A 288,358-nucleotide genomic window follows, 5' to 3' on the forward strand; every position below is an offset into this window, starting at 1 on the left:
TTCAAATTGATTCTATAAAGTCATTTAAACACAACAGAATATTACAGTTTATTTTACTGAAACAAGCTTTTGAAAGCAGGATGAAGTCTCCCCTGGATTTATTGCAGTGGAATAATGTCACTTATGGGGTGTGTAATAATGTCACTACAGCCGTGTTGTTATTCCAGCACAGCACACACCTGACATTTCAGATTCCTTTATTTCTTGATTTGGCTTATTCCTTTAGCTAAAGCCTCACAAAGTCACTAAGGAATATGGCCAAGGCACCGTCTGAACAATATGATCAAATAAAGACAGGGATTACAATGCAAATGCCTGAAAAGCAAACTGAAACAAAAGGATAAGCGGCATAATCGTCAATCTGAGACTGCGCAGCCAAGGAAGAGTTTAAGAAAAGATGACCGTGACATGTTCTTCAGACTGTCAAACAGCACATAGTGATAGAAATATTGTAGCTCAACAGCAGAGACAGGGAAACTGTATAATATACAAGTGCGGTATGAATAAATCATGATTAGGAACATTAGATTTAAAGTGCTACATAGCATTTTGGAACAGTTCTAGGTTAGCATTTAAGATTCAAACATTTCAATATAACTGGATAGCCTCCTGTTACTGAGTTTCAACAGAGGGTATTTACTGAAAATGTCTCATGTAAACAGTGTTGCATGGTCATTTTGTGAGGGAAATCAAACACTGGAAATAAAGTCTTATACTTGAGTTATTTACCTGAGAGTATAATAGTGTAAATGTATACCTACTGTATGAGTTATTTTTTGTGAATGGATCTAAATTGTACTGAGGATTCCTGAGACACACAAGCACTAAACATACCTGTTTGAAGGATCTGATGAAAACCTGCAGTTCAGGTGTCATTGATCTGTGTCTGTGCTACTTGTCTCTAACTGACTGTGACCAGCATTTCACTGGAGAGGCTTCACAACTTGCCATGTCGAGTATTCTTGGTCTCACCCGCCCAAACCAGTTTTTCATTGCATGTAACCAACCTTTTTTAAGGGAGGATCTTTCAATCCTGCACATTTCAAGAGCATAGGTCTTGCATCAGTTAAAATAAAAGTGAATATGTACCTCTTTTAAGCAGTCTTGATCTTTTCTCACATCTTCAGTGATCATCACCTGGCCAGGTGCGGTGAGATTTGTAGCCTAGAGCTCATCGATCCTCATGTCAGGGCTGCTCAAGACCTGTGATCTTAGCTGGAGACATAGAGTAAGTGCTGCCCTGGAGCACTCAGGGAGGTACAGTAAGATAAACTAACTAAAGTCATTTTGGCCCACAATACCACATGATTGCCAATCTGAGCATTGTCCTTCAGGGAATTTAATGTGTCAATAGTCATAGCCTCTTATTCTAAGGCTATGAACACAAGACACAATTGAGAAGAGAAATGCTCTCCAGACTAAAACAGGGATACAGTAGCTCTGTCATTCACATGAGGTTTCAGTTTACAACTTAAACATACTGTATTTGGTGCGTTAAAGATATCACACTTGTTTTAATCAATGGACTGCTTGCTTGGATTAATTGTATGTGTAAGCATGAGACTCATTGCTTTTTTAACTCTGGCATAGCCTTTATTCATTTGTTTTGAATCCATTGTCTTTAGAGAAAGCAGCTGTTTATTTCACATTTGGAGCTCTATTTGTATTTACACTATTATCACAGTCCATAATTTATCAATTTATATAACAGCGATATCTTTAAGGTGGCACTATTGAATCTCCAATATTGTTTAATCCAGCATGAAATCACATAATTCCTTGCTGGCAAAGATCCCAAAGTGTTTCACATACAGGAGGTGACCAATTTCATCCACCCCTGAAGTGTAGTTTTGAAGTACTATGGAAACGGGGGGAAAGGTGCAAGAGAAAAATTAAAGAACATTTTGTGCAGGTGATTAAACGCCCTTTTTGCATTTTTAATAATGTTCATCCAGCTCTGACAGAGTTTAAAATATTTCATCTGGCAATTACTGTTGAAAGCAGCAGAACAATTCATTTTTTTTATAAGAAATCCTTAATCCGGTTAGAGTCTAGTAATGTTATCATATTATTTTTTTTTTTATCTTGGGAACTAAACAGTTTACATGTCCTTGACAGAGGAAGTAGATTATTGCAACACCAGTTGCATTTTAAGTGTGCTCAGTCAGATACACTTAATGAAAGTAAAAACAATTCATTCTGTAACTGTACACAGTATATTCAGACCTTTAAGGCAATGTCAATATAATAAAATGAAGGCAATATACAGTATTTTATTTTTACCTACTGTACCAAGTCATCTTTTAAAAAACTCCATTAGGCATCTCTGAGGTTTGTGGAATAAAACAATTATCCTGAATGAACCTGACATTTAGTTCGATTCACCTTTTAAAACTTAATTCAATGCAACTAACCAAATATTTATAATATTTTAAACTACAATATTTAAAATAAACACATTCAGCGGAAATTTTACCACGGCACGGAATTACCTTATTCTTTCACTGAGGAATGAAAACCCTTCTACTGTATGGAATAGTACAGTATAAATGGTTTTAGCCAGTGAAAGGTGGTACTTATTAACTATAAACTCTATTACTCTTACTACTAGTCAGTAAAATGCTGACCAAAACCTAACCCGCACACACACTCTAAAAGTGCAAGAAATAATTGCTCCACAGGTCTCCACCACAGTATAGCATTAAGTATTTTGTAGTTACTACTCATGCCATACTGATTTTCCTAAGCTCCCAAGTGCTGCATCAAATTATGACTTAAATACATAATCATTCCTCTAAATGGAAGCAGATTTGTCCTAAAATCTGTACTGAATTCAGTCCGCAACAAATTAAAAAATGCTTCTTGTATTCAAACAGGATTAATAATTAGCAATTTTCCATATTTGCTATAGTATGCTTGTTAATTACATGTGCTTGGTTTTTTGCAACAAGGAAACGTGAATGCAGTATCTATGCTGTAAACTGCAATTATATTAGTCTTGCCACTCTAATGCAATCGTTGTTAATTATATTTACTCAACTGTTTGTCCTCACATAATTTAAATTTATTTCAGATTAGTCTCAGCAGGGGAATGCTACCATATCAAATGCTTATAATTGCATGGCTATTGTAATTGCCTTGTGATTTTCTCATAACCTAAATCCCAGGAGGGCACTTCTTTATTAAGATTTAATATTCTGCAGAGCAGAGAAAATATTACAATTAACCTTTAAAAATATTTTTGAAAAGTACTCAGGTAATTTTCTTCAGCTTCACTTTTGGACTCACCACACTGATACTGTAGCTCAAAGTAAAATGATAGCTTTAATTGATTAATAAATTATTGTACAACATAATTAACACAACTAGAATATAACAGTGGGCTCTTGAAGACTTCAAAGACAGATTTATTGTGAATACTCGAGTGCTGTAAATTGAAGGGGTAAGAAAAAAGACAAAAAGTCAAATTCACTGACTAACATGTACTAATTGTGTTTTCTGTCAAGTGTTTATTTTAATATTTCTTTAATTTATTTGAAAAAAATAAATAAAAGAAGACCACTGAATTCAAACTGATGATCTTCTAGTTTCTTCTAGTTGAAAACACTGGTAACACTGGTAACACTGTATTTGATTCTTGCTGCTTAGTGGCTTCATCAACCTTTCATAACTGCTACACAATAATCATATGCATAACACTATTAAGACATGCAAATGACACAATGTGCACAGACATCAGACACAGACACACACACACGCTCTCGCCAGGGCTAGTTTTCCCAGAGGCCAATTCACCTGCCAGCATGTCTCTGTACTGTTGGAGGAAACCGGAGCACCTGGAGGAAACCCATGCGCACAGGGGAGAACATACAAACTCCACAGAGCTAGCAACCCAGGAATTAATCCCAGGACCCAAGAACTGCAAGGCAGCAATGCTAACCACTGCACACCATTCCACCCTCCAGACAGACATCTGAGCCCAAATCGAATTCCAGTTCCTGGAGCTGTGAGGTAACTGCATTAACTGCAACAGTACTGTGCCGCCCCCCTAAATATCACAGGAGAGAAATTCTATGAATGTTTTTTTTCCTTAATAACAATTTGTATTTATGAACTAATTATGGGCAGTACCATACATACAGTACACATGAGCTGTGCCATATGACATTTAAAGTTATGTGTTGCAAAATCATCGCAGTCTATGAATAATGCTTGTTAATAATGCAGTCTATAATTAATACTTGTTAATAGCCTGCCTCTATTTTTTATTGATACTCAATAATATATTTATTAATAATCGATTAAATACGTAACATTAGAAATTTCTTGGCCAGCACCTTATTACAATAGCATTTCAATGAAAAGTCACATCAGGTCCTATAGCACTGCATTTTATGGAAATAGCCACAGGCATAACCAATAATAAGGATGTAATACACATTTCTTTACCACAAAGACCCCAGAACCTTTCAGGCATATGTCCCACTGTGATACCAATACATTGAATACAGTGCAGCATAGTTTTATGCCAGACTCCTGGGACCTAGACTGAACTGACTGCCGCACTTTTCCATCGGTTTCAAGACACATGCTGGACAATGACTTCACAGTCTTCTATCTAGTTAAACACTCCAGGTTAATTCCTGCTCAACCATCACAGATCTTGTTCTTTCTTTTTTAAGTGTAAAATTGCCTTTATTTGTAGAAAAAATAATAAACATGTAGACCATTATAAATGTTTTTTTTACAAAAAAATTATGTCTGTCTTAAAGGTGTTATTTTATTTAACAACTTCTTTTGCTAGTTTTAGTTTTTGAAGGGAGTGTTGTGTCTTTTGATCTCAGTGTGACATATATTAGTCAATAATTGTTGGACAATATTTCTCATGTAATACAAAAGATGTTCTGGTATATATCAGAATAATGGCTTTAAACTCTGCATTTGTGGGCAGTTTTTCAAAATGATTAGACATCATGCTGTAGTTTTCACAATCCTCCTGTGGCAATCTGCCCCTGGATAATGAATACTGCAAGAAATCAATTCCAAAATGAAGCTGCATAATAGCTCTCTATGTACAAGTGTTTCCAGATTGTAGCAATGTGATACAATTAAAGAAACAGGACCAATTATCTACATTCTTACTTGTATGTAACACATTCTGTTCATGTATAAAACATGTATGAAACAGTAGCTGAAAAGTTTTATGCTGAGCCTTCATTTAGAAGCAACATGTCTATGATTGAAAATGATTTTAAGATAAAGTAACAGGACAGCAAAGCCAATGGACAATCAATCAATCAAATCGCATTTTTAAGATGTTATGCCTTTGTTGTGAATTCCTTTTAATGCTGAGTTATGCAGAAATTACATATCCCTACATGGGAGCATAGGTGAGGGGCTCATTGATGGAAGAAGTTGCTCAAGTCATTTTTGTAACCATAATAACATATCTAATCTATTGAAGGTGCTGAGGATGTCTCTTCAGTAATTTGCCCCAAAGACTTACAAGGGGAACTGACTTCCCAAGGTTCAAAGACCCATAATCGGTCTCATAAGAACATGAGAAAGGTACATAACAGACACCTGTTCTTGGTTTTAAAAGTCTCAGCAAAAAAGTGATGCAAAGGATAATATACAGTATATTTCTATTGGCCCTTTTACTAGGAACCAAAAAGGTCTGATGAGTCTTGTATTTGTAATCAGTATGTTTTAAATAGTAGTTAAAAAAATGCACTACTACTGTTTAATAAACACAGTTTGCAGCATTTAAGGCAACTGTGTCTATGTCTTTTATTCAACAGATCATATGTGCTTATGGCTTATTTTAAAATTATTTTTCAGGTATGCAGGAATGATTTCTGCTATTTAGAGTACAGTGTGCTGTAAACGTGAGGCTGCATCAGAAGGCTTCTGCACATGGAATTGATCCTGTGTGACTTGGGTACACTGTCATTAAGAACAGATTCACCGGAAAGGTTCATGACCCTTCCCATTTGCTTTATCTGCAGCAGTCGATATTGATTTCGGCATATTCAAGGTACATCATTTCATTTAGTGTTACACAATTTAAAAAAAAAAGCTTTTCAATGGCCACTGTCTGTTCCAAATAAAGGATCAATGACAACTGTAACAAAAGAAAATAAAACACATTCTGTATTTAACTTTTGGTATGTGTATTTCTGTCACATTCTTATACCAAACTGCATGAAATTTCCAATAAAGGTTGCACTTCTCTAATTAATCTACAGTAATAAACCAAATTGTTCAATTCTTTTATTCTATACTGTTTTACCAAGATTTCTTTAGCCACACCCAGTGAATTCACAGTTTGACATAATAAGACAATTTCACAGCCCGAAGAGCAGACAAAACTCCTGCAGACAGAAATTTTTGCCGGAAAATGAAATCCAGAAACTCAGCACAGATCGTCAGGCTTACGCCACAGACAAATACAAGTCATTACAAAGATGGGAAATTCCATAAATAAACATAAGTTTGTTCTGTCTAAATCCTCAAACAACAAAATACTATACCATCTCTTTCAGTTGAGGAAACGTCACTCTGGAAGTGACCTGAACAAAGATCATTGTCTGCCTTTAATCAAAAGATCCTCATTTGACTAAACAATTGTGAAATACTGCTGTTCTAAAGCCTTACAGGCGTAATGCTTATGAGTCACTATATTGTGAGAAGAATACTACATTCTAACATGTTACTGAAAATAAAATACTGCTGGCAGGCACTTATTCAAACCTGGGTGTGTTGTGGGATGAAGTACACTGAGAAACCATGAGAATCTGGGTGTGTCAGTAGCTGTACATGACATCAGTCTGGGTTTGAGATGAGGTATTTAATTGTATCGCTGTGGTCTGTATGGTCTTGATATCCACTAAATCAGCTACTATTAGGGTATGTTATGTCACGCCCCTGAGAACTCACCGCCCTTAAGCAACTCCTTCACATTCCAGTGCAGTTTCCAATTAACTAATCAGACACACCTTCTTCCACCTGCCTACTTAAACCAGCCTGACACACCACTCCTTGGTTAGTGTTGTCTGTTCCCTAGGATGTCTAGGTTCTCGGCTCTGACCCACCCCCCGGCTTTGTCTTCTGGATCTTGACTTGGTTCTTGTGGATTTACTGGTTTTTGACCCTGGCCTGACTTCCTGACCCATGTTTTTGGTACGTTTGTGTTCAGAGGATTCTGCTTAGTGTCCTTCTTCTGCACCATAACAGGGTAAGGGTTAGAGAATGCCTTTTCAAGCCTAACCTATGAATATAAATTGCACCAGAGTGAATAATGAAGCTCAGGTTTAGAGGAAGGGTATTTCATGTCTTTAAAAAGATTATAATTCATGGAAACCAATATCCTATTCCAGGATTTGCAGGATGATTTACTCTTCTGGTTTGGATAGGCAAAACATCCACTAGACATTTGGATGCTCTATCTATACTTGCACAACAGCCCATCAACCCTATAAGATGTCCTTACATTGAATTTCTCATTGAAATCAGATTTTCAGATCTGTAAAATGGAACAGTTTTGTTTCAAGCAATTAAAATATCATTGTTTCACAGCATGATGGATTCCAACAAATTAAAGAAACCTTGTTTTCATCCATATGGAATAATGACATAAGTTACAGTATAACTGAAATTCAGGTGGAAGGACGGATCCTGATCTCGCACACTTCTCCATGCCTGTGTACAGTCTTGCACCCAGGACTTCCCTTTGAAGGACTTCCTTCTCTCGCATCCCTACCGCCTCCACATCTACACCCCTGCAGCAACTCCCTAATTGGAGCTGACCAATACTGAGGAGGAGGGAGGGGTTTGGGCAGCCTATCCAGTCTCGGATAGGCTGCCATTCCCTTAGCTAGGCAAACCTTGCCAGATACTTTATATTGTAACGCTTACGGGCGTCAGTGGTGTGTAAGAGCTGGTTTACCAGAGCGGTGACGTCGCCGCCCTTCCCTGTAATAGCAGGACTACAGCCACTGGGCTGTAGAGAGATCTCTCTTTAGTTCAACAAGCTGGGTCCCTGTTGAGTGATGCGGGAGTCCTGGGTTCGAGCCCCCAACGGTGCAGGGCCGACCTAATGCGGCAAGGGTGCCCACCTGAACCCCCGTTGCGTTACAATATATATATTTTAATTCCTCCTGCACTCACTAGGATCTAACTGAACTGCTAAAATTACTGTAATATCCATTGGGCTATTTTTGTAACTATTATAGTATGTCCTATTATAAAACAAATCCTTAGTTGTTTATTTAAATTTTAATGAAAGGAGCACCTTTAGATAGTTCCCATATATCCCATTATTTCAAAGCCTAATTTCATTGCCTAGACTTTGGCAGTGCCCCATCTGAAAGTCCTGCATTGAAAACAGCTCCTCATGGAACATACAGTACAGTAAAACCCAATCTTGTGATGGTGAGTTTGTGGTCATAGGCATTAATTGAAGTACATTTCAGATTGAGAAAAATATCAATGTGATGCACCCTTTCCTAATTCTTTTGAAATGTACATCTAGAAGATATTGGTTGACATGATTAAAAACTGACAAACAAAACCATAGTCTTATCATATTATTTTGTCTCAGGTTCCTATGATTTACTGTTTTTCCTGCCATTTCTATGCTGCTAGTCTTCTATCTGTTACACTACGGCAATTTTTGTGTTTTAACCAACATTTTTGTAGCCCAGTGCTTTTCATTTACTTTTCCCTTAGTTGTATTGTAAGTTCCCCACCCCTGAGCTTTAATGCTAAAACTTCTATTGAAAGGTGTGTTCAATACATATTTAGTGTACAGTGTGTAAGTGATATCACCATGCACAGAATATACAATTGGAAGGAAACTGATCACTTGTGAATATTCAATGCCTCTAAACATCACTTTCCTCATTGCATTCATAAAATGTATTTTTAAATGTGCATAATTTATATTTTTGTAACATAAGCTTGTGCCATCAAGGACAGTTACATACTACAGTATGTTATAGATGTACAGGGGCATTTCCTAAGAAGAATATTTATATGATGGAAGTAATCTTGTCACATACTGTTTTGCACCAAAACAGCATTTGACATTTATACTGCAAGTTTTAGAAATTTCATGTGGCAGTTGTTTTTTACTGTTTGATTGGGATGACTAGTAGAGATCAAATAGGTAAAAGGGTAAGGAATAAAAAATCCATTGTGACAGCCATTTATCCTTTTAAACTCCATGTATTTCTTGTCTTAAATAAAATCAATGATTCATTTCAATGCGAGATTTACTTACTCTGGGATACAGACATCCATAATGCTCGTATACAGTGGCATAGATGAGAACGTGAATAGACCATTCTCAATTAAAAAAAATTGATTTAATTTCAAGAAAATTGAAATAAATTGATTTTTTTTGTTGTCAATTGCAACAGTCTCATAATATGTCATTATTGTAACATAATTCAAGACATTATGAAATATGTGACATTGTCATTTTCATAGTACTTTTGCTGCTGAACAATCTTTTTATGTACTGTAACATTTCTACAGTAGGTACCTGATGAAATATTTTCAGACAAACTCTCAATGCCAGTTTATATAGCTATACGTACAATACATCTTTAACTCAAGTGATCAGTCTTTTTATGGTTTCTAACACTAGACAAGCTGCAATGTTTTATGTAACTTTCATTAGACACTGACGCTGTCAGTGAATACATTTTACATACATATTGCTGTTTCATTCACTGCTGAATTTTTCAGGGAAGTCAATGACAAGTGCTAATCAGTAAACTGTATGACATCCCACCTTAATTGCATTTCTAACTGAGACAGCACTTGCTCACTCTGCTTTCAGACTTCTCTCCAATTCTTTGCTTTGAAAAGTTGTCACTATGTTTTCTTTTGTCTTTCACAATTCACAAATCCGTTATTAAATCCAACAGTCTGATGTGCTCTGTATGATCTCAGCCCCTATTGTTGTTGCAGGTTCTGTAAAGCTCTCTTCCTTTTAAGTAAAAACAGTTGGGTCTCATTTGCCTCCTGCACAGTCAGTCTTTGTCACCATGATCTAAATGAGTTTAGAGTACCCGATTCTCCCAATTGACTATACACGTTGCAAACATACAGCAGCAGAATTTCTTTTTACTTTCTTATCAATAATAAGGATGAACTATCTATTTTTCCCTTGTCAAAAGCAGAAAAGTTGTAGAACCCCATTATATTTAATAATAATTGCTTACACTTATATAGCGCTTTTCTGGACACTCCACTCAAGGCGCTTTACAGGTAATGGGGACCAGTGGTGGTGGTGGAGGGGACTAACCCCTAACCCTAACCCACCTGGATGATGTGATGGCAGCCATAATGCGCCAGAACGCTCACCACACATCAGCTATCAGTGGGGAGGAGAGCAGAGTAATGAAGCCAATTCATAGATGGGGATTATTAGGAGGCCACGATTGGTAAAGGCCAATGGGAAATTTCCCCAGGATGCTGGGGTAACTCCCTTACTCTTTTCAAGAAATGCTTTGGGATTTTTAATGACCACAGAGTCAGGACCTTGGTTTTACATCTCATCCAAAGGATGGCGACTTTTTTTACAATATAGTGTCCCTGTCACTATTCTGGGGCCTTAGGACCCACACAGACAACACATCCATCAGCAACTTGGTTCTCCCATCCAGGTACTGACCTGGCTCACACCTTCTTAGCTTCAGTGGGCTGCCAGTTGTGAGCTGCAGGGTGATATGGCTGCTGGCAAGGCATATCCAATTTTCTTTTTTACCATTCCAGGTCCTGTGTAGATTAATAGCTCTTTGAATCATCAAATACATGTATGTGGTAAACCTACAAACATATCCATAATTCAGAATAGATAGGGCATAATTGTGCACATTGCAGATTCCAGCAAATCATTTTGTATTGGAAAGTCCTTATATCTAAGGTTATTTTACTTTATCTGATTAAATCTTAGCTAGAGACAGATGGCTTCTCTGAAGGTTTTGGGACAACTGTTTTCCTATTTTTAGAAAAATTCATATACATGACCATCTTTGACTGAACACTTATAACTTGAAGGAGGGAAATTTCACATTTCTTTGTTCAATTTTCTCAGAAGGTGTTGCTATGGTAACATTTTGGTAGTGAAACTCAGCCTATGATGATAAAATGTTCTGAAATAAATACTGTATGAGCATTTCTATGCAAATACAATGACTTTGTAACATCTTATTATCGAAAAACATCCCAGAAGATGAAGGATTAATTTAAATAAATTATCCTTTTTTTTTGTATTGATGAGCAGCTACATACAGTACCACAGAGACAAGAACAATTTCATGAGAACTTCCAAGGGAATAAGCAACAAATCTATTTATAAAATGGGAGATTGAAAAGCAGATGTGATTTACTTATATTTTAAAGAAATGTATGAAAAGTGACATAACCATATCAGCTACTACATTCCCTGCAGGAAGCATCACTCAGAGAATTGATTTACTTAAACTCCTAGGTATCAAGAGAGTAAAGACACAAAAACATGTGCTACCTTACTGTGCTCTTTACACAAAGTGTGTCCATTTCTGCAATTTACTAGAGTAATATTCTCTCTAAAATATCAAAATATCCCATGCATAACTGTGGTTCTCAGAAACCTTTCAGATTTAATTCTTGTTTATGTCCCATTGGTGTTAAATAGACGCATTTAAATGTGAAGCATTGCTCATACTATAATATGCACGACAATACAATGCTGCTTAAGAACTTCATCCGAACACATGGACTGCCAGCACAGCATCTGTATCAGTGTCTGTAAAAAAAGACAAGATGTAGGCAGTTCTCTTTCCCTTGAACTGCAAAAACTGGGTTGCAGTGGAAAGACATTTGGGAAGGTTAGAGATAGAGGCTTTAAAATATGAGCATGTTTCCACCTTCTTTCCATGTATTTAAGTATATTAAAGTGTGTGCTTAGGTGCATGGGCTGCACAAACAGGGCCTTCCAAAGGAATACATAAATTCTACTCCCAATGATTTCACAGTTGGATGATATATTCTGTGTATGTCATATGTATACTGTACTGTATGTGTTTACCAAATGAACTCAAACTGAACACTTCCATGACACTTATATGTGAGGGAGGCTGAAGATTTAAAACACATGTAAAGAAGATCAACAAATTGAAATTTACTGATTGCATAATTTTTAAGCTCCCTAAGTCAGTACTTGGTGGAAAAACTGTCTGACAAAGAGCTGTTCCACTCACTTGTCAAATGACCTCTGATGAGGTCTCTCAAAAACTTATTTTCCTGCTACCTTTCACATCCTAGAACAAAAGGACGTTATATCTTTGTATTTATGTTCTACTTTATGTGATTGTGAAAAAGTATTGTTGATTGAATTTACAGTTTGTATTGTTTGTTTTCATCTTACCTGTTATGGATCCTCACTTTTCTTTGTCTGGTTGTTCCACCATTTTGCTTACATTTTGTGTTATTACACAGCCTGGATAATTGTAAGCCTGATATTCAAACCTGCTAGTAAGGAACACCTTAGAGAAACTGCAGTTTATTACTTTTGTTGCACCAGAGCGTTTTTAGTTAACCAACACTTTTTGGACTGTTCTTATATCTGGCCTGCATTTACTGAATTGTGTGACTGCCTCTGAACTCACTGAACAGTAGCTAAAGTAGTTTAGTCATAAGTTACTGGTGACAGTATTTTGGGGCAAATCTGTATAAGCTTTGTACTGTGAGAAGGTGTAACATTGTCCATTCTTCCTGCTCCAGGTTTGTGAATTTTGCTGGGGATAGTGAATGGACTACAATGATCAAGACTTACCATTCCTTTTCTTTTGGAGTCAATTCAGAACTTTGAGTGAGACCACTCAACGATTTTCACTATCTTCCTGTGAGATCATTTCATTGTGGCTTTGGTCTTGTTTCCTGCTGAAATGTGAATTGTGACCCAGTTTTAGAATCTTGGGTGACTCGAACAGGATTTCAGTTACTCATCCTGTATTTTCCCCTCAGTCCTGAAACCTTCCCAGTCCCTGCTGGTGAGAAACAGACCCATAATATAATGCTGCCACCACAGCTGGGATAGTGCTGACTGATTGATGGGCTGTGTTGGGTTTGTGCCAGATAAACGTCAATTTTGATCTCATTTGACCAAAAATTCTTCCACATGTCTACAGTATATCTCATTTGAGAGTTCAGATAAGTCTTTTCCAGTAAAAACTTATTTCTTGCATCACACCCATAGAGACTGGCTTGGTGTAGGGGCCAGGATATTATGATGAACAGTATGAATAACGACTCCCATCACAGACCATAGAAGTTTTCAAAATCACTGTTGACTTCATAGTGGCATCCCTAACCATGCTTCTTCACTGTACACAGTGGCCTGAATTGTTCTTCTCTCTACCAGTTTACCCCAGGTTTGTTTAATAGCTCCTTGTTCTTCATGGTTGACTTGTTCTATCACTATTAGAACTGTGAATTGAAATTCATTATCATGTGGAAATTACAGAGGGAGATGCACTTACTCTGAAGTCAAGTTCAACCAATTTAATTACAAACAGACAGGGACCATTACAGTCCACTAATTTTGTGACCTTTCATTTGCACCTTAGCTGATTTAAGGTTGTAATATCAAATATTAATGATCTTTTTTAATATCAACCTAAACTACAGTATATGGCTATATACACTGCTTTGCTCCAAATGGGAATGTTGTCTAAATTGCCCTACAAGCAAAACTTTTGAAAGAAACTGATTTCAATATTAAAGCTCTTGCAATGGGCATTGAATGCACAGGCATATTAACAAATAATGCCAACATTCATTAGGTGTTTCTGACTCATATGCCACTTAGGTAGGAGCCCATACTCATTCAGCACTCCATTCAACACAAAATGTCCAATGAAAAAATACCTGACAAAAATTAATTTTACCATTCTTGATAAATTCTCTTGGTTTTGACAAGGTTGTTTTGTCTTTCCAGACTAACATTTTGATTCAGAGAAGCAAATTATCCAATCAAATGAGTGGAAGATTGTGAAAAGTCTTTGACAAATCCCTGAACCCTAACCTAGCCAAACCCTTAGCTAGGGTTAGGATTCTTGCAAAAGGCAGACAGTTTTTGATGGCATGGCTGTGTTTTAGGGCAGAAATAATACTTAGGAAAACAGTTATTTTAATGTTTTCTTAACATTTTTTCTAAACTAAAATTTACTTGGTTATCAAACAAGAAACACAAGCAGAACTCAAATATTTTCAATCTTGTATAGTAATTGTTGATCTGAGAATTGCTGGAGCCCTTAATATGGATATAATTACCCTGATTAGGTTTAGATATTTGCTTAAAATGCCACTACAAAATGATTTTATAACATTATTCATAAGCCATAAATGTTTTTGTTATCTCAGCCAAAATTCATTCAATTCACTTTTTGTCTGCAAACCTATATTGCAGGTGCAGCCTATGTTATACTCATTATATCCATCAATAGCAGTTTCTGCAAATGTTGTTAACAGTATCAACTCAAATATGAACCTTAACTAGAGGTGAAATGTGTTTAATAAACAGTAACACAATCTGAACTCAAAATGTAATCAGACTTATAAATTAATTGGTACTCTGTTATTAGTGGAGGCCCTAATCTTGGAAGATTCCTTAATATGAAGAAGATTTCTTAATATGCCCTGGTTTTGTGATAGTTTTCAACTTAACTTATGACTCAATTATTAAAAGCCATTTGAAAAGAACAACATTCAGGACAATCATCACCAAAGTAGTGTTTGAATCTTAGTTTTCCACGGAATCATAGCTCTTCTGCTGCTTATTACTATGGAAACGAAAGGACTGGAACCTGCCTTTGTCCAATCACCTGTCAGTCACAGGGGGAACTGTTAGCAGGCAAGGCATTGTGAACTATTTTAATTGAGTCATTTTACATTTCCACATGCCTAGAAAACAACTTCATATGTACTCTGCCAGGTTAAATATTTCATCTAAAGGGTGACAAAAATAGGTTCCAGAAACATTTGTCTCTAGATTTTATAGCCAGATTGATTGTGAGTAGGCATAAAATTCCAGCAAGGCATTTCAATTGCAGGGAACCATCCAGATTAAAAAGGACTGGTGCACTGGTGCTCCATGCATTGGTTTACAGTATTTACAGTATTGATTTACAGTTTACAGTATTTCTAAAAACAGTAATATTGAACCAATGTGTATACAGTATATGTTATGCCAGCAGCCATATCATTCTTCAACTCACAACTGGCAACTCACTGAAGCTATGCAGGTGTGAGCCTGGTCAGTACCTGGTTGGGAGACCTCCTGGGAAAAACTAAGGTTGCTGCTGGAAGAGGTTAGTGGGCCACTATAGTGCCCAAATATAGTGACAGTATAGTTACACTATACTGTAAACAGGCACCGTCCTTTGGATGAGACGTAAAACCGAGGTCCTGACTCTCTGTGGTCATTAAAAATCCCAGGGCGTTTCTCGAAAAAAGTAGGGGTGTAACCCCGGCGTCCTGGCCAAAATTCCCATTGGCCCTTACCAATCATGGCCTCCTAATAATCCCCATCTATGAATTGGCTTCATTACTCTGCTCTCCTCCCCACTTACAGCTGATGTGTGGTGAGCGTTCTGGCGCACTATGGCTGCCGTCGCATCATCCAGGTGGATGTTGCACATTGGTGGTGGTGGAGGGGAGTCCCCGTTACCTGTAAAGTGCTTTGAGTGGAGTGTCCAGAAAAACGCCATATAAGTGTAAGCAATTATTATTATTATTATTATACAGTATATTGTAAGAGAGCAGTAGGTTCAGACAAGATGGAGCTAGACTCTCCAGAAGCAGAGACTTCCCAGCTGTTGGATCAACAGAGATCAAGTCCTATACAGTGCAAGCTCAGTCATGGAAGAGTGGAAAAAATAACAAAACTAGTGACTGACTGAGAGACCAAGAATCGTATGAGGTTTGTGAATTTTAGAAGAGCCCTTATCTCTCAGAGAGAGACTTGGTTGTAAAAATGATTGAGAGGTGTTTCAGAAATCAGTAAGAAACTTGGCAGCCCAGCAATATTAATAGTGAGGGAACAGAAGACATTTAGTCAGACCTCAAAGAGGTGTTAGGTTTTTGTTGTTTTATTTCCCTGCAATGTAAACAAAAGCACCAATTTGTATCTAACTGTTGTGTTTGTGTCTGTTTTCCTGAGACCTGTCTATTTTAAAGATCCTGGGTGCATTGTAATTTATAGGCTAATGTTTATACAGTTGATCCTTTTTCCAGAATGGCATATATCACAACATTACGGGATACCGACTGTCTTACAGTGCCACATTCTACATTTCTGGTGCATTCATACTCATAATTCATTGAATGCAGTTCTTAACTGGTTTCTTTCTATTTATTAAGGAACTGTGCGAATTAGGTCACACTGTTTCACAGCACTGACAACACAAATACTGTATGTAAATGGATTTCTTACTCCACATTATGTCTATAAAATCAATCAGTTTTCACCTTTCACCTTAATTAGGGCACATCAGTGGGGGATAATTTAGCTTTGATCAGCTTTGTAACGGCAATCCAGAAATGGAGGGGGCTGGAGGAATGCTTGACCCAAATTAAAGGTTAACTTTGGCTTCCACTGTGTTTGTGTAACAGAAGAGACTTTGCTCTGTAAAAAACACAGGCAGAAAAGTCAGTGTAATCCTGGTCAACACAGGTGATGTGAGTAACGTTTAGCATCAGCTTGATGAGGTCTTTGATCCTCACTGTTCCAACTTACAACCTGTAGGACTGTGGACTAAGATGTATCAGGACCTGATACCTTGTCATGGCTGGATGTGAACCTCAGATCAATTAGCTAATAAATAACCAGTTGAGCTAGAAGAACCAAATGGCATCCTCTTGTTCATAACCATTTTAATCGATGAAACAGCCAGCCAGTGCTCTTCCTGTGTCTAAAATGTACATGGTGGGGTTCCTTCTTCAAGAGATGCGATACATGTGATTGCTGGATTAGCCAATTCTTGAAACAGGCAGGTGTGCTGCTGGATGTATGAGCAACTGACTGTTAAATTGCACAGTTATTTATATATTCAGGTGGAAGGAAACAGATTGTGATCCTAATAAACAGGCAAAATGTGACATTGAATTTTATTAGAAAATAGATTATTTAGATATTATTTCATTGATGTAGTATTGTTACTTTACAGTATCTAAGTTCTGCCTTTCTACATTTTTGAAACTAAAAATCGTATATTATCAGAAACCTTACATGTATGAAATGTATCTATCTTTCATAAGAATTAGGTTAACCTTAAAGTAATTTAAATGTTAAATTATGTTTTTATTAACTATAATGAAAAATTGTTAGTACATAAATCTCCAAACTATATCAAATTTCCAAGCTTGTTCAAGTTCTTCAGTGTTCCATTAAAGTGAACGACTGACCTATAATTAATTAATTCCAGATTGTAGTTCATGGGTTTAGAAGGTAAGTTAAATAAATTATTTCCTCTGGAATGTTCTCTTTTTTTACATTGTCCCATGGTGGTCACAACTGCATGGTCACAGGCCTCTGGGATCTCAAGTCTCTGGTATGTCATATGAGTAGCTGTGGTAGGCTGGGTAAATGTCCCCAAGTAGGGACTTTTTCTCCACATTAACTGCTTGAGAAGACCAGTCACTGTTCATTACAGGCAAAGCCCAGAGATGAGCTGGCAGTATCTGTTCTGTCTGGCTCAAAATGTACACTGAAACCACAACTTTACTTTTTGAACAACTGATAAAGCTTCCAACGACCATATATTTTAAGGCCCTTTAACAGTTTTTTTAAGTCAACTCAAATATAATAAGATCAAAGTTAGTTTGAAGTTCCAAAATAATCTTGTGAAATACCTTGCTAATCATAGTTGTGTGTTTGTTGTGTGGCAATGTAAGGTATAAAATATTCCAGACCTGATGGTTCTTAAGCCAGTTCAGTACTTTGAACTAATACTGGACTGTCACAGTAAGGTCAAAGGTCAGTGCTCTCCAAGCATCACAGCTCATCTTGCATTCAGAGGAGAGCAGTCACACAGGAGAGTCTAGAAGAAAATGAACTAATCGTGTAAATGGTGCTAACAATATTATTAAGCAAATAACCCCAACATGGTGATACTCTGCACCATATTTTGATGTTCCCTACGAATCCTTGTGACAACATTCTGAAAGGATTTTCCCCTGAGAGAAACTCTGCCACTGGAAAAGTCCCTAATGCATGACAGCTCTGAACAATTAAGATGTCTGTTTAACAATGAATGGAGCAAATGTGCTAGGTATAAATGGCTTAATTTGCTTCTATAAATATTAATAATGCAAAAACAGAATGATTATTAATGCAGAAATGATGAGATGAAGCAGGTTGGCAAAATGAAATGCCATTCTTCACTGGTTTGCTTTCCAAATCAGTCTGGTACACAGAGGAATTAAGGCCATTAAATAGCAGCCATGGAACCTGACTGCTTTTGAAGTGATGTCAACTTAAATGTAATTTCTATTTTTTATCTCTTTTGCAGATTTGACCTCATATGCAATTCAATATTCAATGTTCATGCTAGCAAAGCCTCTAACATTTTTTTTGGTTGTGAAAAGTATATTCTACTGTATGTACAGTACAGTATACTGTATATGACCAAAATCTTTGTCATGCAAAATATACTAATATACAAAATATAGTCATGATTTTCCAATTAGAAGTATACTATATAGTACATTTTTAGACACAGAAATTTTGCCCCAGAACAATGTCTGGTATTTCATTATCTGGAAGCACTATGTCAGGAAATACCATATGGACTGGCTTTTTAGCTCAATATTGGTACTGTATGACAACCACACAGAGGAACAGCAGTGTGTTTCTCTCCCAGTTTTAGGGGTACTTTCAGAAGGAATCTAATTAATTTGATATGTGGCAGCTAGAAGCATAAAAAAGCAGGAAACACAAATAAGCTTGTTTAAAGCTTGTTTGTTTTTTGTTTTTTTGGAGTGAGGCTTTCTGAGCTCTCTCATAATATCCTGTTGTGTTTTGTTTTTCATGCTCAAAAATATTTAAAACATGGAAGATCAGTTACAGTACACAATTCCTAAGACTGGACCTTGGACCTCAGTAAAACACAAACATCCACAGAAGCCTTTTTTGTTACAATATGTTTTCTAACCCATTCTGCTGTACATACCCATAGAAGGAGGAGTGTTGCAGTCATAAATTAAACAACTTGCTCCAAGACAGAGGACGTTGTACAAGCTGAACATCCTACAACATTCCTAGACACACAGCTACCAGCATACAATTTGAAGCAACTTGTTAGAATTTGATGGGGTTTTTTTCTTTGTTCACTCTAAAAGCATTTTTCTTGCTCATTTATAACTAACCCCATCCTGTTGTGTTGGACCAGCACTCTAGGCCTACTCAGATTAAAACTGTTTTTGTTTTCTCTTGCAAAAAGTAGAATTCTATATTTTGCTATCAAGTTGTTTTCTTCTACTTATGCTGCTATTATGTAACCACTGTTGTGATGGTTATTTTGCCAGTAAAATACGGATAATATAAAACAACAAAAGCATTCACTTAAAACATTATAATTTTACCCTTTTAATGGCTAGATGTCTAATTCAGTTTTCAAGCTGAAAGATCCTTTTTGCTTAATTGATAGGTTCATTCCCTGTTCAAATGGATTTGCAGTGCTGAGTGATAAAAAAGTATGAATGCTCATAAGCTTAGTGGTCCACTGATGACCGTGGAGGGACACGGAATTCCCATAGGGAATTCACCACTGGTGCTGAACCTGGCTGGGGAATCCTCTGTCCATTAGGTGGTGTCCTCTCGCTGGCTGGGTGTGTGTGAAAAAGATTGTGCTATTAGGGAGATTCTCTCTTCTCTCTTACCCTACAGTTTTTTCTTGTGGTCTGGGCCTGCAGTGTGAAAAACCCCCCAAGAAAGTGTCTTGAAAACGCATGTTTCAGAGGACATTGCTTTGTAATTTCATGGGCTGGTGAGGTCATTCAGAGGTGAGCCAGGCAGTTTAATTCCGAATAGGTCAGTATAATAGGGAGGAAAGTAATGATTATAATCTATTGAAAGACTGACAGTGACAAAAAATAAACAACTTTTTTTCTCTGCAAATTAAACTAATTTAAACAAATAATTGTGATTTCGATAAATCAGATTTATAGTTTCCTCGCTCCAGAGAGGGGGTTTTTAGTTTTGCATAGCTCCTTTTCAGAATTGTTTTCCTTGAAAGAATGTTTTTTTATAAAATGATCCCATCTCACTTTGTATTTTTAAATGTTCAAAATTACGACCTACCATTACAATCTTAAGAGAAACAAGTGAATGTTTTTTGTATATGGGCATTGAATAATCTAGATTGTATTCCATGACTCAGAGTGCGGAGTCTCAGATGTGCTGCCTGTCATAGTGATTTATTAACATACTTTGATGTGTTCACTTCAATGGGAACATATCAATTAGGGAATTGGTTTAGAGATGAAGATGTGAGCTCTGGGGGGTGTGGATGAAAGGTGTGAAACTCTTAAAAGATATACATCACTTAGGCAGCAGGAAGGTTGTATAAGAAATGTGTTATACTTTTTAAGGTCATATTTTCCACTTCTTGGTAGTAGCAGGTGAAAGCCCATAGGAAGTGAAAATAACTTTATTCTAATCTTATTCCGTATCATTTGGTACACACATACATATTTGTAACATCTGTCAGGGATTTTTAAAGCAATTAAGTCCTGGATTCATTCTGCCCAGAACTCCTCCCCTTACCTTTAATCTTGGAACTCCATGAAAAAGTTTACATTTGTTACTCTGCAAACATATTTACAGTGTTTATGTATCTTTTTTTCTTATGTGGTCTTGCCCTTAAACAGGGAATCAACCAAGTCATATAAAATCTGCATATTATTGAGCTTTTTTCAATAGTGGTCATAGCTTTATATGTAACTTTTTAAATTCAGTAGAATGCTGTCAAATTTTGCATTTCCTTTGCTACAACATTTGCACATACTGTACACTTGTGTGTTGTAATCTTGAGATTGCATCTGTCTTAAATTAACATGAATACATTAACACATTTATGTGTGTGTAAATACTTTTTGTATATTTAAGAGTTGTTTAAATAAACCTATTGGGGGCAGGACACCATCTGTCTACTCCTGCTGCACTGTTGCATGTGATCCTAGGAATATGGGGAAACTACATGCAAAACCATTAAAAATATATCAGTTTAGAGCAAAATCTCTTACATTGAACGTGTGAAGTTACAGTATTTTGCCTGCATCAATGGATGGGATTCTATATTCTTAGACTCAGATTTTGAAAGCACAAAAGTCTGTCGCTGTTGGCTGTTAATAACGGCTTCGCCTCCAGGTTTGCTGGATGTGAATTGCACTGCCAGTAACCTCATTAAGATTCAGCTGACACATCTACTGTTCTTGTATTTTGTTTTACTGAGATACTGCCAAACTATCACACCAATTTTATGTGAGGGAAATATATCATTTCCAAGATGTTATTTCTTGTGGTAATTGACAATGCATCCACCTGGTAAAATATTGCTGATTTGCACAGCAGCATGTGTTATAGGAAGAGATCACATAATTTTTGTCATTAGCTTTTTCTAGAAGAATGGCGTGGCTCTTCTGAAAATTAGACGTTTAACAATTCTTACAGTACGTTTCTTGGTTTTAATGCTTCTGTTCTTTACTTATTCCATTAACATTTAGAAAATGCAAAGCTTGGCATCCCAGAAATACAATAACTGAATTGCTTTTACAAATAAAAGTATTAGATGGTCTTGAATAATTTCATAGTAGTACAGTCTACTCTAATATTCTACTCTAAAATTGTCTCCACCGGCACTGAAATATATTTCTGAATTGTCAGACATCCGACTGTGTAATTACATAATTTGTTAAACATTTGTGAACATTTAACATTTGTTCACTCTTTATGATGTTTTACATGAACTGCTTTAGTGGGAGTGTTTCAGATAATTATTTCTATAAATCATCCTTATTCTAACCTTTCTATGCACCCCTAAAAAAAGCTCCATTACAATTTTAATAAACAGGCCTTACTTTTAAATTCAGCACTATATACAGTAAACAGTAGCATCTTTTTGTGCCAGTCAAAGTCCTAAACACCACATGGTACAATACAGCAAACTGTAGGAAGGCTAGAATATAAAACATAATACAGTGGGACAATGGTTGCCTACCATAAAACACTGTTCAATTAATCTGACACAGTGCCTAAAGGAGTTCTACAGAATCAAGGGAAGTGGCATTGATCTCTTTATTATTTATCAACCTTTTATAAGTAGCATGGACAGGATATAAATGGGCTCCAAGGAAACACATCAATAAACATATTTATACTTCGTAAATCTGTGATGGAAGAAAAAACTACAGTACATAATGCTATTTACTTTATTTTACAGTTAATATATATAGTTATTACATATTCAAGACACTCACATTTTAAATGCACAAAGGAATGTGAAACACCTTAATCAATAATCACATTATTTGCACAGTGTATTCTCTTTCCTTTTTTCTACCTTGGTATCTACAGTATTTCATAAAATCTAAACAAAAAAAACTGTTTAAATCAAGAATAATAAATCGGAGATATTGTGTGAGGCTGCTGCATGCCCCCCAGGTGGATGGCCAGTGAGGGGAGAAGTGGTCCCCTCCCATGTGTAGAGCACTATGGAATCCCTTGGGATGAAAAGCAATATATAAACTCTTTTGTTCCTGAAAACATGAAACTTACAAATTACAGTGCCCCCCCCACCCTGACTATTAGAGAATGGTATGTTCTGTAGAAGAGACTGATCTTGCCAAATGTGGAATGGCCACACACCTGACATATCTCATGAATCCCAGAACCTGTGTAACTGTAGCAGACCTGGCCTGTTTCCTTGGTGTCCTGTGCCTTGGAAAAGTAAACTGCTGTGTAACACTCAAGATAGCACCAGACCTGGCTAATCATATGCTCATCTGTGCAGAACCGAGAGTTCACAGGTATTGGTTGACAGATAAAGAAAGAAAGAAAACCTTGAAATACAACATACAATAAAAAACACAAGAATTAATTCAGTAATTAATGAATAGGGATGTGATCCAAGACACAAATGATAGTCCCCTACGGTCCAGTAACGAGGTGTAGAAGATCCGGGAATTTGTGGGACATTATAAGTGGAGAGGAAGATGATTGACAGAGGCAGAAATTCAAGCTGCTATGTTTGTAGCCGACTGATGTTTCCACAGGGCATTACAGAGGGAATGTCAGGACAAAGGAGAGGACAAGTTCAAGGGAAAATGGAATCTCATGAGAGTTTAAGTGCTACAGAAGAAAGTCAGCCGTGTGGTAAAGTCAAACCGTGAAAAAGGGAAAAAAAGATACAGAACTAGCCTGACAAAAATTTGTACAAACACAAAACGACACAGGAAGTCAGAAACAGGAAGACTGGAAACCAGATGAAGAAGAACAAGGTCAAGGGCCCCTCCACCAAGGAAAAACCAAAACAAACAGTCACTGACTACAAGCCGACACAATCCCAATGGCAGCCCTTTCTGCACCAGAGAAGAAGTCTGTTTATATTTAAAACAATGCAGGCTGTTTCCTGTGGCCCAGACCTTGTGGTTTCAAGCTTGGCATGTGAAATTGGTCAGCAGTGCCAGGGATCCCTCAAATGTAAAAAATGCAATGGGTGAAGTACTGTCTGGGCTGTAAAAAACTCGAGCCAGGCAAGGATCCTCATCTCCATCCTCCCCCCCCCCCCAGGCACCTCTGACCTCCCAGTGCCCTCAGTGTCCCTGGCCCGTGAGGCACTGTGGAGCCTCTGTCAGACTGTTAGAGGATGAAGTGTTGCAAGAGACTAGTCCTCCTTCTCCACCTGCATGAAAGGGTTGGTAACAGTGAACCAAGTGATAAACAGTTGACTGCTGGATTCTGAAGCTAGGAACATAATTCTGGAAATATTATTGGAAAGAATAGTGGAAGATATACTGTAAGTGAAGTTTCTGAATTTTGTTGAAAAGTGTCATTTATGTAAATATCGGTTATATCACCTACTGTATATATTGGAATTATTCATTCTGATTTCCATTTTGTGGTGTACGTTCTCAGTATGCTGCTGAAAGGGTTATAGTCAGGTGCAAGATCAACCTATTTTTCTTTTTTCTTTTCATATGTTTGGTTATGTTCCAGCAAGGAGCTGGAGAGGAGGTCAATAAAACACTTAAAAGAACATTTGACAACTCACTGTAAGTTCTGACTCGGATGTTGAAGGCAATTCATGCATTGAGAGTCTTGCCTCAAACCAGTTTTTAATGATTTATTTGAAATAAGAATCTTTGACCTGAATACTTAAGTTTCTTTCTTGGGTTTATCAGGGAACAATCAATCATGTTAATTCTGATTGGTGTCAAACTAAATGAATATTGATCAAAATAATTGCTTAACCTTTGACATTTATAGCAGGGGTGAGCAGTGTTTGTTTTGTTTTTTTATTGGAAGTTTATCTGCAATCTATATAGGATGTTTTCATCAGTTACACACCCAGTACAATTGATTTAATTTTTGAGTACATAGGTCTTGGTAGGGTAAATGGCTCAGCTATGACATTAATGGCTCCACCATGATGTTTTTCTTGTAATGAGTTAAAATGTTGCCCAAACTGAAAAAAAATATTACACTGTTTAGGGAACCCAAGAGCAAAAACGGAAGGCAAAACATGAGAGGGAACCATTCTGCCTTTCTTGTTTGTATATTAATTATATTTATATCATCAAAAAAGCATAACTAATAAGTACAGCTGCTAGGTATTTCATTTTTAATTCTAAAAGTCAATTCAGTTCGACCTTTTTGAGTTAAAAAACTGATAGTGTTGAACATGTTTATTTCAAAGAAGAAACAGTATTGGGACAATTCTGTTACGAAGTGTCTTTCAGGACCCTATGCAAATGACACAATCCGGAAGGGAGTGAACACACACAGGGAGGAGACGAGGAACAGGGCTGGTAGATGAACAGCGGGGGTCCAGGGTGAACAGTCCAAAAGGGAGTTCATAGGGAAATCCGTGGTAAGGCAAATGTCCAGAGCCGGGTGATCAATCCAAGACGAACAAGACAAAGTTAAAAACCGGAGCGGGATCCGGCAAGAGGTAGTAGACAGACGTGACAAAGTTAAAAACCGGAGCGGGATCCGGCAAGAGGTAGTAGACAGACGTGACAAAGTTAAAAGCCGGAGAGGAATCTGGTGAGGGGTCGGGGGGGGAAAGGGGGGACAGGACCAGGCGCTCCAGGTCCCGGACTTGGCTGGTACAGGAAACCAATGCAGAGCCCGGAACAGAGTGAGCGTCTGGCTTTTGTAGGGAGGCAGGAACAGGGAACAGGTGCACAACATAAACTAAAAAGTGAACGAGCTGGAGCGCCCTTAAGGGGGAGGGACTACTAGCGTGACAAATTGTCTGACAGGTGTCTCTTGTTGATCAGGTGTTTGTTGTTCGGTAGTTAGGCTCATAAAAAGCTGTGAACAACCTGTCTAACTCTTCTCTGAGTGTATGGAGAAGCCAAGAACAAAAAGAAGGTCATTCTGAAGCAAAAAGGAAAAATTACATCCTAAGCATAGCACAGAAACTGGGTAGACAAAACCGAAAGTCTGGAATATATTGAAGAAGAAAGAATTCATAGTTGTAATTACTGTTGAGACAAGGCGAGGTTGGCCAAAAAAACAACATCCGCAGTTGATGCTGGAAAATTATTAGATTTGTCGGGAAAATTCCTAAAATAACAAGTGAAATCCATAATAACCCCTAGGGACAGAAGTATCAAAATCCATAGTTTGCAAAAGACAGCAGAATTACAAAGGGTACTCCTCAAGATATAAACCTCTTGTCAGCATCAAGAATAGAAAAGCTAAATTAGAATTTCAGCAAAACAACAAAGATGGGTCAGGAAAGCTTTGGCATACATTTTTTTTTGCAGAAGAGACTAAACATTGGTGAAGATTTGTTTTATTTAAAATATTGAAGTTAATATTAAATGGGTAATAAAAGATGAAAGGTTTGGTCCCACGCAGACAAGTGTTCAAGAATTGCCCAGAAGCAACAAAACATATCCTAGTCAATAGGTTTATCTATCATTTCTACAGCATTTCAGGTGATCATAAAGAATATTCACACCAAAGGTTCCTGTTTTAAAGATTCTGATGTTGAATTACTATATTCAGGTTTTACCAAAGTCACACAACAGTTAGGTGCCCCATGAGAAGAATCTGTGTGCCACTGAGGATTCTTCCTTATGTAATTGGTTGAGGCAATTATGGAAAAAAAACAACAACACATAATTTACTGGACCCAAAGCAACAGTACTAATGCATAAACATTTTACTGTTATGATAGGTTAGAGGAAATGCACCTCTTTCAAGAAATAACAGATACTTTGCAAGTATTTGTGGAGCAGGGCTGGTGGCTCCTTGCTGGCACCAGAGTTCAGAGACACCCTGAGCTCCAGAGCTGAGAGACACCCGAACTCAGCTGTGACCTGGCAGTAGAGCTAAGAGACACCCCAGCTCCAGACCTGAGAAACCCTGAGGTCCAGATCTCCAGAGATGAGAGACACCCCAAGGCAGTTGTGACCTGGCTCCATAGCTGAGAGATGCTCCCAGCAGTCTGACCCAGGCTGCAGCTCTAGACCTGCAAAAATAGTGAGTTAGGGAAGTACTGTATGCAAGAGTATCATGTGCTTATGGGCAAAAAGAAAAGATTACATTAAATAAATCATTTAGAGATCCATTGATTTACTTTCCTGTGCAACAGTTAGGTATTAATCAACACATTTACAATAAATGGACTTGTGATTAACTATTCAAACAAAAAGTGTAAGGGATTTGAGTGTATCATTGTCCCGTTACATGTTAGAGGTAATAGAAAGATATTAAATACTAGAGGAAGGAACGTAAATTGAGCAATTGAATACCGATATAGTAAACAGTTCTGAAGCTCTCTATCTTTGACATTGAGTTTTTTCTACGTTCTCAATTCTCAGTTCTCACTCAGTGATATGTTACTGTTAATCAGGAGGATTTATTGCAGGAACATTTGCAAAATTAATTTGAAATGAGATTTCCCACTTTGGTGAACACTTTGTCACTTGAAACTGATGTTACCTGTGTTCAGAAGAAACTATCAGACTTTTGTTAAGACAGTAACAGAATGTTTGTGCCAACAAAGGTGATGGCTGTTTCCCAAAATTTCAAAGTGAATTAATCTAAAGGTTCCCTTTGCTTTGACACATACAGTACTTTATTTCTTCAACTCATTGTGCAAAGCACAATTCTGACTTCTACTAACAGCATTTTATTTTTAACAGTGATACTTAGTGTTGGTTGCTTCAATTTCACAGATGCAATCTCTAATTGTTCTCCCAGCTGGCAACTTCTTTAGTCACTGACATGCTTGAGCTCCATTTTACAACATAGTCACTTGGAATTCTCTGTGGCTCAGATGCCGTTTCAGTCAGATGCACTTTAGCATAAGCTTGCCAGGCTCTGAGTTACTTCCTAAATAGGGTAGCAATGGATCTACACCCAACATTATTTCTTCTAGAGGAATTTACTTTCTGTTTAAAGAAAAGGAACTTGCTTTAGGCAGAGACTGCATGTATGCACTGCATTGGCCTACTGACAATAACAATAACTCCATTTGCTTTACATTAAAGGAGTCCAGAGTATGCAACTCATGAGCAGGAATTCAGACAATGCATTGTATATTCAAATTCTACTCCTGGTCTATAAAGTATTATGTAATTGCAAGAGACTGCTTCTGATTTTTTGAGCAGGTCCATAAATGAAAAATAATGGTAGCATGTGATACAGATTGTAGTTTTTGTCATGAGATGCCCACAACGACAGATGCTAAACTAAAATTAAAAGATTGTTCTGTAAAAAAAGTTTTCAAAAGTAACCATGGTACAATTTGCTTATGCATCTATTGAAGGCAGTGAGGGGAAAAATACGATATTAGTTTAAAAAAGAAAAATGCAAATCACTTTCAAAGAATTCTAAACTGTATTCAAAATGGGTTAAATTTGGTCCAAAAATATTCAGTAACAGTCAAATTGTTTCCGTAGATAACACAAGGTTATACAAATTGTAAATGTCATTATTTCATAACTAATATTTATTGACAGTTTTTGTTCTCAAATAATTCATTACAAACTATTCCAAAAACCACATAGAAATTACTTTTAAAAGTATTGATAAATTCAATATTTTGCACTAGTTTAACATCTTCTGGAAGGAGTCTTGTGTTCCATTGTAAATTTAAACTACTTTTCATGTACTTAAGATGTTATTTCTCAAAAACAACAAGAAATACGTTCAATAAATATTTCCTTTAATTAGCAATATCCTAAAAGCATGGCTTCCAGCTGAAAAGTATTGAAGACTTAATTAAGTCTATAAGAAAAATGGGGTAGTGGAATATTTGAGAGGGATGCTGTAAAACTCCGAAGGACAGAGAAAGGAAAAAAGAAAGTTTTTGTATTCCCTTGCATCATTCATCATTCATAGTGTATGTCTTTCTAAATCTCTAATGAGATGCAGTTATCTTCAAATGGCTAATTTATGAAACACTGAGCAAATCCTTCATTTCTTGAAGCCCACATTTATTTGCCTAGCATTTTACATAACATTGTGATTGGACGAAGGGCTAGTTAATATCCTTGCCCATAATTCTTATTACTCTTAATCCTATCATAAAAATGGAATAGTATTCTTTATGTAGATTTTCTGTCCCAGATTATACAGTACTTTGAATTAAAGGGCAAAATGTACAGACTCTCATTGGATTCTGATACAGTTATGGAGTCATTTGGGCTGGGTCAACCACTGTCCATGTGTGGAATCTGCGAAACGTGATCCAGGTTACAAGGGGAAGCTGCAGGGAAATGCATATGAATTAACCAAATTTCATTCACAGGGCTGTGGGAGTCTGGGGTCTGGTATCCACCCCTCACACTGCTGGTATGGTGTACCAGTGTAGCAAGTGAGGTAGTTTCATGCATTGGAGCCATTTTCACTTCATGAACCAAATCGCCACTTTTGTTGTGATATCACTGTAATACTATATGATCACTGCAGGTCTGATTTTTTTTTTACAAAATCCCATTTGAAGACTGTGGTTCTGCTTTACATTTCTTTCTGGACTAGTGTGATGAACGCTCTGTATGGAGGCTGTACACTGGAGTTGTATTTGTGTTGTTTGTTGTTTGTGTTCTCAAGTGGTAAATGTTTGAGAATGCTGGGCAATATTCACTTACAGAACACCACTAACTGATCAGCTAGATGTCTGTCATACTTACACTTTCCCAGTTCTTAAAGCAGATTGGATACTGAATGAAACCCTTCAGCCCCAGTACTACTGCTGGAGTCCTTTCAACATGGATATCTCCAGCTATTAAAACAAGATGGGGGGATTCTAATTTTTAAAACAAGTGGCAATACTTCAAGGCCACAACAAGGATTTTCCTTGACTTCTAAATCACACCACCTTCAATATACTTCAATGCATTGAGATTTCTGTTGAAAAGATGTTACTGTAACATTTACTGCACTGTATATCAAATAAGACATCACCTGTTAGTAAGACATTACTTGACCATGTTTATAGATTTTGACACATTTAAAAAAAACATTCTGTATGTTTCAGATGAAGGAAAATGTATTGCTTTTATTGTAATTTTTCACTTATGCTACTGAAATGAGTGGAAAGAAACCATTGAAAGCAGATGTAGGAATTCTGAAAAGCCCATTTTCTCAGGTTCATCTGAAGCATGTAATAAAATGCAGGAGGTTACACTTGACAGCAATCTGATCCCCCCTGTGACTAGTGTATTTCCCATGAGACAGATCCACTGACAGTATAACAGCATTGAACTTAAAATGCTGGAATTGATTGTGCATTTTTGTAGGATTTAATAACAAAAAGGAAAAATATCTAGAGAGAGTTCTCAGTTTTATTTATTGTAAAAAGCTTCTTTAGGATTTAAATAATATCTATTAGTCTCCAGGTCACATCTACCAAAGAACAGTGTGTTTGTGGCAGCATCCATACTATTAAAGTCATCTGCAGGGTTGTTTTCCATTTAGAGATGAGCAATTTTGTGGTATATTGGTTCAGAAGTTCCTTAAGCTGACCTGCAATTGTTAGGTGACCCTTCAGACAGCAGAGAAAAGAGAGGCCACTCAAGGTGACTACCAGCCTGTTGTTGGATATTCAAATTAATAAAGAAGTCTCAGTATTTATCATATATTCCAGGTGCCTGTAGTATGACTTTCAAATGTTTAACAGATGGGATTCCTCTTCCAGAATAGGCAGCGTTTTGTTTTGCTGCGTTTGAATTTTACTTTGATAGTCCACTCTGAAATACACAATTTAATTGCCAATGGAAGTGGCATATCAACTATCTATTACTATCCTAACATTTGGAAGATATATTGTACACTGATCACCAAGAAATGTTGTTGTTTTTTTCATTTTAATTTCATTTTATTTGATATTACAGTAAAACAAAAACACAGGTAGATGTTGAAATTGCCAAAGTGAAATTAAAAAGCCCTGTGGGAAGGATACATACTTAATGAAGCTTGCCTAACTGATGAAAATCGGGGAAATCGCTAAGACATTAGCTGACCTATTGGGCAGGACTGTAGTAAAGACATTTCATACAAAGACGCTGGTGGAGAAAACAGAAGGAGAAGCAGGTGTTCCTACATTTCAGCTCTAATGAAGATACATTTAATGAACTGGTTGGAGTATTAAATTAAACATCAAAACCTGGTCACATTGCATACTGTACTTATGGGAGGATGTTTTTTTTTCCTTTTTTTCTAGAATTAGGGGCAGCATGATGGCGCCGTGGTTAGCATTACTGCTTCTCAGGGCTGGGACCCTGAGTTCAGTTCCTCTGCTGCTATCTGCATGGAGTTTGTATGTTCTCCCCGTGTTCAAAGGGTTTTACCCCTGGTGCTCTTGTTTCATCCCACAGTCCAAAGACATGCTGGTAAGTTCATTTGTTTCTGGTAAAACTGGCCCCGGCGTGGGTACTGTATGTGCATGTCTCTGTGTCTGCCCTGCGATGGACTAGTGTCCCATCCAAGTGTATCCCACCTTATACCCATTTCTTGATAGGATAGGCTCTGGTCCCCTGCAGTGTTGCATTGGATAAAGCAGTTAGAAAATAGACTGATGTAGTTCATATTAAGTCATTATTCTAGATTTACTGGATAGTACCCTGTTTACTGCAGATTGACACCACACATGGTCCAGACTCATGGCAGAACCAGTGTTCTTCCTGATTTGTATCAGTGATCTAGATTCTGGTATGGCTGTGAAACGTTTGTTGAAAAAATACAAGGATCAATTAGCTACAAACTATTAAATAAGCTGGATGGGTCAGATTTGACAGGTTTCAGTGTCCGTTTTGTAAAAAATCAGAAAACGTTCTGAGTATTGATAGTTGGCTCTGCAAATCACAGGTTTTTCATACACAGAGTGAGAGAAACATTACAAGAATGCACTGCAAAATATAGAAAACATACATGTACAAAATGTATGTAGATATTTCTTTGTTCGGCAACATTGACAAATAGATAAGGTTTTTTCTGATGTTTAAAATATTTTAGATAGTATCAGTATCATCGGACTTTAGGAAAAACACCAAAATAAGGTTGGGTTACAATATTAAATATACAGTATTGAATTTAATGTTTCTCCATCATTCAGCTTCTCTATCTCCCCAGCTTTGAAAATTGACACCTGTGGTAGAACAAACTCCTTTCACTGTGTGTTCTTGTTGTCTTTTTTCTCATATTTGTTGGTGGAAAAGCAATGAAGCAAACCTGCCAAAAAAGAGAGATAATTCTAGTTCTACACCCTCAACGGTCTTTCTGACAGCATTTCATTATAAACTTCCTCACATAGAAAAAACCCAGTACAGAGAGAATAACCTGAATGTGTTGCATTCTGGCTGATTAGCTCCGATAGTACATTACAGGTTTAAAAATGAAAGCAGATAGAACTCAGTGTCTCATGTTGTGCTAGACAAGTCAGTTCAGTGCTGGTGTATCTATTCAACCGAGGGTGATTCCCTCTGAGAAATGAACTCCATAACTGGCCATAAGCCTCAACTCTGAGCTCTGCATAATTGCTGTCATTAATCTAAAATAATAGGCATCACACACACTAGCAGAACAGTGGGCTCTCCCACATCTTCCTTTGCTAGATGGGCCTCTAGTGAATGGTACTGCAAATTCAGCTCACTTTTGTTAGGAATCAGCTCCTAAAAACAGCATCAGCAGGACAGAATGGCCTGTGTGATTAACTCATACATCATATTCCACTGGCAGCTTTATGAAACCCTTTATTTCCCTTTTGTAATTAAATGCTGCCCTGAAGGAAAATTGACTTAATATCACCTGGCAACATTAAAGAACAGGAACAGAGGGAATGCATGGGCTAGAGTGACTGTTGCAGAAAATGAAAAGGGGGGAGGTGGGGAGGTGTTTATTATTGTGGTTTGATGAACTTTGTTTTTTCCTTCATCTTCAAAAGGAATACATGTATAAATCAAGTGTTTTGTGCCCCAGTTAGCAATTTCAAAGATAAAGTTGTCTCATGGGCTTATTCAGCTGAAATGCTGCATTTAACACAAGAGGGAAATAAAACCCCAAACATTGAAAGAAAGAGAAAACAAAATATTTAGCTGTAATTTCCTGTTTTCCTGCAGCTACATTCAAAGAGCCTTCCAGTGGAACTGGATGGAACATATGAGGTTTTCCGGCTTGTTCTTGGTTCGAAGAGAAGCATTTGCTCTAAAGGTGCACATGTAGGAGGGTGGTTTATTTTAATGCATATTTGGGTTTGAGATTGCAAGATGGGTCCTGAATACTTTCAATAATAGGACAACAGGAGAAGAAAAAACTTTTCAGTACCCGAGACCAAACTGGCGCAATATAGATTCTGATTCTTTGTTCAGTTCTTGTTTGTGATTAAGACAGTTCCAATGCCCTTTGCAAGGATTGGGGCGGTAAGATTGATTCCTAATCAATGAATGTTTTTGGTCTTGAAGTGTGAAAGTAAAATAATTCACAACTGAATATCAGGGATTGTTGGGAAAGATTCTATGATCCCACATATCACATTTGTATAGATTACAGTCGTTCATGCTGTTGATATCACAATGCTAAAAAATTGTCTGAAACACACAGATATTGTTCTATCTATAAGAGTCAACAATATTCGGGTCTGTTTTTCAATACACTGTACTTTGATCAAAGGCAACATTTAGGAGGGTTTTCGGCTGGACTCTTCAGTAGCTAAACGTGCACTCCATGCTCCAATCATACAGAAATGAGCAATGACATTTCCTGAGAAATTAGGCTTTACTGGAACTATTCAATTAACACCTCAAAAAGTCTCAATTGATAACCAATACCTGTAATATATTTTGGAACAAGTAATAGGTTTATTCCATGCTGAAAAGAGAAGAGAGACAACACAATGTTTCTGCTGTGAAGCAGAAATGTTGACACCTGAAGAAGGCTTCACAGCAGAAACGTTTTCTCTTCTCTTTTCAGCATGGAATAAACCTATTATGTGTTCCTTTGCAGCCTACGCATGCAGCTAGCCACCTGTTATATATTTTACTTCTTATCCAGAAGCAAGGTAAAGGCAGAAATCCCATCAGTCATTATAGGCCAGAGCTGTCTTGATCTAGGGGAAGAACTGTCTTAGTAAATGAATGGAGGTCTCACTGAGGAAGCTAGCCAAATGCAAATTCATATAGTTTTCTGAATTCACCATGAATGAGCTGATGATCAGTGCACTCTTTCAAGGCTTGTGGTTGCTTGGCATGATGCAAGAAAGCATTGTTTATATCATTCTAGTAATATAACTAGCATCTTTATTTTATTTTATATAGCACCTTTCCTGATGCATCATACCAACGTGTTTTGCAATAAAGGAAAGATACAGTAGAAGGAAAAACTGTAAAAGGGTATGCATAAATTAATATAGTAGACTCAGCAGAATTAAAATGAACAGAGACAGGTATGCACAAATGGATAGAGTAATCTGAAAAGAATCAGAAGCTTGCATATAAAAACAAGTTTTAAGAGAGGATTTTTATAGTGCTGACTGACCTGCAGGATTCAATATGTGCTGGGAGATCATTCCACAGCCCTGGTGCAGCAGAACAGAAGGGATGGTCTTCTGGGGTTCAGAGCCTAGGTTTGGGCTATGTATTCATTTTTATAGGCAAAATACTCACTGCTTTCACAAAAAAAAGGTTGAGTAATATAAGTGGAATGGAGAATAAAGACTATATTACGTGTTTTTTTTTTTAATTTGGTTATCTAAGATAGACTACAAAGGGCTTTAGATAACATCTGCCCACAATGCATGATTAAGAGTATAAGAACGGCAAAAAAGGTTTTCAAATTCAAGACAGTTACATAAGCCTAAATGACCATACACAAATGTCATGGATATTGCTATAATGTTTCCTTGTTATCTTCTTTTGTGTCACCGAATTATAGAGTAGAATCTAGGGACATAATCCCTTTGTTCATAATGGATTATAAATTTTGCTCTGTGACACCTAATTGTAGCCTTATGTGGCAGTGATTTGTTTTCAACCACATATTGCTATTTCCATTTCACTGCAATTTACATAAAGATTTAATCATAATATAAAATAATCCAGCCCTTTGAAAGATGTTTGTTCATTTGAGTCATATTTTTAGAATGAAAAAACCTTATGGGAGAAAATCACAATTTACCATAAATCTGATAGCTACAATGAAAATTGTCCTGTTACATAGCACAGATACAAAGATAAGAAAAATAATTAACATAAAAAGTAAAGAACAAAAAGCATTCAGGATTATAGTTATTTAGAAGCCACATTGTTGAATATATTTCGTAAATGTGAAAGGTGACATTGCCAAAATTCTGGTTTGGAACTTAGAAGCATGGCATAAGTGGTAATTTGCAGTTATAACAGGATTGATTGATGGATTGTGTGGACTGTAAACCTTTTTCCAGATTTAATTAGAAACCCAGAGTAAACAGCCACTCCACATTAAAGCAGAAGAAAGCACAAAAGTAGTCTTTCTAATGTTAATTGAAAATTTAAAAGCAAAAGACTATTTCACAAGTACTCAGGGTGTGTTAGCCAGAGAATTCAGTACTGCTTCTTTCATTTGTCTGGGGTGTATGTTTCCATGGAAACTAGAGAAGATGTTCTGTAGAAATAAAAAAATATCTTTTATTGTTCTTTATGTGCAAAATGATACTCAAAAAACTTTTTTAGTCTTCTGCCTCATTGGTCGGTATATGTGAGTTAGGAACCTAATGGGGAGAAAAAAATCTATTGTAAAATTGTGCATGTTAATTAGTTTGACTTATTTAATTCTTTATTGATGTATGAAATTAATGTCCAGTACATAAATATAAGCATGTTACAATATATAATATATTATTATGTACTGTACATGAAAATTGGTAAAGTGGGAGCTCAGTTTTTGGATGAAGCTGCTGGTTTTCTGGTCGATCTCTGTACCTGTCCTCGCCTATGGGCAAGGGTTTTGTGTGGTGAATGAAAGAATGAGATCTCAGGTACAAGCAGTGGAAATGAGGTTTCTCGGTAGCGCTGCTCCCATGGATCAAGAGGAACCAGCGGAGGCAGTCCGGGCTTCTGGTGAGGCTGCCCTCCTAGCGCCTCCTGCTGGAGGTGTACTGGGCATGTCCCACGGGGAAGAGACCCCAGTGCAGACACAGGACACGCTGGAGGGATTGTATCTCTCAGATGGCCTGAGAACACCAGGGAGTCCCCCAGGAGGAGCAGGAGACTGATGCTGGGGAAAGGGAAGTCTGGTCTACTCTGCTCAGCCTGTTTCCACTACAACACTCACCAGGAGAAAGCACCTTGAAAATAGATGGATATACACGTGCATAGAATTTGATCTCTCATTTTTGTGATTGTTTTAAACCAGACTCAGACCACAAATGCAAACCTAAACCTTTCACCTTAAAATTTTATCAGTCTCTCACTCCAACCCCAAACACTACCCAAAACCCCTATCCCTTTACCCAAATACATTCTCTTCCTTAAATTTACACTCATATTCATTTTCTAGTAAAACTGTGTTTTAGCAATGGTGACTCCACATGCGTTCTTGTGGGGTTTTCTTTTAACTTTCAGTGTGCAATTAACCTCTGTGTCCCTTTGCAGCTCTTGTTCACACAGCTCCATAAAACCATGGTCACGAACCGCACGCTAACACGCAAACGCTCTTGCACTTGCATTTTATCTTCTCTAAACCTTATTAGCAGTTGCTAACATTGCAAAGTTTGTATTTTGCAGTGGTTCCTCATGAAATAGGAGTCCTTCGCAAGCATGGGCACAGTCTCTCTCTCTCTCTCTCTCATTTTTTTGAGACCACACACCAATTAACTTTCCTCTTTAAACCCTCACTCTCCTCTTGGCTCTCGCTCGCTATTGAGGTTTCCTCGCCGAGCTTCTCTACTACTTCCTATTCCAGAAGACTTGGATTTCACCCTTCTGTCCTTACTGGTTTTGACTCCTAGCAACCGTTCTCGACCACGACTTTGCCACCCCTTTTGAATTTGATACAGAACTTTAATAACCTGACCAGATGCCCAGGAGACAGCTACGCACAGGGTCCTACCTGCTCCAGCCTGCCACTCCTGACAGGCCTGTGTATCAGTATAGGTAGAGAGAGAGACTGTGCCCATGCTTGCGAAGGACACCTATTTCATGAGGAACCACTGCAAAATACAAACTTTGCAATGTTAGCAACTGCTAGGTTTAGAGAAGATAAAATGCTTCTGTATCATTTGCTTTTCAGCATATTACTGTCATTATCTCTTTGCTTCCACTAATTTGATTTCTTATTCTAACTCATAACCATACTTTTCCAGACAGCTGAATATAAAACAAAGGACTGAAGCCTACATATGTCTTGATAGGTAAAGTTGGTGTCCAGTGGAAATTAAGAAATTATCTCTTTTTTTATTTGTCCTGCAAGTCTGTGATATTTTACTCCTAATAAGTATGGTACTTCTTAAAATGCTTGCAGATTCTTGCAAGCCATTCTTAGCTACTGTGTGTCATAGTCACAAAAATGCCCTTACTATAGATAATAATTAATTAAGAATAATTAGCATTTTTTTTAAGGTGCTTCATCAAAAAAGAAATAATCATGTTCTGATTTAAGAGAGGCGGTTAAGCTATATTTGAGGTTCCAAATTAGTGAAATTAATTACCTCCTAATGTTTTGTTATCTAAATCTCTTACACATTAAATCTGTCTTTTTAACCTTGGAATTCACTTATTTTGGTAACAACCTACAAAATCTAAATTCTTTCAAGTGTCAGCTTGCCTGTCGGAAATAATTAACTTTGATAATGTTGCCGATTTCCAAGTGAAGCAAAGGATTTAGCACTGAACTTCCACCTTCTTGCAGTGAAAACAGTATCCGTACAGTTGAAACAGTATGTTTAACCTAAACTAATTGGAGCAAAAAAGAACGGATTGTACAGTATTTTCACTAACGGCATGTGCGCCTAGAAAAGACTGACTTAAAACATTTACAATGACCTAAGAACTAAAACTCTGTCATATTTGTCATTGACACGTATAATCTGCCAACACCGCTAAATGTATTCAGTTTTGTTGCAATATGATTGTTTCAATACCCATAGCAGTGTTTTTTCAATTGAAACTAAGCTTTGCCTTAAATTCTTCTGTGTGATTCAGTTCGTCATTTCTCATGGAACTAAGCTTTGCCAGGGGGGAAAAAAGTATGAATATAACATTCAAGTTATTACATCATTAAATGTCCTTCTTCTGTTGTTGCTAATGAAATAATCTCTTGCAAAGCTATTGTGTATGATACGCAGGTATAAGATCCATGAGACTTACTATGATCCTGAATTTTTGGAAAGCAGGTTGTGTAATGTGCATGCCAAGGTCTGTGGTGAACTGCAGGCATTATTATGGACATTGATGTTAAATACTTTTAGATCTGTCAGATGCCTCAAGTCCAAATCCAACAGCAAATTTGTATTTAAAAATATGACATTGATAAGAATTGGAATCATCGAATTTAATTGTGCACTCAGAATGAAAGTAACAATATTTCTTTTGAATGTGTAATCTAGACTTATCTACTGCATCTGCAAACTATTAGACATGCACTGAACCTGATCACTTTCCTTTTTTAAACCCCGAGGTGTCCAGAGAATGTGTATTCTTTAGTAAGGCTATGTGTAATGTTTTGTTGTGCAATGATCCTCTATGAGAATAACTAACAGGAAAGCAAATGTTTCTCCAGCATTTAAATGAAAATGAAAGAAGCTGCAAGTTAATATCAATGAAGACAGATGTTTCTACTGTCTTAATCCATCAAGTAAAAGACAACACCAGTGAACAGCTCACAGAAATGAGACTCGTAATAACCCTGGAGCCTCTTCACATTCCCTCTCAGACTGACAGAAATCAGTTGGTTCAGTTTCTAAGACTTATCGTAGCAGCTAGATGATCTGCCAAGAAAGATTTGATGGACACTATACACTATAGAAATACACACAGCCATACAGGTACTCCACATACAGTCACCAAATATACCGTACTGGTATATACAAGGTCAACAGTACAGTACAATTGGCAGAGGAAACAAGAACGGCTCACCTTGCTGTAGAGTGGCTGTGACCTAACAGTCCTCATGAAAACATTTGGAAGTCCTTTAAAAAAACAGGACTTTCTACAACCTTTTCTTTACCATAGGATCTTTCTACTTACCCATTGGTAATTTGTTGTGAAATGTAATTTGGAAATTAGCAGATTTAGTTAAAGGTTTAACATGAATACATTGTGATAATTAGTTATTTTCTTAGTTCTTATTTCTTGTATTATCAAACTAATAACCCTCAAACCTGTTTAGATTCATGGTTGAAAAAGCTAAAGCTAACTTGGAATGAGAAAAGCTTTTGTAGTAAATGGATAAACTAATATTGTTATCATGATACATGCCTATATAAAGGAATTCTCAGTTTGGTGAGAAAACCAAGCAAATAATGCAATCTTTATAAAATAAACAACCATATGGAATATTTGTATGTAATTTTAAATTAATTGTGCAGTACGGTATATTTTACAATAAAGATATTTTAAGGTCTATTGTTGAGATTCACCTACAACAAGGACTCTTGTACATTAAATTCGTTCTCCAAAAAGAGATTTATAACATGTGTTCAGTCACCAAATCCCTGAGGTAACCTGTCAAGTTTATCACATACTGTAGCACACTCCTGGGAGACAAAACAGAAAAAGATTCTCAAGGTACCTCCATTTCATTTGAGGACTCAGAAGTATTCTAACAAATATTCTAGCAATATTGGGACTCCAAAGGCATGCCCAACCTTTCATGACCTATATTTTATGTCAAATATATGCAGCATGTTTCATAACTTCCACTTGTGAAATTTGTCACTGAATATAAGTGGTTATATTTTGACATTCTAGATAAGATAGAATTCACTTTAAGAAAAGTACTGAGTTTCAAACATATGACTCACATCACACATGACCTTTAAACTATCTTGTCATGAACTTGTTTAAAGAAGTAACTGTAATGTCATAGCCAAAACATGGACAACAATGGTGATGCCAAATCGTGTGTATCTGGAACAGGCTTCCCAGCAGGCAGTTTGGTTCCAAACTCTGACCTCCTTCAAGAAACAGCTGTAGAAAATTGTAGATTCACTCAGGTACTAAACTGGCAAAAGGGCAAGACATGTCCAATAGCTCATTTTCAATCTTTCTTACAGTATGTTCTTATAGTCACATGAACACTCCATTCTACTTTAAAAATTAAATATTTAAAAGGAGTTTTAAGAAATAAAAACAAGTTCCACATATCTGTGAGATTACATTATACCTGATTATATCCAGCCTCAATACTGTATCTACTTTTCTTGTACATTTTTGCTTCTAGAAAGTAAGTGGAATAATATGTGCATATAATACAGTAAATGACCTTGCACTCGCTTTAATTAAGGTATTTTCCTGCAGAAGAAACTGTTATCACCTTAATAGCTGCCATTCATATTTCTGTAATAGCTGCAGGGATATTAACAGTAAAATGGAGCCTCTAGTGTTTTAAGTACATAAAAAACATCAATTTTATTTTAAATAATTCACCAGGGTCTAATTTTTGTATCAGTATTTTTTTTCTATTTTAATTTTTTGGACAATTCTATTTTCTGGAAGAACTATGAAAAAATAAAAAGAGGGTTTTAAATTCACATCTCATGTACAGATATGTGTTGATGTACTGTAGTACACCTGTTATCGTGAGGGCCCACACTTGTTGTTCTAAGGCACTGGTTCTTAATCTGGGGTGTACTCATCTCCTGGGGGTGTGAGACGCCCTTTCTGGAGGAGTGACACATGCTGGAGTTTTTTAGAAGGTAAATCATTGAAAACACAGATTACCTCAACAGTTTTTGACTTGGGGTATGAAAACATATTTTGAGAACCAAAGGGATACAGGCTGAAGCAAATGTTAACAACCACTGAGCTAAGCTAAGATCACCTTATTAGCCCTATACAATTTCTTGCATTAGGAATTTCTTTTCTCCTACCCCAGCTTGCTCTCCATGAGACACACAGGCACAGAGAGAAGCTTGGGGTCAGAGCACAAGGTCAGCCATTTATACAGTGCCCCTGGAGCAGTTGAGGTTAAGGACCTTGCTCAGGAGCCCAACAGAGTAGGATTCCTTTGCTGGCCATGGGATTTGAACTAGTAACATTCCAGCCACAGGCCCAGATCCTTAACCACAGTGCCACCGCTCCGCCCCAGCACTTGTCAGGTGCTGTGTTCTACTTTACCTTTGCCTTTGCCTTTGAGGTGGGGCAAAGGCAAAGGTAAAGTAGAACACAGCACCTGACAAGTATGCAGTATCAACCATGCAAATGCAATCATGCAAAAGATGGTTTTGATGGCTATACCTCTTGATTAGTTCAAGAGGAGAGTTTTCTTTCAATTTAATTTAACTGACTAGTCAAGTGTTAGATGAAAGGATTAATATTTTGCTCACATTTCACAGTGTTGTGTTTCGTCATATCTTAAAATCGTTTATTACTATCTTTTAACTATAGGAGAGCAGCTACCGACAATTTCATTAAGTATTTTTTATATTTTGTGATCAACTTTCTGTTTTTTGTTTTGGAAACAAGCTAAACAACTGAACATACAGACAACAATACAAATCCGCTCATAACCCCCTGCCCCCCGGGAAAAAAAAACTTTCACAGCTCAAAACTTACTCGTTGTCACCACTCCTCTTAAGGACGCTCCAGCTCTTCCTTGTTTTCTACTCATCTCCCACACCTGCCTCCGGTTCCAGTCCCCCGTGCCATATAAACCAGACGTTCCTGCCTATCGGGGCTCAGCTTTGGAAGGTGGACGCCCGGAAGCCCGCCTGCCTGCGTGTCCAGGAGCGACTCGAAGGCATAGGCTTCACAGCCGCGTCCTGACCATCTGGGTGTGGGACTGGAGCGTCTGGTCCTGTCACCCCCCTTTTTATTCCCCTGACCCTCCGTCGGATCCCGCTCCGGTTTTTAACTCTGTTTGTCTGTCAGGATGGATTACCCAGTCTTGGACATTTGCTACACTGATGGATTTGCCTCAGCCACACCTCCCCCGAACACTAGCGCACCACGGACACGCTCCCTGTTTTCCTTCCAGCCCCTAGCATGCCTCTTTTCCCTGTGTTCTTCACTTCCCCCCGGATCGTGTTGTCTGCATAGGGTCCTGAAAGAACGCTTCATGACACTCTGTCCCAAACAGCCAGTCCCAGACATCATTCAAAACCAACTCTGTAACTAGTATCAACACAGCTTTTATGTTTTCTACATTTGTCTCCCAGAGATGTGAATTTCTTCCCCCGATCCAAGGACCAGAGCAGTAGACAGTATTGTGGTTTTTCTTCATACCCTAGGGTAGAACAGTTCAGCACTGTCTTTTTATTTTCTTTGGAAACAGTGTGAAAAGCTCCCATGAATTATCTAGACAGACAATAATTTATACATTAGTTACACAGAAAATTGTGAATAATTTAGCTTTGTGAACGAAATGTCCAATTACATATTCCATCAGATATGAATCATGCATATTATATAAAATCAGACACGGAAAATCAAAATTTCTTATGAATTACAGCATACATAATGCACACCTTTTCGCATCTTTACCTTCACCATATTAGAACTATTCCAACTTTCTAGCCGTTTCTTTTAAAAAAAGCAGAGCAATACAGGTTAAAAACCAATGTGCGTGAGAATCCTTCCTGTAAAAAAGCTCTTGCTTGCATGAACAATAAACGTAACTGAAAAGCAACAAAGATGGAAACAGATTGACGATATTTTAAAAGCGAGGTTTGTAATTCGGTTCAGATGTAAGTAGAACACCACAACCACAAAAGATTGTATTAATTGCAGGTGAGATGTATGAAATGTCTTCATTCTCTTTGTCTGCATAAATAAACCAAACTTACTTTAGTAGGAACAGTAGAAAAGTGTATAGTTCTACTGGTACAAATTGATTTGACAAATGTATGCAGATTAATATGAGGATATTTAAAACACTGGCATTTTGACATTATAAATATACTGTACAAGTCCCGTTGTAATTATAATGACCTAAATAACTATTAAGGATGGTTGCACAGGCTTTGACATTTTAACTCATGACATTATACCGAAAATGAATTATCTTAAGTATAAAGTATAGAAATAGAGAGCACAATAATATAATGTATAGTAATAGAAGTCACATATTGGATGTGGTGTGGTGGTTACTGCTACTGCTTCACACCTCAAGCATCTAGCTATGTGGAGTTTGCATGTTCTCCCTGTGTTTCTATGATTTGTTCCACCACGCAGTGACAGGCTGAATGTGTTTGATTGGTTAGATTAAATGGTCCCTCGCCCATGATCCTGTGATGGATTGGCTTCCCATCCGGAGTGAGAGCAGTCATGTTTTCTCAGTGCTGCCATGCAATCTGTGCTTCCTAGATAGGTTTTCACCTGCTGTGACGCTCAACAGGATAAGCAGCTTATTAATAACGTGATTCAGCTCAAAGTTTTTTTTTAAAGAAAATACACCATAGTTTCAAAGCATAAATAGGTAGCTTATAACATTTCACACCAGTAAAACCTCATAGCTGCGTAGCTGCGAGGCCTGTGGTTTCAGGTTCCTTTTTCTGACTTTGAGATGGCATATGTCTGTGAGGTTTTTCTCCCGACAGAGATGTCAAAAAGGAGTTCCGTTCATTTGTGAATCATGATCTTGAGGCTCAAGAGAAAGGGCAGTGAATTTACATCACTGTTTCAGCTGAGGAGATCCACAGAGAAGAGGCTGAATTTCTCACACTTATAAAGAAGGCTCAATGAGTATTAGCCTGTCGTGGCTCCACACATGTTTAATCACCCCAGGAAAAACTGAGCACTTAGATTGTTAAGAAAAACACCAAACGGGCACACTTGTCTTGCTGATTTATACTAACATCACATAATAGCAATACATGTGAGAAAAATGTAACTATTTATAGCATCCAAAACAAAATGTGGCCAGTTCTATTTCCAATGCTTTTGTTTGTGCTTCCTCTACAGATAGATAAGTAAACCCCCTCTGGCAATGTCATCGAATTGACCCCGAGAAGACGAAATGACTCATACTCAATTGTGCCTTTCTGCAGGGTCAGTATGCTCTGTGAAGCTTGAATCGCTTACATAGTAAAGGAAAGACCATCTCAACATGAGACTGTAAAGTCAGAGTAATAAAGCTACATTCAGAGATGCAAACTTCAAGTCTGTTTGTAAATATACAATTTTATTAACGTGTAAACCTTCAAAATATTTTTTTTTATTTATAACACTAATGAAACTCAAAAACATCACATAACAGAAGGATATCCTGGATGAATAATGTGTCCTGCTTAAAAGAAATCTAAGAATTTTAAAGTATTATAAAGAACAATGGCATAGTGATCATGCAGAATTTTAGTCCAGAAGATACAGGAGTCACATCTATTCAAACAGCTTGGGTTGGTATTTTTAAAATCTTCCTCTAGCAGGTATTATACCACTAAGATTGCTCCTGTAGTGCTAGGAGATTATGGCACCTTTCAGGGGGGATCTCTGACCATTCCTTCAGGCAGTATTCCTCTAGGTCCTACAGAGTCTTTGTTTTCCAAACAAAGATCTTTGTGAACTAATTTCTTGCGTTCGAACCACAAATGTCAGATTGGATTGAGGTCTGGATGTTGAACTGTCAAATCAAGAACATTTTTGCACAGTTATCCAATTCTTTGTCTTTTTGCATGTACTGTATGCTTTGGATTGTCGCCATGCTGGAATGTCATTTTTGTACCAAGCTTGAGCTTCTTGGCAGAAAAGACCCAGCAGTTTGGCCAGAATGTCCTGATATGCATTGGGATTCATATTCATGATTTCCCTTGTGAAAACAAGGCTTCAGGGCCCCAAGATGCACAGCTTTATTGAGTAACATACTATCATTTGTTCATTCCAATAGAAGAAAACACATTATTTTAACATTAAGGTTTTACTTAACCTTGTAGCTTAATTTCAGTTTTCAGTTTTCTCTAATTGTGTGTTCGTCCATATGGATGAATAGAAAATTAAGTTTTTACAAAGCTGTATACTCTGTGCACCTAATGATTTTACATGTATCTGACACTGAGTAATGTGAACTGCACAATTGTAAGACTTATATGAAATTACTTTATATTATATATACATATATTTGTAATTCTGTTACTTTTTGCATAAGCTGTTTTGTAGATTTAATGAACGACTGTGTGGTATACAGTGCAGTTCCACCAACTGAATAAATAAGTGTATAAATATAACTATAGTTAAAGTTTTAGAATGCCATAAATAAGGAATGAAAGTACTGTGAAAGGACAAAAAAAATACTTGATTGCCTTCTTTATGTGTGTTTTAAGTCATATTCATGTGGCTATGTGGCTTCTGTTAAAGGTTTCTATTCAGGTCCCTGCACAGAAGGTATGAGCTGCAGTGCTGGGCATCATACCCAGCAGGCTTTTCTCAGCAGGATACCACCAAAGGTACAACAACGTTCCAGTCCACACCACATGTGTTCTTTCAAGACTATAGACTGTCGGCAGGAAAGCAATCAGATTGCTGCTTCTGTCAGTCTCAGGGATACACTGGTAACACTGGCTGAAACCCCAAGCACTAAAAAAAATCCATCCACGAACTAACTTTAAAGTGTTGCATGACTGTATAAGCTTGGCAGGTAAATTCCATCCAGCTTGGATGGACTTTTCTTGGATTACTTTTCTCTATCAGGTATATTTCATTCATAGACTGTCCACATTTGAACACGTGATCTGTCTGACTAGAAATACCAGTACAAATATTACTTTGCATTACCAAAAATATGTGTGATTTTCCAGGTATTCCCTGCAATTCATTATAATGTTTTAAAAATGATGTATTTTTTTTTATCCACACAAAAGAAGTTAGTGGAAGGGTTTGAGTTTGATTTCTTAAAGCTATAGCTCAACACTGTATGATGGTATCCTCTGGATTTCTCCCATATCTTTACAAGGATAGTGTTTTCTAGAGGAATTGTGAGTAATTTTCAATCACTAAAGAATATTTTTTCAAAGACTTAGGTGGTTTGAAACACCGTAGGTTGTGATATTGTAAGCAAGTTTTAAATCTAACTCGGAATCCTAAAAACACAATACAACATTTTAGCTTCCAAGCTGATTTTTCTAAAAGAAAAAGAAGACATGCTTTCCGAATGGTGCTTATTCCCTATTCTGGCAATATGTACGTGCAGCTCTTAATTCAGGCTTAATATTCAAGAAGCACCGTGAGCCTGTTTTTATAGAGGTGAAATACTTCAAGCTGTCAGAGCAATATGTGCTCATACACAGCATCGCAAACTTCTCATTAGAGAACAAACAGGATGCATCAACAGCCTTTCTTATCACATTCATGAATTATTTAAAACCTGAAAAATGTTCTTCTCATTTTAAATAATGAAGAAATGCCAAAAGAAAAGCTGCCTGTTTATGTAAGTACTTGACCCTTAATTCTCATGAATAATGTTACAAAGCAGGGACTCTGTGCACTCAATATGCATAACACTTAATATGCTGCATATATATTTGTCAATGTTTCACCCAAAAGCATATTAGCAAAATAGACAGAAACTGCTAATGCTGATGTATAATCCATTATGTTGTTCAAGAGTCAACATATAAAGCACAATTTCTACCCACTATGTCAGGCCCTGAGGCCTTGCTTCTGGCTGAATATTATAATGAATGCATAACTGTTAAGCTGTACAAACAGATCCAGATAGTTATTGTTTTTTCTTAAAAAAGCAACATAAAATGCTGAAACAATATCAGTTTCATCATACTGTTACCTTTGTATTATAAGTAGTTTTGATGATTCACTCACTCCATACAAAGCAAACAGATATTATATTGTATGGTGGATATAAACGTGCTGTATATACAGTGTTTTCACAAAAGTACTTAATATTAAATATATTAGGCTCAAATCCATGTTGATTGTTTTCATTTTCTGTTGTTTTCCTGTGGGTTCAACTGCAGAATACCCAACGCCCAATTCACCCAGCCATTTAAAAAAATGGCACAATTTCCAGCTCAAAAGAAATTTGTTTCAAAAAAAGGGAATCACCAAAAAATGAGGTGGGGCATTATAACAGTACAAAAATTCTCAGAAAGTCTTGTTTCTTGTTTTTTTCTGCAGGGGGAGGGGGACATGAGTGAGGTCTGCTAGTTTGCAAGGGATGAGTCTCGGAGAAAAACAATTACAGTGATTGGTTTTCAAGGTAACATAAATGTGCAATCAAAGTGTCCCATGTTTCATCCTGATATATCAAGGTACTCCCAAAAACGATTATGTATAGATTTACCAACAGACTGCATATGATCAATAAAGAGCAGTTTAATTTCCTAGCAAGTGTGCCAAGCTGAATGATCTCTCACACAATCTGGACAGATGATGTATCATCTGGCTTTATTGCAGATAGCTGCCAAAACTACAACACCTTATTTGTGGTTTACCAAGTCGAGAAAGAAATACCAGAATCTCTGAATGATTTACAATTCAAAATCTACTTGGTTTTGATTTCTGCCAATGTTATGCTCTTATCACCTGTCCATCAGAAAGCACTGTCATATAGCGATGAAATGCTGGCATTTAAAGCCATTCTAATTGTTTCTAATACCACCAGGTGCTAATCCAAGTTAAGTATAGTGCTATAGCTGTTGTAGCCAACATGCTCTGTAGTGATTCAAGAATTCAAAAACATAAATGAACTCTAAAATACTGTATACAAAAGCCTAAATTCATTCTGAAGACAACTGTTCTCAGCTGCTGTGTCTTTAAATCAGAGATTAAACACTGGAGATTGCTATACAGTTTTAAACAGAATAACTTTTTGTACAGCAAAAAGTCCTAAAGGCTCCGACTTCAAGACAACATTATTAAAGATTTCAGATATTTCAGATCTCTGTCCATTCCTCAATAAAGTGTCGACAGGACGTGTAGTCCTGAATTCCCTTGAGTTCAGAGTGGTTTCCTTCACCTTACATATATAATTACTGTAAAAGAGGCCATGAAAATTATATTGGTGGTTCATGGAGCTCTCAAGGGTCTAAGTATATGAGAACATTACTAAAGGTTACAAACAAGAGAACCATTCAGCCCATCTGGCCCCTTTGGTAGCCTTATTGATCGCAGAATCTCAGCAGTCGCTTCTTGTTTTTCTTCCAGCTCAGCTCTCAATTACTTAATTGAACTAATCATTTACTGAGACATTTTTAGTTGTTTTCAATTAAACAGGCAAGGATAGTCTGGGTAGGTGTTTAGTTAAATAACCGATAAACCAATTGGAACAAAATATTCGGATATACAGTATTCATTTCTTTAAAAAATCGGAGAATTGAAATTGGTTCGAATGGGTGGTTGGGAACCTGGATTTGACCCCAGGCCTGATAAACGTTTGCTGGGGACACTGAAGTGTTTATGAACCAGGAGTGAATGGAAGCTACAGCTTTATATTACATACTAATTTAGTGTGTTTCTTTATGGTTATATACTGTATGCATTTTTCTGCCTTTAGATGTGCGTTCCTGAATCGGGTTACAAATATTAAAATATAATGACTTATAATGACTAATATTTTATCTCCGTAAAGTTTTAGCCTTCTATTCCTTTCTTCTTCAGGTGCAATGAGGGTCTGTGGATGACTGTGTACTATGTTTCTGCTGACAAACTCATCATTATCTGACCTAGCTTTGTATTACATGCTAGAAAACTATTAATAAGACATGACATTAGGCAAACCTAAGTCATAAATTTAAAATGTGTTTCTGAACACTCGCCTTTTGCGATTTCATATTTTATATTTCTCCATTTTATGTTGTGTGGTGCTTTTGAATGAGCTTTTTGTTACAATAATTTTGGCCTCTGAAAACTATCAGTCATTTGTAATATGTCAGTATGCACATTTTGAATTCACAGACATCTTCATGTTTTATGTTTTCTATCCTGTTTACTGAGTAATTTAGAATTTCAGGGCACATTAGTCTACTCTATCCAATCATTTTATCCAATACGAAGAATATTTCCATTTGTATGATTGCCAACACAGCGCAATAGAAGAAAAAAAATAACATCCTAGAAAACATGTCTGAATTGGTTTTTTTTTTCAAAACTCCATACCAGTCATTTCTGTAGTGATTTAAATGTTGGGAAAATACATGACTACAGTAAACTAACAAAATTAAAAATCAGAAGTCAGAAGTAATTGGAGGGTATTTCAATAGGTTTACGGAACTGAATTTCACTACAGCAATATGGTATATATCTCCTGTCAAAACGTTTTCATTCACAGCTTTAGAGTAAAAAATGAAACCTTCTCTTCTTGGTGGAAAACGACTGCTTTACAAGAAAACTTGGATCAGTGCAAGACCAAGTCTTACAGGATAGGAGAACCATGAGGTACTACTGCAGTATTACACCGCTTTGTTTATGAGGCTATATTCATGCACGAAGAGCACAAGACTGTTGACCCAAGGGGTACTACTGCAACAAGGCAATGCACCTTTGTATGTGTGGAAAACTGGCTTTGTGTGTGGAAAAGTGGCCTTGTGAATGCGACTTCTATCTGCTGAGGAGATTCTCTGGTCTAGGCCCGGCCCTGAGTCTGCTTGCTGTCTGATTCGATCCGATGGGGTAGCCCTATAACAACAGTCTGAAAGACTTTGCCTGGCTAGAAGGAAAACCTTGAAGTCTTATTTTGCTTAGACCGCATGAGGAGAAGCGTTCCCAGTCAAAAGGGGGTGTAAATCTAATTTTCATTCACGTGATTATGTTTTGCTCAGGATGTCCATGGACTTAAGATATGAGTATGCTGACAGTGTATTAAGAAGGAGTTTTTTACCTGTAAGACAAAAATGGCTCCAAGATGGCTCTTTTTTTAAAGAACTATGGCTTCAGAGGTTAACTTCTTAAGAGTCCTTTGAACATTTGTATCAGACACTCTCAGAATAGAAAGTGCTCACTCTGCACAAAAGTACATTCATACACCTGAATGGTGAGAGATTTGCAACACAGAGAATGATAAAGGATTCAAGTAAAAAGATAATGCTTAGCCTCTATAATTAAAAGCTTGGTTGGAATAAAAACAGAGGGGTACCTCCAGGACCAGGTATGAGACCCACAGTTACAGTAGATACTGTAGCAGCCTGTCCAGGTAATACAAAGCAGTCCAGGACTCTGCCGAACCACCAGAAACCCCAATTAAAGAATGTGCTTTGCAACAATTGAATAGTGTGGGTAGTATGATATTGCAAAACCACGACATTCATTATTTTGTGATATGTTTAATTTGGTAAACCCAGGGACGTGCTTCTGAGTGATTATTTCTAATGATATGAAACATGACAGCAGGCCTCTTGGCTCCAAGTGCCACTCTCTGGCCATTAATCACAGGCTGACATTTTCACCACAATTTGGAGACTGACAAAGGGAGACTAGAGGAAGCAACTGGGACTTGGTCTGGCGCACTTTGAGATCTAAACAAAAAGCAATTAGAATAACACCTGACCTTTTCAGCTGTACATTACCGTACATGGAAAAGAAAATGTTAACTCGAGAAAGTTTGCTGACAGAACAGTAAAGGCACTACATAAAAAATAACAACAATCACAAGCAGAGTTATGACAAATGACAAATAGTGACATGGAAGATGACACTAACCTTATGATATGTCAAATATTCTAATGTTGTTATCTTAAATTGAGGAAACCAGCATAAATACCAGCCTTGCAGTAGACAAAATCAAAAGTTTGTACCACTGGGATTGTGTCAATCTTAGATACTATTTGGATAAAGCTAATATTTTGAGAATATATTTGTTTTCAAAAATTAAATATGGTACAACCATTAAATTTGGCTTCAGGCAACATTGCGTCTATGCAGTCCCATAACCAGAGTTGGTCAAAGGGGCAGGAGGCACCAAAAACATTCCACTCAGGGGGCAAATAATAATTTGGGGACCCCAGCTTCATTCCTGATAGAAATAAACCTCAGTAGCCATGCTACCTAGCCTGAGAGGTAATAAGACACCAGAGCACCCAGTGAAACCCCACAAGAACAACATGCAAACTCCTCATACACAGATGCCAAAGGTCAGACTTGACTCTGGCAGTGTGAGGCAGTCTCACCAGGGTTCCCTACATAAACAGCTTATGACAATGAAAAATGTGAGCAGAGGGGTAACCTACAGTTGTATTCACTTTTTACAATAAAAATACATTTGAATGTTCTATTGATGTTTACTTTTAGAAGGAAATGTAGAGTAAGAAAAAATAAACCCTCTGACATTTATTTCGTACCTTAAACTTGTGATAGTAAAAATGCTGTCAGGCATACAGTATTGGTATATGTTTAAGCTTTTTTGTCATTCAGCCATTGAAGACCTTGCAGGGCTTCTCTGTATCAAAAACCAGAATAATGATCAGGAAATATCAATGAATAATGCAAACACAATATAGTGCAGGCAGCATTTATTATTTCGTTTTGTAATGTCAGCCAGTAACACTTAGGTTTATAAATTTTATTTGATTTTTGAGCAAAACCTTAACAAAGCAACTCAAAATTCCCAGAGCAAACTGCATTCACAGCAGCAGATTATTTAATTGGAGTGCCTCTTGTTCCTTTTCCTGAAGGGAAGATCCTGGCTTTTGATTAAATTCAAACATGGAAAATCCCCTTGTTTTATCTAGAAAAAGAAAAACCACTGTAACATTGTAATTTTTATATTGAAGCTCTCTCCCCCTGTGGCAAGATGTTTGCTCTTTGTTTCAGCTAAACCATCATTGTCTATGTTAAGCCAAACAGTGGTGGGTGTAGAAATTGGTATCATTACACTGCATGAAAATCCATGAAAGGTTGTATGTCTGCTCATTAAAATTACAGCACAAAACTAATCTGCACTGATGAGACATTTATATAATTGAAAACTGAATATGTTTATGATGCAAGAAAACCGCTTTCCATATTTTAAGTGTATTGATATCTATTGAAAAGTAATGGAACCATGAAGACAATCAGAAAAGGGCAGCAATTACATAAAATGTCTAAGTCCAATGTGCAAAAGAGTTCCTTATTCAATAATTGTAGATGTAAAAGTAATAGAATATTTGAAAAAGTGAGAGATTAAGCAATCTCATAACAGCAAGGACGCAATCTTACAGTGCACATTGAACCTAATTGGTATTTTGGGCTCACTTATAGGAACATTAAAAATGAATAGATTTTCTAACAGATTTGTAATGAGGAAACCGTGGCATACCAGTCATATCCTGGGGACATTATTAACCTATGAGAAGGCTGGAAGTATAAGATGGAGCCTTCCTTAGTGACATACTATAAACTTGAAAGCTTTGATTCCCACAGATTTAGTAGAGTGAATGATCAACATCAGTCAAAGAATCAATTAACCTATAATATATTTTAAATTCATTTATTAACTTCATAAATTTTATATAAAGACATGTAAATTAATTTTTACACAAGAAAACACAAGGAAGCACAAGAAAAGAAATTATGGGGAAAGTATAGTATTACAAAACAAATTTTGGTTTGTATCAGACTTTTTACAATCCCTAGTTTTAGAGGTACTGTAAGGTGCTGTATTCAGCAGGGTTTCTGTTATCCTTGAACCTTTACGGGTCTGTAACGTGATTTGTCTATATCAGCTCTATAAAATGGTGCATTTCTATAGATAGCTACTGTATCTCATAACTTTGCTATTAAAGTAAATAGAAGCAGAGCAGCAGAACACATAGGAAATGGAATTAACTGACTTATAAAGTGACTATCATTCTTGTAGGAAAATATTTTTTTAACTTAAACACAAGTAAAGCAAAAATCTATATAGTAGACAAAACACTGTAGAAAAAAATAGTTTTCATTGGTAACAGTAATTATCTGACAGAATATTAGAGATTCCAGTGCTGATTCATGGCTTGCTTGTCTATATCACTATAAAGAATCAGAAAATTGCAACGTCTGAATCTGGAATAAATCTGCATTTTCTTGGTTCCATGATCATAAATAAAAAATATTTGACAGGTGGGTGGGTTGATTCTTTAAGAAGGAATTCATTCTATTATTTTTACAAGCTTGAAGGAAAATATTAGTGTAGATGGTTGTCTGGTAACAGTCATGCATTGGTTGTGATCACTGTATTATAAAAGTACAGTGCCGGCCACATGATGTTCAAAAACCATAAAAGTGGGAAGGAACAATACGCACTTCAATTTACAGAAGAAAGAGTTCAAACTCAGAGAATTATGGAGGCTGGGATTTACAATCAATGGTTTGGCCTGCAGAAAAAAAAAACTGCTGAATTAAATCTTTTTGCCTCTTGTGGTTGGTCTATTAATGCACAGACCCCAGGAGATTCCCGGGCTTTTATTATAAGACTTATGATGGAAGCACAGCCTGAAGGAAATTAATGACACATTGAAATATTTGTGTGAAAAGCAATGAGATAGTTACTTTTCTTCAGAAACAGACACCCTGCTGTGTGTGCTTGAAGCACACTAAACTTTATCTCAGATGAAGCATAATGAAGAAAGGGATTATAAATTGCTATAAATGTATATTATACACAATTGTCACCAAGGAACCTTTCTAAATCTGTTTTTCACATGTTCAATTAGTTCAAAGATTACAAGCAAAACAGGCAGGCAAACAGCTGATCACACAGAATCACATCTTTCAGAGTGAAATACTGTGCATTAAAATATCCCTGTGCTGAAAAAATAAAATGGACTTCTGCATTAATTAAACCTGGCATACAAAATAGCAGGTGTTAGATTCTCAGATGGTTGTCAAAGAGATGAAAATAAAAAGGTTATAAAAGGTAAAAAGGTATTATTTGAAAATGCTTTTGTACAGTAAGTACTTGCGCATTCAAATTTCTTGCAGTTACTGTATGCAGTTATAACACCTGTATCTATATGAGATGGATTCCCAATGTTAAGACAAAAATGAGGATATGCAAAATGTTTTACACAGATTTTGAAACATAATGATATAGAAAGATTACAAACTAGAGGCCATAAAGCCCATGTAGCTTGTTTGGGTGCTAGTAGTGTAGTTAATTAATCTGAGAATCTCATCCTGTTGATTATTGAAAGAAGCCAAAATATCTGCTTGAGCAAAATGGCTGGATAGCTTGTTCTAGATCCCTTTAACTCTCTGTGTAAAGAAGCATCTCCAATTCTCAGTATTTAATGCACTCCCATGTAGTTTCTACACATAAACCTTCTTTTGAATTTCACTGCTGATTTTGAAGTTCAATAGGTTGATAATGTATTTATTTTGGATTTTGGATTCGCAAACATGATTCACAAATATTTTTATCTTCTTCAGCTTAGATAAATGATTGGATTGATAGTTGTGGTGAATTACAAACACTTCTTTTGATATGTTATTGTATGTTTTTTGTTAGAGATATTGTAGAGCTTGTTGAAGCAGACGTACCATTAATGTGTCATAATCTTAAAAATAATGTAGAACGAACTACCAGTTTGAATTATATTTGTTTAAATGCAGCAGATGTAAATCAGTCTGCAAAATCCTTCGTACAAGGCTTCATTATGACAATATGTCATTTTAAGCACTTTGTTAAACCTGTCCTTCCAGTAACTCAATGAAAAAAAGAAAAAACTAAGCTAAGAATCAATGTAAAATATAGCACAGGGATAAAGTCTGTCCAGAAGGTTTTAACCCAGACTGTAGGGAAACAGGGCATAGCAAATGGTCCAAGTTATGCAGAGCAAAAACCTTGTTAGGTTGGTTTTCAGCTACAAAAAATCTGCATTCTGACAAACGCCAACTGCAACCACCAGTAACCAAATGTAGTGTTTGTTGTTTATTTGGGAAATTTAAGTACACATTGGAATTCTTGTTAGTTTATAAGACATAGTTTAGCATTTGCCCATATCCATTTCACTTCCATTTCCGTATCAACCACATTGTCTCCAGGCATCTTGGACAACTCAGAAGGGTGTTGAAGCCATGAGTCCCACAACAAAACCCACTGTGATTTGTCATCTAATTATTTCATGCACAGATATCAGTTTCCAAAGTGAAAGCATTACTGTGACTCAGACAGAATCAGTATGAATCAATATGTTGTTGTGTGACCTATGTGTAGTTTTCTAAAGTCGATGAAAATATAAGAACATGTTGCACAGGTCCTAGAAGGTTAATGCATTTTGTCAAACGTCCCGGTTGCCATTTCATCTTGCAAAAATAAAAGTGCTCCAACTGGGGCTTCACTCCATACCTTTGACAGCATTCCTCTGGCACAGGCTGTCTACAAAGGTGTATTTCCACACAGGAACGGTATTAGAGAAAACACACAACATAAGCAGAATGTCTGTGACACTGTAAACGAGGAACAAGTCTAAAGAGGTAAAGAAACTCCACTTTCCAATACTTACATTTATTTCCAATAAATCTGCTGGTTAAGAAGTACCCTAAATCTTTGTCACCAATTCCATACCTTTACCATGCAAAATGACAGACTGGTGAATGAATAAGCAGCAGTATGAAAATGAGATGCCAAAGACAGCTTGCTTTCAGGCAGCTCCTTAAAGAGATTAAAACTTCCATCGGTGGAGAAGTTGCCAGAATACGGTCATCTGACCATATACTGCAATCCTCCTGTTAAAACAACAATTAAGTGGTTTCTTGGCACAGAAAAGTCAGTATGTAGCAGTAAGAATGATTTATGTTTGTTATTGCAAGAATTTTAAATCAGGAATTTCATGAAATCCCTAAATATTTGATCAGGGATTTCATAAAATTCCTCAATATTTCAGTAAACATGTGAAATCCTTATTAAGTACTGCACTGGGCCAAAAGGCAGGCCTAATTTATAAGCATGCGTGACATTAATTATGTTGGCATCAGTCAGCAGCTCAATCAATTGCACAAGCTTATTCGTCTCACTTCTTGTGCATTACTTGTTTGTAGGTCTAATGAAACAGGATTTAAATGATAATGTGGAAACAATGCAATAACTGGACAACAAGCAAAGAAACATACATAATCCATTTTGTCAATCCATGCCATACTTGTCTGGTGTTTATTTACAACAACAAATAAACAGGATTATCAACAATGTTGCAAAACATGTATTTCCAAAAAGCATTGCGAAGTTACTGCCCTCATGTGGTGTACAATGTGAAGGTTTCAATGCCTTGTCAAATAGCTTTGATTGTATTTAAACCACACAGTGCCACCTTATGATTACAAATGGAAATGTTTCTTCTACTATATCATGTTGCTTAATGAGATAATCAGCCTTGATCAGCAACTCTAGAATCCATATACCTCCAAAAGCCTTGACTTCATTGCAAGATGTTTGTGGAGTTGTAACTGAGAGCTGGAGAACTTTTCAATAATTGAAATATATTGCCAAATGTATTGCAATAATAAAAAATCAACACTGAAATGTATTGCAACAATGATAAGTTGTTATTTCAACACATCCTAAGACAGTACATCAGAAAATTTCTGCAAAGCTAAATATGATATAGAAGAAAAAAAAATGATACTTTTTACGTTGAAATGAAAACAGCAGAGCCCTTCATTTCAAAGACACAATAACGCATAAGACAAAAATATGACTAAATCTACAGTAATACAGTACTGAAATAATATGTTATATTATTTTACACTTTTTTTAGGCACATAAAAGAATCTAATTCCATGCCTGTTACAATCACTTGAAAGAGGGTCCATTGTTATTCTGCATCCTTGTTAAAGGCAGAACAGATTTCTCTGTGGCTCTAAGGCTTTTCTCAATCGTCAGAGAAAACCTCTGTACTCCCCTCTTGTGAGTGCCGGAATCTTCTCTCACGCAGCGACCTTGATATTTGTACAGTACCTCTCCCTTGGGTTTTTCCTCTTTTTTCCTCTGAGCCGTGCAAAGCTCAGGTGTTTGATTTTGTTGCTCATCTTGATGGTCCTTGTCACCTCCAGGTCAGGAGCTTGGCAGGCGTCCTCACCTGTAGGAGAACTGTAATCTACGCAACCGCAGCAACAGCAAAACCTGAGGGTCAGTGTTGTGATGCACTGTGCTTCGTCATAGCACTGGGTTGTGAAATACATTAGATCACCATTAAAAATGCATCCTGTAAAGGGAAAGAAAAGAAGGTGATATATTAGCTGCATAGAACGTAAATAAGAACAGATGTAAAGAGGGCCTGTTGCAAAAAGTGAGTATTGATTGCTGGGCATTCAGATCCTGGTAACGGTGAGTGGAGAGTGTCTTGTGCTACAGAGGACACGTGGGTCTACAAAGAGTACAAAATGAAAACCTACAAACATTTGTTGTGTTGTCTATCAGTATAGAAATAAGTATGATCTGACTGATGGTTTATTGAGACACATGATTCACTGAATCAGGAATAGAATGTCTCTTTTTCAGAGCCTTGCTTTCCAGACTTTGGTGAGAACAGACTTGTCGGAATTGGATTGCATTTCAACTGTGTCTTTCCTGCTGCTCTTCAACTTGCAAAATGCTGGCTATCAAACTGTTCTTGTAAAGTAATTACACAACAAAGAGAAATTTAACTCCCAGGTTACAAAGCCAATTTGAAGTTTTCAACTTCAGTGTCAGCCTTAAGCACCAGAAATAAGCCAATGTGGAACTAAGGAATATAAATATTACAGAAACTAATTATTGGTACTGCTTCAATATACAGTACTAATAAAATTATATTCCTTGTATTATATTGTTTTCATCCATTGTATAGAATTAAATAGATAACAAAGGAGACTATATAAATTTAATAAGTAGGAGTGCAAAGAAAATAGTGGATACTTTTAAGTCATTTCTTACAATTATGTAGCTCCTTTTAACCCAAAAGTTGCATATGAGAAGGGGACCCACTTTACACACCTCACTGTTAAAAAGCAGCACAATAATATATTAATTATTTCATAATTATATTGGTTTAGAACAAATATTATTCTTCAATGTTCTTAAAATTCTAGTATAAAAGGAAATACACATTTTACCAGAACTCCAAATATTAGTTGACACCTTCCCCTTCTGATTACACAGATGAGCATACAGATGTTTGATTGCCCTTTAACGATTATTTAACAAAGTTAACCAACATGTGCTATATATCCCTTCCTTTTGGGTCCCTAAGAAATTGTCGTATCCTGTATCCATTTTAAGAGTTGGAAGCACAACAGTCTGAAATCATCAGAGAACAAAGAGCAAATATTAGAGGTATTACGGTACCAGAGGCTGGTACTACTGAACTTTCTATGCAGATTTCATTATCGACTGGAGGACAGAGGATAGCAAAATGGCTTCCAGAAATCACGTGACCAGGAGGCCCTAGGACTTTGCGGGTTGCATCGCCCATCGGGAGATCCCGGTAGATGGCAACAGAGGTCTGATAACGAAAAACTTAAACTCAACATTTTTCAAAGTGCCAGGTCTTCCATTTCCTGTCGGCCAGCTTCTGGCTGGGATGTGTGACTGGTAAGCGGCAATCGTGTTGTTTGTGAGTGTGAGAACGGTGTGGTTACGGAAACACGGTTTATACGCACATATCGTGTTTAGGCTTACGGGGACCGTAGTGAAATTTCAACCGGCATTCGAATAAAACGTCGACAGATGCTCTCTTGTACTGCAACTGATTTTTCACTTTGCGTTTGCCCGATTGAAGTTTTAAAACGCATCAGACCCTGGGTTTCAGTGAGGCCCAGTTGGAAACACCGTGCAGCACCGTGTGTGTAGCAGAACAGTTGTATAGGATCCCACATTTTCTCAGGCTCGTTGGTTTTACGACCACTGTGGAAAAACGACAGTATTCTTTTTTTTTTTAGATAATCTGTCCCAGAGCATTTACAGTCAGCAACGTGAGTTTTGCTTTTCTTACAAGATATGCCCATTAATTCTTTTTATGTCGATGGTGTTACAACGCTAGTCTTCTGAAGTGCAGCGCGTTTTCTATCTGAGAAAATACATGCCACGAGTCATGATTCATTTAGGGTTGGTTTTTAACCTTTTTTATGAAAAAGTGAAGGATTGCATTTCAGTGATAAACTCGGTGATTTACGATAATGTTAATCAGCTTTGTATTGGCATTTTACTCATAATAAAGGTACTAACGTTTACCTACATCACCAAGACGAATGAAGATCCTTGTGAAGAGCTTCTACCACTCTTTCACTACAGAATTGAAATTCTTAACATTCAGAACCTTGTTGAAATTCTGCCAGTTCTATCCTTAATTTGGGATTTGTACACATATACAGACCACTTGAGTTTAAAAGTAGCTTCACTGTTTTGAGTATATGTATTGAAAATATACAGAAATCAGGTGAAAGTGAGATTAAGTTGACCTTAATCTCTTTGTTTTATTCAGGAGAGCAGTTCATTAGAATCAATTCCAGTATGGTAAGTTTATTCTATATTGTATTTCACTTTTAATTTACTTTCTACAGCACTGACAATTAACTTTTTGAACAGATGCACCTGGCTGGAAAGAATCTTACCGGCCGATAGTCTTGTCAAAACATTTACAAGAAACATAAAATGCGGTTATTAGCATATCAGCTACTGTACTTAAAACTGTGCTCATGTGTACATCCTCGCCTCCCAAAGCTCAGTTTTGGATACATGTGTTTTAATCCTGCTTTATTATAATTATGTGCGTGTTACTGCAATAAAAGGTGCTGTAATAGGAAAGCAAGCTGTGTGGCGGTCCTTTTCTGTGCCCAAGGTTTAATAGTAGACTTAATAGAATGGGTAATTATTTTATCCCATATTTAATCAGTCAATGAGCTCACAATAGATGAGTAACAGTTTATAGGCAAGAGCTATCAGTGGATAATGTGCAAAAGCAAAGGGGTAAAGTGTAATTATGGGGGAGTAAATTTACAGGGTTCTATCGTAGTTGTGTGGATTCCTGTAGGAATGGTCTGAATTGAATACATATGGTAGATGTCTGTTATGTAATGTCCTCTCGCACTGTTTGTATGTTTCTGCATGTGTAAAGCATTGCTGCTTTGATGATGGGCCGATTTCTGAAAAAAAGTCTGACCATGAAGTATTGGTGTATCATAATCTCCCAACTCCTGATAATGAAATGTTAGGCCTGGTCCTTCCCAATTTAAATAAGGTGATGCTTCCAACAGGAAGAGCCGGCAGGACATGGCAGTCCCTGGTACAGTCACCCATTGTACGCCAGGTACTGGAGCCACTACCAGCAAGCAGCACACTGGCAACGCAAGCACTGGCAGGCCTACAGGAAGGCGCTGGAGGCTGCTTACTGTGTGCCATACCGTGCTGAGGGCGCTGCCGTAGCTCATCGACACTCCAGTGGGAGCGAACGGGAAAGCGTTGGTCCAGAAGCCTGTCCCCGCTTTCCCAGTGGGGGGAAAAGAGGGCCGCCTGCGTCACGGAGGGCCACGGGCACAAAGCGTGTGAGGTGCGCCCCAGACGGCGAGGAGAACTCCAGCTCGGATGGCGAAGTTGAGTGCGACGTCAGCAACATGGAGATCACGGAGGAGCTGCGGCAGTACTTTGCCGAGACCGAGAGGCACCGGGAGGAGCGCAGTGAGTGTTTGACGAGCAGAGCTCTCGATTAGTGGTGGGAAGACCAAAGGGTGAAGTGCGATTTGACAGTTGGAGCTAAAGATCCTAATCTTGCATAACCCCTTTAGTTTATTTAGGAGAGAAACCCGTTAGAAATATGTCTAGCATGGTAAGTCGAATGCTGCTGCTAGCTACAGTGTTGCTGGAATGTTTGTAAACCCCTACAGTAGTTCTTTAAATGTTACATTTTTGCTATGAAATCCTTGTTTAATCAAAACTAGCCCTTACTTTTCTAAAAGCAGGGTTGATATTCACAAATGACATGTATTGTGTAGAGTAATTGGTACATTAATAGAAAAAAATATGTAAATAAGAATTAGTGAATGCTATAATGTTCATTAGTTCAGGTGGGTAGCTGCGTCAGTGTAGGCTGCAAAGGAACAAGTAGTAGGTTTATTCCATGCTGAAAAAAAAGAAAAAAGAAAACACAACGTTTCGGCCGTGGAGCCTTCTTCAGGTGTCATAGTGTAACACTCAGAGACTTCTAAAACAATTTTCTAGGAAACTAATGCTCTCTACCATTTTCTCCCTCCAAAAACATAATGTTCATTAGCTCAGTCAATGAGGTATATCCAGGTGCTAAAATAATTGGGTACCAAGTTAACCAATCAAAGAGTCAATCACCAGGACAAATTTAAGGAGAACTTTGCTTATATGAAAGAAGAAACCAAGTCAAGTTGGTCTTACACATACAGGTTAGTGTAATACACCATGCAGTGATCTAAAGAAACCTCATACGGCCTCCAGAAGCGTGTTGTTAATGCTTATCAGTCTGGGCAGGGTTATAAATCCATAGCAAAATGTTTTGGAGTTTATCAGTCTACTGCAAGACAAATAGTCTATAGATGGAGAAAGTATAAGACCATGGTGACTCTAACTAGATATGGATGCCCTTCAAAATCATCCCACAGAGCAACAAGAAAACTCATTCAGGATATCCAAAAGAACCCCAGGATATCCAAGGATATCCAAAGATCTCTTCTGCTCCCCGCCAATACCTCAAGAATACAGTACAAGCTGAATGGCAATGGCATTCATAGGAATAAACCAAAAACTTTTGCTCTCAAAAAAGCACATCGCTGCTTGTCTTAAGTTTGCAGAAGACCATCTGGCTGATCCTGTAGATTGTTGGAAGAATATTCTCTGGTTGGATAATTCTAAAATTGATATTTTTAACCACACCAAAAAAATGCAATTTTTGTCAGACCTCCCACTAAAATAAGCTTATCCTTGCTGTCAAGCATGGTGGTTGGAGTGTCATGGTTTGGGGCTGCTTTTCTGCCCATTGACCTGGACGACTCTCCACCATTGAGGGAACTAAAATTTAGAGTCATACTAAAATATTCTAGAGGAGAACATCGGGCCCTCTGTCTGTGTGTTGAAATTGAGCTGAAAAGGGGTCCTACAACATTGCAATTTCCCTTAATTATCTCAGCAGATCTACTAAAGAATGGATGAAAAGAAATTTGGTGTTTTGGAATTACAGTGTCAAAGTCCAGAAGTCAAAAGAAATGTGGCAAGACCTGAAGTGGACTGTTCATGCAAGACACCCAACAAATCTGGAGCAGCTGAAACAGTTTTCTAAGGAAAAACAGGCAAAAGTTCCTCAATGCAGATGTCAGTGACTGAGTAACTATAAGAAATAATAGGTTTATTCCAAGCTGAAAAGAGAATAAAGAAAACGCAACGTTTCGGCCGTGGAGCCTTCTTCAGGTATGAGGGTGAACTCTGAATTCCCTCACACCTGAAGAAGGCTCCATATCTGAAATGTTGCGTTTTCTTTAATCTCTTTTCAGCATGGAATAAACCTATTACTTGTTCTTTTGCAGCCTACGCATGCTGACGCAGCTACCCACCTGAACTATAAGAAATGTTTGGTTGCTGTCATTGCTTCTAAGGGATGTGCTATCAGTTATTGAATTAAAAGGTTCCCTTACTTTTGCTCACAGGTTAATTTAAGAGAAAGTAAATAATAACTATTTTATTTAATAATGAAGCAATATATATATATATATTTGTTTGTGTTTTTTAGGGTTATCTTCATTAAATATTGGAGTTCAGATAAAAGATTCTTTAAAGATAATTTGTCTAAGACCTATGAAAGATGAATGTGCACTGTATGTGCTCCACCTTTAACACAGCTCTTGAACTTTATCTGTCTCGTTCAGGTTTTTCCAGTCCTGACCCTGGGGACACACAGACTTGCTGGACTTTTCCGCATAACCTATCAGTTAAATAATGTAACCTGTAATAGACCTAATAATAGTTTCATTTGGCACTCTTTTGTTATTATTTTTAGCTCCTAAACATGTAGGGGGTTTAACCTATTGTATTTAAGTAACTTAAAATTAACCTTCGAGTAGAAAAACAATTTAATACTTAAATTACCATTCAGCAAGGTGCTAGAGAAATAAAAACACAATGGCTGATTATACTTGAATTGCATATAAATCGCTATGTAACCAATCTTTGGAGCACAGAGTTATTTTCCTCAGCTGTACTATAGTTTTTTATTTTTATCATAAATAATTGTCATGTACAGTTGCAACATTCCTATGCACAAAAGAAACTTTAGACCTTAGAATAATTGAGTGTGATTAAGGTAACTCGTATTAACTGATTGTCTGGGTGATGTAGAATGAAATTTCTCAGTCTCAGGAAGTTGGTCAAGTCAAAGTCCTGTCAAGTAGATCTAGGTGTTTTTCCTGAAATATTCCAGTTCATTCGCAGCATTCCAGTTCTGAAGCAATACCAAATTTTACACTAAACAAATGGTAAACGTAGGAAACCCTAATATTTAAAATTTAGACAAGAATATTTGTAAAATGGTTAACCAGAAACTGAAATTATTTCAATTGCTTTTTTTACAACTTTAAAGAGAGGTGAGTCAACAGGACTGAAATTCATTCCACTTATTTGGAGCCTTTAATTATCTACGTTTTCAGACAGTAGTGGGGGCGTGTGAGGATTTGACAATAAAAGTGACTGTAAAGTTCCACAGTAAATGTTTTGAGGGTGCTTACTGCTTCACGAGCACCAAAAACACCTTCAGTGGCATTTAAGAAGTGATCTGACCTTTATATTATGGTGTTTGAAAAGGCTGTCAACATTATCTCTGAGTTAAAAAATATACTTCTGTGTTGAACCCAGTGATGGAAAAGGTTATCCGTCAGGGGAATTATTGATGGCTCAGGATAGTGATTGTTTGCTGTTTTTTTTCTCCAGGAGTTCCACCCATTTCCTAAATACACGCTGGTTAGATTTGATTAGCTTATCCAAATTGTCCCTTTTTCTGTAGTGCCCTATAATAGGTATTAGAAAGGTTACAAACACGAGGACATTTGGCTTATCTAACTAATTTGGTAGTTAATAATTCTTATCCACATTGAAGAACGAAGGTATCAGCTGCAACATCACTCTGACAGTTTTAAAAAACAAAAATTTGATTTCTTGATTTAAATTGTCTAGTAAGAGTATCACAATGCAGGCTGTAAAAACTCAGAAAGGTGCAAAATCACATGAAAGTAGTTGATGGAATATGTCTGTGTCACTCAGTATGCTGGAAGGGTAGACCCTGAATTCTTATACAATTTCAATTCTTCCTTTACTCACAAGAGGAATGATCGACATATAAAAATCGTTTCTGTTCTGCACTCTTTGTATTGTGGTATGATTACCTTGATCATCTTAAAATTGTAACCCTGCCAGTGTAGTTGCAATAAAAAACTTGACAGAAGGCGAAGTTCACAACAAGGAACATGTGTCCGTTAATATAGATGCAATCATGTGGAGTTATATTGAAAAGGCAACATTTTAAATTGTTCAGAGGATAATTGTTTTCATACCAGGAGAAAATGTTTCTTGACCGTCTGGGAAGTACAAAAGAAAATCGTAACCTAAACCACGTAAAAATGCAGTCTTCAGACATTTATCAATGTGAAAAATGTTACTAAAATAAAGAATAATTCACCATAGGCTTGCCAGTTGTGCAACAGTGTAGCTATTTAGAAAACATGTTGGGGGGGGGGGGGATCTTCAGTCTAGTCCACATGTAACTGGGATATTCTGATGAGACTATAGATCAGATTTGATCCAGGTATACAAAATCCTAAGAGGTACTGATAGGTTCAACCCAAGGAGCTGTTTCACATTCACTAGTGCAAGTACACAGAGTCACCATTACAAACCTAAGGGGAATTTGTTTACCTCGAAGAATAGGAAGCAGTTCTTTACTCCAAAACTAGTGGGCGTCTTGAGCACCCATCCCAGCCAGGTGGTTGAGACCCAAACTGCACCTTTATGAAAGGGCCAGAGGACATTTTAAATTCATTCTGCTGCAGCACTACCAAATGGGCAAAATGGCACCTTCTTGTTTGCAGGGCTTTCTTGTGCTCTTACATAAACAAAAATGTCTTAGCCCTTTGGACACAAGTTTGCTGATTGGTGCAGAGTATAGTTTCATACTTGTTGATATGGCTGCCTGGAACAGATTGACATTCTCATGTGGTAATGCATAGTCAGCTGGGCTGTATTTAATCTTATTGCCCAAGTCCTGATCCCCACTAGAGACAGCTGCCACTACTTGATCCTGCACTAATTTGCACACAGCAGTCAGCAGCTCACAGGCTTTATCTTCCTGTCATTTGTCTTTGAAGTCTACAGCCCCTGGATTACAAGTCTGGTAGTGTTTATAGGTCTTCTTCATAGATCTATGACTGTGTAGCAGAGCTGTCTGCCAGTTACAACACATTCTACTACAAACGTCCCTTTAAGAGCTGTTGGAGGAGATTAAATGAGGCCTTTAGGATAGGAAGTTACTTTTAATAAAGTCCTAGACTTGTTAAATGGGTTAAGTCAAGTCCTGGCATTGAGAATTTTTAACAGGACTTTTAATTAAAACCCTACTGTGCCAGTGCCCTGAATTTGCCATTTCATCTTTATATACTTTAATAGGCACCTTCAGTGTAGAGTTTACATGTTTTCTCCAAGTTCATCAGTTTTGATCAGTAGCTTGGTTGGCTGCTTTTTTGCAAAAAACTGTCTTCCTTAGTTGCTTGTTGTCTCTGTCAATTGTCCTCATGTGCTCGTTTGTTTGTGTGCCCTGTGATGGACTGGCCTTCTGTCTGGGGTTAGTGTGTGTGTGTGTGTGTGTGCGCCCTGTGAATAACTGGCGTCCTGACTGGGGTGGGTGTGTGTATGTGCGCTGTGATGGACTAGCGTCCTGACTGGGGTGGGTGTGTGTATGTGCGCTGTGATGGACTAGCGTCCTGTCTGGGGTGGGTGTGTGTATGTGGGCTGTGATGGACTGGCGTCCTGTCTGGGGTGGGTGTGTGAATGTGGGCTGTGATGGACTGGCGTCCTGTCTGGGGTGGGTGTGTGTATGTGCGCTGTGATGGACTGGTGTCCTGTCTGGGGTGGGTGTGTATATGTGGGCTGTGATGGACTGGCGTCCTGTCTGGGGTGCATGTGTGTATTCCAGCTAAAGTAATCGTTATGAAATACACTAAATACAATGGTAAAGGAGTTACCATTATCTCTGGTTTTCTCTAAAGAAGGGGAAAAATGTCTCCCTCCATTTTATAGACCGGCAGATAAGTTTATTCTTCTTGTCATCTTTTTAACTACCGCTGGAAGATTGTAGATTTTCCCCAATGTGCCACACACTTTCCCTGTGAGTGGGCTGTTGAAAGAACAGTGTGAGATGTGATGTCTGTTGTGAGGAGAGAATGTGATAAGGCAGGACTCTTAAAGGTGTTTATACCCTCTAGGAAGAACTGCACAGAGATGTTAACAGTGATGAAGCCATGCTCATGTCATTTCTGATGCCTTTTCCTTAATATTGTGCAAGGAATTAAAGGGAATTTTCTTTAACGGATATTCTCCTTTTTTTAATTACAATTGAGCTGTAGTATTTAAATTTATGTTCACTAATATTTCCCTTTAATTATTCCTTTGTTTGGCTCAGGGTTTTTAATTCAACCTTAAATTCCCACAAGTGTTGTAACAGAAGATGCATACACATTCTCAAATGTGTTTTGAATACCTCCTTTACTCTTGTCTCCTGATGAAACACTTGCTTCCGTCAGTAAACATTTCTAAGATCGTGTATGTTATTTATTCTGTGATCTACATTGCAGTCATCTTAGTTTGGTAAAATGTTCATTTCAGCATACCGTGGATTTTAATTGAGGTATTTAATGTGTTTCATTGTGAATGGTTCTTTGTACCCTGCATGCTTTGTATTTTTTTAATTTAGATGATTAGAAGATGGGTACATACAAAAATATGTATTTTGCCTGTTCAGTGAGAGATGTGGGAAATATGAGGTAGTTTTTTAATGCCACAAAAGTGTACCATATGTGTCCCTTTGGTCATAAAGCTTGCTTCATTGCTGTGCTCAAACAAAGTCAAATAGTGTAGGTTCCCCTGCTTGTTTGTGCGGCTGTGGCCAGTATCCTTGTTATACAAAAAAAACAACACGGAACAGATGTGATGAGAATTATTTTGCAGTCACGTTGCATACAGCTGGACCACATTTCCTTTTCACCCAGAAAGACTTGAATGTGCTTGCGTTTTATTTTGTCCAGTTTAAAGCCATACTTCTCCTTTACTGGGGAAAAATGCAAAATGTGTAGGATTTTATTTTCCTTAACCTCATCCAAAACGAGAGACAAGTTTCCACAAAATGGATGAGCTTGGTGCTTGAGATGGCTTAATTCATCAATTAGTATCAGTGGTGAAATGGAAAACACGAGAATGTGCTTTTCATTAAAAAAATAATCCAGCAAGTTAAACCTCGGAACTGTGTCAAAAAAAATCCAGAAACCCTTCAATAACGAAGTATGTATTTAATATGAGAAAGTCATTTATTTTTATCTGCAAAATTCAGTTGAATTGAATGGAATGGCCCTTTGTTTGTTAGAAACATACATGTTTTTGAACTACTGGTGTACTAGACAAGAACAGTTTTGCTGATGTTATGCTAGCAATATAATTGGTGTAATATTGTCCTTTAATGTTAGGTTGAGTTGCTTTGTTTTAGTTCTTATTCTCTAGTTGAAATAATATATTCTTCCTGCACATCCCTGGAGCTTCAGAGCAAATACTCCCGTGTTGTTCAGCTTGAGGGCCCCTCAAAGGATGACGTCTGTATTGTTTCCTTCTCATCCTCCCCATGACTGAGCTGTCTCTTGAGTGCTCTCTGTTAGCCTTTTTCTTTGAATCATGAATAGGTATTTCTGCACAGGCCAGGGTCGCATCCTGCTGTCCCCCATGAGAATGGAATTCATTCGAGGTTAACATCTTCTCAAAATTTTCTATTTTAAACGCTACTGTGAGTTGGACACCCATATCTGGCCTATGATCTTTGCCGAGTCCCAGCTTTAGATTTGCAGGACTGGGGAAGATTCATTTAAGAGCTTTTTTTTACATTGAAGTAAAAAATATAACCACATCTCTAGTCTCTTCCAAACTAGCATTCATCCTTAATGCAGCTGTGGATTGTGAAGCCCTTCTCCATAGGTTAAAAAAGTGTAAATGTTTTTTTAATGATTTACAAACACTGAAATATACTGGACCTTTCAGAGCTACCTTTTAAAAATGTTCTTTCAGGTTAAATATGGAGACCTATGCAATGCAGTTGCTCTGATTGTTTTATCCCTTCCCTTCCCTGAGTTGTTGTTATGTTGGAGAAGCCACAGGATAGTAAAGAACATCATTTAAATTGTATACATTTGACCAGTAAACGTTTTGCATTGGTTGAGAGAGAAAGTTCAATGCAGGATTTACTGTACATACATTTTCTATTTATTTTACCAGTTCATAGGTGTCTTATGATGGACACTCTTCAAATTAAGTATAGAAATACTGTGTAGTGTTTCACAGTTTTTCTGTCTTATAAGTTGGTGCGTTAATGGAGGGATTTTGTTGGTATGAAATTGCACAATTGTATGGACAGTTAGTGCAGCTTTCCGATGTACTGCATATATTGTTCATAAGCATCAAGCTCTTTTAGTCTAAATAGGTTTTTTTTTTAGTTCAGAAGAAACATTTAAGAATTCATTGTTGAAGTTGTCACACCCTATTATACTAGCTCAATAGCATTTTGTTGATGCGATGGCTCTATGGCTAAGGATCTGCGCCTGTGGCTGGAAGGTTGCCGGTTCGTATCCCGCGGCCGGCAGAGGAATCCTACTCCATTGGGGCCCCTGAGCAAGGCCCTTAACCCCAACTGCTCCAGGGGCACCGTATAAATGGCTGACCCTGCGCTCTGACCCCATGCTTCTCTCCCTGTCTGTGTCTCATGGAGAGCACGTTTCAAGAAAATACAAGAAATTGTATATGGCCGATAAAGTGATCTTATCTTATATACCTGTGTATGAGTATAATGACAACTTGAACTTGAAGTAAGTCTTATTACTTATAGCCAGCAGGTAGGCTTGTGGCTTTTCTAGTTGATATCTAAATTTTGAAAACCGATGCAGAACCTGGAAGAAATGCTTCCCTCTAAAAAAACTCATGGAACCCTTTTTTAACAACAAATGTCTTCATAGGTGAAGTTTTTCATTCTCAGTCGTTCATGCAGTATGCTTTGGATACTACTCGATATCTTGAATAAACTAATTCTTTGTTGGGTTTTGCTTTGCTTTTGGGTTTTGGAGTGCGATATCACTATCTTGAATGAAATGCAACACCGAACGAGGACTTGTTGAGAAAGAGACAAGAAGATAAGTATGACATTACTCTGCTGTTGTGCTTTGCTCTTGTCTAATTCAGGCGCTTGTCGCTCTGCTCCACCGCAGGGAAACAGCAGCAGCTGGAAGAGGAGCAACAGAGTGCTTACGTGCCTGCTGACCATGACCTCTACAGAGTGTCGAGGCGCAGTGCTCAGCCCCCCAGAGACCAGCCGGGCGTGAGAAGGGGGATCGAGATGAAGATCCTCTATGGAGAAGATGCTGCTAAAATCCAGGGCATGGAGACTGCCATGCAGCTTACCTTCGACAGGAACTGCGACCTGAAGCAGCCAAAATATTGGCCTGTCATTCCTCTTAAACTCTGAAGCCAACAGCCCTGGAGTAACTCACCTCTGTGCAAACCTGCCATCTGTGGGATTATGACTGATTGCCTCCAAGTCCCCTAAAAGGTGGAAAGTATCAGCTGGTATTAACAGTGTCTTTGGTGGCTAAATATTGTAAAAACAAGGCTTCTGTGTTTCCTAGCTGTGTAACATTTAGCTGCCTTCAGTGCTTTTAACCAAAGCAAAATAAACTCAAAATGTTGCGAAGCCCTGCTTTAAAAAAAGTAACAGTAAATTCTAATAAGATGTCTGTCCCATTTCATATAAATTCACCGAAGAACAACTTAAACCTTACTGTATGCATATGTGAAAATGAGGAGACTTTTTAAAGGAAATAAAAGTATTTGTTATTAGTTTGATTAAATTTAAATCTTGTTTTATTACGGTTTTCTTAAGTGTAACTAGCTTTGTAAATTGCATCACCAAAATTATGTGGTAGTTGTTTTGTGTTTTCAGCCAATGGTAATGAATATGCAGGGGCGTAAAATGTCTGAAGCCAGTTTGTGGTGCCGCACAATACAACACATATGCCATATGTTACCCGGGTTAAATTCAAGGTTGTGACCTTTCCAGAGGGCACGTCTAGACATTTAAATGAGACCCCAAAAGGTCAATCTGTTGCTCATGATGTTTGCACTTGTCAAGTCTGAGTTATGGGACCAGGAAGCCGGATTGTTGTACTGGTTTTGTTGCTGAGTGTCCTAACACCTCTGGTACGTGTTGATCTGACAAAAACTCTACCTGATAAGGAAATATTAAGAAATATGTCTGCTCTTAATGACACTTTATGATTCTTGGTTCCACAATCTACAAACAGTTACCCCAGCAAGATGAGGTAAACCTGCTTTTCTTATGTTATAGTTCTTTACCACTTAATTTAAAGGAAGCTTGACTTTGCTATAGACTGTCTTAGTGTGCAAGAAAATGGCAAGCTCTGATGTTCTTAGGTTGTGAAACAATACCTTTTCTCTTGTTTATGAAACATTACACAATAGAATCTTGCATTCCTAAAGGATTTGGTATGCTGTAATAAAATCTGGTTTTATAGAAGAAACATGGTAACAAAGTTAACAGGAGAGCAATCAATCCTTTTTTGTCCTGCTGCTCTTAAGCTTCATAAACTTGTACAAAATGTGTGTACAGTATATACTTTTAATGCAAAGGTAAAAATGATTTAGTCATTAATCGTTTTAATATAATTGGGTTATATAGCCCTGTACTACAGAGTTTTGGTAGTTGTTTATCCATAATCAATATTTTCTTAAGCATTCCAAAACAAGGTTGATTTATATTGCTGTTACATTGTAAATGTGAGTATTGTATAATACAGTGCATTACAGTACTTCCCAATGACTGCATCTTCACCTAGGAAACTAATGTCATTGAAAGCTAGAACATCTTGCGTTGAAAACAAAGGACTGGACCTTTCAGCTATTCATCTAGTCCTCTCCTTCCTTTACTGGATATGTGAATTTCATCAACATGACCATCTTTTCTGAATTCACCTTATTGAATTCACTGTCCTGTTCCTTAGGTGATAGAATTGGCATCTCGTACATTAACAAAAAAAAATCTCTTTTCTTTGGAAGAAAGACTTTTTTTGTAAGGACCATAAGTTTTATCCAACTTTCAGTGAAGATTTTTGGGAAAAGAATCATTTTTAAAACACCCCCATCTGTAAGAGGATCCCTCAGCCTAATGATTCCACATGACAGCAGTTTTCCCATCAACCTGCTACTTCTGCTCCTCCCTATAGAAACCCTCTGCTTCAGCAGTCAGTGCAGACAGTTTGGGTGGCAGTAATATTAAATATTTATGCCCACAATGCATTTCCAAGCCCACTGTTAGACACAGTATTCCAAATCTGGCGTAGAAAAGGCATTAGAGCTCTTAAAGATCAATAACTGCTTTGCATCTTTCTCACATTAAACTAACATTCTGTCCATTATCTGTATTTACTGTACGTGATATACTGTACAATATATGCAATAAAGCCACAAACTGATTCCCTGCTTACCTTGTAAAGCTTCATCAACTCTCTTCCAGATTAGGTTACACCAAGTCCCTGTACCTCTTATCTATATTGTAGAGATACAAGAAGTCACAGCACAGTTCAGAAAAGATTTGAAATGAGTTTGTGATGAAAGTTAATGGAGAAAGTGAAGACGCACACAGGGTGTATCCCCCATGGTACTGAATCCAAGCAGTTTTGCAGAAAGTCTTACACCTTGAGTAATGCTATGATCACCCTCTGTTATTACTATGAGTGGATGTTTAGAAGTGACTGTTGTATATGTCTTGAAACTATACAAAATACTTCCACACATAACATATTAGCTGTTTCTGATAATGTTAGCCCGCCTTTCAGTTATTTCCAAACTGTCACATGCAACAGGTCTGTTATTTAAAATGCACTCAGGTCATGTCAGGTTCTACAGTGTGTTTCAGGCCTGACGAAGGTTGCTTAATTTCTGGGCTTTTGTTGTTTTTTTAAAAATCATACACGTCCTACAAGAAATCTAGATCCTAGTCTTTGGTCCCTTATCTAAGTGCTCTCCAAGCTGCGGACAGATTCTCTTGCTTTTGTCTCAGAGGTGGCCAGATAGCTAATATTACTGATTTGGAAGCAGCCTGCCATATCCACACACATCGGCTGGCTGAGAGATTTACAATTGAGATGAAGTTCACGTTGCTTCACAGACATCCTTTTTTTGCAACATGGCAGTGCTTTATGTCATTTTGTGCTGCCCTAGTAATTTAACAAGAGACACTTCTTCCTCTGTTCCATTCTTGTCTTACTTTTCTTCCTATCCTCTTTCTTGCCCTAGCCTTATTTCTTGGCCTTAGGTGTGAATTTCCTTACAAATGGAATTTGTCTCTCAATGAGACAACATTTCAAACTTGTTAACACTGTATAGGCAATACGCCAGAAGAAGTATACAGGAAAGCACCATTAATAATGAATACAGTACATGTTTTGAATAAAGATGTAGAATAATACAGTATGTGTGATAATCTCCAGGAAATTGCTCTGTAGTGATTGTATGTACAGTGAAATTATTACTGCTGTCTTCCAGCCTGTAGGTCCTTATTCCTCTTCCAGTCTATAGTGCCTTCTCTACAGAGTTTGCATGTTCAAACCATGGGTGTGGGGGTTTTCTGCCATAGTCCACTGACAAGCTGGCTATCTTAACTGATGTACCTGTATTTATTGATCCTGTTCAGGGTGAACCCCACCTTGTGTCCATTGTCAGACTGGTTAGACTCCGTGTCACACGACCATGTGTTGGACTAAATGGTGATTGAAAATGGATGGGCGTTATGTACACTGACTTCAGCTGTTTTCTCATTCCAGTTTTCATCATTGCTGTTGTGTGTTATTGGCAGCCAGTTACTATGGCAACACTTCATTGATGCGCCTGTTACTGACCTAGAATGGTGAGATTCCATTGTTTGAGCAAGACTGCTGTCGAAATTTAGTAGGCTTTGAACGCAAAGCCCTGTGTGTTGTCAGATTCTGAATGAGGTGCTCTGTCAGGAAGGTGGGGTTGAGAGTGTACAGTACTGAGTTAAAGAACACAAATGGTATTATCACCAGAGGTGATACAGGACCTAAGACCCTTTAAATGCATTGAAAGTATACTGCAATATTATCTGCACACCCACACAGTAAAAAGAAAATTCAGGGATGAACAATTGTAAAAACATTCCCCTCTTCCAAAAATGGTCTGTTTTGTAGAATTGCAAATGATGTGTACACATATTTTGATATTGAGTATTTTAAATTAAAAGTTGAAAGCTCAACCTGAACACTTTCACTTTTTTCCAGGTGAAAGAAGGAAATGTCATCACAAACTGCACAGATCAAAAATAAAATAAGCTGATTACATAAGTATTCATGTACCCTTTGCTATGGCAACCCTCGCTCAGGTGTACTAAGTACTTGGGTTACACAGTTAGTTTAAATGTCTTTGTCTATCGTCTGCGTCTATGATTGGAAGGGGATGCGTTTTTAGCTCTTAACCTCGTGTCATGATCGCAAGAAACATAAAAACTCCATACTTCAAATCGTCTACACAAGTTCCTCTGGGGTCAGCTTTGCCTTGGCAAATGCATGATGAAAGTTGTATCTACAAAAATGAATGGGTGTCCCTGTAGGTATTGTTTCAAAGCATAACCGATCCAATGTTTCTTGTCCATAAAATGCACCTATTTTTATATCTCTGGCCTCTTTTGTGTCACAATACATAAACGATCACTGGTGCCTGGTCTTTTTCCAGGCCGTGCCCTTATCCTGATGCCTCATCCCACTGCTGGCTGGGTAGCATCGCCTGGCATGCACACTAAAGGCCTGTAACCAAGGATGTCATGTTGTTAGCAAAGCCCTGCATTGAACACTTAGTTGAGAGCTTTTATTTGCAATTTAAAACATCCGTATGACCTCATTCTTTTTTTCCTCTTGACGCATTCATTCTGGGGTTCCAAAGAAAAGCCCAGAGAGGCAGGCACTCGGGGTAAGGACTGAAAGGCAGATAGACAAACGAGAGCCAGAGAATGAACTGTTAGAAGCTAGACGTAATTGGGAGTGCTTTCAACACTTTATGTAAACAGAAAAGAATCCAGTATTTATAACACATGGATAAAAAAATTGCATTGCTATGAAATGACACATGAAATGCTAACATATTTTCCCTGTACAAAAATTAGGCTGCAGTGGTGCCATACTATAACATTTAATGATTTTCCTCAATTCTTTTGAAGGGCCACCTACCTAGAGGGTGAGAACTAGGTTCATTCTCGGTGCCAGCAGTGTCCTTGGCCTCTCAAGCTGCCTACTGCAATAGACAAGTCCTTCATGCCTTTGTTGTTCATACTGAAGCTCACAGAGGCTTATGGAAGATCAGCAGTTCAGCCGTGTCCAGACCCCAAGAGATACAGGACGGACTGAAATGCAGCAAATTTAAGAAATAATTTGAAATTCACTAGAAATTACAGCATGGGCAAACTGAGTGCATTAAAAGGGTTTATTGAGTGTTTTAGCCACAGTAAATTTGGCTTAGCCCGCTTTGCCATAGGACGGGGAGGGTGGGACCCCCATGAGGAGTGAGGAGTGAGGAGTGACCAACCTGCAAAGGTGAAGATGAGCTGGAGGAGGGATGCATGAGACGAAGGAGAGAAGAAGAGGGTTACATATAGTTTCTTTTAATGTAAGGAAATGATGTCAGGAATTATTACAAATTGCTGACAGCTGAAGCTGAATGAACTTGGCTGTTCATCCCAAGTGAACTTTCCTTATAAACCCTAGTCGAAAATAAATGTCCTGTGTCTGAAGTACTGTGCAAATGAAAAATACAAAACACTGTGATGACAGGCAAGTTCATTGTACTTTATTGCACTTTTGCTCCTCTGTTTTTCCTTTTCAAATGATAGGTTCTGTCTTGACATTTAATTGTGTTGTTCATAAGAAAAGTGCGTTCAGTTTGAAAAAGAATAAGGGTGCATACTGTATTTGTATCTTGCACACCTAATGTTGATCACCAAAGCACTGGCTGTCATCTTTCAAACAAATCTTGATCTTAACTGGTTTCACTGTTATTTTATCTGATTCCCAAATTCTAAATAGTTGGAACAGCTTCATATAATTCTTGGTAATCAAAATATATCTGCAAAAAGTTTTTTTCTCACTATTTATCCAAACTTGTTTTAAATTGATTAGATTTCTTAATGAATTTGCATCCCTTCAAAGCATTGGGTTTTGGAATTGAATAGAAGACAGGATTAAAATGGGATTTTGTTGAATGAACGAATAGGATGTATTTTGGAAGTGTTATGAATCACTGGTATTTGTGTAGATGATTCTGTTACCCTAGCAATTTGGGTTACATTTGATCCTAAAAATCCTGTAATCATTTTCAAATTACAGCATTCTTACAATAAGCACCACATGATCCCTTCCTGGCTGTGGAGTTCATAATGCAATTAGTCCCAGCAATGTGTTTAAGTAGGACTGATTAAACTGAAACATGTTCAAGTTTCCATAGTGATAGCAGAAGTCTGTTCAGTTACTCTCTTGGTAGAAAACAGAAGACAGAGCTGCCTTTTCTTGTGTTCCACACAATCCTTGCATAGAACTCCTATATACTGTATATGTGTGTGCAACAGTCAGCCTCATGTCAATGCTAAAAATTTCTGCATGGTTGATTTTTTAAATGTACTTTAGGAGAATTGTTTGTTTTTTTTAAAGTAAGATTGAAAGATGCTTTAGAAATGTATAGTAGACACTTAATCATTTTACGTTTTTCTACTTAGGCCTTTTTGTGAGGCAAATGCCAACTCTATTATCTAACTAAGTCTCTGGTACATACTTTTCATTAAAAAGGGTAGATTTCTCTGGGGGAGCGAACAGATCTTTTTCCTTATTTAACATTATTTAAGCTATTTACATGTTAAATCCTGAAAGAAAAGTTAACAATAAGCTTAAAACTTTCTTTATTTTGCTATTTTTGAAGAAATCAAGCAATGAACGTACTGTACATTGACCCTTGACTTAGAAAGTATATAAATAACAGTTTCATTTTAGCCATGCTTAGGTAAAATGTTTTTTAAATACTTCTAGCACTTCAGATATATAAGTATCAGTTTCAAGTCAGGACAATGTTTTATTAAGAATGTAATTTTATTGTTTTTTTTGTTAAATAGACATTTGAACATGAGAACAAAAATGAAGCTGTAGCCAAGACCTTATATATACCATTGTATGGACTGTTCTTGTGTAACACACCAGTCCAAAGTACTCAATACAGCAGAGTCAGAGTTAAGGCAGAAATGCTATTAAATTAATTAACTGTCCAGAATTTCCATTTAGTAATAAAAAAACTACTCCCAGTTTTGGATTCCTGTTTTGAACTTCTCAAATCCCTTGATACAGGGCTACACAAGCAGCAACACACCCTAGCAGAATGTCTAGGGAAAGTGCACACTTGTGCTCAGTACTTAGTACTCCGACCACTGGTGGCAGCTGAGACACCATAAATGCTTCTGGCAGCTGGGCTGGACTGAAATGCACATTGTTGGGATTTTTCGCAAGCTTGTATTTAACTTGTCTCTCTAAAATTCTTGATTCTTCAGAAAAAGTAGTTAAGTGACTTTAATTCTATTTCAATTTAAACAAGCAAATCAAAAAGAAAGTATAAGTACAAGAAGAGTCATGGAATTTCGGTTTAATGATTTGATACTGAAGCCTGAGACATCTTTTATTTGACCTCTTTGGTGGGTAACCCAGCTCATTGCTCTGCCCAATCAGGAGTGTCTCTGGGTTCTCTCTGTTGTATGCTTGGAACTTATTACTTCACAATTCATATCTCTACAAAACAAAAGACGAGGGTAAACTGTAACTATCTCTCCAGAAGCTCTTAGTGGAGATCTGATTTAATGGTTTAGTTAGCTGTTATATGCTTTCTTTATCCTTCATTGGTGCACAGTCACAAAACAGCACAGCAGCGCCTATTCTTTCTCCGTAGGCTAAAGAGGTTTGGCATGCCATCACATATCCAGGCCAACTTCTACAGGTGCACTATTGAGAGCATCCTGACTGGCTGCATCACTGCCTGGTATGGGAACTGCTCCGCCCAAGATCGCAAAGTACTGCAGAGGGTGGTGAAGGCAGCGCAGCTCATTACCGGCTGTGAGCTACTGTACCAAACATCCAGGATATCTACTCAGCTAGATGTCTGAGGAAGGCCAGGTCCATTCTCAAGGACCCCAGTCATCCCAGTCACAAACTGTTTTCCCTCCTACCGTCCAGTAAACGGTAGCAAAGCATTTGGTCCAAGTCCAACAAACTATGGAACAGCTTCTACCTCCAGGAAATAAGACTGCTAAATAGCCAACCTGCAGCTCCTTTAGCAAATCACCTGTAATGGCTACATGGACACACAGTTTTCACTGAACTCAGCATAACCGCACTACTTGTATATATTGCATACACCATGGACACATAGCAGATCTACTCATATTGATTTTTATTCAATTTCTATTACATCTATTATTATGTAACCTTATTTTCATAACTTCAATTTTGTGGTTTTTGTGGTTTTTGTGATTTTTGTGATTTTTGTGATTTCTGTGATTCTTGTGATTTTTGTGAGCTCGCGGAAAAGACATTTCATTGCCAGCAACTACTGCTGCACACTGTATTGTTGTGCATTTTATTAAATAAACTTTGACTTTCATCTATAGATTTCCCACTATAGGCATTTGAACAAAGTGTTTTCTGCTATGTTTGATTTCATTTCTGATGGTGTTAGATACAGACAGTAATCCCTCAATTGAAAGGACAACAGGGGCTTTAAAATCATGTTTTTCCATTGTAAAATGGAAGTGTTTTTGGTTAACTGATTCTAAAGGTGAAATAAAATTAATTAATTGAGGGTAAATGAATGTACAGTATATACAAATGCAATACATTCATTGTAAATTCACCTACTATTCAAAATGGACTTATGTTTAACCATTGACATGTACTTTCCAGGATTACAGAACACTAGGGTGGTTTCAAATCTCTACTTTGAAAACCCTTTTTTCTAAAACTCTCTAATTCCTGTTTTGAAGTGATGTTTCACTTTACATATATTTCTAGGCATTGTGCAGAAATAAAATGAGTCTCAGAAGACAACAGGGAAGAATTCCAAAGCACATTCTCTCTATATATGGTACATACTGTATACTGTACATAGAGGAAAAAGTGTTGGTAGATCTGTATCAGCAGATGGTCTCCTGCTTGTTCCAATTGCAGTCAACAATGGCTAAACAATTGCTTATCTGCCAGGTTTTAGAAAACAAATTTGGTGTCTGCTTAAGCTTTTTGAAGTACACCTCAACTATAGTTAAATAACACATATACAATATACCACCCATTAGTTATCTAAAAGAGTCGTGTAGCCTCAGAGCTGGTCTATACACTGGTGAGGGTACCAACTCAATACGGTGCAAACCTGTATACTGTATATTTCTTAATTTCAGTGTGAACCCAGATTATGGGCTACTGTGTGAAATTGAGTTGCTAGAAGCAGTTGTAGGTGTCTGTAGTTATCTGTGCTTAAGGATAAGCATGAAGGTCAGAATTATTGAAAAATCTTGATTAAATCAAGAATCTTGAAAATCTTATAACTGGCTATTTAACTAGTATTTAAAAAGTTACTCTTATTTTTTAGTATATTTACTCCACATTTACTTAATGTCTTGAAGGTATTTTATGATTAACTTGTGGGATCTTTACCTTTATATATGCCAAATGTTGCAGAAACACACACACAAATCCATCCACTTTAAAATGTTCAATTAAGGATATGCAACAGCCTTCAACTAACGTTTGGATTAATCAGATTGCATCAGTAGTTCAACTAAACATGACAATGATTTTACTGGTGGGTAGCTGCGTCAGCATGCGTAGTCTGCAGAGGACCAAGTAATAGGTTTATTCCATGCTGAAATGAGAAGAGAGAAAACACAACGTTTCGGCTGTGAAGTCTTCTTCAGGTGTCTTAGGTGTCACACCTGACGAAGGTTTCACAGCCGAAACGTTGTGTTTTCTCTCTTCTCTTTTCAGCATGGAATGATTTTACTGTATTTTTGATTTTGTGGAGATCTCCAACTGCTCGGAACTGTCTTACTTCTGGCTGTTATTGACTGCAGTAGTCTTAAACAAGGAAAGCTGGCCAAAGTCCTCTGCATTCTCTTGTCCATTCTCTTGCTTTTGAGGATTTGGCTCTGCTGAAATTCCGGTTGACCATTGGATGAAACAGCCTATTCATCACCAACAATTGACTTCAGTGAAAGGAAGGCTTGAACTGAAGAAGGCATAAGCCTCCCTGCAGTCAGCGCTTGCCAGTGCTGCTGTTAGGATCAATAGTGAATGGCTGGCTCACTTTGAGGAAACAGACCTCACGGGCCTTCGTACATCACAGAGGATGAGATGAAACCATCGATCTGCTGCACAAAGTACTTGAGCTTTGGAGAAACCCACCCATTTTTAAAATGCTCAGTTATAAAACCAACACCGGTATCAGTGGGTATTGTCAATCAATATTTCTAATAACAGAAACAGTGTCATGACACCTACAGTGTGTTTTAAGACCTTAAAGGCATTTTCACCAGCTTGCAGATTTCTTGTGCGGGGCTGTTTTATGATATCGGAGCTTTTATTAACTCAAACGCTTCCTTGGCTACAAATCGCCCTCAGATTCAGAAAAGATCTGGCAGGGCACTCCTACACAGCACTGACAAGAGCCATGCAGTGAATGTCTTCTCTTCAAGTGCCTGAGGCAAAGAGGTGGACGTCTGGATTAGTCGGACCAGCAGTACTTTAATTTAGTTTACTACAGTGGCAACACTGTGTTTTCATGGAAGAGAGAAACTGCGTTGCAACTGCACCCACAGAATTGAGCAGTAATGTGTCATATAGTGGCAGATTGTTTGGCTTTAAACCTTGTACATGAGTTGAAGTATTAACGGTGTGCATCTCTAGTCTGACCCCAAAACACAGAAAGCTTGAGCCTTTAAAGGCTTTTTATAAAAGTACCTCACAGTATTTTACAGTTTTCAAAGAACCTATGCATAGGCAAAAATAATTCAATTAAGCATTTTTCTTCAGTGATGAAATGGTGTATCTCTATCATGCCTTTGTCTCATTTCAGAGACCCTTACTGGCACTTACTGTAAAAAGTGTGTGGACTTGTATCACAGAACCTGATTAGCCCTAATCTAGGATTTTGTAGTTTTAACTTGGGCAATGTAATCCTAGATTAATGCTGCCTTCAAGGGAGAAAAAAAAACAACTACAACAGCTCTCATTAAATGAGAATGTTATTTTTCAGTGCTATTTGTGTCAACATTTACTTTTTACTGTTTTGCATGTTATCTTCCAGATGTATAACCTTTTAGTATTAGATGTCAACTTTTTAAACTTAAATTGCGCTTGAGACCTAGAAAAAGAAATAGACCACGCAGGGAATTACCCAATGTAACTTGGTGTATACACAAAGCCAGGTTGACTTTGGAATTATTTTAATAGGCTTCCCTACGTAATAAATCAGGACAATCTTCCAAGTTTTTCCTCCACCTTCTGTTACACGGCACAGAAAAAAATCCTATGGTGGCCATAAAGTGCCGAACAACAGGTAAAATAAAAGAAATGTCAAACGTTCCTATGACGCTGTTTTTAGCTGAGCTAGTTTTAATTTTTAATTTTTATTTTTTCTCATCAATTTTTGTGACTTTTTTTTTTAGTTTACATTCTACTATTTTTTTTATGTTGTTTTGGTTTTGAACTTTAGGGCCACCGTCACTTTCAATTATTAGGTTCTTAACCTAATAATTCTTAATGGGTGATATTTAGCACACCCATACCTATATAAACTATGTGGAGCGCATTTATGTAAAAACACAAGGGGAATAATGTAGCTTGCATAAGCAGCCTATTGAACCAAACTGAAGTATGAGTCCTGCTAAGAGACTATCCCAGCGCAAAGGACGGAACGTAATCCAGGGGCCCAGGGCCGCTTTCCTACCAGCGGTAATCCTCGTCAGTGACGTCATCCAACCCCCCTCCCCTCCTCAAGCCCCATATCTCCAAACGGGACCGCGGAGAGGAGAGTGAAGGACTGTTAGCTTTAATAGCCTCAACTGCAGCCTTCTAACACCAACTTTTTACTGACTTCTGACAACCTGAAGTCCTGCTAGAGGAGCACAATGGGTATGTTTTCTTCCCTTCTTTTTGTTTGTTTTTAAAAATGCATGTATCGTTCTAGAGGCAAATGTGTAAACACTTACGCTGGGCTGCGGTGCATCATGCTGAAGTTGTTTTTTAAACTGGTTAATTGTTTTTATTATTACAGTGATACATTTTGTTTTCATCCAGATGCGTTCGGTGATTTGTTTTTGGAACTTTTTGTTTTCGTTCTGCCCCTGTATTTTGTTATCTGTCCCGCCTGAGATAATAATTGGCATCAGGAGTAGTAATGAAATAAAACGGTGAGCACGATTAGAGATAATACTTTTGTAAATGGTTTTTCCCTTTTGGTTCTGACATCTCGATATTTTAGTATGTTTGTCGTAAATCATTCCCACTGTCAACGTCCTGCCATTTGTTGCCCCTTCAGAAAAAGAAATCGATGATGGCTTTAAGTAGCCGTTCCTTAAGTATTTTCAGACCTTTCTGAATAAAAATGTTTCTTTTTCAATGTCTCTGTTCAGGAACCAGAGATATTTTATCTGATTTCTATGTTAAAATGCTATATGCTCTAGTCCACCCTATTGACGTTTTCTTACTTTTGCACATTTGTTTTATGTTATGTCGATCTGTTGATTAAATCGCTAACTAGTATATAACATTCAGCTGTCTGGAAGTACACTGTGTAGTTTGGTATTAATACCGCCTGTACGCCATATTAAATATTGGAGCTGATATTGGAAAAATTCCTTTGCTGATCTATTCCAGCTGCCACTAAAACTCTACATTTTGCGTTTGGCATTCAACTACTGTACGGCTCTGCCTGTACAGTTAAAGGCCATTTTCTGTATTTAAAATGTCTGATCACAAAATAAAAGGTTTAGTTATGTTTAGTAGGGGGGATATCTTTCAGATGACCTTGTTCCAAAGTAGATCATTTAAGTAGTTTTCATTGTCATTACTATGAAACCATTATTAATGAACCGCCTTGTGCATAAATATTCAGTTATTGTTAGTATCCAAGGGATTTTGTGTGGAACACATGCTATTTTGCTGTTTATGGTATATCTATACACAGTATTTATTTGAGTCCATAGCTGGTTAGCTCTTTTTATGTTATTGGATGGCAGTTTTATATGCTCTGCTTGAACTAGAGAAATAATTATGTCGGTGACTAAACTTTTCAACATTGCAGGCCTGCCTACTGCATGTGAGCTCACTGCTCCAGCTGGCTGAAATGAAATTGCATGGCAAGACCTATCACAAAAATGATTTAAGAAATTGTAACTAGAGCAAGGTCTCCTTTCCTACCACTGAGAGAAAGACGTGTAGTTTTCTAGCCCTGTTTCAAGAAGACTATCCCAGTGCTAAACGGTTTGTCCACAGTCTTTTCTATGTGCAGAGGACATATGAGAACGTTATGTACAGAAGGGAGATGTGGTGTTTGAAAGACATCATTTAAATTGTTGAAACCTATGCAGTTTTATTTTTTCGAATACATACTTTTTACCAGAAACAACACTGTATCTATCATGTTGCAGATAGTTCTAGAGCAGGAGTTGTTAAATTTGTCTGGAGGACCTCTTTACAAAAAAGGTTCAGTGTGGATGCCCAATGTAAATGTAAATCTAGACAGGAGCCAATGATTAATATAATCAGTTTTGCTATGAAGCATAAATTATTAGAAGCGTACTCCAAATAAACTTGGGGTGAAGAGATCTTTTTTCTGGGGATCCTCTGGGCCGCTTCTCAGAACCCCTATGAGTCATAATGTAATTTAGGAGAAAATATTTGAGCTTTTTCTAATGAAAAAGGCAGTTGAGGTATTTCCCTTATTTATTGTTAAGGATGGCAGGGGCAGTGAGTGGTAGTTTTTGTACAGTGTCGTTGCCTTGTTCACTTGATAGCTGGTGCAGCTTGATCTGCCGATCCTACACCTTGGTATTCCTGACAGTAATCTGTTGAGGCGGTTTGAATGTTTAGTGCTGTCTAGTGCTCAGTGCCAGCCCCCAAATACAGGACAGATCTCAGGAACCCTAAATTAAACATCCACAGGGAAAAAAAATGGTTTAACTCACTTTGGGGGGTAGCATTGTTAATTTTAGTGGCAATGGAGACAACTTGCCCTAATAACATACTGTCATTCAGCTGAGTATAGATAATGAGACATCTAAGCGATTCTGTGTGTCAGCATAAATTTACTAAGTGTCACATCCGTAATTAACAGATTTTAGTCTAACAAGACTGACTTTTGTAAGTAACATAAAATAAGAAGTTAATCATTTATCCTTTATATACATTCATCAATTTAGATGCTTGATGCTTAAAACTGCTAAGTGAAAATTAATATCGGCTCATTATAAAACCTGAAAAATAAAATAGTCAAATGGATTGGAAGCCGAGGCATAATAGACCAAATCCATGCCAAAACACCCTTCCTGTAACTGTTACTGGAGCTGATACACAAAGTGAAATGGATTTCTCACGAAATCTAGAGAAATACAGTAGTATTTAAACTGAACTACATGTATTGTTATTGTGACAACCAGTCAAAGAAGTATATAATTTAAAAAAGGTGAGTTACTATTGTTGGTTGCTGCAGAAGCAGGATTAGAATACTGATGTCTTAAGTGGTAATTAATTCTCTCTGAAGGGGTTGTGAAAGGCTCACAATAATGTCTTTGTGCTCTTAGAACTTGCTCATTGTCCTATGTTCTTTTGTTCTTTTGTGGGATTTTAGTTGTTGATTGCTTAAAAAAGATTAATATGTTGCCAGATTTCTTCACATCCAGTTTCCTTAAATCCCCAGATGAATTGAAGCCAGTAATGAGCTTCAGAAAAGTGAAAAGATGCTCCCCTTCACCAGACTGCTTCAGTTTTCATTTAAAATTTTTAACTTCACCAAGCTTTGCTTTCAATGTCGCACTGGCTTTATAGGCTAAAGTTGTGTGTTTTGCTCACTCCCCAGTTCCTCGTGTTGGATCTGTAGGACATATTCTTTGCTGTATGAACTATGACCACAAACTCCAGCTTACTGTACGTTTTGAACTTGAGAGCAGTGCCACTCCAAAGGAAAAGCTGTGACGCAGCAGAGAGAAACTACTGTACTTTCAATATACATTTTTTTACGGCCAGAGGTCTGCAAGCTGAAAATGGGTTGTTAATTGGTTTGTTCATAGGTATATTACCTCAGAGAATGTAATCCTTTCATCGTTTTTAATCTGCTTGTTCTGGTGGGGGTTGTAGTAGAAATAGTAATGCACAGGCAAATTAATAACACATCATCAGACAGAACCCAGTGGTTAAACAAAGAGTTTTGGTATTCAGCATAGCTTTGGCCTTATCGGAGAATGATATCACATGAATTACGAAATCCCTCTTTTTGTTTGTTTTCGCGTTTGATTTTCTTCCCCCTGGTGTCTGCAAAGTCAAATTCAATAATTCAAGCTACTGATGCCGTGCTTAGCATAATTGAACTCGCTGTTCTTACGCAAATCTTGGTCAACAGGGATGATGAAACCAGGCAAAGCTGCCTTTATCTCTAGATGCTTTAGGACCCGTGTCAGAATCTGTAACCTGATGGAGCTGCTGGGTTCATGCCTCTGCTTTGGAGCTCCTTCTAGAAAATCGAAAATGTCTCATTTTAAGTCGATCAATCTTTCAGTCAGTTTGTCAATAGTTAGTCTTCCCATGGTAAGGACAACATCCGATCAAAGCTCTTTACAAAGTCAGTTGTCAGTGGAACATAGAGATAAGATGGTATAATGGCCCTTCACATGCCACAAAAAAAGGAAACCTTTTGAAGTTACCTAAAATCTGGGCACACGTTTGCTTGGATGTTGTGCTTTATTTCTTATTAACTTTTGCTTTGTTAGATTTCAATGAGTCTGTTGAGCAGACAAGACTGAAAAGCCCTAGAGAATCAGGGGTTCAGAGTGTGCTCTGTGGTTCATGGTTCACTGTGGTTTGCTGTGCAGTTCATTATTTAACTTGATTTGTTGTATAAAATTGCACTTTGAGGTCTGGTATAAATCAAAAGTGGAAATTGTATGTTTGGTAGGAACCTTTGACAAGGCAGACTTAAAACTGGGGCCTGAGAATATACTGTAACTAGAAACTAATATCTGGAGGTACAGTACATGGCATGCTGTTTTCATGCATATGGCAAAACAAATGCCTTTTCAAAGTGAGTCTGAGCCTCTGAAAGTTGAAAGCACAGTCATCAGCTGATGTTCTGCCAGTTATGATTTCTCGGTCGCATGAGGTTTCACTACCCACGCTGCAGCTCCCGTTGCTTAGCAATGTGTAGCAGTAGCAGAACCGAAGGACTTGGCTCTACAGAAAATGTCCACGGCACCGCTGATCTCGGACAGCTTAATGCGTACATTATGGCGATATGTCTTTTTATGTTAGATCATAAATGTTAATATAATATAAACGCAAGTGCACAGCCCTGATTGGTACATTTTAAATATAGACGAGAGACTGTAGAAATTCCAAAAATAGAGGAACATAGTCAGTCTCTTTCAGTTAAATACAATAATATCACTTTCTGTATTAATATCTCTACCACCGTAGTTTCAAAAACATATATGTACAGTACAGTATAGATGAGCAGCATGGTGATGCAGTGGTTAGCATTGCTGCCACAAAGCGCTGGACCCTGGGTTTAGTTCCAGGCTTGGGTTGTTTGGAGACGCTCTGTATGTTCTCCCCATGTTTGTATTGGTTTCCTACAAGTGTTCTGGATTGCTCCCACAGTCCAAAACACACTGGTGGGTTAAGTGGCTTCTGGGAGAATAGGCCCTGGTGTGTGTGTCTGTGTGTGCCTGAGATGGATTGGCATCCCATCCATGGTGTATTCTCAGCAACGCTGAGTGCATGTTGCAGTTAGAAAATGAAAGGATGTATATATATATTGCAAGATCAGGAAAATTAGGACAACACAGATATCAGTTTTGCTTTCTTTATGAGAGGTGAAACCACTGGAGCTAGCTTCACGTATATGGTATAAATCTAAAATCCCTTCTAATTAAAAAAAACAGGCAGGAAAAACAACCATGTGGATTGAACTTTACAGAAGCCAAACAAGGTAAAGACTATATGGCAACAGGCAATGAATCACAAGTGTTACACACTTTTACCATCTATTATCATGAATTCTGGGTATTAACTGTATTTTAAAAACAGTTATATTTCTGTGTTGTATCAGCAGTTGGGATCTGCGGCTCTTTTGCTTCTCTGACTTCACACTGTAGAAAAACAGCTTAATAGGTGATCTTTTTCTTTGTTTTTCAGAAGATTTGTATGTCTAATGTTCAGAAATATCAAATACATTTAATACATGTAATAGTCTAAAAATAGATTCTGTTCTCTGTAGCACAGCACATCAGAGAGAATGTCTGTTCATTTTGCAAATGCTTAACTTTTTCCTTCTTAACTGTAGGCTATTTAGGATTGTGATTGCAACAGAATAGTATAATCATATCCAGGGAAATGCCACTGACCTTTGAATAGTCATTATCAGCCCAGTTGCTTTATCTTTCTGAGAAAATAAGAGGTTGTCAAACCACAAGTGGAAGGGAAAATGTGATTTTGTGATGGGGGAAAGTTTGGGAATGTTAGCCACACATTCTGTTCCAAACATTCACTTATCTCACGCCCTTTAACTTGCCTTTTTAACATGGAGTTTTGGGTATTAAAGTGATTCCTTACATTGACGGAAAGACACATGACTGGGTTTTGCAGCACCATTGATGAGCAGTCTGAAATGGGGAAAAAAGAGTGATAGCATGAGTAGGTTGTATTTTTCTTTTTTTGTGATGTGAAATGAGGTAAAGCATGTAATCACTTACATTTTCCCTGGTGAAAAATGGAAAAAGACAAAGCATGAATCAAACTTGCTAATGCTTAAACAATGGGATAGCTCTTAATGTCTTTTTAAATCATAAGCACTGTATTGGTTTTAAAGGAGATCCTTGTTAAATCTTTAACACCATGAATAACCATTCATTATGAGATTATAGCTTTCACTCTGTTCTGTTTTGGTTAACTTCTTTTTTTTACTTCTATTTGTTGAAACTTTCCAATGTTTAGGAAGCTACAGATGACATTTTTAAAGAGGAAAACAAAACTTGAGTTAATGCAAGAACGCAAAAGTTAATTTTTTTCATTTGTTATACACCCATAGTACATCGGATTGTTTTCTGGCAATCTCGATAGCTAATGAAGTGACACAGGAAACATGTACTCATGTAAAGCCTAATGAGACATCTCAAAATCTTATTTTCATGATCTGAAAGTAAACAATCAGTCGGGAACGCTGGAGAAATCTCTTGGCCTTTTTTTTTTAAGGCTGCAATCAAGATTGCATGGGATTGTGTATGTTAAGATATGTAGATTAGGACATGTTCTCATGAACAGAAAGCTTAGAGGCAAAACCCCATGTCTGACCCCAAACTGGAGCTGTTTTTCAGACACAATTCATTTCAGCAAGGATCGCTGGGAGATCCTGCTGTGACCGGCCATCTTCTATTGACACAGGCACTGTAGCAGTTGCCATAGCTGCTCATGAAAAGTTGCTTCTTCTTATTTATCCTTCCTTAAAAATCAAATCTGAAACAGTTGGGAGTGCTGAACTAGTGACAGGATCTTGTCACTTTTTGAACAAAGTGCTCTGCAGTTTCATTTTTGTTGGTTACAGCAAACAACTAGCAGGACATCTGGAAGCAAAGAGCCTGTTTTGGTCTAATAGAAAAGAAGGAAACGTGAAATAAAAACCCACAGAAGATGATACAGTAATTTACAATCCAGTTGTTATTTCCTTCCTTTAGAAAGATGGTTGCTGAACTCAGGAATGGAGGGTGCCATGATCTGTAAAGCAGCACAGCGATCTGAGATTATTGTTCAGTGCTATGAACAGCTTTTCAACAGATGTCTGGGCTATCAGAGGAAATTGTGTTCTGCCCTGCTCTGTGTTGGTTTGGGGTCAACTTTTCATTTTTTTAAAAAACAACTTTTGTCCAGCTGTTATACAGTCAACCCTATAACCCTGTAACAGTGGAAGAGTAACTGTAAAGAATGATGACAACTCCTCACTTTTCTTTTCTTCAGCTGATTGTGGACACAGGGAAGATAACTTCTTAGGGGAAAACAGCCCTGTGCATTTGGAATTGAAAAGGAATTCCATATTTCATACTTTGTATTGTAGTTGGGTACTGACAACCTGTGGATTTATTTTCAGTGATAATTTAATTAATAATCCATAAAATCAAATGGAAAATGTAGCGAGTGAAAGATTGTCATACATTAGAATTCATTTTAACCCTGATGAATCTGCATTGTTTGTAGACCTCTGGAATGTTTTGCTTTGACTTCAAAGCGGGTACTAATGTAAGAGTTCTGTTCTTTAATTTTGTTAAATGTATGTTTGCCCGTGTTTCTCCCAATTAAACCTACAGCATGTTGTTTTATGAGAGACTTGTTTTCATAACCGACGGCTTTCTGGGCACTTGCCCATCTGGCAGAGGATCTGAATAAATGGCCTGTGCAGTTAGGCTGCAGATGATGCCTTTGCCTCTGAAAGAGTGTGAGAAACTCTGTGAGGGAGCTGAAACAAGCCTGGAGTAAACCTCTAACTCCTCAATTAGACGAATCTGAAGGAGGTGGCCTTCCAAACAGCAGTGTTAATTTCTGGGGTTTAATCAGTCCCTGGTTGACAAAGGGGTCATTGTTTATTGTGATATGAAATGATAGAGATGGTACGTACTGAGTGGGAAAGTTTGCTCAACCGTGGCCTGGTTCTTACCTTTTAAAAAGAGGCTTTTCCCTTGTTCACAGCAGGAGGCTGAGCAGCCTTAACCCATTGGAGTTTCAGGGCGTTAACACCTCTGACCGTATACTTTGTTGGGGGTGATGAAACTTGCATATACATTATACACATGCAATGGAGAAGAGCATCCATTCTGGAAAGGTGCGGAAATGTGTTTTTTGACATTGAGAATTTCAGTTGTTTTTATATAGACTTTCATGATGTCACACTTAATCTGTATTTAAAAATCATGAATGTGAAACTTTTTCCAAGGCAGTTTCAGCTCGGTATAGTTCTATCTCCACTCAGATCCCCAGGGTTTGGTTGGAAAGATAGTTCAATGAGGTGACCAATCGTAGACATCTACTTTTAACTGTGTAGCTGTTTTAACCTTTGCAACACTAGTAGAGAAAAACTATGTTTTCTAGTAGATCATCTTCTACTGTGTCTGGAAATTAATATTCTAAAGTGACCATAAAATAAAAATAGCATTTCACTTAAACTTTGGCTCTTTCATTGATTTTAGGTAATGGCTTGCAAGCGAGGAGTTCAGTAATACAGTAAGACCTGAATAAAAACCTATACAGAATAATACATTCAAATGCTTTATGTGATGTGAAAGCAACCTGTTATAAATCATTAAAAATGAAACATGCATAATCAAAGTTCAAAATATTAGGCAATATCAAAGGAAAAATAATCACATTTGTTTGAAAATGTGTGTTTTCAGAGCTGAACTGAAGTAGTATTTATGATGGTAGTTCTAGCAATGGAAAAATCGGCTGCATTGTTCTTATTGTTTTCCACAGAGAACAGGCATTTCGAAACTAACGTTTCCAGAAGGCTGATTTGCTGTGTATGAAAATAATGGATTAGACAAGCAAAGATGTGCATCAGCTGTGCTAATCCAAGTTCACACAGAGTTGCAGAAAAAAACAACCAATGTGTGAGAATTGGGTGCCTCTGGTTCTGCACAGTTTTTTACGTGCAATAAGATTATCAAATGATCACAGAAAATGCATTTCCGTCACTTTGAAGAAAATATTTTAGTTCGCAATACTTTTGCAATCTAAGAGTAATAATTTCTAAAAAAACATTGTTTTAGAACTTATATTCATAGTTTTCAGAAACAAAACGATACGAGTTTTCTGAATGGTATCCATCTGGCTCACCCACTAGAAAACAGATCAGAATAAAACAGTTCCACTAATGTCCGCATTGCTTTTATATGAAAGCAAAGTTTAAAACTAACAAATGTCCAAACCATTTTTATAAACAACATTAATCTGTGAAAAATATAAATATACAGCAACTAAAGTTTACAAAAAATTCATAAGCAAAACAGCCTGAAAAAAAGGAAAGGTATAAAAGATAGAGATTAATTAAAATGGGTGAAAGAAGCCTTATCCCCTCTTATGTTCCAGCACTAACTCAGAAACATTAAATCAAGACAAATGTTTGGCATTAACATAAACCTTACAATGTAAAACATAATAAATCAGTAGTTTAACAACACTTTTTAGTAAGCACTTTCTTTGAAAGGGTTATAAAAATAAGTAAAGTATATGTGAATTGAAAGAAATTATCAGTTTAAACAGGCTGTTTTAAGCTTTTTTAGTATATTTAGGAAACATTAATGGGGCTGATATACATATTTTTTAAGCATTCAGATTAGCCAGATAGTAATTGCATTATTATTACAAAAGCTGCTAAAGTCATAATTGTGCTCTACTCTCTTTAAGAGCAACGTTTTCATCTACACATTGGGACCCCAGCCAGAGTGACTAGTACATGTCAAATGGTTACGTGGGAGTAGTAAAAATGTCAGAAATTTGAGTTCTTGGCTTGCCATGTGTTGTGCACATATAACTAAGTGACTCTGTGCAAAGGATCCTGGCAAGTATGCTTGAAAGATTAAGTAGTCAAAGCACAAAAGGCAATTTTTGCTATGTACCATCTGCGCATTATGGTACAGTATAACTGTGTGAATGGTTTAGAAGGAAGACAACCTATGTAATATGGTTACCAATCATGTATATTTCTAATGTGCACTTGTGTTAAACTCTTTTAACTAACAGGCCTGTGCAAAGACACTCTGGAGACAAATGTTTCCTTGTAAGGTAATTTGTTGCACTAACAATAATCAACAGTGTGGAAATGACAGGAGAAATACCAGGTAATACTTCTTCTGCAGAGATAAACACTAGACCTTAACCTTTGTGCTTTTGTTAACTTTACAGAACGTTTTAAAGCAATTTGTTATTTTAGTACAATCGCCGTTGAACTGTTGGTAGTTTAGGTGAAAATGAATTTGAGAAAGCATAGCTGCTGTCTAACACTTTTAAAATTAAATAATATATCCCAGATGTCCAAAGACAAGGTTGGAAGAAAAAGAAATTGTGTTTTCTGTTATACTAGCATGAAAAATAAGGAACCACAGCAGAAAGTACCGTGTGTAGACCTGAAGGTGTTGAGGTTAAAGTGAAAAACTAGAAATATGTTTGAAGAAAACAGGTTTAATACTGTGGTTGCTGCAGTCAAATATAATACGATTGATCTGGTTAGTTTCCCATATGAAATTCCACAGTACTGTGCAGCTTTCTGTCCCTTGTGATTTCAATAACAAGTTACTTCATCCTGTTACACAGTATTTACTGGCCAGCTGGGTTGTAAGCCATCTCGCAGAACCTTCCTCCCCTCGTGGTATTACAAATGTTATACTTGGCTCCTGTCCAGCTTTGTTTATTTTAAATAGAATCTAAGAAGCTGATCTTTTTCCTTGGTCTGGGACATTAGAAGATTTGCTGTTTAGTCAATAGTATTATGAAACGTGAGAGTGGAAAGTTATTAACCCTTTACAAAATGACGTAAGCCGTAGGCAGTGTTTTGAGTAGTACACGATGCAGACAGCATTAGACGAGCTTCAGAAGTAGAAAAGTCTGGAATCCCCACGTTTGACTGCTTGTTTTCTGAGTGTTACTCCCACCTCCCAAAGACCTGCAGGTGAGGCTTGACTGTTGCTCTGATCATCCCCCCCCCAGGTTTATCTCCATGAGGAAGGCAGCTGGGCTTTCCCAAATCATTACCAAATCCAGGAGCAGAGTGATTTTGAAATTCCACCCCGTGATCGGTCTCTGATTCAGGGACACAAGTTCTAAATGTGTACATGCATACAAGGGACACAATCGCGTGAAACCGTAAAATGGTGAATTCCTTCACAGACGCGAGGAATGCAAAGACGAGCGCACAACTTTTGATGGGGGTAGTGCTTGCTGGAGCACCAACTTGTTCACTGGCATTCATGGGCAGGAGTTGGAGAAAGGACAGATGTTACAGCTACTTTGAAGAGCACCAGCTTTGCCTCTCGAGTAACCCAAGCGCACCTCGCATGTGGGTGGAGCGATGGCTCTGTGGCTAAGGATCTTCGCCTGTGGCTGGAAGGTTGCCGGTTCAAATCCCACAGCCGGCAGAGAAATCCTACTCCGTTGGGCCCCTGAGCAAGGCTCTTAACCCCAACTGCTCCAACTGCTTCTCTCCCTGTCTATGTGCCTGTTTGTCTCATGGAGAGCAAGCTGGGGTATGTGAAAAGATGAATTCCTAATGCAAGAAATTGTATAGGGCTAATAAAGTGATGTGATGTTATGTTAAAGACTTTCAGAGCATCACTCATCTGCTGTGGACTGACCAGTCATTGGAAGAAAATCCATTTCAACCTAATTTGGTTGATTCTAGAGTGGCCCCTGGCAGAGCACCTAATCTAACTCACCTCCAGGAATTCCCTCAAACGTGTTCTGTGCCAGGAATGGGTTGTCATCAGGCCAGGAAGGATTGTGTACCTTTTTCATGTTAGTGTTCTTATTACTGGGCAGAATGTGACTCCACATTCATAATTAACTCAATTTATATTTTGCTTAAGCTACTATATATACGTTTCCAGCATATGTTGAAGTTATATCTGAACCTGGGGATATCTTTATCTACCTATCTTTTGTGTTACTTACACCTCTCTCCTCTCTGTGCTGCTCTCTGGATCTACGTTTCTCATGATTAAGTTTGGTCCATTGTATCTCATCCCATCTCAGCCTCTGATAGGAGTGTCAGAGTTATGTGCACTGGAGCACTGATTTTGAACTTTAAAACACTCTCCTATGAAAACATTGTGGAGTAGCTTTTTACATGATGTATATGCTTCACATCAACTAAAGTATACAATTACTTAGTATTTGCATGTGTTCTTACACATGATTATACTTTTATTGTGCCTCGTTTCAATGTAATTAAAGTATGATTCATCACATTGTTTTGGACCAATTATGGTCATTTTTAAGCAAATGTTTAGTCAAACTGGTAAAATAATTCAGCATTAATAACACTTGTGTAATATCATTGTATTTATGAGTGAGTAAATATGTATTTACTGCATTGAAGTTGATGTTAGAAAATGCTCCCTTATAACATGAAGACAGAATTTCTCTTTCACATTGTGTTTGGAAACACATGGAACACCATATTCAGAAACTGCTACATTTTGGCTATGAGAGACTTCCATAAAAGAAGTTTAAAAGAAATCCAAACAGGGAAGATTTGGCACTTGGCAGCTGGCCCAGATGGATATTCAACACTTAACAGATAGGGCTTTGTGCTGACCCTTTTCGGGGTGCTGGGAGAGGAAAATAAAAACAAAGGCATCTGAATTTCTTCAGCGCAGCTGTTGAAACCATTAGGAGTCTAAAGAATTTTGTTTGAATCACATCAGCTTTTTTATTTTTCATGCACAGTGGGACATTTAAAATTTATAAAGTGGATTTACCAGTGTGTGCTGAAGCAACTCGGGGAATTTTTAATTTTTTTTTCCCTTGAGAAGGAACTAAATTTTTGTATTGGTACTTCATTAGTTATATAAACAGTGCTGTATTTGTGGTGTAAGCTTGTTTTTTCTGTTTCTAAGTAGCCATGTGAAAATGTTATCTAAGCAGTTGTTTGACGTCGATTAACATTCTTAAACAAATGAATTAAAATGAAATCTTTAAGAGCTGTAATAAAATATATTCATTACCCACCTTATGACTGTTACAGTTGCACATAAAAGTTTGTCATGTTCTGGTCAGTTTATGACAGAAAATCACCATGTTGAACTGAGCTACAATTATTTTATTCAGATAGAGTTTTATGAGGGAAAACTGAATTTCGTGCTCCATTAAACTTATACAATTCCATTTTAACGTAGAGTTTGTCATAAGTCATTAAAATGCTACATCTGGGACAATGATGCAACTATACATCAGCTGAAGACCCATTTGTAAGTTGAAAGTTAGGAAACCTTTGGCGCACAGTAAATGTTAAACAGGTAATGTGTAGAGGATGTCAAGCTATTATGTACAACTTATGGAAAAATATAAGGCTAGGCAGTTTGTTCTGAAAAGGATTAGTTCTCTGAATTCATCGTTAAACTAATGAATCTTTTAAGTTATCTTAAAGGCTTGAATGATTTCTATTGATTCTCAGCATCAATTGATTTTTATAAAGTGTAGGTGGAAGTAAATCATCATACTTTAGTTATAAATGACTATTGCATGATTGTCATGATAAAACATGATATTTTCACTACTAAGGCAGTATAGATTGTGCTGGAGATTATAAGGAAGCTCATGAGTCAACGGCAAGTGAAGTAAGGAGTTTTCTGCTTCAGAAATCAAATGCCTTTCAGTGTTGTACAGTAGGTACCAGTGATCTTGAGTACCATTGGTAATTCCACTATAGAATGTCCATCCATCCATTTTCAGCTTTATCCAATACAGGGTTGCTGGAGAGCCAAAACCTATCCAGGCAAGCAAGGGGCACAATGCAGGATACATCCTGGATAGGACACCAGTCCACCACAGGGCACAAACAGACACAGAGGTGCACACACTCACACCACAGACAGTTTTCCCAGAAGTCAGTTAACATTCAAGTATATCTTATAACTGTGGGAGAAAACCAGAGCCCCCAAAGGAAATCCACGCAAACACAGGAAGAACATAAAGACTTCATGTAAAGACAGCACCCAGCACTGTGAGACAGCAATGCTAACAAATGTGCCACCCCACTGTAGAATGTGTCAAATTACCAGAAACTGGTTTTGAGAGTTAATATGATAATCAGCTTTTAATTCAATTTCATTGAACTCTTAAAACTTTCTACTTCTATTTTTATCCTATTGTGAACCTTCCTAACACATCATGGTAAATAATGTGTTATATCCTATTGTGATTCATCTTTACACAATTAATTGTGTCACTTCTGCTGATGACTCAGTGTAAAATTGGTTTCTATAGCCATTATCTTTGCAAAACATGCTGTCAAGCATTGTGTGCCTGAGCTCAGCTGTGAAAGGTTTCATGATTTTGCCTCGTTAATTTAAATTACGTTGTTGACCTTTGACTTTTAAGAGGCAGAAAAGGGAAAACTTTAAACGCATTCCATAAAATAATATGTCAAACAGATGAAAATTTCTGAAATACTTTAACTGCTTTCACTGCGAATGTGGCAGCTGCATGAAACATAATGACTGTATATGTGCTCATAGCTTGGTCTCTGGAAAGGGCTTTTGGGATTTGGAGATGATGTAAATTTTGAGAAAACATGGCTATTTAACAAACTGAAGCCGAGCACAGAAAATTTTATATTTTTTGCAGCGCTTCGCTTGCAGAAAACATTTATTTCCATATGGTGGATAAAGTAAAGCTGTCAAGTCTTATCTTACTGTAACAGGTCAGAGACTTTTATTTGAAAAGAAGAGCTCCATACAGCTGGTCTAATTCCATCGCACTCAAGACCATGAGTGCTGTAATGTTTCATACTGCTGGTTGGAAGAGGTGTCTCCTTCATCTGTCCTGTGAGCAAGGCTGCTTTGCTGGTCTCCGTAGCACTTGAGACATTCTAGTTCAACATGTGAAGAATGACACTGCACAGTGCAATTGTGTTGGGCTCACCCAGTGGTGCATATATTGGGAAAAGATATGAATTGAGAAGTAGAATAAGACTGTATTGGGTTCCATTGGCTGGGTTGCTCTGACCTGAGACCTTATCCTAACAGGGGAACCGGTGCCTTTTTGAGCATTTCATGAGAAAAAGCAGTAGTGCGATGTTGACTTTGTGAGAAATGAGCAAACAGCCCCAAAGCAACGAAGAAGATTGGGAAAAGGCAAATATAGTAATTTTCAAATAACTGCATTAGTAATCTTACTTCACTTGAGCTTTCTGAGCAGCGCCAGCATAAAAGGGAACATTTGCATATATTTTTCATGAAATACGAGTGATAGAGTCTTTGTATTCCAAACCAGGCACATTCCGACAGGTCCTCATGCATATTGTTACTGCTTCACTGACATTTTTCTTGAAGAGATCACAGGGTTTCCAGTATCGGAGGTTCTGGTGAACTCGCGAACTAGCCTATGTATCACAGAACCAATCCAAAATCCCAAATTGCAGAAGATAAAGATATCGCTGTTTGTGAAAGTCTTTTGGATCTTTGAGTGGACGTATTTAATAGGTGCAACTGAATGCAGAGAGAGACGTGTTTGTGTTCTGCAGAGACACAGCTGACTGGTGCAAAGCCACTCTTAAAGCAGGAACTGCATAGATAAGCTGTGTCCACTACTCTACCTTGCCAGCGAGAATGTGGAACAGAGGTTGTGTGGTGACATGTGTGACATGCAGAGAAGTCCTTTCTCTCCTCACCATCATGTCCATGTGAGAGAAGCGATACAGCTCCTCTCATCGGTCTTTGTGAGTATCCAGATGTTCGGACTCTTCCTGAGTGAGGAGCTTGAACCAGGGGCCTCATTGTGGCACCAGTTTATTGATAGTTTGTGAGATGGAAGAGGGGGCCGTGTTTCTAAAACTGGAGGCAGAAGAACGAGGGAAGGAGCCCAACGCTGTATTCTGAGAAAATGGCTGTAATATCCAGAGCGTGGGAATATTACAGATGTTTCCTTTTGAAACATGACCTCAGGCTCTCGTCTGTTAGCCACAAAACAAAACGAAATGAGAAAACTCTAACTCTGTTGTAGTTTACAGCAGCAACAGGTCTCCTAAGACTGTAACATTTGGCTTTTGGTCTCTTAAAAAAACAATATAAAAATTTGAGTCATAACAGCTGGGTGCATAAAAAATACTATTATTGATCGCAAACATCTGTAGTTTCAGCCTGTAGTGTACTGAATTTATTGCCTCTTATAAGTTATTGCTCATTGCAAAAAAAAAAAGGTCATGTCAAATATCTAATAAAGCAGCTGAACATTAAGCTGCAAATCGGGTTCCATCTTCTACTGCTTCTCATCCACAGTCTCAGTAGTTAAAATCCTGTATGGGTTCTAAATACTCCTTCCTTAAGGACCAGCTGTTGTTCCTCTCTGTGAAGACTATAGTAATCTAGACAAAATCCGCAAAAAAATTCTCATTAAGGGCTTATAGCAGATATTTATTGCAACTTTCCTGGTTCTGACTGATCTTGTGCAAGAAAAAAGACATTTTATGAACTTTGTAATGAAAAAGACCTTTTGTCTATTCCAGATTAGAAATTAAATTTCATTTAATAAGGAATTACAAGTTGTCTCAATGTACGTTTACACAGTAGCTTGAGTTACAAGCAGCATTCAAATTATATATATTAATTACATTACTATCAGCCCCATATGTTATAATGTGTTGTGTAAACATACACAAAGGAATTTACTAGGATAGCATCGCTATGGGATTCCATGAGTGTATCAGCATGCCATCACAAGAAATGTACTGTTCTATTAAAGTAAAGAAATTAGGTTACCACCTAATTTTGTTGCTACATCATATTCTTCAGCAGTAAATCCTGAAGGTCACAGGCTGGGCTATCTTCAGCTTCTTGAATAAATTCAGCTCTCAAGCTGGAGGAACTGGTTTCCCAAGTGATAGAGGAGTAAAGGGGGTTTATATAGTAGCTGCTCATGGTGCACTGGATGGGCCATTCAGACAGACTTTCTATTTGGGATTTCAGAGCTTACTGCCTCCTCTAGTGTGGGACAGCCCCACTGATGTCCTTCACCAATAAATCCCTCCTTGTACTGGCCCTGTTTGTAGTTTGTTCTGGTTTATTTGGATAGCCAGACAAATCCTTAATGACACATTGATTGGAATCACCCAGGGCTTTCGTTTTTGCCTTATTTTTAGTTTCCTCAGTCAAATACTGTTTTTTTGGGGTCCAGATAAACAGGCCTGGACTAATAAAATGTAAGCACTAGATGAAATCTGCAGGTTGTAGGAAATCTAGAGAAATTCAAGGTCTTAATAGTTTAAAAAACATTGATCAAATGAATGAATGGATGTACAGTTTATGACTGGGTTTTTATTGAAATTTTATACATCCGATTTGGGAGAAGGGGTTTTGCAGTTTAATTTTAAATATCTTATAAAGTGTCTGAAAATATTTATCAACAAAATGTACTTATTTATCAATAATATGTACATTGTTTCTAAACATCTGCAGGCCTGAAGTATCAAATAATACGTTTAAGACATTCTGTTATGTTGTTAAATATCCAGTTCTTGAATACAGATACCTCTTCAAACACCACACTTTGCCACCTCTTCCTCTTCAGCCATGGGCTGTTCCTTTGGCACTGGCTTTGAGCTGTAAACAATTGAGACAATTAACATAAAACGGTTCCCAGGGAGCTAAAAAAAAACAGCTTTTCATTAATTAGTTTTACACTCCCCTCGATGTTAAGAAATTTTCAAACAGGAGTGCCAAACTGTGACCTTACAAGTTCAATGTCTGAGCTGTCAGAGTGAAAGGGAGATGTGCAATTGTGGAACTACTGTTGTATAGTGGATGTTTTGAAGGCAATTGCTGGAAACTAATGGGTTTGAACTGATAATGTGTTATGTCTGCTGTAGTCAGATAAATAAGGATTCTTTTAAAAGACACCAAGAAAGCTTTTTAGATGCATTTTAAGCTACTTTATGTGAATGTCGTGGTTCAGGGGAATGTTATTAGGGCTATTAGAGAGTTTATGGGATTAGGAATGGTGCTTTTGGATCAGTAAATGGAAGTTGGGTGTACTTTCAGGTCAGAGGTCAGAGGTCAGAGTGCAGCATCATGGGGTCTGAGAGAAGGGACACATGCACGTTTACACAGAAAACACTACAACGGCTCTGCCTCCACTAGAGGAAGGCCATGAGAAGCACAGGGATTAGTCTGTGTGTGAGCTGTGATTCCTCCCACCCTGTCTCTCCAGCTTTCCCTGTGAGCTCATGTGTGTTCATTTCTAATAAACAATTACAGGACTCGTTTTATAAAGCTGTTTTTCCTAACTAATCTTTGTCATTTTAAATCTACACTATTTGAAGAACTTGGCAACTGTATCGGTGATGTTGCTGTGCACTCACCACGCTGTATTTGTTGTTCTGCACAAATTCCTTTGATCGGTCGCTCACTAGGAAACGGCCTTGATGGGTCAAATGGCCTCTTTTCGATCTCCTGTTCTGTGAAAGATTGCTAAGTAATAGTTATGAACGTAAGTGCATTTTTGCAGGGGAAAAATAAACTTGAATGTGGCATTGGCACTAGCGTGCGCTGGAAAATATTCAAACAGAATTTTGCAAAACGTTTGGCAATGGAAAGATGTGGTCCTCTGAACTGTAGTTTTTAAAAACTCCTTCGCGGTGACTCTCGGCTTAGTCATCTGGTGGGTTTTGATGGTTAGCATTGGGGATGCTGCAAGATGTTTTAAGACAGTGGTGGGTGGCAAATACCAATCAATGCCAACAGCCTTTAGAGATTAGATCTATTCTGAGTTCATCAACATCCTTGTCAACCGTGAATCTTGTACTAGTGGAAGAAGGTTGGTTTTCTGTGGCTGTATTCTGAGCTGGGCATGGAACATCTTGCGCTCCCATCTTACATCCACAAGCTGAATCTGAGGAGCACCGATGAGTGGTTAATCCTGTGTACAAGGAAACACCAGATGTTTTGTCAAGTAGTAATTATTAATCTGTGAGTCTCAGTTGTGACATATAAATGCACTTTAAATGTGAGGTGGTGGTGTATGATCCTACTGCATACGATCAGTTTTTTTTATAAGATTAACCTTATTTTATGGATGATTTCATCCCAAACTAGCCTTTGTACCCATTTATACAACTGGACATTTTCGCAAAAGAATTGGACTAACATATGCTGCTCAAGCATACAGTAGGAGGGCTACACCCAGGATCTGATCTCATACCCCTTCAGTTCCAGATCAAGAGATCTGTCCACTTCTCCACAGCCTTCCACTTCCAGGTCAAGAGACCTGCCTGCTCCAACATGCTCCTATTATGATCTCAAAGGCCAAGGAATATCAGTTTTAAAACAGTGTAAAATTGTGCCGTGACTGCTGTTGGATTCAATGGTCAAAACTGTTTATTTTAAAATTTACACGAATGCCTGTAGTTAAAGGAAGAACAACATCTAAAATTGCTTTTATCATTATTGGAAGATACTGGAAGATAAAAGTCATGCAGCACTGCTAACTTTTATGTACAGTACAGTACCTGCATATTATAGTATGTATGAAATAAATGTGTACAGTCACTTATAAAGCTGCAGAGCGATCACAGTGGCTTGCGAACAGCTGTAATTCAGTGTCCGAGTGCAGCAGCCTCTCTTTTTCTGTAGTTTCCTATGACATATTCCTATATTGATGGTGTTTGCAGCAAAGCACTTCAGAGAGCAGAACGCGGTCACAAGTGGGTCATCATGACTGATAATACTATGGGATGTGTGCAGTGCAGTGTAGTGTAACGGCGTATATCACAACAACCATCTAATACAGCACAACAGATGTCCTCTGCACTTTCTGTGCTGTCTCCTTGGGCCATCTAATGGCTCAATGTACATGCCAAATCCTAAATGTATATCACAATGGATTGCATATGGCGAGTAACCACAATGCCTGGTATGTCCATCAGGCTGTGTTAGTAATGCAACTGAGACAGAGGCAGCTGATTCGTGTAACGAATATTCATGATTGGATGGTGCGAGACTCACATGACCGAACATAACACAAAACACTGGCATTTTATCAGTCTTCAGAAATGAAGTGCAGCTGTGTTGTGGTTTGCAACAGTTGTGTATAGAAGTTTTACAAAATATGGAACAGATTAGTTTAAAACCCATCGTAGTAATATCTTTGTATTGTTGTTCTCGGATCCATAAGGGAGCATTTCAGCTGGATCCTTTCCATCCCAACATAAAAATAGATATTAAAATACTGTTTTTGCAAGGTTAAACATAAGTGGGTGTACTAAAAAGCCTGTTTTCTAATGTTGAAGTATAATGATTTTCTTCAGCTGGCTAACACCAAATTCAGAATTAACAGACGAGCTTTCTGGTTTGCAAAGTTATCAGTGATTTCTACCTTCCGGAACAGAGGTTTTCATTCTCATTGATAATTCATCAAACAATATTTTACGGAATGTTATAGATGCGACTATTATAAATGTTACTAAACTGTCAATAAGAATTCTTTATATAAAATGATTAATTCATTCATTCAAATAGCAAAGGGTGTATTTAAAAAGTCACCCACTTCCATATTCATCAAAGATACTTTCACATCTGTAAGCTATTCTATGAATTTAAGAGATTGTCTCTGAAAATGTTTGGGTAATTGAGTGTATTTTTTCACTTTGCGTAATTAATTGCTTTTAAAATAGCTATTTTTAGGTATTTCTAGATTCAATTTAAGATCTGTTTTAGGTATTTCTTCTATTTAATAAATCAGAAGCTGTCTCCATTTTATCTTTCTTCTCACTTTGTCACTGGAGTTTCTGTACACATGATGCTCCACCTTGATTTCAGATGCCTGGCTGTTCTGATAGGCGAGCCACTGTGTTGTACACAGATGGCAAACACAAATCTCTTAATTCTAAAATCCTTTTCAGCATGATGAACTAAACAAGAGGCTTTGCACTAACACAAGTGCTGATCTATCACCTTTGAAGACAAATGTTCTGTGTCTTAGAGTTGAGACTCAGTAACCATGCGGTTTGCTACAGAAGAATGGTAGTGATAGATGACGTGGCAATGTTAGGTTATATTGATTTCTCATCACACAGATGCAATATTTTAAGCCAAATTATCTGTATGGAAGAGTTACTGGTAATACAAGTGTGACAGGGTAACTATCTGATTATATGCTTATTTGCTCCTTATAATATAAAAAAGCTGGTAATGTTTTTTCACAGAGTATTTATAACGCTGCCAGACAAGCACATGAGCGCCATCAGATTAGAGGTCATTTTTTACTTTGCAGGAAATAATAACATCTTAATGTGTTGTCAGAGCAAATGATGGTTTAACAAAGCAATACAGTGACCGAGTAAAATCTCCTTTTAAGTCAGTCTTTGTAATTTGTTTTCTGCTTCCTTTTCTTTTGAATGGTAATTTTTTAAGTCAAAATGCACAGACTGGCTGTTCTGCTTGTCTCTGCAGTTTTAACTGCAGATTAAATCCTGGAGGATCGAAAATAATCTGTTTGACCTTTTTTTTTGGGAACTGGTAAATCCTGGTTTTCTGATTACCGAGTGCGATGTTGAGATAAACGCACACACATTTTTCTTTTAGTTGGTTTATAGCATAATGCCTCCCTGTTGGAGGAGTTTCTTGCTGGAGACGTGCTATAAAATTCATTTTTTAGATGGTTAAAAACGGCAATAGGACAAACAATAGTACTGTACTTGTACTGCAGTATCATGGGCCTGGCAAATCTAGCATCTTGAAAGTGTGTTCTAGACATTCTCCCCCAAAAATCATTCTCATCAACAGTTTGTAGCATTTCAGAGTGCTTTTCTTGACCATTTTGTAAATCATTGGGCAGTGAGAATGTCAAATATTGCAAGAGAAAAATAAATACGCATGCCACTGTAAAAATAAAACAATGGTAATCATGCTTCGTTTCCAGTAGGGTTAGCCCTTGGATTGGGTCATTATGTCCACACAGTGAATATTCGGTGATACAAATGCTTCCATCCTCAGTCATATCATTAGTGACTGATCTGAGTTTGACAAAAGCTACATTGTCAGACCGACACTGGACGAAATTGTTCATTGTTCCATGACCGTGGCTTGGCAGCTGGATGCTAATTCAGTGTTCTGGGATCTGGCAAGTATTTTTATTCATCTTGGGAATACAGTACTGCTTTATCTCTTAAAAAGCCCACTTTGTTAATCTCCAAATTAAGATAGTAAGGTGGGTTAAAATATCAGGGTCTGCTACATCCTGCCAGTTCAAAATGACAAAGGCGATTCAGCGATTTTAATAAATGTCTTATGTTCCCAATGAATTACATTTACTGTAAGAGATTTTTGAAGACGTTTAGGGAGACTTGAGTGCTGTGCCAGTGCTTGTATCTGCCTTGTTTTTTTTTTAGTTTAAGTCTGTAGTCCAAGGTGACCTACTGTTCTTTTGAAAAGACTTTGCCTTCTTGTTTCAGTTTTTGGGACTGTTATCTAGTATTTAATTAGAATTTAATATTAATCTTATAATTGATTCCTCCTGTTGCCACTGAAAGTGACCTAGTTATCATGTAATATTTTTTTCCCGAGTTTGATTATTTTAGTTTTGATGTGTCTGAGGTAATGAAAAGATTTTCTTTACCAAGGGTAAACAGTCAAATTATAAATGTACCCACTAGTTTTATTTACAGAAGACATTACTGAGTACATTCCGTAAGGCCTAAAAATGCTGTCTCTTATATTTGATGGATTCTTTGTAGGAAAGAATTTAAAAGTGATATAGTAAAAGCTTATCCTGCAATTATTCATTCTTAATCAGGGTAGCCATTTTGTGAATTCTGTCAGTGAAACCGGAAATGCACTGCTCAGGGGGCAGAAAAAGTTTCCAGGTTCCAGATAAAGTCCTCTGTTTTTAGATGAAGGTTATTTGAGATTAGGATAAGATAATGTCTTAAGGGAGATGTTATTGATTGACCTGTTTTTTTTTCTTTCATTGGTTGCTGCAATGGATCTGGTAGTGATAAGACGGAGAAAAAAATAAACAATTGGGTCTCAAAAAGTTTTCTTTAGATCTGGGCCTTGTATTTCAGTGCATATTCCGTTTGGAATGCTTTGCTTTTACAGAAAGGAAGTCAAATTACAGTAATATGAATTTTCACCTTGAAAAGCAAAAAGCAAATAAATCTTGTGAAACCTGCGTCACTGTCCCCACTAGACATGTGACAATATCCAAATAAATGGCTTTTTTAAAATTAAATTCCAGGGAGTGAATAATGGATTAATAATTGAATGTTGTCTGCCAGCGGTGTGGAATAGTCTGGACCAAATGTATTTTTTTAGGTCATTTTCTGTATAGTAGGAATAATTTAACATCAATGAGTTAGTAATAAGTAATTAGATTAATATTTCTCCACCAGTTCTCACTGGTTCATTTGTTGCGTGATGGAAACAAATAGATCAAGCATTTAATAAATCATTAAAGTATAATGAATTTTTGTACTGTAATACTTACAAGTATACCAAGTGTATATAGCAGTATACAATTATACAGTAGGTATATAGTGTATATACAGTACAGTATACCATAGCAATTGATGTTGTACAGTGGAGTGTTTCATGGTTTCAAATGTAATTTCAATTTAAAGAGAAAATGAATTCATTGTTATTCCCTATTTACTCTAATGCTTTATACAATACAAAAATCAATGTAATAGATTATTCTTCCAGTTTTATTCATAGCTTATATTTAAAGGTTTCATATGGCTGGAATCTTACTAATTTCCTGAAGTAGTTAGCACATCGGTGAGAATATTGTATTAAAAAAATGTTGAAAAGGTTTTCTACTATTATTTCTATCCTACTTCTAAATTGTTTCTGTTTTTGTGCTGTTAGAAGAAACAGTTAATATTTGAAATCTGTATTCTGACCACTATATTCTGATTGCATCACTGCTTATATAGAAATATATGCACACTTAGAGTTGCTAGTATCATGTCTTAACTAGAACATTTACAAGGCATAAAAGTTCATCTTTTGGGTTTGATTCTGAAATTATGAAACGTGGCCAAAAATGTGAGTTTTGGAAGAGCTACAATAGCGTGCATTTCTGAGATCTGCAGTTAATTACTAAACTTGTGTGGGTTGCCACATAGCGAAAGGGACAGCTATCAGAAATTAATTTTCAGTCCGGATTACAGAGAGGCCGCAAAAAAAATTCAAGTGAAGCTCAAAGGAAAGAGAGGTTTTTAGTCAGGACTAAAGTGTAAGTGGATTAAGGGATGTGGGGACTCCCTGTACTTGCTTTGAACAAGACGTTTGAACAGTCAAACACAAACCAGAGGACAAGTGGAAACTGCATAGAAGTGCGTGTAAATCCGAAAGCAGGAGGACCTACTTCACCCAAAGGGTGGTGGGAGTGTGCAACAAGCTGCCCAGCCATGTTGTTGAAAGCTGATACCCTGGCTTCTTTCAAGAAACAGCTGGATGAGATCCTGGGATCAATTAGCTAGTCATTTCCAAATGCCCTTTTATAACCTGTCTTAAGTTATTAGGTGTTGGCGAAGGGGTCTCAGCCATCAGAGGCGCGTGCTAATTTAGTGGGCTTGTTCCAAACGTCCCAGCTTGACCTCTTCCCAGAATGGAAACTTGTGGTGTTGGCATCCATGGTCTCGCAAGATGCCTGAACTCCTGTGGTTTCATCTTGAGGTCCCTAACTACCAGTTGGGGCCGATTCTAACAAGGTGGGGCAGGAAATTCAGTGCAAATGGGCAACTGTCTTGGTGTTTCTCACTGTCTCCAGTGCTGTGGTCTAGAAAACACTGTCAGCCGTTCAAAGACGAGCACAGTTATTATATATTTCAGAAGTAATGGTAAACAAAATCTCTGACTGTGCAAGTTTTTGCTGTCCTACCAGACAGACAATTGTAGTAACAGAGGCTGCAGTAATTAAAAATGATTAGAAATAGGAAACAAATAAGGCAATTTATCAATATAGAAAGGAATTACTTTTGTGATAGCTGTGCTACCATACAGTATATATCTTCTATTTTTTGGTGTTTTTAGTGTTTTGTTTTATTGGTAATAACAGGCACAGTGAAAACTTATAGTCAGATAGAAATTCACAACTTTATTTTTTCATCTGCAATTAAAGAACTAAGGTTTGCCTACACAAAAGTTAACCTGGATATGCATTACCTAAATTATTCATATGTTTTACATGTATTTAAAAAACCTTTGCCTTAACTACCTGTGCTTCTGAAGTTTGTATAAGGACATTTGAATCCACCACCCATATGAACGTCTATTTTGCCTTCATGAAAATTAAAATACCTGCCTTTGTTTTTTTAAAAAGCCGACCTAGATGAGTCATTTATGAACTTGAGCAAAACATGAGAAACCACAAAGTGATTTGCATTTTGCAGTTTCAGTCACAATATGTTCTACGCTTTTTGTAATATTCAATATTACAAATATTCAACAATTTTTTTTAATAGTAGATTTTCATTTAATATCTCAACTATTAAGATTTGCCTAATATAAGTCTTAAATAAAAACAAAAGAGATCCTCTGTTTCAGTGCCTAAATCCTTTTGAGAAAAATTAGGCTCTTGTGAGAAACAGCTACTGTCATTTAAAATCTACACCTAACAATTCATTATACACACAGCCAGCCTACTTTTGTTAAATTGCTTTCCTGTATAAAGCTTTGGCACATTTGTATATTCTCTGTTTTTTAAATACAATAAAAAGAAAGTCATTGTTTCCCTTTAACTTTCAGGACATCTACTTACACATATACAGTTATATCAACTGCTAGGTTCAGTTGTATTCGAATATAGAGTTATCTAGCTTATTTGGTTGTTAATTAGCTCTTTTGGAGAAGTCCAGAAATGAATACAGTTCTTTAGGATGTGAGTTGAAGCCAGTCTGTTTCCTGCATGTCCAACATTTGATAAACCTTCAAGATGTTAAACACATTATAACCTACAGCTTCTACCAACAACAGTTTATCGTTGTTACAGTTGCATGACATACTGTATATAATTAGAATGAATGTGGAAGAAATATACAAATTTGTTGAAACTGCTGTAAACTTTTGCACTTTATTGTAGACTCTGAGGATACCATTCTGTTTGAATTTGGTTTGAGTGTCTAAGGTAATCAAAAGAAGTTTTTAGAGACAGTGGCATTAATGGCACCACCGTACATCCCTTGTTAAAGAAAAGGTGTATTTGTATTGTTCTTGTGATGCTGCTGCAGTATGAACGTGTTCTGAACTAACAGGTTGATAAGAATTAAGTCGACTGTGATACAGAGTTCAGCACTGAAATGGAGCTGATAAGATCACACACAGAAAGGAATAACCAGTGGCTGATTTTATCACCTTGTTCTGAACTTTTAAATGTACTGTAGTTGCCGTTCATCAGCTGGAATGTAGAGACTGCTTCTTGGAACTCCAATAATCCTCTTATCGTCTATTAGTGTTTTGGAAGAGAAAGTGGAAACTCCGAGCAATATATTGGAATATATTGCAGAAACTAAAAAATATATCCTATCCAAATCTTCCGTTTTTATAAAGCAGATTTACAAAAATACTTTGTAAATATGAAATATTTCTACTATGAATAGGTGAATTCAAATAATGGAATTGGAATTTCAATTAGGGAGCTTCCCATTATTCACAATATGAAGGTGAGGTGAGGATAAAATGAGTTGAGGTTACATCAGCCCAACTACTGTGTATTCAAACAAGACAACTAAACCTGTTTAATGTTAGTAGAGACACAGAGGAGAGCTGATTGTATGAATATCACTATAAGAACGATTATTCTAGTTTCTTTTATTCAAGTATAACCCTACTATAATCAGCCCTGTAAGAATAGCTGTTATACAAAGATCATCTTCTGGGGGAAAATAATATTTTATGGGAAGTCTTTAGAATTACTATACTGTTCTTCTGACTTCTTCTGACAAGGGGAAAAAACTTTGTCTCTTGTGTATGGTAATAGTTTTTGTCTCCGCCCATGTGCAGAAATGTCAGAGCTTTATGCTGTTGTGATCTTGCAGTACAGACCGAGAGTAAAGGTGAACTTTGATCTACTCACAACTTGTCAGCTAATCAAATACAGTGGTGTTTTTCTTTTTCACATTTTGCGTGTACTGTAGTTGGTGGGTTATGGTTTTGATGTAATCAGCTTCACCATTTGAATAATCTGCACACAAAAGTAAGGAAACAATATCCTATTGGACTCCACTGAGAATGGTAGTAAAAAGTTTCTTCTTATTCCATTTTTGGGAATTGTGTGTCTGAATTGATGAGACTTGATAGAATAAACACGATGGATACATTGGCCAGATTTTGAATTAAATAGCTAATATCTACAAAGTTGGTACCAAAATCTTTTTTGTTCATACCATAAGTATCATATTATTTGACTCTTATAGATGGAAGCTTAACATACTATATTTATTGTACATGGATAAGAAAATAGAGATTTTTTTATGCTGAGTTTCATAAAGGAAGTATTATGTGCCATCTTCTATTTCTATAGAAAAGACAAAGATCTTAATGGCCTCATTATTTTAATTTGTCCAGTTTTCTTTATTTGTGCCTTTCAGAATAATGAACTGGAAGCAACTTTTTTTTATCCAGGAATTAAGTTGGTATATTTGTCTTGTAACTGAAACACAATACAATCGGTATAGACCAGGCAAAGTACATTATTCTCTGAGTTTCAAATATCATGACGTTTGATGTATAGAAATGGTTGCTTTTTTGTACTTGCTCACTGTCTTTCATGTCAGCTCCAGGTTTCAGCAGACCAACAGAAAGTCATTATCCACACCTTGCAGGCTAGAAGAGTCTGCAGCATTAAAGAGGGTATTGCCTTTGGGAAATCTTTCTGTGCCAGTTTTATACAGAGCAGACTTCAGACGATTTGTCATTTATTAAAGAGTCAAATCAACTCCAGGTTGCTTTACAGTACACAGACTGACTTTGATGAAGATCTAATTACATTGTAGGTCTAAAAAAGAATATGGACCAAACTAGGGGGCTCACAAACATTTTCTCTGCACTGAATATATCTAATACAAAGTGGTCGTCACACTGAGACTTATTTTTTCAACACAATAACTTCTGTTTTCCATTGCTGCGGACACTGTAAAAAGCTTAATGAACTGTTTTGATAGAGAGACAGACACAGAGAGACATCTTTTGTAAGACATTTGAAGGTTTCAGGAATGCTCAGTTTACAGTGAGCTTTTCAGAAAGGACCTTGATATCTTGTCCAGATTGAAAAAGGCATTGCATAAAGCAATAAAGCAATAGGCTTTTTGGTACAGTATACTGTACATGTGTATGTCACTTATGTCACTCAGTACAGTAGGCCATTGTGAGATACTAGCATTGCACTGAAACAGATCAGCAGACCAGACAGCTGATCTCATGTGATCAAAAGTTAGCATGGAAGGATGATGAAATGAGTGAGGAGAATAACCTTTGTAATGCTTGTAATAACTACTCTTTTTTTATTTACAGTCACAGTCAGTAATTCTAGAAATAATTATTATGGCATTTGAATTTATCTACAATGCAAGATTCAGCCTTGCAAGTAAGGTAAAGGTATCCTTAATGCTGAACCTTGTAATTGGCTTATGAAAAGGATTCACAGAATAAATATATACCTACAGTACACATTATGTTCATGTTGGGTACACCCTTTTTATTTTTGTCTATTTGGAATTTGTTTTATCCCTGTGTTGTTATGAGCTTATATGCAAACTCACTCAGCAAGAGGGCTATACATGGATGTTTTTATGCAAAAGATTCAGCATGCAATTAGCTGAAAATCATGTGGGATCTAATTATATCTTTTACATAATGCTAGCTCTTAGTGTTAACTGTTAAATGGCCTTGGAGAGTTTGAGTCTTGAATTACAAATACAATTAAATACAATTCATTGTATATGTATAGTATGTTTGTCCTGTGTTGTGTTCTGTTTTGAATATGCATGCACTATGATGTGTGACATACTGTAGTTACCATGTGATAGTCTGTATAATCTGTGATTTGCAAAATGATATTGAGCTTTCTGTTCTCACAATTAGGGAAGATAAGGTAATATATCTCCTGGAAGATATCATAGCCAAAGTTACCAGTTTGTACAGCCTATTTCTTTAATTACTCTGCACTGTAAATTCATATTCAAAATCTACCAAAAAGGAAAACCTTTTTTGTGTGATGTGTTTGTGTTGCAGTTACAGTTATGGTTATAGTTGTAGTTACCGGATTCAAGTTTATAGATGTCTGTTTGTTCTGAGCACCATCATGAATTTCCACAGCATTTTAAAAGAAAAAAATAGAAACTTCAGTTCTTGGGTGCTATCTCTGTGGAGTTCGTATGTTCACCTTGTGTTTGTGTGGGTTTCCTCCAGATGTTCCAGTTACCTCCTCAATCCAAAACTGAGGTTTGTATTTGTATGATGTTTGTATGTTTGTGTCTGTGTGTGCCCTGCGATGGTTTGACATCCTGTCTAGGTTGTATCTTGCCTTGCACCCATTGCTTGCAAGTGGGAAATGTGCAAAGGATTTAACAAATACTACATCAGTCCTTTGACAGTTTTATGGTTTGGCCACAACCACTAGACTATTTGATGCTAATTTTTAGTGGCCCTGGCACATAGTTCCTGTATCCCCACCAAGACAAAGGGTTACAAATCCCTTCCTGCTTTATAATTGTCCCATTAATTGTTATTGATTTAGAATCTGTAATTCGTCTGTCATGGCAATTAATCTTTTTGGATTTGAATTTGAATGTAGTTCTCTACTGACCTTTGATGTTTAATGCAGCGTCAACTGACTGCTGAAGAGTCTGGGAGCTGTAGTCCTTTCTTGACTCTTTAAGATGCGCTTAAATGTCTTCTCCCCTCAAATATGGCACAGTCCCTTTAAAGAAATTGTCTTCAGGAATTTTAATGAAGGCAAAAGCACAACTGGTAAAAATACAGCCAAGAAAGTATGCTCAAAAGTAAGTCTTACAGCAGTAGACAATCCCTCCTGTCTTGTAAGTCTCTGTGCCACAACACTAAATTCTTAAAGCCATCTTCTTGCCATTTAAAGTCCAGCTGTTGATAAACTGCTTTTGTACTATTTTTTAAAATTAATTAAAGTTTAGGGAATTCCCGTATGAGCTCCAAACAAACACAAGAATGCAAATGGGTCTGTCTCAAACACACTGTATCCAGATGAAGCCCACTGAATTAAATTCAGCAAAAAAAATAGTAATTGTACATTAAAACCTGCAGCAATACTGTATGTCTTCTTTAAGTTTGTACACTTCTTCTGCGAAATATGCAATTTGACCATGGGTGCCCAAACTTTTGCATACAGCTGTATATAGATGCAGTTGAAACAAATTGATTTTACATAACTCTTTTGCATATGTTGGTAAGGAGTGAGTAATGGTATGGAATATGGACGCATTCTCTATACTCTTCTATTCAAAGGTGCTGCAGCCCACAAGGCTGTATTAATAGGTGCTGGAATTTAATATGCAAAAGACTGAGGTCTAATGTGGGCGGGGTCCCAGTTTGTTTAGTGCTCAGTCCTTATAGACTGTTTTGGCATAATTAGTTCATGAGCTTTCCACATATAAAAAGAAACCAGCTGAAAGGTGAAACTAGTCAACAAGACACACACCAATCTTTCCTCTTCCGGGCTTGAGCATGGCTTGGCATTCAGAGAAACATACGATGAAATGAGTAAAACTCAGTGGATGTTTTTTTTTTTAATGAACTGTTCTTGAGAAGTGAACAAAAAATATTGTTCCAATTGTATACAATGTACTTTACCTGTTGTCCCATCATTTTTAGTACCATATTTTAAACCGAATCTGCACATTTTTCTTTATTTTATTTCCTGGCTCTTCGTGTTTCACTGAAAGACTTTTCCAGATACAAGTCAAAGTTTCTGAATGAATGTTTTAATTATGGATTGTTTTTTTTGTAACATGACTTTGTGTTTGTGTTTACCTGTTCATTAGTTTATTATTAGTACAGGTAGGTATTCCATGCATAAACGTACTGGAACTTTAATTCATTTTGTTAGCATTAAATACAGATCTCTTTGCAACTTCCTGATGGCTAAATCTATAGAATGTTGTGGTTACTTTGCATGAATTATAAGGATTTTTTCCTCAATATTGAACTGCTAAAGGTAAATTATGAGTGCTTTGGGCTTTATTAGTATGTGTGTGAGGAAGGGGTTATACAGCCAGTGGTGAGTGAAGAATCCTTGTCTATGTAACAAGATCTAGAATACACATATTCATTTGATTACAATTTTAGGAATAGCACAGTTAAAGAAACTCATGGCTGGGATTTAATAGTTTTTCCTTTGGAACAGAGATACATGTAGTTACCACTAAATGAAAATTTCCAATATCTTTTTTATGGTATGTTTTTTGTGAAGATTTTTTTCCTTATGTCTCCGTATGGTGATGCTTGGGTTTGACATCAAAACAGAAAGCTGTGCAACGCTGTACACAACAACCTGGAAGCCAAGTCATGATTTTGTATATTTGGAATTTGGTTTGTCCCTGTGGTGGGGACTGTGATGGGGGTGGAGGAGTTGGTACTGGCCAAAACGTAAGGAACACAAGCCAGCTACATGATATTTCTCATATTTCTGAATCCTTTGATTTATGTAGGTGTCCTATAACAGAGATTCCCACTTTCACTTGTTTTTCACTTTTTCTTCAATGGTTTGAAGAGTCTGTGTTCTCCATTTGCTTAAGAGCTTCAACTTTTTCAACCTCTAGAAATAAACAATCTGATATGACTACGGCACATCTGAGTGGAGAGACCATTGTGAGTTTGCACTCATCTTAGCGATGTCAAAGCTGTCATTTTGTAATACGAAAAAGCACTGAGATTGACTCCTCTGGAAAGCCTGGCTCCCCTCTATTCTCTGTGTTCACCTGTATCTGCATGCGCTGGTAGCTCATGTTTTACATTTTCTTGAGATTTTGCTTCTTTTTTTTTCTGTTTCATTTCCTGTTTGACTGTTTTAGAGTCTTTATGGACTTAATAAAATTCATTAGAAAAAAAAATACTAACTGAAATGACGATGAAAGTTTGGGTCATGTTGGACAGGATATTCACTGAAGACTCAGCACTCCCATGGACAAAGAAGTCTGTTATTTGTTTATTATTTTTGTTTTGTTTTTTCTTATTTATTTAGAGATGTTCTACTTCTAAAAGCAATAGAAATTAGTATTAAAATATATGGGAACATTATGTGCTGGCAAAAAAAAAGCCTTTACTACTTTTGAGTGAATTTTGTGACACCACTCTCATAATTCATGTTTTTTTCAACATCATAATCTTGTTTGCAGTCAAAAGGTGCTAAAACATTAGTGCTTCTAAAATCATAAGGAGGTTTGTTCTGAGCTCTGCTGAATCAAACTTTCACTGAGGCCATTTGCTCAGTAATTCCCACAAAGCCAACCTCTTATTGTGCTGGAGCTATATGTTAATTTTCTCTGTGTTTCCCATAAGAACGCTTTTTTTTCTCATGTCATCGCTCAGATATGAATGATGATGGAGCAGTGTAGGATGCAGAGGTTAGTATTGTGTGAGCAGAGCTGTTTGTTGTTACGTATTGAAAGCAGGGCTGAATAGATGCTAAGCAGTTATTCACCCGTGAAGACCCAGGGCCTGCAGGCTGAGTGGGTTCTCATGGGCTCTGCTTGGTATTGCAGCACAATTGATTCCAACAATAAGGAAAGTAATTAGAATTCCCACGTTACGGCCTGCTAATGGACTTCCATCTCCCTGCTCTTCTACATAAATTGGACAAAGTTTTAGAAACGATTGCAGCTTCCAAAGGCAGTATCTCTTCTTTATTTTACGTGACAGAAAGGTTACAGACCAGTTGTGACATATTTGAAATCTTTTATGTGAGTGTCCTGGTCAGAAAGGTTTTTCTGGAGTTATGTGGGCGACAGGTTTGTCTTAAGAGAATTGCTTCTCTGTAAATTTAAGTGAAACACATTCAGTCTGCTCAGACGTTTCCGCATCATGAGCAAAGGCACCTGTCTCTGCTGAAATAGATATGAAGAAGAAACACAACCAGAGCTGAAAATGTTATGACTCAACTTAGTAGCACACTTGTGCAATACTTTACAGACTGCACCCATGCAATATTGAAGGCTGAAAGTTTTGATTTTGAATCGCAGTCAGTTAACACCATTACATACTAGCAGTTTGTCCATCAATATTTTTTTTTTTTTCAGAACTGCTTGAGGGTGCCAAACAAACATGTTCATGCAGGCATACTTAGCTTAGTTAAATGTTGTTATAGTTGGTAAGTTAACAACTATACAAAGCATGCATTTCCATGTTAACAAATTATTTAAATGTATTGATGTGATAATTCTGCAGAGCTTTTCTTTCAAGTCATCCCAGTACTTTGCACCATCTTTCTGAATGTTACAATGTGTGTTGCATTATTGAAATATATGCACTGCCCATGAATGATCTTTGCAGTCAAGTTCCAGAACAAATTTTGTGAGTAGAAATCAGTTTGGAGTAAGTATGGAAAACATACTGGTTTTCTTAAATGCAGAATTCCTGACTCTTTCTCTTAAATTTATTGAAATACATGGCTGTTTCAATAAATGTGTTCACTCTGGCTTGGGAGAACAAGGACCTTGGTGGAAAGTATCTTGAGCTGTGTTTTACAGTAGATTTCTTGGCTTTATAAATGATACTCTCTTTCTGTAGGCCTTCACACATGTAGGGAACAATCAAACAGGAGACACCTCTTTACACACAGGATAATGGGACTGTGGAACAAGTTGCCCAGCCTTGCTTTTGAAGCTGATACCCTGGCTTCCTTCAAGAAGCCATTGAACAAGATTCTTGGATTAGTAAGCTGCTAGTGATTATTAAAGCTAGATTGGCCAAACGGCATCCTCTTGTTTCTAAGAATTACCATCCATCCATTTTCTTATCTGTTCTTATTCAATTCAGGGTTGTGGGAGAACTGGAGCCTATCTCAGCAAGGAGTGGGTGCAGGGCTTGGTACACCCTTAACAGAGAACACACAGACACGCACACACTCACACCAGAGCCATTTTCCCAGAAGCCAGTTAAAATACCAGTTTGTTTGTTTTTTTCTGTGGGAAGAAACCGAAGCACCTGGAGGACACCCATGTGAACATGGGGAAAACATAAAAACATCACACCGATAGCCATCCAGGGCTTCAGCACTGCGAGGCTGCAATGCTAACTGTTGCACCACTGTGTCACTCTCATTTAAATTCTGTTTTTATATATATTAACATCTTAAAGAAATTCATTTAATTATTTCGAAGCACAATGTAAAGCGAATTAGTATATCTAAAATGTGCCCTGTGCATTACGAAAAGTTACAGCCTTGCTCAAGCAAGCATAATCGTCCCTGTGCCTTGTGCAGACTGGGGACATTAATTACCCTTAATGTCTGATGGGCCATAATCTCCACAGGCAACAGAGCAAGAGGAACCGTGCTGTCAGCGTTCCAGACACTATCAATTTTCTAGTTGATCCCATTACTGTAACTCTTCGGTACAATTCTTTCACTGTGTCAGTGTCTTGAAAAACTGGGCAAAAATATGAAAGTGGCTACTGGCTGCTGCCTGGACTACAGGCCTTTCAGCAGGAGAGATGCTTGGAGGAATGTGGGAAGGGCTATGTGCACAAAAAAGGCAGAGATGTCACTTTTTTGCGGATCCTCCTTATTTTCAGTTTTTCCGTGAGGTGGTTTATGGCTGGGACATTGCTGGTATGGCAACATTTTGTCACCTGGGGGCTATCAGGTTCCCTGAGCCACCAGCAATGGTTGTTATCCAGCAGAATTTGACATGTGTTTGCAATTGTTCAGTCTGTTTTATCTTCACCAGACTGGCTTTATTAGTGAGTTGTTTCCCGATTTTCTGAGCTAGTCATAATAATTAGGACGTGGTTTCCATTTGAAGTTTGCTTCATGGTGAGCCATAAACTTCGATGTTGTAGAGCACTGTTGGTTATAACAGCAAGACTTTAAAAGAGAAAAACTTTATGTTACGGCTTTTTTTCTATTTGGTAAAACAAATATTTTAATCCATTTTATAATCTTAACAAATGCTTTATGGTACCCTAAAAAGCATTAAAGGTTGAAAAATTGGGCAGTGGTCTTGGGCACAGAGCATTAAGAGACCGGAGAAAAAATGGTTTATGTTGTTATTAAATCAGCTGCTTTTACATACAAGTACATGGAAAGAATACAGTCTAGGGTAGGAGAATTTCAGTATGGTAGTCACATACATAAATATGATGGAATGTAGTTGAATGCTACATTCTCTTGATATTGTCATTTATAGATGAAGGAAAACATTTAGGTTTTCTACTCATGTTTGTTATAAATAAGAGTGTACCACATTTTTTCCATTATTTTGAAAGAGGAACCCGTGATTTATGGAATTGATTAGATATTACAGTAGACACTGGTGGTCACTGCTTCATTTCAGAATCTAGCCATAACATGCACATTAACATGATTTTATTCATTGAAAATGCCCTCCTAAGCATCTTATTGGAAGTTCTCATGAAATATTATACTTCTTCAATTTAATTCAAGCTTTATTATCCCCTGGGGGGAAATTTGTTTCATGGCACAGTATAATACAACAATACAACAAAAACAGATAAAGATTACCAACAAAGAAGACCATAAACCACTGTTTTAGGAGATGAGAGTTTTTTTTTACATTGTTTGAGACTGAGATTGCAGAGGGGATGAAAGATTTCCTGAATCTATTACTGTTACACCTGAGGACACAGAGGTATCTTCCAGGTGGGAGTAGTGTAAATTCTCAGTAGAGGGGGTGTGCTACACACTCCATAAGGCTCTTGACCTTATATACTGTAGCAGCCTCTGTTTGCAGAGGGCATTTAGCTTTTAAATAAAGCCATAATTTTTGCCCAGAAGAAAGATTTCCTATTAACTACAGCCCTGTGGAGTTTCTCGCTATACCTTGAGTATTACAGTGCTATTTACCACAGGATTCAACCAGAAGCAGTGCTTAAGGAATGGCCTGGAGGAATGTGTGAAGTCTTTGTGAATTGCATTACATGGAATGTTTATTTCTAATGCATTTAACTATGCTATACACTGTTGTGGTATTTTGAATATACAGTGGTATTTCTTTTTAATTTCTGAAGTAAATTAAGATTAAATAAACCTCCTCTTTAATTTTGGGATTAGAAAAACTACCTGTGATAAACAAAGAACAAAACATTAAAAAGTTTTAAAATTGATAAAGTGTTGTTGGCTCTGAATAATCAAAGATAATTTTGATCTAATTTCACAATAATCTGGAGTATAGTCACATATTGTTGATAAATCGGTATTTGTACTATTGTTCAGTAACTTCTTGTAGAAATCCTTTAATTTCTTGCAAGAGTCTTTCCAAGTTATCAGTCTAGTACAGAGAATTGGAGAGTTTTATTGAGCATACAATTTTTTTGTTAACTCTGAATTTTTCACATCCACTGTAAGCAATAAGACTTTCATACTTTTGGCAAAATATAGCTCTAGTTATAAAAACCTCATAAAGTTAAAATCAGAACAAAGTAAAATATAAATTAATGCTACAATTATAAAATTCTAGGATTTTGTTTATCACAAAAGATTGAAAATTCATTATCTGTACAAAGAATAACTGTTCATAGCTGTATTGCCCCTTTATTTTTATTGGTCTACTGATTTTGCAAGAGACTTTCCCCATTATTTTTCTTTGTCCACTAGGAATTATCCCGGTCGGAGAAGTCTTCTTCTAGTCCTTGCTTAGCTGTGCTTTCATTGAGTTTTTTTTTTTGGTTGTGTTTTTATTTTGTTTTTCTCTTTCATCACTTTGCTTTTCTCTTTCACTCACAAATTGCTTTTCCCACCAGAATGTCACAGTAAGGCCTGGGTTAAGTCATTAAGATGCTAAACAGGTTTTGCCTAATCCTGAACTGCTCAGGCACAACTTCATTGCTCTCTCTCTCTGTCTCCCTCCTTCTTGGTCTCTGTGAGTGTGGTGGAAGCTGGATTCTTTTTTTTTCCTCTCTCTCTCTTTCCCCTTCTCTCCAAGAAGTCAGCAGATGGAGTGGAGACTGTGGTTAGAGACTGTTAATGTATGCAACAGGAGCAGGGGCATATGGTATAAATCAAAATGCAGAGCACACTCTAAATGGGGTCCCTTGGGAAAGAAAAGCTTGTGATTGTGTGATGACATGCATTCTGCGAGGACACAGGGTATAGTGGGGCTTTCATCACTGCTGTACTGAGCTGGAGGAGGGGGTTTCTTTCACCCTTGCATACATACCCTCTTGTGATGTAATCAATCTATTCTCCAAAAGCAACCCTTGATTGCCATTCACTGGGAGCGTCCTAACCAGAGAGTAAAAACCGGGGGGGTTAAGTGAATTCTCTCCCCACTGTAACCGGACTGAATCCTAAACAAAACTGCGAAACAGAAAGGCCATTTTCTTACTAGGATTCTAAGTGACGTGTGGCTGAACGCTTGCTGGCAGAATTTGCTATGGACCACTAAGTTGAGCAAAATCGGATCTGACAAGACCTTTTGCGTCTTGGAAAGGATTGCAATATACGACGGAGAAGGACCGTGCCACTCAATCACTGTAAAAAAAAGAGAGAGTGCAAGAGAGAGTGGCAGAGTGGGAGAGAGAGAGAGAGAGAGGAGAGAGAAACGTGTTTGTAAAAAGGGGAAGCATTTTTGGTTGATGGGATGAAGCCAGCCATGGAAACTGCAGCAGAAGAGAATCCTGAGCAAAGCCAAGAGAAAAAAGGTACCACTGAGCCCCCGACAAAGGGGCAGTTTAATGCTTTTCACTGGGATTGTTTACAAAGGGGTTTAACCTACTTGCGGCTGTTTTGATTCGCGTAACGGAAAAATGCACTAGATTCTGCAGTTCCATAACGCAGATATTTTCTTATACATCCAAGCTATGCACAAAAAAATGACAAATGGAAACTGTAAAAAGATCCTTTTTTTAGTCTGTTTTACAGATATGGCAATACACGTCTTATTTTGCTTTTATGAAACAGAATTAATAGCAGTTTGCTCTGAATTATTGCTGTTGGGTAGAATCTTTGTTACTGTACTTCAAACAAATGGAACTCATCTGGGGGCTTTTCCTGTTTTATGGTTGGAAGAAACCTCAATGCTTTGTTCTTCATGCTAAGTATAATTTAAGAATTTATACTTGACTTTATGGTATCTAGTTCTGTTGGGAACCTTATGGATCGGTATTCTTGTTGTGCATCAGTGTATATAAGGTGATTCATTTTATGTAGCCGTTGCTGCTGGGGTCATTGTTGTACAAGATAATTACGCCAGATCGTCAGTTAGAGGTTTTTATGATAAATGCATTAGGAAGTAGAGGTTAGGAGTCAAGATATTAATCAGTATGTTTGTCAGTGGCTTTCTGATAATAAAGCCTTAGAGAGGAAAAAGGAAGTCCCCAATTCATAGAGATGATTAATTTTTGGTCTATGACAGACTTATCGGTATTTTGTTGCCTGATGCAGATTTTTATGAGGAGGTAATTGCGCCTTGTGAATTAAGTCTCTTGACAGTGATTTAGTTGTCAATTTTCCTATTTCTATGTGGAATTCAGGAAATAAATTGTGGAGGAAAATACTATGATAATTGATTTGTATCTTTTTTTAAAAATAAAATGTATTTTTATTTCTTATTACAAGCTAGTCTTCACTTAAAGTTTAATTTTCATGAAAAAATAGACTTTTGGAAACCTTGATAATATGCTTCCAACTTAATAAGCCAGCAAAATTGAAGAGTTTTTACTCATCTTGTAAACTAATTGTTTAATTCATTTTCTATTCAGGTTAAAATTAACAGATTTAATGTATAATACAAATTTTATTCAGTATCATTTTGTAACTTTTTCTTTACCCGGAGTCTACTTAGAACACGCTGCTCTGTTTCTAATTTTACTTTTTTGTGTGTTTTTCTGTTCTCTAAACAAAAAACACATAAGCAAATCAGGATTATGTCAATTTGATTTTGGTTATGTTTGAATACAGTAGAACGATGTCTGTAGCATGCGTATTCGTCAGGAGCATTGGATATTTCCTGGAAACTATGTACACTATTTTTAATGTTTTAACTTCAACCTGCTGTGAGATAATAGCAGCTGCTCTTCAGGTGGTCACAGTGGTCATTTCTGACAACATTCAGACTTTTCATCATAGTCTTCACACCTGGAGACAAACGGCCAAACGCAGATGCTTGGATAGATTGGTTTTGTTTAGGTACTACAGCTGATCCTGAGAGATTTATTAGATGTTGTGAACCATGTAATGATAATTCATCCAAATGGATGAGTCTTCTCATTTTCGGATTATTAACCTTGTCTTTTTGCTTACAGCTCATTAGTAAACCAAAATACTTAGAATATACTGAAGTTACATAACACATAAGGGTTTGGCAGTCTGCCATCAGTTTAAAAAAATAAAAACCATATGTGCATACTGTAGCTCCCTGACCGTTTTAATTGGTATAAGTATAATTGCAGGGTGCATGAAGAGGCAGTATCTTCTCTCCGATGGTTTCCATTAAATATGAAAAGAAGCTTCCTAGGTAGGATCACAAGGACTGACTGCTCTTAAAAATGGAGGCCCCTATCTGGGAAGCTGTCACTTGTTTGACAGGAAAAAGCACAACTGTTTGTCGCTAAAAACAATATTTTAGAGATTGCAGTGTGTTCACGCAGTTTTAGGAGCAGCACCAAGATTATGTAAGATTCATGGTAAATATTTTACAGGTGTTTTGGGAAATGATAAACATGTTCAGTGGCAATATTTTTTCAGGGTACAACAGCTGACAGCTTTTGCCTACAGGCTTTAAATGAGGGCTAAGTGTTTGTAACAGAGGCGCAGGCAGTCAGCTGGAAGGATTGTGCACGGCATCATATTTTTCTGCATGAGGAAAGTTAAAGGACAAAAAGGAAGTCACCGTGTATCCCAGAAGTGTCAAAATTAGTGATAATGGAGGCTGTAAACTTTGTAGTTCGACTTACTTCTACTACTAGTTTGAGTAATATGGGCCTCTTATAGTGATTCTTCCATTTTTTCATGAGGTTCCATCTGGCTTAGCACTTGCCACGTCTGTCTTGTCTGACACAATCAGAACTCTACATAGTCCAATCACAAGGGAGTCTCAGTCTTGAAAGGCATATGTTATCTTCAGCATCAAGGTGACATTTGGTGGATTTGTCTGTTTTTTTTATGATAACACTGAATTCCTATGGCTATTAAAATGTGCCTTTGCCTCAGAAGTCTGAAAGATGTTGAATATCAACTACATTTTTTTTAATATGGAGAAGCTACACTTCCTGAGCTTTAGTATACTATCTTTGGAGAGTTTATAAAGATGACTAAAATATTATATATTGCAGGTCTTAATTTGTTAGGCTATAGATTTTATATGCATGGATTCTGATAATTGATAATTGCTGCTTTAAACACATAGAAGAAAAAGGCCCATCATGCTCACAAAAGTTGTTGCATTATATGCTTTGCTCTCGTGTGATTTAAATATGTTTTTTAAAGATGCCAAAGTGAAACGGCACTTCATCAATTGCGTGGTGCAATCTCTGCAGACCTACAGTAAATTAAAGACTAAAAGAAAAGACACATTGAGATACACCACTCATATGTACTGCTGCTTACTTGCAGTTTGATTTTGTTTGTGGTTGCTCAAATGCAAAAACATGCTTTTGCTAGATATATTTTTAAAATAAAACTCTGAATGCATCACTGACATCTGCACAACATTCCAAAACCTGATTTGAATAAGGATGTTTCAGCCCATTGTATATTCCACCTAGCTCTATTTCTAATTGAAATGGGAGACATCCTGAAGAAAACGGAACTTAAACATGGTAAAAAACATCAACTGGGTCTCTGAGGTATGTCATCATAAAATATGAAGGTCTGAGATGAAAAAAATTCTGAATTATATTTCAACATCTGTGAAAGCTTAGGTCTGCTCTGATCTCTGATGCTTTCATATTTCTAAAAGGTTTGTTTTCATTATTGTTATCATTATTGTTTACTGTTTGAAATAAAGGATAAGATTTTCCAGACGATTTAATACGTCTTACTTCTTCCTCTTCCCTTGTTGTCCTTTTTTAAACAAAGAGCTTATGTTGGAGGGTTTGCCCCCAGTTATTTCTTACCATCCTTTAAACAGTACTTCAATCGGTGACCTGGGCTCCAGACATATATTGATACATATTGAAAAAGATTCTTACTACAGGTACGTCCTGGAGGTTAGAAGTGGCAGTGCCTCTGTTTTTCGCTAAATCGATCTGCTCACATTGTGCTAAAACTCCCCTTTACTGTATTTGCACCTAAGTTGTTTAAAATGTATTGTGTATTGGGCATGCCTTAGCACAAAATTCTCTGACTCTTGTTATTGCTGTGTGCTTTCATAGCAACACAGGCAGCCCTAGTGTCAGTATCTCCTTGCCATCCCTAGCCCTTCACATTTTCACACGGGATCTTTCTGTGGCACAAAAAAAAAACAGAAAAAAGAAACCGCTCACAATATCGGCAACAGTTTTATTCCTTGAACATTCTTTTTCAGCTGTAACCTATTGTAGATGCAGTAGGCTATGATTGCATAACCAATTGTTTGCATCTCGCGTTGTGTGCTGCCGTAGGAGTTAGCTTAGTTCTTGGATCAATACAGCTCTCAGGCGTAGGAGTTCTTAAAATGGAGAAAACCTAAAATAGTCCCATGCTGGATGACACTCTGTTCTTCATGTGGGGCGGTGCGGTGGCTCTGTGGCTAAGGATCTGCGCTTGTGGCTGGAAGGTTGTCGGTTCGTATCCTGCGGCCGGCAGAGGAATCCCACTCCATTGGGCCCCTGAGCAAGGCCCTTAACCCCAACTGCTCCAGGGGTGCTGTATAAATGGCTGACCCTGTGCTCCTACCCCAAGCTTCCCTCCCTGTTTTTGTGTCTGTGTGTCTCATGGAAATTCCTAATACTTGAAATTGTATATGTCCAATAAAGTGATCTTATCTTAACTAGGATTCCTAGGAAGCTTACTCCCTGGGATTGTAATATTCATGCTTTGCTGTCGGTCTTCAGTGTTTCTTACAGGTGCAGTGAATGTATTGGGAATGACAGTAATTTGATGGCAGGATATTAGCAATTTGGTTCAATAGCGAAGAGATAACACGTTGGTCAGAACCATATAAATAGGTCAGTAGACATCCTGAAAAAATTAACAAGCAGCAGCTCTGAGCCAGGCCGATACGGCTTTATTGAATACAGGGTGAAATTCTGAAAGAGGTCAGAGGGGATTAGGCATGTGTGAATCCATATGCAAGGTGGGAGGAAGCTTGTTGCATCTTGCTTCTCACATTATGGACTGAAACTGTCCTGGTTTCTCATACCCTAACTCTTGCGATAGCACGCAAGCCCCTAAACTGAGCCCCAATGAGCACTTGTGGCCTATCATTGATCACACCCTGTGAAAACAGCCAAGGAGACCCAGTTCTTGAGACTTCTCGCACAAAGGGAGAAACGAGCAACAAATAATAGTCTTACTTAGTTTTTGCCAGTGCAGTTTCTGCAAAATAAATCCACAGATATTTTTTTTCAAATTTTGCATATTCTTTTATTTCTAACAAAGCTACACGGAGTTCCAGCTCTTGCAAAAATATTTGGAGTGTGTTTTAATCTAAGGCAGTTAGATGTGCTTAAAATTGTGTTTTAATGTGGTGCTTGTTGTGCTTGTTCTGTGAATTTGAGAGAAACCATTCCATTTCTTCAGTTTCGGGAAATGTAACATTCTCAATAAAGAAGCATATAAAGTGGGTGAAAGCCAGTCCAATTGAAAAGCCAATTGTTAAATTTGTATCCTAATAAATTAATAATGTAACAAAATAATAATTTATTGCTAAGATAAAGACAAATTGCATATTTAATGGAAACAAAATGTGTCAAAAAGAGAAATGATATGAAAAGAACGCAGTGATCTAACATCATCTCATCCATTTAGTCAGCCTTAAATCATTCATAAGGAAATATTACTTTTACATTACTTCTTGCTTCCAATCCTTTCATTTTAATAACACTTAATCATGCAGATTATATCATAGTTGTTAGTGTGACAGAAAGATCAGGATGTGCTGACAGCTAAACAGTTAAATGATCAAATTCATGTTGATTGTACATTGGTGTATTCTGAAATGGAGCATTCTTAATCGTATTGAGTAAGCATGGATAATCTTTTAAGAGTCAGAAGAAAACAAAGCATACAGTAGCAAGAGCTAGCTTCTAACTCTTAGAAGACTTATTAGTTTAATATCCAGAACAACATCATCTTCTCCTGTAGTACTGAGCTTTGTTTTTTTGTTTCACTGGTATTCTTGTAAGCTTTAGTTTGTCAAAGATCTGTGTTAACATAAAAGCTTTTGATCCTGTTTATAACAACCATTGTCTTTTTTTGTTCAGTAAAGGCAAACAGAAATGGTGCTTTTGGCATGACACATTTCTGAGAGAGCAATCCAGAGTGAAGCACTTAATAGCCCTTTCACACTGGCAGTGAAGAGCATCTGGTGTTTATACATTATGGTCTGGAGAAGTTAAAGAAGGCAGTTTTGCACTTCTGATGCAATTACTCTAGCTCAGCTTTGAACACTTTACATTACGTTCAGTGCAGACAGAGCATGGTGATTATATAATACATTGGATGTGTTCAGGCTTTGAAGTGCAGTGCAATAAAAACATTTCAGAAGTTTTGGAAATAAAAGTTAAAAAAAAATAAGTTTTGTTACCAAACAAAACCAGCCAAATTTCAAAATTGAGAACCTTTCTGTGCCACAGTAATGTGAAAAAAAGAAATTCAGCAAGTCTTACTGGCATTCAACCAATGAACAACACCCACGCTTCTGTATCTTCTCTTATTTTAGGTACTGCTAACATCTAGGCAGGAAAGGCACAGGAAATAAAAGTTTTATATTGCCTCTATTTACCAGTTCTGAAAGGTAATAATATAATGCCATTCATTCAACAACCATTAACATAATGTCCTGGAAAAGGAAGAAACAATTCTTCGATGCGCTTAACCAAAAACAGTTTGCAGATATATTGGTGATGCATCTGTGTTTTTGTTGACAGAGCTTTTAGTTTTTCAATACACACTTGATTCTGATAGCCCTGTTCTGCATCAGTAGGTTTCTGAGTCTCCACAAGCACAATCCCTTGTGGGGAAAAGTTAAACAGATAGCTGAAACATTTTGACATCGTGTCAGGCCTGTGTGCTGCTTGTTAGCATTACAGTTGATTATGATCTTCCTGTACTGTGGCACTCCTTTAACACCTTCAGAGCTGTGTCTTTCTGAGCCAGGCTTGGGGAAGAAGAACAGTAAAGACTAAAGGAGTGCAGGGATTTTACATAAAACCCAGCTAATGAAGTGTCAAGTCTGCTTTTGTGCTACTCATTCCTGCCTGTTGCCTGAGCGCCGTATAGCAGAAGCCCACAGGCAGTGAGACAGGATGGCACTCTGTGGTTGGGCTGTCCTGAGAAGAGGGCATAACAAGAGGCCGGAAGAGTTTCGGCCTGGTCTTCCACTGTGCACACAGACCAGAGCTGAATAGTCCTCACTGCCCCTAACCCCCAGCTGGAAGAGGGAGCTGCAGCAGTACACTGGCTCTTTGTGTCGTAGCTCTATTGACTGCATTCCTCACTTTCACCCCTCACTTGTGTGCTTCTGTAGGTTGTATTTTTAGTTATTATAGCATGTCTTTCATAACTGCGAAAGTTTGGGCTTGCGTCATATTCTAACAGCTGGCCTCTGGTTATACTGTTTTCTTTCTGAGCTCTTTCTTTTTCTTACTGGAGGAGAGAGGCAAAATGTGTCTCGTGGAAGCAGAACTTGTCAAACATAAATGTGGATTTGTGTGTAGATCTTTAAGGCTTTGAAAGCATGTGAAAGTCTTCAGACAAAAGGCAGCTAATTTGATTTTCATTTGGAGCAATTTATTCAAGGCATGCCAATGGTTTCCATCTTGTGTGATGTGATTAGGAAACATCTTGTTCTGTCTAAAGAGTAGGCACTTCTTGAAGAAATCCTAAAATCTGCAAAATGGCAGTTTTCATCAGTGGTAATTACCAGGCTCTTTTCTCATGGGGAAATGTAGTTTACTGAAAACAGAGGATGACTCGCATTAATTATCTGACTTTACAAGACCACAGGGTTTACAATTAGCCATTATCACATTTGCGATTTCATGCAATAAATAGAGTCCTGGTTTAGAGCTGTATGCTAACTTTTGTAATGACATCCACAGTGCAGCAGTCCTGAGGTGGGATGTGACACACAGATATAACCACCGTCGGCACTTTTTAGATTTGATCAAACAGCCTTTACAACCTATTTCCCACACATTTGTTCCCACAATTTTTCAGATACGTACCCAGATGTCACTCTTCTATGTAGCCATCTTTTCCATTAAGCTGGTCGGAAAAGTGTCCAGTTGTACACTTGCATGTTTGAGGGTCCTAGAGAATTGGCCAACATTAACCTCCAGCCATTGAATAGAAACATCGCACACTGGTCTCAGGGCTTTCCTGTCTGTCTGTACATACAGTAATTGCATTTCAATTGAGAAATTAATGGCTGCTTTTACTTATCCTTGAATGTAGATATTATATCTGTAGTATACAGTGACAAGCTAGATTAATGGGTAAATACCACTCTATGTGAACCTTCAGCCATTTACATTGAGAGAAGGCTGGACATCAGTAATGAGTTACAAAGTCAAAAGGCTGCTTTGCCATCTAGAAAGATCTATTATCCGATTTATGATTTTGGTCATATATCACTGTCAGGCATAGACTTTGTAGGACAAGGCTGATCAAGCAGACCAATGTACAGCTCTGTTTCAATCTCCTTCAGTCTGCAATGTAGTCCGTAACTTGCAATTCCTTTTTTCAAAATAAATTGATCGAAGCACGTGTAGCTCTCCTCATCTGAACCCACATGACATGGCCCATGGAAAGAGCCTCATTTCCCATTTATGTGGCATCAGCAGCTGCTCTGTTGGCAGGTTCTGAACACTCTGCTGTTTGTACAATCTGCCCGTTCTTTATGAAACCAACAGTTACTGGAGTGTTGTGATGTTCTCAAGCAACATGAACAAGCAGTACCTTTCACATTTTGTTTATTCAGGGGTTTGATTTGAGGTTTTGTTCATCTCAAAGCTGCCTGGTGTCAATGTTGGGTTGAAGACATTGCCTTAGTCTCCCCAGAGGCCACTTTTCCAAAAACACATTTTAAATCTAAATCTCCATCAGAAGATTTATTATCTTTTAAAGCATTTTTAAACACCCTTCCAATTGGACATTCTCACGACATTGTCTTTTCTCCACTGTATTTTCAAAAATGGTTTCAGCCTTTTGTTAGTCAGGCCTGCGATCCTGGAAACAATATCTATTTGTGGCTTCTGTGGTAATTAGACAGTGTCTGTTTGTTTTAGCCACTGATCTCAGGTTGTTCAGTAAATTACATATTTTACTTCCAAAACACTCGACTGTGACTGTCACCTTCCTTTACATCTTTGATCTTGAGAGCTTTACACTCTTGTTTACATTTTTAACATTATCACATTTGCAGTCTTATGTAGTCTTTTCAAGAAACATTTCTGTAACCCAGCCAGGTGCTTTGACAGGGAGTGGTAAGGGGTACTGTACTGTAACTAGAGGGTTGTAGACACTGCAGCTGTACCCTTGAGCAAGGCACTCAAGCTTTAATGTAATGTTTCTCTGAACAACAAAAACTAGCCTGTGACAGAAATATTCTAAATGTTATATTAATTGCCATCTTCCTCTTAATGTACTGTACTTTGTATTTGTTCTGCTGTCCAATGCTTTGCTGATTTTATTGTCAGAGTCTTCTTTGGAACTGTTGATAACCATTTCCTGATTAAGTTCTTGAAATAACAGTGTCTGTGTTGTCTATGCCAGATATTAACCTGGGGGACAGTCTGATGGATCTCTAACGTTTGAGTTAGTGAAAAACATACCTCCTGGTGTAACATTGCTCTTTCATAGTCCCCACAGTAAAATGACTTGATGCTGACACAAAAATACTGCAGCAATTATATTGTTTAATTTGCTCTCATTCCCCATAATGGAGCTGAAAGCTATGGCCATTGTAGCAGATGACTGTTTCTGTGAAGTGGCATTGCTGAGGTTATATTACAATGTGTAGATATAATAAGAAACAGAAGAAAAGTCATATCCAAATCCTGATGTATTTGGTTTGCCTTTGCTATTTGCAATATAAATGTTGTTGTTTTTTTGTTGAGGAGGAAGGCAATCAGATTTAATATGTAGAAAATTAAATACTTCTAAAGAATATAGATTTTCTTATCTGATATTCTTATTTTTACTAAGATAAAATAGTAATGTTGGAAGTGCCACTTTATTTTTACGGTGCGTTCTCAGTGTATATATTGGATGATTCCAGAATATATGTTTCTCAATGTAGAGCAATATGATTTAGATGAAGTGGTAAAAGTAGGCCATTTTTATGTGGGATATTAAGATGCCGGTTCGAGTTAGAGGAGGTTTCTTTTAGAAATTTGTGGTTAAAGCAAGATACCACATTTAAATGGGCAACACAGCACATCATTTTGTTCTAGCTGAATGAATGTACGCCTTGCTTTCTGGGTAAGACGTGCTTCTTCCAGCTGTGAAAACATGCTTTAAATAAAAGAGATTTACTGAGCTACGGCCGAAAGACACATCATGAGAGGTACAAGATCTTATGTGTTACATAAAGTTTAATTAAATAGACTGGTGGCATTGTTTCACATCCACCGTGTGCCTCTGGTAGCTTAAAAACAAGATTTTTATCACACTCCTTACAAGGGTATGACAAAGCTGTAACGCCATGTCCAGACTTCAACGAATGGTAGAAGTGCTCTTTCAAGATGTTGAGTCTTCTGCTGATGTAGTTTCTAACCTAGTGCACAAGCAGTGTCTGCCTGTTAAAAATAGACTGGCACATTAGTTAGGCCATTATTGTTTAGAACAGCTAACCAAGTGGGGACACCATTGATTTTAGCGATGGTTTGTAAAAGCTGCTTTAGAAATGTTTTAGAGTGCATTGTTTACTGGGAAGTGTTCCCAATTACACTACTAGCACACGATGACATTGTTCCCTGACCTTCATCTCTGTCTGACAGAAGTAGGACAATCGGGCCTCTTACTTTATCATTCAATTTGTGGGTGTGAAGTAGAGCTGAGGGAGTTTTAAATGAAAGGAGGTTTTACTTAGAGAGCCCCCCAGGGAGTCCTGACTGGTAAACTGTCGTCATTTGCAGTTTCCAGAACAATTAAACAGAAATATAATGACTGTGATGAACGTAGGTGTTCAAGGCTATTTTATTTTTAATTGGTCTATTCATACTGAGAAAAAAAGGTATGTCTGACAAGTACAAAAATTAGCCTTAGTATCAAATGATACTAGCATTGCTCAAATCCAGGTACAGTATATGCCTTGTTACAGTAGGTAGTGTGATTACTAGATACCTCGTACCTCCTCAAGCCTGGTATACAATATTCATATGAAATGAGCGGCTATTCTCATTATTCACAACTTGATCTATCTACAATCTGTATTTACTTTAATCTACATCACAATGAAGAGTGAATGTATGTATTTTTTTCCTAATGTACTTTTTGTAAGTTTACAGTGTTGTTGAAGTATTGTGATCGGAAGGAAAAGGAAGACCAGGTAGAAGGAGCTAAACAATATCGCAAAACTGCATTGTTGAACTAATCTGAAGAAAATGGATGATAACCAGCTGCTTCCCTTACGGGGGAAAAAAAGACATTGTTGTTCTTTTGAGGAAACTGGTTTACCATGGAGTCAGGCACATTGCCGCATGCAGAGCTGTTATACATGTGGACCTTTGTGTAACACAAATGTACTGTTTGAGTCAGGAAAAGTGGATAGTCTTTTCCAGATGCCAGACAATAACTGGAAAACCTATTAGCTTTTAAGTAACATTAATATAATGTTTACCATTGCACTTTCCTTTATCAGAGGTGAAGAGGTTCTCTAGGGTTGTTTGCCCCTGTTTTTGAAGCTCCGACTCTGCTTCTGCCGGGTTTTAATTTGTTACAAGAATAACATTTGTTGCTCTGGAAACCAGATGGATCTACTTTGTTTGGAATTTTCCAATAACATGTTAACCAAAGTGCCGTTACTCTTGCTCGGTCTAGGTGATGACTATTTGGGCCAAGACTGGCAGGGGGATGCCATTTCACAGAGCAAAAGTCTGATTTGTGGACACAGAAGAGTCGACTTCTGATGTATGACTAATGAAATAAGTTTTAATTAATTGTCTAGCTGGAAGATCTTTGTGGATTGCATTTCTCTTCCTTAAGTTTGAGTCTGGAGCGCTATGTTTCCTGACCTGGCCCTGATTGAGTGTGTAAAATCTGGGGCTTAGTAATGGAGTCAGCTGTAGGCAGATTCACTGGGCTGTTGGTAACATGCAACCATGGCAACCGTTATTCACAAGCCTGAGGACAAAAATGTTTTTATTTCACTGCACTTCACAAAGAGCTATAGTGAACTTTCTGACAAAATAACCGTTGGAAGGGTTTATGCTATAACCAACATGTCTATTTTTAATTTGTTTCAGTGAAGAAAATGCAGCAGAACAAAAGGATTTTCAATCCTTTCATTCCTACGTAGTAGTTATACTTGTGTATCTAACAGTTGCTCTACGCAACTGATAATACCGTATGGATGCATTCTTCATGCAATGTTTTTGTTGGAAGATTCAAACATTTTTCATTAAAAGGCTCATTTCTTAGAATGAGCATTCTAGAAAGGTTTTATGTCCCTTTTGATAATATAACAATGCAATAATATTCTGTAAGCATTGCATTATCCCATCGCTGAGAGAGACTGTTGTTCACATGACAAATATATCATTTAATAGAAACATAGTCAAGTGCCATGAGCCGTACTGTATATTTCCAAAGAGTATTTTTAGAGTGGTAAAGAAGAAAAATTTCAAATGACTTATTTAGTTTTACTTTCAGACGTATTTGTGGTCTACCAAGGGCTTATTCAGAAGCAACTGTCTGATGTGACCGTGTAATTGACAGGTACCGTTTGTGTTTTTGCTGAAGAGAAAGGTTCGGACTCTAGCCCTCTGTTAAAAGGCTTCGTGCCGATTCCAGTTTTCCGCACCGCTCTGTCAACTTGCCTTCGAGTTGTGGTGAAAAGCTGGCAGGCTGCTTTTCCTTCAATAGGCTAATGGAAGAAATCTCTACTTATAAGTGCTAGTGTTTACAGTAGATCCATAACTCCTTTTTAGAAAAGAAGAAAAAAAACTATGATAATTATTAGTGGGGCCCAAACCTTTTCTTTTCCAAAACTGAGTTCTACATGATTAGCAGTTCTTCTGTCTGGTTAATGAAAGGGGATTTACAGTGTTGCCTTTAGAGAGACATTAATATTGTGGGTTTTTATATATTGTGTTTCTTTAAAATAAATACCTGGACAGATTGCTTTGTGCATTTATCTCGATGTAACCTGTATTTATCTTTCATGGTGTCTGGCCCTGTATGTCAGATTTACAGTTGGCTGAGATGGCTGTTCATACTAGGTCACTTTAATAACATAATTCTGCTGTAATGAATTGTCATTGATTTCCTTTATCGGCCAGCTTGCTCGCATCGCTCTTGCACGTCTGCTGCCCATTAAAGCACTCTAATGGTGTTGATGAATGGCTAGTTTTCATATGGAAGAGCTCCAGGCATAACTGCTGAAGCCCGTATAGGCAGTTTTTTGCCTAATTTGGTTTTTGTTTAGACAGCTTCTGTTTAAACATGTATCATGGTGGTATTTTGCCAGACTCCACTGTACACTGTACCTGCAAAAATAAAGCGAAAATTGGAACTCATGCAACATCAAGCATCTTCTTCAGTGTAGAGCATGAATACCTTCTTGTACAAACACAATATGCTCAAAAGCATTGCTGTGAAGCACCTGAAAATATTTCACACTAGATGTTGCCACATTATTACTTTTGTCAGAATTTCCCCCGTTTCTCAAAGTGACTTTCATATAAGCACTGGTATACCTAACATGCTCTGATATATACTATTAATAAAAATAAGAGAACCTTTAACCATACAATCCAGATGAGCACACCTTTTTATTAACGGTGATAGTCAGGAGTTTCCAATTACATAGCAAGGCTTTTTGTGTTTGCTGGAGCAATCTCAAGAGAAGGGTCTCACCCACAGCCTTCCAGTTACAAGGTCAGTGCCCTCACCACAGCTCTATGCTGCTTATGCGTTAAAAAAGACACTGCTGACTCATGTGGGAATCACACCCACATGTGGCAGTCTAAGCAATCGTTGGTCGCCACTGAAATCTTTTTTTAAATGGATGATAACCAGCTCCTTTTAAAGTCATGTTTTATTTTGAAAAATGTAGCAGTAGTTAGAAAAAGTAGCAGCAGCCTAGGTTTTAGGCTAGACTGTGTTCCAAATGACCATGCCTTTTGCTAGGATCAGTTCACTATTTCAGATGGTCCTGCTCTGTGTTCAAAAGATGAACTGTGTGTGTCTCGAGACAAATCAACATATTTGGTTGCAAAGGAACAAGTAACGGCTTATTCCATGCTGAAAAGAGAAGAAAAGAAACCTAATGTTTGGACTGTGGAGCCTCTCTTATGTCTTGTACCTAATGGTGCACAGTGTTCACAACAGTACTGTTCAGCAGATTATTCATTAAAAGAGGTATGAACACCAAAACATCAATGAGGTGCAGGCACAGAGAGATCATGCCATCACTGGTCTGATGAAGACAATTCCTTGCTGAAGTGCTGGCTTGGCTTTTGCAAAATTACATTTACTTAATCTTAGGGAGTATCCTTGAAGATTCTTTTTCTTTTCTGTAACAGATGATAGAAATAAAGTACAGCACAAAGAAATAGCACAAATGTATATGATTTAATGTATATGTTTTAGAGTGTACAGTAATTTCAGAATTAAAAGAAAAGGTGGTCTTTTTATAGAAGCCCTTGTGCTTGAAGAAATGCTTTTAACTGTAATGATCAGCTAGAGGTTTCCATGGAAACATTGAAATAATGTATGCGACTGTAGGCATTTTTAACGCTGTCATCAGAAACTGCTTCAATGTTGTGCTTTTTTAAAGCTAGGGTAATAGAGCTAACTTGTAAATATTTCTGTGATTTTGTTTTCCTGGTAGTTTTCTACAAGTTTTCAAATCTAGTGGTGCATTTAAATACTTAATTTGTTTAAATACTTAAATGGGGTTGACATCAGCTTCATGTAAAACTAGTTATTCAGCCTTTCAGTAGTTGCCGCAAAACATGTGAAATGTATTCCTGCATGTTTGGTACAAAGCAAGAGGTGGATTAAGACTAAATGAACATTTGTTGTGGCTTTCTGAAGCCCCAACCCTTCTCAGCCACTGCTGCAACTGAGATCTCTTGCATTCATAATGAGCGCCTTGTGGCTTTGGTGACTGTGAGCTCCAAGAGATGCTGTGGCCGGATGGACCTTCACAGCGTGGCTGAACATACTCGTCTTTTTGCCTCCCTCTGTCTTCTCCACAGGTTGTTTTGAGTGCTGCATTAAGTGCCTGGGAGGAGTCCCGTACGCGTCCCTGGTCGCCACTATCCTGTGCTTCTCGGGGGTGGCTCTGTTCTGCGGCTGTGGCCATGTGGCACTGACCGGGACGGTCACTATCCTGGAGACTCACTTCTCTAAGGTCACTACGGATCATGCAACCTTAACCGATGTGTGAGTTTGTAGCACCTTTTTGTTTTTTTTAAATCATTTTTTCAGTCTATTTATGGACTTGGAGATTCTTCCAGTCCTCCCAGGGTTTCAGTTAATTAAAACAGGGCTTATTAAGTCCCTAAGCTGTTCATTGAAAACTAAATTACAGGGGGAGCCATCTGTGTTATCATAAAGAGGAAGTGTGGTATCATCCATCATCAAACATGATGTCAAACACCTCTAATCTGTTAAAAAAATATTGGAGCCGTTGTTTCAGGAGGTTATCACCTATCTAATAGTGACTTTTATTACCAGTCCCAGAATGTCCGCAATTAAAATGAAAAACTTTTGAGTTAAACATGATTTTGGATGTTGGGCTCCGATGAATGAATTGGCTGAAACATCTTCTTTGTGTGTGCTTGCAGAGTACAGCTGATGCAGTACATCATTTATGGGATCGCCTCGTTTTTCTTCTTGTACGGAATCATTCTCTTGGCAGAGGGTTTCTACACTACCAGCGCTGTGAAGGAGCTTCACAGTGAATTCAAGACCACAGCCTGTGGACGATGCATCAGTGGAATGGTATGGAGTCAATAATTACTCATGTGAATGTTGTACAGCCCTAGACACCACTCAAGTGTCCCACAGAACTGTGAACGCTAGATTCCAGTGTGGTGTTTCAAGTGGGTGATTAATTTAGTGTGTAATTACATTTGTCCTCCTGTTAGTCATAAGTCACTAAGAAGGGCCATTTGGTTCGTCTAGCACATTTGGTAGTTTCAGTTAACTGATCCAAGTATCTCATCCATCTGTTTCTTGAAAGAAGTCAGGGTATTGGCTTGAACAACATGGCTGCAGAGCTTGATCCAGACCAACACAGCCCTTTTAATCTGACTGCGTCCATCACGTCCTGCCTGAACTAATTGCGACATGTAAATGAGGGTTAACAGAAGAAGTGGTCCAAATGGCCGTCTAACCCCATCGACATTTTAAGGATCTAATCTAGAAATATTGTCAATCTGTTTAATCCAGCAGTAAACAAATATTACCCAAATATTTGGATAATTGATACCAAACATATAGTATAATTTTGTGGTGCTAATCATGATCAAGGTAAATTGAGGTAACCCACAATCTGTGATTGTCTCTGTGCTATAATTGTCCAAAAACATTTAAAAAACATTTTGGGTACTTTGGGGGGGAAAAATAGATTTCCCAATTTCCCTGTAGCAATAACAATCTGACTTTTTTCAAGAGCATTCAAGGGATAGACGAATGCTATTTGTCTTTTCAGTTTGTGTTCCTGACCTATATCCTTGGAGTTGCCTGGCTGGGAGTATTTGGCTTCTCAGCTGTTCCTGTCTTCTTGTTCTATAACATGTGGTCGACGTGCGAAGCCATGAGATCTCCAGTAGCAAACCTGACTTCCATAGACTCTATTTGCGTGGATGTTCGGCAGTATGGTAAGAAAGAGCTGCTCTCTGGTCAAGATGCAATCTTGGTCTTGATCTGGTCAAGATGTAGGTGATTGCAGCATAGAGCCACAGTGAAACCACTTAAGACTGTGCTGTGATGTTGCACAATGCTAAGGAGTTTCAGTGCAGTTAGACAAGAAGTAATGACGTGAGAGCATCATCACTAAGAGAAGGTCAGTTACAGGTCTCTGCCATCAGGTATATCGCAAAGAGATGAGTTGTCAATTTCTTCAGGGAGATGGCAAGTGCATCTGCAGTTCTGACTGTAGGTGGTATAGTCATTTCAGCACTGGGTGTCAGTGGAGAGAAGGGTTGGACCCAGCATTTTAAGCCCCACAGTAATGTCATTGCCATTGGCCTGGAGAATCAGATCTCAGTGCCAGTGAGAACATGGGGCCTGACAGTGGTCTGGAGCTGTGCTGGTGCAGTCAGCTGGGAAAACAGTTGAAGGTAGATAAAACTGATTCTTAAACGATATTAATTCTCTCACTTGCTTTTCTAGGTATCATTCCCTGGAGCGCTACCCCTGGCAAAGCCTGTGGTTCCAACCTAGGAACAATCTGCAACACCAGTGAGGTAATGAAGAGTTGCTTCTGTTTGACTTTTCATGAAATGTTAGTTCAGAAGTGAGTTGCTGTTAGATGGTCCCGGTCTTCACTTCTTTAGTTAACAGTATCTGTGAAAGTGTGTAAACCTTTCTCTTATCATCTTATCCCTTCATACATTTCTAAGTATGTTTCCTTGTTTAAAATGAGTCTAATATACATATTAGATATACATACATATCCCTATTACAAATGTGACATGTCTAGATGAGTTACGTGCCCCAATTTTAATGCAGGTTATCCTATTCCACTGCTGTCAACAGTTGAAGACCAAGAGTTCCAGATGAATGCATATGTCCCAGTTTCACTGACCTAATTTTCCATTGTCTTTTCGTTTATTGGACTTACTGTACAAGTATTTATCTAAAGATACTAGGATGGCTAATATAGGATGCTGGAAATTAAATAATAATAATAATAATAGTAACAACACTTATATAGCACTTTTCTGAACACTCCATTTGAAGCACTATACAGGTAATGTGGTCTCCCCTCCAACACCAATGTGTAGCCCCTACCTGGATGATGTGACAGCAGCCAGAGTGTGCCAGTACGTTCACCACACATCAGCTATCAGTAGGGATGAGAAAAGAGTACTGAAGCCAAATCATAGATGGGGATAATTATGAAGCCAAGACTAGTGAAGGCCAGAGGGAAATATGGCCAGGGGTAACACCCCTACTCTTTTTGAGAAACGCCCTGAGATTTTAAATGACCACAGAGAGTTAGGACCTCAGTTTTATGTCTCATCTGAAGGACAGTGCCTTTTTGCAGTATAATGTCCTCCATAACTATACTGGGGCATTAGAACCCTCACAGACTGCAGGGTGAGCACCCCCTACTGGTCCCACTAACACCTCTTCCAGCAGCAACCTTAGCTTTCCCAGGAGGACTTCCATCCAGGTACTGGCCAGGCTCACACCTGCTTAACTTCAGTGAGTTGCCATTTGTGAGTTGCAGGGTGATATACTGTAGCTGCTGGCTATAGGCCATATACTGCACGGTACATGTTGGTCATCATTTGGATTTCTGGGTTAGCCAGTGCACCACGGGTATTTATAGTGAAATATAGAAAGGAGTAATAACTTTCCTGTCTCAATATTATATGTATCATGCTGCTGAGGGTTCCTGTATTCGCACACATACTCTTTCACAACCTCTTGCTCCTCCTGAGAGTACTGCGAAGCAGCTTAAGGTGCTTGTCCTCTCAGGAATGTGCCCTCAGCAGGATCAGACATTACTGCTAGGTCATGGAAGAAAAAAGCAACAAACAGAAAGAAACAATGGGCAAATAAAGGGGTGGTAAACTGTAACAAATCATGAATCTTTTTCTAATGATAAACGTAAACTATAACTGTAAGAAACAAAGCCAAAGCCCCAAAGCCAGCAATACAAAGTTTAGAATCCTTGCTATCGGTCGCTTTAAAATGGGGAATCCTCTGGTCTTTTGCACATCAGAAGATCTGGATTTCTTACACATATTTTCTGTCTCTCTTGTTTTCCAGTTCTATCTGTCTTACCACCTCTACATCGTGGCGTGTGCTGGAGCAGGCGCGACTGTTATTGCACTGGTGAGCCACGTTTTTAATGCCTTTCGAATTGATTTAGACCAAGATCTCCTGCGTTTCACATGCGCTGGTCGGTGTCTGATTGGTTGATAGATTAATAAAGTGCTCCCTCCTTGCTTTTACACACGCACTGATTCCTAAAATTGATTCAACAATACATTTGAGTAGCAACTGTGAGGTCTATTTCAAATTTCATTTTCTGTGATGTCCGTTGCTGTTAGACACCTGCTTGTCGTGCTGATGGACTTCCTCCTATTGCAACAGGGAAGCTCTGTGTAAAGTCTCTGAAATTAAAGCAGCTTTGACAGTTTGTGCTGTGACAATCAAGCAGTGAATATTAAGATAAAATGTACAGTGAGGAGAAGAATAGGAATCCAAGTACATAAATAGCTAGAATAGAATAGAATTTTTAAAAAACATTGTATTGTTTTATAGATATGGTTTTTTTTGTATGTTGTATGACATTTTCTGTCTGAGGGAGGCTTAGGCAAACCCCTCTCCCAATTGCACTACTGCATAGAATTGATTCTTGTCCAGCTACAATTGTGATTTCACTCAGTCTCAAAGTTGAACTATTCAGGCACAGAAATTGGGGAAAAAAACAAACTGTGAAATTCCAAGAATAACATCCTTGCTACATGATCCAGTGCTAAATTATTTCCAAGCTAATTCAAGCCTCGGATCCATTATTCATTTTACAGTAATGCTGTTGGATTTGTTTCAGATAATCTGACGACCTTGTCATTGTTTTCAGAGATTATAAAATAAATATACGTACCATTAGATGCTATTAGGGTTGGTATTCAGCTTTCACATACTGTAGCTGAAAGTGGCAAGAAACAGCTCAGGGCATTAATGTCTGTATAGAGAGGGTCTTTGTTACTGGCAGTGACCCTGCAGTGTAGTACTTGTACATTATTACTAGCGCAGTTAGAATGGGAGCAAATTCAAAGTCATCAGCACCACCAGGATGTCCTCCGGTTTTGTCTTACACCCCTGTATTTTGTTCTCTTCCACCAGCTGATCTACATGATGGCTACCACATATAACTATGCTGTTTTGAAGTTTAAGAGTCGAGAAGACTGCTGCACTAAATTTTAAGTTGTATTTTAAGAGCATAGTGCAGAGTTTATGAAGCTGCAATGAGTAGATTGAGCAACCACTGACACCATGGACTAAAAAAGAAAAAAAATAGAAAAATGTTCTTTTCCTTTTACATAATGTGTAAATAGCAATTTGTATGCAACGTTTAGCATTTTTATACAGGGACGGGCACATTTGGAGATAATAGGGAGGTATGGCATCTGGCCGATTTTATACTGTGGACAAGCTTTTGATTCCACATGGCATCAATATTTGGCCTTTCTTCTGGTCCTTTTTAAAATTAGCAGTTACAATTAATTTAAAATTAATCAAATACATTTGGTGCTGATGCTGGAGCTATATGTTTTAATTAATTTTCTTTGATCTGAATGGCATTATACAGTGGCCTTACTGTATCAAGCAAACATTTTTAATGATGTTGCTTCACTTTTTCAAAATATCTCAGTATAATGTTACCATAGAATAATAATGGGTACTATGAATACTTCCAGTATTTGTAAACTATGGTTACATATCTTGCCATTTTCTGGCACTAAAATGATTTAATGTAGTTGCCTCTTACTGTACAGTTTCATTACTTTCATTACAGGTCACATTTGTATAGTATAGTTTTGTGCATAGTCTAAGACATTTTTCTCACCTGGACGTGACTGTGCATTAATTACTGGTATGTGACCAAGCATTTCTCTCAAATACTACAGCATAATACAAGAGAGGTTGCAAACGAGATGTAGTCATTCAGCCTAGTGAGTAAGTTTGTTTGATAGTAGGTAACTGATCTATGGGTCTTATCCAACCATTTCTCAAGAGAGGTTGGCTGGGTAGCTTGTTCCACACTCCCACCAACCTTTGTGTAGAGGTGCCTCTTGGTTGGAGGATCTCACCAATTTCTCAAAAGAGGCCAGGGTCTTGGTTTCAACCACATGCCTGGGTAGCTTGTTCCAAATTTTTGAGTTTTGAGTAATCAAAACCTTTTATCAAGCCAGGTTCCATACCTTAAAACAATAACCACAATACGTCATTGACATGACGACTCTAAGCTGGGGCATAGTTACAGCACAAGATAAATTGCACAACAGAGGCATTAATGAAGGACTGGGCCAGTGAGGGATCTTTTTTGATTGATGCCTGGGGCTTCAAAAACTGACTCCCCTTTTGAAGAATTTCTTTTATTTAGAAATGTACTTTTTTAATGACTGTAACCTGCTTCTGCCTTAGTAGCTGCAGCTGTTTATAAGAATGTTCATTATTTTTGTCTTTGATTCATACAACACTTGCCATTAAATGTTTAAACATGCCACTTTTTTCTGTTAACCGTGAGCCTGCATGCTTTTGTTGTTCACTTTCTTAATCTGTGTTGACGGTTACTTATACTTCATAAGTATTTAATTTTTTTTTCTTAAGATTTAAAAAAATGTAGTTATTTTTTCCCTTTCTACACGTAAAATAAAAATGCTTTGTGTAAAAAACAAAACAAAATAAAAATCATGGGTTTTTTTCCTTATTAAGAGTGTTTGCACACAATTTTACAGAATCTACTGTACATGGTTTTTTTATGTATCCTTTTGGAAGATACTCGTTATTTTCTATTATCTGGTACCTGCTTTTGAAAACACTGCACTGGCTTCTTAATTCTTTACTTTGTGTCTAGTGGCCTGTCTTTCCATTTGGAGTCACTAACAGTAACTGTTCTACAGCAGACTAAAACAAAATGCATGCATCTGCTGTCAAACTAAATGACACCCCATACCCAGTTAACTTCTGTAACTTCTAGTCCTAGTAGGGAGCTTATTTACATGTAACCCTTGTGTTTACATAGCTTGACTAGTAGCTTGCTTGGCATCTTGACATGCTTACTAGCCATCAACCTCACCCTTCTCTTCCAGATCCACTTCCTCATGATTCTGTCAGCAAATTGGGCCTACTTAAAGGACGCAAGTCACATGCATGCGTACCAAGACATCAAAATGAAGGAAGAGCAAGAACTACAAGACATCCAGTCCCGATCAAAGGAACGTCTCAATTCTTACACATAAGGATATAACATAATCGTCACTGACCAGCTATAGTCATTTGACAAGAATATACGCAGCTATAACTTACAGACTGCTCCTTGCAGTACTAATGTGGGTCCTCCTAACAAACTAATGCATAAGTGTTGCTTTCTGCACTAACTCTCCTGGAAAAGTTTGTAGGAACCTTCTTCTTGTGTTATATATACATTTTCTCTTTTTAATATTCAAAGTATGCCATTTTAAATATAACTGTTTCTGTCTAAGTAGAACACCTTTACCCCTTTCTCAGCCGGTTTTTGCTGGTAAAGCTTGAAACATTGCACTATTTTTTACATTTTAAAAAAGAATGCACCTGTTTTTAAGTAACTTGTTCTTAATTTAGCAGGTATAACCGTGCTAAAGAAAAGGAAAACAGTGTAGCTTCTTTTGAGCTGAGTGGTTCTCCATCTTTTATTAAAGATGCCATTTTGATTATGCTTCACTCACAGTACAACACACGCGCCTTACAAAGCCACAGATTCCGAATAAAGATAATACAGAAAACTAGTGCAATGTGTTATTTCTATGTGCACGATTGTCTGTGTATGTTTAGTCTTTAACAGATTGAGAATGCAATGGTGAGACTCGATGGCGCATCATTCCATTAAAAAAAAAATGCATGCTTTGCTTTTGAGAAAAATCTAGTTCGAATTAGCTTACTACTTGCTTAGCATAAACATAGAAATTCTAGCATTTTTGTTATTTCTGTTTGAAATCTGTCACATCTGATATAGTTTTCCTTCTTGAGGGCACCTTGGATTCTTAATTTAACTTCTAATTTTCCAGATTTGTTCCTCCAGTAACTTGACAGAAGGTTAGAACTAACTTACTGTATTGGTGAACAACAAGTTAAACAGTGACTGAAGCCCTAAAGGAAAAACTACCTCAGGTATAAAATTGTGAATTCCTGAAATAAAGGAGAGACTTGTTTTTAATTTGCTAATTGATCTGGGAAAATGTATAAGGGATACCAGTAAAGACAACAAACTTTGCTAAATATGGCAAAAGCAGTTAACGTTTATATAAAGTACCAAAACTAATAGCTTCTGGAAAAATGTTTATGTAGCCAAAATGCTTAGAGGCTGAATTTTGTCTAAACATTTTAAGTGGCTTGCAAGATATTTTTAAGCCAAACCCCTTTCATATAGAATGAGTGCTGCAGTATTTCATTTGACAGGTTTGCAGCAGACAGGATGCAGCAGACAGAGACTATGTCTGTCAGTAGGCCTGCTCCAGCCTCCCCAACATGACACACAGTAGCGGGGCCTCAAACAGTGGTGCATGGGCCATGTTCCTGGTTAAAAACACTCATTCTCAGGCCTCCTGAGCGCTTCAACCTGTGAAGGAATCACTGTTTGAACAAGACCTGTCTGAGATGAGGCTATTATCACACAGTTAGCAGGCATTGCTTTAGCTGAATGGCCTTGAGTCAGTCAGTGTTGCCTTGTGAGCATGGGGTAACATCTGGACTGAACTCTTCTCCTCATGCCTGTAGACCTAGCAGAGGGAACACTGCCAGTGTGTGTCTTCCTCTCCCCTGCCCAGGCATCAGGGCCACAGCAATGAGCTGCTTATTAACAGCTGCTTCCAAATTGAGTGGGTTTGTAAAACAGTAGCTGGTAATTCCAAATAAAAAGAGATTCCTTTAAAAGAAATCATTTAAATTATTCAAATGGACAAACAATGCATATTTTTAATACATATGTCACTCTCATAATACAGCTAAACTATGCCTTGGTTGTTTTTTTTCTATTTTTAATGGTATGTAAACCTTTATGTTATATTAAACGAAATATCCAATTTGCATATAAGGGCAAGTTATTGTTTTCTTTGTAAGCTGGGATTGTGATGTGAAAACGCTGGGTATTCCTTCACCTCTACCATTTTTCAGTTTTTACTGCTTAGCTGCTGTCTTATCCCCATCACAACAAGCACTATGCATTTCGGGATAAAAGAAACTTGTTTTTTTTAATTAATTTTCATGATGTACCGTAATCTGTTATTACTGCTAACCTTATCAAATACTAATTTTGGAAGACCGTGAAAATGGGATGTGTGAATGTTAATACCTTACAACCACAGGTTCTGTGATATTTAAGTCCAGACCGAAGCATACTTTACAGAATTTTATGGATGTATATGATGTAGAGCTGTTGCTAGTCAGAAATATGTTGGGCTTTAAAAAAATACTGGTTTAATTGCTTCTATATTTTGTTATGAAAATCTTGGTATTAAAATGTCATTGTATTTTAAAAATACTCTGAAGATGTATGTCAATATTGTTCAGGTGTGCAAAGGTTTAAATACTGACAAAAGTTACTGATGTTCTGTTTTATGTTTGGTAGATGAGATGTACTGGAATATTGTAGTGCTTAATCATTGTTGCATGGAAGAGAGAACTATTTCTACATTGATCCAGGTGATGTGTAGTCATTTGTATTGACCCGCTATGGTAGGCAGTGTTTGCCCATTTCCATTTTCTAACTTGGAACAAAAATCCATTGTATGTGGAAGGCATAGGAGTCCTTAGTTTTCATAGAACCATTTTTTAAGTAAAAGTAATAAAATCCTGTATAGTACCAATTTTGTAACCTAATAGCAAACCAATATTTTCTATGAGTGCCAAGGGCTTCCTTGTGGTTTTATTCAAGTAGATATTAAAATTTGTAGATAAAACACTTTGAATCAGTATGTTGTTTTTATATTGCAATTCACGGAACATCATTCTGCTTAATGACACCTAGGAGCCTTTAATTTGGATCAAGCGCCCATGTAACGCCATGCACATTTTGCAGAAGAATCACATGATATACACCTATGACATGGCAAACTACCCTGGCTGTCATTTCCCAAATTGTATGACAAGCATTAGGATACCCTTGGACACTTAAAATCAACAGGTTGAGAGTTTTTCTTTAAAATGAGATGGTTGGACTACAGTTTAAAAAAAAACAACAATAGAATTTAATGAAGTTATGTTTTGTACTACACAAATAAACTTATTGTATGTATGTTTATTGAAATAAAAGACCTAAAAATTTCTGTTTTTTTAAATACAAATTCCAAACGTTTACAGCACATGTGGCTAATACCAGGTTTGTAATTATTTTGTTAACAGAAGTGTAATGATTCTTTGAGCAATTAAAGTAATTCATGTTGTGCATTATGGCATTACATTTTAAGAAGACTTAAGCTATAATGATGTAATGTACAATATAGTGCAGTATACATTTCCACAGTGTGCAGTGAATGAGCCTAGGTGAGTAAAACTGCTTCTTTCATGAAGACTTGTTTTTATTACAACCAGTCTGAACAGAAAAGGCAGGGTTTGTGGGGTTACGTGCAATTTCCATAGTGATCGATCTATGAGCTACTAGCGAGGTGGAAAACCATTCCTAAGCAGAGCTTTACCATTTTATTGGGCACAGAAACATCAACAAGGCATATTGGTTAGTAGCTTGTGATTTCTGTAGAACTTCATTAATTAGTTGTTGCTTATTTGGATTTAAAAAGTTGCTGTAGAAATACGTAAAATAAAGAAAAGGTTGGGTCATTGTATTTCTATTCTCTTAACAGGAAGCACGTGTGACCATAAATGTGAGATACAGTGTTTGTCACAGGGACATATTAAAAAAAGGTGAAAACGTTTTTTTCTTCCGTTTAAAATAACTTTAATCCTAAACATACTATTATGGACACTATGCGCAAAAAACAAACAAACAGTGCTTTAAACGAAAAGGCCAGCTTTAAACTTAAGTTCACCAAAAATCGTCATCGGCATCATCATGCGAGAGGGCAGCAATGCTGGAACAGAAAGAAACATCAAGTAAGTAATAAGTAATAAGCCTTCATTGCACCTTACAGCCGTCATGCTATTCTGTTTACTGCTATTCCTTAGCAATGAGGGTGTCTGGCTGAGATACAGTTAGAAAGGTGACATTATTGCAAAGAATGTTAAATATGAACAATAAGAACAGGAGGACTGCTGACTGAATCTTCTCAGAGGACGGAGTCTAGTTTTCCCATCATGTCTATTACAGTGAAAAGAAGTGACCCTCACAGTGCTACCCCTGCCTTTCCACCTTGGTGCCGTTTTCCTTATTCACCATTGAGATTGCAAGTCCTCAACCGGCACTCCCCTTTCATAAACCAACACTCGTCTTGGAATCAACACTCTTCAGTTTTAACAGTTTAACAAGATGTTTTGCTGAACACTGAATCAGATCGATGTTGTTTAAATAACACTCTCCAAATCACTCACAAACACACAAGACTGAATATCATGTTGATGCAAAAAAACATCATAAAAGAGGGTTTTCACACTGTACAGTACCTTTCATCCTTATCAGACAGTATTTCAGCTATGGAGCTCTCCTGCTCTCTTGCTTCCTTGCTTGAACTCTGAAAAATCAATTGAATTAATTTAGATATTTCAATGGATAGATTTGCTATTGTTTTATCAAGTTTCCTTCTGTGCTGGGATAAGCAAGTAACGCACTTCCAATCTCTAATGCACAATAATTATTGTCTTTTACACAGAAATAAAATGAGATGAGGTCTACTATAGCTTTGGCATCATGGCAATACTGTGGCTCAAAGCACTTATAATGACTCGCTCTGTAAGGCCTTTTATGAAAGAAGTCACAGCAAAGCACAAGCATGCACCACATTTTGTGGCAGGATTTTTTCAAATGCTTTTTTTAATGATTGATAAGTCAGCTGAGAAACGAATCCCATTTACAATGACAACCTGGAAAGGACCCGTTTATAAAACAGGGCACTTTACTGAGGCAATTTTGAGTGAATCTATTTGAATTACTCAGGGCTATAAAAGCAGTGGTCTGGAGTCCAGAGCCCTAACCCCTACCCGATAATGGACAACAGCAGGATAGCTATTATAAAAAAGACAGCTGTCGTGTGCTTTAAAATCATTAGTCACCTAGGAAAACAGCTTATTTAAACCTGTAGTGCTGTTAAAAGAACCACATATTTTTACCTGCTCTTGTTGACCCCGTTCTTTGTTCTGCATGACAATTTTCATGTATTTCTCAAGAGGGTCTGTTTTAGATCTCAGGTCTGCTTCCTCTCCCTCAGGGTCCTTGGATGCGGTGTCATTCCCTGCCGGTCCTTTCAAACTGGGCTCACGATGCTGCTGTTCCTCTTCCATGAGCTTTCAATAGAGACGTACAGAAAGACAATGAATAGCTGGGACTTCACGTTTCTTAGTGCCATCAACATCATCCACCTCGTGTAATCATACCACAAAGATCTAACCACCGAACACTGCTAAAGTTGTTTTTTTTGAAGAAATGAAAATAAAAAAAAATAGATAAAAGGCCACTCTTGACAGAAGGTAAAAAAAGGAAATATTGGCTCCTCTGAAAAGGCCAAGCGTCACAGAAGCCAGCTGGCTGTTTTTGTCAGTAGATCTCGCACTAGAAAGGGTGGCAGAGATGCAAGTGTCGCAGGCTTTTACACCGAAATGATAAGCAAGGCCTCACCCTCTCCAGCTCCCTCTGTTCCCTCTCCATGGCCTCCTGTCTCTCCTGCAGTCTCCTGGCCTCTCGCTGCTTCCTCTCCAGCTCCCATCTCTCTGCCGCCTCCTCCTCCTCCTCCTTCTTATCCTGCTGTTCAGCAGCTTGATGCTCAACTAATTCTGCAATAGTTTTTTTTTTAAATAAATCCTCAAATATCTCAGTTATTATAATAGGTCCCCAAAACCCATGAGCGTTCAAAAGAACCTAAGAACGCAAACAAGAGTTCATTCGCCCCAGTACAACAATATTACCAATTCTCCACCCTAAATGAATTACCATTTAGTTTCAAATTGTGAACCCATGTCCCTGTTTAGCTACTGATTGTGAAATTGTCTCCTGTATGACCATATGTATATCGCTCAAAATATTACATACTTATATCAAATCTATTCATACAATATCAAGAGAAAAATATGCTACATGTGCAGAAATTCTCTTAAAAGTACATTAGTCTTCTATTCAGTTTTTTATGTTTCAGTACAGCAATTATGGAAGCACCATATGGATATTTCACGAATCTTCACTGCTTAGTTTACATCTGCATATTGGACAGAGCCGAGAATAAATATAAGTGTAGTATACTACAATAGGTACAGACATGCAAAAAGCACTCTATGGCAAATAAGGGCCATTAACTTAAGTATCATTTAAGTCTTGCAGTATATATTATAATGCTTGCACAGTATACAGCGATGATAACTCTTCTAAAAGGTTCAGCTATGCTGCTTTTGCAAGTAATGAGCATGGGGAGAGGATTTAGATGGGCACTCACCGGGGTCTTGCTGAGAAGTAGCTATTGCTGGCTCTGGTGTGGTGACACTGTGCCTATTCATATTCTCACCAGATTGATGGGACACATCACTCTCAAGCTGCTTCAGAATGTCACTGTGATCTAGAATAAAAACAGCACAATGGCCTCTTTATTTCCTCATTATAACGGAGGAAGACAGGGGAACGGACACAGAATTCCTAATCAGCCAGCACTTCATTAAGGAGACATAACAACTTGTCCTTTACCAGTTTATAGACTTGGCACGTTGACAAAACAATGCATTTGCTTCACAAGTCTGCCTTTAAACACAACATAAAATGTGTCACATTCATTAGTCACTGATTCACAAGCTCAGAACTGGCAAAAGCAAGTAAAATAACTTTCATTTTCATTAAATACATAAACATAAATCAGGTCTAACCGATTGATATTTTCAGGTAGAAAGCATTCACTGACCAGCCTGGAAAAGGCACAGTAGGCAAAATATTAATATAACTTACAGTATGCTCTAGATATTTTTTTTTGGTATTGGAAGGTGATTCATCCCCCCAAAAAAATAGTGCAATGCCACACAAAAAAACAACAAACAATTAGACTTCAAGCACGGGAAACAGTCCACGTTTTGAAAACAGAGGTTAAGCTTCAAACGGGAAGGTTGTCTGGTTGTTCTGAACTAGAATCCTGAAGAAGTTATGTGAAGACATTAAAAAAAGACATTAGTGTTAATGCTTAGATCAATGATGTGGGGCGCAGATGTCGTGTAATAGGTATTTATGATTTCATTTAAAAACGAGTTTTGGTCATGTGCTAGTGCGTGCTTCCAACAGCCAAGGGAAGGGAATCGGGAAGGGAGCTAACAGGAAAGACCTGAAGGGCGAGCGGTATTTATAGTGAATGGGAGATGAAATTGCCGTGAATAATCTAGCATTGGCAGGACAAGCCTCCGGGGGCATGGTGATGAAAGTGAAGTGGACGTGCAGCGCGGTGCACAGTCCAAGCTTTTCCCCGTTTGCTCAGGGCGCTGGAAGAAAGCAGGGAGTAAATCCAGCTCTAGACCGTTCGGAAGCACAGTGTCCCGGCCCTGCCCTGTCAGCTTAAGAGATCAAACAATATCTAGCACATTTCAAAGGCCATTATATAGCATTGGTTGGTTTAAATAATATTTCAGCTACTGTGCCTTTTCCAGGCCAGTCAATAAACACTTTCTTCCTGAACCTATAAACCAAGTATGTATTTGACAAAAATGAAAGCCATTTTATTTACTTCTGCCAGGTCTAAGCTTGTAAATAGCTAATGAATGGGAAATGTTTGATGTAAAAAAAAAGTATTGCGCACAACATTTTATATTTAAAATTAAAATGGATTTTAATTTTTAATTTTAAAGTCAATAATATTTAAAATGATTAAATACTACAGTAAGCGTTCTCAAGCTAACCTTGTGTCCTTAATAGTGTGAAGTTTTGTTTTTAATTAGAAATCAGTTCCTGGTAACTCTCCTGCTAACCCTGCTGCCCATTCTTTAACACAACACATACAGCTCAGTGGTAGGCAACCTTGGTTTCCTCCTCGCAACAGCAGGCTCGAGTTTCCAGAATACTGAGGGGTCACAATCCTGCTAGAATAGGAATTTCCATTCATGTAATTCTGTGTAAAAAAAACATCAGGCTTCTTCAGCGACTTGACAGGGGAATTCTAAACTTCTTCTGAGTGCTGTTTCCAGTAAAGGTTTGCATTTTGGTTTTGCTCACAGAAAATAAAACAGAATTGCTCTTGTGAATTTCGTGACCCTTATAGAGGCTGTGCTTAGTTTTCCCCAAATAAATCAAAGCAGCAGTATGGAGCAGTGGTTAGGACTCTGGAGTGGAGAGTCCTGGGACGCTGCTTTTGTGCCCATAAGCGCTCAGATTGCTCTGTAAATATATCCATTCTTGCTTGAAATATGAACTTACTGTCAAGTGACTTATTTGGTTTAAATGAAAAAACAAAACAGTTTAAGTTTTATTGTGTTTGCTCACACATTTTGTGTGGTGAACTGTCATTCTGTGGTATTTCCTTTGTTTAGTCCCTGCCTCCATTTTATTGCTGTGCTTCTTAAATATTTTCATAGCTTTCCCATCATGGTTGTCCAATTTCTTTTCAACACTTGATTATCGAGTAATGATTACGTATTTGATAGTCAATAATCCTCACATTATTTGTGATAACTGTTCAGAAATATTTCAAAAAAAGAAGAAAGAGTGCACACCCATAGTTGTTAAGGTGTCGTCAGGCAAAAATCAATTTTTAATATAAAACTATAAGATAAGCTTGACTCACAATCACCCTCCTTTGGGAAAAAAACTAAATGCTACATAAATTTTGGTATACAAAAGGCTTCATCAGGATCAGAATTACAATTATGCTATACTTAATTAGAAACTACTGTGTTTTGTATAAAATATACTGATAACCCCAAAAATGTTTTTACATTGTTCCAGTGTGAAGAAGACTCAACTGATTTAAAAAGTACACATACTCTACAGTACCAACCAGGTCAGACAGGAAAACAAGAACAGTTTTATACAAGGTTCATCATGGAAAATGTGAATCACTTTGAACCAAAAATAAACAGTACTCCAGTGGAAGTCTCTTAATGATTGTCAAGTACAGAAAAGATTCTTATATTTATGTGGATATGTGGCAATTATAGAACAGTTGCCTATATGGCATATAATAATGCCTGTAAAATCTACATTGTAATACTAACTGTGCCAAAAGGACATCTGAAAGAAATAAAAAAAAACATTCACTTCCCCGTTACTGTAAAAATATCACAACAAACTCATATAGCCAGAAACATCAAATTTAACAACCATATAGGCAGCAACATCAGAGTAACTGAAACAGCCCCGAGTTACGCTTTGCTGTATATGGTAAACCTTGAAGAAAATGAAAACGCAAACACTTCATTTTGGGCGATTTTCATTTCAGTTTGTTTGTTGTGTTTCTTTAAAGTGAAAACCTCACTAATTCCAGATTGCATGTAATACAGTTTGGGCGCTACAGCTCTATTCGCTTAATTCTATTTGATTTATGTTGGTACAACTTTTGTGCCTATTTTGTTTTTAAATTAGAAAAACAGATGTCAACATTTTGGAATCTGTAAAAAATGTGTTGAAAAACAAAAGCGTTTGGAATTAAGAACATCATGTAGATTTTACTGTAAAATGTTATGATTTTATTCTTTCAAGTGTTTTAACATCTGTTAGTTTTTTACAATACTATGCATGGCATGCAAACTATTTGTACAAAGATTTTTGTAGGACCTTCTTTTGATAAAAGCTGGGGGCTTTTATAAAAGAAAAGGCTAAGTGATTCACAGTATAACAGTAAATTACTGTATATATTGCTACAAAGACTGTTCTTTTCAGGATCAGTTCTTCTGATAAAATGCAAAGCAATGACAACTTACCTCCTGAGGGTTCTGTAAGATCCTGAACAGAAATCTTTTCAGGAGGTGGTGAAGACCCTGAGCTTGAAAGACTTTCAGCTGTTTTTTGGGAACTGTAAGAAGAAAAGAAATACAGTTTAACATGTCCACTCACAGTAGGTAGCCCTCTCAACATTATGTACGTCAATAAGACATACTTCAGAACCAGGAGATACAAACATACTGTAAATGAAGCACATTTGCATTTTTTGCCATTCACATTGCTTTAACAGCAAACATCCAAGCATCAAACAAATATTAAGTAGATGCAGGGCTGTGGCACTTTTTCCATGGGTTATATAAAGAGTGCAGCATTTCAATATGTTATTGATTTTTCACTGCCCACTTCTTGAAAGCGGTGATGGTCCGGTCCCCATAAATAACCCATCTACATTCTTACTTAATTAAAACCAGAATCCTTGCTGCTATAAGGCCATTTCTGCACTTTGAAGGGAGCCTTTTAACTGAATGAGACATTCAGGATCCCCAGGGATTAAGTTGCAGTTCTGTGGGTTTTCCACGATTTATTTTTCCATGATTGATTTGGTTGTTTTTTTTTTGTATTTGTTGTTCTACATTGTTCACCATTTCTTGTCATATGGAGACAGAGCACGACAGCACGCAGCGAATGTGAATTCTGATTTACCTGGCACGCTCTCTAGCTGTACTTTTTAAAGGAGGACTGCCAAGAACACTCATATCAGCGGAAGACGATGGGTGTTCCCTAGGAGGTATCTGCCATTCAGGCAAACTGTGGTGAGAGGCTGTATGGGAATCATCTTTATCTGAAGAACAAAAAATACTATTGTTGTCAATGTATTCAATGTTGTCAATTTGAACTTTAACTGTTTTGTGTTTCCGAGGTAAGAAGAGTTGTAAAACTGGTGCCTGATAAAGGTAAATCAAAAAGAATTACCCTGAGCATTTTGCATATGAACTAACACCCCTTCCATTATTTTAAAAGACCAGCATAGGAAGCACTACTCATTCAAAAGAGTCGTTGTTTACTCTGGAGCATGTACTGTACACAATGTTACAATCACAACTCAACTGGTAATGGTTATGTATGACATCTTACAGTATCTTATTAAAGCAAAAAATGTGGTAAAGGGGGCTGCTAGCAACTATATACAATCAGCATTTATTCATTCATTTATTCATTCTATTCACTTCAGATGTTAAAAACTTTATTTTCATTGCTTCTCTGTTGTGAAACAAATCAGTGTATCTTGTATAAATGAATACAATATGGAATTAAATGCGAACCGATGTACACTGCAACAAATTAATGCAACCTACCTAAAATCATCTGACATGTAAAACTTATTTTAAGGATATACAAAGGGGGTCTAAAAGCTTGTGCTCATAAAGAGGAGAAGAGGAAGCACTAGTTTAAACAAAAGGCTGTGCAAGTCTAGCTAGCTACCCAGTCAAGGTGCTGAAGTCAATATCATTGCATTGTTCGAGAACCAGCTGGATAGGATCCTCAGATCCTTTCGCTCATAAAACTCATTTGTGTTTGAGCTCCATGATGTGCCAAATGGCCCATACAGCAGAAACAAAACATGGAACATAGAAGAAACTAGAAACATAAGCTTTTAATTTCAGGAAAGAAGCATGCTAATCCGTAATAAAGAATAATGCAGAAAATAAATAAAAGGACTGCATGTCATATTCTACTTGGTGAAAGGTAAAGTTACCTTCTGCAGTTCTCCTCCTAGATTTCCTTTTAGATGTCGAAAGAGGAGTGGAGGACAGGCGTCTGGGCGAGTTTCGCTCGGGTGGGGTCTGAACCCCTGCTGTTTCCGCTCCACCATTTAGACTCAAGGAATCTAGCAGGTGCCCATTAAACTGACGGGAAAGCAGCTCATGGGAGCCAAGCATGTCATCCGCGAATGTCACTCTGGGGGGGGAAGCAGAGGGGATCCCGCTGAGGACGGCACAATGCTGTTGCTGGGGTGACTGCGGCCCTGGTGTTGGAGTGCCCAACGCCGCCGCCTGGATGACCCTGTGCTGGTAGTTCCTGTAGGCCTCTTCCAAACATTCCGCCTCCTTTTCCAGTTCCCTGATTCGTGCCTTAGCCCCCGCCACCAGCTCGGTGTCAGGGTCCAGGGAGCTGCTCCGAGGCCTCAAGTATCTTTGACTGGTAGAGGCGAGGCCTGCTGCAGGTTCAAAGAGAGAGCCTTCGGGTACTCTCCTGCTCTTCTGAACAGGCCCATCGACGTAGAGATCAGGCGGCACAATCCTATCAGCAGTGAGATCGAGGACAGAGCGATCGACTAGAGAAGGCTTTGGGTTGCGGAAGACTTCATTTTCCAATGCTGCAGCCATCACAAGATGCAGAACACAGAAAGAGAAGGAAAAAGACAGATGAGAAATATAGTAATGGTGATTAAAAACTCCTAAAAGGCTGGATTGCAAGGAACTATATTGGTTTTGAATAGAAAGTATGGAGAAACAAATTAAAAATAATTCTGAAGCAGGTGATTCATATGCAGAAATTAAGACAGGTTATCATGATAATTGTACACACTTGCATATAATACACACAATCAATTGCTCTGAGATTCTCCTCAGTCTGAAACATTTAAACACAGGATTCACAATGCCATATAATATCTCAGTTGTTTATTTTGCAGCCATTCATTCACAGGAAATGTTATGTAATGATCTGAAGCACTCATAAATCATGATTTACATTCATTTTCAGAGATGTTTAAACAACAGCTGGTTTTAAAAACATTATATTTCAAGCTTTTCCATATTCATAAGCACTGTATAGTTGTAGAAAAGCAATCTGGTCCACATATTGTTCAACCTGCTTATAACTTTGCACCAACATGAAGCTGCTGCACTTGGTAACAGGTAGCAGTACAGAAAGGTGTCAGAAACAACATTAATTGGACAAGACATGCTGTACCTCTGTTTGAACCAAAGCTACCTACTATTAATATGTTCGACAGGTCACAATGAAAATTAATCAAACACTATTGTTTGTGTGCTTTAAAGTTTTTTAAAAAATGTTTTTTACCCCCAAAATACATGTTTTGTAAATAGGTCACATAAGACTACGATTATCTTCAATTGTTATGTATGACTTAAAGGGAAAAAGACTAACCCAGCTGTGTTTGTTTTAGTTGTATTTTCACATCCTCTGCATGGGTAGCTAGCCATTCTGCTCTCTCTTCACATTCCATGAGCTGGGCCTTCAACTGAGCAGAACGCTCAATCTGTGAAAAAAGAAGGAGTTTCCCAATTCAGACAATGCCACAATTGAGTTAGGGGGTCTTGGTTTATTTATCATTTCCCCAATGAAAGAGACTCTAGGAATCATGGGTGCAAAAACTAGTGCTATAAGCAGTGCTATTCTGTAGCACCAAATATTGTTCTATCACAGACAAGAGCACTGCCAAAAATCTTCCATCTCCAGGTCAAATGTCGGCAGAGCATAACAGATAATAAGGCTGCACACATGGGATGTGCTAATCGACACGTTTAATCAGAACAGCACATTCTGATTGGTGCCTTTTCTTTGTCTTTGCAAGATAAGATTCGTAAGTGAAGCAAATGAGGTAAACGTATCTGCTAAATGAGAGAAAAGTGGGAGTACTGAATGGAAAGCAAACATTTTGATGAGGCAATAACAAAGGGAGCAGTCAATTGCTTTTGCGGGCACGCACTGCACGACCATGCCTAGCTGAAGCACCAGTGAGCCTCGAGAGACTGTGGCACCTGTGCTCAAAATGAAACAGCATTCACGCCAGAGATTATGCTTGCAGAGATGCACAAGTATGTCAAAGCTCACATGGCAGCATTGGCTCTAAATATCGTTTTCCTTTTTCTTTCATGGCAACTTTTGAAACGCAAGTCTACGTACAAAACAGCCTGGTTTTCTGACCTCATTTTGTAACTGCCTCTCCAGCACCTGTTTCTGATTTTCAAACTCCTCTTCATCCAGCTTCCTGGCATTTTCCATTTTCCTCACCTCGGTCTGCAGAGCCAAGTACTCAGCAGTGGGCTGACGTAGAGCTACAAAAGCAAACAACACCCTGTAATTAGCAAATAAAACTACAAAACTAGTTTGTTTGTTTTTTTTAAACCTGAATAAAAAACGTAACTTGTAATCTGCAAATGTGCACATTAATAGTCTTGGTTTCTGACACACAGCCTTTGTAGAACGACTCAAATTTCACCCTGGGAGATCCACATGAAGTCAGTTACAATGTTTAGCACCCTCCATCCCCAGGAATGTTATTAAATAATTCATTCAAAGTAGTAAATAGTTTGTTATACTCTACTTTTATGATAGTATTAATCCTAGCATATGGTAGATAAGACACAATTTAACTCATTTAAAACAAAGTTTTGAATGCATAATTCTATAACACTAGATACGTTCACAATGAAATCATCAAAAAATGAATGCATTAATAAATGAATCCTTCCTGAAAAAAATTCAAAGGGAGCGAATGGTCCAGCCCAGTATGCATCAGTGGCTGAAAAGCTTCAAAGAACATGCAGCTTTTATCTCACTTCACTCAGCCTCGGGTCCAAGTCCTTGTTCTCTCTAGACAGGAGTAGTGCATCTCTCTCCTAACTGGTATCAATGCATCAGCAAACCATCTCTAGCGCATCCATTCAAATTTCTGCAGCTCATTTAGTATCATTTTCTTTACCATTCATCCACTCTACACCGAGACTGGACAGTTTAATGTTGTAATGTCCACTGTTTTTGTCATTGTATTTGTGATAGTATGACCATTTCTTCCATTTAGTCCTCTTCGTGTCTTTGCTTAAGTACGTCATTGACTGTAAATCAGCTTCTATAAAGGTGACAGTTAAATTGTCTTTTAGCATACAAGGTGTCTCTGAAAAAAACTACCTTAAACAGATGGACTGATATGGATTTAATCATCAAGGGACGAGGCAGAAACAATTTATAAACAACTGCTAAAGGTGCTGTTAGCATCACATTTGTTAGGCCCATTAGTTTTTTTACATTGTGCTGTTGAACATTTATTACACAAAATATAACAGCACACGTCAAGGAAAACAAACAATATTTATATTTATGTGTTGCTGCCCTCATATGGAGAAAATACATAACTTAACTTGAGTACAAAAGAATCTAGTTTTTCTGCAACCCCTAGCATCAATGCAAAGCACTTGTTACTTGGCTGACGATTGCAAATGAATGTAACAGTGCTGAATCAAGCTCCCTCACAAACAGGAAACAACAGTGAGTTCAATGCAGTCTCTTGCTTCTGTCCTGGCACTCAGCCCCCCATAAAGAAGGCTGTCTGTCCTATGGTATTAGTGCGCTGACCCATGCTTCACAGGGCTTCAAGTCTGTTTCCCAGCACTGTCTGTGGTACAGGATTTGCTGCCAAGAAACAGCACATTGACAGGCACAGAGTGTCCTAAATAAGTCCCCCACAATACTGGTCCCAGCTTGCCCCTGCTGGACTCAGAGAACTGGGAATTCACACTGGGAATGTGCTGGCTAATTAAAACAGTAAACATATAGGTTAAGGTGGATGTTTAAAACATATGCGCACACAAACTTAAGAAAAAAATTCTCAAGGCTTTGGTTGGTTTTCGAAACCATTTTGACTCTTGCTGTTAGTCTCAGTCATCTACAGAGAAAGCCCAAGATTCGTTTATCACAAGCCTCCAGACAGTGTTGGAAGATGACGCACTCACCTGCTTTAAATTGGCGGTTCTCTTCCTGGGCGTCTTCAAGGTGCCTTGTAATGAGCCTCACCTGGGCCTGGAGCTCCAGCCTCTCTCTCTTGAGCACTGGGTAGTCTGTAGTCTCCTCCAGCCTCTCCTTGAGCAGCTTGGTTTGTTGTGTTAGTAAAGATATTTGTGACATTGCGGCATCCAGCTCTACCTAGAGAAAGTCAAAAAAGAAAACATTTGCTTTGGGGACAGCATCATGGTGCTCCCTCTTAAACCTTGTTGTGCAATTAGTACTATAACCTTTAATTTCGGCCCACTTGTAAAGCCGAAACCTGGTTATGGAACGCTACAGAACAAATCCAAAATACATCAATACAATTTCTCATTAAAAATTAAAATATAGTTTTTATAATTAAAAAAATATTTATAATTAAGTAAAATAATAAATAAAAATGCTTTTTGACCATCACTGGTCTCTGCTGTTGCCTTCTAGATTGAGATGATAATTTTTCCAACTATCCATGTACACTTAAATGAGAGTTAAAACCACCGCTGAAAAGATCACTTCATGTTATATCAAATTAGCACAGCAGTCCACTCCACTGCCTAAAGTTATTTTTGCCAGCTTTTGAAAAGGAACATATTACATAAGTCTGATGGTTCTCGTCAGCATAAGATGTTTATTATCAGGGGCCAAAACATAATATTACAACACATGCTGACAGACCACTCCACAGCACAGCTTCACCTTCCACGTTTTCCCATTTAATCTTCTTTCAGTGTCGCTTTCCAGGCACCCAGTTAAGACACATACATTTCACACACGCAGAAAATATCGCAACATAAATGCACCTGCAGTCGCTTCACTTCAGCAGTGGCTTGTCTCTGCTCCTCTGTCTTGTGATCAAGAACAGCCAACTCCTTCCGTAAACGGAGGCTTTCAGCTAAGAAGAAGCATAGACATGAGACAAAAGGTAATTGCAAACAAATTATGCTGGACCTATATATATATAGGAACAAGTAATAGGTTTATTCCATGCTGAAAAAAAGAAGAAAGAGAACACAACGTTTCGGCCGTGGAGCCTTCTTCAGGTGTGCAACTGTAACAGTGTATAATATATATATATTTTATACACTGTTACATATATATATATTATAACGGCTAAGGCAAATGCAAAACTTAAAAGTGCAACTGTAACAGTGTATAAAACTGGAACAAAAAAATATTCTGGGCTAGAACTGTGAACCACTTTTAAAGCACAAACCCATAGATTCTGAGTGAGGCAGACATCGGATATGAAGCACGTACTGGTTATTTCTGGACCAAGCTACATACAAATCACGGTGCAAAACCGGAGGCACCATTATCTTCTGGTTGCCCAGAAGCCATGCCACAAGAGCAGCTTGTGAAATCGTGTGTGGATGTTGCAAAAACTAACCGCTGCTTGTTTGTACTCTGTTTCTACATTAGCTGTTTCATTGAGATTGTGTGAAAACAGAATTAAGCTATCATTTGCATGATCATTTGCACTATTTTACAAAGGACACGCAACGCTGCTTGGCTGTACTTCGATTCTGTATTGGCGATTGTTTGTGTTAATAAACTGAGGAAAAGCAGTTTCTGTATTTGTTATTTCTCTGTCAAAGTTCAGGTGAGCTACTATGGGATGCTAGTTAAATTATTTCTTCCTCAGCTACTTTGTTGAAGGGCTTCTGGTAGTGTTATCTGCTTTAAAACTCTTATTGCGAACAACAACAAAAATTCTCGTGAAAAAAAACCATTATAAAAACATTTTAAAAGGCAACACACCTTTAATCCTTTTCTCATCTTCAGTGACCTTTTCAGTTCTTTTCAGATATTCTTCTTTCAGTTCCAGTTGATATCTAAGAAAAAAAATTAGACTCGTCAAGTTCATATTTAGAAAATACACAAAGAATGGTTGAAACAATTGTTTCCTCTTTCTTTGTAGCTTTTATAAACACTTAAAAGAATAAGAAAAAACCCTTAACTATCATTTTGATTGATCGTAAAAACATTTTTTGATCTGCCATGATTTTATCAATACATTTTTAACTGCAGCCTTGAACACAACCAGCTAACAATTAATATACAAAATGTTATTTTATTAAACATGATGTGAATGCACTAGTAATATAAATACTAATTCATACCATGCTGTTTTATGATAAATTCACACAATTTCATTTGCCAGAGTTTCTGACTGCAGTGTGCTCTAGTATATTGCTGTAATGCCCAATGACAGCTGTTCATACTTGCTAGATCTACTGACTAAAATACTTAAATAATCATTTCATTTGTGGTGAAGCTAAAAGAACATTATATTTTCATTTAAAAAGATTTTTTTAAGTCAGGCTTGAGCATAGCCTCTGAAATTGCATCTTAACAGTCTCAGTTAATGACAGGGCTGGGATAAGTGTATAAGTATATAGTAGAATTGAGTGACTGATGCTTCACATACTTCTACCTGCAGTTGATATAAAGCACATTCTATTAAAAAAATGGACCAGGCCAATATTGTACTTCAGAAACCTTAGGAATACTGCTCCATCTCTTGACTAACATGTAAAACTGTACTGAAGGTATAAAAGTCAGCTCCTTATTTGAAAGAAGTGTAGCACATCTAGACAAAAGACTTTCTAATCCTCTCCAACTAAAGCAGATTGTTTCAGTTAACAGAAAAATATTTTGTTTGGTAAATAGGACATCATTCATCTTACAGATTAAGCCACTACTCTTGGATGGTAATACAAAATACCTTATTTACATTGGCTCTTTCACACAACATGTGATGACATTATTTCTCTTGATACATTTCCTATTGTCTACCTCTGCCCAACAGTGACACCTGCTGGTACCAGCAGGAAAATGTGAATGTGAAGTTCTTTAGTCTGTAGTAGACGCTCAACACAGGTTTGACTGAAGTGAGACAAGCAAACATTTCTCTGCACTGCTATGGCAAGTTGACCTCAGCAGACGCTGAAATGTACAATTGTGTGCTTGAGTGTTCAGGTTTCCTGTAGGCACTCAGCACACAAGAGGAATCTAGCTTTGTTACTATTCTACTGAGAAGAACAGCACTTTTTAAGAATTTGCTAATGCTTAACCAAATTAACACCAGATGGGGCATTTTGCTTAATTATGGATACATCATACGTTGCAGGAACAGCCGCAGCCAGAAATCATATGGATCCAAATATACCATACTGTTGATCAAAACAAAGGTGTAAGAATCCAGATAGTAAATTTCCAACATTCATTTCCAACATGAAAAGCAAACAGCAAAATCCATGAGAGGCCATTCATACTTTAGAAGCTCATTCTTTAGTTTCTGATCATAGGTATCTTCAATGGTTTTAACCGCAAGCTCTCTGCGTCTTAAAGCCTCCTCTGTAGTCTTAGTCTTCTCGTCTTGCAATCTGTAATTCCTATGCAACAAACAGGAAAAAAAGCTACATAGATGGAGGGCAACAATACTGAAGTGTAAAATATATATATATATATTATACCATTCCAGCTACTTTCGCTGTTTATGTTGTCTGTGTATATCTGTTGCCCTGCACATTGAATTCACAACCTTATATTATCACACTTTGCTGAATGTTCGTAAATAGTCAGGCTTTTTTGGATTTTCTGAAATAACATTAGGCTGAAGTCTAAGTGCTTAGCCCGACTGAACAGTGTCTCAAATCCTAGTGTTAGAGAGCTATCAGATATGAGTACTGTACATTTTAGTCACAGACGGAAAAAGCTCTATGTACAAATGTACAGCTCTATGTTATACATGTTTTTAGCATGTTTTAGCTACATACTGTACCTCATAAAAATCAATCCACACATTAAATCTTAATTTTTTTAGGCCTGCTTTTTCTTAATTTTATTATTAATATAGTTTAATTGAAACTATATGTTCTTGCTTAAGCACAGCTGACATAACCTGTGGGTAAACCTGTAAGCCTGTTTATAAAAATAATTTAAAAAAGATCAGCACATAGTAAGTTGACTTACACTAGAAGGTTTTAATCATTTCATAAATATGATTAGAGCTTCACATAAAGAGAGAAATGACAATGGTGAACTGCATGCTTACTTGCTATTAATACAAATGAGTTCACATACAGGTATAATCTCATTACTTGCCCACAAGGGTATCATTATAGTCTGTTGTTGCAGTGCTTAAGCTAATTAGACTTTATTGGCTTACATTTCAAAAGCTTCTATTCTTTGCTTCAGTTCTGCCTCTCTGTTCCTTACTGTTTCAATCTCTTTAAGAAGTGATTGTCTTTGAGCATAGATTTCTTTTTCTTCAATCTAGGGTAAGAAAAAAAAGAATTAAGTTTATGAAAAGTGTACCACTGCGTCAGATTTCGGAAACAATATACCATCAATAACCTATGTGCTTTTATGTTAAGAAAAACCTTATTTTTAAATATATATATATATTATTAAGAAGAATTTATTTTTTAAAATAAGGGGCAATTTTTTTAACTACACAGTGTATTTATGAGGTTCTCTGTAGTTCTCTGTAGGATAATCAAATGTATACTTTTATTTCATTACTTGGTTTAAGATGTGTAGCACGTTTGTGGTGTAACAACACTCTGCTGTCTTAAATTCTAAGTTAAAATATAACACTTGTACAATTTTACAAATATAAATTGTACAAATCTTCTAATATTGACCTTTTACATAAGGTTTGATATTTTAAAGTTTATGACTTTTTGGCTGGGAAAGATACGCATAAGCATGTACTGGATCTTTTAATCGTCTGTTATGCAGTACCCATGATTATTCCCTTCCTTTATCTCTTGTACTACCTCTTGCTGCTTTTGTAGTCTCTCAATGGCATTCTTCTCCCGGTTTATCAGGGCCTCTGATTTGATCTGGTAGGTCCTCTCCATTTCCCGTCTCAGCTCCGAAACTTCCTTCTGTGATTTTTCCTTTTCCTCCAGCTTAAGCCTGGCCAGTTCAACCTCTTTAAAATGCTGCAGCTGCACCAAACATTACTTCCATAAATATCCCATTGCACATATAAATTACATCTCAAGGTGCTGGATGATGTAGAGTCTTTACATTTAAATCTGGTAAATATGCTGTGGGTTTTTTTGACTGTTTCATCAAAATCTCAAAAAAAAAAGTTCAAGCGCAATGTAATCTATCATCTGATTTTCCTTCAGTCTTTCGCACTGTTAAATGAAAAAACAGCATTCAATTCAAGTGAAGTGAATTATTAAATGCATTCAAGAGAAAAATGACGGAACTGTAATGAAACGGTAAGACCATTTTACACAGCTGGGTGTGCTAAATAACATACTTGGCTTAAAATGACTAAGTACCTGTTGGTTCATTTCTGCTTGAACTTGTGCTTCGATTTCCTTCCTGTACTCTGCAAGCTTGGCTTCCAAAGACTCCCACTTATTACCCTGGTGATGAAGGGCTGCAAACTGATCATCAATCATCTGAAGTTTTTCAGCTATGAAAAGAATATAACGGTAAAAAGAAAGCAGGTTTTCTTGTGGCAAACACAGCTACTTTTATAGGGAGAAAATAAAATAATTTGGTTAACAACAATATTTAATTTATATTCTACCATTTTGCCATTTCTACCTGTAGCTAAAGTGCTTACCTAGGGATTCTCTGTACTGTGGGGTGGAGTCTGTCTGGGTGTCTGCATCACAACGCTCTTTGTGCAAGTGATGGTCTGTCAATTCAATAAGCAGCTTCATTAGAAAACCTGAAAGAGATTGAAAGAAAAACATAACATGTTGTTTTTCTTTTTTTTACTGGAATATACAATATCATGTACTACCTCCTAAAATGTTTATTTGCTTAGCACTAATAAATGAAAGACTTCGATATGATGGTTCAAAACCATATTATTAGTCAGTTGTGAGAAATAAGATAAATTCTGTACAGGGTACAAAAAGGACTTTAAAATTTTATTATGTAATTACAGTTACATTAGGAGCTGTGCAACTACATGATGTAAATGGCATTATGGATCAATTTGTGCATAGAAATATTGAAGCAAGATGAATCCCATGTGGCAGGAAGCGATGTGGAATATGTTAAATATTTAAAACTGAGAAGGGTTTTCTTCAGATATTGTGGATTGTGTGACTAGATTTATTACCTAACAGAATTCAGCTCCTGCCTTCAGTAATTAAGGCTTGAAGGAATCCTCATCGTTCAAAAACTACTTTGAAATGTTGCCATCACATTACAATAAAACATATTTGACATAAAAGACAAATAATGGTAGCGCTAACATACCTTTTGTGCCATCTTTTTGCATACTTGAAGTCTGTAATTAAAACAATTAAGTCAAAACTATGGAACAAAGCCATAAAGAAGAAAATTAATCTGTGGTATATATTACTTATAACTCATGGTAAACAATCAGTCTGACATACCAGGGATTTGTACAGGGCTGAGCGAGGGCTGATTTTCATCAGCTGAAGAAGATCTCTAGTGGAAAACACCTTTTCAGTGGAAGAGTGGAAGCAAAAACAAAATCTAATCAACAAATTAAAACCTGGCTTATTCTCACGTTTGTAAACACAAAGTTGTCAATTTAAAAAAAAAACACAGTTTAACATCCGAGTTTAGAAAAATTCTGGGGGTTCTTCATTTTTCCGGATAAGACTCAGTTGCATTCACATGGGCAGTACAGTACGGCAGTTATCAAAACTTAAAGGCCATGATAAACACAATATGGACACTCCACTGGGAGTTACAGTACAACTTCTGTATTGTTCGAACGTGTTATGCACTCTGTCCACCATACTATTTGTCTTCCTGCATACTATTAGTAAATTAAGAACAAAATAAATAACTCTGGAATACTTGCCTTGTCTTTTTCCAAGCCACATTCAGGGTAGAAAACAGACAGAGTGTACTCATATCCAACGTTGCGCAAGTGATCTGCTACCAGACTGTTGGAGGCTTGCACCAAGACAGAATCAGCTTCCACAGGGACTGGCTTCAGAGCCACCTCTCCTCTCAGCACAGGGTGCTTTAGCTCCTGAATGAGCTGGTTACGTAGCTGCGTCTAGATAGGAATGCCCACAAAAAAAATATTTTTGAATACGGTATCACAGAGCAATACTGTATTTGTTGTCATAAATGTTGTCATGCAGCCTGTCATTCATTTTTTATTAATTTGGGACAGGGCTTGTTATATGTACTACCTGAAAACTACCTGCAAATCTTTTTTGGTTAATTGAAATATGTCCGTTAATAATTCGTTTTTATAGTGTAGGCAACCGTTTTCTGTAGCTGGCTGTCTACCTATTGTAAAACTAAATCAATCTATTTAACAGTCAGATTATTTCAAGTATGCACTTAAAAGAAGGTGACTATAAGCTTCAGAAAGCGGCACATTTTGAGATGAAAATGTTAATTGTTGAGAAAGGCTAGATAGTTGCATTTGGGCCTTTGAATTTCCAATAACTAAATCACCCCTGACCCCCTCTTAAAAAAATTCCTACACGTACCTTAAGAGTATCTAAAACACCACGGTTCTTGAACGTCTGGTAAAGCCTCTTTCTCATTTCATCAGGTGAAATAACATCTTCTTTAGCGGCAGACATGTTAAACCTGCAGGCAGAAAAACATTAGAAAATGGCTAAATGAACACTATTTGTCCTGGGAGACTGTTCTGTTTTTCTGCTGTCTAGCCATTCCTGTATTCTGTCATCGGTTTGAAAAATACCCACATTCCCACAATCTGTTGTTCCAACATCAGCTTACAGAGCTGCCTAACAGCAGTCAAGCTCTTTATTAACTGATTGCCCCTTTATATAGCTAAACAGCTCTTAATATGTGGTAAATGTACAATGAATAGATTTGTGGGAATGACAAGCGTACTATCAAACACTCTAACAATTAGCTTTTCTTTCCTTTGGCAAAGGTTCAATTCAATTAAACACAGTTGTATAAGGTAAGTTCTGAAACTCAGAAACTGGTGCAGCATCGACACCAATTACAAATCCCATTCAGTTTTCTGCAATGCTGAAAGTACATTTTTAAAATACACCTCAAATTACTCATTGTACAAATGTGTACAACTTACAAATTGTACATCATCAATCCATTTTCTTTATCCAATACAGAGTAATGGGAAAGCTGGAAGACAATCAACAGCAAGCAAAGGGTAAGGTACACCCTGGACAGGACACCAGTCTATCACAGGACAGACACGAACACACACTCAACCAAGACTTTCCCAGACCCCAATTAACCTATTGTACCAGCATGTCTTTGGACTGTGGGAGGAAACTCATGCAGACACAGGGAGAATATACAAACTCCATGCAGATAACACCACAGGAAATTGACCCAAAAACACAAAACCCAGGTTTGTGAGACAGCAATACTAACTAGCCACTGCATCACTGGGCTACCCCAATTATACATCAATTAACCTGCCATTAATATCTCGTTTGCAACAAAAAAACAGAAGTCAAAGGGGTCGCCCGTTCCCAAGGTATAAAACTCGCAGGATTGTAACTCTCTCCGGGACAAGTTGTCCCACCCCTTTTCTAAACAGTTCATTTTTGGCTTTGAAGCAGATTACTTGTTGAATAGACTCTGACCAAGACCTTCACGTAGTACAGCACTTGTAAAGAACTTCATTAAAATCTGCCAAAGACTAATAATAATAACAACAACTCCTTACACTTACATGGCGCTTTTCTGGACAGACTAATACAGTTCCTACAGTTTATCATCTGAAGTTATCGGTTATATTACTGTACGATGTAAAACTATTGACTTCATTTTGGTTCAATTGCAAATATCATGCAATATCATATCACTTGTCCAAATTACATAGGTTAACCATCATATTTGCTATTACATCATTCTCTAGGCGTTATATGTGGCGTTTAAGGTCAAAGCTTAAAAAGTGGATTACCCGATATGTACTGTTTTAAAACTGAAATCATACAGTAAAAGATGGAATTCCGCAAAATGTAAAAAAGTTGAAGAACAAACCTTATTCTTTTATTTCAGATCGCGATTTCAGTACATAAATCATTAAATACATGGCTGTAATCAAATGCAATGCACAAGCACCGGGACGGATCCTGGATTTATTAACTATTTTTATAAATACAAAAATGAGTAAGCTACCTGTCTCCTGGTAACCGTCGGACGCTCCTTGTGTCTTTCCTGGTTCACACTCTGACGTCTGACTCTCGACAAGTTTTTACAGGTGCTTTGAAATCAAGGCGGTTCTTTAGGCGGTACAGTTAACGAACCAACTCACTCTTAGAGCAACATGATTGGTTACTTGACAGAACAGAAGAGGTCAAAGATGCTGTATATTTTCCCAAAAGGCAAACTCTTGTTGCAGGCCAAGGGTTTTCATATGTGTGGTTTTTGTTGGCCTTTTACCTCTGATGTAATGGACCCCGTGCTTGCGACGTCATCAGTCCGCGTCGGCTGTGTTGGTGGGGTTTTAGGTTTCCCCACGAAAAGAAGTAAAGAAACAGTGGTGGTAAGTTAATTTGCTTATTGTTTACACGCATTGTATTGTATAGTATATTTTAATACAAATAAAAACCACCCATGTTTTTTTTTAATTATATTGTAGGTTTGTGTCCTAGTGGTCCAGTCCTCAGGTCTGTCTCTCAGTTACTGCAGATTGATTTCCGACAAGAGTTAAAATATAACACGATTACTATTAATGATTTTGATATCGCCTGACATAGAGTAAAACATAACACTGACATGCAGTCGTGCTAGTCGGGTGCCATGCATTGTACAAAATGTCACATCGCAGCTAAAGACTAGTAAAATGCTCTAATTTTGTTTTCCTTTTAAAGAATGCAATGGTATTAGCTCGCAAGCCTCTCATTTAAGGCACTATTTGGCTTTTGATTAAATCATTTACTTCTATGTAGTGCTATGATGTTTACTTGGTGGATTATATTATATATGTGCGAAGGTAGAAACTTATTATGTGGACAACACAGTCATATTGCGAGGTATTTATAGAGATGACCGTACACTTAAAATTATTTGGCAGAAAATATTATTAATATAGTAAATAATATTTAGTACTGTAGGCTGGTACAAAAATAAAGTATAATGGTGATACGTATTATTAAATAATAAACAAATTCACCTTCTAGTTTAGTTACATTTAAGTTTCCCATTTATGTAAGTTCTTAGCATCAAATTAACTGCACAATGCAAAGTCCTTACACGCAATAAACAAAATCGTGGTTGTGACTGCTTAATGATAATTGAACGTTTCAGTTAAGAAAATTATAATAAAGGTATAAGTATATGAACTTAACTTTGTGTTCTGTGGTTTTGATAAGGTTCAGATGGATTTGATGAAAGGTTCAGACTATGCCCACTGTATGTGTTAATGTACATTAGGTAATTACTGTACAAAGTCGCGGTGAACTGTTCTTTACAAGAAGTGATCAACGTCTGCTTGAATATTTGAATTTTTATTGGGGAAAACAACGAGCATCAAGACATTTATGACAGCTTTTGCTCTTCTGGAGCTTTTATGTGTTATTCAGCTGTGTATGGAGTCAAATGCACTGTTTTTGCAATTACAGACTTTTGCAATTAAAGACATTGAAAAATGTCTGGAAGTTTCTATTTCGTCATTGTTGGTCACCATGACAACCCAGTCTTTGAAATGGAGTTTCTTCCTGCTGGCAAAGCAGAATCAAAGGTGTGTTCTTGTCTGCCACCCTGGTAGCATAGGCTGCATGGGCCGATTTTTCCTATTGTTTCCCCTAGATTGTGTTCCTTTTTTAATAATCTTGCATTTATATGTGTTCAAATTAACTAAAGACTACCGAGTGCCTACAGCCAGATGTCAGTTTTGGAAGCTATCAGGTGATTTCAGAATAGCCAAACCTGCTGTAGAATTGCATGAGATAAGTCACAGATTTAATTTTCACATGAAGCTCGTCTAAGCCATGTTGCTGCACATCTTTATGTATCTTTCAACTACATTAGTTTGCTTCAGGTCATGATGTGATTAGTCCATATGAAAAATAACAGTTTGCTTGAAAGCTACTTGTCTGTATGTGCAGCACAATGTCCTTTACTCTGAAAAGCACCGGCTTTCGTGTTTTTGTGTTATAGGATGACCATCGGCACCTCAACCAGTTCATAGCTCATGCTGCTCTCGACCTGGTGGATGAAAACATGTGGTTGTCAAACAACATGTACCTGAAAACGGTTGACAAGTTCAATGAGTGGTTCGTCTCTGCCTTTGTCACAGCTGGGCATATCCTTTCCCATATGGGCTTGAGTAATCCGTTAAAATCTGTCTGCATGTTTTAGTAGCTTTCTTTTTTATCAAGGTGTGTATGGAACATTAGTCTGCTCATGTTTTGTTTATACTATCAGAAACCTATTAATATGTATTGTTTTTTTCGAGAAAGAATCAAGTTCTTCAAAATCAGGTGCGATTGTTGTTTCACTTCATGAAAAAATATTTTTTCAAGATTTTACTTCCTTAACTAATTTCCTACATATGAGGTTTATCATGCTCCATGATGTAAGACAGGAAGATGGGATAAAGAACTTTTTTAATGATGTATATGACTTGTATATTAAAGTAAGTCAGTGTCCCTATTAATCTTTTTTCAATTGTTTTCTGATTTTGTTAATCGTTTGGGAATTTCTTTCTTAGAACTTTAGAACTGTGTATAAAAAAACATTGTCATTCCTGTAAATATGCCAGTTCATATTGATCCAGTTTTGTCTCAAAAACATCCCTTTTTGTCTTATTTATTGGCTGCTTCTGAACTTTCAAATGGGCTTATGCCTTTTAGGGGGATGATTTCAATCTAACACCAACAGTGAGCTGCATTTCAGTAAAACGTGGTCTGGCATTCATTCTCTCAAATCTCATTGAATGTGTTCTGAGACTCAGAATTGGAGTACTTATGAAGCAGACAGGTCACAGTATAAAGGGACACAGGGAGCAGGTAATCCAAAGTAGCTTGATTACAGACTTGTTCCTTTTTTTTTTTTTAGTTTGCAATGAACCCATTTTATGAAGCCAACACGCCGATCAGATCAACGGCCTTTGACCGAAAAGTCCACTTTCTTGGCAAGAAGCACCTCCTGAGTTAAGAGAGGATCCAGCTCTGCTGTAAATCTGCTATGAATTCACAACAGTTGAATGTTTCTGATTTAAGGTGGTTTATACCTCTTTATGCACCTCAAGTGGCAGCCCCAAATGCGCCTTATGCATTTCCTTTAAGTGGGTATTTCAGTGAAGTTTTCCTCTGAACATTTATTCTAATTAATTTTTTTTCCTGAAAACCTGAAATCTTCTAATGTGGTAGCTGTTTTTTTTTTTGTGTGTTTGGGGACTTTTTTTTTTACCTTTTGTTGGGCGGGATCTCAGTAAACCTTTAAATAAATAAGAAGTAAAAATTCAATAGTATGCACGTTTAGAAAGTAAATGAGAATGAAAAAATGTTTTTAACTTTTTAAAAAGAGCTGCACAAATCTACAGGAATTTAAATATGAACAGTGCTTATCTTCTGATATGGATATTAAAAGTATTCATGTTCAATATCCAAAAACTTTATTGCAGAAAAATCTTAAAGGTAAATTGTACTATAGAAGTGGTTTAAAGCTTTTTTTGTCCTGTGAAGAGACAGTATCTATAAAATGGAATTGGAAACACCAAAAGAAATCACACCTGATGGGTTTCACTCCGAGACGCTCTTATTCATCAAACCTTAAGGCCACTGAAGTCCATAGCACCGCGACTTAAGGAATGACCTTTTTTAGAGACTGTCAGAGTTAGAAATCAATTCTATGCTTCACAGAAACATTGGGAGAGCAAGAGCTAGCCAGAGCTTATAGGCTTTTATAGTGCAAGGCAGAGATGAGTCATAACGAAAGTAGATACTGTGTCCAAGGCCGATGATATCATTACAAGGCTGAGCCCTCATGCTTTACATCGGGGAACACAAGAGTCAGGGCTTCAAAATCATATCCAGTGTTGACCAGTGTTCTAAGGAGTCTGCCTGTTTCCTGTTATCACAAGACTGGTGATGGTTTGGAGGACAAATGGGCTAAGAAGGAGGGGAATCACATTCAGAAACACAGTGCCCTTATCATGCTGCTATATGCCCATGTTGCAAAACTTTGCACAGCTCTGTCATGGAGGCAGACTGTGTCATCCAGGCAGCAAGTGTGGATATTAATGAGGGGTGAAGGCACAGGAAAAGTTTTACAATTACTTTAGACTTTGTGGTTTTACATTTCTCACATACTTTGACTGTTTTGTGAGAACTTGTGCTTTGCAATCATCTTAACATTAAGAAAAGTAAAAATACAGAATCCAAAGCAGTGAACATTGTAAATACCCACGGAAAGGATATATTTTGGGAACCCAGTTAGTTCTGCCACTTTTTGACTGTTCTGATTAGCATCTTCAGTTTTTTTTTACTTTACCTGTAGGCCAATTTACAGCGCTAACAGACTCTTGTGCTAATACACATTGTCTTGCTTGTGTGAGGATACCTGTATGTGATTGGTTATGTACTTAGTATGTCTTCCCTTATGCTGTATCATTACATTATAGTACTGACCTGATCCTCAGAAGAGGTCAACAGCGTCTTTTTTTCTTAAGGAAGTTTAAGTATTTTAAGGTCGATAATTCATCGTTGATTTTGATCTACCGGTCCTTCCTTGAATCTGTTCTAACTTTTACCCTGATTTGCTGGTTTGGCAACCTGAATCTGAGAAGCAAGAACAAACTGGGCAGCCTTGTGAAAATATGTCAGAGGGTGTTGGTGTTGATCTTCTGGCCCTCTCCTCTATCATTTGCGTGTTTTGTGTAAAGCAAAATCCATCTGCAATGAGATGCAATCCATCAGAACGCAGAGACTGACTCCCCAACTCCGAAACCAACAGATTCAAGTTCTCATTCATACCTGTAGCCATATCATTATTTAACACTTGACCTTCTATGTAAATATGTATGTATATTGTTGTTCCTGTCTTTTTTTTTCCTTCTGTCTGTACACCAGCACTGCTGCTGTAAAACAACTTGCACCCACCTCCCCGGGGATAATAAAGACACTCTCTCTTGTAGTCACAGTACTTTATATTCTAAATATTATGTTTGCCATTAGAAACGCTGTATTTTCCAAGTGTATATACTGTAGGTAATTTTGTAAATTATTTAACAGAGTGCCCCGCAGTTTCTGCCCATGTTTCTAGATATTTTAGATGTTGAGTCATTGGAGCATTAAAGGAAAATATTTTTTTTACCTTTCCTAGTATAGAAGGGTAAACAGTTTAACTTTTTTTCTTAACATTATTCTTGAATTACAATTCAGCCATGTGAAATATGATCAGATTTAATCAAAATACAGTAAATCCTACTATTTGGATCTGTGAGCAATTTAGTGCTCAACACTTATGAGGTTTTATTCAAGTTCATTTGCAAATTTGTAAAATGAATATTAATTAATGTTGGTCACTCTGGGTTGTAAAACTATACCTATTTATTTTGCTGTAAAATATTAATATTTTACTAGGGAGAAAACGATATGAAATGTGGAATGTTTATCGAGGTGACTGTTAAAAGTGTTCTTCCCTTTTTCATTATCCTATTATTCATCACACAAAAAACTTGTGACTGGATTATAGTATAATTCCGTTCAATCTTATTGTTTCATACGGAGTTGTATAAAGTTTATTTCTGCTTAACAGTCTTGAAGGAGACTTAAATTCTTATGCTTTCTGAATGTATCCCGTCTTATTTATACTATTACTTTACAGTCTGAGGAAGAATTCAAATCTGAGGAAAAGGGCTTCTGTTCATTATCATTATAATTTGATTGTAGTTAATTCTTCCTCGTAGTAAAGAAGGTACATTTTTAAATAACGATATAAGCAGATGTATAAACATCACTATTGCAATAAACAAGTATATTGCTTTACATCCTAAAAGTTGGAAGACTGTCTTCAACCTGCTAGTTATTGTGGTGTTAAGGTGAAGTAGAATTTAATTTTGAGGTAAAATGCATACAATGTAAAATAAATTCAACATCGTTGTGGCATTACAGCACATACAAGATAAATGTCAATAAAACAATTCTTTCCTGGCTGTGTATGCATACGCTGTGGCCAGCTGTCACAACACTGATGAATGTGTACAATTTTCTTTCCCTCTTGGAAAGTTACAGGAATGAGATTATAGGCTTGGCTTATAAAACACTCCATCAACAGGCAAGCATTGGAAACCGTGCATCAAATGCATCATAAAGGTGAATGTGTTACATGTCAGATGAAGAATGAAAGTTGCCTGAGCAGTGCCAGTACTCGGTGCATAGGAATCAGGCGGGGTTCCTCTGGCCTGTAGGCAAGACTGCACCACGACAATGACACTCCCCTGGGGGACTAGAGTGCTTACCACATGAAAAAGCACCAGGACATCTCAGCCTGCACATCTCGGGTGGCCATACAGTCCTCATTTTCACGGGCTGTAGCAGTAAGCAGTAAGCCAAAACAATTAATAGTTTCCATCCTCAAACTGGGAAATGCTTGTGTATTGGTAAATGTTTAAAACAATTTCATCAGGAAATTGGATTACGCAATATTGCAGATATCTGCGGTTTTTACATCTTGTCTGTACTGTACCTCTATAGTGGAGCACTTCAATTATTTCAAAAACAAGAATAATGAAATATATGTGTATCATTCTTTTATGTGGTCTTTTAACAGAAAAATTGGCCATGAATAATAAGAAAAAATAAGCTATATGATCATTTTCCCTTTTAAAGCTTTCTCTGTAGGAGTGGCCCATCTCTTACTTTACACAATATACACTTTAAGAATGTAAATGTTTGCCCTGTGAATGTTATCTGCATTTTTGAAAATCTGATAAAAACGTATCATATTGTTGTTGAAACATTTCCCAATCGGTCAATATACACTCTTCTCTTATCAAATGTTTCATTCACACTCTTTAACTTTACATGTCTATAAAAATAGAGATTCAGACAATAAGTTGAAGTTGGTTATTTATTATCGGAGATAAATACAGGTGGTTAAAAATCAAATTAGTAGTTCTGACTAAGGAACATTAGGCTGCATTGCCACCTGTTATTCTGTCACTTGCACCTTCCTTTCTGAAAAATCCCAAGTAGTAGTGCTTTTAATGTAAAGTGTTCTTTCACTTGTACATCTGATGTCTTAGAAATTAAAAATTTATGAGAAGATATCATTTACTTGTCAAAACAACTGAGATTTTATTCTAAGAATTATTTTTTTAGGTTTGGCACCTTTTAAATCCATATACCCCTTTTAAAGAAAGTTAAATCTTATACAGTGTTGTCCAGCAGTTTTAGTCAAAAACCTAATCTTCATAGCACCCTCGTTAAAATCCATTATGATGATTGATAAGGTTATCAATAATCTACACAATGGAATGTCAGCCAGCAGTACAAGTCATGTTACTGTTGCTGCCGTTTTGATGTGAGCGTCAAACATACGGGGCTACGCTTTTGCAGCCTGTACATCAAGCCCAAGTCTCTACATCTGAACGTGAATGACGTGTGTGAAATCAACAACAGGAAGAGCTGGATTTGGGCTTCCTGTGAAGGTTCACAGTGTCTGTGGGGATGAGGTGGTCCGTCCGGTCCTCCGTGGCCAACACTCTGCGGACTGCCTCTTCGAAGGCCACGGCTACGTTGGTGGCGTCCTTGGCACTGGTTTCAAAGTATGGGTGGTTGCCGCCATCTCTGCACCACTGCTGGGCCTCCTCTGTCGTGACCTGCCTCTCTGTAACATCTACCTTGTTGCCCAGAACCACGAAGGGGAAGCTGTCAGGCTCCTTGACGTCAGCGTAGTAGATGAACTCCTTCTTCCAGTTAGCGAGGTTCTGGAAGCTCTGGCTGTCATCAACACTGAATGTGAGGAGGCAGCAATCAGAGCCTCGGTAAAAGGGAGTCCTCAGGCTTCGAAACCTCTCCTGACCAGCAGTGTCCCAGATCTGCATGGTAACAAAGTGTCCGTCCACCTCCAGATCTTTGTTCAGGAACTCCACCCCAATAGTGTGGAACAGATGGGTATCAAATTTGTTCGTGACGTAGCGGTTCATCAGGGAACTCTTTCCGACGCCGCCATCTCCCAGCAAGATGACTTTGAGCAACGACGATTTCGACGCCATTGTGGTAGAGGGTGATTGGTTTGCGAGCACAGGATATCCTGCAAGACAAAATCAGTCAGTTGTGAGCATGGCATCTCTAAATTTATCATCCTTAATGCTCATTAATGTCAGAACACCCATCATGGGCGCTGCTCTTGCAAGATGTTACTCAAACCTTCAGCAATAAATAGGTACTGGTTTACACTGAATCACACTCCTTCATGTCTGGGGTCATTCAAGAAGCCAAAGTCCCAGCACCAATCAACCCGAGAGCTCAGCATGTGGTGAGCTGCTAGAGCAGAGCTCATCTTAAAAAACATTTTCTTATGTTTCTGAAGGAAAGATGAGAAGATGCGATCTGTATTAGAAGTATGTTTTCTGTTTCATAAACAACCACAGGAAAAAATAGATATCACCCTTGTGCTCTCGAGCAGTAACAATAAGGAAACTCTTCAAGGGAAGAACAAAACCATATAAAAGATGTTTTTACTCATTAAATAGATTCTCCAATTCTGGACAGGAAAGCCTGTGGTGTGGAACTGCATGATCTCCTTTTATTGGTCTGTTTTTTCATTCCTCTTAAAAGCATGTCGCCTAGGTTCACCATCTGTGTCGGCCCCAACAGACCACTATCCCATCTAAGGGAGCAGTCCTACCTTGAGTCTGGGAAAATCTCTGTCAAAAAATAATTGAATTGACGGTATCGCCAAATATGACAAATTCCAAATTAAGCACAAAATCAACTTTGTGAAAATACTGTATGGTTCCTCTGTTGCAAGAGCAAGAGTTTACATAAAACTGCAATGTGAAGGGGCCCTTCCTGCTCACTAGTCACGGTCATGACTAACGTAATGTTCCAAAGTGATCTGCATGCAGAGTTAACCAGCAGTATTTTTTGACAAAACCATCTTGAAGTTAAGAGGAATATTTCTATTCGATTAAAAGAGAGCGTGCTTGTTTACAAGAGTTCTGGATGTTTTGTTGCCTCATTCTGAATCACAGACAACGACAACAATATATCACTACACATACCTGGAAATTCTGTTTTGTGATGTGTAAACTGGAGGTTTTACAAGTTACTTTATACATTTTATTTTCATTGTGGTTTGAAATGCACTGATCAATGCTGATTCTTTCTACCCCCGAAATATAAAAATAGCATTGTAGTTCATTGTAGATTCAGACAGTAAGTTGAAGTTGGTTATTTATTATCGGAGATAAATACAGGAGATTAAAAATCAAACGAGTAGTTCTGGCAATTCAGTTCAATTCCCCTTTAACTGAATTTGACAGCAACAGAGCTAAGTAGATGTATTGAATTCTTCACCTTTTCTCAACTAAGCTGAGAACAACTGTGAGGAACACATTTTTTTACAATATGAAGGAAATTATAAACCAGGTAAAAAACTTTTGAACATGTTACAGAATGTTTTCATTTAATCCTTTTAGTTTTCAAACGTTAAAACCTTAATAATACAAGTCTGAAAGCTGAAAAGAATTAGCACAGTTTCAAACTCCCTTATTTTTCATCATAGTTTCTAGCATAACAGAAAAACCACTGTTTAAGGGAAGAATTTCTGTATATCACACCTTCTGTAAATAGTTGCAAATGTAGTAATACAGGCATGAGTCAAAAGTGTTTTCCACAGCCATTGTTTCTCACACACTTTAAGCTTTGTGTAGGTATTTGATTTACTGGGTGTGCAGAGATAACCATTGAATTTATTTTATGTTACACTCTTGATGTAATAAAGCTGGAGTGCAAACATACACACTGTAGTCATCTTCATGGAAACCAGGACAGAAAAACTAATACTTTGGTAAAGTTTAACTTTTTTTATTTTTTTAATTCACAATTTACGGTTTTTACTCAAAAGAAAACCCGAATGGCTTCAGTGGAGCTACAAAAAAAAGTAATCTTGCTTTTTTCTTATTTTACCCAAATGTAAGCTGGCTGTAAAGGTTCACAGCTCTTGGGCTGCTCTGGTCTTTTCTCTTTAATCAGATGTTGTTGATTCCGATTTTGAACACTGTTTGGAAGAATATGACTTTCTCTGAAGTTCACATACTGCAAATAAATTCCTATATTTCCACAGTTCTGAAAGGAGTAATTGCTGTAATGCTGTGCTATGCAAGAACAGAACCACGCTTACCACTGCTGTACAGGAAATCTGCTCATGACTCCTGCCCCCAGAAACAGAGCTCCCTGTGATCTTAATTAAAACTATGACAAGAACCACTGTTAGAGACTTTTGGACATACTAGACAGTATTCAAAATTAGATTTGAGCCAATCAAACCACTGGCTTAAGAAACACTATGACTATTCTATCTTTTTTATTATTTCTAATTTGATCACATTTATGCTATTATGAGGACAATAATAGAAATAATGAGATGTATAAAAGGAAGTAATGAGATGTATAAAGGACAGAGAAACATCATGATTCCTTACCTTTACTGTTCAGTGTCAATCATCATTCAGTACCTACAAGGAAAAAATTAACACTTTAGTTTTCAGTTCCGGTGTGCATAACAAATTAATGTCATTAATAGACTGTGTAACAGATACTGATGCAAATAAAGAAGCAGACAAAAGAATTAAAATCAACAGAAGAGACAGACGGTAACATACTTGACTACAGCATTTCCATTTCAAATCTCAATGACAGCCAAAAGTCACAAAAATTAACACCATAAAAGGAAATTACTCAAATAATATTTACTATCAGCCTATATTTTCAATGTTAGTGTTAAGCCACATAAGAGAAAATTGGAAGATCAAATTTAACTCATTATCTGGCAATTGTATTATTTTCCCATCTTTAGAAGATAAAATGTGTTTAAGTACTGTATAATCTCAGAGTTCTGCATTTATAATTTTAGCTACCGGCCACCAAAGTCAGGTCCAGATACTACATATGTGGAAAATATAATTATATTTTTCATCATTTTCCATCTACTGTGCAGAGTTACTCTCACACTGATGGTTAGCGTCATATATTTTAAATATCTGATTTTAAAAAGACATAGATCTGGCATGAAGTTGCTAAATGCAGGGAACAGAACAGTTTTTTTTTTCAGCTTTGTAAACAGAATAGTTCAGGCCTATTATAGTTTTTATTTTTAGTAACATGCAAGTAATTTTCAGAAAGGAAAAGGTAGCATTCCTCTATTCTCTGTTTGTTAGAGACAAATAATGGTCTGCTATACCTTCACTATGGTTTTTAAATACATTGTTTGGAAATTACCAAAAAGCAACAAAACAAATATATATATGACAATTTTGACACAGTAATAATTGTATTGCAAAGCAAAATATTTTTCACATCATCAGTGAACACAACACAAGGCTACAGTACTTACTCAAAATAATAAGTACTAAAAAGTGGAAGAAACATCAAAATGATAGTCTTGATCACAGCAGCAAGACCCGGGAATGTCTAACTCTATATATAAAACATCTCTTCAAAACATTCTTTGCACTTACCAGTTTCTGGCTGTAGTCCAGTCTTGCACTGCCAATGCCAAAAGGCATCTAAGACCTTTCAGCTTCTCACCCATATTATCTCTCCGTACAAATGAGCTCTCTAAGTTACGTGTTTTCTACTACTTGCACGTGAATGGATGACAATCTAGATCTTTACCTTAAATAAATGCCAAACAAATTTCTTGAAGTTACGGTGTCAACATCAAGCTTCTGAGCTATTTAGCAGGGATCCTATATACACACACTGCAAACAGATGCTCATGGTAGAATGAAACATGTTTATAAGATGATCATAATATACAGTAAGTGATAGCCTAATAAACTGGGACACTGTCGCTGGGGTGCCATTCACTGAAGTCAGAGCCAATCTGAAAGAATTCCAAGTTTAGTTCTCATCAAGAGGCTGAAATTATGGCTTTGTATGGGCATAAAAAACATTGTTATTCTCTGCCAAGAGGTACAAAGAATCAATACTACAGTATTGGCACTTTCTGCTCTTAAGCAGATCAAAACTGCTGAAAAGGCGGATATTGTTCGTCACAAGCAACCAGACCCACAAACCGCCTGTGTCAGCTGCTTGAGCGAGGAACTGTACAAAGGTTCATTCGCATCATTCTCAATGCACACACATGCAACTCCAGAATCTACCGCACAGCTTAGCATCTTGTAATACAACAGAAAACCTCTGTAATAAAACTGGCAAAGAAGAAGATAAAATAAGTAAGTTTTTGTTAATGGGGCTGTTTGCAATGGCAACATTCTAGTCAACTTATTGTGAAATAGTGGGTCAGTTTGAGACTTTTGTTGTTCTTCCTCAGGCTTGTAAAACATGGGCACATGTTTACCTGCACAACGAGATGCCCGTGGTTGTACATGCTACATTAATCAAAAGCATAACCGGTCCATCTACTCCACACTACAAGGTCAACTGGCTTTGTCCTGTGGGCTGTGCTTAACGTTGACTTCTGGTATTCCTTCCTCGGATATTTGGTCTATGGAAAATTACGATTAGGAAACCCAAATAAATTTGGAAACTGTGTGATGGCAAAATACAAGTACAAGAAATGAATAGGTGAAAACAAATTTGCCATGGAAAATTCTATTATGTTTATACTGTAATTCTGCATATTTTAAGACCTGCCTTTCTGGATTTTTGTAATGGATAAGAATGATATTTTACACCATACCTTTGATAGTAATAGAATGTAAAATTATAAATGTAACATCAGTGAAACGGTTCTCTGTGCAACACACAGAGCACATCTGGAAGAAACTGCTGAGTCACACTATGGATGCTGAGTCAGTGGGGTATTCAGGAAGTGTCTTGATGGGGTTCTTGGCCATTAAGTACACAGGCAAGCAAGATGTGTCCTCCTCTCATCTCTAACCTCTCATGAGCTATCACTGCACAGCGTTTACCTTGAATGTCAGTCTCACGGTCTGCTTAAAAATAAAAAGTTACTTTTTTAAGTTTTACTTTAAAACAAGGTCCTTGATTGTTTTAACTGTCCTTGACTGGTGACTGGCAATGGATAAATTTAAGAGTATGTTCAGTTCAAAACAAGAATGCAATGTATAAAACTCTTTGAGACAAGATTTTGTCAGATTAGTGCTTAGCATCCCTGTACCTATTAACTGAGAAAAAAATCTTAAATGCAAAATTCAGGCAACTTTCTTTAAACATAATTCCTTCTTATATCCCAGTTTTCTAGCAACAAAATTAAATTAAAATGTAGCAGAGGGGATTTCAAGTTAAACAACAGCCCAGAGGTGTTAAGGTGTAGAAAATGAAGTGGCTTGAAGCTTTGATGTTTAAGTGCTTGTCTTTTCTTATTATAGATCACACTGCATCTTTTCAAATAACCCCTTATTTCTAACCAAAGTAACAATGTAGAGACATCTGACATACCGAACAAAGACATCAAACTTGCTTAAAGAAATGGACATGTCCCTTCAAAATTGCTCCACTTTCCCCTTATCTATCAGACTTTCATAAGGGCAATGAGAGATCTGCATTACTGTACAACAGATCACAGCCAAAATACCAAAAGCAATGAAAAAGGTATACAACAACCTCCTTTCCTTTATTACGAATGGTACAACTCCACATTCTTTACTCTTATTGTAAAAACTCTGAACAGATAAGGAACAAACTGTGAGATTGAGGTGACTGAATTAGCAGAGTACCACAGGGTTCTGTAGTAGACGTACTTATCTTTTAAAATTTTCACCAATAATATTATGCACTGAAATTTGTCAGGGCTACCTACCGCAGCTGTACCGATTATCCATAGTGTCCATTTTGGAAACCATTCTGGATGCTGAATCAAAACTGCTAGCTGGGGGAGGGGGGGGAAGGAGATAATCTTTTTGGATGTCTGGACAGCTGAGACATCTAACTATATCCGCAGACAACAAGTGCAGAGCTATTGGACTATCAAGCCTAGTGGAGACCAGATAGTTGTTGACCTTAGGAACTGGAATTGTCCAAGCCGACCAACCACACTTACAGTGGTGTGAAAAAGTGTTTGCCCCCTTCCTGATTTCTTATTTTTTTGCATGTTTGTCACACTGAAATGTTTCAGATCATCAAACAAATTGAAATATTAGACAAAGATAACACAAGTAAACACAAAATGCAGTTTTTAAATGAAGGTTTTTATTATTAAGGGAAAAAAAAAATCCAAACCTACATGGCCCTGTGTGAAAAAGTGATTGCCCCCCCTGTTAAAACATAAATCAACTGTGGTTTATCACATCTTTGGAAAGCTGAGTTCAATTTCTCTAGCCACACCCAGATCTGATTACTGCCACACCTGTTCTCAATCAAGAAATCACTTAAATAGGACCTGCCTGACAAAGTGAAGTAGACCAAAAGATCCTCAAAAGCTAGACATCATGCTGCGATCCAAACAAATTCAGGAACAAATGAGAAACGGAGTAATTGAGATTTATCAGTCTGGAAAAGGTTATAAAGCCATTTCTAAAGCTTTGGGACTCCAGCGAACCACAATGAGAGCCATTATCCACAAATGGCGAAAACATGGAACAGTGGTGAACCTTCCCAGGAGTGGCCGGCCGACCAAAATTACCCCAAGAGCGCAGCGACGACTCATCCAAGAGGTCACAAAAAAACCCACAACAACATCCAAAGAACTGCAGGCTTCACTTGCCTCAGTTAAGGTCAATGTTCATGACTCCACCATAAGAAAGAGACTGGGCAAAAATGGCCTGCATGGCAGAGTTCCAAGACGAAAACCACTGCTGAGCAAAAAGAACATAAAGGCTCGTCTCAGTTTTGCCAGAAAACATCTTGATGATCCCCAAGACTTTTGGGAAAATACTCTGTGGACTGACGAGACAAAAGTTGAACTTTTTGGAAGGTGTGTGTCCCATTACATCTGGCGTAAAAGTAACACAGCATTTCAGAAAAGGAACATCATACCAACAGTAGAATATGGTGGTGGTAGTGTGATGGTCTGGGCTGTTTTGCTGCTTCAGGACCTGGAAGACTTGCTGTGGTAAATGGAACCATGAATTCTGCTGTCTACCAAAAAATCCTGAAAGAGAATGTCCGGCCATCTGTTCGTGACCTCAAGCTGAAGCGCACTTGGGTTCTGCAGCAGGACAATGATCCAAAACACACCAGCAAGTCCACCTCTGAATGGCTTAAGAAAAACAAAATGAAGACTTTGGAGTGGCCTAGTCAAAGTCCTGACCTGAATCCGATTGAGATGTTGTGGCATGACCTTAAAAAAGCAGTTAAGGCTCGAAAACCCTCCAATGTGGCTGAATTACAACAATTCTGCAAAGATGAGTGGGCCAAAATTCCTCCACAGTGCTGTAAAAGACTCATTGCCAGTTATCGCAAACGCTTGATTGCAGTTGTTGCTGCTAAGGGTGGCCCAACCAGTTATTAGGTTTAGGGGGCAATCACTTTTTCACACAGGGCCATGTAGGTTTGGATTTTTTTTTCCCCTTAATAATAAAAACCTTCATTTAAAAACTGCATTTTGTGTTTACTTGTGTTATCTTTGTCTAATATTTCAATTTGTTTGATGATCTGAAACATTTCAGTGTGACAAGCATGCAAAAAAATAAGAAATCAGGAAGGGGGCAAACACTTTTTCACACCACTGTACGTGCAGGCCTGCTGTTGCAGGGAAAAAGGGGGTTACCCAAGAGCAGAGGAGAAAAGAAAGCGTAGGAGGAAGAGAGATTGGAGCAACAGGGGTTTTCAATACCACAGACAAACGAATTACTGGTAACAGGAAGTAGACAGGATTAATACATGCACGTTTCATAAATACCAAGCAACTCAAACTGCATTTGCAGGATATTGTATTTCTAATTCTAGGCTTGATCAAAGTTCCTACTTCAGACATGTTTCCATCCACATTCCATCACCTGTTTAAAGGCCATCCCATTTAGAAGATTTTTTAACTCCTATTCCTTATAACACACCATCATACTTCCTGGATTCCTGTAATACACAGTATGCATTAATAAATGCAGTGGTTTTGATTGTTAAAGTTTTAGACATACAGTACATCCATTAACCCAGAGATTTTATAATGTACATAGTAACACTAATTCTGTAAACACTGTAGCTGTCTTCTTGTATACTTCTTTGATTAAATAATGCTACAAGAGTTTGAGTCTCCTTGTTAAAGAATGTCCAACAAACAAGTAATAGCAAATAAAAAATCCATAAGAGATTCTGACAGGATCATATAGGGGTTCTTTTTCAGACTCAGTAGTTACACAGGGATGCTGTCCTAAGAGTGTCACCACAGAAAACTAAAAGGGAATTAATTAAGGATGGAGAATAGGAAATACTTCTTTGCACGAAGTTGTAGCTGTCTAGAACTGGCTTCCAAGCCAGGTGACTGAGGCCCAAATGCTGGTTGGCCAGAAACTAACTTTTATATTCTTTTAGCTACTAAATTAGCTAATGAGCAAAATGGATCAAGTCCAAGTGTGTTCTTTGGTGTATATCATTTCATTTCCCTGTAATTGGTGGCAATACACTTAACAAATACTACCATCTTTCATAGGCAAAAGACACTATACTTCACAATATTGTAATCAATGCTTATTTTAGGTGTAGATTCAACCTTATTGTAACTGGATGTGGCATTTTAAAGACCTTTCTTAGGGGTCACATCTCAAAATATTGATAAGGAAGCTTTAGATCTCTTTCAGTAAGGTCTGGGACAGGCACAGACAGCAGCAGTGTTATACTGGGCATCCCAGCAAAAACGTTACAATGTTTCCTCATACTTTCTTTTGGAAAGGGCACAAAATATGGCTGCAAAAATCAGAGGAATATGCAAGAAGAAAGATACAAAAGAATGTTTCAAAACCCACGTCACATTAATATTTTGCTTGATATTGTGATGATAGAATATCACGATGCGTCATATACATAAAATCACACTGTCCGATTGCAGTTCTTCTAACCGCATTCCATTGCAAGTTCAGAATAACTAGTTTCTAATAGGGTCTATATATCTCCGTGCCGTTCCCCGACTAATACTGAACTCTTGCCACATTACAGTGGTACAGTACATATTGTTCCATGTCTAACAAGGAAACATTCACTGCCCTTGTGCTTTGGATCACTGTCAATGGGGTCTACTTGCTAAGGGCACTAGCAGAGCAGAGGGAAACATTCCATTCATGAAACGTTTCGATAAGACAGACTAGAAAGAAGCCCTTAGTTTATCTCCCCCAAAAATTAAACTTTGGATTGCAGCCTAATACATTATAAGTAAAAGGGCCTCTAATTCAAATATCCTATACACAAAGTTGATGTTATTGAAAAATCCAATTAATGCAATGGTTTGCTTCACAGGTATTTTATGTCCCTCTGCAATATACAAACGTATTAAGTTCTGAAGAGCCACAAGACATGGTTTTCATTTCAACTAAGCTCCAACCCAAACACATGTTTGGATAGTGGAGATGAACGCGATCTTGAAGAATCACTTCTATAAATATATACAGAAGTGAATAGGGATCTCTAAAACTGGGTCCAGAGACAATGCACTACATAACTGAATATGCCTGGCACATCTTCCTCAAGCCCTTTAAAGTGCAACGCATCCGACAGTAATTCTAAAATGCCTCTAAATATAAAACAGCCCTGTTTTTCCCAGTGCACGCCACGGCATCCTAAAAATGGATCTGGAAAGAACCTGGCCCACTTTTTTGCGATGCTGTCCCGATTCCCACCTGCAGTTTCACATTTCTCCTGGGCCTCAGGGAGACACTCCCAGACTCCCAGGTGGATTCACAGTTCCCAGTGTGCTGGGCTTCCAGTTGGTAACAGAACTATTTAAATACGTATCAAACAAGGATTTTTTTCCAGGAGTGTGAACTGCAGTGTACAAAAACAATTACTGAAAAATAAAAAGGATGTTATGCTTTAAGTGATTTTACATTGTTTCAGGACAATTCCGACAAATCATTCAAACCCTGTGCACAGTATAAAAAATATCAATATAAAAGAATATATTTGTATTTATCTTATATAATATCTTCTTGGGAAGAAAATACATCTTGGCAAAATAGATGATTCTTGTTCTGTAGTTTGTATTTTTCAGTTTAGCACGTAAGATATGAATCTGATGTGTTGAAAAACAGTAGATCACATTGAGGCTGCAAAACCACAGTAACCCCAGTATTGCCTGCGTACAATATACACCAACTATTAGTTTATGTTGCCTGAAACGACCTGGAGTAAAACCTCTAACGACAGTTTTTCAAATAAATTTTAAGCATGTCTTTATCCAGTCTCTGAAGAGCTTACATTCAATGTGGGGAAAGTGTGTATTATTTGTCTCATATCCCTAATCCCATGTTGTGCAGAGTTGATATACAAAGCAATGCGAAATTTTGTTTGCTTTCGTTAAGGAGTATCTTACCACAGTTGTATATTGACCTTATTTCTCAGATCACCACTGAACGAACCACATGCATGCCTACAAAGTCACAGTTTCCAGAATGTTCTGAAACAACGAATCCAAATCATACAGTCCTAAATTGTAATTTGATAGCATGTATGCAACAATAGATAGGCCACTAAAAGAAACAAATGTAGAAAAACACCCCACATTTTAACTTTAATACTTGTTTGGTCTAGGAAATGTTTAAAGAGCTCGCAGCGGCTCTCATGGAGCCAAAAGTCTGAAAAAAATAACTTTCAAATTTTCCAAACGACCATATATAAATATATAAATATATAAATCTGCTATAAGCAGATTTGTTAAAAAAAAAACATCTACTTTTGGCATTTAATAGTTGAGGACTTAACATATTTTCTTTAAAAAAGAGTCTATTTTCTGCAAACAAAACCTGATTTCAATCGTTCTCGTTCGACCACATTTGTTTGCTAGCATCACCCACAGTTCCTTCCAGGATCTCCCACGAATACCTTCTAACGAAGGTAACGATTTCTGCAGGGCCAAGCCTGAGACATCGGAAATAAATCTCGGCGCCCCGCAGCGCTCATTTTTCGGAAACCCCCTCTGTTTGTGTCTTGAATCATGTGCTCCGCGACCAGCAGCAACAGATAGGACTCGCTCCCAAGTCACAAGATCTCAGATTTCTATACGTGTCCCCCAACCCCTCAAGCTCAATACGGTACGTGATTTTGTATGTTCACAACACCGACAGTAACTTAGCAAAAAACAGTTGTTTTTTTTCTGAGTATTTATTACAGGTAAACTGAGTATTTATAGTAAATTATAAACTTTTACTATAAATAAATAAACCAACTGTGGCCAGTTCCAAGTAATTGATCTAACACCATTACAAAAGGAGTTTCTTTCTAAATATTGTTACAAAATTATACGTTGTACTAATCTACTTATTATATAAAACCTAATTCTTCTTCCCAGCTTTTGCGCCTAAGGCTTTTTTGTATTAGGAACTGATGTTCAATTTCGGAGCATAAAAATCGCCCTAGACTCACATACTGTAGGAGTAGGGTCTATGTACATGTTAATACAGATATAAACGTTTTTTTATATATCTTTCTACAGCGTTTTTCCTGATAAGTACTCCGCCAGGAAGCTGGCATTTTTACAGTTAAATACTGCACAAGCCTGGAGTCAGCAGAGGCGAGTATCAGAGGGATATCCAGACTCAGCTAGCGTCTTCTGTACGTGTAGCTCACTTAACACTATTATATACTGTACCGAGCAGGTCACCTGGAAACTGCCCGTCTAAACAAAAGCAGACAAAGACAATTTAGGAAAACAAAACTGGACGTCTGTTATATCAAGGCCCGCACTAGACAGGAGATCTGTGCGCTGATGCTCACTCGTTAACGACAGAAACGTTTTCAAGATTGCAATGTTGTCGCTGAATTAAAAATACAGCTAGAGACACACAAATCTGCTCCACCGCGCAGCAGAAATTAAGTTTTAATTCAACGTAAACAAACCGAACTGCCTCTCCGCTACGTCACTAACAAGCATCTAGCAAATCATGCCTTTAGAGAAACAGTACAATATTTTCAAGGCGGGCAATCAAGTGAAGCTTTTAGTATTCATTATTATGAAATAAACAGTTGTGTAAGTTTCTCACCCTGGCCTGCTTCTCTGCCACTTTTCTTCCACCTCCAGATGACTATAACTGCCTACTCCTCGCCGCGATTAAAACAGTGACGCTGCCCGGGCAGAAATCAGATCATGACACGTTACGAGTTTCAGGGCAGCCCCCAAAGACACCTGAGCCTCACCTGTATCGGGGACCGGCGTGAACGTCAGACGGTGCTATCGCCTCTTCTTACGTCTTACTGACCGCTTCCCGGTCTCCCTGCCCCGCAGCTCCGCACTGACATGGCGCCGCTGACTCTCATGTGACCCCGCGTCAAGTCCCGCCTCCTGCCGGAGCTCCGCCGCCGCCGGTATCATCTCTCCGAGTACAAGGACAAGCGACTATTCTGGTCCTGTCTGAGCTACACGCTCTCCAAAACTCATTTTAAACGTTCAGTGCAGTAGTCTTCAGCGTGTATTCACACACGGGTTAGCGGTTCATGCTTGCAGACACACGTTCACCTTTCCGAAAGAAATCCACCTAGCGCGCTAGTGAAATGGCATTTATGTGGAGAATAATGATAATCAAGTTGTAGTACAATGTAGGTGAGTTGAAGGACAGACTACAGGGAATGACACATATTTAAAAAACTATTTTAAGACATTTGCATGAAGCATATTAAACTGTACTTCACAGCTCTGTATGTCTCTTGAAATTCCTATTCCAAAGATCGTTTGCTAAATGTGAACACCTTTATGAACTAAGCAATGGATGGCCTATAGCCGGTTTAGAATTGTCCCAGTTCTCTATAGTAACCTATTAGAACATTTCTACAGAAGTCAGCGAAGTGATAATTGTAAGGGCACACACCCATCACACTCACCAGCATTACATCACATAAAAACAACATTTAAAGTGCATGACCCAGCAAAACCTGTGGCACGGTACACATAACAAGGGGAGACATACAGTAGAATCAACAAACAGAGAATCTTCAAGACAGAGAAATTATTTTTAAATAACTTTCTGGAAAAAAAGATCCTTCTGCTACGATCCATTTGATCAGACAGGCTTTAAGCCTTCATGAAAATCTTCCCACCTCTGGCATGAATAGTCAAGCTGTTTGTACTCTGTATCCAAATGTGACCCCCGGGCAAGGCTCTTTTAGGCAAACATTTATCCTTTGCTATGAATCTGGAGACTGGAGCTTGTCACATTGAATTTTCCTTTCTCCTTTGATACATAAATCATAGAAGATCGGGGACCATTAAATGTTTGTGACTGTTAATTGATTGCCCCAGTGCTACGGAGATTTCAAAAGGCCTATCACAATATAGTTAACTGACACAGTGATAAACTGAGGTATTGCAAGAGATATGCAGCACCTCAGCAGTAATAAATGTGTCTAGGGGCTAATTCCAATTTACTTAATTTTCCCATAACACAACTAGGCATACAGTAGTTCACTGTTGATAAAACATAACCTTGTTTCATTTGAAATGTAAGGGCAGTCAGACACTATACTGTTTAATTTTATACTGTTTAATTTTTTTACCTATTCCAGTGGTTTTGCATTTCTGGTAGTTTTTTTATAATATCAAAATGCATGTAATCAAAAATGTTAAGCATTAAATTTGGTCTCTTTCTCTATTAATATAAAATTCTTCTGAAGGAGTTTCATTTTTTGTGGCTTTGGGAGTAGATGGACTTATAGGACTTGAAATTAATAATACATATATTCTATAAAATCTCCAACATATCTTGTGCACTGTGCTAAATTTCTTGCCAGCACTGTCAGGTAAGAAGTACTTGGTGCAAGTTACATCCAGGATATATTGAAAAACAATTAACATGTACATTAAGTCTTTCAGTTATTATGTTAATTACCAAGAAGTGACTTGTGTTTATTTCCAATGGTGTTCCAAAGAGGTAACCATACCTCAAAATATAGATAGATTAAAAAATAGAACAAGATACATAATCATCTTATCAAAATATATTTGTTAAGTTTTTTTGTTGTTAATATAAAAATAATAAGCTTTCGTTATGCTGGTCATGTATCAAAGTTTTTAAAGATAACACCTGCATCTCCCAGAAAATCCACATCTCTTAAGGTGGTTCTTTATCACCATTTCACAATAATATATATACATTTTGCCACAAATACGAACATGCTAAGAACTGTCTATCAGCTAGGGTCCAGTCTAGCACTATGTCTGCATGCAACCAGAAATCTAAGAGAATTGTATTAATTTCTAATTTTGCATTATCCAATATCAGAAAATGTCCATCTGTGAGTTTTTGTGGAGAAAAATGATGTCTAGATGTCATTTTGTTATCTTTAAGCCTACAACTGAACACAAACCTCTAACTTCTCCGTCTGCCTTTAACTTTGATACAGGTGACTAGGTTTCTGTTATGGATTGTCTCATCCGTGCACAGTGCACAATTTTCCAGCCCAGTCTCATACAGTAGGAAAACTCTGTAACTCTGAGAGATGTCTACATTACACAGGTTTTCAAAAGCTCTTATTGCATTTGCCTTTGTCAGGTGGAAAATAAGTTGCAGAACAGCAGGTTTTCCCTTTCTCAGCACTTAAAATTAGAGACAATACATTTGGTTCATAACCTCTAATTTGGTTTATTATTATGGACATTACCTCACATCTGTGAGGAGTAAGTGGAGTCCTTAGACATAAATAAACCACTACTTTGAGTTGAAGACATAACTTAACATTGTTACCTATAATTGAATATTAAATATAATTCCACAAAAGTGACCTAATTGAAAACTGAACTGCAAACATAGTTCATTAAAGAACTATATATTTTTGAAAATATCACTGAGTGAGAAAATGCAAAGAAAAGGTGAAAACAAAACCTGAGAATGAAACATCCAAGTCGTAGAATGCTGTAGAAACTTCAGAGACCTTTCTTTTTCTAGAACGGTTAATAGGTTAATTTATAATTTAACAATTGCACACAACAAAATATTATGCTAAAGTGCAAAAACAAAACTCAATATTATGCTAAAGTACAAAAAAGTTGACATTGGTGGTTTTAAAAGAGATTTTTCTAGCTCACACTTTGTATTCTCACAGTATTTTATTATTTATTTCAAAGCAAGAAGAGAGTTAAAATTGTAATATTGTCAGGCAAACTCGTTATTTTTGGAGCATACCCCAAATTTCTAAGTAGCATTGTATGATTTCAAAACAGAAAGATAATCTATAAACATTGGAGAACTAATGTAGCAGCACTTTTTATGACCAATGATGGGTTATGGAAATTTCCAGATGAAAAGTTCTCACAATCTAAAAAAGAAACCCTGGAATGAATTAACAGGGTGTACTTTAAACACAAATTGTTTCAAAATGCATTATACAGTATATAATTAGAGGTCTACTAAAAAATGGCACAATGACATTAATAGAACAGGTACAGGTTTGTTCCATACTGAAAGGAACAGATACAACATTTTGACGGAGTAGCTTTCTTCAGGTGTGATATTAATAGAGGGCAGTTAGAAATTTAAAACCAAAGCATACACACATAAAATGACTTATTAGGTATTACTGGGCATAGATGATTTTAAATCTTATATTTCACGTTGATAAAGCTTGACTGGAATATAGTATTAATCTGCTTTGAAATACAAATGAATAGCATTCAGCCATTACTTAAATTATAACTCTGACAGGCTAAGGAGTTGTACCATGCAGTAGGGTTCCTGAAGTTTCTACGACATTAAAAAAGTCACATGCAGAGCATTCTTGAACAGAGTCACATGTATGAGTAAAGACCATATGATCTAAGTGCAGTTAAATTGATTACTCTGTACACTTTTTCTATTATCTATATTTATAGTAATGTAGCTCTGGATCAAGATTTAGTCTGTTAAATTGTCAACTGTTTAGGCACTTTCAGCTTCTTCGAGATTCAGTTTTATATAATGTGCTCATCTTGAAAAGACAATTTTTCTAAAATATGATTAAAATACCATACATGGCATATCTTATAGCTGTACTTGCTGACACATACTGTGTTCTGCAAATGAGAGTGACAAAGGATGGCCTGTTCTATTCATCTATAATGAAAATGAACAGAAACTGCTGAGATATTATCTTCATTCACTGCATAGCTATTTTAATTTCATAAGTGTTCTTCCAGTTTATTTCAAGAAATTCTGAATATTTCATTCAAATACAGAGTCAAGAACACCAAACACAAAAAATAACATCAAAACGAGACACACAGTAGCTTATCACAAAAAATCCACACACAAAAATGTAACTGCACAAACCAGTACAAATGTGAGGCACTTTGGCAGTAATTGGAAAAAAAAAGAACAACATTTTCACAATAAAATGACTTAAAGATCCTCATCATCACAACTGCCTTATAGTGCCACGGAGAGAGATCTGAGCTGTACACGAAATGCAAACCTTCAACCCATGATTAACATGTACTGTTCGAACCGGCTGCACCAGTTACTATAAACAAAGCCATCCACTGTTATACCATTTCTCACCACATTTGTTACAGATGACAAAAGTCATCATCTGCTCATCTGGGGTTCCGTTGCGTACCCAGCTAGGAAGGAAGAGGGTACCCCTGGAAATGAGTGTCACAGTGCAATCGAACCTCTCACATCGCCGGCACTTTATTTTATCTGTCTGGGTCCCGCCCATGCCTTGGGGAAGCTGGTGTTCATTAATGGCAGATTCCATGTACGCTGACCTCAGCTGCTTTAGCTCATCACTTGCAAGATCCATCACGGACATCTCAGAAAACACCTTAGGGCTCAGCTGTCCACCCAGCAGGTTTTGACGCCAGTGAGGGGTCTTAGGGTTCCTTAAGTTAGAAACTTTACTTCTAATGCAAGACTTGTACTTTCTTTCGTTTTTCCCATGGAGGATAAAAACGTGCTCCTCAATCGCACAGGCAACTTCCTGACACTTCCCTGCGGATTCCGTGTGCTCAGCTCCCTCAGGAATAAGGGCATGAAAGAGCAGCTGTATACATTTGGACCTAAGAGGTATCCTGCTAGGCTGTACTTTTTCCAGAGTCACCTCTGAAGCATCATGTCCAGCGTTCTCCACTGTGCCAGGCTGGGATCTTACTGCTGGGGTGTTTCCGTTGTTTTCCAAACTAGAAAGATCACTTTTGTTTTCATTTTTGCTTATTGCTGAACCAAACTCATCTTCTTTCAGTACCTCCCCTCTGCTGGCCACACAGTGGAATAAATTATGTTGTGTTGCCTCATTACTCTCTTTAGCTTTGTCTTTCTCACTGATAAAGCTCTCGTTTCCTTCCAACTGACCGCACTGTGAACAGTCAGTCTCATTTATTTCTGACTGGCAACAGGATGGGTTTTTCTCTGTGTGTGGCCCTCGAGTACTGTTTTTCTCATCAGGGCCTTTTCCTGCAAGGTGACAGGATGCTTTGCACCAAGGATTGGTAAACAGCTTCTTCCATTTTGACAGTAAAATCTTCGCTTTTTTCTTCACCAAAGTCCCTTGGCAGGTTTTACAGACCCGATAAACAACTTTTGCAATATCTGTTTCCTGAAGTTGTTCTAATGTAATGGGAGCCATTTCTAATTCCTCTAATAAGAGCATAATATCTTGATGGTTCTGTTCATGGAGACGTTTTTCAATTTGACGGGTATGACAAATGATTCCCTGTGTGTCCATCATCAGGCCAATCTATGGAAGCATATCACAAAATCTGTAATCAGTAGCAATAAGTATGATTTATTTATTCCTATTTTATAGATACCCAAATCTCAGAATTAACAAAATCAACACTTTCAAAGATGTTATAATTTAGTTTAAACATGCAGTAAACTACCAATTTCAGTGTTTCAAAATTAATCCAGCCTTGATCTGGACCCAAGTACAGTTGTGGAGAAGCGTTTAATCCCTTTGAAAAACATGGGGTGCAGGTTTTGGTTTCTTTTAATTTCTGTTTTATATACTGTTGTACAGCAATTTGAGGTTGTTGTGCATAAATACATTTAGATTTTTTTTTCGTTAGATGAACGCAAATATAACTTTTTATGCATTTTGTTGTAGTAACATCATAATTCTTACTTTGTATTTTATATCGAAAACTGTAGTTACAACACGGTAGGTAAATCCCCTACATGCAGATCTTAAATGCACACTAACGTGCTGCATACTGTACAGTGTGTACGTTTAAATAATTAAAATCTGTCCTACTGAAGACAGCGGGCGTTTCATTTCAGAGTTAAAGGGTGCTACAACTGAAAATAGTAGTTTCTAACTTCAAACCGAAATGTCAGTGAGTTCTTGCTAAATCACATGCCCAAAACGCAGAGCTAATATTTTTCAATATTGTAAAAACAACAAAGTAAAGTACTTCTACCTACAGAGCCTGATGTCAACAAGCAGGCACTCAGTAAGAATCTAACTGCCCTTTACGAAGCTCCTTGAACTTTTCAAGTGCAAAAATCATTTTTACAGCCAATCCTGTTGTGTTCATATACACATATAGGTGTGTCATATACAAGAAATATGAAATCATACTGGGAAATTGCAGTTAAAAATCCTCGCCGTTAAGATGCACAGACGTTTCCTTCACTCCCACCAGTCGACCGCCATGTTTGTTTATATTTTTTTACAAGGCTTTTGCTGCTGAAACTAGTATCGCACGCCAGGCGGCGCACATCGACCAGGTAAGTGGTGTTTGTCTTCACAAGGTTCCACAGCTGCCTTTCTCTTTCACAAATTGCAGTTCAAACCACCGTCATCACCACCAAAAATAATACATTGAAGTATTTATAATAGAATAAATAGAAAGAGAAGCATTCGGCATTCTAAGAAACAGCAGAATGCTAAATGCTTGGGTTCTTTTATTTATTTTAGTTTATTTTAATTTTTCAGTAACTGTGGGAAACGATGAAGTCATTAATCACTAAAAGCTTGAATCGAAACTTTAAGTTTTTAGGACTGCTGAATGCGATACAGTTATTAGGGCTGCGTAATTGATTTGCAGCATGGAAAAACAGCATAACGTATTTATACGTATAGCATATGATGCTATGGTTTCTGGTTGCGAGAATGCTGGGTCGGCGGGGTATCTAAAATTACACACATTTGGTTTCTGTTCAACTGTTATATAATCATATATAGATAGCACTGTGAACAATGTTTACAGTCTGTTTAGCTCTTTATGTTTATTGTTCAAAGGTAATCATGACAATACACAGTACCTACTAACCATACCTCATGTCAATATACCTAGAGTATGTATAAAAACTCTGTAAGGGGTGACAATTAATAATAATTTTCATTGAGAAAAAATGTTTTCAATGTTCAACGATAAAAGCTGTTCACCTCCAGGACATTTACGAGAGGAGGCCATTCATCCCATCCATCTCATCTGGGATTCAGTGGCTAATTGACCAGAGGATGTCATTTTGTGAAAGAACCCAGGGTATTAAACAGGATATTGGCTTTGACAACATGGCCGGAGTTTCAGGCACCCACAGCACTATAAAAAAGTGCTTCCCATTTTCAGTTTTAAATGCACATCCCCGTACTGAAGTGTCTCCCCAATGCGCCATGTAAATAAACTTAAATAGGTTCCCACACTGTCGGAGACTGGCAATTTGGTGGGACATGAGAATCTTTATCATTTTTCCCCTTAAAGATTGTCCGTAGGCTGTCAGTATTAAGTGACAACAGAGACAACAACAGTAAAGGTCAGCTAGCATCATTTTGATTTTTAAAGACTAGAAGCAACAGTATGCATAGGGTATATATATATTTATATGCACTGCACATATAGCTAGGCTAAGTTCAGAAACCAATGATTTCACAACAGATGTGTGGGCTCCTAGGAAAGCAAACCATTCACTGATATTCACTGATGTTTGCTGCACAGCCTAACTCACCATTGTAGCCAAAGTAGTACAAGTCTTATGAAACATGACTCCACCTTCGCAAATTTTTCTTGTTCTCTAGTATACACACTAAACTAATAGCCTCCCAAAGGTTCTGATCCATTACAAATGTCTGTGATAAATGCACAGCCACAGTGGGTCCAAGAATTTGCACTTATATATATATATGTTTCTTATTAATTCAGTTCTTTCACACTCATGCCAATCAACACATATTATGTTGTAACATTTGTGAATTGTCTTAAAATCCAAGGGTTCAATATTCATTACACATAGGTGACCAAATTCACATACATGTACAGTAGGAGGCAACAGTGGTTAATGATGGATGTACAGTACATGCTTTGAATACAGTATAGGGCAGCCCATGAAAATTGAAAATAAGATTATTTTATAATAATATGTATGTGTATGGAAAAACTCAATTAAAGGCAGTGTGAAGGCAGCATATAATTAAATTAAAAATTTAATTATATGATTAATGGGAAACCAAAGCTACAGATCTTTCAACCTTGGCGAGTATTCGTTCCCAACCCATGCAACAGAGATAATACATTTCATGTTTCAAAAATGTGCTTTTTTCTCCTTTAATCCTGCCAGTGACAGCTGTAATTAATACCTAGGAATGTCTTTACTGCTTATTTTGTTTTATCTGAAAAAGCAACAGGCAGCACAGTGGCACAGTGCTTAGAATTGTGTCCTCACAGAACTGGGCCCCTGGGTTTCATTCCTGGGGTGCTATATACAGTACATGGAATGTTTATGTTCTCCCTGTGTTTCCACCTGGCTCCCCGGTTTCTTCCCAGAGTCCAAAAACATACTGGTATGTCAACTGGCTTGTGGGAAAAATATGCCCTGTTGTGAATGTGTGTGTTTGTGTCTGTGTGTGGAGAAGAGCATCAGAAAAAACATTATCACAAAAAAAATGAACAGTGAAAGTATGTACAGCTCTTTATTAGGTTCTGCTACTGGGCTTACTATGTTTCCTGATTTTCAGAACACCTTTGAGTAAGATATTTTCAGCAGATTGCACTAATGATACTGTAATTCAGGTTTTTAAAGATTTTTTTAAGTCTTAGCAGCAGCTTCCCAAAATTAATTAAACAAGGTTCTGTTAAAGGAGATGTAGGAAAAAACCTACTATCGCTTAAATTGCCAAACCCCTGGCCTAAAAGGAATTTCAGTTGAACTTTCTGTTTCATTTTCTTATTAATTATAAGATGTTATATTATGTTATTGTGTTTTTAATTAGCTTCAACTTTAAAAGATTTAGGGCTCTTACATTCAAAACCAAATATGGAACTAAAATTCCTCTATATTTACATTATGTCATGTGTTTCAAGTCCCATTAGTCATCCTCCTATGATGTCATGGAAAGCATATACAGTAGTATCCATTCCCTCTGATCCAATAAAGCTGCCGCTGTTACAACTTGTGCTGCTGTTTTTAGGTCTACACACAACTACAAAGAATACTTGTAACAAGGTAAGATGAGAATAAAAAAAAGAGTAAATTAGCATTGTAGTCCAAGTGGTAAATCATCTTGAGTTTTGCTCGAGACCATTACCACTCAACAGCCTATTTCCCTCAGCTCAGCACAACCACGATCAGGGTCTCTTCCTTCCTGTCTGGCCAAGAACAATGCAGGTTTTTCCACAGAGCTGCCCAGGAGCCGCTGCTCAGTGAACAATAATGGATCACCTTCCCAGACTGTATGATACTTGCCTGAATTTATGGATATCAAGTGTGAAAGCTTTCTTAACTTCATTAATCTAAATTAGTTTTGCAGGTCAGCTTAAAAAGAAGCGTGTACAGTAGGGGCTTATTTTGCAGTTACAATATGATCATTACAGAAAAGAAAAGCATACCAACAGATGCAGGTGAAACTGAAAACTGTATCCCTGTTTCTCCTGATGACTATCAAACATCACCAGTAATAAAGTAATAAAAAATATGATTCAAAGTAATCATTACATACCTACAGTGTATGTCAATATGTAGACAATAGTTTTTGCACTCTTATAAATAAGGACTATAAGTGTTATAAGGCTCAATATTCCACGATGGTTTCAGAAAAAGAAAATCCAGTGCTACTGGTTACTAGGGTAAAGTAAGCCCTGAAATCATATTTAATGGGAAAATGAAATACAGAATTAAATGGCCAACACATCTGCACAGTGTGATTGAAAACATGTAGCAAAAATGCTAAAAGGGCAGCCATTATAACCATCAGACCTAAGTCTGAGTTACAGTTTCCAGGAATTATGAAAACTTGAATGTGCTTTAAATTTGTTTGGATTGAAGCATGCTACTAGAGTCTTACGGAAAGTATCTCCCCTCCAAAAAATATATGATACAACAATATACGCCAATGGAGAACACACACTCACTGCTCCCTGAGAGTAGCTTTATACCTCACCTTTTAAATAGCTGCTGAATGTTTTAGCTTTTGAGTAAACTTTTTACAGATGCTGAAAGAAAGTTATAAAGTGAATATCACCTTCAAATATTACAAAGAATAATTAGAAATGCAATTGTAAAGTCAATTTGTTCAGTGCTTCAGATTATAGTAGGAAGATTTAATCCTTTGCCTCTGACATATGGGATAATATTCACCATACCTGGCATCTGCTACAGTCATTACTTTGATTTTTCCAAGAAACTTGAGTTTTCTGAGGGGATTTATTGTGGCCTCAGCACTGTAAGGAACAATAAATTCTAACAGATTGATTAGGGTCACTTCCGAGCTTGTTTCTTAGCATTGACGTCTGTTTCGCACAGGCCACTCTCTCCTAAAAGCAAGGTGGTTATTTTGGTTTTGAAAATATACCATCCATTGTTCCTGTTATGTTGCTAACTGGACTTCAGAATTCTGCTGTGTTTACTTTTATAGGTACTTGTACAGCATCGCTCACTGTTAGGGAGAGCTGAAACGGAAGAGATGAGTTCTGGGCTTTTCATGGCTTGTTCCTTAAATGCAATGTGGGATCAAAAACCAGGTCAAAACATCAGCTTCATGGGGCCATACCGTATTTCACAAATGGTTTAAAAGTAGTAAATCTAAACTTTATTATTATTGTTGGGACCTTACCACCCAATTTCATTGCAAGTAAAATAAATCCAAATGTATTAAAGGGCAGAACTCTATCACAAAAATTAATCAAAAGGTCTGGCGACTCAATCAGAAACAGGGCTCAACAAAACTGTCAACACGTTATACAGTACCTCAGACTAGGCAAGGCCACACTTAAGAACACAGAACTGTTACAACACAGAGGTGACCATTTGTGCCCATCTAGCCTGGTAGTTAATTGATCCAAGGATCTCATCCAGTCTTTTTTTGAAAGAAGCCAAAACATCAGCTTCAATCACACAGCTGGGTAGGTTGTTCCCCTCTCCTGACTTCTCATTGTCAGTCTTTAATCCTGTTTAACAACCTTGTTGTCTTGATATTGGTTCTCTAGTGACAGAGGCAGCCTGTCTTACTGGTATTTTTAATCCTGATTAAAAGAAAGCTAATGAAGAACTACACTCATCAGTTGTTACTGCCTAATCACATTACATTTCCATCATCAACAACTTAACCTCCCTGATCTGCATACCCTAAGTAACAACCCCATTTAATAACTTTATCATTTACACAATATACAGTAGTGGAGCTTCAGTGACAATGAACAAAGAGATATATTTTTCCCCCATTAGCAGCACATTTCCTATAGTGCATTAGACTTTTTCCTCAATCGGTAGAAGATGCTTTTCATATGACACCTCTGAAACCTGAGATAGTCACACATTTTGAAGATGTCAGTCACTACACTGTAACTTTCAGTTGTTTATGCAATTATATCTGCTTAATCTTTATTTGGTTTCCTGCCCATCTGGTCCTTGGTCTGTCTGTCATCACGTTCAGCTAAGAAAGAAATGGCTGAACTTTCCTGCTGTGGGATGCCCAATAATGTCAGCAGCCACAGCATGAAGAAGTGGCCTGATAATGTTACACAACAGCTTTAGAATGCAGGGTGAAAGTTTCACACTAAATTCAAACAAATAAAATGGTATACATTTCCTTTTAGGGAGGGTGGGGGGATATTGTTTGTAACTTAAAATAATTTTGATAGCCACTGGAAGAAATGGCGGCATAGTGGTCCAGTGGTCAGCATTGCTGCTTTGTGGCACTGGGGTCCAGGGTTCAGTTCCAGACCTGGGGTGATAACTGCCTGGGGGTTGGATGCTCTCCCCATGTTTGCATGGGTTTTCTCAAAGTGCCCCACTTTCCTCCCACAGTCCAAAGTCATGTTGGTAGATTAGTTGGTGTAACAGGTTTTCCCCCTTGCCACTCCTGCCCTGCCAATTCGTCCCTCACTGCCTGGGTGCGAACCTGGGTCTCCGGCGTCACACAACAGGGAACTTGCCGGCTGAGCTAAAGGAGAACTCCCCCAGCCCGGGCGGCTGAGATCCCTGTTATATACGGACGGGTGTATTCGTTACACTGGCTTCTGTAAAAAACTTGCCCTGGTGTTATTGTGTGTGTCTGTGTTTGTATCTGTCTGCCCTACTATGGCTTGGTGTCGCATCCAGGGTGTATCCCACCTTGTGCCTGTTGCTTGCTGGGATAAACTATGGCTCCTCTATGGCCCTGTTTTGGATAAGGGACTTAGAAAATGGAAGGAAGCAGGTCTGCTCACATCTCTTCAAAGAATAGAAAAATCAGCTGGAGTTGTTATTTCATCTTGGTGAACAGCAGGGCACACAGAGACTGTATGACAATTAAACACAATTCTGTGAAAATAATGATGTCAACTTAGAGGCAGAATGGTGGCACTGTGGCTAAGGATCTGTGCCTGTGGCTGGAAGGTTGCTGTTCAAATCCTTCCGCCAGCAGAGGAATCCCTGAGGAAGGCCCTTAACCCCAACTGCTCTAGGGGTGCTGTACAATGGCTGACCTTGTGCTCTGACCCCAAGCTTCTCTCTCCCTGTCAGTGTGTCACATGGAGAGCAAGCTGGGGTATGTGAAAAGATGAATTCCTAATGCAAGAAATTCTATATGGCTAATAAAGTGATCTTAACTTAATCAATGTATTCTAATTATCCAAGTTAAAACATTATCTCATAAATGTTAAGTGTAGAACCACCTGACAGACTAAAAATTCTGTTTGGTACTGGAACAATCAAAAGGGTATTCACACAATTAAAGCACCAACAAGCATTAAATGGGTAAAATGGGGTAGGCTTCTGTTTGTGTCCTATATGGTCATGATGTTTAACAAGATTGATTTCATTGCACTTTTAATTTTTCTTTGCTGACATTAAAATAATACACAACACGTATAAAAACAAACAGATTTATTATGATAATAAAGCAAAATTTACAGCTGTTAAACATAGTTACACTGATAATGAACTTTTTTAAAAACATAAGATGAAAGACTCATTCAATACATTTTGAGAACATTGCAGAAGATCAGCGGAATTACTTGAAGGTTCATTTTAGTATACATAATTCCGTTTGATCAATGCTGTCTTCTTTAACCCAACCCTATATTCCACACTACAATGTGGTACAGTACATTTTGTAACATTGCCATAATTTGTGGAACAGTAGTGTTTTTTAAAGTAAGCTGCAGAATAATCCAACATACTGTTTTAGTTTATATATCTAATATTCCCCATGTTTTCTTAAAAAAAAAAACTGAGATGCCTATATTTAAAAAAACTAATTAACTCCAAATTAAAACAATGCTCATATTTCTTTGAAAGGTGTAGCTGTATGTTCATTTGTTTCCTTATGTTGTGATACTCTACCGTAACTTACAAAACATCAATATTTTGACTGACATCAATAGGAAAACGTATTGTGTTAAATCTGCAAAAAAGCACATAACCACCCCCAGCTTGTACTTGTCTTCAGATATTTGCTTTTAAGACACTATAAATAAAAAAGCAAAACTACACAAACTACAGAGGTTTGTTTTTTGTATGTGCTACAAAAGGGAAGTATTTAGAAATACAGAACACAAAAGATTTTTCTTCTTTAATGAGGATTCATGTAAACATTCTAGTTCATTTTTTAATTACTGTAGACTCTGAAGACAGAAACATTCAAAAGAAGGTTCTGCCTTTGAGGTGTGTTGTCTTACTGGATCATCAAGCCTTGCACCTTCGCAAAGTGCAAATTGGCTTAAAACACAACAGATTCATCTTCTTGACAAGATCCAGAGGTTAAAACAACATTGTCCAGCCCAATCTCTCCAGCTTTTCCTTTTCCACGTTCAGCTTCAAAGACAACCTGCAGAACAAGCAGAAGAAGAAATTTATAAAATTGGTTGACTTAATTGAACCCATTGTTACACTTCCAGGCACACACCAAGGCCTCTGGTGCTACTCCTATCTCTGTGACCATATCTCTGTATCTATTACAAGGGAAAGGACAAAAAACTGAATGAGACAAGACCAGTAAAAACAAGTCATTAGCATAAGACTAAACGAAACATTGTGAAATGTACAACAACAAAAAAAATAATTATTATTATTACTACATATGTGATATTTTCAAGAAAACTGAAAGGGATTAAAAATACTGATTTCCCAGGCTGGAAGGCAATATTTCAACATCGTGTTTGTACGGCTTGAATACTAACATGTTCTGGAGCTGCTTCACTCCAGGACACAGTCACAAGCTCCGTTTGCCAGCTCTCGTCTCTGCTCTTGCTCCGCTCCCAGAGAGGAGAGCCGCTGTCATCCAGCAGGATTCTGAGCTTGCCAATCCTCTCGCCAATCAATCGGTAGTTAAAAGTCAAGCAGAAGCCACTTTGTGATGCAGAGTCACTCAGCAGGAGTTTCAGGCGCCCAATGTCTTTCCTCTCGCCAACAAATCCCGGAACAGCCATGTAGTATCCGATTCCTAATAAGCATGCAACCAAGGGGAGAGGACTGCTGTAAAATGTTTTCAAAAGAACTAGAAAATGGAGCCCCTGACGATCTGAAGGCCAAAATATTTGAAAAGAAGACAAAGTGAAAGAATGGTATTTTGTATGATGATACAATCTTGCTCTGAAGCGTACTTCTTTAATAAAGCATTCATGTGTTTACAGTGCAAAAAGCATTTGCCCCCTTACTGATTTCCTCTATTATTGCAAATTTTTGACACTGAATGTTTTTCAGGTCTTCAACTAAAATCTAATATTAGATAAAGGGAACTTGAGTGAACAAATAACACATTTAGTAATTGCCCCCTGCAATTACTTAAATCAACTCAATTAAAGGGATAATTTAGAGTCAACTGACACAGCCAGGCTTGATTACAGCCAGCCCTGCTCAGTATAAACCTCACTTATTTTTACCCTTACCATCAGAGTCAAGTTGCCAGCACAGAGATTCAACAAGCAAATTATGCCACAGTCAAAGGAAATTCCTGAAGAGATCAGAAAAAAGGTTGTTGATATCTATCAGTCTGGAAAGGGTTACAAAGCAATTTCTAAGGCTCTGGGACTCCACCAAACAGAGTGAGAGACATAGTCTCCAAATGGAGAACACTTGGAACAGTAGTGAATCTTCCCAGGAGTGGTCGGCCTGCCAAAATTTCTCCAAGGGCGCAGCATGAAATCATCCAGGAAGTCACATAGGATCCTAAAAAAAACACCCAAAGAACTGCAGGCCTCTCTTGCCTCAGCTAAGGTCTGTGTTCATGACTCCAGAATCAGAAAGAGACTGGACAAAAATGGGCTTCATGGGAAAGTAGCAAGGCGGAAACTACTACTAACCAAGAAGAACAGAAATGCTCGTCTCTCATTTGCCAAGAACAGTAGCACCTGGATATTCTCCAAGTCTTTTGGGAGAATGCTCTATGGACACGAGTCAAAAGTGGAACTTTTTTGACAACATGGGTCCCATTATGTCTGGCATAAAGCAAACTCAGCATTCCACAATTTGAACATCATACCAACAGTCAAACATGGTGGTGGTAGTGTGAAGGTGTGTGGATGATTTGCTGCCTCAGGACCTGGACGACTTGCCATAATTAAAGGAACCATTAATTCTGCTCTGTATTAGAAAAGTCTTAGGGAGAATGTCCAAATTGAAGCGTAGTTGGGTCATGCAGCAAGACAATGATCCAAAACACAAAAGCAAGTCCACATCAGAATGGCTGACAAGAAGCAAAATTAAGGTTTTGGAGTGGCCTAGTCAAAGTCCAGGCCTAAACCCAAAAGAGATGCTATGGCAGGACTTGAAACGAGCAGTTCATGCTCGACAACCTACCAATGTTTCTGAATTAAACCAGTTCTTTGAGGAAGAGTGGGGTAAAATTCCTCCACAGCAATGTGAAAGAATTATAGGAAGCACTTGTTTGCAGTCATTGCAGCTAAAGGTGGCACAACCAGTTATTAAGTGTAAGGGGGCAATTACGTATTCACACAAGGGATGTGTAGGATAACTTTGTTTATTAAATAAATTAAATAATAATAATAAAGTGTCATTTATCCACTCAGGTTCCCTTTATCTAATCCTAGATTTTGTCTAAAGTTCTGAAAACATCCAGTGTGACAAATATGCAATAATAGCAATAAAAATACTTTTTCACTGTATATTGCATGTATGCTACTTTCTACAAGAACAATGGTTTAATGCAATGGCAAGCAAAAGTAACAGCTTTCATTCTGGTTTATATCTTACCATTATCATGGTCTGCTACACTCCAGTCAAAGTCATCTTCAGTGTCCTGCATCCATTCACAAGCTCCTTGGTTAAAGCTACAGTCGATGATGAATTCTGAAGGATGCAACCATAAGCTAAATGTACAAGTGCGTTATCTTTCCAGCATTGTTAATTGCATAACTGAAAAACTGAAGCAGTGTTTTTTGACAAATAAAAAACGTAATAGCTACTACTAATACATTAAATTCTAAATGCTCGTATTTCACATGCACCAAGAAGGGAAACAATAACATGAAAATAACACTTAATGAGCAAAAACTTTACGTAAAATAAAAAGGTAAACAGAATTTTAGAATATATATTTAAAAGTGTAGAATTTAAATCAAACTTATCTAACTCATTCTCATAAGAAACTGTCAGAAAGGCAGTTGTTATTGATGACTTCAGTCTCAACAGTGAAACAAGAATCAGAGGAAACACAAGCGTAAACTATATGCATTTAAAACTGATATCAGGAGACACTTTCTAACAATGGGCTTTGGGAATCTAGAATAAGCTGCTAAACTGTGTTGTGGAATCCAACAGCCTTTCTGACAGTTTCTTTTGAGAATGAGCTAGATGACATTTTTGTATCAGATCCTAGTAAAGTGAACATAGTAGATGGGATAAGTGTACCCCTCTGTAAACTATACTTATGTTCTCATGTTTATTCAAATATGTTTGGCTGGAACATTGAAATCCACAGTTTTAATGAATTGTCCCTTTGGGTTCCTTTGCCTTTGTACCTATTTACAGGTACCAATTAATTTACAAGGTTATGGCTTGGTTGTAGAAAATGATTTAGTAGGGGCCTGTGAGCTAATCTGAAGAGAAGAGATAGATATACCGTACCTTCGTGGCCAGGCACCACGGCAGGAGCTTCTTTCGTCACTGTTAGACGACCAATTGCAGACTTGTACTCCTCAGGGACTGGGCAAGAAACAGCACAAGTCACTGTCTGAAGCTGTCATGCGAGTAATGTAATTAATTTATGTATGGAAAACTGAGTGACTTGAATTAATGACTCTATATCACAAAGCGATTCCTGTGATATGATTTTACAATGTTTTATTTAAATTGTGATGGTGAATAATATAAAATCTGGCAGCCCAGGTTATCGTAACGTTTCCATGCTTTTTACTCCCGGTCTTCCTTGCCGACAGGAAAAAAACATGCTCTACATGAACAATTAGACCTAATTGTACAATTTGGCGTTATGCAGACTTAAAAACTGCATTTTTTTTTTGTATTAAGACATCAAACACTGTTCTTTCCTCAAGGAATGTATATTTGGGAAGCTGTCCATATTTAAAAAAATCCACTTCAAACAAGACAACAGATTTAATTCATTTAAATCTGCAAGCTCGCACTCGCCAAACTGTCATTTATCTTTTAACACGCCCAGTATTAAATTTTGACTGTGGAAAATGGTCTCCGAGGTTCTTTAAAGTTACTAAAACAAACGTTCCCCTTTGTGAACACTCTAAGGCACCAGATGTACTGAGGCCCGAGCTAATTGAACCTACACTAGTGCAGGACAAACATCGCAGCAGATTTCCAGGCTGATGACAGACTTTCTGTAATGAGGGTCTGCTCTGCTTTTTTTCTCCAGCTGTTCTGGGGGGAGATAATAAAAGGTCCAAATCCTTGCACGACTCCCAGCTGATGAAGCGCTCAAAAAACTATATCCCTAGGGTACTCACACACTGCCTGGCTATTTTCCTGAAGTGAAATTCCAAGTCCTAACTGATTGATGGCACAGGGCTTGTCTCCTCTTGCTTTTAAAAGCATTCTAACCTCCAAGCCCATTGTCAGACTAAATATGATAATGATCACACTGCAGGCAGAGACAATTGTGTCACAGTTTTTCAGCTAGAAATTTTACATTGGTAAAACACTACATGACTTTTATGTAGACATGATCTAGGAGTTAGAAATCTTGACAGCGCAACTGCTGCAATCACTGTATTGTGATACACGCAAAGCCTTTACAAATGACTAATTTGTCACTTCATGGCCATATTATGGGAAGGAGCTCAGACAAGGGAAAAGCTGGGTGGGAGAGGTCACTGATAGTTTTCAGAGTTTTTTCATTTAAACGTGTTGCGTATACGGAAACACAGATGGTACAGTAAGTCACGGACAATTATTTTAGAAGCAATGTGAACCACTCTATGCAGCTGTTTCCTCTCCTGAGTGGCTAAGTTCCCAAACAGGACCATCACAGAAAAAAATGAATACTCTCTCAATTGTTGCCCTGTAAAAATGAACCATGGCTTCCTGACAAAATAGTGTCTCTGATGGGCTTTCTTCACTATCTGGTGTACATTGGTCTCCCATTTCAAAGCGGAAGAGATTGTTATGCCAAGAAACTTAAAGGTGCCTATCCTCTCCGGAATCTCACCGTCAGTCACAAGAAGTAGTAATCCATTCCTGTCCCATCTGAAATCAAAGATTACCATTTTGGTTTTACCAACGTCGAGCTGGAGATTGATTTGCAAGGACTTAAATTATATGCATGTTCAAATTTTCCATTTAATTGCGGTGGAAGCATTGTAAAATCAATGTGTAATTCGAGAGGAACCATGTAGTAACTTTGTCCCACTTCCTATCTGTCGCTATATGTTAATGCAATGAGGCTAATTTGGTGAGGCTGCAAAGCCACTGGGCTCTGAAAATTACTCGCAGGTATGTTTTTAGAGCAAAAAAGCAGGGCAATGCAAACTGATGTAATTTCCCCTCCTTCCCCAGCCCAGAGAAATGCAAAGCCTACCACATAATGAAATGACTTGTCTATGAAAATAGATGTTAGACTTACAACTTCTTACTGCCACAAACATTTGCAGAATAATGCCTTTCGAATCTTCCATAGCTTTATTGGGATTTCAATTGAAGAAATACGTTTCTCCAGTCTCAACAGAACACAATATGCAGTACCACACATTGCATTACAATACTTAGACATACTTGCATTTTTCAGTGAGGGCTTCATGTAATTCAAAATAATTTTAGGGAATTTCTTCTCTTTTTCAAGCATTTTATTAAATTAAAAGTAAAGTAATACCAAGCATTTGCCAAAAAAAAAAGAAAAGTTATTCTGTGTCATGTTCTGCTCTTTCAGTGAGAGGGGAGGTGAAAGGCATTTGTGTGCATAAGGGTTCTGGGAGGTTATTGCTTCCTCCCAGCTTAGGTTAAAAGGCTTAATTCTTTCTGCAGGAATGAAGCACAAGGACTCCCAACTCATAAGAATAATAAGAACAAACTCTTGTAGTTCCACCTTTGAAATTCAGAAAAAATAAACTAGCCCTCCCTACCAGTCTGTGTAGAATTATTCTAATGTGTAGGCAAATAGGGTCTTCAAAATAATTTTCCTCAGAAATGTGTTTAAACATTTTAATGGATTTAATAAATATCTTTAGTTGGGATAGTTGTTTCAAAAACATTTAAATAGATCTTCTGCTCAAATACGTATTTTGAAAATTATACTTTAGGTGAAATGGGCTTTGCAAAACCTGCCTCAGTATAAGGTTTATGACAAAACACAAACATAATATATAATTTCCCTGCGTGATTTTAATTAAGAGGTTTTCATAATTTATCTGTAATTGGGAGGGTTGATACATTTGGACATCAATTGTTAAAAAATCTGGAAAAAATAGTGTCCCTTCCTGTCCCCAGAAATGAAGGACACTCTAATGAGACTGTGCTCATGGGAGAATGGACATCCTCTGGCAGCTGGCGTTTAATAGATAAGTTACAGCTCACAAATCCAGCTGTAGTGACACACAGGATTGCTCTAACAGTCAGACAAGGAAAGAAGAGCCAACGAGCACTTTATGAGTCTTAGCTAAAGCACAGGCAGAACACTAAAAAGATCTACAAGAGTTATAGGTCTTTCCGGGCTGATAGATCAGCCTGGAGAGGACTTTTATTAACAGGCTTCTAACATTGACCTCTAACATTTAGGATTCAGGACTGTGTAAGAGGGCAGCAGGTTCAGACAAAATAATGGTCCCTTGTCTGGACCATTGTCTTTCAGCACTGCTCAGGTGATTGAAGGCAGCAGGTACTTCCCACAGCTTTATGGGGAATGAGGTCCAGACAAGGGCTTTCAAGAGGTTAATAACTAATACAGAAATAAGTAACAGACAAACATGTGTTTATCTGACACAGGAAACAGAGTACTCATGAATATACACCCCCCTTTAAGGGTTAGGTTTTAAAATAATGTATTTCATTGATCTAATAAGTGTGGGTTTATACTTTTCAAAAACATAATGCATTTTATGGCCCCCTGGGGTGACAAACTACTGAGGAGTTAAGAACCCACAAGGGAATGTTTGTTCAAGGACCTCAAAGAAAAGTGTCTGACAGGGGGGTACCATGGTTTCAAAGCCATAGTTTTAAAGTCAACAAGAATGTTTCATATTAAAATGAATTTCTTTATATTTAAGCAACATGCATTACACTACAACATGAATTCGTATTTGTAAAAAAAATGTAACAAATGTAACTTAGAAATAAAATAATCTCCACTAATAAAAAACCAAGTTCCTCTTTGAGTTGAAACTGGGTTAAAACTTTGAGTTAAAAATAGGAAAAAGGACAAGTTAAGTCCATCCTGAAGAGGAAAGACATTTTGGATCAATAGATATTACGTTTTACAGCTTTTTACAGCTTTTTTACACTTGTCCTGAAATTCATCTCCCTGATTTCTTTTTCTTGCAAACTCTTGTTTTATTTTCTTTATCACCCCTGTGTTTTATATTCCTGCTCCCCTCTTATTTTCTATCACACCTGAAGGGACCCCACTGTCAAAATGTTGTTTTTTACGTCTTTCTACTCTTCAGCATGGAATCAACCTCTGTGTTACTTTGCAGTGCTACACAGTTCTCCACTTGATAATGTTAGATAACCACGAGCTCTCTGTTGCACTACATTTCCATACAGCATCAAACATAACATGCCATACTTGAAATAAAATACCATCCAGCAAGTTCAATTTTGAGTGTTTTCCAAGCTAAGCAAAGTCTCAACAGATGTCAGGATCTGATTACAAATATAGTTTGAAAGAGCCAAGATGAGATAGAGTACAAATTGCCTTTATGCTCTGCCAAACTGTTAAGTTTTCCAAAAGTCTGAACTCAAGTGTGGTGTCTTTAATTATGAAAGAACGAGTACATTTAGCTCGGACACCTGTAAAGGTCAGAAACAATTTGTACTGGACTAAAATGTGGAATTTAGGAAGAGACAGAACATTGTACAGCTGTGATAAATGACCTGAGCTCTCAGGAAACATTCATTTGCAAGTCACTGAACTATAGAATATCTCTCCTAGGGACTCTCACAGCCTCCAGTATATGAATACTTGTGTGAGAAATTGCATTGAGTTGTACTACTTCACACTGTCCTTTTTGATGACTGTGATTAACTTTTGTGTAAACTATAATAATACTGAAACAGCTGACAGCACCTTAGCCATCGCTGGTAGAGCTTGGCTAACTGTGGTACCACTTCCAGGGGTCTCCTGGCCAGAGTGTGAGCCAGCAACCTTTAAGTCTTCTATCAGATGATTCATCTCTCATTTTTCATTTGAAGTCAACTTAAAAGTACTGGATAAATTCCTCACAAAAATCAAAGCTACGTTGAATTGCAACGAAAGACACAGCAGGACCAAATTATTGTAAAAGCAAAATTCTCTGATTTGCGTTAACAAACTAATACCATATGGGACTGACCCAATTTAATATGAAAAAAAAAAGAATCGAAAAGCAATTATTTCTACCTATGTCCAAGTAAAACAATCTAGTATAATAATTATCATGAAGCCCTTATAATAGGTGTTTGTTTATTCTGGCATGTGGCTGTCCAGTTTAATATAGGAACACGACAGTATAATCAGAGTGAAAGGAAGTGGAACTCACTGAACACATCTCCCCTACGGCTGGTCTCTTTGCTTTCGATTTGGTTCTCCAGGTTGTCCTCTTCCTCCAGGAACACATCATCCTCAGGCTCCTTTTCCTCCACTGTGCCCCCAATATAGACCCCATCCTCATAATCGAATGGCTGCAGGCGATTTTTGGGAGGTGCAGTGGGCTGGGGCTCAGGGATGACATTCTTCCGCTGTTCCCCTTCCAGCTCCCTGTTGTTGTCGACCACCAGCTTTGTCACGGGATCCTTGCCATTTCCGAGAATCCGTGGGCTTTCTTTGCTGGGGCTGTCAGGAATGGCTGGAAGAATTAACAAAGAAATTGGGAGTGGGACTATGTTTCACCTAAGTGACAAAGTCTCCCATGAAATACAGGCTATAATTTTAAACAATCTCACATAATGCAACACATTTTTGCATGTTGTCTGAAGACTGTAGGAATGGCTTTTGGCTGTGGAATCAAGAGGTTTTGGTTGTGCGCACAACCTGAATGGTGATCATGCATAAGGCTGTTTCTCTCTCATCTTCTACACATTGTACATACTACAACTGTCTACAACCTCAAAAAATGCAAAACAAACTGCACTCACTTAAAAATCTGCACATGGTACATGTGAGACATACAGTACTCTATAACCCTATCACATCTTCTGACAATGGCAGCTTCAGGACAGAAATTAAAGTTTGGAGAAGGAGAAATGATAAATTCCACATCTCCTTTTTACCCAAACAAGATCATTCCAAATACTCTGCGTTCACATGTTGAGATTTAAACTTGTGAAACGCAGGCCTTCATTGCACATTGTTTAAGAGGGCCCATGTTCCTCTTTTTGGTGTAATGAAGCATGTAATGTCCCTTTAAAAGCTAATGTATCTGTGTCCCCTATTATGCTGCAGAACAAAATGTTAAATAGTTTGATGAAGAGTACTGTATTTGTTTGCTGCAGACAGGACGTTTAACAGTGAAGAGAAGATTTGGTAAATTATAGGAGATGAAAAAAAAACCTTCCATAAATACAAGAATTTGAGTTGAGGAGATGGATTTGTGGGTATTAGAAATGCTTTTAGAGACTGATTCTTCACGGGCTGCTGCAAGAAAACAATCATTTCCTTTTTCCTAAAGCCTATTCCATTACAATACAATTAGTGGTTGTTCTAGCAGTAAACATGGTGTGCCATTATGTGATTATATGCTTTGTTATGAAAGCGAAAATATGAAAATCAAACACTAATTAGCTTTTAACTAAGAGATATTGAAAACACCTATTGAGCTAGACTTCTAGCTACACAGGAAACCAAGGTGAATATTTTTATGTTTAAGGCAGCACCTACAGTAGTAAAGAGTTCTGAAATAATTTCAATTACCAGTGTCTTGTCTGGGTGCTTTCTTGACACTTGTAAAGTTTTTTACTCATGAAAAGTGGGACTTGGCACTTGTTTATTAATAGAGCTGTGCATGAGCTATGCTCAAAGCAGATACATGTGAATATTTTTTATGACTAATTTATTATATCTGTTGACTGGAATTGATCAGGTTTGTTCACTCGTTCTCCAGGACAAATACAACAGGCGAACACAGTACTTTTTGAAAACCAGTTGTTTTTAACAGGACAATTTAAAATCATGACAACTGTCACCTCCCTAAAACATGGCAGTTTCTTTGGTTTTTCTTCACTTTTTCATTAGAGAAATTAGAAATGTTATCTTGGGATAAAAAAGCAAGACTAACGTTGAAATAAGATGTCCTTACTAATTATGTAGCTAAATTCCGCTATAAAACCTTGACATTTATTGGTGTATGATGTAATTTGTTTAATCAGTTGGCCACACCACTCTTTGTTTTAACTATGAATACGCAATGCATTGCAAATGAAGCACGAACATGCTTCGCCGTTGGATGCGCCTTGAGCAGAAAAGCACATGTATCAGGACTCTGTGGTATTTTGGCACCAGCACTGCAAGTAAGCGTATCTTTCGTGTCAGACATTCCTAGGAGCAGGGTTGATGGAAGCTGCATGCTGATGGCTACAAACTACAATGCAAAATGTTTGCAAGAGCCTAACAAGTCAGACGCACAGAGCCTCAGAGGTGCAGAACTGGACACAGGAGGAGGGGATGTGGGCACGAACACTGCATTGTCCACTAGAGGTGAGGGAGGTAAGACTGAGCAGGAAAAGGGCAATGGGAAATGCAAAGCCTTTAATACCAAACAGTCTCACCATTGAGGAAATCATCAGCACTGCCTTTGTCTCCATCCCATGAATTTTGGAAAAAAGGCTTGACTAAAAAATAGAAAGGCATCTTGCATTTACAAAACCTTATTTGCTTCTGCAACCCAAACATATCACTTGAAACGGCTTGTGAAACTTGCTACGCAATTTATCCATCCAGCTTTTTGACTAGAATGAAGGATTCACTGGGGTTCCCTGTGAGAGGGTTTTTTCTCGCCTGTCTTTCAGATATTGACGCAGTTATGTGCAGGTATTTGTATAGGTGCGGTTTAACTCATGTGACCTCCTCTCCAAGCATATGCAGATTGGAAAAGATCCAAAAGCAGGAAACCGTCTTTGGGTATAATTATGTCTGCTGCCTAATTACAAGTACAATCAGGGCACAAGCAGCCAGGACACAGCAGGAAAGTCCGTATTGCTTCCCTTTAATATTTGTGTTGGGAAGAAACAGAAAAAGTGAATCTCAGCCCAGCAATACTACAGTAAATCATTTCCACTACAATACATCTTTAAAGTCTCCCAACTTGTGTCATGGAATTCAAATCAGCGCTTCTGAAGGCAGGAGATTTGTTCCACTTTTGAAACTCTGTAAGATGTGTACATAAACTGTCTGTCATCGCTTGAATGCTAGGATTTTTCTTACCAGAGCAATCAAAGCCACTGCCTCTGAAGCCAGGCTTGCATTTACATTTGTAGGATCCGTGTGTGTTCAAACACTGAGCCTGGGGACTGCACTTGTGGATGTTGCTTGCACATTCATCAACATCTGAAAGCACAGCAGAATTCCATTTCAGCAGGCAAAGACTACGCACATACCTACCTTAACAAGTTTTGTCTAACAATAAACTCTCCAGCAAAATAGTCTGCAGACGCGACATTCAATTGTATTCCATTACCGGGAAATTTTACTATACCTTAATGATTAAAAAGCCATTTCATCTGCATTTCAAGAAGAACTCTCAGTTTCGATGTAGGGCATGTTCACCCCTTGCACCTGTGACCACATCACACTGAGTAATCTAATCAGAGCTCAGCTGTGACCATGGGGAATTGCATTTCATTCTTTGATGAGCCCCAGGTCAAGCTCTGCTAGAGTTTGATGTTGCCTTTGAATAGCAAGTGTCTGATTATCAATGGTGTTCCAAAGACGCACAATGAAATTTAAAACTTGAGTCTTTGATTCTGCTGAAAAAAAGCTGTTCAGCCCATTGAGTCTGATTTAAGTTGCGGTGTTGGTTAGCACACTAACACTAGACACCTCCTACACTAATCTTGTGTTTAGAATGCTGTTCTGTGTTCTGTTGAATGCTTTAAGCAATTTTGAAGATCATTTTGATGGGAGGTGTTATAACTACCATTCTAGGGCCAGTCGTGAGAGTGATCAAAGACCTTGGACAGCATTTTCTGATTTGAATAGAATTGGAAAAAAATGCCTGCATATAGATAATACAGTATCTTTATAACCTACTGTTCACTATCTTGATTCAGAGAACACAAGGTAACATTAAAAATTAAATTAAGTAATTAAAAACAAACCATTCTAAAGTTTATTACACTGGAAAGCAGAAGTCTGTTTTCTAAGAAATTAGCATGTTCTAAAACTTAGTTCTTAGTTAATGCATTTTCTTTGGTTAAATGTAATTCCCAACATTGTTTCTATTTTTTTACCCCGTAAACCATAATTCTGCAGCGTCCAACCTTTGTAAAAATGTAGTTTGAGCAATGTACCTTACCCACACAATCATATTTGCCATCAACATATTCGAGATCAAAACCAATCTGACATTTGCAGTAGTAGCTTCCAAAAGTGTTTACACATCGTCTATTGTAAGGGCAGAGACGTTTTCCTGTTGAACATTCATCAACATCTGTTAAATAAAGTGGTGGGAAAAATACAAATCATATAAACAATACAAAATACAACAATATACAAAATACAAATCATACTGTATAAACAATACAAAATACAACAATATTTAGAATCTCTGTTAATGCACCTGTTGTTCAAATAAACCTCTATCCACACTTTAGACAGCTTTAAAATACAGATTCTATTTAATGTAATTTACAAGAAGATTGTAAAAGACATAAAAGACATACTGCAATGTCCTGATCTTATACATTTGCAAATGTACGGCAAAAAGGCATACTTAAAGGAGATACGTTTTTTTTTATTTTCTACTTCTGTTTACTCTTTGCAAAGTTCTTTTTAGAGGATTTTTGCTTTTTCTTGTGAGCCTCATGTAGTTTATACAGATTGTAATGCATTATTCCCTTCCAAAAAAAGTCGGAGCATATCAATGGTATAAATCTCAAGTATTTGTCCCCCATGTGGCCTCAGTGCACAGCACATGACAGGAACAATTCAATGCCCAGTGTCACTGTGTTTTAAAGAAGACAGTCATTCTTCTCATTGTCAACCACAGAGCTGTATAGTCAATGGCCTATAGATTCTCATTCATTTAAAGCTGCTTTTCTAGAAGAAACTGCAGTTGTTTTCTCAGCTATATTACAGAATGTAAAGACTTTACAACTGGAATTTTTCACTCATGATAAGTGCCCCTGGAATAACCATTATGAAAGGATCTCTTATTTAGTATCATTATAGCTAAATACATGGAATGTGTAGCTTTCCTTTTACAGTGTAAGGCTTACTTGGGATGCTAGAATTCTAAAAGGCAAGAAGATGTAGCTATGAAACCAAATTAAGGTAATCATCTGAGACACCGAATATTGATCGCAGTGAGATTAAGAGGTGCTCACCAACGCAGGTTCTCTCGTCTGGTCCCAGTTGAAGTCCTGCCGAAGGACAGAGACAGCGCACTTCGCCCTGGACCTCTTCACAACCATACTGACAGTGGGCCATGACGCAAGTCCTGGAATCTGCCAGCCAAGATGAACATGTCCTGGTTACTCAGTGGACACTCTTAGGCCAGGGCCTGGGCCTATGGGTATTATTTACCCCCATAGAGGAGAATATTCAGAACCTAGGTCTCTTTTTTTATTTGCGATATGTGTGACTCTTCCGCTCATTTCTAAAGATGAAATCTCAAACAACATGGAGCTTCTGAAAGTGAGTACTGACAAAGATCAAGAATAAAAAAAAAATCTTGAATTCTATTGCTGTTTTCTAAAAAATAGAAGCAGGTACTGTAGGCTTGTATTCACAAATAAGAACTACAGTCCTAAACCCACAACAACCTCTTTATATAACGAAAACCATTTATTTCATATCGGCTCATTTAAAATAGTGAATGGAATAATCTGGAAAGGAGTATTTGGGAAAAATTTAGGGGTTGCAAATTCCCTGTTTAAATGATGTATAACCTGTCATATTTAAACATAGAATTAGAACTGTCAACACCTGTAAGGAACTTTCCTCTATTAAGAGGTGCATACATTTGCAAGTGTATTAAGAATTGTCATATTATCATCATCTATAAATGCTTCATTGACGCATTTTTAGTGTCAATAACTTGCCCGCTAAGCTAAGTGTGGTTTTCAACTCCTATATAAACATATTAAGAGACATGTCGACAACAACAGTCGCTCTTCACTGGGAACGCTGTTTAAACCAGGATAATTCCACTTACTGGCACATGAGCCGTCGGCCATCAGCATGTATCCATTGAGACAGTAGCACATGTAGCTGCCATGAGTGTTCATGCATCTGTGCTCACAGGGGCGTGGTTTTAGGCCACATTCATTCAGATCTGTGTGGACAGGGGTACACTCTCACTGTTTTCGTTCTGTCTCCCCTGCAGATATCTGGAGTCAGGGAGCATTGTGGTCTGTGCCATCAATGTTCAACAATCTGTTTGTTAATTTGACGAGAGTTATTTCCTGCTTTTCTGTGGTTTAACATAAAACATTTGTATATTTTTGGCCTGTCTGATTGATTTCTGTATAAAACAATTCATCTTAGCTTCACTACTGTTTGTTTCTCAGTTAAAAATGATAAAGGTGTATCATTATCATTTTCAATAGCAATGTACTGTGGATGAGCTTGTTCAATGCTTGGAAGTTATACTAAAACAGAATATCATTTGCTAGATTGCTCCTGCCTTAAAGCAACAGTTTGCAAGTAGCCCGATAGATGTACAGTTCACTATTTAATTACAGGTTTCTGCGAATGGAATTTTGAAAGCTCCAGCAGGTGTGTGGGAAGGAATGAGCGTTAGCAAACAACTGGACCACCTGCTGTTTTAACAACAGAAACAGAGACGACCAGTCCAAAAACAAAAAAAATTAAACAAGCTCATCGGGAGTAACCTCAGTTTCATACTGCAATCCTTCTAATTAACCAGACTGACCTTGATTGCATGCTTTTCCAGTATATCCTGGGAAACATTTGCATTTGTTGGGCCCAACACATTCTCCGTGCTTGCAGCCATGTTCACAGAGAGCTGTTAATACATTCACAAGAAAGACAGATTACTCTTTGCCTGGGGTGTTAACAGCCAACGCTTACTGTTAACTGATACACACTTGAAGCACATACCCTTCTGCTCACACGTGTCAATGACAGATTTGCTTTGCGGGTATTTATGTTCATGGAAATGACTGCTTAATTCAGCACTAGTAGATTTTTTTGCCTAGCAGTGGAAGTGTACTGTAACTGTAGAGTATAGTCCAGTAGCCATTTATTGGCACATTCAAGTAGAAATCGGCATCCAAAACGTTAAACACAGAAGGATTGAGAGAGGCACAAGAATTCCAAAAAGGCTGCTGAGAGTAACTGAAAAATATCGACAGACTAAGTAGAGGCAAGTGTGTAATGCCAGCTGTTGTTTATGAAGGCTTATCTGACAGAACCAGACTTTCACTTGTCTACTGATGTGAACTCAGCCTTCATAAGAATAGAGCTGGACTAATCTTATAAACAGGCATCAGTCTCACTAGTGTCTCAAGTCTGGATGATGCTCAATGAGAAAGCCACCTCATTAGTACTCTATGCAAATTAGCGTGATTAGTCTCAGACTATGGGTGAGTGGGATTTATCTTTAGCTGAAAGTACAGTAACCAGTCTAAGGGCACGTCAAATGAGAAAACATGCTCTGTTGTACACTGGCTGTGCCTTGGTGGTGGTGCTTTGTGGAGGAGAATGAAAATGAAACATATTCTGAACTTTGGGCAAGATAAATGGGTGAATTTGAGAGAAACATTTAAGCCATAGTGGACAATCGGGGGTTGTATTCTCATCCCTAAGGCCATGGCTGGGTCCTCACTCCAGATGTTGTTCAGAATATTTTTGAACACAAAGGAAATCTAGAGTGAATGCACATAATGACAAGATTGTATCTCAGTATTCTAAATTTGTCTTTTGTCTTTGGCACATCGCATTAGTACATTGGCAATTTATGTGAAGCAGTGGCTTTAGACTTAAGTATTTCTATTAACTTTGTTATCAATATTTTGATATAGAATAGTGGGTCATAGAACAATGCCATTATAAGTTACTGCTAAGTTAGAAAGGTCTGATGAATCAAAGATTTATCTGATTCACAAACTTGTGCTGGTCATAACTGAAAGCAAAGGCTTCCATTTTTCTCTTGCTTATGTTTATTTCATACCTATTCAAAGGCTTTCAAAGCAGGTTAATCAAATTAAACAAGAAAAAATAATGAAGACTTTGTGAAATCTCTCATTTTTCTTGTGGTTTGTGTTTTATTTCTGATTAACAATTCGAGAAAAGAATGAAACCATTTTTGTTTATGTATTGCACCAACAGTCCTCTTCACACAAAAAATAAAACAAATCATGTTTGTTTCCACCACATGGAAGTTAAATATAAAAAAATGACCAACATTACATTTGGTAATACTCCTAATAATGGATTTCCATCCCCACTGTACTTTACGTCTTATGACAGTAACAGTACAACAATAGCCAATGTGAAAATTCAGGAATGTAACAGCTAAACAGATTTTCTTAAAAATGTACCAGCTTTGGATATATTCTGTTGAAACTGGAGGAAAGGAAGCAATGTGAGGTTTCACAAAGAGTCGTGTTGACTTACTTTGTGGTTTCATGAATTACCTCAGGAAAAGATTCTCTAATGCAGTAAAATTTCAATTACCTTCACATTGGCCTTTATCGTTCTTCTTCCAGCCATAACAGCATTCTAGTCTCCTTCCATAGCGACAGACTCCTGGCTGGGTACCTGATGAGACCTGTCTGTTGTGTCTTAACATTCAAAGAGAAGTAAGAGGCCATTAGGAAAAGTGAAAATGTAACAGAAGCTCTGCAACTCTCAGATTCAGAATCCCCATCCTTCTTCACACCTTCAGGAAGAAAGAAAGAAAAAAGCTTCCAAAAAAAAAACATTTAAAACTCCACACCTAGTGGAATAGCTGACTATTTAACAGATACCGCTGTTGCTATCTTAATAATGTAAAAACTTACAGGCTTATATGACCGGTTTGATTTTGTAAAAGCATACTGTTTTGGAAAATATATTTAACAAAACATAGGCCAGCAAAAAACGTAAGAACTCCAGGTTAAAATAAATTAATTAAAATTAATAAAATACTAAAAGGCAATAAAGGATGCTGATTTGGCAGGATGTCGGTTTCTCTAACAAATTAAAATAAGGAATGCATGTGCACATCTGCAACCATTCTGCCTGTTTGTCTGGCTAATGCAGAATAAAAATATTTTGCGGACCTGGCCTGTGTTCAACTTGTCCAAACAAGCCACCCAGTTTTTTTGGCAGAGAATATTTTTATGATGCACATCAAAGGTTAAAAACTTCCTACCAGCACTGTAATTAGTACTGGTATATACTGACAGTTTTACTGCTCATCTAAATAAAGCAAGAGCCATAAAGACTTCAGCTTGCTGAAGACTGTGCATTCCTATTAGGTATATTAAGCCACTGTCTTCTGAGACTGGCAACCTGAAACCTGTGGAAAAGATTTGGGGTAAAAAAATGAGGATGGAGTCTCCAAAGAGGAACAAGACAAAAGGCATCTGCTTCCCACCAGGAAACATTTAAGTCAGTTAATGCATACCTTAAATCCAAAGGAATAGATCTGTGCAAAGAGTCATACTGGAATTAAAATAACGGACCTTTATGTTGTAACCACAACTGAATACATTACAAAAAAATTGGAATATTTCCATATATTGCTGGAAAAATTGAATAACTACTGGAGCAGAGAAGAAGTGTTCAAACCAGGGTAAAGACTATGATGGCACACTGGGCTTTAGAGAGTTAATAACTTCTACTTAAATGGAAAACGTCTTATGTTTCCAGTCTAGCAAAAAGGTATATTATATTAAATAGTGTTACTGCTGCTGTCCTTGCAGCTTCTTCTGGAAATTACATATGCAGTACAAGGTAAATTCTTTAAAAGAAAAATGATGTTGATTCTTAAACATTCAGCATAATTTACCCATTGATATTACAACCCGGATAAACACACATATCTTCCGAGATACATTTGACCTGATTAGCTTCCATAACTTTTTTCTTTGCAAAATAGCTTTTCTTATTGTTATTCATGTGGTTTGTGTGATGTGATATATATATAAATAGATGTTAGTAACATACGATACATTAATTCTAATATTTGTGTCAAAAGAGTTGATAATGACGAAGGTAGTGACTTTTTCTTATGTAAAAGGAGGTCATTCTTGAGGAAGGCTGTTAAATATTCCTGCATTGCCCACAGCCTCTTTCTGTTTCCCCCTGTTCCACAGACACTGAAAACACTTTGTCAAGAACCAGTGCTATATCAAATGCTTTGCATATTCACAACCCTCTGACTGCTCCTAAAAATTATCTTGGAGACTCCTAGCTGCTCAACGAAACCGAACCCTATCCAGTCTAATTCAATTAAACAAGAATAGCTACAAGGAATGGAGTTTGAAGAGGCTGACAGGTGTCCTCCTCACTATAAACAGTTGCTGCACCATATTTAGTTGACCAGTTTCCAAATTTCAAATAGCAGCCTCAGAGACACAGTGCAAAAGTTCACGCAACATTTTCGAAACATCTTTTCAACATTTTCAAAACATAGAACAGTAACCCTTTGTCAATTGTAATAATAATGCTACACCAGGACATTTCCCACCAGGATATTTATTTCCTGAGAGGTGGCAGTGAACTATTAATTAAATGGAAAGCAGAACCACAACCCCATCAACACCTTGGGTACTTCACCTACAGATTGTAGAGAGTGTGCCTGTTTTATTAGCAAAATAAAAAAAGTCACAGTTGTGCATGCTCTTGTTCAGTGGCTCTCTTACTAACCTGTAAATGTCAGCATTCCCAGTGGAAATATACAGAAAGAAGGACAGCACACTTATCCAGGTAATTGGCATCATGTCTTTGGATCTTACCACCAGCAGCCCTTTTCAACCAGACTTTCTCCTCAAGTTTCTTGTCCTACAAATCAAGCTTCTTCTTTCTTTTTCCTTGGCCCTGCAGATTCCTGTCCCTGATCGTACTCGCCTGTCGTTTTTCACTCCATGCACACTGCTGGGCTTTTGAGGCAGGAGTCCCAACACAGCACAAGGCAGTCTCCAGCAGTCTCTCACTTGTCTTTGTTCAGCTATTTCCCCTCTCTCTCTCCCTTCCCCTCTCTCTCTCCCTCTCTGAGGGCTACGAGCAGGTTCCCAGATGTAGGAGCACTTAGGAGCTCTCTGAGTTGAAATTCCTGAGCTGGGCTGTCATTACAATGAATGACACAAGAGAGGCGATGAAGGAGGTGGGACTCAACCTCACAGCCTGAGGGGCTCCAGACACCTTCCTGAAATGAAATGCAACAAATCCTGATTGATACACAGCTCCCTGCTGCACACTGGCTCAGAAAAGTCTCCTTGATCACCTTTGTGAGTCAGTGTATGAAACCCAGCAGCCCAGGGTATACTGTAACAAGAGTGTGAGCTTATAGAACATTAATACCAACATATGTATATTAGATTTAAATAAGGGACACACAGGTTACCAAAGAGCAATGTACATTTTAAATGGCAGCATTTTCACAAAACTGTCTGCGGGCCTGTCTGTATATAAGTTGCTGGCTTCAAAGTGATAACACTTTTTAAAGAAATTTCACCTGGATTTGACCACAATTAATGTATATTAATTGAAGCTGTAAGTTTTGCTGATACAACTAGTATCGGCTGAGATAAAAACTATGCTAAGTTTAACTACCATTAAGTGCATTTCAATTTAATTGTGATGAGATTTAGATGTATTAAAACATCTTAAAAGTAGCATGTGACCCTCTCTGTGTGATGAAATATTTAATTGGGTTTGCCAGTACTACTGTAGTCAATGCACTCAGCATCCAAAGATTTAACTCAAAGGAATCTTTGATCGCGATATAAATGCATGTTTTGCCCTTTGGGCAATGAATCATGGTCGTTGTTTATTTAACAAGGAACAATGAATTTATTTCCTTATCAATCTCAGAAATAATGATTTAGAAAATTATTATTTGGTTCAATATTTGATTATTTAATTTCATTGTGTCTATGAAAATGCATAACCCTTTTTTCAGAAGCCTTATGTCTGGTAATCATGCACTTCCTGTTATTCCTCACAGGGAAGTAGCAACTTCTGTTAGTTCTCCTTCATGGGCAGGAAAGAGAAAAGGCTTTCAACCAAATAGTACTGTTAGTGACAGGAATGTGGTGCTTTTAGGGTTGTCTCTGACAACAGAGACAGGTAAGGTCTTGAGTGAAATGAGTTTTTTTAGCAGTGAAAAATAGACTGGTTCTCTTTAAAGACAAATGTGAAAGGTGGGGATTTTTTTAACTTTGAGTGTAGATGCTGTGTTTCTAGGAAGGTTTCAGTCACTCCTCATAGTGGTTTAGAAGAGATAGTTTACTATCAAGATATTTACAGTGAGACACACCATTGATAAGGAAAAGGACGACTGGACGTTTCACTAAAAAAGAATGTTATATGGTGTAATTGTAGTTTTAAAAGCTATGACCGACATAACTACCTTAAAGCTCTATTAGTACATATAAAAAGCAAGTTTATAAAAGCATTTTATAGTTTATACTTACACCTAATTGTATTTTAGTTCCATTCCATAGTTAAATACATTATAATTAAAGATCTTAAACGTCATATATTTGTTTTAATTTTTTAGTCTGGTTTTGGCCTCTGTATGTTTGTTTCTAGTCGGGTTTTACAGAATAAGACTATACTGTACCTGAAGTAATAATATTATTGATATTAGTCCAATATAAATTAATTAAAATGGGTGTTTGTTGATGGGTTACTCTATTAACATTTACAAAACAATATACTTTAAGGACATGAAGAGAGTTTTCTTTAGAATTTCAGCAACATATAAAAGCAGTCTTCCATAAAACACAGCTATTATGCGTTTAACCTGTGGTGACCATAGGAAAACAGTGAAAAAATCTTTCAACTTGAAGTAAAAAATATCAGAATTTTAAACTGGCACCAATAGTAGCACAACTGTAATCATTGACATAAGAAGAGATTGAGTATTTATTCACTATAACAACAACGACAATAATGATAATAAATTTCCTTACACTTATATAATGCTTTTCACAACCCTCCACTCAAAGCACTTTACAGATAATGGGGACTCCCCTCCACCACCACCAATGTGCACCAGTACGTTTACTACTCATCAGCTAACAGAGGGGAAGAGAACAGTGATGAAGCAAGTTCATGGATAGGGATTATTAGGAGACCATGATTGGTAAAGGATAGGGAAAACTTTAGCAAGGACACTGGGGTTAACACCCCTACTCTTTTCAAGAAATGCCCTGGAATTTTTAACGACCATGGAGAGTCAGGACCTACTGTATGTTTTACAGCACATCTCATCCTACATCAGATGGTGGCTTTTTACAGTATAGTGTCACCAATCTTCACACTGGGGCATTAGGACTCACACAGACTGCAGGGCAAGTGCTCCCTACTGATCCCACTAACACCTCTTCCAGCAGCAGCCTTAGCTTTCCCAGGAGGTCTGCCATCCAGGTACTGGCCAGGCTCACACCTGTTTAGCTTCTGTGGGCTGCCAGTTGTGAGTTTCAGGGTGAGTTGCCAGTTGTGAGTTACAGCAGCTGTCTACATGAATTAAGTATATTGAATTAACTTCAATTATTTTACATCAGTTAAGAAAATTACAAAACTTTGATATTAACTGAAAAATTCAATCAGATCATAAAGATTATAGCGTGGATAAAGTAGGCCATATAACTTTTTCTTGTATAAACTCCATATAAAGACAATTACTAATTCACACAGATTAAAAATGCTGTGTGTAAATGACCTACATCCTGTAAATACACCTAATATGAGAGAAGGTAATTATTAATGTGAGATTACTAGCTTGTTGTCGGTATGTCTCATCCCAGAAACTAGTGTGCAATCACTGCTCTAATAGAAGAGACACACTACTATTTCAGATTTAAAAATAAAAATTAAAAAAGGAGCCCTAGATTATCAAAGGCTTCTCATTTACTAACATTCTACGTATAAATTATACAAATTTCTAAAGGCAAGTTGTGGCAGTTCCAAATGTGCTCTTTTTGTGTTCAATAAGAAATCTTGTTTTGTGGTGCAGCACTGTTCTTGGAAATTATTAGCTTAATTTCCTCTTGGATTAAAAAGCAAACATGTGTAGACCTGTGATGCACATTGTTATTAGAAAACTGCAGCAAGCTTTGAAGTATTCTAGCAGATCAACAGGCCTGAAACTACAATTCGGGGTTCCGGTGATATAGGTGAATGTTTAAAAGAGATATTGTAAAATATTAGAGGGGTTCACGAGCTCCTACAATTAAAATTAACCTCTGGTAGAATAAAACAGTCACAGCATTAGATAAAATAGATGTCTTCCAGAACTCCAAAGTGAGTATTGCAGCTTGACTCTGGGTGTTGTACAATGTACAATTTTAAATGGATGCACAATGGTATTTGTGGTAAATTTTAGATGCTATTAATGTTTATCCATATGTTATACTGTAAATAATGTAAAGCACTGGATTAACCCATTTTTTAGCAGACATTTACCCGTTCTGTTGAAAACACAGTAAAGTAAGAAACACAGTGACAAAATTGGATTAAAGCATTATTAAAATTAGAATAGTCATCAGATGGTTATCTGTCCTGACCATTCAGAACTTTAGGAATGTTTCCTGAATATATTTCCAGTTAAAAAAAAGTTTTGTCCTCCAAATGGATTAAGGTTTTTCTGTGAACATTGAACTTCATAATACTTACATTTGAGGAAAACGAGAACTTCTAGCCGATACTAAGGAAAAAATCGGTGTAGTCAGGTGATTCTGAAAATGCAGTTTTGTAGACTTTGTGCCAAGTGCGGATATACCTCACTCAGTGAATGAGCATAGCTTTCCTGACTGCAGAAGTCATTACAGATACAAGTGATAAAAGAACACTTCATTTCACTAGTTCAGTTTCGCTTTTTATACATATCCCTTCCCTACTTGTTTTATGTCAGTAACATTACCTGTTACTGCCCTGTTTTATTTACACAGTCATTACTATTGGTGTACATTCTTCTGAATGACAATTCATTTGTATGTGTATAAGTGCACTGCTTATTTAAGTTCAGTGTAGATTAAATGTGCTAAGTGTTGTTTTTTCATGATGTATGCGTTTTTCATATAATTATCCTTTAATTAAGAAATGAATGTGTCTCACAATCTCCTTGTCCTTAAAGGCAAAGAAGTAGTACTAAAAAAATAAAAGTCATGAAAAAACAAAAGAATAAATCCTGTTTGGTTATGGACCAATTAAATTGAGCAAATGAAAATTTGTGATGTGGACAGATAATTGAAGCTTGATAATCATATTCCATGGAGCGTATAAGGTAAACACCTCCAGCTGGCATGGACTTGAAAGCATAATCGATCGCTGTTTTCTGCAAACACAAGTTCAACTCTACAATATACAGATACTGTAAATCTATATCACAAGATAGCTGTGGTACACAAGTCCCCACTAAAAAGTATAAAGTATAATATAAAGTTAATACAGTATAGAAAAAAATAACCTTATAACAAATGTCCGAGTATGGATTTTAGAACTTGGAAAAATATAGTGTTTGTTTTTTTAAAAAAAAAAATATTGGCATTTTAAGGGAAAATACATCATGTTTAAAATGTAGCAGCTGACACCTCAGTTTGCAGTTATATGCAGTACATGGGATTGCTGTTACAACTCAGGCATTAATAATGGTGCAGTAGTTGCAGTATTCACAGCTGTGAACGCTGTTTCAGAAATGAATTAATGTGAACTATGCATTACTGTCCCAGGTAACTTGAAGCCATACCTAATGGTCCCTGTATTCAAAACACTCAAGCACTTAAACCTCCATTACATCTCATGGAGATTAAGTGCCTAAATATTTTGAAAAAAGGGCCCAGTGAGTTTAAATGATCTCCAAGGAGACTGTCCAACTGACACTGTTACAGAGCCATAAATCGCTCAACCCTGGAGTCTAAACCAATGGAGTCTAATAATGAGCCCATTCAGTAAGCCAAATGGGAATGTGAAACCCACATTACATTTAAGAATATTATTTCATCAGAAGGTTGAAATGCAGGACTGCAGGAGAAAAATGTAGAATCTTCATATTTGAAGAAGTGGAATTCACATTGATTTATAACCTACTGTATGACTTCTGTAATAGGTACAGTATGAAGCAGGAGGAGAAAATAATTAATTTTTCTACCTGTTGAAGGTGAAAGGCTTAGGTTGTATAAGACAGCAGAAATCCTTCCATAAGACTTGCAATGAGAGTGTAGAATGATGGATCAGAACACGTTCTTCACATTCATTTAGACAATTTGGACAAATTCTTTCACTGCAGGACCTCAGCAAGGGTTGTCACTGAGGTCATTGTCATCTCAAAGTTTCCACTCTGTCACAAGGGTTTTTAAAATAAATCCCAGTGTAAGTTTGACTTGCCCACAATTTAAAGAACATTTCCAAACAAGAGGCCATTGAGCTTATTTTCGTGAAAGAAACAAATCTGCCAAATTGAAGGCACGTTTTGCCATCCTATGTGAGAAATCATTTGCCATTATCATTTCTAAAATATCTTGGAATAACAAAGAGACTGTGGATCTGTCTGTCAGTCTCCAGCAGAAAATGTGTTTCATCCCAGGTGTTACCTTTGTCTCAGCTAAGAAACATGTCTTCAGCGTGACCGACTGTCAAAAACAGTTTTCTGCTTCTGGAATGTTTAGCTCCTAGACTTTCTTTAGAGAAGTGTTTTAATAATAATCTCTAGGATAAAGCAAAAATATCTGTCCCTAAGGGAACTACACATACCACAAATGAAGCCTTTCTTCAGAAACCTGGAATGCCATTATATTTGAACTAGTGGTACCATACTTCATCCTGTCAGGGCAAGGGTTACACGAGTAAATGTCTGAGCCCTTAAGTACTTGTATTGTTTTTTTCTTGTTTCCCAAAAGCAGTATATACAGTATATAACTGATTTATTTGAATTTCAAAATAATATTAGTTACCCTTTAGCAAATCTTATATGTGTTCACCTTTGTTAAATGCTAGGGTTTTTATAAACAAAAATGGAAAATACACACATATATCCATCATACACTCTGTTGGACACATACAGTACAGTACAACACCAAATATTCTTTGAAGGTTATTCACATTTTATTTTAGAAGAGGTTTCTGGTATCTGTTGTTTTCCCTAGAAAATCACTGGTCTTTAATTAGAAGGCACCAGTATTACTGGCAATATTGTCTAGTGTTTCAATTATACTTAATTGATATGACAAGTCCAGCACTTTATTGTATATATTCTTAAATGTCTTGAAGCTTAACCTCAGTACAAACAGTAACCATGATTTGAAAATAATTACTGGTTTTGGGGAATAGATTTCTGAAACAGATCAATAGAATGGTGTTAATGTTCCATGAGTGGAATATCAAATGGCTAATAAAAATTTCAAAAAGGCCAAAGGAACTATTTTTTCCTTAGTTTTCTGGTTTCTTATTGTCTGCAAAAGAATGACACTAACCTAAATTTTCAAAGAAGGGTCCAATCTATTTTATGTAGACAATTGCTTTGCTTACTACAACCATTATGATTAATGTATCAGGTACATTGGGTCCATTCGGGTCCATTCTGTACATTCGGGTCCATTCCAGTCCATCTGTGTCCATTCGGGTACACTGGTACATTTGTGTACATTTAGGTAAATTGGGCACATTTTTGTACATTTGGGTACCTTCCGGTATATTTGGGAACTTTGGGTATTCGAGTACATTTGAGTATATTGGGCAAATTTTTTGTGCATTCAGGTACAATTGGGTACATTTAGGTACATTTGTGTACATTTGGTACGTTGTATACATACGGGTACTTTCAAGTATATTTGGGTACATTTGGGTACAATCGGGTACATTTGGTATATTCGGGTACATTCAGGTATATTTGAGTACATTTGGTTTGGTTTTTGATCAGATGCACAAAATAGTTTTGACTGCCTTAGTTTTGTGTTATCCTTACAAGCCTGATACTGAGATACTGTATGCGTTTATTATATAACGGTGTTTTGTAGTCGTTGTGTGGAGAACAAGATGATTTGGGCTGCAGATACTGTATGCATCACCCAAGAGTTGATTGCCTGTCTGTCAACTATTGTTTTACAAGACGGTCAGAAGTTTAGGATGTGATTCCAGAAGCAGAAAGGGGCTACAGGGATGGGAATTAATGGATGACTGGCACTTGAAGTGTCAAGTTACAAGACTGGAAAAAGTGTCATCCACAGACTAACAGTGCCATCCTCAAATCTGTTCAATCTACAGTTGGGTTTCCTCAGCTGATGGCATATACAGAGAGCAAAGTATGAATGCTACCATGAATGGATACTAGGATCTTCACAAAGAGAACAGGTACTGCTCACTGCTGTTTTGACCAGGCTGATTGTTAAAAGTCATTCAGCTCTGTATGCCTTTCAAAATGACAAGGCAAGTGGCAATAAAGGAAATTTAGTAGTACCATTGAATATGACTGATGATTTATACTAAGATAACATCTATACATTACAGTATGCCCTAAAACGTCTTGTGAAACTACATCTTTTGAGTCAGTAATTGGTCAAAAGTGTTTAACTTGATTTTAAGCAATTACAACCATGAAATGTTACAGCATGTCATTAAAACACCATTAAAACTATATTCTGTGATATTAGGTCTTGTCAGCATATATGTATATGTTGAGAATCTTTTTTAAAGTGAAGAATAATTCTGTATTCATTATTTAGAATACTCTAGGTACAGCATTTAGCATTAATCTCATCTTTGCACCTACTGTAATATACTGTACCTATGTTACAGTAATATACTGTTACGGTAACAGAATACCACCTTTAAAAACACATGTATTTTATAATAAAGGGTTTTGTAAATATTTGACTTCCTAGTGCTGCTACTAACAATAATAATCATTATGAAAATTAGACAATTATAACAAAAAATAAGCTTTTCCAATATGATTTTGTAAAATGCGTTTCTTTTCAACACAGTCCAGGTGTCAGCAGTCTTCATTTCTATATGTCAGACACTGCCAGCAGGCAGCCAGCCAGCTTGACACCCTCTGCACTGAAGGCAATTCTGGAATTTGTTTCAGAACACCTGTGGTAGTGTTACTGGGTTAAAAGTATCTGCTTTCTAAGAAGCACTGACTTTTTTTTGCAAAATACCCACTTCGTTTCCAACTCCCCATCTACATTTAAAGCACATCAACACATTCACATTCTTATTAAAGTACTGTGATTTCAGATCCACCTCTGCTACTGGCCAGTCTGACTAATGATAAATTCTGGAGCAAGAATCAAAGGTTGGTAGCCGTGATAAGAGCTCAAATAAACCATTAGGATGATGTGTCACTCTGAAGTACATTTTCCATTCAAGAACTGTCTCCAGTTATTAGTTTATTATTGAAGTCCACTTCCTGTTTCTACTCTCTCAGGCATGTGATATCTGTTCATTTATATCGCACATACAGTAACTCATCTTCCAAGGTATGAGTTAACACAGCTCCATGTTATTCCCAGGCTTAACAAAACAAATCTGGCTGTGTTGAAAGGAGAAAGATCAGCACCGTGAAAGCTACAGGACTAACAGTTAGGCCTGAAATTTACATTTACTGTGGAAATATTTGCTCAAGATCTATGTATCTTCTTATCCTCAGTTTTTAAACTTTATTTCTGGATTTCATATCATACACAAACAAACAGAAATAATTCACCATCAGAGCCGGACTATGATTCCACATTTAAAACCAGTGGGATATTGCAAAAGGCATAGAAATACAGAACCTAAGAAAACGAGAAAAAGAAGAAAACAAAATGGCAACTATAAGAAACAGAGGGACCCAACAGAGAAACAAATAAGTATTGCAAATTCTGACTTGGGGAAAAGACTTGACTTGAATTCTGAATTCTGAAGAATTCTGACTTGTGGTAAACTGAAGGGTCCAAATGAAGATGAGCTGTAGATAATTAAAAATGAAAATTGGCATGGTGACTAAAATTGATGCATCTGCACTCAAGTTGCAAACCTGAATATCTTGAAGATGAATATTTTAACTTACATATCTGGAAATACTCTGTGATGAAACTGCAATGGTATGACTGACACAGCCTACATGAACTAGGATGTACAGCTGATGTCTTTCATATCTATAAGATCAAATGTATACAGATGTATACAGACAGCAACATCACTTAAAAGGTAAACAGTGCTTATTCAATATGTGCAGTATAGTGACTCCACCACTGTGCCTTTAGCTAAAGGTGTGATAGCAAGCAATTACCTTTTGGAAAGCATCAATTAATTCCTTAATATAAGCTCACTGCTGCATCCTTGTGGAAGACAGCGGAACTAAGTCTTGAGAAAGAAGAAAGAAGATAAGTTTATTTGCATTCTTGGGTCCATTTCTCTGGCTGAGGTCACTGCTATGATTAAACTGATCCGCAGCAGTAGAGCTGCAGGAATGGATGTGATCCGTCTGCAAATGCTGAAGGCTCTGCATAATGTTGGGGTGTTGAGGATAATGTGCCTCTTCAATGTTGCGTGGAAAGTGGGGACAGTACCTCTGGATTGGCAGACAGGGGTGGTGGTCCCCATTTTTAAAAAGGGGTAATGTGTTCCAGCTACAGAAGAATCACACTCCTCAGCCTCCCAGGGAAAGCCCATGCCAGGGTGCTGGAAAGGAGACTCTGTGTGATAGTTGAGCCTCAGATACAGGAAGAACGATATGGATTCCACCCTGCCCATGGAACACTAGACTAGCTCTTTACCCCTGGATATGTGAGGGGGCAAGAGAGTTTGCCAGCCCTGTCTGCACATGTTTTGTGCACTTGGAGAAGGCCTATGACTGTGTATCTTTGGGAAGTGCTGTAGGGAGTATGGGGTGCTGGGGTCGCTGCTGTGTGTCATCTGGTCCTTGTATTTATGAAGCAAATGTGGTAATATCCATATTCTCCGTGTTGTCTAGCCTGTTCAAGGTGGGTGTCGGACTTTGCCGTGGGTTGCACGAGATTGTCCATTGGACTGGTGCAGCAGTTGCAGTAAAGTGGACGCTGTACCCAACCATTATGGTGAAGTGGGAGCAGAGTTTCTACGTGAAGTTCTTGGTTTTCCAGTCAATCTATGGCCACGAGCTTTGTGACTGAAAGAATGAGATTGTGAGTACAAGTAGCAGAAATGAGGTGCTGTGCTTACTCTCCAGGACAGGATGAGGACCTTGGTAGTCCAAAAGGACCATGGATCAGGAGGAGCCAACTGACATGGTACAGGCCTCTGCTGAGGTTGCCCCCTGTACCACTCCTGCTGGAGGTGTACTGGACACCTTCCACTGGGAAGACACCCCAGGGCAGAAACAGGACATGCTGGAGGAATTACATTATTTGGCTGGCCTGGAACTGCCTAGGAGTGTTCTAGAAGGAGCTGGAGATTGTTCCCGGGGAAAGGGAAGTCTAGTCTACTCTGCTTAGCTTGTTACCACTGCAACCCTCAGAAGGAGAAAGAAGTTAGAAAATGATTATGAATATAATTTTACAGTTGCAAATAATAGGAAACAAAATGGATGATACTAGCAATTTATTTAAATTTAATTGTTATACTTGATTACACTTATATAGTGCTTTTGAACCCCAGGGGTCCTAAAACACTTTACTCATACAAGGGTAATCATATATTCCACCTCTGAAGTGCAGCAGCCATTATACACAAAGAGCACTGTGCTTTGCCAATTGAACTAAAGAGCAGCTTTAGACAGATAAGACCAAACCAGCCCAAAGCAGAAACAACTACTTTTTATCAAAACAAGCCATGGGATTCCCAATGGCCAAGTAGTCAAGATCTCAGTTTAATATCTTTTCTAAAAGACAGTATGTACAGAGCAGTTCTCAAAATCACTATACTTTTGAATATGGTACCACCATATTCTGTTCCATAGGGAAGAGTACCACCTACTGGTCCACCCTTGTAGCAGCAACTAGGATGCTCGTCTCTCACCCAAGTACTGATAAGGCTCAGCTTTGCTTAGCTTCCAAGAGCTGGTAAGATCAAGGTGGTGAGGTTGTTCCGCTGGGACCAAGGAGCCATTACTACATGAAATGTAGCAACAAATCCATTAAAAACCCTTTCTGAAAAGTGCAGTCAGAGCAGAAGACCCGGAAAGGAATGAGAGCAAAATAAAACAGTTTGTTAATTTTACACCAGACAAAAATCTCAGCTATCACTGGGTGGCTTTTCCCCAAACAAATTAGTTTTCTGTGAAGTCTTCCTGGCAATAATCTGTGATTAGCTTCTCAGCTGTCCTTTCACTCAGCAGGACAAATGACACTGCAAGCAGAAACTCAATAGCAGGGTAAACTATCTATGTTACACACAAAACACTGTATGCACAAAGCGTAATTCCAAGCTCTGACGTAACCCACATACATTTGTCCATGTATCCATGTCTAGTTTAACAGTTAATGATGGGAATAGTCTAAGGGGCAGAGTTTGTAAACCTTTTTTAAGGCTCTTTATTACTATATTTGGAAACAATTATTGCTTTTCTTTTTATAACCTATATATTGTAATTGATCATCAATAATTAATCAATTATTGATTAATCAACTTGAATCCAAAAGATTTAGTTACTTTAATTACGCAGATTTACCTGGGTACGCAGCAGTGTCCATTACTGTAACCACTCTTTATTTAAGGGGGCGTTATTTAAATTTGTATTCAACCACATGGATCAGAAATCTGGTTTGGGAGGTTTGTTAACGTTATATACTCTTTCACCACAAGGGGGAACCAATCAGGCAACCGCTAAGGTTTTACGGCAAATAAAATGGTTAAATTAATTACCCTCATTGGGTCCATCTCAGATTTTCAGAAAATATCTGTCTACCTACAGTATCACTGCTTCACTGTAGAAAACTGTATACGAATTAAACAAATGCAAGATTTACTCGTGTCTCTGTTTAAACCTACTAATAATAGATCTCATTAAGCTACCTGCAGCAACATCTTTTATTTTACAACACATGGAAAGGTGTCCAAGCACTGTGTATCAAGCAATGTTAAATTGCCCCCTTGGGGATGAATAAAGTATTCTGAATTGAATTGAAATAATTAGCCTTGGGGTCAGATTACTCCATTATTTGTTTGGTTTTTTTATGTATGCTCAAAAAAGGAAGTTAAATGGTTAAACACTGGGGAACATCTTTCACTAAAATCATATTTATTTTTGAGTGCGAAATATATATTCTAAATGGGACGAAATGAAATCTAAACTCCATAAACATTTACTAGCCTGTAATTTATTTAATTTACGAAGGGTTTCACAACCTACCACTATAATCGCAACGCTTCTTCTCAGGTAACAAGAAAGGCACAATTATCACAGATGGTGATTTTATCGGTAGACGCACTGTTGTGCCAGTTCGCACCACGAGTGGCTCCTTGAATTCCGGTACACAGTCAGTGCGGATTAGCAGGCTGCTCACAGAAATCTCCCCCTGTAATTCATGGAGAAACTCCCTCTGTTCCAGTGGAATTTTACCAGGAGGAAGTGCAACTGCTGCGTTGTGTGTTTCTCTGCCAGAAGGGGTCGCTCTCTGCCTAGGTTTGGCCACACGGACACAGAGGGAGGAAGCAGCTTTGTTTCATGTCCTGCTTTTTTCTGCTTTCGACAGCTTTTTGACCCATCAGAGGAGGAAGAAACACCCACCAACCTTTTTTAAATGGCAACACTTCAAAAAAGTTTAAAAAATGAAGAAGTATGAAAATAAAGTATCTGTTTAAGTACTGGTATGCACATTGTAATAACACTTGAATAAGTTCTTGAAAAATTGATTTTTATTTTTTCTTATGTTTTTCTCTTTGTGTTGAGGGTAAATACAGTATGTTATTTAAAAAAAACATGGCGACACTGTTTAGAGTATTTGCAAGACCGTCTGCAGGTAGTTGGGCACTGTTTTCTCACAATGAGTGGGAGTTGCTGTTCATAGTTGAACTGCTCCTGAAACAACTGAAAGAAAGTGAAGGTATTTCAAACCCAAATGAGAAGCATTGCAGACATCTCCTTCCTGTCTAGTTGCAATTGTAAGTTCGTTTTGGCAGAAAATTCAATATACTGTACTATCTTGTCAAGGAGATCCCAGGAATATCACCATGTTTGTGAGCATCTTTCGGAATTTTTGCGGGTTGTTTTTTCAGAAAACGTTACGATGCTGAAACAGGTTTGTGTGTAACACAGTAGGATATGCAATTAAAAGTTTTAGGCAATTAAAATCTATATAGAACGAACAGTTTGACATGAATATTACTGAAAGTTAAATATACAAGAACAAAATAAACTTGGTTTTAAGGCAGGCTGAGGCTTTAACGAGCTTCTTTCAGCAATACCTTTAGATTGGCAATGGAAAGCTTTTGCATTTTACCAAACTCCACGCATTTGAAAGAAACGTGCACCTCACATATTTTAGCAAATGAGATAAAGACAGACAGACTAAGAATATCAAAAGGCTTTGCTGCCTTTAACCCAAGATCGCTTCATAGTTAAGAACAGGACTAATTTCATTATCTCTCAACTGGAAAATTGCGCTATTTGCAGACACATTTATACTCCCCACCAACGGAATGAAGTCTTGTTTTACTATACATGGAGTTCATACTTTTGCTTAGTTATTTTGAAAGAGTGTTGTACGACCACATCCTGCTTTGAGGGGGAGGTGATTAAAGTGTGTCGTGTTTGCAATGGCAGAAGTCAGTTTGCCAGAGAAAAAGGAGTCTTATTACAATGATAATATGACGGTGCAGCGACTGATGCAAACTAAACCAAATCTTCAACAATCCTCAGCTGTTCACATGCTTGACCTGCCTTTATTGGTAGGAATTTGCAAACATGTGGACAAACCTTACAATGGTAAAATACTGATGTCAATCTGGGCATATTTTTTTTCGATTTACATAATGTATTCAACGAGTGTCCAGAAAAGCGTCATATAAGTGTAAGCAATCATTATTATTATTATTATTATTATTAAACATCCCTCTTTTTTGTTTGTATTTCTCTTCATTTAAGTTTCCTTTTTTGTTTTTCCTCCTCTTTTTTTTTCTTTTTTGCTATTGTAAAACAGAATAATAACAGGACAGAATTGTGTTCACAAAGAAATATTGACTTTCTTTTGGGTCAGACCCTAAAGTTAATATAAACCTCTTTTATAACTTCCAGCAGTTCAAGGCTGAAAGCTAAACATACTGTAGGATTCTATTACTTTAGTCGTGTCTTTTTGGCCTAGGATGTGCAAATTCAAAGCAGAACTACAGAACCTCAGTTCTTTCACAAGAACTGCACATAACTAACTGCAGGCTTACAAATATTGAACAGCATTTTGTGCACTAAGTCTTAATGTACTTTGTATTTCAATGTGTTTGGGACATTTTGAGACTCACAAGTTAATATATAGATAGAAACAGGAAATGGTTATTGACAAAAGCTGAATAGGGCTCCATTAAAACTGACAGCAAAACCAACGCTGTTCCTGGGTGGAGTAAAGATCAGGTAAAGATGAAAAGATCCATTAGAAAGGTTTGAACATCACCCAGAAAGTCTAAAAATGTCATTATTTTAAAACAATTCACAGCAAACACCATGGAAGAAACACATGTATACCCAGAACTGTTGTTGAAGCTGTTAGCTTCTGTCAAGAAATGGCTAGATGAGATATCCATTGAGGATCAATTAGATACTGTCTGCTCAAGAAGCTGCAGTTTTCTGATGAAATGATGACTCAGCTGTGACCCCAGACATGAAACTCCCCTGTCCTGCAAAGTTGTGGGCACAGCGACTGGGAAGTGGGAGTGAAGGAATGTTTCTTTCTATATACATGCAATTGTTTTTTTCTCAAAATCAAACCACTTAGACTTTTTTGAATCTCAGTCGTAAACCATTAGAATCAACAAGCTTTAGAACTCAGGATTTTCATTAGCTTTAGGAAATGGCTAATTTTCCCATAAACTATAAATTCAAAGTGGCACTGTACCGATTCGAAAGAGTCTGCCGTGAGTTACTTCTAAAAAGCAGGTTCATTAAAGAAGTCTGAAGATGAAGAAGTCTCACTTTACTGAAGTGAGGCTCTGAGACTCATGTTAGATGTGTATACACCTGTGCATGTGTGTCTTTTTTTTTTAAATGTGCTTTATGTATGCTTGTCTCACAGATGGTCTTATATCCTTGTAGAGAAGCCAATTGTTTTTTTCTGCTACATGCGACATCATAGCAGGTAGTTAACGTGTTCAATCCAGGAGGCCATCAGCCAAGACCCTCTAATTAATATTGCAGGAGACACTAATGTTGTCTTTGAGCAGTGAGTGGTACTGGTCCTTTGCAACAGCTCCCCTGTGTTTTAAATCTACGGCAGTGCAATTAAAGAAGCCTTATTTATTTGCTTGGCTGCACAGACAAACAAATTACAAGCCAATAATGCTTCCTCCAAGCTGCAAGCCTTTTGATTATTTCATCAATGAAGAAAAAAAAAAGGTGTGGTTGTGAATGTTTCCTTTGCAAAGAGAGGAAGGATGTTTCTTTCTTTTCCTGAGTTGTAAAGCAGTAAGAAACCAAATCAAACAAAACCTTACCCCCAAAAAGATGTAAAATAGAAGGAATAAACCTTAACACAAAAAGAAAATGTTCATGCCTGCATGCTTATTTGAATTGAGTCGCAAAATCCATTAGTTACATTTCAGCATTTTGATTTGCAAGAGATCTTATTCTGACTCTTCTGAAAATGTTTACACCACGACAGAATTTTTTTGCACCAGGTCCGGATTTGATTTTATACAAGTCCTCTGTTCATACAATTCTCATACCGTGTGATGGTACAAGTTTCTGTTGGCTAGTGTTTTTATTATTGCTTTGTAAGTACCTCTACAATTTAAAAGAGAAATATTGTGTAAAAGTACTTTAAGTACCATGGAACGAGCAGCTACTACTGTCACTGAAGACTTCACAAAGCCCAAAACAGTGACAAACAGACCATAAATACAGGTGTGGTAGGCACATTAAGTTGTATAGGTAAGGAAAATACAGTAGAACAGTCCAAATAGTGTACAGGAATACTGAAGGTACAATCCAATTGATACAGTAGAATTCTCATTCAATCTACATGAAGGAATCACCACTCTGGGCCACTGAACTCATAGTGGTGCTTTCCACTAGTAAATATTTAACAGTATGTACTGAACACCTTGGGAGTTACGCTTTTCTGAACAGAATAGCTCCGCTGTGGATACAGTCTCTGCAAGAAATACTGCAGCTACATTCTCCTTTGTCCTTTCAGCACTGATGATTTATGGCTCACTTTAACTTTGAACTTTACATTCTAACAAACATTTAAACTTACTGAGACAATCCATCACACAATGCATTAGTCACAGATAACCAGTTATGAAATGATTTTCTCCAGTTCTCTTCTTAAAACAATGTCATCACCACAGCTTGCTGAATGATTTCTATGATGTTTATTATATCAGAATTATTACACAGCAGCATGTGAAGTTTTGGTGCTTTGTGTATTTCTTTTTAACCATTTGAGTCCAGTGGCCCCACACCATTGTTGTGCTAGAGGCATGGTAAAGCTATCTGGCTATCAGTGATATTTGATTTAATGTTTAAGGTGCAAGAGCATTTGACCTACGGGAAACAGGTGGAAGATGTGTGTGTGTATGGTATGTGCAATCTTTCTTTCCAATAGATGCGTGAGCTGTAATTGCTGGCTCCTCCCAGTAGGAAGCCTGAGAAGCTATATAATATTATTGAAGACAGGTGTTCCTCATTATATGTGTAAGTGTATAATACAACTGCTCATAATATGCATTTGAATGCATTTGTCTGAATTGACTATAATCTATGTCAAACATACATTTTAACAAGTAATTAATTTGCTTGTACTGTGCATTAGAAATAAATAAAATGTACTAATTAGCTCACAATTTTCTCTTTTCTGGAGATGATAGGAAGATCAAATTAAGCAAGCCCAAGCCAATTACAGGAATAAAGAATTTAATAAACACTTTGAAAACAAAGTAAACATTAACACATTCTGTTAAGTTCCATTTTAAGCAGGGTGGCATCTTTGCAAATAAAACAAATGTTCTGCTGTTGTAATTGATCCATTGTCATATTAACCCTTTTTTCACTTTTGTAGTTTTAGCAATAGGTAATAGGTGGGGATGATGCAGTTTGCTGAATGGAAGCCATTAGCGGTAACTATCATAAGGTGTTTCTAAAACAAATCCTAATCAGTCCCTTCAGGTGTTTATACCATCCAACTCCACCTTGCACTCACCTCCTGCTCTCCTACAGTATGTCATTCCCAAAGGCTCTTGTGTTTGTGCGCAAGCCTGGTCCTCTTCCAATCTAATGAAACAAGAGTGGCTTTATGGGAGCACATTATCTCCGTGTTTATACGGACAGTAAAAGAAGAAGAAAAACATGCTCCTTTTGAAACGTTTTTTTTTTTTTGCTTCTTTTGGAAATTGATTTTGGGAAAACAAATGCAGTACAAGTGAATGTACCACAATCCCATGTACTACAGCTAACCTTTCGTACAGTTTAGGATTTAGAAAATCTTCAGGCATTCCAAAGGCTGCGTTTCTTTTAGAAATCCAGTTTCTCTCAGAAGCAGTGAACAACATTCCATATTCTGAAGGAAGTGCTTTGGTATAAGTAAACAAGTCCCAAGCAAAGGCACTTCCTTGCAAACACAAATGTGCTTATGTTTTCTCACAAAGGTATTTGATAGATAACATTCTTCAGAACAGCTCACTACAAAAGCTGAATTTTGATACGGTCATGCAGTAATTAAACACACATGACCTTTCCCATTTTGCGGAACAAGAACTAGGCCTCACTTTCCTGTAGATTTACTCACATTATATATAATAATATATGGACTCCAGTTATAAATATGTACAGGATCAAAGGCATATGAATATATGATCTAATACCTTCATAATAAATTCATGATAAGAAGAAAAAGAACTCGGCTTAGGTCAAAGTGTTACATTCGTCAGGAGATACATTAGTGATGTATCATTAGTGATTAGTGATAAATAATAATGGGGATAAAATTATTAAATAGGCTCAGAAATTTGCCAGAAATAGCCTGAAAACACAGAAGAACGCTGTATAATTTTCAAGGAATTCTCCCTTATCAATCACAACATGATTCAAGGGGCTTTTTGTTTGTGGTGCATAAATGTCAGCTATCGTTTCAAAGTACGACCGACTTTTAACATGCTGTAGATTGACTGAGGTGTTACATTTCCCAGTATGGGGAAGATGAAAAAGACAGAAGAAAGACCAATCACAGGCTTTCAATGTATGTACATTTTCTAATGTAATACAAGGGCTAACCTCACAATTTGTATTTTAAAAACACAAAAATTAAACATCCAAATCAATTAATTCTTATAAGACTGTTTTTTTTTATTGCATAATAGTTTTTGAGCCACTTGCTTTATATGGTTGTGATCAATAACTTCTGGTCAGTCTACTGTCTGATCTTCTTTCAAATAAGACTTTAATTTTTTTACGAACATTGGCATGTGATTTTAAATGAACCAATACATCTGAAAATGTTTTAAAATACTCTGATAATTAAAAGCTTATATGCACTAATAATGGAAAACTTTTCTCAACCTCTATTTACATACAGTAAAATGTCATTACATATGAAAGCTTCTTTGATACTTTGTGTAACAATATTACATGATTAAACCAAATTGTGCCATTTTGTATGCTCCTTGGTCATTTGTGTTTGACCACTGAACATAAAACATCTAATAAGCTTGATAATCTTTTAATGAAAGATGCACATTCCTTAATCTTGATTCACACTTAGTTACTGGGCCAGAATCCTAAATGACTGATAACCTTCAGTGAGGCAGAATCTCGTCAGCAAATTAATTTTTTTGGCAGGTCTTCTTCATAATCCTCATTACAGCTTGAAGAGAGCTGGCAGTCAGACTAATTTCCTGATTGAGTGAACAGGAATGTGGACAAATTTAACTTTTATGTTTTAAAGGGAGAGTGGAGCATGTTATTACTCAAACTGTGTTGATCTGGATCTTGCACATATATATATATTAAAAAAGGAAATGTCTAATAATTCATGTAGTATCATCATTGCATTACACCTTCTTGTTTGACTTTACATGCATTTTACAATTATCAACTGATTTGATAAAAATGTTCTCTATTCATATTCAAGAGCCTTTTTCTTGCTCTCAGTCATCCAACTTTCTGTAGGGTGAAATAGAGACTCAGGCTTAAAATAACTAAATGGAAAGTGCATTCGGGTGAGTTTTTGAAGAGTTCCAATGAAATTAAGAAAATGAAAATTAAGTTTGTCTGTTGAAAGAGGAAAATTCCCTTTTGTTGAAGGACTGATATACAGCATGTGTAAATATGGGCCTCATTTTAAAAGCAGCAAAAGAATGAAAAAAACTTCACAATTCTAATTTAAATTAAAAAAATCTTCCAAAATATTGTTGTCTTACTTTTACTTAATACAATACAAAAGACCAAATTTTTATATATTGGGTTATGAAAGAGCTCCACAACCCTAGCCAGCACATCTTTTTGTGGGAGGAAACCGGAGTCCCCAAAGAAAACCCACACCATTTTTGTTCATAAGAGGTCTGAGATCAGAAGCCTAAATTGATCAACAAATACAACCAGCGAGTTAAAAAGGAATTTGCATGCTTATATACAGTCATTTCAGCTCTAGCCTATCTTTTGCGGAAGTGAAAGCACAGAAAACATGCAATATTTAGAGCAGAAAACCCGTTTTTTGAGAGATTTTCATTGTGGGCCCGGATAAGCCAGCAAACATAAAACACGCAAGACTGCAAAGTTAAAAGTAAGTAAACTTTTAAACAGTTAAAATGAACTAAGAGTCAAAAGTGGTGGCAGATAACGTTCTCAAATTTCACTTCATATCACCCTTAGCACTGTATTCTACTTCTGCTTAACAGTGGGACATTACTACAGCTGGGCCTATGTGGCTAAAATACTGTATGACATTCCTCATTATCAGCTGGTTAAAAGTTACTTCACTTTCTCTATTTCCCTCAGAAGCTTTGCTTCTACATTTCAGCTAGGAGCAGTTCCCTGTTAGCTGCATTCCTGCTCAGTTGCATGTGCAAAAATACAGAAGCAACGTTCAGTTAAGGTGAAGTAGGATGGCTGGCTGTAGCTGCATCTTAGCAGCCAAGAACAATCCTTTTGTTTTTTTTTTAAATATGGCAAATGACGACGAAAGTGTTAACCTTTACACACAGTGTAACAGAGGTCTGAATTACAGTCGTTAAACAAAGCAATCAAACAAGTTGCATGGTGGTAAGATATGCAGTGTTGTGGCCTCCTAGCTCCTGGTGCTAGATTGGATTCATGCCTGGGTCACACTCTCACTGGACTGTCTTCTCCACATGCTGCACATGTGCTTCATGAGCTTTCTTGGGAGCTCCAGGTTCGAGTGACTTTCTGAGAATGGATTCAAGGGATTCACACAAACCATCCCTATAACCAATGGATATTTTGCATAAGGTTATTTAAACTGCATAAAGGCTATTTAAATGCATAACAAGTGAGTCATGTTTACAATACAAAGTTCAAATGTGTAGTAATTAAGTTATGCAAACAAAAGAAATGGTAAGAAATATGACAAAAACAAAGACACTGTATACACTATGTCTGGCCTGGAAGAAGAATGAAGTCACAGTGAAACAGTGACAAAGGGCAGCCCTGTATACCTGCTGCAGTTCCAGTATCTTTCATCTTGGATAAACACCGAGGCCGAGTCTCTGAGCTGTGCCACTCAAACTGGGCTCTCAAAGGTAATTAGTACAAGGTTTGTCTGATGATTTTCACTTTGGACTCATGCCATAGCTTGGCCTTAAACTAAAAAATTTAAACACTAGTGTGACAATCAGAACTGGCTTTGACATCTGTTTGCATCTGTCTGGAACACCAGCTCAGATTAAAAAAGTGCAAAGTATAAATCCTGTACCAAGACTCTAGAAATGCTACCCCTGCCTGAAGCACAGCCAGTTCAAATACTGAACAGTGTGCCATAATGTAAATACTATTTGTAAAATGTATATAAAATATTCAACTGTAAGTATCAGTCCTAGAAGAAGGATTAAGCGCAATTGATGATGTATTCCTTAAAAATAAACTATGGAGTTTAGTAAATGCTTTAGTAAACTATGGAGTTTTGTAAATGCTTTAGTTTAGTAAACTGGGATCTATTGTGAAAACAGAGAGCATTCTAAAATGACCTATTTAAGGAGGAAGTACCGGTTTCAAACAAAGACAAAAGGATTAATTTACAGTTTCATATTTTTGCTGTTTTTATTTTGTTTATATTTTCTGTCTATAGCTAACATATTTTTATGACATTCATTTGTGACCTTTTGAAAATTTTGATGCATTAACACAACATACAGGAACAAGATATAGAGAAACTAGCAGACAGACGTAGAGTAATTTCAAGACTAGTATTTAGTCATGCATTGTGAACAGGCTGTTCACTGACACCGTCACCATTTTGGAATATTTATCTACATGATAACTAACAATAATATCAGGAATCACGAGTAACTCAGAATTAATGATAAAACCATTTCAGAGGTCAATGAAAACAAAGTTTCTTCCCAGAATTGTATCTGTTTTTTTTTTCAGGATTCTATTCTTGAAAAGGACACAGTTTATTTTTTTGACAAAAATAGTTTATTTAATTCCCCAGTGCCTTATTCACTTCCAGGAGGAGTTAACATCATCATGAAAAAAAACTGCAGTGCAGAAAAATACAGCACATCCCCAGTCTGACCATATTTTAATTAAATTAAAAATGGCTTACAAAGGGAGAATCTGGAATTCACTTTAGTTTTTTTTAAAGAGAAAGTAGTCAAATTAAATCACAAAATTGAACTCTACCTCTGTCTAGTTTTGAACATGTAACATTCTTAATTAAGCTTACAAAAAAGTACAACTTATACTTTTGGCAGACTGTATGCCAAAAAGATGCTTATCTGCGCTGACAAGGAGTAGTGTGAGATGACAACCAAAAGTACAAAGAGCATTAAGCAGAAACTGAGGCTGACATATTATGAAAATACCAACTTGTGAGCTGACTTTCTGCTGATGTGGTGGGTGTTTAAACAGATGAGGAAGCACCCCACTGTAAAGGGAACAAAAATAGAGTGAACAAATATCTGATGAAGGAAGTCATACCTCACAACTGAATGCATCTAAATTACTTTTGCAGATGAAAAGATGAAAAAACAAGAATCCAGATTTTTAGATGCGGCTCATAATCTGGCTTTGCATGCTTTTGCTCTAGATGCTTTTTAACACTGAGAGCCTAAGAAAGTAGAAAGGCCTTAGAATTAACAAAAAACAACTGTCAAATGGCTTAAAAACACTATGTGACTTAGGTGAAAGGTTGGGGAGAAAGTTAAAAACTATCGTTGTATTGTTATATGTTTGAGTCACATTCAAACAAGAGTTAATCAGTGGTGCATTATGTTAAAGAACTCTTGAGCAGTTTTTAAAGACAACAATAAGTGTATTTAAAAAAATACTAAAAGTGTGAATCAGCATTTTGGTGTCTTAAAACAGCAGTTACAAAGATGATTTTTTTTCTGCATTTGTAATGCCCACATGACTCCAAACTTTTAATTATGTTGCCTTTGAGGTGCCCTTTCAAGTGGGAAGCTATTAGAAAGCTGAATGTGCTTATTAAGTGCTGTTACCAGACAGATACACGGAAAGGCTGTTCTCGCAGATGGAGCTGAGGTTGTCCAGTCACAGTTAAAACTGCACCTCCTTCTGTCACAAAGAAGTAAAGTGGTGCAAAATGATGACAACATTCTCACGAAATCTACCATGCTATGTTCTTACCAGAGAACTAAATAACACTAAAAAGATGGACAGTAACAGTGCTCTTACTAAATAAGAGTAAAAATAAGAATCAGTAACAGAGTAAAAATACTATATTCCTATGGTCTTTTAGAGTTTATCATATATGAAAATTGTACTGTGCACACCAAGTGGCAAAACTAACTCTTCTCCTATGTCCACAGCATAAGTAAATATAATATATATTATTACATGATCTCTAAATTGGGGCAGCCCAGTGGCATACTGTGGTCCTGGGTTCAATTACTGGGGTACTATTTGTGTGGAGTTTGTATTTTCTCCCTATGTTCAGATAGGTTTCCTCCAGGTGCTCCAGTTTCCTTCCGTAGTCCAAAGACATACTGGTAGGGTAACTGACTTCTGGGAAAAACTGGATTTGGTGTGAGTATCTGTGTGTGCTCTGTGATTGACTGGTGTCCCATCCAGGGTGTATGAGTCAGATTACTCATTGCAGTGATGTCTAAGCTCCTATAGACACAGACATACAGTCACTTGCAGAGCGTCCTGCAGTCTAGTGTTACATTAATGAAGCTCCTGGTCTGAGAGGTTCCTTTCCTCAGAAAGACCAAAAATGTCTCTGTGTTATGACGATCATCTGCTTAATGCCACATCGTTCTGCTTATTTTCAGTCTCTAATCTCAGGGTCTTTTTTATATCCCAATTTATGAAGTCTAATTCCAAATTGAGGATACTGTGGTGGGATGAATGCCAAGAAGATATGGGACGTCACCTTCCAGAGCCTGAAGGTGGGATGACTGGACAAATTTGCCACCTGCCTTCAACTCCTGCACAGACCCTTTATGCCCAGTGCAAGAGCTCTTAACAGCAATAATAATATATTGCACCCTCAACAGCAATCATCTTGTGGATCACACTACAAAGCTCCCTTGCACTGTGCTGAGTGTGACTCTGAGCTGGCACCCTGCTCGCTCTATGACACACAGCATGATGACTTACAGGGCCTTGTCTTCCTGTGGCCTTGAAAATCTTGCAAGGAAGGGTGGCACGCTAGCAGGAGGCTATTTCCTGAGCTTTCTTAACCTCTGTGGCTCCAGAGGCCTGCTTTCTCCATTTGAGCCAGCTCTGGTTTTCAATTGGCCCCAGTTTAGAGCCTATTGGACATTGTTACATAATAAAAAATGTGGCAATATTTGACTCAATGAAGCTGTTCCACCTAGCAGAGGCAAACACCTAAATATTGAATGGTGTCATGAGCACTACGAGGTGCTGACCTCATCATTCTCAGTATTGATCTGCCCTGCACTACTGCACTCTTTGTTTCCTTCAGGAACCTGGGATAGATGAAAACTGCATTTTCTCTACACCAATGTTTAATTGTTTCTGACAGTTATAACCTAGAAGTCTAATTTGAAGGAAATTTTTAATTAAGGTATGTTATGTTTATCAGGATCCTTAACAGAGTTGAAAAGAATCAAAGGCAAATGAGATCAAATAGATGTCCCATTGTGTCAGAATTCATTGTTTCCTTCCTGGATTAGATATAGTGAAATCTCTAATACTTGTGGAAACAGATTTAAGATGGTATAATCAGACATTCCATATTAGGCCTTAATGCTGAAAGGAATGATAGCTAACCGAATTCCAACAGAAGGTTTGCAAAAATTTACTCAGGAGGTTAAAGGTAGAATTGTGACTCTTCTGAGAAAACTCTTATACTTTTTTTTTTCAGATTTACCTGTTTAAGGATGAGAAATGAAAACCAGGTTGCTCTCCTGCATTGCACCTTTGTACCTAATCATGAATTTAATGACTTTTTCAATATCCATCATAATGTATTATCATTATATTGCACATAGGTAATCAACTAAGCAAGAAATAGTATCATTCAAGCATAGCAACTTTCTTAATTTTATTTTTTTTAATATAATTTGTTGCCTCACACTTTGGAAGGGCCTACAAGAAAAAAAAATATACCCTGACACAACGTTCACAGCCATAATGCATTTTATAAATATTCTTAAATGGTTATTAGTGTTATTAGAATTATATTTCCAAATTTAGTGATAAGTTGTCTAATTCATGCCACAGGTATTCGCAAGATGGTCTACTGTAAGTATGATTGCTGTTCTTTGCAGTTTGCTGAGAGAAGCACTGATGAACTTCTCTTGAACATATGTAGTGACACTGAAAGGAGAAATGTATTCTTACTATCAAACAGCTCAGCTCTCTTCCTGCTTTTCGCCACATCCTTTTGAAACGGCCCAGTATTCTAACTCAGAAACCACAAGAGCCATTTTTGCAGCATTACCCAATACGCAGACTATAGCAAGTCATTTCTTATCTGCCACGCTGAACAGAATACCCACCATGTACAAGTGTCTGTGCAGATGACTAATGAATGAAAGCACAGGACTGCTCAACAAACAATAAAGGGATAAAGAAAAACAGCAACCTTCCCTTTGAATCTAAAGTTTTGTTTCAATCACAAGGGATCACTGAAAAATTTAACGTTTCATCATAATGTAAAGCCTCCTTCAGAGACAAACCAGATTTTTCTTCAATCTTTAAATACAGTCATCAAAAAGTTGCCAACATGTGATACAATTAACTACTAATTGATATTCCATGTAAAAATAACATCAATTGTTCAACACTATCAATTCAGGCATAAGGAAGTTTGAGACATCATACAGAAATCACAACATTCATCATAAAATCCAAATGGTCATTTTGGTTTTAAGATGGAGCTATAGAAATTGATATTGCAAACGGGGAGGAAAGTCCCATACTGCAGTATAGCAATACAGTTCAGCTTTGTTTTGGCAGAAATTATCATTTAATTTTGGGGAACTCCATGACAACAAAGCTGAAGGCCTTCAGGTCAAAATCGCAAGAGCTAGCAAGAGGATGCTCGAATGTGTTGTGAAGAAGCTTTTGACACACAAGAGGAAGAATGCCACATGAGGGGAGGAGTTCTAAGAAACTAACTTCAAAAGGTTTGTCAATTTAAAATGGCTGCTTCTTAAAGAAGGGTGTAATAATAATAATAATAATAATAATAATAATTGCTTACACTTACAGTATATAGCGCTTTTCTGGACACTCCACTCAAAGCGCTTTACAGGTAATGGGGACTCCCCTCCACCACCAATGTGCAGCCCCACCTGGATGATGCGACGGCAGCCATAGTGTGCCAGAACGCTCCCCACACATCAGCTATTAGTGGGGAGGAGAGCAGAGTAATGAAGCCAATTTTTAGATGGGGATTATTAGGAGGCCATGATTGGTAAGGGCCAATGAGAAATTTGGCCAGGACGCCGGGGTTACACCCCTACTCTTTTCGAGAAATGCCCTGGGATTTTTAATGACCACAGAGAGTCAGAACCTCGGTTTTACGTCTCATCCGAAGGACGGCGCCTGTTTACAGTATAGTGTCCCCATCACTATACTGGGGCATTAGGACCCACATGGACCGCAGGGTGAGCCTAATATACAGGCTTAACTGAGAGGAAAAGGGAGCTGAGGCATTTATATAAAAACTTAGATAAATGAAATTAAATAATGTTCCCTCCCTTGAGTCAGTACAGATTATGGCGGATTTGTGCCGAGAGTTATGCATGTTATAATTTTGTTGGATAATAAATTTGCACAAGAACACAGAGAAATTTGACTGTTCACCTTTTAAAGTGTTGAGTCTCCCTGAAAAACTAAAGAAATTAAATAAAACTAAATACAGTGCATGTGATGGAAGCAGTGCCGACAACAAGGAGTCTCTACACTACCATCAAATAATTTAATTACGGCATTAGTTTCTGAACATCAGCATCCTTGCTTTTAATTTTATTTACACCTCATTTAAGAATACACTAAAAAGTGACAGTTCCATTAACAGAAGCATTTCCTAGTGATGTCACCCTTTCATTTCTGATTAGACATATATTCTTTCATCAAAAGCATTATTAATTTACGCTAATAAATAACTATAAGTGAGCAAATACTGTACAAAAAAAACAATTGTGTGATAGCATGTTCTTTAAATCTCACATTACAGAAAACAGCAACAAACATTTTAACTAGTATATTTTTTATATTTCTTTTAGATTTTAAAACTCATGTATTTCAAATCAACAATAAAGAACTATCTTCTGCATCATTAGGTCTATGTTTCCTTGAAGGAACGGTTAGAATAAAGAAAAATAATACTAGTTTGTTGCACTACTGAAAACCAGTCATTGGTCTTTAATATACTTCTTGCTAGTAGTAAATCAGCCAAAGCACTTGGATTTGACAGTCGGAAATACCACAATACATCACCACGTTTCTGACACTTATTGAAAGAGTATAGAACACACTGAGTGACACACTATCAAAAGGAAGCATGTGAAATGCAACGCCACACTCGCCCACACATATAAACAAAATGCAGTTTTAATAAAAAAAAATAAACTGGCATCTCCAGGATGTTCAGTAGCGTTAGCACTTAATCAAAAAACTTCCAAGAACTTCCCATCCTTCACACACAAAACTACAAATAATCATATTAATACAAAACTAATTGTGCGGTGCACACAAACAGCTGTCATACCGATCAATGTCAAAAACGCCTCGCAAATACATAACAGGAAACACCACAAGACGTGCACAGCTAGATTACTGCACTTACACAAATAAACTGCTTTCAAAGTGAGTCTGTATCTCACAATTTCACACTTCCTGATTCTTATACCAGACTATTAGCAGTCATGTAAAAAAAGCAACAATATATTAAAAATATAATTAGTTCTGTCCTTCCAAAGTGTTTAAATATCACGGGGGATTGTGTCACTCGGTTTTATTTTTTCCATCTCGGCAGTGAATTCGGTTCTTGGGCATCTCAAGTAGTTCACTCAACCCACCCATTCACAGTTGTATTTCGGCATACCACACCTATACTGGATTTATAAATTTGACCTCAAGCATCTTTGAAAAATATTACCAATTATAGCTTCGATGTTCTTCACGGGAGCAGCTTAGTATGAAGATCGTGAAAAAAAAAGTTACTGGCTATTAAAATAACTGCCTTAAGTTTACCTGACCCGTTAAATTTCGAACAGACGAAATTAACCGAGTGTGTAGCTCAAAGCAATCCCGAGTAAAAAAATAACACGAAATATAAAGTGAATTTCTCAAATAAACCGGAAAAAACATAACATTCATATAAAACCTAATTTAAAACAATCGAAATTTGTGTTACCAGAAACTCATTGGTAGTGAAATGTGATACTGTAATGTAATACCTAAATGACCAATTTGATATAATCACCGCTTTTAACTCTATAAACAAATGAGACTGGTGGCATAAACTAAGACTAACACAGAATTAGCATAAATACAAATGATTACTGTAAATATCAAGCAAAACGTTTAAGAAAGTAAGAGCGAAAGCGGCTGACAGACCACACTTTGGGTTACATGCTAATGCCGTGTCCCTGAGGAGGTCAAGCTATCTGATGCACACATACTGTAGGAGTCCCTCCCACATTTTCTCCTGGTGAGATCACTGTTTTGGGTTAACAATTGGGACAGCGAAAAATCCCAGGATAACAGCGACTTGCTCGAGTGCAATCGCATAGCTATGTATTTTCAGTGTCAGAAGAAAATAAAACGGACGGTTCAGATTATTTAAAAAAATAACATTCAATGATGGGATAACGGCCAGTGCACTGCACCTAGTCGCCTTTTGCTCTACCTTCAATCTTGTTTTTTTTTTTACCTTCAATCTTGTGAATAGTGTTGCAAGAATTGAATCGAGCACAAAGCGAGCGCACACCTACCCTCCCCCTCCACATACCCGTTTCCTCCTACTGATGCGAAGACGGAATTCAAGCTTTTCAACAGCTGAGGGCGCTATTCACGTTCCCTTTGGCCACGGCCAATACTGTATTAGATCTCCAAAATGGATTACTGTATACTGGCGCAGATGAAGAAGAAAGCCCCCACGAGCGAAGAGCGTAGTTATTACATCCATGTGTGTCGATTTGGAGTGAAGAATTAAGCGATTTAATTTGCCTCCCCGCTGCTGTAGCAGATTGAAAAATGCAGAGGAAAGCATCGAGAAGGAGGTTGGCACAGTTAGTTGTATTTTTTTGCATTACGTGAAACCACAGTTAATAGCAGTAGCAGTGTTATTTCAACATATTGCCCGACTGCCTGTACGTGTCTTAGAATCGTATCCAATTAAAGATTTGTTCAGGCATGGGTAACAGGTCGGCAGGCACAAAAGAACGCTGTGACCAAGCTAAATTAATCGGGTGTGAGGCGGAAATCGAGTCAGTACTGGAGATAACGCCACTCAAAGGAAAGGCGTGCCGATCTCGATTGTTTTTACACTAATCATCACTGCACACTTGAATTTAGAATTATAAATACCCACACGTGTTCGTATATATATATAAATTTAATCTTTTTCACACTTCATCTAATTATATCACTGGTAACGCTGCGTGGCGTTATTAAGTAGATCACAAGCAATATAGAGTATGAGCAGAGCAGAATCCTCTTAGGGATTTAGGACCAGAAGCATGAGGCGAATACTAAAGCATGAGGTATAAAAATAAAAAAAGAACAAAGAGACAAGAATCAGTCAATGAAAAGTAAAAATATATATATATATTGGTGTAGCAATTACACTGCCAAATTGAACAATATATAGATAATAGAAGGGTAGATATTGTAATCAATGAGGATGAATTGCAATATCCTCTAGTAGTTTGCGGCAGAAGTACAAATATTAATTCCTGGACTAAATTACTATCGAAGTTGAAAGGCCCAGTAATAGAGCTCAACATTTAGGAAGGCACGTCCTGCTGGACTCTTTGGGGCGCTGAAGAGTAATTAATGGTATCTGTTTTCAAAAGATCAGAGCTTTTAAAGAAAATGTGAGGCCCATATTCCTGAAATCTTTTAGTTGAAGGAGCATCATGGAGATCGGAGATAGACCTGGAACTGGTTATTATTATCTGTTCGATAATAACGGGATTTAGGGAGCCGCAATTATTGCCCTGCTCGTCTACTTCCAGTCCCTCTCTTGTGGAGTGGTTTAAATTTATGATGAGATATCACTTTAAAAAGCAATACCTCACAGTGCATTGTGGTTTTAGCATTGTCTGGCACCAAAAAAAATCTGAAGTGAGTCCCGTGTGATCCCATCTCTGCTGCTAATGTCAGTATAACACAGATGTGACATGCACATCGAAAGCCACAGTGACAGAGTCACATCTTGTCATTATATCCATCTTGCTGTCATGCACACGGCACTGAGTCCAGTGCAATTGTGTTGCATTTTGTACTGTTATTATAATTCACATCTCTAAACAATGTGTGCAAACAATTGACAAACACAAAGCAAATGGGATACACTGAGTTTCTATGCTTGCAAATACATCCTTCTAAAAATAACCAAAATATTTTCCAAATGTATTATTGAACCACTCTTTTACATGGTGAAATTGTGATGTTTTATTCATTGTATCGAGAGGTAGTAGAGGTGTAAAAATATGTTATGCCCTTAACTGCATTTGAAGGAACAGTCTTTCTAATCTCCATTGATGTGCCTTTCAATTAAGGTAACTGTATTTCATGTTTTCAGTATTACTATCATTATTACTGTTTGGATGAAGTGCAGCCATATGGTGTTAATGTGAATTTTAATGTGAATTTGTGTTCTTCAACAGTAAGAATGTCATAAGGGCAGAATACCATTTGCTATTTGAGTTTTGTATGTTAGCATGTCACGAATCTTTAGAACTATTCTGATTCTTTAGTGAAATGTCTAACCGCACTGCTTCCTGTAAGCAGTCACACAAGCTGCGTGTCCTTAAAACAGTCGAGAGATGTAGTCTTACTTTTGGTGTTGGACATCCTTTCTGCAGTAAAAAAGAGAACAGATGACAGCCGGGTTGACAAGCACATGCTACTATGACAGCAGTAGTCAGAAATGAAGCAAAAAATACATAATTGCTCTTTTAAAACTGTAAACTAGATTATTTTTTAGCATTAACATCTAGGCTGCTGCAGCTAATATTCCCATTTCTACTATATTTAATTTTCCTGATTAACTGACAATATAAAAAGTGCATATAAAATATGCCCTTGTTTTATTACAACAATATATTGTGATGCAGGTGATTTTCTTTTTCACAGAGCTATGAGTAGTGCTTTTGGCAGTAATCTGCTGAAGTCAGATCTCTTAGCTAAGCAACTAAGTCATTTCTTGACAGCAAACGTCAGACCAGATGCCCTGAATCCTGAGCATTTTTTGTAGCAGTAGCAGAAAATCTTACCTTATATTTGATGAATAATTGATCCCATATCCAAGATATTATTCCAACAATATTATATTACTGTGTACTCAGACTTTCCTCCTTAATATTCTGAACTTTCATACCTCACCAGGTATGTTTTTAATCTTTTACAGTAGTTCCTTTTTACAATACAAAGACTCATAGAGCCCAGAGAGGTTGTTCTATCTCTCATACAGTGTCCCCCACAGGTACTGTGACAGCAAAATCAGACACTTTATTTTTGCTTTGCAGTCAGGCAAGTATGTGAGTGATAAGTACAATATTCTATCCATTTTTATTTTGGGCAATACTTTGTGTTCAATCCAGCGATTCCAAGGGACAGTAGTTATTGGGGCAGATTGGCTAAGTAAATTTGAAGCAGTACAAAGTCTCTGGCACCAGACTCTGCATAATCATACAGTTTCAGCCAGTTCCAGTTCTTGGGGTATTTTGACCTCCATTTCAATCAATAGCAAAGCATTTACAGCCCGCATGCAGCCTTAAAGGGGTTAGCAACCAGTGACTCACTTTTACACTTATTGCAAGGATTCTTCATGCATGGTTGTAGATATTCAAAATATTTTGAATCTGTATGGCCTAATGGATTAAAATGATCTTTTTTTGCCTGTATGACCATTATTGATTTTTTTTAAGCTCTGAGGCTATGGAGGAATTACAGTAAGGCCCGAGTTTGTGCACACAAGGGAATGAGCTCCAACTGTTCTCATCCCTTATCTTAATCCATCCGCACGTAAGATGGAAATCGGCCTCTTCTGTGTTCTGACATAATGAGGAGGAGAGAAGATCTCTGTGCAAATGGCAGGCCCATACGTGCCATTGCTCTTGTATGTGCAGAGCAGTGTGACGTGTGGAATTGTTCCTTCTGGAAGATCTATGATAAGCTGCATGCAGATAAACGCAGATGTGAAAATACAGATGTGTGTATGGAGCGCAAATGCTGGAGGGCATCTGTCTTGGCCCCTGACTGGTTCCCTCCTCTTCAGGTCTCTCCTCTGACATTCGCGCGGGTCATATCTTTAGGCTACAATTTCTGTTTTGGTTTCTGCATGATAATTACCTTAACATTATGAACTTCAAACCAATTTAGTTAATTTCGTAATTGAAATCTGAATAAAGAACTTTAGGTATAGGAACAATTTTATCTGATTGCTGCTTAGAAAACTGTAAACTGTCAAAATAAAATAATGTCTCCATCCAATATCGGAAAACAGTTTATTTCTGGCAAGTTTTGTGACAGCTCAGTTCCTAATCTGGAAGCAGAGGCCTAAATTATATACATAATTCCCTTCACAATTCTTGGAGCACTTAATATTCAGTCCAGATGGATGTTCTAGTCAATATTCCTATGGGTGTGCCAGAGGACAGACAGTCCTTTAGAAAGTGACTGGGTTTCTTGTTTTTCATGCCATTACCATTGAGTAAGGGCTTTTGTCATAAGTCAGATTTACATACGAAACTGTTCTGAGATACCATGGGTAGTGGCTTTTTATTTTTTTCGTTGCTCATTTCTCATTCTCATTCCTTTCTTACAGCTCTTACGCTGGCTTGATGTAGCTATAACCTTTGGCACAGTCTAAAATGTGCATATTATTTCATCCTTTGCAGTCGGAGCTGTTAAACTGGTGAAAAAAAGCTAATGGTATTTGTATGTGCTACGTATACTGTATTTACTTTATTAATTATGAAGATTCTACATTTAGGATCTTTCATGACCAAGTAGTCAGGATCTTGGTTTAATGTTTCTTCTGAAGGGCAAAACCTCAACAGTGCAGGTCATTATTCTGGAGCAATGGTTTGGAAATTCCAGTCCAAAGGAAAGAGCACCAGCTACTGGTCCACCAGCACCACTTACAGCAGTGACTGGGATTTTTTAGAGGTCTCCCATTACTGTACTCACCAGACCCAGCCTTGCATATCTTCTGAGATCTGATTAAGTTAGGCTACAATGTGGTAATACAGCCATTTATATAAGAAAGCTACACTATTCCAAATCTATGCCTCAATACCAATAGCGGGATGGCATGTTTGCTTTGTTTGAAAGCAGCCTTAGGGTAATTTTGAACCAGTATCAGTTTCTATATATTGAGAATTGAAATTCAATTTTCCTTTGCAATATAGTGTTCGCCAATTATAAATGTTTGTTTATGGTAATTCAGTGAAAAAAATGCATCCTGTAACAGGACGCTAACATCTTGGTAAAACATAGACAGAAACAGAGAAACTCAAGCAACCATAGGTCAAAAAGAAACATAAACACATGGAATGAGTGTTATATGAGCATGGGAAAACTCTGAAAATACCATACAAATTTGTAGTGGTAATCTTTATAAAGGAATATCATTGGGTCTCTTGTGGGTAATTACCTTAAGCAATTTTTTGGCCAGCATGGTTATGCTGCAAATACACTCACATGTGCTATTCATTATTCACTGGTAGAGAGCACTGTTGTTTGATTGTGCATAAGAATTTAAGAGGGGTTACGAATGAGAGAGGGGCATTACGCCTATCAAGCTTGTTTGGTAGCTAGTAGGTAATTGATCCAAGGAACTTCTCCAGCGGTTTCTTGAAAGAAAGCATCATATCAACTTCAACAACGTGGCTGGTTCTGTCCATTTTGTGTTCTGTCAGCATAACTATTTATTATTCATTTCTGATAACACGTTATACATTTCTGCTTAAACACAGGAAGAAGAAAGTGAAACGTGAACGTGCGAGGTGCTCTGGAGATCCACTTTATAGGTGTGTATTGAGGGGGAATCACGATTATAAATAACACCAGTTAATGTGGCTTGGGATGGAAGAACTGTTCTTTTTAATAAATAATAAGTAAAATGAATGAAATAATGCTGACCAACAACTATCAATTAAGAGTAGTTACCTTTTTTAAAGATCAATTCATATAAAAAGACAAAAAGATAACATTTCATATACACGCTTGTGTGTCAATGCCAGATTTGGTCTATTTCTATGCCTGACATGATTATAAAAGAGTCATTAATGCCTGGGGGGAAAGTGTCTGAATGGACTTCATGAGAACTTCCAACACTGTCCCCTTAGTACATTTCATTGTATGAACCCTACAGTATGTATGAATATTTAACATGCCTTCATTCCATTCACACCACAAACAAACATTTCTTTCTGTAAGAGTTCATATCGTTATTGTCCTTTATGTGACTGGTCTCATTTTATAATAAGCATGCTGATGACAGAAGTAACGTTTGTTACCTACGTACGTCATAATGTATACAAATAGGATTGCAAGTTTGAGCTGAATCTTTAGATTAAAACCCGTGTTTGTAATAAACATATTCTATACTTGTGCATGATTTTTGTCCTGTTGCTTTATTTGTATTCTGCTTCATGGATCTGTATTTCTAAAAATGTTTTGGTCCATTAGAGAGGCAATGCCGTGTGGTGCTTTATAAACTCTGCTAACTGCAGGGCTGAAAACAAGAATTAATATCATTTTTAGACATGTTTGGGTTGACAGGAGAAGTATATGCTCTGTGTGTTCAGTGAGTGTGGACAGCAACACCTGCATGGTATCGCAGAACCCTTCAGGTTTAACTGTTCTTTCTTAAGTCTTTGTATTGTTAAGTCAAAGGAAACGAGAATCTCTCCCATCTTTGGGAGGCAGCCTGAAGCTCGGCTGTTTGCAGCTGGGGTCTTTGTTGTTGACAATAAGGTGGAAGGGATGTGAATTGAACAGAATCTCTGCCTCATGCACAGTAGGTCTAAGCATGATCCTGGCAGGTGTGGGAACGTGCCAGTTCTCCCAGCAGGAGGCAGGTAATCTCAGCAGGGATTTTCTTCTCCTTACGGAAGGTCACATGCAAATGTCAAGAGTGCTGTTTCTCTTTCTCTGCAGTTAGATGTTTCTGTTCAAGTAAAGCATGTACACAGCCATTGTAGGCATTTACTTGTTTATATCGCTTGTAGGAATTTCAGCCTTGATCATAAAAACACGAGAAAGATAACAAATCAGAGGAGGCCTTTCGATCTCTCATAGTCATTTGGCTACTAGTGGATCCACGAATCCAGGCAACTTCATAAAGAATCTCAGACAACCATTTTGAACAATCTGGCCGGACAATTTGTTCTTGACACCCAACCTTCCAGTAAAGAAGTTGTGCCATTGGGTTATTGCTCCATTATTGAGCTTGAAGTAATCACTGGGCTCCCTTTGGCAATACTTTCCAACATTTTAAATGCCCACCAACTCTACATTATTTTTTTTACGTTGGCATCCTCTAATCACTTTTCTTTGAACTCCTTCCAGAGCAGAAATGTTTTTTTAATGATTCTAGTCTTTCTCTGGAATAGTAAATATGATAATTATTTTTTACTGTCTTCACAAAATCTCAGGCACTCCTACATACTGAAGAAATTAGCTGAGTTCAAACACAGCATTTGCTAATAGCAGTCTTATTTTACTGATTATGTATACTGTTAAAATAATAATTACTTAAATACTACTGTGCAATTTGTAAATACTTCTTACAGGCTTTGTAGTCATTCACAGAACTGAGCCGGCATTAGTCTTCCTTTATTTCGAGTTCTGTTTCTTTTCCTCTGTCTCAGTGACATGGCCATTCCAAGGCTGCTCACAGATGTTAGACAAGGATAAACATTTCCCAGAAACGCTTTTCCCAGGAAGGGCTTTGATAAAGCATAAGGCTGTTGATGGCAGCTTTGTCAGTTTCAATAGTGATATTTTAAATGTGATACATTTGAGGACAACAATACGTTACATATAATAGATGTAATATCGTAAAAACATTTAATTACATAATTAAGCAGGAGCAAACATTTCGTAGGGCAATGTCAATGTCCAGGAAGTTGAAGCAGCAGATACAATGATATTTTAACAGCAAGAGTTAGAGGTAGAAGACACACTGTGAGTGTGAAATCTGGTGGCATTTTATCATACTCTGAATCTTAAGGCTGCTGGCCTAAGAGTCTGATATGAATTGAAGTGCTCATGTGCCCAGTGTAGCACTACTACAATGAAATTTGCATGCACAGTACAGCACATGAGCTGTAATACCCTCCTAGCAGTACATGTCTTTCTAGGTACCATCTGCAGTGCTACTGGTGGAATTGTTGTCGGAGAGGTTTGAGTGGAACATATGATAATATACACAGTCTTCTAAGGTGGGTAAATAGCATAAATCTGTTTTTTAGTAGTCACGTCATGTCATTTGCCAAATCGCTTTATACTATACAGTGTCACGGGAAGCTGGAGCCTACCTGGCAAGCAACGAGCGCAAGTCAGGGTACACCCTGGACGGGGCGCTAGTCCATCGCAGGACGTTTTTTAGTAGTGTAAAATAAAATTAAACAGTATGTTAAACTAAAAATATCGATTAGAATTTTTAGAATTTCAAAGTTAATGCAAAACACTGTATACGATAAGTGTAGTTAAACTGCTTGATACTGGTGTAACCCAATTTAGTATTCAGTCATGATTCCTGATGGCAGGATTTAAAATAAATAACAAAACTGAAGACACATTTTCAATACCTACCTCTGTTTAAATGTTTGTTTTTGAATAATTGTTTTCTTTTTGCTGTAAAAAGAAGTGTGGCAGGACACTAGGCAAAACTTGAAAGTTGCTGTATTTGCACACCAAATGCCAAAAACGTTATAGCCTTTGTAACCTTGTCATGTTGTTCTGTACACTTCCCATAAGGCCACTGGTGGTTTAAGCTTCAGGCAGCCCTGAGTTCATGAGGCACACCTGTGTGTCAGTTGACTGGTCCACAGAGTATAAAAGGGACTTCAGTAATTAGGACTGTAATTGACTCAGAGAGTAACCTGTAAATTACTATTTTTATTTTATTATGCAAGAGAACTATACACCCTTTTGTATCTAGCTAGGGCCGCAAAGAAGGAATTTGGGCTTTCATTGAGTTGTTTTTGTGTGGTGAGCAGCAGCTTCACTGTCACTAAAGTTACAAATTTAGGTTTTTACATACAATGTCTAAAGTTTCATATGGGTTTATAGATTATATTTTAAAAGAGTCCTTAATAGTCTGAAGTGAACAGTCAATATGATCAATCAATATGAGATACATCGTGTGGGGGAGGAAGAACAAGGCTGTTTGTAATTGTGTTTGCTGTTGTTCGCTTGTTGGAATACAAAAAAGAATAAACACTTTGTAAATTGCATACAGTGAGCATTCCTTGTTCCTTGATGTCTTGTCAAATGCATTTTTTTATTCTTCTCAGAAGTGCACAAACCTTTCCTTTAGGTGTAACATGCTGTTTGAATGGTAAGTTATTTTAAAGACCAGCAGTCCAAACAGATTAAATAAAATATATTAAATAATATATATATAAACTGTATTTTACAAGGGGTAGTTTTCAGGATTATGTTGTATTTTTTTAGAGTAGTGTTGTGAATTATGTGAATGAATATTAACTTGCACGTAAATGAATAGGAGAATGAATAATATGGCTCTTATTCTACTTTTGCGTTCATAAAGCCAAACTTAGAAGCCAAAGACAGAGGTTTCACCTTATTAAGAGTTCAGTCAAATGTGTATATGAGGTTTAATATATAGGGTTGCTCTTAAGAGCCACACGGAATTAGAAGAATTTAACATATTTCCAGAAATACTAATACTCAAGGAACAGCTAACTCCAGGCCAGAACAGAACCTGTATTTTTCACCTCCTTATATGGTCATATACTCGGTTGACTGTGAGATAACTATGCAGTCACATCATGCAGGATTTTTTTATGGTTCACTTGGAAAAATATATTCTTTTTCTACAAGAAGATTTCTACTGAAATAATAACAAAACACCTTGGGAATAAAGTTAAAACTTTGCAGGACTTTCTAGGTATACCAACAACTTTTCACTGTGAAGGCCACAGCCTCCAGAGACTGAGACCATTGATTTTAGTCATGTTCAAAATTCCATCTAAACTGTAATTACAGTTACACATAGTTCATGGTGGATATATTATAGAGTACATTGCCATCAAATCAAATACTGACAGCTATATTTAACTTTCTATATGAAAAGGTAATCTTATTGTAATTTCAACTTTGGTGCATTTCATTTCTGCTGCCTTGTCATCATTAATCTGGCTATGAACTATGAGTATATAATGTTTTTGCAAGGAATTTTGTTAGCTATCATTGCTGTTGTATACTGTATATTCTTAGAGAAAATAAAGACTGTGAAAAAGGGAATGGAATCCTAAAACCAAGTGTGAAAATGATAGGAGAAACAGATCTGAATGAAAGATGAGAAGCTGAAAGAAGAAAAAGTTTTATCTTTGATTCGGAATGGAAATTCTAGAACCTTGCCCTTTAATTTTGTCGATGTCTGCTTAACAAGAAGAATCAAAATTGTACCAATTGATTCATTTTCTTTAGTCACAGAAATGTAGACAATTTTACAAGCCTATCATGTAATTAAAGGCAGACTGGTTTTATCTTAGGTTGGAGAATCAAATAATGAAAACAATAAATAAATTTAGGTATAAAATATGTCCCACAGTTTCATACAAGCCCCCAATTTTTTAAGACTACAGTAAGATAAGGGTGATATTTACAATGTTGTCTTAGAGGGAGGGAGGATACTAGAGACAAAGGAATTTTTAAAGAAAATTACAATGATGATATGGGGAACTCATTAAATTAATATTGAAACAATTCATTTCATCAAACACCATGCACATTTTGTAGCATTTTACACAGTAATAAACTTGAGTCAAGACACAGATATTTTCAATATTAATTGTTTTTTCTTCATATTTTGTCATTGTTTGGTTAGTCGAGAAATAATTTTACTTATGAGCTTTGCCCTTGTTTCAGTCCATTCCTGTCCGATTAAAGTAGAACCTATGGGTAGCAGAGCAAAGTTGTAAATGATTCCGAGTTGCCAAAGAAGTCACTATAAAGGAAACTAAGGTAACATGCTGGAGTTCAAAGCCTTTGATGAAAATGATGTTCTGTGGGACTGAACTTTCTCAGTTAATTTAAATCTCCAATCCTAGTTAACAACATATTAGACCATTTGTTCACTGACTACAACTTAAGAATCAGCCCAACTCATCTTTATTTCCCAACAGGAGGAAATATGAGAAAGTGTTTGTATGTGCATGCAGGGTTGATAAAATCCCTCAGCCCCCCTTCCCTAAGAAGAAACAGACAAAACCTAAGACAAATCTCCTGCCCTCTGCCTCCCTTTCTCACCTCCTGGTAGATAAAGAACATTTGACTGGGTAGAAAAATTTGGTATTCATGAGCCATGAGCTGCAGCTGTCTCTAGGTGCTTCCCTATTGGCTGACTGTCACTGTCTGCTTGTGGGACTTCCAATCAAACAATGGAAGGGAACAGCTTTCTTTGTGACTGGAAGGTTTCCCATCACCCCTTTACCTCTGATATGCTAATACAAGAGCCACTGTTTGCGTACTGGATAAAAAAGAAGACCTGTCTTGATCGAAGCTTGAACAATATTGAGTGCTAGCAGGGGATGAAAATTTGCCAGAGATTAATGTGTGAGATTCTCTTAAGTTACAAGCTGCTTGCAAGGAAGCCATCTGCCCCCATTGTGTGTAATGATTCTGAAAAAAATGCATTTCTGAATTTGGAATGAAAGCAAATTCCATGCTACTTTCCAAAAAGAATGGGAAGGATGCTTCTACAGTATCTGTCATAATATATAAAGCAAGACTTCCCAATCACTGCCCTCAAGACCCCAGTGTCTGTAGGTTTTTATTCCAGCTGAGCCCTTCATAATTAAACATCCTGTTAAACTAATAAATTGGTAAGCAGACCCTTTGGGAACTGTCAGAAAATTTATTTTTTTATTATATAAAAATTCATAAGAATGAAAATCCTTTATTTTGCTTATACAATTTTTTAAGGAAACAATGAAAATGTCTAGGTAATGAAATTATTCATCTTTTTAAGGCTCCATCCGAGCAGCTGCAGGTCTGGCAGGGGTCAGGGCACCAGGACAGAGTCAGGAGCCCTGATCCTGGGAATGAAATTACAGGAAGACGAACTGTAATTCTAAGATTTGTGACAAGCCAGGAGACAAACTGTACCATCTCACTTTTGTAAAACATTTAAAAAGCCCAGATTTCACAAAAATTCAGAGAAATTTTTTTTATTGAGTGCTGTTTTTAGTTTGCTTCATATAATTACAAACACAAGAACATATTTAGTTCATGACAACAAAATAATCCATTTGAATTTGGTGTTATATACAGTATGGTCTTGATCATTATAGCATGTACAGAAGCAGTTTGAAATACTGTGTTAGATGGATAAATATATAGATTGTATGAAGAAAGTAATATACTATGTGCTTTAAAATGACCCAGTTTTCTTGTTAAAAAGATGTCCGTCTCACTGAAATATATAGTCTTATACAAAGACTATATATAGTCTTGTTAGATGAGGATACATGCTGGTAGATCAAGCCAGAGAAGAACCACAAGTTCTCTTTCCTTTGTCAGTTGCTCTTAAAGAATGACAATGCAATAAATCAGTCAATGTGCTTCATCCAGATACAGCACTAGTGGGAGACCCTACTTCTGCATTAAGTGCATTTCCCAGACACCGAGGTCAGTCATTTATCCACTTCACTGCTTTTACTGCTAGAAGTGAGTTTACTTCTCCATTACGGTTTGTATAGGACAGTTAATGCATAGTGCAGAATATGCCAGCATACAAATAACATCGTTACATCTTATTAAGATACATCATTGTTACATCTTATTACATCTGCCATCTCCAAGTTAAACTGCTTCATTGTACTGTTTCAGACAATGCATAGGAAATATGGCTGCACTCAATGTGAGAACCTGCCCTTTCCTTTTTCTGTGAAAAACAACCGGCACCTCCGACAGTCCTGTGAGATGTGCAAATAAATCACAGCTCTGGCTGCATGATTTGCCAATCTTTTCTAAAGCAAAGGAACTACCGTGAATAATTTCCAATGCATGGTGTATGGAAGGAAGGATATTAGTGCTCCACAAATCTAAGAAGTGCATAATTAAGAGTCGTGTCTTCACCACTATTTATACCATCCTCTTACATTCTATCAGATTTGAGAAACGTTAATTTTCTAATAAAATTTTAGTTTACATGGTTGATCCAAGTCAAAATAATTATTTAGTCTTTACTACAGGCAAAATTTCAAAATACATCACTTTGTTCATAAATCTTTATCATGTGATTTATTGCTACATTGCTACATACAGCTACAGTAAATACAGTATATCAATCAGAAACCACTGCTCCTTTTAAATTGTTCCAAAGAACTGAAATTATGACTATTTGGCTGATATTTTTTCATCAGAGAGGGAGTCTGATAATACTCAACCCTCAACTTAAATCAACTGTATAAAGATCTTATGTTTCTCTGAAAGGAGAGGCTGTTGCTACAGCTGTGCATGTCTCTGCTGCTACAGGGTAGGTCTGTCTAATGGGGTGAATCAGGATTGGTGGGCTGGCCATTATGGCAATTATAGGGGTTCTCTCACTGATTCTGACATAACTAGCAAAGCTACTGCTCTCCCTGATTCACAGAAGCTGCTTAGCTCGGCACTGTTATACTTGATATAAAAACGTCGTGTTTTATATCAAGGCCATTGGAAAATACAGAGGGAACAGACGGTATCTTAATACTAAAGTAACCTACCTTAACAAGTGGACTTGTGATTCTCCCTAGCATAATTAAGGACATTGCACAGTGTAACCTTTTGCATCTGTTTCCAATATTTGTGTGTCTTAGCAACAGGTTTTAGCAAGTATGAAGATAAAAAACTACCAATGTGATTGGTTCATTTTGGTTCTAATAAGGATTTTATTTGTTATTAAGATTTTTAGTACTGTGAAAAAACTGAAAATATTTATTTAAGGAATTTGGCATACTGTGCATCCAATGTGTTAACTTATTGATAATGTTTAAATATCGTACATTTAGCAATCGTGGCATATACTGTAATCACATACTGTACTATATCTCTCTCTGCTAATGTCAATGAAAAGTCTGTATTTAAAAGTTCAATCCATGATAATGGCTTTACAATGCTGTATTTTAATTTTTGAAAGTCCATGAAAATGTAGAGAAGCAGTGTAGCACTAGTGTTAGCACTTCCATTTATGTACACAGACCCAATGTGTGTGATTGTATCCTAGTATAGTCTTTATACCCTACCACTGTTGTATTGCCTGTTAGAATCTACTGTAGGTTAGCAGCTATTGTATGTATATAAACTTTAAGGACGACTGTATTTGGTTTCTTGAAATAAAAAAACAATATCAGGTTCCTTTTGGCTTAACTGAAAATATTGATCTGTTAGCGTCACTAGTGTGTATGATTCTTAGTTCACAGCCAGCCTGAGCTGCCAAAGATAAATGACATGAAAACCAGTCTCAACTGATTAAAGAGTTTCTGTCGCTCCGCAGGAATGCAAAGCAGTGCATTTCTCCTCTCTTGAAAAAGAGCTGATTGCCATTCCAAAAAAGGGTCAGGAGGGACAGAAATGTAGATGTTAATTTTTGATGAATTGTGAAAATATCCTTCTGAAAATAAACATACTATATAAACATTAATTTATCTGTTTGAAGTTTTCATGGAAACAAGCATGTCTGGTTCCTTCACTGGCACATGTGGTCTTGTTACAGTTGTATTGACGACAAACACAATATGCAAAGCACAGCCCTTTCCTTTTATAAGCAAAATCAAACTATCAAGCATGCGGGCTCTTATGTTGTGTTTCCTTTCCTTTTCCATGCAGTAAGTAATGTGATATAAAACAAAATATGAAAAAATAAAAAAGCTGAAGGACACCTACCATTTTCCAATCTAGTAAATCGCATTGCCTGCCTGATTCAATGTTCCATTTTCTTTCTGTTATTTGATAGGGCTTTAAAAAGGGTCTTCAAAATCTTACTGATGGCGACAGCTACATTCTGATCAAATTCACACAATAACGTATTTGCTAAAATATTGAAACTGTATATGAAAGAGCTGGAACTGGGAGTGGCAGGTTTTTGAATGCTCCCATTTCTTCAGGGTTGACTATGTACAATAGGTTTACTCTGTATATCTTTAAGCTTTTCTACTTTTTCCACATGGCAGCACATATAGTAGTTTTTTAGGGCTTCTCGTCATTAATTAATATGAATTAATACAATAGCATTTTATTAGTTTATAATTTTTATAACTGTGTGCAACACTTTTTATAGGAATATTCTCTGTTTATACTGTGCTCTCACATAATACTGGTCTACTATGATGACTCACAGAAATTGCTTTTTCAAAACACAATATGATCTTAACTCGCTCCACAAGAAGGAATGGTTGGACTTACTACATCTGTTGTACAAATAATGTGATTTTAGCAAAGTAATATATAAAATACCTGTAAAATTGTCTCTATACCAAGATATAGCAGTTTGGCTTTCAGGCTGTAAGTTGTCACATCACACTACAGATTGCTGGGGTCAAGTCCTCGATTGATCAATGTGAATGTCAACTGATATGTTTCATATCATGCCTCAGTTCAACTTGTAACTTGTAAGTTACCAACATTCATGATGGTGTGTGATTGGATTAATAAAAGGGTGGAATGGTGGTGCAGTGGTAAGCATTGTTGCCTCACAGGACTGGAGCCCAAGGGTCAACTCCAGACATGGGCTGCTATCTGTGTGGAGTTTGTTTGTTCTCCCCGCATTGACATGGGTTGTCTCTGGAAGCTCTGGTTTCCTCCCACAGTCAAAAAACATACTGGTAGGTTAACTGGCTTCTGGAAAAATCGGCCAGAAGTGTGAGTGCATGCGCATCTGTGATTGTGTGTCTGCACTATGATGGACTGGTGCCCCTTCCAGGATGTACCCTACACTGTGCCCATTACTTGCCAAGATAACCTCCAGCTCCCCTGCGACCCTATATTGAAAGATGTGGTTAGAAAACCACATGATGGATGGATTATTAAAAACAAATGTTGGTACAGAAATGTAAAAAGTGTTTGTGTATGTGCTCAGGACAGAACTAAACGTTGCAGTACACCGACTGGGTGATTTCTGTGACAAGCACAGGAACAGTATTGGCACACAGATGTGAGTAGTTGGTGAGTGAGGACAGATTGCAGTTAGCTGAAGGCTGTTTCATTTTGTTTGGAATGCCCCCACTGAATGCGACAGGGTGAAATAGCATTTTAACAACCTTTTCTCATCTCCATGTAAATTACAGTGTTCCAATGTGCAACATTCATTTTTCTGTTCAAATCTGGAATTTACTCCACCATTGCCAATAGTTATTTTTAGTTCATTGTTCCATCCAGGATACTATTTTACAGGACAAAGCACAAATCGGTTTTATGCCAACACTTTGCAAACATTATACAAAATGGACATAAGAATATAAATTAACCTGTGTTGGGTTTAAATAACTTTTCTCTTTCTCTTTAACAGCTCTCCAGTTTTCCAATTGTGATGGGCTTTTACTGTATATCATCAATAACCCAGTCTAGAATTGTAAAACATTGCATCTATTCATCCATTAGCAGAAAGCCTCTCATTCCCGTTAAGAGACACAACAATATGGATGAATCCTAGAAGTGTTGGGAAACAAAGAAATGCATATAACTCATACTGTTCTAGTCCAAAACTTTCAGGTGGTTGTAGGGTTTATCTGATTAAATAAACAGCCAAATTTGGCATGAGCAAAAGTTTATTATTCCTGGAGCCATTACAGTAATGTCACACTACGAAATATTTTGAGGTATCGCTCTCGGCAATATTGAACACAGAAATGTGCTTATTTATTGAGGAGATGAGATCTTCAGTCCTTGGTTTTCTAATGGCACAGCATTAGCAGAAGTGGATTTATTGGAATTGGTCAAGGACAGTCCATGAGTACACTTTATAAAACGTGCATCTCTTTTACTAACATTTAGTTTCCAAAGTGCTTTTTTATGTGAAACAACCTTTACTTGGAGTAGCAAAAGCTTTAAGCTTTATAATGGACTGAAATACAAGTTAGGCTTGTTCTATTATCAACAAATAAATCTCTTCTTAAGGGTGTTCCCAGGTTTTGTATGACCAAAAAATGCCTAAAAATGAAACCTGGGATTAGCATGAAGTAGAAAGGAAAGGATAACATACTGTACAGTATAAAATTCACCAAGCTAATGTTAAGCTACAACATTTCAACACCTCAAGCTACATCTACTTCTTATGTTTTCATTAGGTATTTACAGTAAATCACCATTTAAGTGCCTACTGTACAGCAGTTAAGACACAATTGAGAAAATACTCTTTTTGAAGCTGGCCTTTCCATGTGTTAAGAGCTCTTATTAGCAGTGCTTATGCACATGTGAAGAGCTGCTCTAAAAGAGAAGAATTCTATATCTTCCTTCTGAGACACAAGCCCATTTTCTGGAGGAATCCTTTTTTACAAAAAAAATAAATGTATTCACTAGTGGGAGGTTTGCTGATTAATTTCTGTTCTTCAAAGGAAATAAAAATGCTAGCTCATCACTGAAAGACCTATTTGTTGCTGAATTAATACTGTTTTATGTAAAAGTAAGAACAATGATATTTTTCCCATAACAACACCCTTGCAGTAAAAGGAAAGGGAGATACTAAAGACTGAAACCTATTGTTTTCTTTGAGTAAACTGTAGCATGATGCTGAAGTAGTTGATTAATTCATTTCATATTGGTGCTTTCACGTGTAAGAGGAACATCCCTCTGCAACAGCTCTCTAATTCCCCTTTCTGCATGTTGGGCTGAGGGTTCAGCGGCGCGACCGATGCACAGGAAAGCTTAGAATTAGTCTGGCCGTCTACAAATGGGGAAACACACAGAACTAATAAATGAAAATCCCAGGCTATGTTAGAACTCCTGCTGCAATATTAGTGGTTAAGCAAAACTTTATAAAAACCATCAGTTTTATCATCAGAGGCGTCACCTGGCACATTGGGAAGAGAGAAAGAATTCTTCGCATTTTTTTTAAAAGACTGTGCAAGGCTTCGTGTTACAGCAGGCGGTCCTCTCTTCCTGTGCATTTGAAAATGATCCTTGTGCACTTAGATCTAGTTGTAGTGCTCACCACATTTCTTCAGCCAATGAACAAGACTCTATGTGCATTTTTAAAAGTATATATATTTTTTCATCAAAGAATAATAAATATTTTGTGTACTACATTGCCTTTTTCTTAAAAAACACCCAAGAAAAGTGGATATAATTAAGATGTATTTCTTTTAATGAATGCCAAATCTTTATCGTCATTACGTCACCATAGTCACGTTGGTGAGGTCTTTCTAGAATTGTTTTTCATAAGAAATGAGTTCCATTTTAATTAAGTCAAACAGTGATTCAGAAGAGCATTGAGTTTTATGTTTCACTCAGGGATTCAAAGTTAATACAATCCTGAATGCCAAAGAGATTCTATGCAAAACGTATGAATGACAGTGTTTACAATCACATTAATGCTGATTTATTATTTTGAATAGATTTTGAGCCATTTAGCATGCTTACAATTTAGATCAGCTTTTGAACTTTTGCACATAAGGGGAAGTTGGGGCCTCAGAGAAAGTTTTTGGAAAGCTGCGTTTTATGCTGGATGGCCTTTTCAACCTAATTCTTTGGTATTTCCTTGAAAACTTCAGTTTAGCCTCGGAGACTGAATCTGACATGAGAATATTTGCAGATAATGCAGTCAAGATAAAATTTTTGTGAGTAAAACCTAAGCAATTCAAACTCGCATTTAGAAATACTTTCTTTTAAAATGTGTGAGGCTAAGACTACGTCAGTACATCGCCATCTGAAGTACTCACGGCCACCTGTCAACGTTAGGCCACATTTGGGATACCAGGAGTCATTGCATCTTGCTACGATCGATGAGGAGGGAGGTCATTGTAAGTGTGAAGGTCTGGGCAGAAAAGTCCAGTCACTACAGAACTCTTGTAGTGAGTGACAGCAAACTGACCACATGGCACCACACTGATCATGTCCAGGGACCTCACCTGCTGCCCCTCCTGAGGACAGCCTTATTGCGAGATACTGTATGAATGCGTCACGTATGTGATGCAGATTCCCAACTCACCAGGCTTGAACCCCATTGAATACTGATAGGATAAGCTGGGACAGTGCATGACATCTACGGGTCAGAGACAGAGCAGTGAACTGGCACAGGCCAGTCCGGGCTTTGTGAGAGGAATGGGATAGCTATCCCACAAGAGAGAATCTGGCGCCTGGTGCAAAACAAGCATCACTAATTCCAGAAGCCACACACCCACTGCTTTCACACTAGACTTCCTGTTGATCAATCCTGTAGATGACGTATCAAATTAATGTAAAAATTGATATTAAAGCAAAAATGATTGTTGACAATATAAGAAGCAACTTTCCTCATGGTTTTATACTCGGACCTTTGCTCGTTTGTTATTAAGAATTAACTGTAATCTGAACACAAAATGCAGAGATGTAAAATCTGCTATAGATGCAAAGATACAGGGAAAAAGTTGCTATACTGGTGCTAGATTAGATAGAGAGATCAGCAGCGACACAGTACAGTACATCCAAAGTATTTCAAAATGAAACTAAGAAATATACATTTAGGATATAAAACATATGCCACAGTACTGGAAACCATCCCGGGAATAATATTTTGTGATTGTTTTATATGATCTGTTCGAGCTAATCAAGTTTTGTCATGCTTTGAGCTCCACCTAATCTCATAGTCTTTTAAGGTATGTTACAGTATATCTCTCAGGATCTAGTTCTAATGAAAAATGTGTTGACGTTCAGGTATATAGCGCAATTGTAACGCAAGTAAAACGAACTTTCAGACTTCTTTTGCGACAGAAGGTGTCACAAAAACAAAAGGAAGAGAGAAAAAAATGGAGTGGGAGGTCTGCACAAAAATTGTGCTTGGAAACCATCCGTTTTCTTACCACTTTCTCCAGTACAGCGTCATGGGGGAGTCAGAGCCTAACCCAGTAAGCAATGGGTCCAAGGCAGGATTGAGCTTGCAAAAAATGATAATTAGTGCTGTAGTTCATATCAGAAAGTACAGTATACCTCTGATGGAATGGAACAAGCAGAGGCTTTATTTACAGATGTGTGAAAGAAGGTGGCACCACATCTGAAATGATGCCCCGTTACCTTCTTATTGCCTATTTTTGCACTGGCAGTATGGAATTAATGTGCACTTGCTCTTTTGCAGCTCCCCACTCCAACCTCTCTCCATTGCCACTTAATAACAACACGAACAGGCAGCAGCAGGAACCAAAGCAAAGTGAGTTCTTCATGACTGGAACTGCCTCTTGCTCTTCCAGGAATAACTAAGATATCTTGCAGAACACTGTAGCTATACCAGCCCATCTAGAGGGCAACCTGGTGGAATATAAACTCGAGTTAATGCATTGTTTTAGGTTATGTGTGCAATCAATCTACAATGTATATTGTACAGTCAATGTGTTTCACACTTCTTTTATGGAAGAGAAAATCATTGTGATAATGAAGACTATATGCATAAATAAAAACGTTTTTATTAAGATTCAGAATTTTAAAATTACACATTAAAACTGTTTATAGGCTTGCCAGCATAATCTTTTTTTCTTTTTCTGTGTGGAGGTTTTTTCCACTTTATATAAAATACTATGTAGTTGTGGTTAGGTTAAAAGGTTAAAAAAAAAAACACTTCCAATTACCTTGAAGAGCTTTTCTATTTCAGAGAAACAGAAGGTGAAAAAATATAATGCAGAGTTTACTGAAATGTTTTTTCAGGTGCTTTTCAGGCATTACAGCTGTTCTAACTGGGGTTGGCTCAGCATGACCTGCAGTTCCAGATCATCTTCTTGTATTAGTGGAGATTTGTGCACTGTTTGTGTGCATAACCAAATTCAGGAGTGATGCACTGGTTGGTCTCTGCTGTTTTTGATCATAATTTGTGGCAGATTATAACATCTGGCTTTCGTAGCAGCAGAGCGGTTGATTAAATTGAGGTACAAGGTTGTGTAATCTTTGGAGAATACGAGGTGAGGACACTTTCATTACCACCAGGAAAGAACTGTACAGTGCACATGAACTCATCTCAGTTTTTTCATCAAATTTGGTTTCATCGGTTTTTGTTTTCTCTGAAGCAGAATATCAGCTACAATTCTATATCATTCCCATACCATGAGCATGCACATATTTGCCCATGATCACAGGATGGGTGTCAATTTACAAACTTGAAATTATGAGCATAGATCAATATTTGCTGCCATACAGAAAAATGACTGGATTGTACTCATTCTGCATATTATGACTTGTAAGAAATAGTGCATTACTACATTTAATATGTATAGATATTTGAAAGCTTTCTCAGTTTTATTAATGTTGATACCTGGGGATGATGAAGACATTTATTTGGTATATAAAGCAATAATGTGAGAATGGCTTTAATGCAATCAGACACAGGGCAAATCTAAACATGTTGGCTGCAGAAACAATCTGAAAATGCATTATATACAGGAGTCAGTGAATATTGAAATCAATCCTTATATGAATTAGAACAACAAACCAAAAGGTTTGCAAAGAAACAATCAGCATATATCAACAACCATATCACTTCATTTTTACTTTGGAGTATTTATTTAGTATTATGCATTTAATTAGGAAAATCAGAACATGGTTTGCACAGCATTGTAAATTACAATAATGTTTATAGGAAATCAGATACTATACTGTATATACACAAGATTTGACGTGCAGTAATTTCACAAAAATAAGGTGTTTAAGCACTTGAACATTTTTCATGCTCGGAGCATGGAAATACACATACACATTGCTGCCTTGACAGAAACAAAGGCTCCCAGAAAATAATGCAAAACAAGAAGGCATTGGCACAATAAATGGTAGCTTGGTCATCGCCATCAACATGTGCTCATTTTAATACGGCATGGCACTGTGCAATTGACGATCTTTTATATCAGCCAACCACAAAAAGTAACAACCACTTTCACATATATTTTCACATACACAATCAAGCTTCGGACAGATGAACAGACTTAGATATACTGTAGCTAAGATTTGTGTAATGATTAGAAATTTTGAGTATGTAGCTGCGTCAGCATGCATAAGCTGCAAAAGAACAGGTGAAGATTTAGACCATGCTGAAAAGAAAAGAAAGGCAAAGAAAACTTTTCAGCTGTGGAGTCTTCTACGGGTGTATATACCTTAACTTGTTCAAGTGTAATGATGTCTGGCAAAAAAAACATGCTGTTCCTCAGATAAGCTACCTAGTTTAGAGACCTTGGTTGAAACGTATTTGACAAACACACAAATAGTCCCTTTAAAATCAAACTTACAATGTAAATTGAATGGCCTCCAATCAGTGTACTCAAGAAGGAAGCTGACTGTATGTGAAGTGTTGCAGCAACCATGTCATTCTGAATATAATTGCTTTCACAATATTTTTTTCTTTGAATAATGATTCTTTGTTTTTTTTGTTTTGCATTTCACAGCTAAAGCAGTCACAGACCTCAATATCCATGGGAGCCCCTTAAATAATCAAACTGGAATATTTTTGCAGAGTGGCTGTGTAGAGGCATTGGCAAACCAGTTACAAAAATAGGTACATCAGATTACTTTCTTATGTGAGAAGCAGTAAACCCTGATTATGAGCAGAAAAAAACATGTTCACTGGGAATTCTCCCTTCTCTGTACACTAACAGTCTTCTCCCAAATTAGGGAATGTGAAAGCTAATTATTAACTTAAAAGATAACCCGGTTCTGTCTCCTCTAAGTAGACTAATGTACTCCTAGTCCTACTGGTTAATATTTTATCATGTTGAATTTTTGATTATGTCAGTCTTCCTTCCTTATTCCCATTTCACCCAGACCTATATTGGAGTCAGTGAGGTAATGTCTTAATATTGCACTGATCCAATTCTAAATTCACAAGCTGATCAAATACCTATTCTTTACTTGCAGATAATGGAACAGCCACTTTCTAGCAAGGAAACATTAAGCTCATGTTCCTTATGGGACTGTTAATGTTGTGCACAGAGTTTATCTCAGATTCTGAAGCTTAAAACATCAGGGGAAAAATTATTATGTTAAGCAGCATGAAAAGAGTCTCATAGTTACTGCTCAGATGTGTTTTTTTTTTCCTACATTACTCAACCTTCCTTTGAATTAACACTTGAAACTGACTTGGCAATAAAGCCCCTTCCTATTGAATGCAATGGATTCACACTGTACGAGTGCCATAGACTCACAGGACAGCCGTGGGCGGATGGGGCTGTTCTGTGACCCATGTTGCGTCTCAGGCCAGTGGGTCTCCTGGAGTCTCTCCCAGGTGCCAGGCCTGGTCATGTGCCTGTGCTGCAAACACAATGGGCAAAGTCCACACTTCACTGGGAACACGTCCAATGAGACCAGCTCATGTTATAAAAGAGCCACCCTTGTAAAGAAAAAGTGTATTTTCTCCTGTAGTTCCCAGCATACACTAGATTTCTGGTCAAAGCTTTCACTTTTAAGTGTTTATTTCTTAATATACCAAGAATGCATTGGTGTATTTTATTATTTATCATTTTTTGGTTCTGGTGAAAGTCCTTTTGATTGCTTAAAATCACGTCATCTTGAAGTCTGGTAAAATAACAATGGCTTGACAATACTTGTACAGGATACCTACAACGTAAATTCATGGAACATAAGAACAATTATAAATAAGTATTTGGCCCATCTAGTCCATTTACTAGCTGTAAATTTATTTGAAGATTTTATTCAGCAATTTTTGAAAGAAACGAGGGCATTGGCTTAAACAACATGGCTGGGTATCTTGTTCAACACCACCACAACCCTTTGGGTAAAGAAGGGTTCTTTTTCATTTTTGACGCACTTCCACACAGTTTCCATTTGTGCATTTGTTCATTCTGAATAAATGTGCTGGGTTGACTTTGTCGATGCCTTTGAGGAGTTTTTATACAGTGCTTGTATCAGGTTTCATAATCTTCTCTGTCCAAGACTAAGTTTCAGAACAAAAGGGGGTGTAGAAAAATGTTGATGTTAGAGTACAACTCAAGCTCCTTAGAAACCACACTGAAAGAGAATTACAGAGCAAAGAAATACAAGCAGTTAATTCTTGCAGGAGATTAATTCATGTTCTTTTGTCCAAATCTGCATTAAATATAAAGTCAGCTTTTAAATTCTCAGTTTACTCTTTCCTGACAAAACCTTAACTTTTCTCCAGCACTTGTACCCTGTCAACTTGACACAGGAAAATAGAAAAATAAAATAAAATTGTCTACATTTACAGATTGTGTCAAATACCATTGTAAACGTTTCCCATTTGTGCAGTCATGAATTTGTTTGTTATACCTCTGAAATCTCTGAGTAGTTTCGAGGTGGAGAGCTGACTTTGTTCGGCTGCTGACAAAGTGCCAGAAATAACTAAGAACCATCTCACAAACAGGAAGTTGAATCACCACAGCAGAACCATGTTCCTGATATTGAAAACAACTTTGATACTATTCTCTTAGCACAGTGTAGAAATGTTTGTGAGATTATCTGTTCTCTAAAGTATCTTACTTATTAATTTGAAATAAGGATGAAACTAGTTTGAAGCAATTAGTACAAGGAGTCTCTTGTAAAGGGATTGTGGGTATCATATATGCTACATTCTGCTATAATATATATGCTTTAATAATATTTTGAGGTACCGTATACCATTGAATATGTTTCAAAGTCCAAAACAGACAATGAGATAGCATTAGTTTGCAAGCTACATAATAGCATATACTGTATATTATGGAAATAAACATTAATTAGCTCATAACTACAGTATGCAGGGAGTCTGAACCTTCTAGGCACACGCCTAATGTAAATTGAAAAGACAGTGGCCCAGAGGCCAGACAGCAGTCTTACGCTCATCAGTGTGACATAACTGACTGGAACCATTGAAATGGGTGAACATATGTGCATCATTCAATAGAGATATTGGAGAGTTATGAAGTCTTTTAAAAGCATACATCCGCTGTTAATTATGGGAATGTATTTTAATTAGGTCTATGAGAAATAATGGCAGAAAATCATGGATTAAAAAAACACAATTACAAAGAACAAATTGATTAATCTCAATCATCCTTAACCTGTATTCCTGTTCTTTGAAGCGTTCCAACATATGCATGGGGTATCAAATTTCCTTTTGCCATATAATGCTGTAGTGCAATGGAGCTCCTAACTAATTTATAAGGTTTAAACAGTATATGCACACAGATTTCCATTAAGACTGTAATAACTTCGAACTGAGGGTCAGATTATCTCTGTTTATTTCCTGATTTAATGTTATGCCTGATGGAAAAACCAAAACTCCACACTGATGTCATCTTTCATCCTCTTGCTTTTCTCACACTGGACATTGTGGTTTTTTCAATGATATGACACAGACTGCACTAAGTGTATAAGGAATTAGAGCATTCATACTGTATGTTGTAGTTGAGATTATATAATTGATTAAGTGCACAATAGTAACACAGTTCAATTGAGCTGGCCTGGAGAGCTAAAGTATTTTTTTCTTCCTAATTAGATCATTTTAAATAATATCATACAGTAAAAAGTCTATACCAGAGCTACAGTGGCTACAGTGGCTCACTGGGCCAGAGCTCAACCTGGTTGAGAACATGACTCCCTCCTGGAGGAGATGCTGGTCCATTTAGGAAATACTGGGGTGGACTGGAGCAACTGGTACCTAACTCAAGGGTACATCAGAGGTGTCCAGAACTATAACCCACAACTATAATTTAACTATAATAGATAACCATATAACTTATCTCTGCTACACTATGCTACACCACCCCCGATATAATATGTCTGAGGGGAACATTTCGAGATAGGAATGGCTGAATGAACTGTAGTTCTGGAGGTTAAAAAAAGTGTTTAGAGAATTTGTTCTTTGGTTAATTTCTGAATATGGACTAACAGGAATTAAACTAAATTTGCATTGGATGTTCTTTAGGTATAAACACTACCTAAAGTATGCTTTTTACATTAAAAATAAGAGTTTTAAAAAGTGGGATATTATATTTAAGATACATTCAGCTGATTGGCTGGAGGAATTTCTTTCTGAGATTCTTGAAATATTTGACTTTCAGTCCCTCAGTATCGGTCCCACGGAGGTTTCCTCACATTTGTTCTATGTACACAGAAAATAGGCCCAGTGATAGATTCAAGTAATACAATTTGGAAAATAAATTCTCATTACAAAATCAGCAATTTAATCAAAAAGCAGGCATGTCGTCTGTGAATGTGCTCTGTACATATAATGGATTCACTCAAGTGACAATCATGTCTTTCTCCACTTAATAAAAATAAGACTTATCAATACAACACATTTACAATATCAACAGAACTCTGCTTTGTTTGAGGTTTGATCATTAGTTAAACTTGAAGCAGAGCAGTCCTGTTAAAGGGTAGTAGAGTAATGCTCTGTATTTCACTTCAACTTTTTAACATAATGGACTACAGTTGTTATGCAAACAAGGAAACGTGCTTCTTACAAAACCACTTGTACAACTTCCATATGAGTAAACAACATATCTATTTCCTCTCACAATGAACTTCTACACATTAACCTTATTGTGCGTTAACTTACAAAAGTCTATTATTAAAATGGACAACTACAACTACTACTGGACAATGGTACAACTACAAATGTTGGCCTTGTAGGTCCATGTTAAATATTGACTGCTTTAACAGGATTTTGGGTCGTTCTTAATGTTCAAAACTGTTCAAAACATGGCTCTTTTTCTTCATTGTGACCTTGACTTTCCAGCCTGCCTGGTGCTATCAACTGCTATTAAAATCTCGACAATCGAACAAAAACAAAACAAATGAACAGCAGAGAATTTCTGCACATTAATGGTAAAGTGTATTGCAGTGTGATTTCTCAACAATCATTTTGCAGAAGCTTGTCTTGCCCTAAGCTAGATTTCCATTTTTATCAAAATATTAAACAGTATTTCACAGATGTACATTATGGGATATGGGAACACTCAGCCAACAAGAATTAGTAAAACTATGAGTCTGATGCAAAATTCTAGAACATCTCATGTTTCAAAGGGAGAACTGACAAGTCGGGTCTGCTGTTGCCTTAAGTGATGAAGGTATTTCTCAACATTTTAATACTGAAATACATTTAGAAAGATTTAATAGCTTAACACAGATGTGATAATAACCAAACTCTTTTATAGATTAATGGGATTTTAGTAACAAAACCATAGTCAGAATTAGAATTAAGATTAGGGTGTTAATAACCATCTTTAATATCATTAATAACATGTTAATTGACTGTTTATAGTCAGTAATAACAGACACCTAAACTAAGGTTTCGAACAAATATGTCTCCGTGGTCATGTACATCAGTCATCTTTTTAAATGTTCTGTTTATTACATCTGTCATCGTTGCTATAGGAGACACCATTGAGAATAAGCCTGGTATACTATTAACCGAAAGTCACAAACTGTGAAACATCTGATGTGCTGGGCTATTCCCATCTCCTTGGACAGGGCTTGCCATTCCTGTGGAGCATACTTCTGTAACATTTTGCAGGGATGGTTCAAAACAATGTCTAAGTCCGCCTCATCAGCACAAGGAAACTGATGCCCACGGATCCACTGAAAACTGTAAAAGATGGTAACATCACTTCTTTATTTTACTAGTGTTGTGTTCAGCAAAAAAAGCTGCATCTACTCCATCAATAGCAAAGAAAATCAAGAAAGTGACTCTGAATTTGAAGACGGAATAGTGAATTTAAAAAAGAACACAGAAAGAAATACTAGAGAGGTGAAACAGAGTAGTGGCTAAATTTGCAAAGCACCAAAGAATAACATCACAGACGTGAGTACCATCACTATGAAAAAGAGAATGCTCATAGCTGAGCTGCCAGAAAAAAAGACATAAAATGTATGTTGTTTACAGAATTATATATCATTTTAGATGTATGGATAAAGCCAGTAACTAAAAACAACCAAATTAATAAAAGTGCTTATTATTTACAGTATGATGAATATAACCATGTAATGCAGTTTGATATTTTATATTCTAGGTTATTTTATACACATTATAAATGGATTGTTCAGTATCTAACCTTCATTTTTGCTAACAAGGGAAAGTTTAGTAACTTTAAAAAGTACACTTTCTTTCAGTTTCTGTCCGGTACTCTGAGAATAATTAGGTTCTTTCTGAGCATCTTTGGGGACTTTCCAGGTGGAATGTTCCCTCTTCTAATATAGCATTTTGTTCCTTTGAAAATCTTATCTCGAAAGAATCTTGAGGATGAACTCTTTTAAAGCATCATGTAATTGCCCAAAACCATTTAAACCGGGGAGAAAATAATCTAAAACAATGATTAAATAAAATTGTGAAACAGTTTTGATCGGCAAAATGAATATCTGTCATTCAATGAGACCACGATAGAGCACTTTTATCTTACTTTTCACATCATCCGACACCAGAAAAGATGAAACAACAATATACCCCAAAAGACAAAGAGGCTCTTTATCATTTTTGAAACACTGAAGCAAAAATTATGTAACACTTTATATTTGACAGTTTGGCAAAAGCAACTTAACTGTACATTAACAACATTTACACATTCCAAATATCTACATTATGTCAAGACTGAATGTGTATATCAGTTATAAATAGCCATCTCATCATGTAGTGTATCTGCTACTTCCAGTGAAGTGATATACTGTATACAGTGCATTACGATTGTCTGCATTTCCTCATATTTATATAATGGGTGACACATTTGTATAGTTTTTTTTTTTGCTTTTAAGTCTTCCTATTAGCCTGTTAGATTCACCTCCCAAATAATTACCACCCTAGACTGCAAATCAATCCTGGTGGTCTCACACATGCTTCTGCTCAGCTCCAGTTTGCCTCATGTCGAAAAGAGGCCTATTCTGTAAGCTGTGTAGCCGTCACAACATTGGCAGATGGCTCATCTGTGCTCCAGGCCAAATTCATCACAATCAACACTCAGCCTGCCTGTCACAGCATCTCTCTCGCTCCTCCTGCACAGGATGTGCCCTTCCTGGTTCTGCAGGAATAATGGAATTAAACTGCTTATCCTTCCTTCAAAAAATCCATAGAAACAGCAATGGGATGCAGATTTAATCGAAAGGAAATTACAATACGTAATTATGCAGTATAACAATGGGTATTAGCCCTAAATAGCTTAATATCTCAACTCCAAATGAGCAGAGTCCTTCATTTTATGTGGAAAATACAGGGGCTACTCAAAAAATCCACAGTTTGTCATTCAGTCTTCTTTCATATTTTATTTGAGTAGGGCCAGCTCTAGAGCATGTTTGAGATGAAAGGAAAGATTAGTGTAATGTCTCTCACTGCACACAAAATACTTGACCAAACAGAAAACGTTCAAGAGGGAGTTACTTACAGTTGTGGAGAAAATAGTTGTGAAGGCTGTTGTCTAGTAATTCACCCACAGATTAACTAAAGACCAGCCAAAGGCCAAAGACCATAATTTTTTTAAAAATGTCTTTACTTTTTAATAAAAATTTCCCCCCTGTGGGAACACTGTTCGAGAAGCAGAATGCAAAAAATAAAAGGAGTGGTCGTCTATGTTCCCTCTACATGGAATACCTCGTTATCCCAGCGCTGTATGGTGGAGGTTCATGTTATTCACAAGAATCACTCAACAAACAGAGGAGTGCCTGTATCCCAAGTACAGTGAGGCATTCTAGATAAATCACAATCCGAAGAATGCCAGGCAATGCTTATTGGATGGAGACTCAAGTGCTGCCAGATTTACAATATCTCTGAGGCTGAGGAAGAAACGAAAAACATTAAATGTGTTAAAAGCTTTCACGGAATCATTTGAAAAGACTCTACTGTAACAAATCATTTGCTAGTCTTCCACGGTCTTACACACACAGAAAGGCTCTCACATTAGGACCCACAGGGTAACTCAAGAGGCAAAAGCATATGACGATGCTCTTGGACAACATTTCCCACTAACTTATCTCACATACCAACACAGCCTGAAGACACATGGCAGCACTGTACTCTTTCCACATGTTATTGCAGAAGCTTCAAGGTTCAGGGTCATATGAAATGTGCTGAATCCTTCCCTTTGCATGCAGGTACATTAACTATATTGGGTTACTGAACAGTTACACTTAATAAGCAGTATGAAGTTTTGATTACTTGTAATTACATATCCTATCATTAAATGTGTAATTGCATAAAGTGCTTTATTATATTTAGAAAAAACAGTTTGTCTTGGTCTTTATCACTTGGTCTCGTTGTAGATTTCACACATGCTTAGGTCCATGTCTTTAGAATAATTCTAAAAATACATATTACTGAATAACTAGTGTAATTGTAACAAATAACTGTTACCTTATTCAATGTATAATGTTTAAATGTATAGGACGAGTCAGTGTAATTACTCATAGTTTGATGATCATAGGAGTTTTTCTAATTACAGTACATGTCATGAGTTCCTTCCGGAAAACTTTTGTTTCTACAGCAATGTAGTACACGTATCTACATTCTGCAAGGTTTCTATAAAAGGTGATTTTCTATTATTTACAGACATCAGGGTGACAGGAAATCCCAGTTCATATGATCAATTCATAAAATTAATTCAATAACATGATAACTGAATGCAGTACACGTCTTCTCACCTTTTACTAGCAACCTTGGTTGGGTATTTTTAAAACATGTTAGATGTTTTTGCATCACAACATGATGTTGCTTTTGAAAAATGTAAAAAGGAAACAATGAACAAAAAATAATACTAATTGCTTACACTTATATAGCGCTTTTTTGGATACTCCACTCAAAGCGCTTTACAGGTAATAGGGACTCCCCTCCACCACCACCCATGTGCAGCCCCACCTGGATGATGTGACGGCAGCCATAGTGTGAAATTTGGCCAGGACACACCCCTACTCTTTTCGAGAAACGCCCTGGGATTTTTAATGACCACAGAGAGTCAGGACCTCTGTTTTACGTCTCATCCGGAGGACGGATAAAACACTTCTATTTCTCTACTAGTATCTGCAAACAAAAATGACATCACCAGTTTCCTGGTACATTGCTATTCGGTGTCAAGAGATTACAGTCTTGAGTGAATCACAGCGTTCATTAACCCATTTCTTTCCCAGGAGGCACCAACGTCGTTCAGGGTACCAGAGTGATTTAAGCATGAGTCATTAGCTTTTTTCGTGAACTTTCTTCTGTGCTTTTTTTGAAGTCAAGGACAACAGGAACAATGCAACCTTTTAACATGCTTTAGTCATGCTACATGATCCTTAAACACCATATTCTGTTTCACCCTCTGTGTGCTGAACCAACACATTTAAAATGCACCAATGCTTTTCACCGCATCATCCTGCTAAATAGACTGAGAATGCGAAGCAATCAGACTCACCCAACAAATGAAAGTGTTTGAAATAAACACTTAAAAAAAGTCCTGAGTTTTCAATAAAAAAAGATATTTATACATTCATAAATGTATATACAGTATACTGTACGTAAGATTTTTGTCTCCTGACTTTTTAAAATTATTATATCTTAAGGACAGATACAGCCCGAAGCTGTATTCTTTTTAATATAATATGTTTTTAATGTTGAGGTATACTTTCATTTTTCATACCTGCATCTGTATTGAACTGGCTTGGACATCTCAGTCTTTTTGTTCCAAGATGAGGAAACTTGCTGGACATAGTTCACAGTAATTGTGAAGTGAAAATAGGTGAGCTGAAAGCTATAGACAATTAAAGGAAACTGATTTTATTCCTGAAACTGCTTATCTTTTAATGCAGTACAGTAGTAAACAATTAATCTTAAATGATCTTCAAACAAATGGAAATGAAAAAAACACTTACATGTGGAGAAGAATGCAGTGCAAATTTTTCCAAAACAGAAAGCACAAAAAATATCGTCCATTTAATGGAAAAGACAGAGTTGAGCTGTGCTTGATTCCCCTCAAGCATTTTATCCACATTCATTGATGTTTCTTTAAAAAATAAGTTTATTGTACGTGAAAGACATTAAAACCTTATAAATCAAAAATAAGCAACAGAACATGACAACTGGGACACAAGAAGGTTAAGGAACAAAGGAGGATTCTTAGCCTTCTTCTGTGATCATTAATATTTTAGCAGTGAGTGATGAATTTTATGCCTCCTGTCTAAGAGATGAGACACATGGTGACATCAGTTCCCTAAAGGGATTGACAAAGAAGCTTAAACACTTCTTTTAGACATACTGTAGGGAAGAATTTTGTTTTTCTTATGAAAGAGAATATATAAAACAATGGAAAAAAAATCTTCCAGTATATTAAAGTTAATTAAATGAATTAACAAATTACACATTAGAAATGCATAACAAAATTAATTCTCCAATACTCTGTTAGTGAAGAATGTATGTCGGAGCAATCTGACTCTTGATAGTAAAACTGAAATCAATAGTAAGGGACAGTGTGTGGAGTAGTATGAAAATTATTATGAGCATGACAATCGCTTTGATTTTCTCAATAATTTATCAATTTAATTTGCAGCTCCTAATATAGTTGCCATTATTGTCTACAATGATGCTCATATTATTTATCTTTACCGTATTATATAATACTTATGTATTTAACTGATAATTAGATGGATGCAGGAACTGGTCGCATCAGAGTACTGCAGGCTGAGTAATCCTGGATTACATTCAAAAGAGAAAGCCACCTGCAAGTGTCCCCTAAAACACAAAACAACTCTCAACACCTTCAAGTTCTACATACAGTACACAGGTCTGAGTTTATGTTTTTAAAGTTAGGAGTTAAGCAGTAGGTGCTGCACTTCTCTGTGTACCAGACTGACCTGACTACTTGGTCACAAATGCCTTACAGCTATGTTTAGGGACAGTTTAGTCTAACTAAAGCTCCCTATTCATTCCATTGGGAAATACATTTCTCACCTCTCAACCTCCACTGCTACATAGTGGAGCCACTGACAGATAAGGTGGGGCCCACCTCAGTGGGGGATGAAGAGTAGGTGTACTGTATGTACAGGGCTATCGGCTACTTAGGGATGAAAGGTGTCATATAAAGTAATTAGTTAGGGGTTGTTAATATTGTATATTGACTTTGGATTATATTTGCATGCTCTAAATATCCTGTCACTGAACAAAAAGAACACCTGGGCAATTCATAAACTTCCATGTGGAGAAACATCCTGTTTTGCGCAGCAAACTGAAGGCAAAAATCAGGAGTTATTTTCAGAGAGTTTCCTTTTCTCCACAGTGTCATGTTGCTGATGTTAACAGCCATTTTGGGCTTTCAAGTTTGCTGCATGTCATGCTAAACAGAGAGTAAAAATTATTTTGTAAATGGTAATTTTGGGCATATTGGTTGTCTAAAACAATAGATCCACATAGACCTATGGAAATCAGTGACTGAAAAAAATACATTTGGTCTCTTTACCCATCTTAAACTGTCTTTCCTTTAAAAAGGTGTACTTTCAAAGCATTCCTTAACTATTATTATATTGTAAAGTCAAAATACTTTTTATGAGGGTTACCATGAGACAGGGTTCCATTCAAGATATTTTTCCCAAATTTTAATGTGGAAGACTAAGAAGGTTAACTGAGGAAAATTACTGTACTGTAGTTTTAATCCCTCGTACTACTCTCAAAATACCATAACAGCTGTAACGCTGATTAATGCAGTTTAAAAAACAGGTATTACATAAAAACTGAAGCTGCCAGTTGGGATGAAGGACAAAATAACAAGAGCTTAGTCAAGACAAGGCTACACTGCACTACTGAGCCCAGTCAAGAACTTTTAGGTTTGTAGTTGCTCCATTTTTCTCACTGCTTTCTTATTTGTGAGGCTATAAAAAAGATTCAACATCTCAACAATTAGACTACTATTTTTATTTTGAAAAGCATGCACATGTGTGTGTGAACAAATAATGTACACATATATTTCCTCCTATTGTAGCAGACTATTTGTGAATGTGTGAATCATATATAGATGCAGAGAGTTCAGCTGAAAGGAAGTATGACTTTGTGCTTTTTTCTGTGAGGATGGTTGCTTATTTTGTCTACTAAGATCAAGGAAACATGTAATCAGACAGCTTCTGCTAGCCTCACCCATACAGAGAATAAAAACACAAAAAATGCTGTATGTAACAATATTTTCTTTCCATTGGTGTTTCTCAGATTATTTGTATATTTTTAACTTGAGGGTAAAATTTTTCATGCAAGGTTATGGATGTTGAATGTTTAACTTTTTGTTCTGTGGAGAGGGTGGCATGATGTCCTTGTTTGCTCAATTATCTCTTTATGTTTTTGTTTACACTGAATTTTAAAAAGCTACTTTTATTATAACCTTCAAGTGGCCTATTAAAGCCAATTAGACCCTATTGACCTTTTGATTTGCTCTTGAAGTACAAATGTTGACAGTTTTTTTTTATTTTGGCACAATTTTATTTTGTTTAAAAGGCACGGATGTTCATTATATTGTTTTGACAGTATAGCAGTCAATGCTATCTTGAGGAGTAAACGCAACACAAGGTCTAATTGCACTCCAGTGGTAGATACATGCCCTCTACAAAAATCTTTTTTCAAAAATGCTATGGCAACAGAAATATACATCGAGTACAGCAAATGTTTATAAGAGCTGGATGACAGAATAAAACTCCCTGCAATGTTGTACTAGTTTTTAATTTTAATTTTCAAATAGACAGTAGGGAACATGACTATGTGAGAAATCAAATATTGAGAAAAGCTTTAAAATGTAAATGGTTCAAGACATGATTTACTAATATGGTCAGATTTGGAGTTCTTGACATATTTTAGAAGAGAAACCCACAACTGTGGGGCTAAACACAGAACAATGTCTACTCTAAGGAGTGCATAAAAGATTCTGCAGAGTACAGATATAAATTGCAATGTGGAATTAACTTCAGATTAATTTTCAAATTACTGTACAAACCGTAAACGCTCAAGGTATGCATGTGTCGGGATTGAGAATAAGTCAATATATATATAAAATAGAGAGTACAGATAAGTGGTGAATGCTTCAGCTGGGGTGAAGTAAACAGTGGAGTACCACAGGGCTTTATAATAGGACCACTACTCTGACTAATTTATCTTCCTTAATTACAGTATCTAGGTTCTGGTACAGTTAGTAACCTGAAGTTTGCAGATGACACCATAACATCATTAGAAAACAAAAGTAGAAGCGGTAAATGAAATTCCAAATTATTTAGATAGAATCTAAGATTGAGCAAACACCTGGCAGGCATTTAATATAAACAAGAGCAGATTTACATGCAGGTAGCAAAAACAAACTATCAGTGCAAAACAGGAAGCACTGAGCTTGAAGAGGGCACTCATAACAAAGACTGAGGTGTTCAAGTTGACATCATTTACATTTTATAGACAATGTGGGGAAGCAATAAAAAAATAAAGTGGAAAACTGGGATAAACAGGTAACCCATATATTTATAATCAACATAGTCTATGTTAAAATTGTACAAATAACTCATAAAAGCTAATTTGCAATATGTACAGTTTTGGGCACCACATTATGAATAAAATATTGCTGTTCTGGAGACAGTCTAGAGAAGAGTGACCACATCCATTCCTGGGTTTAAAGGAATGTCCTACACTGATTGACTTAAATAAACTAAAACCTTTAAGTCTTAAAGACAGAACACTAACAGGCAACATAAACTGTATTGAAGTGCATTTAAAATCGAGAATAGGAGGTACTACTTTACCTTAAGTGTTGTGGGAGTGTGGAGCAAGCTGCTCAGTCATGGTGTTGAAGCCAACACACTGGCTTCTTTCAATAACTACTTAGATGAGATCCTTGGTACATTTAGGTTGAGATCCTTAAGTACATTAAAGCTACTTTATTAAGCTTTATTTAACTTTATTAAAGTGATGGGGACAACCGAATAGCACTATGTTAGCCCTGATGGAGTTTTATTGCAATAAATGCTTAAATCATTATTTAATCTCTATCAAGCAGTTATAGAGGGAAGGAAAACAACTAATCACTATCAGGTGTAGTTCAAATTTTGATGTCTGCAGCAGTACAGTGAAAATGTTGATGGTGATCTGGTCTAGAGACAAGAAGACCGGAGTGTAAAAATGATACTGAAGGACAGCAGACTGAAATCAACTGGCTTTCAATACATCCAATCTGACAGAATACTAAGAAGAGTCTGAAGGAGGCCATCTTGTCACCTGTGACTAAGGGGAGAAGAATACATTTTACTGATCAGAATAAAGCAGTAATTATCAGCTTAATATATTATCATTATTAATATATGTTAATAATTAAAAAACATATCACCAGAAACCTAATGTTGTCAACATAATTTCCAGTATTTATTTTATATATTAGCTGTTGATCATTAGCTGTAAGGGTTTTTTTACTTCTGAAAGTGCAAAAGTGGTACTATTCCCATCCATGCCATGATACTGTAAGAGATTCAGTATGTGTTCTCTGGTGGCAACGTGCTGCATACTAATTTTTTCACTGTGATGCAAAAACAGATGGGTGCTGGTTACTAGTTAATGTAAACTATGTCGGTCACTTGAGGGTTAACAGTCTTTCACTGAGAGGTCTGACAGTATCTCGGTTTATTAGTCTTATCAGTCATTCTACAATGTTGTTTTACATAATTTTAACTTTCAATGTGCATCTAGTTCCTCCCTATAAATTCATAAACTGAAGATAAATTGTGCAGGCAACAATAAAATATGGGAAAGCACACAGGCTGTTGTATATATTCCTGCTATGATTCTTTCAGCTTTGTCAGATTTAAATACGGCACAGTCAACAGAGTCCTCTTAATAGAACTGGAATCTCTCATTATGCAAGGTTAATATAACCATTTAAGTAATATGATTACACTGCTGAAAGTAAAGTGAATAAGAGCATATTTACAGAACATGTTCATTGAAGCTGGTGTCTCGCTAGACATCAAAAGCTAAATATACCTTGATAATTAACATTCGCACCGCAAGAGACAGGATTGCCTCGGTTGTACTTATTAAGTTTATAAATATAATCTTTAATTACACCAGTTTCTCAGACATTGTCTTTCAGTGACTCACGCAAGAAGTCTCTCTCATATCTCTGTCAATGACAGTGCTGCCAGGAGACTGGAATGCTGGCTGCCGCAAGCATGTAGTATTGATGTAAGCATTCCAAGCATTCACAACTTAAAATCCAAGGGTTTCAGAAAATGAACCTAGCTCTATGAAGAACCCCTGGTGACTCCATTTTAGACTGTACATACATATAGGGCTCTGATGGGCTCAAATAAATGACAATACTTTAAAACCTTAAACTTAACAAGAGGTTAAAAGGTTTTGGTACTGTATTACATAAAACAGGTGGTTGACTGAAAATTAACAAGAATTTGTTTTTAATTTTGCCAAAATAAGTAATAATTCAAATTACTTATCACAATCAACACAGTAATGTGTGCTAGTATAGGTGGTTTTGTTTTTGTACTGTGTTATACACTCTGTTCTTTTTTTGCAACGTCATGAGGCATTTCAAGGATAAATGTAAGATACTATTTGAATGTGTCATACAGTGGATATAGAAAGTCTACACACCCTTATTGAACTATTGAAACACCCCCCCCCCCCCCAACTAATACTTTGTGGAAGCACCTTTTGCATTTATTACAGCAGTAAGTCTTTGTGAATAAGTCTCTATCAACTTTGCACACCTGGGCTTTACAATTTTATCCCACTCTTCCCTGCAAAAAAGTTCAAGCTCCTTCATATTGCCAGGGGATCTCCTGTGCACAGCCCTCTTTAGGTCATTCCACAGGTTTCCTATGGGACCGAGGTCTGGGCTCTGACTGGGCCTTTCCAAGACTTTGATCTTTCTTTTCTGAAGCCATTCCTTGGTTGACTTGGATGTGTGCTTTGGGTCATTATCATGTTGGAAGGTGAAATTCCTCTTCAGCTTTCTGACAGAGGCCAGCAGGTTTTGTGCCACAATATCTTGATATTTGGAGCTAGTCATTATCCCATCCATCTTGACTAGAGTCCCTGTCCCAGCTGAAGAGAAGCAGCCCCCAAGCATGATGCTGACACCACCATGCTTCACAGTAGGTGTGGTGTTCTTTGGATGATGAGCTGTGTTGTCTTTGCGCCCAATACATCTTTTGGAATTAAGGCCAAAACGTTCAACCTTTGTCTCATCAGACCATAAGACATTTTCCCACATGGTTTGGGGTGATTGAATGTATTTTTTTGCAAAATTTAGAGGGGTTTGGATGTTTCTTTTTGTGAGAAATGGCTTCCGTCTTGCCACCCCACCCCATAGCCCAGACATGTGCAGAATACAGGAGATTGTTGTCACATGCAAGGAGTGACCAGTATTTGCCAGAAATTCCTGCAGCTCCTTTAACGTCGTTGTAGGCCTCTTGGTAGCCTTCCTGATAAGTTTTCTCCTTGTCCTGTCATCAGCTTTGGAGGGTCGTCCTGATCTTGTCAATCTCCCTGTGGTGCCACATTTTCTCCACTTATTGATGATAGTCCTCACAGTGCTCCATGGTACAGTACATCCAATGCCTTTGCTATTCTTTTATACTCCTCTCCTGATCGGTACCTTTCAACAGTAAGATCCCGTAGATGTTTTGTCAGATTCTTGCGGACCATGGCTATCCCAGTAGGATGCAAACAAGAAAGTTTCAAGGAAATCCTACAGGAACAGTTGATTTTTATTTGGGGTTAATCAGAATCACCTTCATTGATGGCAGGTGTATGCTACTTACCTTTGGACCTGATTTTGAATGTGATTTGTTAACTCTGAACACAGCTACAGCCCCTATTATAAAAGGGTGTGCACACTTATGCAACCAGGGTGTTGTAGGTTTTTTCATTTCAATTATTTTTCCTAATAACCAGCAGCCATATCACCCTGCAACTCACAACTGGCAGCCCACTGAAGCTCAGCAGGTGTAAGCCTGGCCAGTACCTGAATGGGAGACCTCCTGAGAAAAACTAAGGTTGCTGCTGGAAGAGATGTTATTGGGGCCAGCATGGGGCGCTCACCTAACGGTCTATGTGGGTCCTAATGCCCCAGTATAGTGACGGGGACAATAAAATAGGCATAAATAGGCACCGTCCTTCGGATGAGATGTAAAACCAAGGTCCTGACTCTCTGTGGTCATTAAAAATCCCAGGGCGTTTCTCGAAAAGAGTAGGGGTGTAACCCTGGCGTCCTGGCCAAATTTCCCATTGGCCCTTACCAATCATGGCCTCCTAATAATCCCCATCTATGAACTGGCTCCATTACTCTGCTCTCCTCCCCACTAATAGCTGATGTGTGATGAGCATTCTGGCGCACTATGGCTGCCGTCGCATCATCCAGGTGGGGGCTGCACATTGGTGGTGGTGGAGGGGAGTCCCCATTACCTGTAAAGCGCTTTAGTGGAGTGTGTATAAAGTGCTATATAAGTGTAAGCAATTATTATTATTATAATAATTATTTATTTGTTTTTCTCTTGAATTTTGCTGGTTGCAAGGTCACATTAAAGATGGAAAAATGTCTGACATGATTTATCTTGATTCCTGGCTTTACATCACAAAAACCTGCAATTTCAATAAGGGTGTGTAGACTTTTTATATCCACTGTATCTCTTATGCACAGGGAAGGGAGATGTGGGAAAAGAACAAAATCTCCTCAAAAATGGAGAGAGAGACTTCTGACTGGTATGAGATAAAAAAAAACTTTCAGCAACTCAGCCACATAGTTCTTTTTGGTTTCCAGCTGTCATTGCCATTTAAACAGTGTCCAGTGACGTGCCTGCATTTGTTTCAGCCGACGAGTTTGCTGTGTAGCAGCTGGAATTTAAAAGACAAGCCTACAAGTTATGGCAGCTGTACACAGCTGTTTCAGAGACAAACACCTATGCAGATGTCTATTATTCACTCTGACTTCAGACAATGCCTGCTCTTAGTGTGATTTTCATCAAGCTCCCTAGAGAAAATTGTTACATTATTTATTCATTCATCCATCCATTTTCTACCCACTTAATCCAATAGCCAGAGCCTATCCCAGCAAGCAACGGGCAGAAGGCAGGATACACTCTGGACATTGCAGGGCACACACAGACACACACTCACACCTGAAGTAGGTCCAGTTTTCACAGAGGCCCATTAACCTACCAGCATGTCTTTGGACTGTGGGAGGAAACCAGAGCACCCTGAGAAAACCTGCATGAACTCAGGGAGAACATACAAACTCCACGCAGACAGTGCTCTACATGTGGAATTGAACCCAGGACTCCAGCACTGGGAGGCAGCAATGCTAACCACTGCACCACTCTGGACATTGCAGGGCACACACAGACACACACTCACACCTGAAGTAGGTCCAGTTTTCACAGAGGCCCATTAACCTACCAGCATGTCTTTGGACTGTGGGAGGAAACCAGAGCACCCTGAGAAAACCTGCATGAACTCAGGGAGAACATACAAACTCCACGCAGACAGTGCTCTACATGTGGAATTGAACCCAGGACTCCAGCACTGGGAGGCAGCAATGCTAACCACTGCACCACTCTGGCGGCCCATTATTTATTTATTTCTCCTGAAATAAACTCCTTCCACTTTCCACCTTCTTATGGAAATTATATCAAATGTCCTGCAGCCAATTGGCTGAGTTTGCATGTCTCCGTTAAACAAATTGTTTTGCAAATGGTGTAAAATAAATTCGGTTTTTCTTCTTCTCCTGAAACTCTAAGTGCAATGAGAACATGGCATGCAGATAACGTAGCTGCACCATCCTAGTGCAAGACTGCGTAGCAGGAAATGAGATTTCTCAGAATGCCTCATCTGGATGCCTGCCAATCAGCCTCACCAGTAAAATGCATCGACCAGACTAGCAAAACTAGGGCAACGGCTGAAAAAGCAGCAGGATAGATTATTTCTCTCTTGCGTTGAACACAAATTCAATAACATTTCTCCAGCAACTCTTCCCTGCCTGAACGCCACACTGATGGAGTTCTCTGTTTCACGTGTGGAGAACAAGGAGAGACTCCGCAGCTGTGGAAATGCTGAAAAGAAAGCAAGCTGACCATGAGATGGATTACAGCCTCTTTTTTCTGACTGAAGTTACTCTTTGGCTGGCATGATTCTTTACAAATGTCGCACAGTTAACCAGGTTAATAACATAATCAGATGCAATCAATTGTACACTCTTATCTGATCAGACAAAAACGAATGTTCGAGCAAGGCGATGC

At 37.4% G+C, this 288,358-nt stretch overlaps 7 protein-coding genes and 1 long non-coding RNA gene across 16 annotated transcripts; 4 read left to right on the forward strand and 4 right to left on the reverse strand.

Moving 5' to 3' along the window:
• Window positions 1-58,147: 58,147 nt before the first annotated feature.
• Window positions 58,148-71,541, forward strand: gemin8 (gem (nuclear organelle) associated protein 8). Of its 2 annotated transcripts, none has more exons than XM_088912907.1 (4): window positions 58,148-58,339; window positions 59,229-59,260; window positions 60,001-60,421; window positions 69,262-71,541. In XM_088912907.1, exons 2-4 carry the CDS (start codon window positions 59,258-59,260, stop codon window positions 69,516-69,518), a joined length of 681 nt encoding a protein of 226 aa, XP_088769033.1. In that variant the 5' UTR covers window positions 58,148-58,339; window positions 59,229-59,257; the 3' UTR covers window positions 69,519-71,541. The 2 variants fall into 2 exon arrangements, with proteins under 2 accessions (XP_088769033.1, XP_088769034.1); XM_088912908.1 differs by lacking the exon at window positions 58,148-58,339 and adding an exon at window positions 58,555-58,719.
• Window positions 71,542-81,153: 9,612 nt separating this feature from the next.
• On the forward strand, window positions 81,154-143,850 carry LOC148836509 (neuronal membrane glycoprotein M6-b). Of its 4 annotated transcripts, none has more exons than XM_088912913.1 (7): window positions 81,154-81,288; window positions 133,839-134,025; window positions 134,430-134,586; window positions 135,299-135,467; window positions 135,982-136,055; window positions 137,590-137,655; window positions 140,643-143,850. In XM_088912913.1, exons 1-7 carry the CDS (start codon window positions 81,285-81,287, stop codon window positions 140,790-140,792), a joined length of 807 nt encoding a protein of 268 aa, XP_088769039.1. In that variant the 5' UTR covers window positions 81,154-81,284; the 3' UTR covers window positions 140,793-143,850. The 4 variants fall into 4 exon arrangements, with proteins under 4 accessions (XP_088769039.1, XP_088769041.1, XP_088769040.1 ...); XM_088912915.1 differs by having other exon boundaries at window positions 138,673-143,068; XM_088912914.1 differs by lacking the exon at window positions 81,154-81,288 and adding an exon at window positions 118,176-118,970 and having other exon boundaries at window positions 138,673-143,068.
• A 606-nt stretch (window positions 143,851-144,456) lies between these two features.
• ofd1 (OFD1 centriole and centriolar satellite protein) lies at window positions 144,457-165,497 on the reverse strand. Of its 3 annotated transcripts, none has more exons than XM_088912910.1 (23): window positions 165,425-165,497; window positions 163,786-163,888; window positions 163,140-163,340; window positions 162,703-162,771; window positions 162,563-162,593; window positions 161,916-162,023; window positions 161,626-161,762; window positions 161,107-161,280; window positions 160,494-160,600; window positions 159,598-159,717; window positions 158,081-158,154; window positions 157,123-157,214; window positions 156,292-156,481; window positions 154,514-154,617; window positions 153,707-153,818; window positions 152,289-152,909; window positions 151,235-151,373; window positions 150,571-150,662; window positions 147,120-147,239; window positions 146,312-146,466; window positions 145,807-145,980; window positions 145,144-145,211; window positions 144,457-144,614 (listed from the first exon to the last, which is right to left on the reverse strand). In XM_088912910.1, the coding sequence occupies exons 2-23, from the start codon at window positions 163,879-163,881 to the stop codon at window positions 144,569-144,571; spliced, it is 3,030 nt and encodes a 1,009-aa protein (XP_088769036.1). In that variant the 5' UTR covers window positions 163,882-163,888; window positions 165,425-165,497; the 3' UTR covers window positions 144,457-144,568. The 3 variants fall into 3 exon arrangements, with proteins under 3 accessions (XP_088769036.1, XP_088769035.1, XP_088769037.1); XM_088912909.1 differs by having other exon boundaries at window positions 154,487-154,617; XM_088912911.1 differs by lacking the exons at window positions 144,457-144,614; window positions 145,144-145,211; window positions 145,807-145,980; window positions 146,312-146,466; window positions 147,120-147,239 and adding an exon at window positions 148,708-148,763 and having other exon boundaries at window positions 154,487-154,617.
• Window positions 165,498-165,707: 210 nt separating this feature from the next.
• trappc2 (trafficking protein particle complex subunit 2) lies at window positions 165,708-170,386 on the forward strand. Its single transcript, XM_088912919.1, has 5 exons — window positions 165,708-165,791; window positions 166,870-166,988; window positions 167,408-167,551; window positions 167,799-167,885; window positions 168,308-170,386. The coding sequence occupies exons 2-5, from the start codon at window positions 166,896-166,898 to the stop codon at window positions 168,404-168,406; spliced, it is 423 nt and encodes a 140-aa protein (XP_088769045.1). The 5' UTR covers window positions 165,708-165,791; window positions 166,870-166,895; the 3' UTR covers window positions 168,407-170,386.
• A 1,924-nt stretch (window positions 170,387-172,310) lies between these two features.
• Window positions 172,311-185,818, reverse strand: rab9a (RAB9A, member RAS oncogene family). Of its 2 annotated transcripts, none has more exons than XM_088912917.1 (3): window positions 185,689-185,818; window positions 175,905-175,937; window positions 172,311-173,509 (listed from the first exon to the last, which is right to left on the reverse strand). In XM_088912917.1, the coding sequence occupies exon 3, from the start codon at window positions 173,469-173,471 to the stop codon at window positions 172,866-172,868; it is 606 nt and encodes a 201-aa protein (XP_088769043.1). In that variant the 5' UTR covers window positions 173,472-173,509; window positions 175,905-175,937; window positions 185,689-185,818; the 3' UTR covers window positions 172,311-172,865. The 2 variants fall into 2 exon arrangements, with proteins under 2 accessions (XP_088769043.1, XP_088769044.1); XM_088912918.1 differs by lacking the exon at window positions 185,689-185,818 and adding an exon at window positions 185,535-185,594.
• A 2,753-nt stretch (window positions 185,819-188,571) lies between these two features.
• Window positions 188,572-192,109, reverse strand: tceanc (transcription elongation factor A N-terminal and central domain containing). The gene is made up of 2 exons (XM_088913634.1): window positions 192,037-192,109; window positions 188,572-191,193 (listed from the first exon to the last, which is right to left on the reverse strand). The coding sequence occupies exon 2, from the start codon at window positions 191,182-191,184 to the stop codon at window positions 189,979-189,981; it is 1,206 nt and encodes a 401-aa protein (XP_088769760.1). The 5' UTR covers window positions 191,185-191,193; window positions 192,037-192,109; the 3' UTR covers window positions 188,572-189,978.
• Window positions 192,110-198,743: 6,634 nt separating this feature from the next.
• Window positions 198,744-218,800, reverse strand: egfl6 (EGF-like-domain, multiple 6). 2 transcript variants are annotated; one of them, XM_088912922.1, is made up of 12 exons: window positions 218,524-218,800; window positions 216,346-216,452; window positions 214,580-214,672; window positions 213,860-213,979; window positions 213,030-213,149; window positions 212,000-212,134; window positions 210,910-211,032; window positions 208,031-208,336; window positions 202,959-203,036; window positions 202,086-202,181; window positions 200,054-200,316; window positions 198,744-199,701 (listed from the first exon to the last, which is right to left on the reverse strand). In XM_088912922.1, the coding sequence occupies exons 1-12, from the start codon at window positions 218,595-218,597 to the stop codon at window positions 199,594-199,596; spliced, it is 1,623 nt and encodes a 540-aa protein (XP_088769048.1). In that variant the 5' UTR covers window positions 218,598-218,800; the 3' UTR covers window positions 198,744-199,593. The 2 variants fall into 2 exon arrangements, with proteins under 2 accessions (XP_088769048.1, XP_088769049.1); XM_088912923.1 differs by lacking the exon at window positions 218,524-218,800 and having other exon boundaries at window positions 213,860-214,080.
• A 28,829-nt stretch (window positions 218,801-247,629) lies between these two features.
• Window positions 247,630-271,375, forward strand: LOC148836515 (uncharacterized). The gene is made up of 4 exons (XR_016090942.1): window positions 247,630-247,833; window positions 252,760-252,813; window positions 267,288-267,359; window positions 269,572-271,375. It is a non-coding gene; the product is annotated as an uncharacterized LOC148836515 (long non-coding RNA).
• Window positions 271,376-288,358: the final 16,983 nt, after the last annotated feature.

The sequence above is a fragment of the Atractosteus spatula genome, chromosome 4 (genome assembly GCF_055471065.1).
Source record: "Atractosteus spatula isolate fAtrSpa1 chromosome 4, fAtrSpa1.hap1, whole genome shotgun sequence".
NCBI classification, from domain to species: domain Eukaryota; kingdom Metazoa; phylum Chordata; class Actinopteri; order Semionotiformes; family Lepisosteidae; genus Atractosteus; species Atractosteus spatula.

What these genes read in the sequence shown, in the direction of transcription:
- ofd1 (XM_088912909.1), bottom strand. Translation starts at nt 163,881, where the DNA reads ATGTCTGCCGCTAAAGAAGATGTTATTTCACCTGATGAAATGAGAAAG. An exon ending in GTGTTTTAGATACTCTTAAG is followed by an intron (nt 163,341 to 163,785) that starts GTACGTGTAGGA and finishes ATTCCTATCTAG; the next exon opens with ACGCAGCTACGTAACCAGCT. An exon ending in GCAAAAAGATGGCACAAAAG is followed by an intron (nt 162,024 to 162,562) that starts GTATGTTAGCGC and finishes AATCTCTTTCAG; the next exon opens with GTTTTCTAATGAAGCTGCTT.
- egfl6 (XM_088912922.1), bottom strand. Translation starts at nt 218,597, where the DNA reads ATGATGCCAATTACCTGGATAAGTGTGCTGTCCTTCTTTCTGTATATT. An exon ending in CGATAAAGGCCAATGTGAAG is followed by an intron (nt 214,673 to 216,345) that starts GTAATTGAAATT and finishes ATGTATTAACAG; the next exon opens with CTCTCTGTGAACATGGCTGC. An exon ending in TGGCAAATATGATTGTGTGG is followed by an intron (nt 211,033 to 211,999) that starts GTAAGGTACATT and finishes CTGTGCTTTCAG; the next exon opens with ATGTTGATGAATGTGCAAGC.
- trappc2 (XM_088912919.1), top strand. Translation starts at nt 166,896, where the DNA reads ATGTCTGGAAGTTTCTATTTCGTCATTGTTGGTCACCATGACAACCCA. An exon ending in CTGGCAAAGCAGAATCAAAG is followed by an intron (nt 166,989 to 167,407) that starts GTGTGTTCTTGT and finishes TTTGTGTTATAG; the next exon opens with GATGACCATCGGCACCTCAA. An exon ending in CTGCCTTTGTCACAGCTGGG is followed by an intron (nt 167,552 to 167,798) that starts CATATCCTTTCC and finishes ACTAATTTCCTA; the next exon opens with CATATGAGGTTTATCATGCT.
- rab9a (XM_088912917.1), bottom strand. Translation starts at nt 173,471, where the DNA reads ATGGCGTCGAAATCGTCGTTGCTCAAAGTCATCTTGCTGGGAGATGGC.
- LOC148836509 (XM_088912912.1), top strand. Translation starts at nt 118,910, where the DNA reads ATGAAGCCAGCCATGGAAACTGCAGCAGAAGAGAATCCTGAGCAAAGC. An exon ending in CAATCTGCAACACCAGTGAG is followed by an intron (nt 136,056 to 137,589) that starts GTAATGAAGAGT and finishes CTTGTTTTCCAG; the next exon opens with TTCTATCTGTCTTACCACCT. An exon ending in GCGCGACTGTTATTGCACTG is followed by an intron (nt 137,656 to 140,642) that starts GTGAGCCACGTT and finishes CTTCTCTTCCAG; the next exon opens with ATCCACTTCCTCATGATTCT.
- gemin8 (XM_088912907.1), top strand. An exon ending in GAGGCACCGGGAGGAGCGCA is followed by an intron (nt 60,422 to 69,261) that starts GTGAGTGTTTGA and finishes GCTCCACCGCAG; the next exon opens with GGAAACAGCAGCAGCTGGAA.
- tceanc (XM_088913634.1), bottom strand. Translation starts at nt 191,184, where the DNA reads ATGATGGACACACAGGGAATCATTTGTCATACCCGTCAAATTGAAAAA.